This window comes from Macaca thibetana, chromosome 3 (assembly GCF_024542745.1).
Source record: "Macaca thibetana thibetana isolate TM-01 chromosome 3, ASM2454274v1, whole genome shotgun sequence".
NCBI classification, from domain to species: Eukaryota; Metazoa; Chordata; class Mammalia; order Primates; family Cercopithecidae; genus Macaca; species Macaca thibetana.
The window spans coordinates 72,856,851-73,141,516 of NC_065580.1; the positions used below are offsets into that span (position 1 = coordinate 72,856,851).

At 35.8% G+C, this 284,666-nt stretch overlaps 1 protein-coding gene across 1 annotated transcript; it reads right to left on the minus strand.

Moving 5' to 3' along the window:
• Positions 1–12,474: 12,474 nt before the first annotated feature.
• CALCR (calcitonin receptor) lies at positions 12,475–161,060 on the minus strand. The gene is made up of 14 exons (XM_050785366.1): positions 161,015–161,060; positions 160,613–160,829; positions 74,253–74,329; positions 66,807–66,960; positions 65,016–65,126; positions 59,945–60,057; positions 56,619–56,710; positions 48,699–48,825; positions 31,594–31,747; positions 26,179–26,239; positions 26,028–26,094; positions 23,972–24,190; positions 22,304–22,345; positions 12,475–14,572 (listed from the first exon to the last, which is right to left on the minus strand). Exons 2-14 carry the CDS (start codon positions 160,716–160,718, stop codon positions 14,342–14,344), a joined length of 1,554 nt encoding a protein of 517 aa, XP_050641323.1. The 5' UTR covers positions 160,719–160,829; positions 161,015–161,060; the 3' UTR covers positions 12,475–14,341.
• Positions 161,061–284,666: the final 123,606 nt, after the last annotated feature.

Here is a 284,666-nt window from a genome sequence, read left to right on the forward strand (position 1 = left end):
TTGAGAAATGTCTGTTCATATCCTTTCCTCAATTTTTGATGGGGTTGTTTGTTTTTTTCTTGTAAATTTGTTTGAGTTCTTTGTAGGTTCTGGATATTAGCCCTTTGTCTGATGAGTAGATCGCAAAAAATTTTTTCCCATTCTGTAGGTTGCCTGTTCACTCTGATGGTATTTTCTTTTGCTGTGCAGAAGCTCTTTAGTTTAATTAGATCCCATTTGTCAATTTTGGCTTTTGTTGCTGTTGCTTTTGGTGTTTTAGACATGAAGTCCTTGCCCATGCCTATGTCCTGAATGGTATTACCTAGGTTTTCTTCTAGGGTTTTTATGGTATTAGGTCTAACATTTTAGTCTCTAATCCATCTTGAATTAATTTTTGTCTAAGGAGTAAGGAAAGGATCCAGTTTCAGCTTTCTACTTATGGCTAGCCAATTTTCCCAGCACCATTTATTAAATAGGGAATCCTTTCCCCATTTCTTGTTTTTCTCAGGTTTATCAAAGATCAGATGGCTGTAGATGTGTGGTATTATTTCTGAGGACTCTGTTCTGTTCCATTGGTCTATATCTCTGTTTCGGTACCAATACCATGCTGTTTTGATTACTGTAGCCTTGTAGTATAGTTTGAAGTCAGGTAGCGTGATGCCTCCAGCTTTGTTCTTTTGACTTAGGACAGTCTTGGAGATGCGGGCTCTTTTTTGGTTCCATATGAACTTTAAAGCAGTTTTTTCCAATTCTGTGAAGAAACTCATTGGTGGTTTGATGGGGATGGCATTGAATCTATAAATAACCTTGGGCAGTATGGCCATTTTCACGATATTGATTATTCCTTTCCATGAGCATGGTATGTTCTTCCATTTGTTTATGTCCTCTTTTATTTCACTGAGCAGTGGTTTGTCGTTCTCCTTGAAGAGGTCCTTTACATCCCTTGTAAGTTGGATTCCTAGGTATTTTATTCTCTTTGAAGCAATTGTGAATGGAAGTTCATTCCTGATTTGGCTCTCTGTTTGTCTGTTACTGGTGTATAAGAATGCTTGTGATTTTTGCACATTGATTTTGTATCCTGAGACTTTGCTGAAGTTTCTTATCAGCTTAAGGTGATTTTGGGCTGAGACAATGGGGTTTTCTAAATATACAATCATGTCATCTGCAAACAGGGACAATTTGACTTCTTCTTTTCCTAACTGAATACCCTTGATTTCTTTCTCTTGCCTGATTGCCCTAGCCAGAACTTCCAACACTATGTTGAATAGGAGTGGTGAGAGAGGGCATCCCTGTCTTGTGCCAGTTTTCAAAGGGAATTTTTCCAGTTTTTGCCCATTCAGTATGATATTGGCTGTGGGTTTGTCATAAATAGCTCTTATTATTTTGAGATACATTCCATCAATACCGAATTTATTGAGAGTTTTTAGCATGAAGGGCTGTTGAATTTTGTCAAAAGCCTTTTCTGCATCTATTGAGATAATCATGTGGTTTTTGTCTTTGGTTCTGTTTATATGCTGGATTACATTTATTGATTTGCGTATGTTAACCAGCCTTGCATCCCAGGGATGAAGCCCACTTGATCATGGTGGATAAGCTTTTTGATGTGCTGCTGGATTCGGTTTGCCAGTATTTTATTGAGGATTTTTGCATCGATGTTCATCAGGGAAATTGGTCTAAAATTCTCTTTTTTTGTTGTGTCTCTGCCAGGCTTTGGTATCAGGATGATATTGGCTTCATAAAATGAGTTAGGGAGGATTCCCTCTTTTTCTATTGATTGGAATAGTTTCAGAAGGAATGGTACCAGCTCCTCCTTGTACCTCTGGTAGAATTCAGCTGTGAATCCATCTGGTCCTGGACTTTTCTTGGTTGGTAGGCTATTAATTATTGCCTCAATTTCAGAGCCTGCTATTGGTCTATTCAGGGATTCAGCTTCTTCCTGGTTTAGTCTTGGGAGAGTGTAAGTGTCCAGGAAATTATCCATTTCTTCTAGATTTTCTAGTTTATTTGCGTAGAGGTGTTTATAGTACTCTCTGATGGTAGTTTGTATTTCTGTGGGGTCAGTGGTGATATCCCCTTTATCATTTTTTTGTTGCATCTATTTGATTCTTCTCTCTTTTCTTCTTTATTAGTCTTGCTAGTGGTCTATCAATTTTGTTGATCTTTTCAAAAAACCAACTCCTGGATTCATTGATTTTTTGGGGTTTTTTTTGTCTCTATCTCCTTGAGTTCTGCTCTGATCATAGTTATTTCTTGCCGTCTGCTAGCTTTTGAATGTGTTTGCTCTTGTTCTCTAGTTCTTTTAATTGTGATGTTAGAGTGTCAATTTTAGATCTTTCCAGCTTTCTCTTGTGGGCATTTAGTGCTATAAATTTCCCTCTACACACTGCTTTAAATGTGTCCCAGAGATTCTGGTATGTTGTATCTTTGTTCTCATTGGTTTCAAAGAACATCTTTATTTCTGCCTTCATTTCGTTGTGTACCCAGTAGTCATTCAGGAGCAGGTTATTCAGTTTCCATGTAGCTGAGCAGTTTTGATTGAGTTTCTTAGTCCTGAGTTCTAGTTTGATTGCACTGTGGTCTGAGAGACAGTTTGTTATAATTTCTGTTCTTGTACATTTGCTGAGAAGTGCTTTACTTCCAATTATGTGGTCAATTTTGGAATAAGTGTTATGTGGTGCTGAGAAGAATGTATATTCTGTTGATTTGGGGTGGAGAGTTCTGTAGATGTCTATTAGGTCTGCTTGCTGCAGAGATGAGTTCAATTCCTGGATATCCTTGTTAACTTTGTGTCTCGTTGATCTGTCTAATGTTGACAGTGGGGTGTTGAAGTCTCCCATTATTATTGTATGGGAGTCTAAGTCTCTTTGTAAGTCTCTAAGGACTTGCTGTATGAATCTGGGTGCTCCTGTATTCGGTGCATATATATTTAGGATAGTTAGCTCTTCCTGTTGAATTGATCCCTTTACCATTATGTAATGGCCTTCTTTGTCTCTTTTGATCTTTGATGGTTTAAAGTCTGTTTTATCAGAGACTAGTATTGCAACCCCTGCTTTTTTTTGTTCTCCATCTGCTTGGTAGATCTTCCTCCATCCCTTTATATTGAGCCTATGTATGTCTCTGCATGGGAGATGTGTCTCCTGAATACAGCAGACTGATGGGTCTTGACTCTTTATTCAGTTTGCCAGTCTGTGTCTTTTAATTGGAGCATTTAGTCCATTTACATTTAAGGTTAATATTGTTATGTGTGAAGTTGACTCTGCTATTATGATATTAACTGGTTATTTTGCTCTTTAGTTGATGCAGTTTCTTCCTAGCCTCGATGGTCTTTACATTTTGGCATGTTTTTGCAATGGCTGGTGCCGGTTGTTCCTTTCCATGTTTAGTGCTTCCTTCAGGGTTTCCTGTAAGGCAGGCCTAGTGGTGACAAAATCTCTAAGCGTTTGCTTATCTGTAAAGGATTTTATTTCTCCTTCACTTATGAAACTTAGTTTGGCTGGATATGAAATTCTGGGTTGAAAATTCTTTTCTTTAAGAATGTTGAATATTGGCCCCCACTCTCTTCTGGCTTGTAGAGTTTCTGCCAAGAGATCTGCTGTTAGTCTGATGGGCTTCCCTTTGTGGGTAACCCGACCTTTCTCTCTGGCTGCCCTTAAGATTTTTTCCTTCATTTCAACTTTGGTGAATCTGGCAATTATGTGTCTTGGAGTTGCTCTTCTCGAGGAGTATCTTTGTGGCGTTCTCTGTATTTCCTGAATTTGAATGTTGGCCTGCCCTACTAGGTTGGGGAAGTTCTCCTGGATGATATCCTGAAGAGTGTTTTCCAACTTGGTTCCATTTTCCCCCTCACTTTCAGGCACTCCAATCAGACGTAGATTTGGTCTTTTTACATAATCCCATACTTCTTGCAGGCTTTGTTCATTTCTTTTTCTTTAGATTTCTCTTCTCGCTTCATTTCATTCATTTGATCCTCAATCGCTGATAGTCTTTCTTCCAGTTGATCGAATCGGTTACTGAAGCTTGTGCATTTGTCACGTATTTCTCGTGTCATGGTTTTCATCTGTCCATTTGTTTATGGCCTTCTCTGCATTAATTATTCTGGTTATCAATTCTTCCACTCTTTTTTCAAGATTTTTAGTTTCTTTGCGCTGGGTACGTAATTCCTCCTTTAGCTGTGAGAAGTTTGATGGACTGGAGCCTTCTTCTCTCATCTCATCAAAGTCATTCTCCGACCAGCTTTGATCCATTGCTGGAGATGAGCTGCATTCCTTTGGAGGGGGAGATGCACTCTTATTTTTTGAATTTCCAGCTTTTCTGCCCTGCTTTTCCCCCATCTTTGTGGTTTTATCTGCCTCTGGTCTTTGATGATGGTGATGTACTGATGGGGTTTTGGTGTGGGTGTCCTTCCTGTTTGTTAGTTTTCCTTCTAACAGTCAGGACCCTCAGCTGTAGGTCTGTCGGAGATTGCTTGAGGTCCACTCCAGACCCTGTTTGCCTGGGTGTCAGCAGCAGAGGCTGCAGAAGATAGAATACTGCTGAACAGCGAGTGTACCTGTCTGATTCTTGCTTTGGAAGCTTCCTCTCAGGGGTGTACTCCACCCTGTGAGGTGTGGGGTGTCGGTCTGCCCTTAGTGGAGGATGTCTCCCAGTTAGGCTACTCAGCGGTCAGGGACCCCCTTGAGCAGGCAGTCTGTCCGTTCTCAGATCTCAACCTCCGTGTTGGGAGATCCACCTCTCTCCTCAAAGCTGTCAGACAGAGTTGCTTGCATCTGCAGAGGTTTCTGCTGCTTTTTGTTGTTGTTGTTGTTGTTGTTGTTGTTTAGCTGTGCCCTGTCCCCAGAGGTGGAGTCTACAGAGACTGGCAGGCCTCCTTGAGCTGCTGTGAGCTCCACCCAGTTCGATCTTCCCAGGGCTTTGTTTACCTACTTAAGCCTCAGCAATGGTGGGTGCCCCTCCCCCAGCCTCGCTGCTGCCTTGTGGTTAGATCACAGACTGCTGTGCTAGCAATGAGGAAGGCTCCGTGGGCGTGGGACCCTCCCGGCCGGGTGTGGGATATAATCTCCTGGTGTGCCCGTTTGCTTAAAGCGCAGTATTGGGGTGGGAGTTACCCAATTTTCCAGGTGTTGTGTGTCTCAGTTCCCCTGGCTAGGAAAAGGGATTACCTTCCCCCTTGTGCTTCCCAGGTGAGGCGATGCCTCGCCCTGCTTCAGCTCTGCCTGGTCGGGCTGCAACAGCTGACCAGCACTGATTGTCTGGCACTCCCCAGTGAGATGAACCCAGTACCTCAGCTGATAATGCAGAAATCACCTGTCTTCTGTGTCGCTCACACTGGGAGCTGGGGACTGGAGCTGTTCGTATTCGGCCATCTTGCTCCGCCCCCTCCTCAATACATTTCATAGAACTTAACCATAAAATGATCTCAGCCTGTAGTTTTTGACTACGTGTTTTACTCAAGTTCTCTTTTTGTGCCTATTTTGTTCATATATATGTATCTTTAGAAATTTGTTTCATCTAAGTTTTCAGATTTATTCATGTATGCTTGCATACTGAACATATTTATGTGGACATCATAATTATATTACTGTTTTATAATCTCTGTGGTACCTTTATTATTCACCCTTTTATTACATATATTTGAAATAAGAAGCCTCTTTACTTTGATCAGTCTCACTAGGGACCTTTTTTTAAATATACTATATTTTCAGACACCAAATTGACATTACTGTTAAACAATCTTGTGTTGGAAACAAGAAATATTTCTAAATAACTCTTACTTTTTATAGAATATTAAGAATTGTAGAATGTTGCCTCAGTGTCAGGTTAGTTTTAACTAATATGGTTAATTTTGTTAGTTTTGGTTTTTTTGTTCTTCTCTCTTACTCTTTCTCTCTCTCATTCCTTATTTCACTGATTTCTGTTTGAAACACTTGTCCCTTTGAAATATGTGTTTGATGAGTTATTTTAGAACATTCGATTCTACTACAGAATGAGGAAAGTGAAAAAGAAGTATGAATAACAAGTAGTTAGTAAACTGTGAGATATAGTAGACAAAGAATGAGTTGAATAGAGCAGATGTGTGTTTAACATAGACTTAAATCTTCTACCCATGGTGACACCTATTCTACTTCTTGTGTCCTCTGCCCAAGAAGTGCAGATAAAACCCATAGCTGATAATAATTAGAAAGCTCAACAGTAGTCACAAGTACTTGTCCCTGCAACTCCTTGATAGAGTAAGTACTATATGTTGGCTGTAGTCACTTTTCATATCCTGTATCCCACTGCTAAGCCTCAACTCTGGTTTCTCACATCCACATCTTCAGCAGGGAATATGTGATTAGAGAGGACATGTGAACACTGTACCAAAGGATTCACGTAGTGTGGCTATACTACCATGCTAATGCTCTATCCTAGGTGTGCTAACCTACCTCATCTCCTTCCTAAAGCTTTCCACTAATTGCTTAAGTAAACTGCATGATTTGAGCATCTTAACTTAGTCTGTGAGCCTTCCTGGGATAGCTTGCATGCAAATATACTTGGAGGTTATTGTTACATGAAGGTAATGTCTCATATGACATTGCCCTCCTTGTGTTTTTGCTTTTACTCTGTTGCTGACTTTCTGATTTGTTCTTAAAGGCATCTAAATTTTAAGCTTCCTTCTAGGAACTGCTCTAGGCATGTTCCATAAATTTAGAGATGTAATGGTTTCTTTATCGAAGTAGTATTAATACAGTTGGCCCTACATAGTTGTGGATTCCACACCTGCAGATTGAGCCAACTATGGATAAAAACTATATTTAAAAAACAGTACAATTAACAATACAACGACTGAAAAAATGCAAATGGAAAATATATTATAGTAACTATGTATTATTTACATTGTGTTAGGTATTGTAAGTAATCCAGAGATAATTCAAAGTATATGAAAGGATGTATGTAGATTGTATGCAAATAAACACCATTTTATATAAGGAAATTTAGTATCCTTGGATTTTGGTATGGGGGAGGGATTCTAGAACCAATCTCCTGGTGGACATCCAGGAACAACTGTAGGTAAAACTAATATGTTTTGACTGATATAAGATTGGTACCATTCTCTAACTCTTACTATCCTTTTAAAGGCAAGGATTATTTAGATATGTTTATTGTCTCCAACATCAGATTACTTAGGCTACAATTTTGCTATTAATTTCTAATTTTTTTGCATTATGGTCAGAGATCTTTGGCATGGTATACATTCTTTAGAATTAATGGAGGTTGTCTTTAGGATCTTAAATATGGCTGTTTAGTAAACATTCTCTGTATATTTAAAAGAATGCACATTTCCTGTTTGTTGAGTATAGCGTTTGGTATATTTTTAATTGCTTGAGATTGACAGTTGTATTTTTTCAGGTATTTTACCATACTGCTAATATTTTATTTGTTTGATCTAGCATATTCTAAGACAGATGTGTTAAAATCCTCAATTACAACTGATAAATCATCTGTAGGGTCTGAATGTTTGTGTTCTCTGAAAATTCGTATGTCAAAACTTAATCCCCAATGTGACAGTATTAAGAGGTGGGGCCTTTCTGGGAGTGATAAAGTCATGAGTGTGCCTACCTCATGAATGGAATTAGTGCTCTTATAAAAGAGGCCTGAGATCCCAGTTACTCAGGAGCCTGCAGCAGGAGAATAACTTGAACCCAGGAGGCAGAGGTTGCAGGAGCAGAGATCATACCACTGCACTCCAGCCTGGGCGACTCAGCGAGACTTCATCTCAATAAATAAATAAATAAACAAACAAATAAATAAATACATAAATTAGGCCTGATGAAGCTCCTTTACCTTCTTCCACCATGGGAAGACAAATAGGAGATAACTTCTTTGAGGAACAGGCCCTCACCGGACACCAAATCTGTTGGTGCCTTTGTCTTAGACATGTCAGCCTCTGGAACTGTGGGCAATCAACTTCTGTCTAAATAACCCAGTCTAAGGTGTGCTGTTACAGCAACCTGAATGTATCAAGATGCTGCCCTTTATGATATTTTTTTTGTCCTAAATTCTATTTAGGGCCAGGCCCAGTGGCTCACTCCTGTAATCCCAGCACTTTGGGAGGTCGAGGAGGGTGGATCACCTGTGGTTGGGAGTTCGAGACCAGCCTGACTAACATGGAGAAACCCCATCTCTACTAAAAATACAAAAAAATTAGCCGGGTGTGGTGGTGCCTGCCTGTAATCCCAGTTACTTGGGAGGCTGAGGCAGGAGAATCACTTGAACCCGGGAGATGGAGGTTGCCGTGGACCGAAATCGTGCCGCTGCACTCCAGCCCGGGCAATAAGAGTGAAACTCCATCTCAACAACAACAAAATTCTATTTAGTCAGATATTAAGAGAGAACTTCCAATTTATTTTGGTTCATATTTCCCCAGCATAACTTTTCCCATTCATTTTTGATCTTTTGTTTTCTTATTTTCTTATGTATATCTCTTATTGCCTGTTGTGCTTTGTGTCTTATGTGCATCTCTTGTTGTCTGTGGGTTTTTTTTTCCAGTAAGAGAATCTCTGTTTCTAATTGGCAACTATGATCACCTTATTATAAATGTTATATGAAGACTTATTTCACACATCTTAAGACCCATACTCATTAAGTTACCCACACTGCTTTTTAAATTACCAAATCTCTCTCTTTCTCCTAAAAGAGAGAATCTTTATCCTGCTCTCAGGTCACGATTTCTTCTTGTCCTAATCTTGTCAATATTAACAAAACTTTTAGCTTGGGGCATTTATTTGGCAATTTTGGAATTATTGCTAGTTGAGGTCTTTTGTCTTTAACCATAGAGAGTTTTAGAACATATTTCTGTGAATATGTCCCCTTCTCCATTTTCATTTTTTGTGTCTTTCTGGTATTCCTACTGTTGATATTGGCAATTCAATTTCTATATCTCTTGGTTTTTCTTTTCTGCTTTCTATCTCTTTATTATTTCCTGCTTCCTCTGAGATTTCCAATCTAGTTTTTAACTCACTAATTAATTTTTAAGTAGTGTCTAAATTATCACGTGTTATTTATTTCAACTATTCTGTATAGTGTTACTTCAGGTATTGCATTTTTATAACCAGTAATCCCACTGGCATCCTTTTTTCCTGTTGTTTCTTTTAAAATTAATTACTAATTATTGACATGCGTGTGTCCTCTCTGCTTCTATAATTTGTCCAGGGTTGGTATCCAGAGAGGGAACTAGCACCCTAACCAGTTTGCTGTCTTGGCTGTCCCTCCCGTTCCTCAGTGTCTCTTCTTTCTTGACTCTCTACCTTTTTTCATCATCTGTTGCATAGTTGAATGGTGAATGATATTCATAATCTTCATCACCCTAACTATTCAGACCCCAATTCTCAAAACTAATAAGTGGAAATCCTGCTAAAACAGTATTAAGTGCAGCCCTGACTACTTATATGTAGCTTTTTTGCAGGCCTCAAATTAGGACTGGTGTGTCCATTGAGAAACCATGAAAAGTTTCCCAAAACATGTTTTGTCTCTCAAATATCTGCACAAAGACAACATTCAAAGTGAAGAAGCTGCAAACTAGTGTTGTGTGTGAAAAACTCGCTGGCTAAAAATAGAAATCACTACTATGGAAAGAAACCCTTAAAACTATAGAAAAATAAATTTTATCTGAAGACCCTTTTTGGTTGAAGGAATCTATGGACAATGAATTAAGTTAATTTTGGACCAAAAAGATACATGTTGTGAATGATCTCTCTTCTCTTAACCAATGGGAATTTAATATGTAATATTTTTTAGAGCTAAAAAAGGGGAACAGCCTTACCTCGAGAGGCTGGCTGGTATAGTAGGACCTACCAAGATGGCAATTTAAAAAACAGAGGCATTGGACAGCCTTGATTCAAATCCTAGCTCAGCTACTTACTAACTGTGTGATTGTGGTAGAAAATTTACCCAATTTCTCTTCCATGTAATTTTCTCATCACTAAAATGGGCATAAAGAGAGGATTCATAATGTTATAAAGAGTAGGTGAGCTAATGTCTGTTGGTCTATTATATTGAGTACTGTGTTTTAATGATTAGTGTTTATATCTCTCTCTTCTTAAATCATCTCTGTTAAAGGGGTGCTCTGAACATCTTTAAACCCACAATATTTCTCTCCTGATGAGAGCATACAGAAGCTGCAATGCATGAGTGCAGTGAAGAAGAGACTACATCCTGAGAAATGCTGGCTGCACGGAGACTAGCCACCAATTCTGCTGTGCAGAGATTTCAGGAGTTTACAGCTGGTTCTATGTTTAGTTGTATGGCCTCTGTATGAGAGACCAGTGTGCTAGCTTTAATCAGCCAGTCTGGCAGGTTTGGATGGAGACAGATTTCTCAATCTTTTCTGATTTTTTTTTTTCATTAAAGACATCTCAACTGGTTGTATTGAATTTCTACTAGGCACTTCACCTGCAAGACTCTGAGATTTTATTGGAGGCAAAATTCTCCAAATTAAAATAACAGTTCTCTTAAGGAAAAGAGACTGTAGTGGCATGAGGTGACATTGCTGGTCAATAGATGAAGAGGCATGGCACAGTTTGTGTCTCAGTGGAGGATTTCTGGGAAAGCTAGATAGAAGGCATTGAATTTCTGTAAATGGAAAATGGCATTGATCAGTGACTTAAGAGACTGGCTGGCCAATGCTTAAGATAATGGAAAATCTCTGAAAATTGTCAGAGATGCTTGCTAATCTGAATGGAGGAAGACATAATATTAGAAAACTTCCTGTCCTTTGTTGGTTACAGTTTCAGTGACTGTGTTTTCTTTCCTTCAATGCTTCATATTATTCAGAGATATTAAAAAATGTTAATTTCATGTCCAGAAGAAAAAAATCAGAAATACAGTTAGTTCTTAATTTGCAAACGTTGCTTCTCTGTCTTCCTTTGCCCTCACATGCACATATTATCATCCTTTTCTGCATGTTTCCAGTTATTGTTTCCTGTAACCTCCTGCTTGATACAAGTTATTAGTTCAGTAAATCAACTTTCATAAGCTTAAGTTAGGAATGTCACCTTGTTTACTCTGTCAAAATAGCAAATAGAATTTCCTTCTGCGTTTACCTGATTACTCTTCTAAATATGGATTCTGATCTACCCTCTTCATAAATAATTTCATTTTAAACCCAAAAGCGTTAACTCCTGTGAGAACTAGTTAAGCTGTAATCTAACCAATGAAAGAACCACCATTTTAGACCTTGTCAAGAAAGTGACTCCTGCTTGAGCCTTTGTCCTGAGATCTTGTTCTGAGAATATTTCTTACAACTAGAGCTCTTATGTCCAGTATTAATGAGGGAAGATCACACTCAGCTACCACCTCCAGCCACATGTTTCACTTTGCTCTTCCACCCCAACGATATCAATGGTTATGGTTTTAGGCTAATAGTTTACTTAGAAGGTTTATATTTTTACCCCTGCACCGAAAAGAAGCAGTCCCTACTGTAAAGAAGGTTTGCCTTGATAACTGCTATTAATAAGTATTTGTTATATAGCAGGATGGAAGGCATATGAAACATCTGTTGAATCGATGTCTAATGAGCGAAGTGATGAATGAGAATGATTGTAGCTCAATGATGATAGCATTTTTATCATGTTTTTTCCAACATTTTCCCCTGCAGTAACTGTAATATTCATTTGCACCTAAAGGCCTATTTTGGGTCAACAAATAGGAGCCAAAGCTAAAGGGAAGCTGACCATCTGAGTACAAATTTATCTCTTGAGAAATCATGTTTTATGGTATGATGCGAAATTGTTTTGTTCTTTAAGATCACAATGATAATAATATTTATTTGTATTCACCCCTGGAATATAGGGGAAAGATGTAATCCTTACATATCCTTTCAGAAGAAGTTTCCCAGATCTCATGAGGCCACAATTTTGGATGCTCTCCCATAATGAGAAGAATCTACAAATTGCTCCTGTTCCCCTTTATTAGTCCATCAGAGTTCTCATTTAATCGTCATTTTTTTCCATTTCATGCTTTCCAGATCTGAAAACCTTTCCAGTGGTGGCCTTTATGCATTCTAATGATAGTTAATTGGTTGTCTTTCATCTAGCCTTAGTTTCTCTCCCAAACTATATTAAACGCCAATGATTGTAACAATTCTAATGATCTGATGTGATATTGGACAGATCAAGTTTGGTCCCAGAATAATGAATAAAAAAACAAGAATAAAAGGATATAATACTTTCTTACACTTGATTTCTTTGCTGTGCTTCCTAAACTTATGCAATATTGATTGACACTGGTGTGTGGTGTTGGGTTATCAAGGGCATGAGAACAGTGTCACTGAATTTACAATCAAATTGAGACTAAAGATGGTTGTACTAATAAAGATAATAAATTTGATATGTTTGCATATGGTTTTTAACCTATGCTTTTAGATTATCTTTCCCACTCCTACAGTACAAACGAGATGGGATGTTAGCAGCCCATGGCTGAAATGAAAAACAGCATGGAATGAACAGGAGACGAGATGAATGAATGAAAAGATGAATAATATATTTCTTTAGAAAAATATGCAAATATACATCTTTTTGCTTTTAACATGCTTTGTATTAATTTATACATATACATATCATAAGCATTTCACATAATTTGGGCAGAACTGTGTGCAATTCTATAATAAGCTATTTTGTTTTCTTCAGCCACTACTATATTAGCATAATAACATCTAAAATGTTTTAGCAATATATTATCACATTTGTACCAGAGCTGCCAGAAATACTCTGTTTTCCATGCTTGTAAACAAAAATACAACAACACTACATAACACTGTGATTGGAAAAATACCTTCTTTTCAATTCCCCCCTTACATTCAGTAAAGGAGACTTAAACTACTTTAGTATCCAAAATTCACTTTCTCTGTAGAAATATAATTTTCTCTGGGTGCACTAAATATGTAACCATAACAAATCAATTTATTATCTTTCCACAACTAAATCACTTCTGAAAGGCAGTGGCAAAATATGACACAGATGAGACTGGAGATTTGGAGGGTTTCAATGTACCTCCTCATTTAGTGCACAAATTAAATAATGGTAACTCTGATTACTGTTGCAAATTCACAAATTAATTTCAGGTGCCATTAATGATACTAGTTTATTCAGGATTGTCAAAAATCTTATACTGGGAAGTAAAGAGAGATATGGGAATACAATACTGGATTTTAATGAGAACCGTTAAACATGAATTAATTTATGGTTAAATTTGCAGCAGCTAATTTTTTTCCCCCTCCTATTTTGGTAATAACAAGAAACAAGAGGTCAACCACAACATGATTTATAATTAGCCCTCCTGAATCTTCCTGGAAAAGACTGAGATCTTGTTAAGCTTTGAAGCTGGGTGGAAAGCAGTTAATGGACTTATGTGGAGTCTTTTAATTACCAATTTTCAACAAATTTATCTCTTACTGCTAGATAGCACCCAAGGGCAAGAGGTAATCTGCTTTATAAACCTTGGAGTAATTTGCTTTATAAATCCTGGAGTTTAGGAAAGTGGAAAACTCTCTTTAAAGGGAGTATTGTCTTCCACTAAGAATTATATTTTTGGCAGTTTTGTAAAAATTTTTAGTGATAGATTTTTTTGTGACCTCTCAGTTTATAAATGTCAGCAACTAAAGTACATTCAACATTAAGACCAATTCTTTACAACAGCTAGGGCCTGCCCAATGGACAGGATTATCCAAAACCAAGCTGAGCATGTAATGTTTCCAGCAAATTGACTCTAAATTTCTTTTGCATTCAAAGCATACATCTTCCTGCCAAATGCAGGTATTTTTCTTCACATATTTAGTAATCTCTCTATTAGAAAGCCACTTTGTCTTGCAGAGGTCATGTAGTTCATGTGGTTTACATTGTAAGGATAGTAAAACATCTCAGTAACATCAGAATTGACTGAAATTAAAAAAAATAAAAATCAGATCCATAGCCAAATACAGAAATATTCTAATTCAAAATCCAGAGTTAAAAAGAAAAATATTGACAATGATTTTAATTTTTCAAAGTTATAAATGGCTCAAAATTAACAAGGAGCACCCTGTATCTGAACTAGGTCAATTTCATTGTTTTTCTTTGATACTTTGCTTGCATTACTGTGACATTTGCATCTCAGTCCTGGATGAATGATGGAGTTCACAAGTTGCAGTGGGAGATTCCATTCCTAGACTGTCTCCCAAAGCAATAGTACCAAGATTAACTTTCTTCAAATTTACTATGGACAAATTCACTGAATAATTCTTCACAAATGATATGTTCGGTTCCTGGGAGGATGGAGAACACTTTAAACACATGGTGTTTCTCCCAGGAAATGATGGCTCAGTGATCACGATGCTGTGTTTGCTTCACATTCAAGCGGATGTTTCTTGCTCTATGATATTCAAAGGGATGATCTCAACACTCTCCCCGCCTTGGTTGTTGGCTGGTTCATTCCTCGGCTCCTGATGGCAGATGTAAACCCGGATGTCGCCGGCCTCCGCAGCAGCTGCAGCGCGAGCCGAGCGGCTGGAGGGGCGCCTCCCCCAGCGCTGGTTCCATTGAATTTTGAATTGGACCCATTGGCGCTTCACGGTGGTTTGGACCTGGAAGAGAAAAAGCAGCCTGGTTTTTATATGATAGTCAGAAACGATCCATGCAAAGTTTATGAACATCATTCTTAGAGCTTATCAGATGTTAAAGAAAGTTAAATTGTAATTCTCATCTAAAGGGCTGGGCTGTGTATGCTGTGGCCACAGAATATACTTGGAAGAAGAATTTGCAAATGGAAGAACTGAGTTACTTGCCTAAATTACCCCGGACAAGGTTGTTTGCTAGTTTTAAGAACAGGTTTCTTTAGCTTTCATATCCAGTGAATAAAAATTGAGTTGGTTTACCAGGTAATGTGGTATGCATGTCATAATAGGGAGAAAGGTTGATAAAACTTTTTATATGCTACCATCCCTGATAAGGCAGAAGTTTTTATTTAAGTGTGCACATGAAAAATATATATGTAAACCATAGCGCAGTTCTGGATTTTATGATAACAGCCTCATACCGTGAACTTTTCCTTGTCCGACATGACTTGAGAGGGGGTATGCCAGACACACCTCTGGTTAATGCCATGACAACTTCTTAAGAATAAGATTTCAATCTCTTTCTTTTGAAAGACTTCTAAAATGTAAATAAACTTTCCAGACTTGTTTTATAAATACGATAAATTATATATTGAACACAAGAGGTGAAGATGTTAACATCAGAAAGCTCTAAATATGAAAACTACAATAACCACAACTGAAAACAGTATCACAGACAGTGAATTTGCTTGTCTAGCTCTGCTTTTTATAGAACCAAATTCAACTTAGTAGTTAAGTTCCTCCTTCCTGTTGTCTCCAAAATTCTTGCTTTTCTCTATAGCTGAACAAAACTAAAAAAGAGATTATTGCAATAATCTCTATTCTGTGTTTCTGAGTTTCTATTGCTTTGTACATATGACAAGCTTACCTAAAAATATTTGCATCAATTTATTAATACATCCTTAGTTCATTCTGCTGCCAAACTCACATATGACAGCTAAACACATGAGAGAGAAACTGGGGAATATATAATGTGAAATAAATCATGAAAACTACTTGATCATGGAGAATCATTTTATCTACTTTACATTTGTACAAATCTGAAAGATGAGAAAAATGACAGCAAAACCGATTACTGTTATAAAACTGTATGTATAATATAAGGCTGAATGGTTCTGTGGCAAATATACTTTTTTTCTGTATCTAGTAGAGTAACAGTCTCCTCTGAGAATTATATTGTTCAGATATTTTTAAAGATATTACTCAGGGAAAGACAAAGTCAAATGATTCCTCAAACAGCAACTAAACGGAGTACAGAAATTGTAGCTGGAGAAGTTTATCTTCACATAGCACAGCAACCGTAAGGTTTGAGGTGACAAATGGCAATCAGAATTATTTAGCAATCTGATAGTTTGGAATAGTAGACTTTTCAGATTATGGAGGCAACACATCCTGCGTTTTGTTTTACTTTGTTTTGGAGGTAATGAGTGCTTGCATGCAGGGTACTTTATATCTAAAGTGATTTAAAACAGACAAAGACAAAAACTTTAAGTGCTAAGGAATAAGGTGGGCCATGCAGCTAAAAGTTGTATTGAAAAAAGCCACACAGGAACAAAAGATAGAATAACAAGTTTCAGCTGTTCATTGAGTGTTTACTATGTACATAAGTATGTGATCTGTATTAACTTATTTAATCCTCACAACAGCCCTATGGGAAGGGCACTATTATCTTCACTTTACGGATGGGGCACTGAGGTTACTCAATGTGTCCAAAATCATATAGCTAGAATGTGGCAAAGCCACAGTACCAAGCAGAGCCTGGCTTTATTTGGACGGTACCATTACCGTAGCTTCAAATGCCAGGGTTATAATCTAGGAACCATCAACTGCCCCACTGAGAAACTGGGAAATATACAGGTTCAGCACGTTTTTGGAGAAGCAATGTCTCCAGTCAAAGGAAGCTGAGAGGCCAGGCGTGGTGGCTCACCCCTGTAATCCCAGCACTTTGGGAAGCCGAGGTGGGCGGATCACGAGGTCAGGAGATCTAGACCATGCTGGCTAACACAGTGAAACCCCATCTCTACTAATAATACAAAAAATTAGCCAGGTGTGGGGGCGGGTGCCTGCAGTCCCAGCTACTCAAAAGGCTGGGGCAGGAGAATGGTGTGAACCTGGGAGGCGGAGCTTGCAGTGAGCCCAGATTGCGCCACTGCACTCCAGCCTGGGGGAAAGAGCGAGACTCTGTCTCAAAAAAAAAAAAAAAAAAAAGGGGAAGCTGATAATTTCCACTAATTCAGTATCTCTTAAATACCAAGATTTTCCTTGTAGCTGAAACTTACACATATATTTACAAGTATCCAAGCAGGCAGTTACGAGTTTAGAGTTAGTTTGCAAAAGATCCAGCATGAAAAACAGGTCTTTTATTTCTCACCTGTCCTTTTAAAATAACTCCCATTAGAGTATCCATTTATATTAATAAAGTACACAGCCCAGCATGGGGCCAAACGGTTTGATTTCTATTTTAATTTTTTAAAGTTATTATTACAGAAAGGATCATGGCCTTCTCTAATCTCATCTAAAATTATAACCTATCCTTTTGTGTGGAGATGGCAACCTGCTTTGATTTGTAAACTATTCATATAATAACAGGCCCTTAGCAGCATATAAAAGACACCTAAAGAATTATAGACTAATAAGGGCAATTATCTCCTACAATATCACAGGTTGAGCCTGATGCTGCTCTGATGACAAGAATAAGGGCATTTAATCTGAAAAACAAAATAAAACAAAACAGGGAGAGTTTTGTTGCTCCTGAAAATAAAAGAAATGTTATTAGTTGTAAATGGGATAAATGTAACAACAACAAAAAGATTTGAATTATATAAATTCATCACTCACTAAAAAAGCAACACATATTTTACATTTTTTCCTAATTATATCCATTTATGTATTGCCAACTTAAAGAAGTAGAGCCCTGGTCTTACAGTTTGAAGGCATAACTATTACATCTGGCTCTATTAATAAGCTTTGTAAAGTTGGTATGTTTAGGTTTCAGTTCCTACATTTGTACAAAACAAAATAAGGTTAGAGTCTTCACGGTTGGATTTGAACGTTTTTGTCTTTCACCTTTCTTTTCCTGAGTTCATTATAAGCACCTACTATAGTTACGTACTGCAGAATGGAAGGTGAGGTTTAACCTGGGAGTTTTGATCCAATGAATGCAAAGATTGTAATGCCTACTCCTTCACACTGTCACCACAATCTAACAGACCTGCTGCAATCTGAGCTTAAGATTTAGAAATCATGATTTAAAAAAAAAAAAAAAACTTTAAATTCCCTGGAAGTTAAAAAGTAATTGCACACCTTTTGTTTGTTTGTTTGTTTGTTTGGTGTTTTTTTTTTTTTTTTTTTTTTTTTTTGAGATGGAGTCTTGCTCTGTCTCCCAGGCTGGAGTGCAGTGGCGCAAGCTCAGCTCACTGCAAGCTCCACATCCCGGATTCAAGCGATTCTCCTGCCTCAGCCTCCCAAGTAGCTGGGACTACAGGCGCCTGCCACCACGCCCAGATAATATTTTTTGTATTTTTTTTTTTTTAAGTAGAGATGGCGTTTCACCATGTTAGCCAGGATGGTCTCAATCTCTTGACCTTGTGATCTACCCACCTCGGCCTCCCAAAGTGCTGGGCTTACAGGCGTGAGCCACCACGCCTGGCCTAGATGGTTTTATATGACTTCTGAAAGCCAGATTCCTATTAAGTCCTATTAATTAGATGCTAAGGGATACTTGTGAATATTATTTACAAAGTTGTTGCCAACATTCTTTTCAGCCTTTTGGAGGCCATAGTGGCAATATCTCTACTGGTCTCTGATTTTATCTTACAAAATCTATATGCTCTATAATTAAATTATTAATTTATCTATAATTAATCTATAATTAAGTACATGATCAGGGCTTTTTGATTCCCATTCATTATCTCTTTTCCTATGTTTGGGGAAGATTCCTTGTTCTAAAAGATAGCAATACATAAGTATCATTTATAATAAGGGTAAACTTTTTGAAAACATTTAACCTTTGTATTTCTTAATTTTCTTAAATAAAATTTCCCACATCTCCCCAATTCATTAAGTCAAGGTCATCCACTGCTTGAAACACAAGTATGATTGTGTCTAGAATCGTGGTTCTTAAAGTGTAGTCTCTGGGTCAGCAGCATCAGTATCACCTGGGAACTTGGTTAGAAATGCAGGTTCTCAAACCCCACCCCAGACCTACTGAATAGGAAACTCTGCTGCTAGGGTCAAGCAATCTCTGGTTTCACAAATCTTCTAGGTGATTCTGATGTACACCCAAGTTTGAGAATACTGGTCTAGACCAAAGAAAATTATTGCTTAGCTTTGAGACTGTGAGTCTCAAAGCTGACTTTCTTATATCTCTAGAAAGACATTGTATTGAAAATCAGGCTTTATTGAGTGGAGAATTTCTAAACAGAAAAAAACTTCTCTTTGCATATCTTGTGAAAATCTTACTGGTCTGCAGATAGTATTTTACTAAAAGCTACAGGGTAGAAAACATGTAGAATATGATATAGGTAGAGACCCTCACAGACAGGAAGGGGAAGTGGTGAGTGCACAGCCCTAAGAGGCCTGAGAGGAAGAGGAGAGAAAGACAGTTGCACAAATGGCCTTACATTTCTCCTTCATGGTGGGAGTACCTGGGAAAATGGGGAGAAGAAATCAAGCAAGAGATAATTTGCTTTCTTAGGAACACTCCATTGTATCAAGTTTTTCTTTTCGATTCGAAAGCAGAGTCTTGAAAATAGCTAGCCCTGAAAAGAAACTCCACATTTGCCCCTGGCACTATGTCCAACAGCGGAGCAGCAACGGCTATGGCATGTAAGCAAGATAGATTCACAGGCTCTATATGGTGTGAAGAAAGGAGCTGGAGTTCCAGGCTCCTCAGGTGGCTTGGCGGAAAGAACTCGTGAATCAGAATAGGGCTGTGGCTTCATCAAGGAGGCCACAGAGTGAAAAGACCTCTTGAGTGCTTAGTAGTAAGGGGAACCAGTGTGAACTTCAACAGTGGGTGCTGGCATTATAACTTGGCAGCCAGTTGCTCTTTTGGACAAAGGCTTTTTGAATTTACTGAATATTTTCTACAAAGAGACTGCTGTAAACCACTAGAAGCTGGTGGAATAGTCTCTTGAAAGCAGGAAAAGCTACAGGAAATAAACAAAATTTTAGCTTTTGCACACTCCAATTTGTGACAGTTAAATGGAGATGTTTCTGATCATGCTACTTTCATCTATAATCCATTTTATCCACGATGTACAGAGAATAGCAAGACACAAGAAAAGGGAGAAAATCCAGTGTGTTGTTAGAACTTTCATTTCTAAGCTACTTCTTGGAAACAAATTGTGCATTTTTTATAGCTGCAATCATCTTTTTTCAGGTCTTTTAGATACCTAATAATTTACTGATATGTTTGGATAATCAATGTCTACTCACTTGGAAGAGTCATTGTAGGAAATGCTTGATACATATGCATGCTCTATGGTCATCTCCTGATTCCTGTTACTTTAATTCTTCACATTCCTTTCCTGCTTCTAGTCTACCCACTGACTCTCTATATGATTCATTTTCATAATGATCATTTCACCGATAACATACCAATCATGAATCAAAATTCAAAAATGAAATAATCATTTCATTGATAACATACCAATCATAATCAACATTAAATTGCACATAACACAATGTGATGTGATCTCATTATCACATTGAGTTAGCCCCCTAGATTTCTGCTAAAACTCAGTATTCAGTCAGGCATCGTCCCATCACAGCCCTATCTTAGATGCAGCTGGAAATAACTTCCCGCATGTGTGAGTGCCCTGCCTGTGTTCAATGTTGTAAGGTGACGCATTCACAGAATGCCCAGCTGAGACTCAGATGCCTAAAATCCATGGGCCTGTGATATTACATTTGGCACAGTACACAATTTCTACATTATTAGAAATGTCACACTTGTACCTTCCCCCAGTAACGGGATCTTAATGAAAATGGAAATGGTTTCTTTACTTCAAAATCAGAGATAACATACACTCAAATGAATTCGAGACATTCAATTGCTAGGGTACCCCTGGGTTTTCTTTCTATGTCCGACACTTCCAATGACAGTATCATAGCTAAGACGCAATAAATATTGTGGTATTTTTACAAATGCATGCAATCCTCTTGTGTTTTTCCAGGTATGCCCCACAGAGCTTGATTTCTTATATCAGCTCTATTTTGATATTATTTTAGATGAAAAAGTTTATTTTGCATGCCACCTGAAACAACCCAAAAGGCATGGATATACATTTACAGAAATTGATATAAACATGGGGTGACTTATGCCCTACTCATTTATTAGCTTTTATCATTCTAAAAAATATTAAAATTCTAAAAATATTGCCACTCTAACAGCTGGCAATGGAAGGATGTCTTTTCGTTTATATTCTAGGCCCTTAGTCTAGCCCTTAGCAATAGTAAATGCACAATGTATTTTTGTTGAATGAAGGAATGAGTTGGTAGATGAATTGATGAAGAAAGGAAGGAATAAAATGTAATAATTAAAATGAATAGGAGCAATGAAAACTTTGTCATGTTGGGGTTGGAAACAGGTATGAACAGGTCACAGAATGGCAAAATATTGTCGGTGCTCACTAAATATTATTTAACTTAGAAAAAGGAATAGGGAAAAATTATCAACTGACAATGGTTAGAAACATTTCTAATTACTAATAGGAAAGTAATATATTGATGTCTTGGCAAAATGTGATTTGCCTTGTATGGAATTATTCTTAATAGGAATTGATTTAAAATGTTCGAATATGCTTGGGCATTAAAAGTTGTGTAGTTCTAGAAAAAGTATACTAACATAGCTCCAGGAAGGAATTATAGATATAGGTAAGTTAATTGGGACTTAGTCAATTTAATTGAAAATCAGGAAATCTGTGTTCCAGTCTGGGTTATAACCATAACTGCATTTGTGACATTGGGTAAATCACATGATCTTTCTGGAGTTTAGATTTCTTCCCTGAAAAATGAGGAAGATTTTGAATCATGTTCCCTAAAACGCTGGAAGTTCTTTGGAAGGACGTCTGGAGCTATAGAAGTTCCACTTTTATGTTTTATAGATTTGGGTCCCAGGAAAGATTTGGTTGGAAGAAAGGGTAACTCTGGCTAAAAACACCCTGAGAACAGAATGGATCAGCCATATGGCTCTCTAGATTTTACTGATCTAAGTATTCGCATTGTAGATTATTTGAGAAATCTTTTTGAATCTTAACTTCAGGGTGATTTACAAACTCTGAATAAGTAGTAGGGCGCTAGCACCAAGCAACTGGAAAAGAAGGTAGGAACTAGTACAAACCGAATGGAGATTGTCTGCCCTAATTAGGGCTTGGGTCTTCCAAAGGGAATAGGCATATGACTTCTCTTTCTAATGGCATCCAGAATAGCTTTCACTATTGCTGCTAAGGGTGCTGATCTGTTCAAGATGCAACCCGAGGAAATTAGCTGACTGTCTGAATCATATTTACCATTGTACTACACATCCATAGAAAAGATTGAGCTTGGAGTAGTGGAAAAAACATAATGTTGCTAATCACAAAACCCTATGAGGTCAACTGTAGAAGTGAGATGAAATGAAATGTGCATGGAGGCCCTTTGGAAAAAATGCTGCCTTTACATAAATAAGTGATAGTATTATAAGAAATGCCTGCTTACCTCATTGTTGCAGAAGCAGTAGATGGTCGCAACAAAGAAGCCCTAAAAAGGGAAGGAAAAATACAGTTCAAGTTATTTTTGTGCTCATTTTGTTGTTTAGTAAACAATATGATAGACTGCCCGGAGAAGGCTCGATGAAGGAAAAAAAGCAAGAAAAAGAATTATCTACCATTCATAGTCAGTGCTGCACTATAAGAATATTCCATTAGAAATATATTTTTTCTTGTTAGGATTCCATTGTTTGGCTAAAAGGACAGCTCTAGTAAATCTAATTGATATTTTGCTCCCTTTAACATGGAGATTTATAGCAGCATATGCTGATTATGGTGAATTTGAAAAAAACACCACGCTTAGAAAATTTAAAAATGGAGACCTTGTAGAATTCAGTGGAGGGATCTTTTACAAGGACAAGTGTCACAGTGGATGGCTGTGGGTCTGTGTCCTGTGTTGTCACGGTGAACTAGTGCAGTACCATACCCACTGCCAAGTTCACCTCTCAGATAAGGACATGGACTAAGAAACAGCCTGAGTCCTGGTCACTGCTTGAAGATTTCTTGTGCCCAAGGTTTGACTATGGCCAAAAGCACAGCTTGAACTATTCAAACAATCCCTACACTTTCTTTCTAGTCCTATTCATTTTGACCTGCTCCTCACATTAAACTAATATAGAAAATAAAACTATTGAAATTTGTAATAGAGACAGCAAAACTCTGCCTAAGAGCCTGTGATAGAATTACTCCTGCCGAGGACTCCCACATCCTATCTTGCTATCCAAATACAGCAGTATGCTTTCAGTGGGGCTTTAGATCTGGGGAAAAGTGAATGGAACTAGGGCAGCCATTCTTCTATCCAGTGTGGCAGACACGGGACAGCCCAGGACAGCCCATGAGAGTCCGATGCATTCTCTCCTACATGAGGAGAGGCCTGGATACAACTTCCCTTTATAGCACTGAACCGTCATGAATGGATTCCTGACATTTGCCTGACAAGTGGAGGGTGACAGAGCAGGAGGCATGGACAGCGTTGTGCAAATTCCTCATTACCCTAGAGCCAGCATTTATTTATAAAGGAAAATCTGACAATTTCTGTATCTATGACCAGGGAGAACATGCCTGGATGGGACCAGCTGAGGGCCCTGGGAATGACAGGAAAGCAGGTGCAGAAAGAAACAGGAAGAAAGAGCCTCAAAAAAACTGATGTCCTTAAGAATTTTGTCTGGGCTTATTGAATTGGAGGCTTAAATGTTATGACATTTAAGATCATGGGTTCGTCAGGCATGCGCAGTGGCTCACATCTGTAATCCTAGCACTTTGGGAGGCCGAGGTGGGCAGATTACCTGAGGTCAGGAGTTCGATACCAGCCTGGCCAACATTGTGAAACCCCATCTATTAAAAATACAAAAATTAGCCGGGCATGGTGGCACACACCTGTAATCCCAGCTACTCGGGAGGCTGAGGCAGGAGAATTGCTTGAGCCCAGGAGATGGAGGTTGCAGTGAACTGAGAGCGTGCCACTGCACTCCAGCCTGGCGGACAGAGTGCGACTCTGTCTAAAAATAATAAATAAATAAATAAATAAATAAATAATAAAAGATCATGGGCTTTAGAGTTAAAATCAGCTAGCTGAATAAACACAGTAGTTGCATAAATACACCTTTGGCTTCCTTACCTGGAAATGAATCAGAGAGTGCATCACGTAATCATATATCTTCCCAAGTATCTTGTTGGAAGGTCTCCAGGGAAAGACGACAAACTGGATTCCCAGCAGGGGCACAAGGATCATGGTGGCCTTCACAGCCTTCAGGTACATGTGGGATTCCGCCTCATGGGTTTCCCTCATTTTGGTCACAAGCACCCGGACAATGTTGAGCAAAAAGAAGAAATTGACCTGCAAATATATGGTGTTATGAGCAAATCATACAGAAAAGTATCACTTAAGAATGTGCACTGTCCTCAGTTTTTGTTTATCCAGTGTGAGCAACAAATGTTACCTATGTAGAACTAGAGACTCTACCCGGGAGGTAGCACAATTTGCTCAGTATTTCTAGGGCTCTGGAGAAGTGGTTTAATTTTATGTTCCCTCCAGCAGTATATAAAACAGTTGCTTATCATCCTTGCCAACACTTGGTATGAACACTCTTTTTAATATGAGCCTTTCCACGGCGGGGGTGGTGGAGGGTAGTATTATCTCATTCTTGTTTTAATCTGCATTTTCCTGATGATACATGAGCTGAACACTTTTTCATACATTTATGAGTCTTTATTTGGAACATTGCAGATACCTTCTTGGACTCTAAGGTTTGTCTTTTCAGTCTTTAAATGTTGTCTTCATTTTAATGTAGCTGATTTATCAATCTCTTCCTTAAGTGCTTTTTTTATCCTGCTTTAGAAATCTTTCTGTATCTGAAGCTCATGAAGATAGTCACCTAATGTGTCTTTTTTGGGGGGCCTCTATTGTTTGGTCTTTCACATTTAAACCTACAGTTAACTGAAAACACATTTTTTTTTGTGCCTAGTTGTGGAAGGAATCAGAATTACTTTTTCCCCCACACATATGCAATTGCTAAATACATGTTTGATATTTTTTCTGTATGTATATCTAATTGACCATCTCCTTCCTCTGCTCAAAACTGTTGCTGTCATAAATCAAGTGCCCATATTTGCATGGACAGCTCTTTCAAAATGATAATTAATTGATGAATCATTTTTTTTTTTTTAGTTTTGAAATGCACTAATGTGCATTTCCTTTAGTCATGAAATTAGGAATTCCAAATATATCAATTTCTGTTAATTTATAGTCATTCACAGTGAAGTATGCGTATAATTATCTCAGATACACATTTTTAATTTGGATCCTGGAATCTGCATTTCCTTAAAAATTCCTAGATAATTAAGGCAAGAAATGTGTGTTTTAGAATTTTAAATATAAGAATAATTGCTAAAGATTTTACTTCATTTATTATTTTATTAGGAGATATTTTATAACCATGAATTTATGAGTAGCTATTATTACTTTTGTTATTTTTAACAGATAAAGATATGGAGCAGTACTAAGTTTTAATGACCTAGAGTTAGAGATTATCTTCCAAAAGTACCTGAAAGACTATTTAATCTAACTTTTTCCTTAAAAAAATCAGGGGACATTTTTAGGTTAATTGATTTATCTAAATTTTCAGAGCTGGTAGATGATAGAGCTAAGACATGAGGCCAAATCTACTGAATCCTAGGTAAGTAAGAACCATAGCATCCTCAGGAAGAATCTGACATTTGGCTGGAGTCCACTATTTATTACTATCTCACTAATTGAGCTTGTGTTGAATATTTGAATTTCTGGACCTTAAGTTCACAGAATCAAAGACTTTTAGAGCTCTGGAAAGTCAAAGTTTTCAAAGATCCTAGATGTTCATAACATGAGCAAACTTCTTGCAGCCCCTTGGCCTCTCACCTTTACCTAGGGAGTCTAGTTATAAAAGTCTTAAAATATGAGCTACATTGCTGTTATAGTGTGAGTCTGTAATGAAAATGAGCTCATGATAACCCCTCCACGTGTAAGTAAAAGGCATTTTTTTGAAGATTCTAAAATCAAATTTTTTTTTTTTTACTATAGAATGCCATCAAATTAGCTTCATTTTGAGGTTATAAAACATGATACACAGAACCATATACACAGAAATCTCAACTAAGAGATAACACTACTAACATTGCAGTAAAAAACTAATTCTCACCACAAGTGCCGCCATGACAGGGCCATGGATTATGTAAAGCAAATGGGTTTCCACACTCAGCCAGCAGCTGAAAAAGGGCGAGGGGACACATTAATACACAAATACATTTTATTTATGAATATATTAACTTAAACATTACCATAATACTTACTTGTCATTGAAGTACACGGCCCTGGTAATAGCATGGATAGTGGTTGGCACCAGCGGAAACCCTACAAATGTGAAAAGTACAAATTACACTTGGTTTCTTGGTCATAACCTTTAAGTACAGCTGCATGGAAAATGGTAGTGTACTTGCAAAAATACTGGCAAATTGAGTGAATCTGTCAAGATGTTCCCCTGATATTTTCACAAAAATCGTCTTTGGTCAAGTCAGTCAAAATGCTCCCAGTTAGAACATCATGTACTCCCGGAGAGTTTGGTTAAGAGCATCCAAATAATTAAAAGCCTTTTACAAATTGCTGAGTGTAGTAGGTACACGATGACTATTATTACCATTGTTATGTTTGTAATGGTGACTATTAACTGAGACCAGAAAGCCTTTCATTGTAGGTGAACTGGGCTCTCTCATGGAGAGGAGCTGGGTCACCCCAGAGGGATGTGACCTGGGACTGTGTATGAAAGCAATAGTCTGATTGCTCCTAAAGCCTTAGCTGATGTTCACATTCTTTCTTCTAGGCTTTTTTGTTTTTCTGTCTGTTTATATCTCATGTGGTGATTCTGTTTCCTTTTAATATGAATACTTCAGAGAAGCCAGTATGTTCCCTACTTTCTGTGGGTTCTGGCTAGAGAAACTTTATGAAGGCAGCTTACTGTACCTCCCTGACTAAACTCAAAGTGCTAGTAAAACAAACAAACAAACAAACAAAAAACAACTTTTAAATTTATAAACAGGAAAATGGAGACAGTTATTGGAATATGTCCTTCTAGATTATAATTTTTAAATCAATTTGTATTCTATAAGTATAACCTAAAGTTGTAATTTTCATTAACAAAGAAAAAATAAGTATTTTTACTCAGATGTACAACAATAGAATATTGCTTGATTTGACTGAGACATCTGTAGAAAGAAATTTTGTTATTGTCATCAGATTAAGAAATGTGTCTTAGGAAAGAATGAAATCAATGCATTTTTATTTTCCATGAGTTATATACAAAAAGAGGTCTCAAACTATTGAATTTTCACCTGAGAACAACCTCAGCTTTTAAACCCAGGAAGCATATATTTAATAGGACCATAGATTTAATGTTTGGCCTGAAATAATTTTGAGTTTCTTTACACAAAACATGATTGTGTTATTCGCTGCAGTTCTAACATACCATTTTCCCACTTGGGCTCAGAAACAGAAACAAAAGTCTCTGAATTTATTTTGAGATGCATATTTTAGAATTAGACAGAAAGAGAGGCATATGGAAAACTGAATCCCACCTCACCATTTTGTAGAAAGGAAAGTGCTTTCTACTTCATCTGGAGAGGAGTATAGACCCCACACCTTTTAACATCTGGGGCTCTTTGCCTTCCTCTGGCTATGATGCCTCCTTTTAGGTAGTTTGCTTTTTCTGTTTTTTTTTTTTTCTTTTTTCTTTCTATTCTTCTCAAGGTCCCAAGAGCCATAACAACCCATTCTTCCCACCAAAGATGATGAGATTCAGAATAATCCTGTCTCTGTAGGGTTCATTTTTTAGAAGGATTTAATAAATTCTATTTGTTCAATGTAGAAATCCATGGGGGAAATTTCCTTCCTTTGATTTTTAACAAGGGGAAAACCAGCAAGGCAAGGTGAAGAAACAGTTTGAAGAGGGTTGCAAAATAAATGATTTTGCTGAGAGCTAAACTTCAGTTTTGAAGTTACTTCGATTGGAGAGAAATCAACGACTAAGTGGTGCCATGTAGACTTGGAAGGGAGTAACTACTGAAAGAACCGTTCTTTGATTTTCTGTTGGGCAGAATTTCACCATCAGATACTTGTTCACCCAGTGGCTGATGTTTACAATGTCTCTTATAATTCTTTGAGATTGGTTTCAAATCCTAGAGTTGGTAACATTATTCACAGCTGAATTAAATGAATGGGCTTTATATCACCTGCAAACAAATTAGGTGCTATAATACAACTGGGCGTTTTTGGGCCAAATTTTCTGCAGTCTAACTTTCAAGGCTCTTTTAAAAGTAGGTAGGTTTTGCTTTTTTTCTGGCATTGTAAAATTTAGAACCTATCATACTGTCTTCATGTGAAAAAAATTTTCAAAGGACTATAAAAATATTATCCAGAAGAGATTTATTCTCTTGCTCTATTAAACTTTATAAAGTTTCTGTGAAGCTATTTTTTCTTGAGAAATTAATTGGTATTAATTTTACCCATTGTCCTCCCATCCAAAGATAATGCTTGCTTAAAGTTCTAAGAAAGGAGCCATTGCTTTAAAATATGTTAATTTTGTTCTCAGAGTTCAGATTTGGCAATGTGATTTTTCAGTGGTAACAAGTTTGGTGGAATTTTGGGGTGTGTGTGTGTGTGTGTGTGCGCATGTAGAAAGATAGTCTTAGCTTTGGCATGCTAAAAACATTACATTTTAGAACTATTTGGTTGACTATCTTTCCAAAAATCTATCTACAGAAGTACAAATCCCTCCAATTCTTTTTTCAATTTAAATTTTTATATTATTGTGGCAAGAACAATTAACATGAGGTCTGCCCTCTAAACAGATTTTTAAGTGCATAGTACAATATTGTTACCTATAGGCACAATGTTGTACAGCAGAAACCTAAAATTTACTCATCTTGCGTTACTTAATCTGTATAACCATTGATTAGCAACTTCCATTCTGTGCTTACCTTACTAAGTGTAATGTTCTTTGGGATTCTACTTGAATCACTCTAATGAAGTTTTAAATAGTTGTTGATTACAGAAGCTTAAGGTATCACATAAACAATTTACTTATTATGATTGCCTTTGTTTTTGATACAGCTGAGCAGCTTGTTCCTTTTTTCCTTTGAATTGTTTATGTGTTTTAAGCAGATATCTTCATTGAGCTGTCCATGATGATGCCAAAAAGTTTTATAACTAATTCACAATGCATCAGGATACTCCAAGAACAGTATAAATTGTTCCTTCCAGGGTGCCCTTGTCTCTGCTGAATGTCACAGACAATAATAAATTTACAGCCTTTTTTTCCCATGAAAAATTTTCTGAGTGTGGCAGATAGTTGTTTTGAACAATCAAAACTGGTAAAAGAAATATACCATAGATTTTATTTCAAAGGAAATAAATCTGGTAGAAAGTGTGTGTTTGTATGTGTGTTTGGGGTAGAATGTTATTATCAGGTCTTTGGAAAGCATTTGATCAGCATAAATTATTATGATTGTGATTATCAGAACTGCCATTGGAGTGATTAAATTGTATTGAGTCTATTCTTGGCATGACCAGATTTGGAAGTCTAGAAATTGTTGAGAGGGTGTACATACGGATGAGAAGGCCAGGGAAAGGAAAAATTAGTCTTTTTGGAAGGCTGGGGCTAAAAGAGAAGAAAAATAGTAAAAGGCCATTTTGAGAAAATTTTGTCCTGTTTTAGGACAGGAAAGAGCAGGAGAACTGTTACCTGATGTGGAACCAGCAGGATAGTGATAGCCTGATTTCTAACCTCACTGGATGGTTAAGGAAACAGGGTGCAGCTGCTTCCTTAACAGCTGCTCCATGTAAGGGAGCAGCCATGCAGATGAGGTGATCTGTACAGCCTGTACAGTTCACAAAGACCCCTTTCTCAGTCCTTTGCTGGAGGGTTCACCATCCCTAGACATGTTCACACTATGTGACAACATCCCCCTCAATTTTCTTGGCCACAGTTTATTGAACCAGGGTAGGCTATCTGCCTACAGTTGGATCAATCAGATTCTCTTGTCCTGCTATTCAGAACTGGAACTTAAAGATAAGCATTTAGTTTCTGTGAGTGCCTAGAACAGAAACATGTGTACTCAGGAAACTATGGGGCAGGATATATTTACTATGAACTGGATGGAACAGAGACCCTGTGGTCTATGGTCTGTAAAGAAAGAGAAGGGTAAAAACAGATACGCAGAGGAAAAACAAAGACAAAAGGCAGAGGGAGAGAGCTCCTGGTTTATCCGGTCCCAGGCTACAGCCCTTTTAGTTGCCTGGCTGTATTTCTGCCCTTGGATTCCATGAGATACACTAGATTCTGACAACTTCTCTGCATTTGCTTAAGTTAGAACATTTTACTCTGTTGCTTGCAACCAGATAATTGTGGCATCATCAATTCAATTTTGAGGCATCCCACCTACCTGCCCCACTGACCCACCATTATCGGATTATCCCATTGGGCTTGGGGAATGCATTTGGTTAAAACCATGTACTCCTGTCATGTAAGGGTGTTATGGAAACCAGTATGGCATAACACCAGCCCCTTTCTGCAGTTTGCAGACTGCAGGAAAGACTCCAGGCTGCTTATATGACTTCCCAAGCACATTTCTATAAAGTTGGTGACAATGCCTGTTGGGCAGGGCTTTAAATACAAAGGGTGATGTTTTAAAAAATCCCTTGGATTATCCTCCCTCCTCACTTCATCTCTCCTCTCTTACCAGTATTTGGAGGGACTCCCCAGCCTGCTGCATTAAAGGGCAAGCTTAGTTGAAGGCCATCCACAGCCTCTGCTCTCAGAGTCAGTCACCCATCATGCGGTATGGATGTGGTGAGAGAAGCCTTTGGCTCTATAGTCAGTGAGGGATGGCCCGCGAGTTCCTCCTCTGGTATAGAAGTTTCAAAGTAAGGCTGAAACTTTTTTTTTGATAAGGCAGTAGGTGTTTTTATCGCAGCATTTAATTTTCTTTCATTGCCTCACCTTCTGTTCAGTTCCCTTCCACCAGGGGGAGCTGGACTTTCAGCAGCCCTGGGGGAAAGGGAGCAATTCTAGAGCATCCCTGAAGGACTTCAGCACCCTCCCTTAGTTTGTACAGAAGCAGCCACAGCTTAAACAATCCAGCCCTAAGCTTTCTCAAGCCATTGCCATGTGCTGTGATGTCACACCGGCTCTACTTGGAAGCCCATGTGGTTGTATCTGCCTCTCAGCTGGACTCCGCTTCCTGAGCTTTCACTGGAGGAATCCTGCTGATGGATTGACAGGAAGAAATGTTTTTGAGGAAGGAAAATGAAGCCAGGATAGGGGAGGTACATAATTCAAAAGGTGAAATTCTCCTTTGCTCTACAAATGTGATGAATAAAGCAGAAGGAGGCCTAATCAGATCTTCTCTCAATAAGGGAATGTTTTGTGTCCATTATTAGCTAGGTTTGTTCCCTGAAGCCACCCTTTGGAAGTCACCCTTATAGTCATACGTTCCTTCTCTGTGCAGACCCTCCAGTCAGCACAGTTGGATTGAGATTGTTAAAGGGCTTCTACAAGTCTTTTGGAGACTGAACTCCTGCCAGTACCTGTGTTCCATCATTCCTTGAAGGACCTGGGACTTTACTCTATTCTCTGAGACCAAGACTAGAAGAAGACTGAAAGCATACAGACAGAGGTGAAAGTGGCTCAAAACTTAGCTGCAGAAAATACATACCCCAGCCCAAGAGATAATACCACCGCAAGCGTTGCTTCTCAGTAAACACGGCCATGACGATGAGTGTATGAAGATAGATCCCTTCACAGAGCATCCAGAAATAGTTGCAGGCCATCATGTACTGGTGGAAAAAATGCAAAATCTTGCAGCTCACCTGTCAGAAAGAAAGGAAGATACTCAGAGGAAGACACAGGTAAAGATCTGGCAGTGAACACAGAGTAAATGTGAAAAGAAGCCAAAGTATCTACATTCAGCTTGCAAGGCAGTTTCCCAAGCATCTGTAAACATGTGCCACCCGCTATACCCACAAATCAGAGTGAATGCACAGATCACTGGTATTACATGTAAATAGCCAAATAAGCCAGTGGAAAACTAGTCCACAAAATGTTCTTCCTTGTTACATTCTGGGGACTTACACAGATGGGATCATTTTCCTTCAATTAGTCAGACTCATAATCTTAGGCACTGTCTAGGGATTTGATGCATGACTTTTATGGCCCCTTTTCTATGGTCAATGAAGCAAATAACCCAGATATTTTTAGTGCTCCTCCTGAAATTCACTGATTTGTTGATGATGTCCCTTTAGCAGTAAAGAGGAGAGAGTCAGGTGATAAATTTCACGTCTAAACCCAGGAGATATGCTGAGCTGCTGTTTATGCTTTTGTTTTCATATGGGAGCCTTGGTTTACATATTGGGATCAAGCCCTCTCTGGGCACAGAGATTAGGATGACATCCTTGCTGAGAACTCAGTGCAGATATAGGAGCTATACCCTTGGAAGAGTCAGATCAATATTGTCTGTATAGAAATAACCATTGCTTATACTGCATAATGGAATACTTTTATTCACTAGTCACTCCTGGAATAGGATTTTTCATCTTGGTACATTAGCATTTTGGAGTAGTTTTTTGTTGTTGTTATGGGGGCTGCCTTGTATATTGTTGGGAGTTTAGCAGTATAACTAATTTCTATCCATTAGATATTAGTAGCATCTCCCACACACCCTTGACAATCAAAAGTGTCTCCAGATGTTGCCCAATCTCCCCTGGGGAGCAAAATGCCCCTAGCTGAGGATGCCGGACTGAGGGTACTTAGCTGTGCTGATCTCTTAACAACTATAACAACAACAATAATGACAACAGAATTTAGCATTCAAAATCTTAGGTATTAGGGAGTAGTTATTTGCTTTACTATTATTTTACCAAATACTCTGTTTTACATTATGTTGCTTCTTATTTTGAATTTGACTGCATTTTAGGCCTTTTCCTTAAAAAGCAAGATAGCCATGAAGTGACTTTCAGTACTGTAGCAACCTTTTCCAAACCATGCATTTTATTTAATGCGTAAGAGTAGTAATTCATTTACTCAGAACCTGTTGTGCTGAGCCAACAGACATTATATTGTGTTTCCTTTTCTATCAGGGTTTATTGAACATAAGGAAAAGCCCCCTGGGCCCAGGAGAAGGCAGATATGGCATTGTCAGAGGTAGAATCAACCTCTGATTCTGACCAAAGTGGTACAGTGGTGCAGATAATTAAAAACACCAGGTAATCTAAAAGTAATTTCTATTTGGCTCAGAAAAGCACTGGCTTCCCTTCCCCCCACCTGATTACCTTCCTAACTGGGATTATTTGATTTAATATAATGTTAGTTTTGTATTTTCTAAGCAAGTACTTGCTATATTTACCTAACACCCAAATATATAAGTAAAATATGAAATTCAGTTGTTACTCTGGATTCATTTGGAAGACTATTCTTATTTAAAAGTCCTATTCCTTCTGGATCCAGAAATTAAGCATACGGTTTGGAGGCTGTCACGTGGGGAGAAGAAGATGGGAAGAGAACAAAGATGATGGTCTTATGCCTTTGTCACCCAGAGCAATTTTGGCTTCAAATTTTATATACAGTTAATTATTGTTATTTTCAGTAGTTATGGTCTATAAAGTTGCTTCAAAAACTGAAATAGCAAATACTGAGCCATTGCTCCTAGGGGAAACACATGGTTAGGTTCCTATAAGCCTCTGGTCACAAAATTTTCACCCAGCAAACGATAGCTAACTTTGTTTTATGTGTTTTGTTTAAAGACACCTTATTTAACGTATGTTGTTGCTTCATTCACACTGAACTCTGTCAATAGCACTATAACTTCTACCTGAAGAAAACTTCACTGACACACACATATTCTCTGTAAGTCACATCACCGCTTTCTTGTACTTAGGAACACCATACAGCACTTCAATATTACGCTTGGGGGGCTATTTAAAACAGTAAAATCACCAACAAAATTCATAAAAATGTAAAAATCTTGGCAATAAATAGATCACAAAAAGGACATTTGTTTGTAGTATGAGAAATGAAACAAGAAGGCACAGAGCATTGCCTTGTTTAACCTCAGCTGGGAGCTGCACATCAGGTGGCTCCAATTTCTGGACACTCTGTGGGTGTCTGTGAATGATAGTGAATTTGCTAGTATTGATTTGGGGGTTACAAATAATTTATAGGAAAAAACAAATTTTCAAAGGTGAAATTCATGAATAAAAATGAGAATTGACCATATTTGGGTTTGACGTAAGATATTGTTTGGAGGCTAAAGGCCTCAAAAGCTCACACAAATTTTTGAAAATCACCAGTCTATTCATTTTAGAAATAAACACCTCATGAAAACAATTAGAAATACCCAGGTGATCAAGCTATTAGAATTTTTCACAAAACATAGTTTAGCACTTAGATCAATGTTTCATAACTAAGGTGGTTTATCAGTGTCACTTGAGAATTTTTTAACAAATACACCTAACCATACCTCATCTCTGTTTTTGTTTTCAAACTATTTTCCAGAATTTCTAATTTAGGCCCCTGGTTAAGAATCCTGTGCCCAAGATATTCAAGGTAATTCAGTTGCATTGAACAAACATTTATGGAACACCTGCTATGAGCCAGGAACTAAGCCAGCTCTGGGAGTATCAGCATGAATAAGATATTGTCATATAGCCCCTGACTTAACTATAACCTTTCCATCAAGGGTGGAGTAAACCAGGCATTAAACAAAATGATGGGGTCTCTTGATTAGGGTTAGTCCCTACCGCCATTCTGAGATGGTTTCCTAATTAGCAGCATGGGGTATTAAGGAAGTCACTCTCAGATCAAATAAGCTAAGTAACTTTTCACTAGCTTTCTAAAGGTAAGTCACACCAGTGTAATTTTGTTTAAAGTAGTATGATCTCCCAAATTGCAAGACAAAAATCTATATTCAAATAATATAAATGCATCACTCCCAAGTTAAACAAGAAACACTTGAAGCCAAAAGTAGATAAAATTTGAGAGTTATGCTCTATTTTATTTTCTTCATTAACATAAAAAGAGATAATTGCCACTGTGAATGATATGTAAGTAAAAGCCATACTATCCACTTTGGCTTCAGTGAGTCGTAACACTATTCAGTGCCCTTACTACTAGTTCATGTTTTAATAAAAATATACAGTTTGTTGAGCAGTATGTAACTTTCAGGTGGAAGGGATCCTTCAGTTTTTTGACTGGGTACACTATTTAATCTATCTTTTCCACAAAATGCCCCAAAGGGCGCTTATAATAATTTGATTAAAATGGAATCAGAATTACAGAACAGTTTTTCCTTAATCTAATAAATCAAGTCAACCTTAAAACTTTATACAAGATAGATGCTCAGCAGTGAATTTATTTCCTATTATATTTTTCAAGGGCACTTAAGAAAATTCCTCTGATCTACATAACATAGGAAATCTTGTGTGGCAATATGTTCAAGAACCATTGATAAGGGAGCAAAGAGTGCTTCCAAATGTAAACTGCTTTGGAATTTTTGTTTTTTAAGAAAAGAGCAACTTTATAATAGATAATCAAAGTTTTGAGGTGTTTTTCTGTTGTGGTGGGGGTAGAGGAAGACCTTCAGTATGAGAAATAGAAAGGAGACCAGAGCTGATCTGTGAAAACAACGAAAAGCAATAATCATGGCCTATGTCCTACTTTTAAGCAATTGAAAATCCACCATGAACTATTCTTGGCACCATTTGCACCACAGACCTATTACCAGGTATAACAGGGAGCTAAGGAATACTATCTTGCCTTTCAGAATGTCTTCCATCATCTTCAGAATGCCTGAAATGCCATATGGTTTCATTTCTTTAGCTTAAAGCTGTTTTCCTTACTAAAATGCCAACACCTTAGGAAGGGATTACACACATATTTTATCCTATCACTCTCTGAAATCATACAGTAGGAAAACTGAGGGGTTGGGGGATCATAAAGAATGCAGATTTGGAATGTGATTTATCAAATATTTATTGAGCTTGTATTGTATTGCAGGCAGTAGGCTAGAAGATCCAAAGTTGTCAGAGTCCCTATTCCTAAGAAATTTACCATCTTGACAGGTTCACAAAGAGAAGATCCAGGGAAGTGTTGCCAAAAGTAAGCACTCTGAAAACTTTGGCAACGGCCAAGCTTGTGCATATTTCATTATCAGGGTATACTTAATTCTCATGATACATTTCGTGTGCACAAAAACTCTTAGCTTTCACACACACACACACACACACACACACACACACACACACACACAGAGCTGCAATTTCTCCCTCTCATTGGTAAAATTGGGGTATTAGATTCAACTTCTGTGTTGATTTCATATGGTTAGGTATAATAACACATTAAGGAAAATTTTGTGAGATGTTTTAGTTTTGTTTTGCTGTAAAACACATTTGGCAAAGGATAATTTAAAAGAATAGCCATATGTTTCCTGTATTCTGCCAGGATTTGATTAAAATGCACACTTTAGATAAGATCTTTTGGTTTTTCAAAATGGTGGCTAAGTTTGATGCAGTAACTGTGCTTGCATTTTTGTGTCCAATCCTGGGCTAGGGCTGCAAAAATAAAGTTCAATGCTTGCAATCAAGGAAGTTACCTTCAGGTGCGGAGACACATACATAAACAAATAAGTGCCACAATGTACAATGATTTCTAGAAAAGGTAATTTTTGTAGCCTACTTTAAGACAGTTAAAAATTCTCTTCTCAGTTAAGTCAGAGGAGAAAAAATGGATCAAACTAGTAGGGCTTGTGTTATTAATATTAAATAATCTACCCAGTTTGTGTGAAAATTTACAAGGAACAGATTAGCAGATTCTGCCAAAGTCACACACATTCTACTCTTCTTCCAACTTTTCTATTTTCTATTTTTGGGGCTGCAATATAGGTTACTTTATAGTAAAAGAAGTGACTGACTATTAATTTACTTTTCAAATTCACATGGACAAAACTGAGGCAAAATGAAGATCCTGAAGAGTATCTTCCCCGTTTCTTTAGTTATTAGGGGGCCAAATAAATATGTTTGGAAACTTACAGCAAACAACTAAAACCACATACCCCACTATACAAACATATTAATAAATAAAATATTTAAAAATTATTTTGAAATGGTCTAAAGAGTACCAACTCCAAAATACTTTGCACTGAATCAAAGCTGCCAATATTATTTCTGCCAAGTTTTGTTTCAAAACAGAAATAAACTTTGCTATATGTTCAGCATGATCTCTAATGATTAAAGATAATTATTTACATTTCCCTGAAGCTTCTAAAAACGTTTTCTCATCAGTTCACTTTAGCACAGAAGGAAGAGTGTGAAGTGATGTTTACCTGAGCAGTTGAAGACAAATCAATAAGTCAATTTCTAAATATTTTACCTGAAGAAATAGACATTTTAAGAGAGACTGAATAGTAAAGATTTATGGTCTATGTTGGTTAAATTGGTCAGGTTAATTTTTTTTATTAAGTTTTATTTAATGTATATCTAGATTACATATTGAGTGAACTTGTAATTGCTGTTAAATATGTTTCTACCTGATCCATTTTTATCTCTGCTGCCTCTTCCATCTCCACCCTCAGGACTTAAACCCAATAATATTTATATAGAGAGTGAGCAGCAGTTGCTTATTAAATCAAAATGAATATGGCTTTTGGTAGTGTTTATAATGTTGTTCTATTGAAAATATTTTAACTCCTAATTCAATATTATTTTATCAAGTATCCAAACAAGAGCTGCTTATCTATGATCTGACAAATAAATTCCAGGGAACTTTTAACCTAACAGCCCATTAATTCTTACAAATGTCTGCAAAGATCAGTACATACCTGCAGGGGTCAGGCTGCTGACATCAATAGAAAACTTAAAATGCTGGGTGAATTCCTGTGGGGGCATCTTAAATTTTTGTCAAGTTTTTCTAGGTTTCCAGTGTGGGTTCTTTAGAGGATAGCAGTCCCTAAGGTCTGCTATACACTGTCATTTATCCCCTGCAGTCGTGGTCGAACAGTTATATCCGTTTGAACTATGGTCTTCAGACTGGGCATGCATATGTGCCTTTGGGTATACACAAAGACTGTGCAAAGGGCATGTGAATATTCAATGGCCATTTGCACCGTTTAGTAGCATTCTTTAAGCTATCCTTTTCCATCTATCCTTTCGCTTTACAACATAAAAGAACACTTTTCATCTGAAACAAAGTTTACTGTGGTTCATTACTCAAGTGTTAAAAAACTTTCAAATGTCAAACAATGGGACAATGGAAAAAGCTCCTTTAAAGATTAGTAAAGGTGCCCTACCTTGAGATGTTCTGTTTTTCTCTGTCAGACCTCTTAAAGTAAATAAATTTGATATGGGGTATTCTAGCTTGTTGGAATGTTCTATGAAGGATATGGCTACTAGATCATCCTTTCATTCATACACTAAAAAATACATATTGAACAAGTGTGACATGCTCATGGGCTCCTTCACATTCACATGGTTATGGGGTCAGTAAAAGACCACACATAAGTGTATACACAGAATCTGAGGACCGTCTTCTCTGACTCTCTTCTTTTTGAGATTTATTTCCTTCACTTTTGGGGAGCTGTAGTTGGCCTAAATTCTGTCTTCTATTATTCAAGTCAGTAAAATTGAGAGTTTTCTATCAGAGTTTTACCTGTCCTGGAAAGGGATAAAACCATGGGAACTCTACTCACAACTATTTCCATTTTAAAGTCTCATCTACTTTCTAGCATCTCCCTGTCTTGGTCTCTATCCAGGATCTTCAGATAATTTCTTTTTATATTTTGTTCAGGGTTTGTAGTTGTTATCTGTGAGAGGTTTTTGCTAGACAGGAGCTATTCAGCCATCACCATTTTGTTTTTAATCAATTTTAGGTAATGAACCACTGTAATATATACTCTGTAACATCACATGAAAATTATGGTAGTAGGGTAATCATATGGGAAATTTTAAATAAAACAATTTTCTTCAAAAAGTAGGTCTTATATTATTCAGATATTACAGGATATGTAGCTCAATAACAGTCCATCTACATTTCAGGAGTAATCTTTTTCCCCCAGTTTATCTATTTAGTTGTAACACTTTTTTTTTCTGAGACACTTCCTGCCTTCATGATTTGTAGTTTATGTTAATGCCTTTCTGGTCTTGAGATAATGCTCAAATAAAATATTTAAAAATATAGTTTCCTGTAAACATTGTAGTTAAATTTTGATAGTATACTTGCTTTCACTTCGTAACAATAGTTCACATTTTTAAATTATTTACACTGCATGCAAATCATCCAGAACTTTTCAAAGCCCTTGAACTTATTACATGTAAAACCCATAAGCACTTTTTCTCATAAAGAAGACATGCAAGGCTTATTTATCAGCCGAATTCAATTACATGTGACACTAAGAAGGATGCTTGCCATTGAAGTACTATTTATGTATGCAATTGAATATTTTTTCTACAATGACCATTTTACATGGGGCTCATTTAAAAGCTTGTCCTTTTCTGCTCCCCTTATCATTTCAATTAAAAGAAAATAAGCTTTGTCTGAATCAAATATTTGTCTGAATATACTCAGAGTCCGTTCTCTCCATCCTTCCATCCCAAACTGTGTCTCCTCAGAAAAAGAGCAATTACAGAGCAAACAAACCTAAAAAAAAAAAAGGAAAGGGTCCCACTTCATGGGGTCATCACATAAGTTTCGTTTTCCACCAGTCTGCCCTTGTCCATGAGAAAGAATTTGAGATTCTGATTCATAAGGTGTGGTGTGTGGCTTGAGATTCTGCATTTCTTATTTATTTATTTAAATGTAATAATATTTTAATTTTATTTTTTAGTTTTTTAAAGTTCTCCTTTTATTATAGATACAGAAGATATATATACACCATGGAATACCATGTAGACATAAGAAAGAATGAGATAATGTCCTCTGCAGCAACATAAATGCTTCTGGAGGCCATTATCTTAATTAATGCAAGAACAGGAAACCAAGTATCACATGTTGTCTTTTATAAGTGAGAGTTAAACATTGATCACACAAGAACATAAACATGGAAACAACAGAGACTGGGGACTAGTAGAGGCAAGAGGGAGAGAGGACGATGTGGGTTGAGAAACCAACTATTGGGTACTATGCTCACTACCCGGGTGACAGGACCTGTACCCCAAACCTCAACTCCATGCAAGATGCCCATGTAAAAGCCTACATGAGATTGTGCATCTCTAACCGAAGCCCAGGTGATGCTGATGCAGACCATGTCTTGGAAGAATTTAGGGTTCAGAGAGGGCCTCCTCAGTACTTGTTGCAGTGAATTTACTGCAACTCCTGTTGTAAACTCCTGTTGCAGTAAACTCACAGTGCAATGAGAAACACCCTGACTTTGATTCACATATATTTTAAAACCTCATAAGGAGGAATTACAGACCTCTTTGTCAAAATGCCAGTTCAGTTGATAAACTAAGGGACAAAAAGACCCTCATCTCACCTGGTAAACTGTCAACTTGTACAGTCTTTAAAGCCAGCTGAATGAAGTAGAAACCTCATCAGAAAGTCTAGCAGTAAGCAGCTATGTAGGAAAGTGCTGCAATCTTTCCTCAGAGGAATTTAAGGATGTAACATTTTCAATTAAAAGTGAGTCTGTTGTGCAATCTTGAGATGATTCCTGATAAAGTCTCAGAGAAAATGAGTTTGACTTTGTGGAACTGCGTAGTTGTCATTTGGTGTGTTTAGGAAAAGAATTAAAAACAAACACTGGAGAACAAAGTCTCATCTGAGATAAATACAGTGGGAGATGGTCCTGAAATTGGCAAAGGAAGCACTTTGGAAGTGTTAGGAAGACAATGCCAGAGCAAACAGAAGGGTAGGCTATACACAATTCTGATTAAAAAACAAAACAACAACAACAACAAATAAATGTGGTAGGGGAATAAATGTTAACCACTTACTACTCTCAGGGTTTGTTCTCTATACGGTATAGTGAGAGTCTTATATCACCCTTCACTGGGGATTCTCAAGCCACCATTGATTTAGCTGTATATGTTCAGACCACAGCTCTTGAGGTTATTTGTGATTTACAAGCCTCTACATATGTGTATTCTACTTTTATACTTAGTCCCTTTTAGAATCAAGCAGTGTTTTACAAATGCTCTGAGTTTCACACCTCCTGTGCTGTATCACACAGAAATGAACAAGGTGCGACGGTTAGTAATTGACAGGTGATAAAGCCCTAATGATAAAGCTAACAATGATAATACAAATAATGATAGCTGATTTTGAGAGTTGTGTGCCAGACGATGTTTTGTGGACTTTAGGAATACTGGCTTATTTTTCATAGACAGCTTTAAGAGAAAGGTACTATTATGATCTCCATTAGGAAAGTAAGGTACGGTGAGGTTAAGTAACTTACTCAATATTAAAGATTAATCTGTTAAGTAGAAGAGCGAGGATTTAGATCCTGCAGTTCAGCAAGAACAATAATGTAATTTGGACTAATCCAGCTAAGCACAACAAATATCAAATTCGAGTGTCACTTCACAACTTTCCAGCAATGATCCAACATACCCTAACAGAGCGTGCAAAACCTCTAGCATCTCAATTGGAAGCTCTTTGACAATAAAAACAGATATATAACAAATTCTGCACTAAATTCATGACAGCCTTCTCAAAGCAGGGGAAGCTAACTGCAAATTTTGAGATGAAGACTTGCTATGTAAAACATGTCACAAGATACCATTTGTAAGTCACTGATTTCATGTGTAGTAGTACTACCAAGATCGGCCAAATGAAGGAAACTGGAGAATGGGTATATGTTTATATCCACTTTAGGAAGAGATTCTCCTTCAAATCTGTATGAGAAAGCATCCAATTATAAATAATAACTTTAAAAAGGAATAAAGAAATCCTCTATACTTTTCTGCACCATGTGACCTTGGTTAAAAGTAAAGTGAAGTAGCATAAATGGCTAGGGTAGGATACTTCATTCCATTACCACATCTTGGCATTACTCTTTCTGCATTGTCCTTCAAATGCATCATACACTTTCGTCCCCAATCTAGTTTTTTTCCATAAGCTACTGAAATGGATCATTTCAATCTGGTTTTATTTACCATTGACCACTCATCTCAAAAACTCTGCTATCACGATTACCTCTCTCATATTTATATATTCTCCCTTGCACCAGCCTCCCTTGGACTGGGCAGGAGTCCAGTTTCCACCCTGGGTTTTGTCTTCTCTAGTGTCTTGGCTCTGAGCATCCATTCTAAGCTAATCTTCCTGTGCCTACCTAAGAAGAAGCTCTGACATAGCCTGGTGGCTCAATTGTCCTGAAAAAATAAAGTTTAGAAGACATTCATGTTGCTTTCCAGAACTTGGAATTCATTTGACTTTACTTATATAAGAGGCTATAGAAAATACGACTAGATTGTTTCAGTTTCTGAGGTGCAAAGTGCTCAGGTTTCCAGTAAAAACTAATCTCTCTGCATTGTGCTTTTCAGACCCAGATAAAAAAAATCAGAGAGAAATTTATTTCTAAAAAAATGACAAATATCCTGCTAGCTTCCTTTAGATGCAGCAAGAACAATGCTTTTAATTCTGCCTCCTGACTTTCTACATGAAGATCATCGAATGAGCACATAGAACAAAAAAATAAAATAACATTTCAGATATTATGGAAATGAAATGCTCAAATGACACAAATAACAATGGGCAATTTTCACATCACTCAATAAACTGAGGATGTATTCAGCCCTTCTTTATGCCATGAGTTATTCTGAGTTTAACTTTTTTAAAAAAAAAGAACGTGGAAGGAATAAGATTCTCACCCTTGGCCGTTCAGGAGATAATATAACTTTCCAAAAACTACCCAGGGAAGAAACAATTAAATGGGAAAAGGACCACAGATCCACAGGGATTCTCCACTGACAGTGAGGACAGGGCATTGTGTGTGTGTGCGTGTGTGTGTGTGTGTGTGTTTTCCTTACCCTCAACAAAATAACAACAACAACAAAAAAAACTCATAGAAATAGTGTGACAATATTTGGGATGAGGCAGCCTTCCTCTATATTCCCATGGGCATTGGTGAGGAAAATGATTGCTGATTCAGTGACCTTGAATTGGTCCAAAATGAAAACAAGCAAACAACAACAACAACAACAATAAACACACACAAAAAACCCACCCCTCTGTCTGTCTTTAGTTTGCTTAAGAATGAAGTGTCTTTAAAAATTTCATTTTTTTTTTTGAAGAAAACATATGCCTGAATACTGACAGATGACATGCTGATAGATACACTTTTTTAAAATTTATGACTGTGGTTGTCATTCTCATGTTAGTTGCAATTTCAATAAATATTTGTAGATTGACAATGTCCAATAACTTCTCTTTCCCCAATTTTTTTTGGCTGCTTTTCTTTCTTCCTTCCTCCTTCCTCCCTTCTCCCTTCTCCCTTCTTCTTCTTCTTTTCCTTGTCTCTACTTTTCTTGGCTAGGGAGGACCTTAATCTAGTGTATTCTGGAGTGTCAGTTTTTCAAGAAAAAATCAGTATTTAAAATAATTTATTTCAAGTAATTTTAAATATATGATTCTGCACGTGACTTAGTAATGTTCATGACATGATTCTCAGCCTTTGGATACTCTTTTGCCTGTATCTTTAGAAGTGAAGAATTCTATTCCCAGAAAAGATAGGTCTTGACAATAGCAGCAAAATCTTTTCTAGTTCTTGTTTATCCCCTTTATAAAGAAATCTATTACAATGGGGAAAACTGCTTTCATGATACCTGAATTTACAGTTTCAACTGTAATCTACTTTAATAATCTTTTGGATGGGAAAAGATACTCAAGAAATTGGACTTCTATGAATGCATTTATGGCAGAATGTGCATTTTCAAGGTGAAATACAATACAAATTTCACCATGTGTGTCTCTCTTGGTGGTGGCACATAACCAGTTTTTAGGATGAATAATGTATAAAACATGTCTCCTTGAGAATTATTTCCTTCCCTTTCTTAAACTGACTTTCCCATGCCTAGAGACAGCAACCCTATGTTGCTTGTATAGGGAGGGTTAGATAAGAGATCTAACAGCACTCTCATTGGAAAACAATGACTGTGTTATTTTAACACTGAGAAAGTACTAAAAACAAATAGCCTAGTTTATTTCCTCTGGGTGAAGTGTATGCTTCACAATTTACAGACATGAATTAAGTTTTGTCATTGTAGTTATTTTGTTTCAGTCTATGCTATTTACATGTATTTGAGGAGGGATATATGTTTCCAGATTTTCTCTTACGGAAGAAACAGACATTTGAAAATATGCAAGAGGCACAGTGTGTTCTCACATATGATATTGTCCCATTGATAATTGTAAATGGCTTGTTATTGGTGGCTTGTTTTCATTTTGTCTAACTTCAGAGGGAAATGGACTCTTTTAAGCATATAGAGAAAAATGTCCAAATTTTTTGCCTCTTCGTTTTCTGTGGAAAAAATACAGTTTGAAATAGATAAAAATGTGACTAAACCCCATACGTGTGGTTGCAAAACTCACAAAGCTATTTCCATGTTAGACTTGGCTCATTGCGAGGGATTACATCTTTGGTGGTCAATGAGTATTTGACTGATTGGATAAAATTCGATTTTTAAAATGTTTTATCATTTTTTCTTAGGAAGTTCATTCTTGCATAGCTAAAAACATCAAGTCTGTTAGGTTAAAAATACACTGATTGGAAGAACCAGGTGCTACTCATGCCATAAAGATAAGCTGCTTTCCTTTCTTTCAAACTTACTTTAAGAATGCCTAATGTGTTTGGGTGAATCAATCTCACTCCTCCATACTCAGAGGAAAGTTTCCTGTTAATTTCTCTGGCTTTCTGAATCTCACACTCATATTCTCCTAGGAAATCAGGTGCATAGTGGCAGAGCCAGGTCCCTAGACACCTGCTTATGGGGTTTATTAAAGGTTACTAGACAACAGAGGAGCTGCAGGGCATATGTGGTTTGACTTAGTGGTGGCTGGGGGACAGCCTATGTGCTGTGGCTGGCAGAGCCCCTGGGCAGGTCCACCCCTAAAAGGCCTATGAAAGTGGAAACATCTAGCAATGACAATGAATGAGACTGCCAAGAGCAATTAATAGAGTAACAGATTTGTTGGAAAAGTCAAGGACAGAGACCTAGGGAGTTAGTCATAAGGCGAGAGTTGACAGCAACCTTGTGAGCAATCACTTGCAATATTAGGCCCTCGGGGGTTTTGAAAAGCTTTATGCTTCTTTAGGCTCCAGGACAACCACTGGGAAGTGAGTAGAGCAGTTTTTATTATTCTCACTTGATGCATAAAGCTACATGGTTTCTATAATTTAGTAGCAAACTCAGAAAAATCCTGAATTTTGACTATTACAGGAAGATAGGTTGAACAAGATCTCGCAGTGGATAAGAAGCCCCTTTTACATTTATAGGTGGGAGACAGGGAGACATGGGTTTGAGACTCCCAAAAGAAGAGGAGAAAGAGTCTATTCAAGAATTTATGATACTTTGCAATGTGACTGAGCATGCTCCCAGATCAATGTGGTTGATTATTCAAAAACTGAAGCCTCATTTCTTGGCCTACTCCCTACAGAGAGTAACTTTCCTATAGTTTCCACTCTTAATGGGAAATGGAGAGCCACGATGTGACTGTTCTCTGCAGAGAGATTCTTAGTTAATTGCTTCTACTTCTTTTTTCATCTCAGTGGGGGCCAGCTTCCCTAATTAACTGTAGCGGGCATGTCTGGTTACGGGCAGCCATCATTTTGGAATGACTGAGCCCATTTCATTAAGAACATATCTTTCTAGGGCAATAAATAAAGACAATGAAGAGTACCAAGTGGTAAAGAAGAGAGAGGTTGGCTCCTGTGTGAGATAGGTCTGGGTTTGAATCCCATCCTTAAGTACTCATGGTTCGAGGGACACTTGCTCTCACCAAGCCTCAGTTTCCTCAACTTTAAAAATGGGGATAATTCCACCCGTTGCTGGGATATTGCACAGATTAAATCAATTGACATTAAAAAGGAAAATTCATCAAGATAAACACATTTGGTCACATTATTCTGCAGGTAAGATGGGACTTTGTCTCTGATAACAGATGCCATGGTTTTAAAAGATAGATTATAATGTCTCTCTGCATATATTCATACTGCAAAAATTATTAACACTGTGGAGCCATTAGAAGCTAAATTAAGCTGCTTTCCCATGCCATGCCACTGTTACATAGGATGCATGCTCTGGGCAGATTTCACACATTTTAGTTATTGGGTTGGCAGAATTGTCAAATGCCAGTTTTGAAAGATGAGGCTATCTACAGATGCTTGCATAACACAGTTAAGCAGAGAAACAAAAATGAAAATATCCCTTGACCCTTCACTGCGAGCTAGGTAGCTTCTATCTGTGCTTCCAGATGCACTTTCTATCCTGCTCCCACTACCCTGGGCCCACAGAAATAAATCTGTACATCTCCAGCAGGGCTGCCTTGCCCTCTGGTTTCTGGATGAGCTCAGCTATGGGGACCCTCAGTAGAGACTGGAAGATGAGAGTGAGTGAACAAGGGATATTTATTTCTCCACTTCCTCTTGTGGAGTTGCCACAGGCTGGCTGTGTCCTAAGACAGAAGTCCTCAGTTTCCGTAGGGCCTCCTTTACCACACCACCTTTCTGTCTTCGGGTTCATACACCTTTCCCTCCATTTGTCCATTCGGGCCTGGGGTGGTAATAGTCCCCACTGTCACTAGATTCCAGCATATTGTCTCCACATTTGCATTAGGATAAAACATATGGATTCATCAATTTTGCAAAACAAAAATTATCAAATATTGGTAATTTCATACTCAATCTAATAAATAGTTACATCATTAAACTGTTTTGAATCATTCAATTAAAGTGCAGTTCATTAGCAAGTAAGGAAAATATTTGTTGTTAAAATTAAGGAAAGCAGGTTTGCAAAGGAGACAGCAGAGAAGCACTTGGAGATTTTTTGGGATGAAAATATTTACTGAGGGCAAAATAACTATTAAATAATAGAAGCTGTAATTGTAAATTATTTAAACACTGGATTGATAAATAAAAATTTCTGTAAAGTAAATGGTTACTTGGTATCACAGCACCAAAGTGATTTGATTTTTTAAAAATTAATCTGGTATATTTGGAAACCTAATCAAGCAGTTTGGTATAAATAAGCCCTCACTGATTTACAGAGATACACCTGATAATGCAAAGGAAAGAACAAAAACCGAGAGTAAGGAGACCTTAATTTGAGTGCCCGCTCCCCGCTCCAATCAGTTATATGATTTGAGGAAAATCACTTTGCCTTTTTGTCATCAAGTTTCTGATCTGTAAAATGAGGAGTCAGGGATAAACAACCTCCAAAATCCCTTTTAGTTCTGGTTTTTGTTAGTTTGTAATACCAGGGACTGGTATCAATGAAAAAGCAGAGCCTCAAGGTGCTCCTCCTCTGTCCTTCCCTGACAGTTTATTTGCTTCATTCAGTAGTTGGCTGATAATTTCCAAACTTGGCAGCACAGAAGAAATATCCAGGGTATGTTCCTCGGCTCCACCTCATACCTACTGACTCTCTAGTATCACGGGGACAGTAGCTATTTCATATTTACGAAATCTCCCCCATTGATTCTGAAGTGCAGCCAGGATTGGAAATCACTGTGAAAAACACTATCTTGGGTATAAAGAGAGAAGACTGATGACAAATACGGGTTATTCTGAACAACTCTCAGGACAATTCTGGTAGAAGAAATCCAGAATGGTTCTGAGTAATGGAGCTAAATGATTTCAGCTCTCCTGTTCTCTGTAGTACTCAAATAGAAAGAGGACAGTCACCATATTTGCTTGTTGCAATTGTGCATGTGGGCATAAGTTTCAGAGATGTTATGTCCTATTGCCCTAACTTTTGGATTTCCTGTGTCATTATAAACCTTTTTCAGAGCATAATGACACAAAACGTGATCATATTTGTATGGTTCATTAGCATAAGGGAATAGCTACTCATAGTGGAGATGACTGGGCCAAGCCCAGCTTATCATGAGAATGAAGAGGGGATCAATATCTAGGCAAACCTGTAACCACTTGTGGCACACTAGGATGACTGGGAAGCACTGCCTGAGTGTACCTAGTATCATCTATGTTCACAAGACGTGCTCAATACATTTGTCATAGATATTAATAAATTATTGGTCAGTCTTAGAAATACATGGTTTGGGCTGGGTGCAGTGGCTCATGCCTGTAATCCCAGCACTTTGGGAGGCCAAGGTGGGAAGATCACGAGGTCAGGAGTTCAAGACCAGCCTGGCCAATATGGTGAAACCCCGTCTCTACTAAAAATACAAAAAAATTAGCCGGCATGGTGTCGCATGCCTGTAATCCCAGCCACTCAGGAGGCTGAGGCAGAAGAATTGCTTGAACCCAGGAGGCAGAGTTTGCAGTGAGCCAAGATCCCACCACTGCACTCCAGCCTAGGTGACAGAGCGAGACTCTGTCTAAAAAAAAAAAAAAAAAAAAAAAAAAAAATTATGGTTTGTTGTATGATTCTTATCTGCTTACGATTCAATTATTTTCAGTTCTTTACTATAGCTTGTAATAATTTCTTCCAGAACCTACATAGAAATGACATGCCTCACAAAATGCAAAACTCAACTGTGGAAGTAAATATGATTACATATGTAAACAACTGCTTAAGTCCAACATGAACACCGTGTTCACTATTTACAGGTACTATATCCTTTAAAATAAAAGTAAAAACAAAACTATGCAGTACTTACCGGGTCCCTTCGCACGAGCTCTCCATTGGGTACTACTTCAACCAGGTGGATGATGATAATCATAGAATTCAGAATGTAAGTAAGAAACATGTTCTTGTGCAGGGTTACCCTTTGGCAGCCAAGGCTCCTGGAAGAAAAAGTAACATAAAGCATTGACCAGTGCCAAAATGTTAGAGTACCTGGGAAAAAAACATTTTGGTAATATTTTTCATATTTTCTTTAAAAAAAAGATGAAAGAACATATAGAAAAAAGTAAGGCTGGTCTCCTTTTTCAGATTTATTACTACTTTTCTGCCTGATTTTAAAAAAGATGTTTCCAATCATAGCAGCTCATAGTTTTCAGTCCTCGGAGTGACTTCATACAATAACTGAAAGAGTGGGTGATAAAATCTCTTTTAATTATAGCAAATGTTGTAAAATTAGTTAACAGAGGACTCTTAGATTAGAAACTATTAGGGCTTGCAGTGTGCTTCAAATGAAAAGCCTACTATTCATTGTTGCAACCAGGAAGAAAATATGTGGCCAGTGGGGTCACAGAGCATGAAGTCAGAACCAAGGCTGCCTGTGACAATGTACCGAATCTATGTCCTTGAGTCACTGCATACACACACTTCACATCTCCTGGCATCCTCCTCTTCCATTATTTCTGTTGCTATCTTCTTATATCTTATATTCCAACTAGAATCATCACTGTAGTTCCTCTTTTCCAACCCTCCTGATGGTGGAGCTCAGACACAGGCAGAGAATTCTTAATAGGTGCAAATGAAATGTCATTATGAGGCATATTGTGATTTGGATCCAATGAGAGCTGTCTAAGTGCTGCTGTTTCTTTGCAGAGTCATTCCCCACCTTTTGGGTATTAAGCAATTTGTTGGGCTTTTATTCTTTTCTCCTCCAGTTCATAAACTTGTACATATGTGTTGGTGTGAATGTTCACATAAACAAACATTAATTTGAATATCCTATTTTCATTTTTTGGTGTAATGGAGAGAGCCTACATCATGACTATAACAGAATTGCAGTGATTATCCTAGACAAATGAAAATCTTATATTTATCATATTTGATAGGGCAAAAAATATTAGCATAACATCATTTGCCATGTGAAAGCTTAAAACATGCAGTTAATGATGCCAATGACTCATAACACTAACTATTCCTAAAAATATCTTCATGGAATAAAGTTAGAAATGAAGAATTTTGAAAAGGAAATTCTGAGGAAAAATGAAATACAAAAATGGTCTGGGTTTACTTACAATGCCTTCCTATATTTCCAATTCAAAGGAAAAATAGTTGTCAATTTTCCCTAGCAAAAAGCAAATTTAAGTAATAAAGGCAGCTGTTAGAGCATATTTTAACTATTATAGCTACAGTTTTCAACTTTTTGGGAAGGATAAACAATAACTCATTAATAAATAATATTTTTAAAAATTCAACTTGTTGAACAGGGATAGGATGTAGAATTTACATCCATGAGGCAGGCTCTGATAAAGACAGGATTTAGGAAAGAGCTTTCTCTTACACACATGCTTCTATGGACTACTCTATTCAGCAGTACGGAAGTCTGTTAAATAAATCAAACCCAACTGGTTTTATAAAGCACTAAAGGTAGGTTGCAAAATTAAATTTAAACAAAAATATTACTTATGTGAAACCTCATGATCGTTTATACTGCATAAACTTCCATCTTGTGACTGCTGCAATCAGCACAGTCGAATCTGTGACCTGCCATCTTTCATAGTCACAAGACCAATTTATAATTCTCACTGGCGGTTAATTATGGAATTCATTGTTTAATTCAGCCTGGCTTAGGCCAATTGACATTATCTAGAACTAAGGAGTATGAATGAATGTATCATACAGTGATGATATTCTTACGCCTGGTTTTCTTTTGACTGGGGAGAGCTCAATAATCTGCTGTTGTACATTAGCTTAAATGACTTCATTAACTTCATTCTCCTGTATAAACCCAAGCCACCCTGAATAAAATATACTTCCTCCACCTCCAGCTTACTCTCTTGTGTGCCTGCTTTACTTTTCTTCTTAACACTTATCACCTCCTGACGCAGTATATGTTTATTTATTGCCTGTTATTCTCTCTTTTCCTCCCACTAAAATGAAAGTGCTAAAGGAATTTATTTTATACACCTAGAACACTGTCTGACACATCATTGGGCTTAATCCTCATTTTTTTTTAATTTAAAAATATATTTAAGAAATACGTTCTGTTTTGAGCTGTGACCACTAAGCAATTTTCCAATACACCAATGAATTACATTAAATGTTAGATGATTTCCTACTTTATACTTCATACCATACTGAACATTTGCCAGATTCTTCAGTTTCATATTAACTAGCTAATATGGAACATTATCCTGTTGTTCAACACTAGTTAAAAATAAATATATCATATAGCATATACACATACAAACAATATATTGTATATAGATAGATACAGTATATATAAAGAGTACTGTATCTATATAAAAGCATACATTTTTTTCCATTGGAAACACAGAGAAAATGATAGTTTAAAACTAGATAAACTGCTAGTCTCCAAAGGAGAAGTATGACTAATACTTGAGTTTCTGTTTTTTGAAAGTTTTAATATAATTTTTGCTCATTGAGTTTTAAAATTTTTATGATACTAACTTGACAACATTTACAGTCATCTTTTTGAAGTGAGTCGAAGGTACTGCAAATTTTTCAAAATTCATTCAATAATCCAAAATATATGATTGTGCACTCATTATGATCCAGACCTGGTAGATATCAGGAATATAATGGAGGACAAACAGGCACTCTTGCCTTTAGGGCCCTTATATACTATGCCATTTTTTATTTACTTTTATTGTGATAATTGTTCTGAAGAAGAGGGGTGGGATGCTAGAGAGAATTAATTGAACTTAACATTAAAAATCCTCAGTACAAATATGTCTCTTAAATGAACATGAGAGAAGCTGACAACATTTTTTTGTCAGATCTGAGATGTCTTAGGTAGAAATAGCACCAACTTGACACTTACTATATTCTATTCCCTTGATTAAAAAAATCCAGACATTTAGATGGACAGAACATTGCTTATTATTTGAGTGACGGGAAACCATAAGTACCACAAATTCTCCAGTAGTAGGAGGTTGAGACAACATAATCTACTTCTACAACATAATCTACCAATCAAGGTGTCATTCAAATGTGAGGAAGAGATAATGATTTACTTGAGTATGAATCTCAAGATGTCACATTTTAAGGCTAAAGCAAAAAGTCATTTTCATAGTTATAGTTTATCTGGTGTAAATCTTTCACATTTGTTTCAAGCTATTAGTACCCCGTGTGTGTGAGTGTGTACTTTTTGGGAGCTTGTAGTTGTATGAGATGGCATTTGATATTGGTCTTGAGTTTTGCCGATTGTGTAAATGAGTTTGCTATCACAGTGTGAGGAACAGCAGTATTTTCTCTTATATATCTCATATATAAGACCGTGTGATTATAGTCACATTCAAAGCAAATGAAGAAAGTAGCAAAAAGAAAACAAGTAAAAGTTGTTGTGAAGTTCCTGCTGCATGGGAAAATATGAATTAGGGATAATTTCTGTAATTGGTACAAGCCAAAGTCATATCTTCTAGTGTAACTTTTCATTTTCATTTACCTAAGGATCATATGTTATTCATGATAACATGAGAACTGAAAAGAAAAGAGAAAATGAAGTGAAGTGGATTGCATTAAAACTCCTGGGAAAATTCAAATACAATATATTATATATCTTCACTATTTGACAAGAGACTTTATGCCTTTTGATTTAGCACAAAATCCTTATCGTTAATAAATTCTCTTTCAATCAAAATTCTTGCCTTTCCTATTACCACTATTCTATGGGTGAAGAATATGCCGTGGTATGATCAACAGTTATCTTTGTTGTCTGTCTTGCCAGCGGTGAGTTGGAAGAAAGGAGGCCATCTTTGATACCATAGATTTCATGGTTTCCTTGGAGCAACAGGAAGGCAGCCAGAGATGTATAATGGTGAATACTACACAAGATAAAGATTCATATACTCACCCAATATGTAGAGCTGACATAGAACAAAGAGAATAGTAAGTTGTAGAGGAATCAGTCTTCCCTCAGTATGTCCCCTGGAAGCCACTTTTATTGACCTCCATGATTACCTATATATGCTTTTGGTTAATGTGGCCAATGTAAAGTCATGTAGACAATAAAATGAAGAGACTGCCTGTTTTCCAACCTATATTTCTATCAACTTTCAGGCAAGAATAATATTTAAAATACCAATCAGAAAGACATGGATAACAATAAGTCAAAATAAATGCTAATGAATGGCCTGTTATGCTTTTCATGAGGTAATACAATGAGAGGCTTACATATTTAGGATTATTCCACAGAAAAGCAAATTGATAAATTGTAATTGAAATTTATAGATAAGTGAATTTATTGGAAATTTGCTGAAAATGGTCAAGAACCAATCTCAAATAAATGTCCATTTATGTGTCTTTCCCAAACCAGTCTTCCCTAAGGGCATCTTCATTTTGGCTCTCTTGTTGACACTTACTATTGGAATCCAGCAGTAAGAGATCTTGCTGAACTAATTTGATGTTTATATTTAATCCCTTTCCATATTATCATTCAAATTTTTTCTGTGAAGATTTTAAACTAAATACCATCTTAATAATGCTGTCTTCTTTCTTTAACTGGTATACCAGAAATGACCTGCATATCATCTTGAATATTATTTAAACTTTTGAACAGTTAAGATTTTTAATGCTGACTTTTCTATGAATTAAACCCGAGAAACCGTTTTTTTCTACATTTTCTCTTTCTCTAGGAAGATGGTATAGAAGATCAATTTTCTTCTATTAAAATGAAGGCTTTATATAAATTTATACATTAATTTTCCAACAGCACAAGGAGCATGATTTCTATTTGCTTTAAGTTTACATAGTTCTGCCTTTTACCTTCCCCTGCATGCTCAGAATAAAATTACATTAAGATTAAAGGCATATTTTAATAAACTAATTCTGAGTAATATCCCAAGATTTTAGTGAGGTATTGGCAGTTCTAAAGCCTCCTGTATGGTCAGTGACTTTAAATTTCTCTGCAGGCCTCCTAGGCCTGCTCATTTGAGGAGGACAGCTGCAGGGTTCCTCCTTTTCATAAGGTACATTTGAGGAGTTCTGAGGGCTTTACAGTGAGATTTCAATGGAGTGATTATGAATGGGGCATCAGTTCTCAGAATTGGAGCTGGGTAACTTTTCACTCTGGTTTCCTGAAAGTTTTATAAAACTGTTTGGAGTCTGCAAAATTACTCAACCCTGGGAATATAGAATTAAGCAAGGGAGTGATGATATTTTTTGCTCAGGTTGCACACAGATGATGCCATTTAAGTGCATAAATTATGAAACTTTCTATTGTAATGTGCAGTGAAGATCTTAAAGACGATGTAGAGTATTTGAAAATAAATTCTGGAAAAAGTTTGCTAATTCACAAATAAATTCCAGTGATATATCAGTATTATTTTCTACTTCCACAATCACTTTTAATGTTTCTGAAATTCAAATATAAAAAATATTAAAGGGTCAGGATCGAACTTAAATTTTAAGAAAACAGAAGTCCTTTATATTTTTACTTTGGGTAAGGTTTAAGATATGGTTGAAAACAAGTATAAAAATTTTATACAGCTTTTTTTGGTTTGAATATTTGGCATCTCAACATATGTGCTTTTGGTATGTCATTTGTTTCTTGTTGTGTCTGCTCTGAAGAACTAGCTGTTTCAGTTCATTTCTTCTCATTATTAGGCTCAGATGATACATCAATAAGACTTGTTTTTCTTCCTCAGATTTAAGTTGCTGTTTAGTTGGTTCTTAGAACTGAGAGACAGCAGGGCAAAGTTGGGTGCTTTCTAGACAATCTGTCCTCACACTCTCGCAAGGGTTTGATCAGCATCATTTTGCTTTGAGACTAACTGGAGTTGAGAAATATTCTACTTTGCCCATGTGCTGCACTTTAACACACCCATCTTCAGTAGCTTAATATAGAAATGATCATTGAAAAAAAATTCTTAATTTCTTTGCTGATTTGGCTTTCACATCTCCTCACTTATTTAAGTTACTGGAGAAAAAAGGAATTAAGATCTATAATGCCTTTGACATTATTACCTTTAAAGTCCTAACTACAATTAGTTGCATGATTACAAATTTGGGAAATTTTTCTTTCAATTTTTTTATGATTATATTTAAAAAACTTAAAAAATATGCTTTAGTGGCATATTTTAAAATAAAATTTGTTTCAGAACCATGATGATATGTTTATTTGCCATAATGAAGTGCAATTGAAAAATGAAGACATTCCAAGATTAATCATGTTGTGTGAATACTGTATTCTAATCATCGAAAATATTCTTCTATTCTAATTTGAGTAATTAATAATTCATGTCGTTTTGCTTTGTTTATCAGTCTTTCTCCTGTTAAACCATTTATAGAAGGAGCTCATTGTCTGTTTGTTTATGTTATCATTTGCTATCCAGTTAAAAATTGCTATTCACTTCTATTGCTTAGTCAATATAAGAATCTTGACTAAGATACAGACAAAGATTGAAAAATGATGAAGGAAAAAATAGTAATTGTACTAAGGATGTATTTACAGGTGATTATTCTCCCCTTGGTTTGATTTTCCTTAGTACTATCCTGACAATGTTTTACCAAAAATCAAATCAAGATTCTATTGTTCTATGTTTTAAATTTATTTTTTGAGGTAAAGTATAGATGTATAATTTACCATCTTTGCAATTTTAAGTATATAGTTCAGGGGTGATAAATACATATATATTCTTCTCCCCCCTCATTCTATATGTGAATCACTGTACATTTAATCACATACCACATTTTTTTTTCATATTTTTTTTACACTACCACATTTTTTAAGTGTGGATGATTGTTTGTCATCTGAGTCTGCAAAAGGGCTTTTCTTTATGATTTCTATGATACCACCATGACTATTATTACTACCAATAATAATAATAATGATATCAAACACCTATTTCACTTATGTGTCAGACATGAATCCAGACACCTTACATATATTATTTCATTTTTATCTAATTTACTTCAGTTTCTAACATATTTACTGAACCGTGGTGTGTCTAGAGAAAAATACACATGTGGCTTACTCTGAATCTACATTTGAGAATATACTTCAGAAAGCCAGCCTAGGACAATGTTATGAGTGCTTTATTTTCACTAAAGTTTGTTGTGATGAAAGCATACATAACAGTTTCTAACTTAAATGTACCATTACCTGTAAAGATCCTAATTTATATTCATGTAAGTTGACAAGATAACTTAAAGTATTCAAGTTTTCCTTGTGTGTTTTCTCATATTTTGCTTTCTAGCATAATTGTGCACCATAAAACCTAAAGACAAGCATATTAAATTAGGTTTTGTAGAAACATGCTCTGATGTGCTTGTTTATTCCTTAGTCTTACATATGCTAGCAAGAAATAATTAGGCAGGGTATATGTGGATTTGTGGCTATGGTCGCCGAAAATTAGAGTGGGAGTAAAGAAGGTGGAGAATCCTCTCCTCTACCCTTAATGGTAACTTACCCATGGTAAATGGAACCTTTACCATGTTACAACAGTGTACTTATGGGCTCACAGGACTGTCTTACTTTAGGAAGCCTCAAGGCATAGTGCTTTTGAAAATGATATAAATTTATCCCCTTCTCCCCAAAGATAGGATTAAAAGCATATTTAAATTCATTTCATTTTTCTTGCTACTTCATGACTCCTAACATTGCATGTCGCTTGTAATTTGCTGAAGACCCTTCCACACCTCCACTCTTGCAGAATTCACCATTTATTTCAATAACTTAAAGGAGGAAATAAAGAGCAGATGCTGTAAGCGTACTTACTTGAAAAACACGAAAATCCCCAGGGAAATCACTAAGGTGAAAATTGACAAAGAATGACCCACGATAGCCAAATAGTACAGAACATAGGCATTCTGGAACAACAAAAAGTAAAAACAAACACAAAATGAATGAATGATTCATCAGAGAGAAAATCATTCCTTTTCCTAAATATATGTAAATCAACAAATGTTTTCCTCCTTTTAAAAAACTGCTACAATTATAACAAATATTTCAGACAATGAAATTATTTTTTATCTTTACTCATGGTATGAAAATAAATTGTCATTTTCAAAGAATAAAGTTCTTTGAGATGAAGTTCCTCATTCAAAAATATATTTCAGAAGTAGCTTTATGTTCATTAAAAATTATCATCCCTAAGCCCAGTAAGCAATCCCGGTAGTTTTAAACTTCTGGAATCTTTTAGACAGTGGATACATAATTCTATACCACAGACCTGGCAAAATAGCAATCAACTTTCCAAGCTGTCCTGACTCTCAGCATATACAGAGGGTGAGGATAGTATGGTGGCGGGTTGCTATGCCTTTGTTTAAAATGATATCATTAGTATTTAGTTGGTTGAAGCTGCAAACTTTCCCCTTGGCAGCCATTTGATAATTCTTTTTTTCATAATCATGGTTAATTTTATTTATTCTCCCATAATGTTATGTTGACTTGGAAGAATGTCCCTCTCATGAAATGCATGTCATAGCATATTTTATTTCCTAGTCATCACAATCTTTCCTTTCCTTATAATATAATTTTATCACAGAGAAAACAGCAATTGATCTAGTCACCCATCTCTCTGTCTTCTCTGTCTCTCTGTTTCTCTTTGTCTGTTTCTATGTTTCTAGTCTCTCTCTCTCATTCACTCTATTTTGACACTAGCTTTTGCATTTTGTACTATTTAGCCAGTTTCATCAACTGTAATTGAAGTAGACTTGAATCTATTGTAATTAGGGATTTTGTTTTCACTTGTTTTTCTTGGTGGAGCATAATTTGTATATTATTTTGTAGTTGTACCTTAATCTCTTGACTTTTGGTCTTAAGTTCCTTCCACAGTTTGTTGGGTCTTGGTATGAATGCAAATGTAGTGTAGATAGAACGAATAACCTCTATGAAGTTCTTTGATTTCCTGGAATAAATGTGGGATTTATATAGCCTTGAACATTTTGATTTTTGTCAATTTCCTCAGGAAGAGTCTGGGATTGAAGCACTAATTCAGTTAAAATGCACCCAAACTGTTCAGAGCCCTTTCTTGGTTATGTGCATTATTGCTGTCCTGAAATGAGCATTCCTTTTCTAGACCTTAGAATTTCAAAATGGACTAATTAGCTTCTCCTAAGTTGTGCCTGTTGCATCATTTGACCAGGCATTCCATATTTTTGGGGCATTTTCATTGTTGATACCACTCTCTTAATAGCATATTTTACTCTTACAGGAAATGTTAATAAAGTTAGAATAGTAGGTTTATAATTGGAGCTGATAAAATCTTCAGAGAGCTTTCTTGGGAGGGATTTAGGAATCTTAAACACACACACACACACACACACACACACACACACACACACACACAAACATTCACCTCCTATCTTTTCTCCCAGGAATTCATTTTCTAGCTATTTTTCTAACTTCACTTGTAGACAATATCAGGAGAGGCATTTTCTAAAAGTTTTTCCTTCTAAATAGTTTACTACGTAGAACACTCTTGCCCCTTAATTAATTTGGATATATCTGCACTCCCTCTTCTGTCAGTCTTTTAAGAAATCTTTGCATACTTTATTTCTAAGAAAAATTTATATAACTTAATTCATATTCTTTTCAGTTGCTTCCAGAATACTCCTTTTAAAAACATTTGTTCTTCTGAAATAGAGTTGTCTAAATACGTAAGATTAAATCAACAACTTATAATTTAGTTGCCATCCTTGTGTCATTCTCAAGGGTGAGTTTTTTTTTTAAATGAATTCTACGTTGGTTCCTTCAAATTTTAATGTGACGATATTTATATGGAAGACTTGTGGAAAGCATTTAATCATTATACTAGGTGCCTAGAGAGGAGCATTTCTTCTTTAAATTATTTCCTTCTCAGATGTAGCCAGTGTATGTGAGAAGTCCAAAGACAACACTAAGAATGATTTGGACTTGCACACTTACAACAATCCAGTTAACGTCAGCATAATTTTTTTTCTGTAACATCATAATCAGCACTCATTCAGAAAATTCACTACTCCATGACATAGCTTATTAATCAGACTTTATTAACAGCTCTCCATTAGGGTATAGACATGCATCTGGTTCTCAGGGTGACTAAACCATTTGTAAAGAGACAACTGACCATGGTGCCTTAGCCTGTGCTTGTGATGAGGTGTCCCTCCTATTCAATTGGTCTCTAAGCTATATGTTCATCTTGTTTGTTTTTGTTGTTATTTGTTTTGTTTTTAATAAAAGAAAACTTTTCTACACCCTGAAAGCATCTCAACAACAAACAAAGGCACTAGTGTGCTTTTAGCTTTCAACTGAATAATTATTTAGTATACAGGCCTATCTTTGACGGAAATGATAGGTTTATGTTAGAGTCAGCAGGGTTGCTTAGAGACGCCCTGCACAGCTAAACACTGACCAACTGTAACTCCCAGTTCTGTGTCGTGAGGAGGTTGGTTGTAGACTTAGTGAACTTTTCAGATTTTTGATGCATCCGAGGAAGAAAGAGCATCTGTTCCCCCACCATTTGCTTAGACGAATATTTCTAAGCAGAGATAATATTCAAAATATTTAACAGACAGTAAAATGCAAGTACTAACAAATAAGAATGAACTTCCACTGAAAATAATCTAAGCAGCCATACCTGTATTAGCGGACTGATGAGATGCCCCACTTTAGGAGTTCTTTCTGTGCCTTATTGTAAAACTAAGGTCATGGCCAACATAGGGGAAGCATGCTGTCTTGTGACTTGTGGAAAAATCTGTAGTTTTGAAACTCTTCCAGGAAAAGTGAGATGTTAGAGAGTCCCTTGAAATGTTGCCTAATTTTGGCATCATTGGGAATCCGTTCATCTGCTCTATGGACACTTATCCCCCTGCCATAAATGGACTGATTCTGTATGCTCATGGAACTTCAATTGACTCTTGACTCTGAGTGCCAACCAAGAAGTGAAACGTCATTTTCTCTAATGCTGCTCTAGAGATTCCTAGAACTTACCAGTTATCATATGATTTCTTTCCACAAAATCTGTTGGTTTCTCGGTAGCAGATATTTTACAGTTATATGTCCATTTCCTTGTACAAATAATGACATTCTCACTCAATACTGAAATGTGAAAAAGAACCTACCTTCAGTTTCTCAGGAGTGAAAGCATTGCACAAAGTATAGTTGGACCAGGTTCGATTGTTTTCAGGATGTTTAAACCAAACGCCGTTTTCATCACAGTATTTTGTAACCTTTTCTGTTAATGAAACATAATAATTATCACACAAATATCTCAAAATCCCAAGAAGGAAAAATAATAAATTAAAGCTTAAAAGCCATTCCAACATATTAATCACTTTATAGAACTTGAATGTGAATATGTCAATAGAGACTATCACAAATCATGTATTATACAAAGTGTATTAATATGCATTGTCTCATTTTAACTTTAGCAAAGCCATGTGAAGTAGGCACTGTCATCTTCATTTTACAAATTCAAAGCAGACAGTGAGAGGAGTCATGGGCTTGAAAAGCCACTGAGACTGAACCAGGATTTAGACCCAAAGACATGGATATGGGTCAGACTCCAAAGTGCTACCTATACTCTCCCTCGTAATTTTTTAACAGACATTAAACTTTTGATTGTAGATGGAAACTATTGGAGAAGAACAAGAACATACCTTTCTTTATTTACTTGCAATGTTTTTTCATTAGATTAACTGTATGAAACAATAATTTTTGGATCAAATGGTCAAATCTTCCCAGTCCCATATGGTTAAATCCAATAGAACAAAGAAGTCCAAAACTAAGGGATATATCAAGAGGTCATTTTTCTGCCTCTCAAGAGATTTCATTTGAATCATCTCTCTTCATCCCACAGAAAATATATAGGGATCCAGGCTTTAGCCTTTACTGTTTACTTTTTAAAGTATCTCATAGATGCTTGTTAATGAAATTCCTAACTCAGCTGGACTGACATATTAAAGATCTCCACCTTCGCTATGTGGGGGCCAGGCACCGCTCAGCGCTTTGTAGAATTATCTTCTTTAACTTTAATAATGAGTCTTTGAAGTGAATATTGTTCTTCCCATTTTATATATAAGTAAATTTCCCTTCCATAACTAGCATCTAGTAAGGTCAGGCATCAAATCCGAGTCTACTTCATTCCAAATCTATTGCAGAGCTATTAAGCACTAATTAAGCCACTTATTTCTGTGGCAATGTGCCAACTGAACAGAGGAAACAAAACAGGTAAGCCCTTATTGTTAAGATGCAGATGTAGGTGAGAAAATAAGACGATGTAAATGGCACCTGGAAACTGGATTTGGCATAGAAATAAAAGATAACACTGGTTTGGCCCCCCACTTTTTTTTTTTTTTAAATTGATGCTTAGCAAAGAGGAGGAAAGCCTGGCATCTTACTGTCCCTCCAACCAGCAGGTCAATGATTCTGGGGTTGCTCACTGAGGTTAAGAGTTCCGCTTACACTAAAATATTTTGGAGGAAAAGGACAAGAAGATTTTGTTTGGGCCCTGAGAAAGAACCTTCCAAGTGCTTGCTTTGTGGTGTCTGCTGGTTCTCATCAGGCTTATTGTTTTTTCAATTATTTTTGTGTGATATGTTCAGTGCTGGTTACAATATGATAAAGCCTTGGTGCTTTTTGAATTTTAATTTTTTAGCCAGTGTATATGTATCAGTACAAAGTAAAGTTCCAAATTTGATAGAAATAATAAGTTCTCATGGGGATGACTCATAATATCTTTGCTGAAATTCATACTAAAATATTAGGCCATGATAGCAATTTTCATAATTTTTTAAAATAATATTTGATAACTTATCATTACCAGACCCTACATCAAGTGCTCTATCTTAGAAATAAATAAGAAAACTTCTTTGTTCTGTATGTTGCTTAAATTATTAACTGAGTATATATCTGAGATTCTGGGTTAAGTGCATGAGGCTGGGAAATCACAATATATATTGGGAGTAAAGAGTGGTCAGAATGGTGAGATAATATTTATCAAGACATTATTATCAGCAGGATAAACACACTGTGAAACTAGTATATTGTTAGCAAACAACTAAAGTGGCACTTAACTAAAATTAGAATTTAGCTGGATTGTATTATAATACCAGTCAACAATATTTTAATTTCGTACTGGGACTCTAGAAGGTGAAATCTCATAAATGATCAAGGTTATCTATATTCCATTCCAGTGACCTAAAGAATTTTAGATAATGTTGTTGGCTACAAGATAATATTTAAATTCTAACCTCTGAATTGGCCAAGCAACTGAAAGAAAAAATCAGGTTGAATTAAATAACATAGAAATAATGAACAAGCAAATATTAAAATGAATGTACTTGCCAAATTTAATCTCAATCATTCAGATATTCTCTAGTTCTTCAAAGCACCTATGTGATGTGTTTATTGTCTGAGAAATCAAATAGCAAGCCTAGATTGGTATAATATGCAGGGAGATTTTGCAAGTGTATTTGGAATCTTCACAAAATTTTAATCTTTGATAATTTCTCAGGGAAAATATTTTTGAAGCATTTTCCTATGTTAACAAAGGCAAAGCATTGCTGTACCTATAGATAATGCTTTTATAGATGGTTATTTTCTTTTTTAGCACAGGATGTGGAAGTCAGAATCATATGGTAATATTTGAAGAACATTGCTATTGTTTTAAAGGCTAAGGAAAAAACATACTGAAAAAAAGGGAACCTTATTTGGCTGAAAAATCACTGAGATCTGATAATATTTAAAACAATTTTCTGCTAGTAGGTTTGGTTACTCAATCTGCTAAGAGCTAGTACAAAAATCCTTTTTCCTTGGCAGTTTTTAGGTGTAATTCATCATTTTTTATTGTATGACTGAAACAGATATTATTTTACTAAATGCAAGATTTAAACTGCAGGTTATAGAGTTATTTGTATGTTTAATTTTTATTTAAAATGTATGAAAAAATATTTTTTCAAGCAAAAGATGTTTTCAAGCAACCTATTAGAATCATTACTGCTTCATGTAAATCCGTTACAAAGTTAAATAAGAAAACTTATAACTGTAAATTTACTGAGATAGCCACCAGACAAACCCTATTTAAAGCATCTCTATTGGATATTAACAACGTGTGAAAAAGGATTAGCACTGATCAGCACAAAAAATTGATGTTGAAAATTTATCAATTATTTTGCTAACATTATTTGTCAATGACCAACCCTTCCAAGTTTACTTGCGATTTTTAAAAGTGGCCACATTTTATATTTATCAGATTGCCGAAAGTAGTTTTTTTTAAATAAAATGAATACAATTTGGTTTCAATGAAGTTATGTAGCTGTATATGGGAAAATATATTGTATGCAGAGAGATGCTACTCTTAAAGGTCATTCCATTCATGAACGAGGCTATAGGAAACGGTATTTTTTGTTTTGTTTTAACTTAAGTCTGGATCGAGTCATTTCTTGGTTTTAACTGTTACAACTATCAAGAATTTGTTCTCCTTCACCTGATGAGTCTTTCAATATTTGAAGAAAGGATTATGTTTACTCTGGGTCTTCCCTTTACAAACCAAACATCCTCCATTACTCACTCCCCACAGCTTGTCCGCTCACAGCCTGGAGACTCTCCACATGTGCTTTGATGATTGATATTTCTCTCTAAAATACTCTATGTGTGGACTGACCTGTGAAAAGTACGATGTGCTTCTCTTACTCTAGATTCACATGGGGGAACTACTTGAAGATTCTGAGGTCCTGTCCCTAGAGATTCAAATTCTATTGATCTGGGCAGGGTCAGGCATCTGCATTTTTTAAAAGCTCACCATTTTTTTTTCATTTTGTGAAAGGGCATCTGGGTTGAGAATCACTGTCCCAAACCATATTTGGACCATCTTGGCTCTGTGCCATTAAAGTTGTTTGTTTGGCTTAAAGTGTGGGGCTGTAAATGCTTTCTTGTTAAATTTTGCTTTTTACATTCCCGCATATTCCTTCAGAATGTCAGCCTCTTTTGAATTTCAATACAGTTCTTTCACTATCTGTCTTTTACCAAGGACTTTTTCCAAAGTGAAACCTCTGGCATTTCATTAATGTGTTTTTTTTTTTTTTGTGTGTGTGTGTGTGTGTGTGTGTGTATTTATAATTTAAGTTTGGAATATATGTATATATTTCAGACACATTTTAAAGTGAATTTGTCCTGCAGCTGAGAGGTTTCTGTATAAGAACCAGGCTGAAAAGATGGATCGATGCCTGGAAATCTCTGATTTGTTGATCAAAATCTTGCCTTGTAGTCAATATTTATATCCACTTTGGCAAGAGCCGCATTGTTACTTTGGAACTGGCCTAGTATCCTCAACTGCACAACAGCTCTTTGTGCCAATCAAGTTACTTCTAATGTAGTTGTCAAATAAAGATTAATGAAGCATCATTCATTGGGAAGAGTCAATAAGGTCCTGAAGGATTATCATCAAATAGCATTTAGTTAGAGATTCCAGGAATGTAGCCGATTTAGCGCACAGCACAGAGCCCTTTCTTTCTTCACATCCCAACTTTTCCATCACAATGGGAATTCCCAGAAGTGGCTAGCCTGCACTGGTTTTAAAAGAGGTCCTCTGCAATCCCACTTACATTATCTCTGCCTTACTGAGGTGAAATTTTGTTTTCAGGGACAAATTAGATCTTTTACTCTTGAAGGAAGCACAAAAAGCATTTTTCAAACATTGTTTCAGGGGTAGATTCATTTTTCTTCTTTAATTGGGATTCTAAAGCCACTTAACCCCTGTAGGCTCAGACTCACTTTACTCTCAGGAACAAATTTCACCCATTAACAACCTATATGTTGTGCCCATAGGTAATCTATTTAGTTTCAGCATCTGGGTCTCCTTCATAATTAAGATTTCTACCCCCTTTTCAGTGAGACAATTGAAAAATGTTTAAAACTCACATTTAAATAAAACTATTCACAGAGTTTTAGAAAAGCTATGTTTATAAACCAGAATTTAATACCAACACATATAACTGACCAGCAATATGCCTTAAAAAAAGGACAGCTTGTAATATTTGTACAACTAAGCAGTATTTCAATTAAGGAAACGCTTCAGAAGCTGCTGAAATGTGGAGTATGATTAGGTAGGTACATTTTGTATCGGATTTTCTTCTCAAAACCATGAAAACTCTAATTCATAGCAAGAGCATAAAATGAAAATAAGCACTCTACCTGATGGATCAAAATCTGGAAAATAATCTGGGCAGAACTGATAGGACAGTACTCCAGCCGGTGTGTCATCCCAGCACAGCCATCCATCCCAGGTGCGATTGCAATATGGACCTGGCCATTTAGAAGGAAATTAATATTGAAGCCTTGTGGATTTAACTAAATGAGAAGATTGATCTCAAGACAGTATTACATGGAACTGGGCTCACTACACCAGTCATAACCACCTACTTTTCAAACGAGCCAAAGTCATTGATTTTGGAAATACAGTTTCAAATAGCCTTAGCATATCTGTGACCAAATTATCTCATTGGATGACAAGCAGGGCTCTATTTCTACTTTGTAAAAGGTTCCAAAGTTGAGCTTATCAAAAAAGCAAATGCCCCAAAGACTGCAAGACCCTCTCTCTCTCAACAAAACAAAACAAAACAAAACAAACAAACAAACAAAAACCTACACAAAACCATAAAGATTTACCTCTATAAAGGTATGTATTCAAAAGAATCAGATTCAGGCTTTCAAGAAAGCTCTCAAAAATTATTTAAAAAATGAAAAGAGTTATCAGAAAACCCCCGAAAATATCAGTACTGTGTTTTTATTGTTTCATTGGCTTCAACGAAATTGTTTTTCCTTCGGTCAGAGTTATATCTAATGCCTGTTCAGTTCTTGATAAACACTGAAATTACTGCAGACAGAAGAATAACATGTATCTGCCTTTCAGTTGACTTGATGTTTTTGTTTAAAGGAAAATGCTAAAAATAAGAACTACAAACTAAAACTTGAACTATTTGAAAGCAAAGAATGTGCAGTAACAGAGTATATTTAACCATTTTTTTCCTACCAAGTTGGCTTGTCTTAAAATGTACCTGGTAGTAGACCAGACACAGTGTCTCACACCTGTAATCCTAGCACTTTGGGAGGCTTTCTTGAGCCCAGGAGTTGGAGACCAGCATGGACAACATGCTCTACAAAAAAAAATACATGCTCTACAAAAAAATACAAAAATTTGCCAGGCATGGTGGTATGCACCTGTAGTCCCAACTGCTCAGGAGGCTAAAGTGGGAGGATCGTTCTGGGTGAGAGAGGGAGATCCTGTCTCAAATATATATGAGATTGTAAAAGATCTTATTAAATCTTTTCAAATGCCTCAGGGGACAAATAGGAAAATTTAAAGGGATGTTGCAATGAGCTTGCCCATCACATCTCCCCTTTTGCTTTCTATGGGTCCTCTACAGCTAATAGAATATGTTTAGACTGGAAAATATCTGGGCAGTCACATACAGCCATTCTGGAGAAGCTGGTAGATAAGCAATGTCTGGCTAAGAGGTATCATTTTGTAATTCTCCTGGAAAGTGGGACCAGAAAGTGTGGAAGAATAGTATGGGTTGCCAACCAGTTGACAGTTAAAGGGAAGATACTACCTAATTAATCCAAGCAAGATAGGGTTTGATAGCATCCACCTCAGTCAAATTCTCTGCCCATTATTTTCCAATTCCCTTTCCTGTCATTTTCTACATCCCCTTCCCCACTCGGTCCGGTATTGTTCCTGCTCCCCAGGTGTGAATAGTGAATTATTGCAGTCATTTTATCATGAGGGCAGATGTTAGTCAAACTGCAGTCAGATGAACTTGGGCAAAGAAATTAGGCATATGCACTGCGTGAAATACACAAACATACCATAGTGTGAAAACTGCTGGCATATTAAATTAAAATTATTCAACACATATTTAACCACAAAAGAAAATGTCTTTAATGGTGTTTCAAACATACGTTCATATATATCCTTCTCTTTACCTTCTCCTTGGTATGGGGGTAACTGCTGCATCCGGTCATAGCATTTGTACTGTGCATCCATCATCTTCTTTCGTCCTACGATGTAAAGAAATGGCTCGGGCTCTATTGTTGGATAGGTTTGATTTGAAAAGGCAGGAAGAATTGGGATTGGGTGCTGTATTAAAAAGAAAAATCAGTTACTTATAGACAGGAGGAATGGGTGAGCACAAACAAATGAGACAACGAAAAAATTTGAAAACATTGGTTTTTGCTCTCTAAGCAATATTTATTCATGGTCTCTATGTACAATATTTTTTCGTATATATAACTAAAAATGTTTTTACATTTCATCTACAAATTCTACCTGCACATTTTATATTTGCATTTACTATTGAAAATGGATAACACCTACACACACTCATACACCTCTTTATCAGCTAGAATTGTTTTAACTGTATTATGATTCTAAAGTTTAGAAGTAAACAAAACAAATAATCTAATTCCCAAAAAATAAAATATTAAATCAACTTTGCCTTACTCTGAAGAATCATGAATCATGTTATTAAAAATAGACATAGTTCAATAAATATGCTTTTTTATTTGATTCTTTCAGCTAAATTTTATTGGTGCTGTGTACACTGCTAGAAATTTATCCCATCTATTCCATGGAACAAACAAAATATGTTTTATGCTCCTCATAATTGACCATAATCTCCTTAAATTGGTTTCAACAGCAGATGACCTGTACAGGGCAATTTATTTTCACTAATGAAAAATCGATGTATTTCTTAGATATTTATCTCAGCACATTTGCATTTTGGTACAGATTGACAATAGTTTTTTTTCAGTTTCAGTTAATCATCACCATCACAAGTCTCTCTTTTTCAAAGGTAATGTGGGTGTTTGAAAAGATCACTGTGTCACATTGCTCTTTCTAACTTGTGTTTATACAGATTTCAATTTCTTTTGTGGCTATGACCAATGTTTTTAGTGGTGTTGGAATCTGCGACTTTTTAATATCCATGTTCTACATAGAGATTTTTTCTTTTCTTTTTTTTTTTTTGAGAAACCTAAAAACATCAGCCTGCATTGACTTTCCTTTTTCTGAATTTAGGAATGCTGTTTAATTTCTATCATACCCGTTGAAACTTCAGTTGTAAGAATGAAGTTTCTCCAGTTGTATTGATGGCAGAAGTGGTGTTATGTACTCTTCTATATGTGCTAGTTTCTAAACAAAACTCATCCTTATTAAGTTGACATGTATATTCCTGGCTCTTCATGGTGAATCCTCACTGTTTTCCATGCATGTCGGTGTGTATGTCCTACATGACAGCACATCACTAACTGCTAAGCTGTCCAGCACACAATCCAATCAAAATTCAGAGTTTGGAGAGAGTAGGGAGCACAAACATTCAGGATGGCTACAGATACAAGGTAGAATTTGAATTGAACCTTGAGTGTATGTAGTTTCTGCATAGGCACAAGGTGGGCTGAGAAGCTTTTTGGGATGGAGGGACCTTTCCCACAAAAGTCAGGAGGTTGGAAATGACATGCATGAACCACTGTGAGAAAATCATCTTGCCTGAAGGGGAGCATATTTGAGGGTAAGAAGGTCAGGACTTTGCTTTCAAGACTCTGCATTATCTGAATCTTCAGATAACAAAAAAAGTTAGGACGTGTTTTGTCACTTTGAGCAGATTAGCAACCTCTCACTAGATCTGTTTCCTCAACCTAGGAAATGTAAAATAAGAAGAGCAGAAAGAATAATATTTATCATCTATGATGTTGTGAGGATGAACAAGAAAATAAACACAAAGTGTGAGGGACACGAAAGGTTCAAAATATTTTAGCTAATATTGTTAAAACATGGTATATAACATAATGTAATATGATAAAGATGTTTTATAGATTTTTGATCAGTGAAGGTTGTGAAAGGAGAATTTTTAGTAAAATTCATGCAGCAGGCATCAGATGTCCACAGGTTACAGGTGCGGGGTGGGGTGGGGGCAGCAGGAAGTTGAAGGCCTGGCTGGAACAAGAAAGTACCACTCTTAGCATTTTCTCAATAATAAAAACATGAAGTCGTATTTGAATACAAGGAATGGGAAACAGTAATAGTCAAATAGTCCAGATATTTAGCCTAGATATTTGGGGAAAAATATAGTTCCCAAGAAAGGGGAGATGCTGGGAAAGAAAAACATTTTTAGGGGGGCTTCTTCCCCTTGGTAAGTAAGTCCTATTTTGGGTTAGATTTGGAGATGGTAGCAAGCCATCCCAGTGGAAATAGCTTGCAAAGAGAAGATGGTGAATACTTAACATTATTGTAACATTACTGTGATAACTTCAAATGGACACCAATTGTGAATAAAGTTGACACTACTCTTTAAACATTTTGTTTATTTCTAATTTTAATGTCTCTTGAATTTATGTCACAAGAGAAAGTAATGAACCCACAAAAATGATTAAAACTGTGCAAATCCTTTACCAATGAGGCTGAACACAATTCCTTTTGATATATGGCACTTTCCCCACTGGCCTTCAGATCAGTCAGCAAATATTGATCAAACTTGATGAGCCCAACATTGTGCCAGATACTGAGGATACAGTGTTGAATAAAATAAGTGTGGATCATGCTCTCATAGAGCTTACTGTCTGGCAAGATGGAACAACACTATAAAATGCATTTCTGATACCTGAAGTTATGAACAATAAAGAATCATCAGTCATAAAATTCTTAGATATTCCTAATGGAATTGGAACATGATTTGCAAAATTTTTTTAAAAAAAGGTAATTTGAAGGGATTCTATGTTGAGGTTTCTTTTTTTAGTCTATTACTGAACATTTGTATGAATATATATGTTTTAAAAATTAAATTACATATCAGGTAACCATCAAAGCAAGGATGGATCATGATGCCTTCATAATAGAGATATTAATTATTGGTTCAGCTTATACATGTATTTTAGATTCTTCTTTTGTAGCTCTGAAATCTTCAGTTAATATGAGAATGATCATTTGATATATTATTAATTTCTGGACCATTTCAAAGATGGAATATTATGTCATATATAAATCTTATCTGTCACTTGTATTAGATATGCTAAACACTAAGAACTATTTTGTTTAAAGCTGGCTTTCTTCCCAAAAGTAACATTCTGAATTCTCTTTTTAAATGGCTGACAACCAAGTAAGAGATTTTCCTGCTTTAGTTGGAAATTCATGGAAACCATAGGCAAATAGTATGTCCGAGGATATCAAGTAGAAAACCCTACACTTGTATTTTCAATTACATTTTTATTTGCTTTAATGCAGTTTTAACATCAGTAACAGTGGAAATATGACAATCTGTATATAAGTAGTTATAATTCATGCTGATGAAGGTGGCTTCCATCTTATCATTCTTGCAATATTGAAACAAACTCCAGTGAATTTGTTTGAAGCTGGTTCAGTAGAGATTGTTTCAACACTGAAGGAATGAAAAATTAGAACCTCTGTTGTCAGATGAGCAGTAATAATCCGCATCAGTTCCTGGTCTGGTTCATATTTGAGCGCTGAGGATGGAATTTTCCCAGCAGTAGATGAATGTCTCAGTGGTCTTCTTCCTAAAATAACATACTCATTGGCACATTCTGTTTATGTATACAGTCATCCCTTGGTATACTCAGGGGATTGGTTGCAGGACCTCCTGTGGATACCAAAATCTGAGGATGCTTAGGTCCTTCATATAAAATGGTGTAGTATTTGCATATAACCTATGTACATCCTCCTGTATTATTTAAATCATCTCTAGATTATTTATAACTGGTACAATATAAATGTGATGTAAATAGTTGTTATACTGTATTATTTAGGAAACAATAAAAAGGAAAATAGTCTGTACGTTTTCAATACAATTTTTTCCTGAATATTTTCTATCTGAGATTGGTTCAATCTATGGATGTACAACCCATGGATACAGAGGGCTGACTGGATAGATAGATAGATAGATAGATAGATAGATAGATAGATAGATATAAACATATAAATATATGTATATGTATGATTATATATATATAATATATATACATATAAAATTCCAATCATGGAATTACTACTGCTTAAAAATAACACATATACAAATTTCATGAAGTTTATTAAATGTTAAACTTTTGCTGATAATTTTATACAAATAAGAATTGCTGGGAAGGTGGTATTATTTTCAGCAATACAGAGACAAAATAAAACCAGTAATGATTGGATGAAACTACCAAGCAATGTAACAGTCTTCAAATATCCTACTTATTATAAGTGTTAAGTCTGTACTACTTATTTCAGGGGGTTAAATAAATATATGATTATATGATCACATCCAGATAGAAATGAAATATTAAGGGCATATTGTTTTTCTGAAAAAAAAAATCAGTTTTCAAAGTTTTGCATATAAACCATCTTACATTATTTTTCAACAAACAAACAAACAAACAAACCTCTTGTTGTCCTATGTAACAGTTTAGCTGCCGTATATGTGATGTCACTCCTAAAGGTTCAAGTAAATGGCGCCACACATACGACCACCAAGCTGCCACCAACAGCAGTAGTCAGCAGCCCAAGCATCATTGTTTTTTTCAGTCAACAAATACTTTGAGTGCCTCTCACATGTCAGGCACTCTTCTAGGTTCTGCAAATTCAGCAGTGAACAAAACTGGCAAGCCACCTGCTCTCATGGAGCTTACATTCTAGATTTTATCCACACTAATCATGGAGTCCACAAGAAAGCTATCTGATTTGAAATGGTCATATGCTTATGCAATTCCTACTGTGATGTAGGACAGTCAGGTTGCTTTTGGGTTACAGTTTCTAGTAGTAGAAAGACAGTTACAGAGCTGTTCCTCATGGAACCTTGAGAAATGGTCCATCTCTGCAATAGTTCAAGCCCACTGAGTGTGCGGACCCAAGTTGCTGTGCTGAAGGGAGAGCTTCCTGTTGATTGCCACAGGCAAAACTGCTCTAAAAAGAATATAAACCTAGAATCTACAAACTGATGTAACCAATGGGATTTTCATGTCACCATCCTTAATGTTGATAATGTATATAATTATTTTTGCTTTTCAGTTACTTATACGTTTCAAAATAAGAAAGGACAAAGCACACTGTTGTAAAAAGTGTTAATCCTGGTTTTCCGGGGTAGGATCAGACACCTGGCTGGTGTACTGTGTAATTCTACTTACATTATATAAACAACAAAACTGCATATATCATAAATTCAAAGCAAATAGGTGAACATAGCTAAGTAAACACATAACAATAACACCTGCTCTGAAGAACCTAATTTTTTATGTCTTCATTATTGCCATTGGCATTGTGGTCATCCGCATCATCACTAGCATCTTTTTCTGAGAGTTCACTGTATACTAACCACTGTTCTAAGCTTACTGTATACCTCACAGGAGGGAGAGGAATTGAGTGGGTGGTTATGGCTAATGGAAAGAGGTTAGTTGAAGGTGGTGACCCAAACTGATACTTTAAAAACTATATGGAAATCAAATCGATAGAGTTTGATAGTTAGTGTATTTTCACAACAATCTATTGTCTAAAAAGTAATATTTTGGATTAGTTAGGAACATTGTCATTAAATTTTTTTTCTCTGGGAAGTGTCCATGTGCACATAATAAATGTTTTGAAGAAAATGGACATATCAAATTTTGTTTTATGGACAAATCCTCCAAATCAAATATATAATCCAAATACAGAGAGAGAAGCAAATTTCTCTCTGTCACAGCAAAGAGAGCACAAACCCATTTAAATGCCCTGTTCAGTTATGCTTGCTGGTCAAGAGGTGCCCACAAGCCATAAAATGTTTCTGTCCATGGCTCATGCAAAGATGTGCATTTTTTTCAATATTTAAATTATAGACTACATTAGCTAAAAGTTTTGAATAAAAGTGACCTGCTTTACTTTTTTAACACACTACAAATTTTCTCAAGTCTTTGTAATAAAAAAGGCAATTAGATAATCTTCAAACAATTTTGTTAGTATTTAGTTCTTTAGTTTTTCTTCTGTCATGTTCAATATAATTATTTGATTTATGAAACATGATTATTCAAAAGTATTCACATATACTAGATCACTTAGGATTTCATTTGAGCTATGAAAAATAACAGTATCAATAATATATAGCAATATTTTTATATCCATAGAAGACCACATAAGGCCTGGGTATTTACAGACAAATTAAAATATTCTATTAGTTTCCACAGTAGTGTTGTTTAGTGTTTTTATTATATTTCCAATGACATAAAGAAACCTGCATTTCCAAATGCTAATTACTTTTAGAAAACTTTACTGTAATTTATCTAAAGAAATATTTAATAGGATAAAACGATAAGACAACCTGACAATAAAGTAAGTTATACTCATTGTCCAAATAGGTGCAAAAGGGTTGCATTAATAGTCATTCCCCTAAACCATTTATTTGATGTACAGTATTACAAAATAAAAATTGCCTTACAAACTAAATTAACATTTATGAAATAGTAGTAATATTTTTTCTTGAATAATATAAAGACAAACAGTTTAGACAGACTTGTAGGCCTATACTACACATTAATAAACAATGGAAATCCTGGAACCCTATGCAAGCTTTTTGTGGGTCAGTACGACAGTATGAGATATTGAGTGATCTTTGCAGCCGGCTGTAATTCATTAGCAAATGTTACTCTGATGTGATAGAAAGGATAAGAAGCAAGGCAGCCCCACATTGATTTATGTAAAATTTACTCATCTCCCTTTCATGTGCTATTGAAGCTGATGTGATGGTGGGTTAACAATGTTGACACAAATAATAGGCATTGATAGTATTTTCTAAGATGATTGTATTTCTGATTACTTGCTAAATCTTTTAGGAATAAAACAAAATATAATTACATAAACATAATTTAAAAGGTTGGAGAAAGAATTATAGAATAATAGTGGTATATAAAGACTTGAAGATTCTGTAGTCAGTTTTTGATGAAAAATACATTTGAAATCAAATGCCAGACTGAAAGAGTTCGGATGTTTTAAAAGGATTGAACAGCCCAGATGTTTTAAAAGGATTGAACAGCCCAGAAACTATCATTCAAATCATAGTGTTGAACTATGATTCAAAACATAGTTTTTTCAACATGAAAACATTTTACCTGAGAATATTATTTACCATCTACGTTAATTTCTAAGATAATACGGAGATGTCTCAAATTAATGCTAAAGTTTTGTAAACAAAGCTCAAATTTCTGGGTAGACTATAAACACTAATTTAAATTAGAGACCGTTCAGAGGAGAGATTTGTTAACAAAATATTAAGCAAAATAATGGCTTTGAGGAACTTAGTTTTGGCTTCTGGAGACCAATGCCTACCCTTGCAAATACTAATTCAATCACACTCAGAACATTCCTCCTTATTCAACATTCTTCATTAGCATGGCTTTGAATAATTTTGTTTTACTTACATTTAGAAGCAGAAACAGTGCGAAGCACCGGCATGTAAATGCGAACCTCATTTTTGGTTTTTGAAGATCTCTTTGTCCTAGAAAAATATAAAAGCAACAAAGACTAAAATTAATATATCTCTAATATTGGCTATGGCGTTTCATTTTCATTTTTTTCTACATAACTTAAAGAGGATCGACATCCCAAGCCACCCTAAAAAACACACGTAGGAAAGAACAGTATGCTTGTGATGCAAATGCAGTGAAGATTCCATTGCTTTTCCTGTCAACCAGATTGTTATACTTGAAACCCTCCTATTAAGAAATTCTGGAACTGCCTTTGCATATTAGGACAGAAATAAAGACATTCCAAGAGAGCAAGAGCAAATCATGTCAGCTTCAATTAACAAGTGTCATCAATACAGCTGCTGAAAATTGCAATGAAGACGTCTACCAAGAAGTCACCTCACTGGACATAAACAAATAAAATCTATAATTTGCGAAAGATTAATCATCATGCCCTCTAGGTAGTCTAAGGCCAACTCTAAAAGTAGCCTTATTTAAAGCTTTGAGTAATTTTCTTTCCTATAAATGTTTCTTTAAGCTTCAAGTTGCTAGTAAGAACAAATTTCTTCCATAGCAATGACTGAATATTTCATTTAACAGCTCACCATTCATACTCAAGAGCATAATCACCCAAACAGTCTGCTTAGTCACAAATATCAAACAGTTTTTCATGGCTCTGCAGATAATTTTATGCAAGAAAAGATAACAAAGGGTTAAACATTTGAAATATACATATATTTCTTTTCATCAGTGGGATTTGTGTGAAATCTACATTCCAACTAGGGGTGAGTGGTTATGATTGCATCTTAACTGATAATTTCCTCTTGTACTACATCCATTATATTACCTATAGAATTTACCTATCCTTTATCCAGGAGAACTTCCTCAACCTAGCAAGACTGGCCAACATGCAAATTCAGGAAATACAGAGAACACCACTAAGATATTTCATGAGAAGATCAACTCCAAGACACATAATCATCAGATTCTCCAAGGTTGAAATGAATGAAAAAATATTAAGGGCAGCCAGAGAGAAAGGCAAAGTAACCTACAAAGCAAAGCCCATCAGACTAACAGCAGACCTCTCAACAGAAACTCTGCAAGCCAGAGGAGATTGGGGGCCAATTTCAACATTCTTAAATAAAAGAATTTTCAACTCAGAATTTAACATTCGGCCAAACTAAGCTTCATAAGCGAAGGAGATATAAAATCGTTTCCAGGCAAGCAAATGCTGAGAGATTTTATTACCACTAGGCTTGCCTTACAAAAGCTCCTGAAAGAAGCACTAAATATGGAAAGGAAAAACCAGTACCAGCCACTGCAAAAACACACCAAAATATAAAGACCAACGGCACTATGAAGAAACTGCATCAACTGTTGTGCAAAATAACCAGATAGCATCATGATGATGGATCAAATTCACACGTAAGAATGCTAACCTTAAATGTAAATGGGCTAAATGCCCCAATTAAAAGACACAGACTGGCAAATTGGGTAAAAAATCAAGACCCACTGATGTGCTATATTCAGGAGATCCATTTCATGTGCAAAGACACACATAGGTTCAAAATAAAGGGATGGAGGAAAATTTACCCAACAAATGGAAAACAAAACAAAACAAAACAAAACAAACAAACAAACAAAAAAAAAGCAGGGGTTACAATCCTAGTCTCTGACAAAACAGACTTTAAACCAACAAGATAAAAAAAAAAGAGAGAGACAAAGAAGGAAGGGCCTTACATAACGGTAAAGGGAATAATTCAACAAGAGCTAACTCCTCTAAATATATATATACACCCAATACAGGAACACCCAGATTCATAAAACAAGTTATCAGAGACCTACAAAGACACTTAGACTCCCACACAATAATAGTGGGAGACTTTAATACTCTACTATCAATATTAGAGAGATCAATGAGACAGAAAATTAGCAAGGATATTCAAGGCTTTAATTCACCTCTGTATCAAGTGGACCTAATAGACATCTACAGAATTCTCCAACCCAAATCAACAGAATATACATTCTTCTCGGTGCCGCATGGAACTAGTTCTAAAATCAACCACATAATTGGAAGTAAAATACTCCTCAGCAAATGCAAAAGAACTAAAATCATAACAAAGAGTCTCTCAGACCACAATGCAATCAAATTAGACCTCAGGATTAAGAAACACATTCAAAACCACAAAATTACATGGAAATTGAACAACCTGCTTCCAAGTGACTCCTGGGTAAATAAAGGAATTCAGGCAGAAATCAAGAAGTTCTTGGAAACCGATGAGAATAAAGAGACAATGTACTAGAATCTCTGTGACACAGCTAAAGCAGTGTTAAGAGGGAAATTTATAGTACTAAATGCACACATCACAAAGTTGCAAAGATCTCAAATCGACACCCTAACATCACAATTAAAAGAGCTAGAGAGGCAAAAGCAAACTAATCCAAAAGCTAGCAGAAAACAAGAAATAACGAAGAGCAGAGCAGAATTGATGGACATAGAAACTCAAACAACCCTCCAAAAAATCAATGAAACCAGGAGCTGGTTTTTTTGAAAAAATTAATAAAATAGATAGACCACTAGCTAGACTAATAAAGAAGGAAAGAGAGAAGATTCAAATAGACACAATAAAATATGAAAAAGGGGGTATCACCACTGACGCCACAAAAATACAAACTACCATCAGAGAATACTGTAAACACCTCTACACAAATAAACTAGAAAATCTAGAAGAAATGGAAAAATTCCTGGTACCCTCCCAAGACTAAACTAGGAAGAAGCTGAAGCCCTGAATAGACCAGTAGCAAGTTCTGAAATTGAGGCAGTAATTAATGGCCTATGAACCAAAAAAATGCCCAGGACCAAATGGATCCACAGCTGAATTCTACAAGAGATACAAAGAAGAGTTGGTACCATTTCTTCTGAAACTATTCCAAAGAATTGAAAACGAGGGACTCCTTTCTAGTTCATTTTATGAAGCCAGTATCATCCTGATACCAAATCTGGGCAGAGACACAACAAAAGAAGAAGACTTCAGACCAATATCCCTGAAGAGCATTGATGTGAAAATCCTCAATAAAATATTGGCAAACTGAACCCAGCAGGACATCAAAAAACATATCTACCATGATCAAGTTGGCTTCATCCTGAGATGCAAGTCTGGTTCAACATATGCAAATCAATAAATGTAATCCATCACATAAACAGAACCAAAGACAAAAACCACATGATTATCTCAATAGATGCAGAAAAGGCCTTTGATAAAAGTCAACATACCTTCATGTTAAAAACTCTCAATAGACTAGGTATTGATGGAACATATCTCAAAATAAGAGCTATTTATGACAAACCCACAGCCAATATCATATTGAATGGGGAAAACTGAAAGCATTCCCTTTGAAAACCAACATAGACAAGAATACCCTCTCTCACTGCTCCTGTTCAACATGGTATTGGAAGTTCCGGCCAGGGCAATAATCAGGCAAGATAAATAAATGAAGGGTATTCAAATAGGAATAGAGGAAGTCAAATTGTCTGTGTTTGCAGACATTTTATATTTAGAATACCCCATCATCTCAGCCCCAAAACTCCTTAAGCTGATAAGTAACTTCAGCAAAGTCTCAGGATACATAATCAATGTGTGAAAATTGCAAGCATTCCTTTAATCCAACAATAGACAAGCAGAGAGCCAATTCACAATCATTACAAAGAGAATAAAACACCCAGGGATACAGCTAATGAGGGATATGAAGGACCACTTCAAGGAGAACTACAAATCACTGCTCAAGGAAATAAGAGATTACACAAACAAATGGAAAAATATTCCATCCTCATGGATAGGAAGAATCAGTATCATGAAAATGGCCATACTGCTCAAAGTAATTTATAGATTCTATGCTATTCCCATCAAACTACCACTGACATTTTTCATAGAATTAGAAAAAACTACTTTAAATTTCATATGGAATCAAAAAAGAACCCATACAGCCAAGATAATCCTAAGCAAAAAGAACAAAGCTGGAGGCATCACACTACCTGACTTCAAACTATACTACAAGGCTACAGTAACCAAAACAGCAAGGCACTGGTACCAAAACAGACATATACACCAATGGAATGGAACAGAACAGAGACCTCAAAAATAACACCACACATCTACAACTATCTGATCTTCAGCAAACTTGACAAAAACAAGCAATGGGGAAAGGATTTCCTATTCAATAAATAGTGTTGGGAAAAGTAGTAGCCATATGCAGAAAACTAAAACTGGACCTCTTCCTTACACCTTATACAAAAATTAACTCGAGATAGATTAAATTCTTAAATAAAAACCCCAAACCATAAAAACTCTAGAAGAAAACCTAGGTAATACCATTCAGGACATAGGCACTGGCAAAGACTTCATGACAAAAATGCCAAAAGCAATTGCAACAAAAGCCAAAATAGACAAATGGGAGCTAATTAAACTAAAGAACTGCCACACAGCAAAATAAACTATCATCAGAGTGAACCAGCAATCTACAGAATGGGAGAAAATTTTTGCAATCTACCTGACAAAGGTCTAATATCCAAAATTTACAAGAAATTTAAACAAATTTACAAGAAGAAAACAAACCACCCCATCAAAAAGTGGGCAAAGGATCTGGACACTTCTCAAAAGAAGACATTTACACAGTCAACAAACATATGAAAAAAAGCTCAACATCACTGATCCTTATGGAAATGCAAATCAAAACTACAATGAGATACCATGCATGTCACACCAGTCAGAATGGTGATTATTAAAAAGTCAAGAAACCATAGATGCTAGAGGCTGTGGAGAAATAGGAATGCTTTTACACTGTTGGTGGGAATGTAAATTAGCTCAACCATTGTAGAAGATAGTATGGCGATTCCTCAAGGATCTAGAAATACCATTTGACCCAGCAATCCCATTACTGGGTATATATCCAAAGGAATACAAATCATTCAACTATAAAGACACATGCACATGTATGTTTACTGCAGCACTATTTACAATAACAATGTCATGGAACCAACCAAAATGCCCATCAAAGACAAACTGTATAAAGAAAATGTGGTACATATACACCGTGGAATACTATGCAGCCAAAAAAAGGAATGAGCTCATATCCCTGCAAAGGATGAAGCTGAAAGTCATCATCCTCAGCAAACTAACACAGGAACAGAAAACCAAACACCACATATTCTCGTTCATAAGTGGGAGTTGAACAATGAGAACACATGAACACAGAGAGGGGAACAACACACAGCAAGCCCTGTTGGTGGGTGGGGTGTGAAGGGAGGAAACTTAGAGGACAGGTCAATAGGTGTAAAAATCTTATTTTTTAAAAAGAAAAAAATTAAAATAAATAAAATATATACTCACATATTTAAAAAAATCAAAGAAAAGTTAAAAAAAGTATTTACAGATTTTACCAGATATAAATTACTGTCTACAATGTATGCCTATTATACTTATCACCAAAAGAGTAAATTCTATTCAATTTACATATGGTATAACAGGAAATTGAGAATATAAATTATAATTTTCAAATGTCATTTTATATGTTGATCATTATTCATTGTTTCTGATTTATTTCAAGTTTACTCAGTAAATTAGAAGCATATACACACATGCATTAAGTGCTGAGGCACTACATGAAATTTAAATATGAGCTGGATGAGATATGGTTCCAGTATAAGAAGCTGAGCATCTGAGTGGGGAAGGGCCTACACGATATAAGATGTTGCAAAATAACTCAAATGCAGACTGGGTAAAATGTTCAATGAAATTGCAAAAATGTAGAGCCTTATAAGAGGGTTACATAATTTTTGATTGGGAGATCAGGGAGGGTATTATATTTTGAGATAAAATTTGAAAACTTGAATAGGGTCTTGAAAAGCAAAGACCTCCTAGTCAGAGAAAGCAAATAAAAACAACATGTGGATCTAGGAAAACTTAGGATAACTAAAGAATAATGAATATAATAGTTTAAGTTAGCTGGAGCATAAAGCCTCTTAGGGAGTGGAAATACAGCTGAAAAGGTAGGTTTTGAGTGCTTAGGAAATGTATTACCCAAACTACCCATTTGACATTCTGTGTATTTCTATGTATTTTCATTTACATATATACACGTCTTAACAATCTTACCTAATGCTAAACCCTTTCAGATAAGAATTATTTTTTAGATAGCTATGCATCTCTGGCACATCACAAAATTGTTTATTTTTGTTTAGGTTTATTATTATTGATGTTTATTATTACTGATAATGATGGTGGCTTGTGATCTAATGAGTTAAAAAAAACATGGAATTCTGATTTTTTACAACTGTATCCTCACCACACCACCACATTGGCAAATCTAAATTTATTATTTTCTCTGTCCATTTTCTTGCATTTCTCATATTAGTGTCTTGCACAATTATCCATGAATTGTATGAATAAGAAAGTAGCGATCCTTCTCAATTCTACTCACTTCTTCATTCCAAGCTTCTAGTCTCTAGGACTCTCTGATTCCATCTGCATTTTGGGATCTTTTCAAACATGTCCATCCTATCTACTGCTTTAGTGCAGGTCACCATCTTTCTCTTCAGTTCCCTGGCAACAGCCTCTAGCCCAGTTTCCCTGCTTCAAGTCGTAATCGCTCCAACTGGTATTCCATATTAAAATGAGTGCAATTTTACTCTTCTTTAGCAATTCCCTACAAACTTTAAGTAAGTGCAAAGAACCATTGGCCAGGAGTACAATACAGGACCCCCTTATAGTAACAAGCACCAGTGTGATCATGAAGAGAAATAGAGAAAAATTAAAATTGTCTCTTAGATTTGTGGCTTGGTAAAAGGACAGATAAGAAATTCAGGAGAGGAAAATAAAAGGCCAGATAAGAAATTCAGGAGAGGAAAGTAGGTGGAGGAGGCAAACTTTTGATTTGTGTCTTTCTTGTTGATTGGGAATATTACTACTTCCATATATTGGGTGAGACTTATTTCCTGGTGTGAAAAGTAGAGCTTTTGAGATGTATACATACTTGTGAAACTGACACAGTTTTCCTTGTCTATATCCTGCATTTTACAAAGTACAAAGAAGTCATAGACACACATTAAATTCCTAAAGGCATGATTGTCCTGTAATTTAGCCTCCAAGAGAAGGATACTTAGAACACCATGGGTGGTGCCAGAATGAAAAACCAAATCTTCTCTTGACATGATCCTCCTCATTAATTCCAAATGTGAGAGCTAATATGGTGAGAAGCCAGCTTCTTTATGAAGGTGAATGTGGGTGATTAGATGGCTAATTGATAGTACATGGTACTATCCATGTCATGTATTTGATATTTTGTAATGTAGAAGTTGCTGTTTGACTCAACAGTGTTATTAAAATGAGGATCACTGGAGACAATGGGAGACTTATCACTTTAAGGTGAATGAGCTGCACCGTCATCTTGTTCTAGGAAAGGGGACCCCCATGGTCTTAAAGCCCCACATGCGACATTTACAAATGTATCACAAGCAGCTTATAAGAACAAAAATAGCATGAAAACAGATCTGAGAGTGAATATTCAGAAACAACAGAGGAGATTTAGATAAGAAACAATGTCTTTTGTTTTGCCTATTAATTGAAGAGGTCTTAATTTTAAAGACTTGCATTATTTGGAACTATAACAAATGCCTCATGCACAAATTATAGTAGATCTCTGCTCACCAAGCCTGCCTCTAGTTGGAAAAGTTGCACTGCAGTTGTCCTGGGTTAAACAATACCTTGTAGATATGGTTTTTTGAAAAAAAGCACATTATGGTGATTCCTGAGGAGGGGAGAAAAAAACATATACAGGTAGAGTTGTGAAGAAAGGAGGTGCTTTATCAGTTTCAGAGAGAAAAGCAGGCAAAGAAGAGTAGAATCAGGCTGAAGAATGAGATAATTTCCCTTTCCTGAGATTATTAGAAGGAAGAAAAAAATGGGAGAGAAAGTTAATGAGAGTGACAACTGTGGGGAATCCAGGATGAACTGACAGAGGCTGATGGCTTAGTTGAAGAGATGATTAAAAGACAGAATGAAAGGATGGATAGACTGGAGAGTGGAATCTAGAGATTGATTTAGTGTGGGATTTAAAACAGGCAAGATTCACGGTGATATTGGTTGTGTTCACAGTTCAGTGACCTTCAGGAGAATAGCCCTGACCTGAGCCTTAGAGAGTGAAACTGGACCCAGCTAGAAAGGACAATATTACCAAACAGCAGTTAGTTGGTATGAAATGCACCCTGAGAACTTTCAAATTGGAATGGAAACAGGTGATACAGAAGACCTGCGACCAGAAAATCATCTGGTACACCAGGAAGATCACTCAAAGAAAATCAGAACAAAGTTTAACTTTGACATAAGATTATTTATTTACTTGCTTCTTGATGAATTACCATCTCCATAGCAAGGATTTTGTTCACTCTTGCAACCCAAGAACCTAGAGAAGAGCCTGGAACATAATAAATGCTCAGTAAATGTTGGCTGCTTGGTTTAAGGGATAATTTAGGGACGGAACCTAAGGAATGTCAATCTGATAATTTAGTAAGACAGGAAGCATTGTCCTTTACTTAAAGTGCCCTAATCGTGGAGCCAAAAAAATTCTAATTTCTGCTTCTCCCTTTATTATTATTATTATTTTTGAACAAAGAACTTCACTTTTATGCCAGTTTCTTGTCTGTAGAATGACTACTTAGCCATGCCCTCCTTGAATAGGAGAAGTATACAAGACCTGTCTCAGTAATCTGGCTCCTTAGAGTAATGATTTCCAACATGTCTTTTAACCACTTTTTTCAAACAAAAACCCTGACAGGAGCCCCATCCTGGCAGAGTCAATGTGAAGCCTAAACCAGGTCAATGTGGAGCCTAAACATCTCATTGTCATGGCTGGTTTAGAACGTGCAAATGAAAAAGCTATTGTCAGAGGTTCAGTTACTGGTGGGACAACCGAATCCACACTGGTTTGTATCCATAAATGGACACTTGCCACTAATCTTCTCTCCAGAAAATTGCATCCTAGGGTGGCAAAAGTGGGTGGATCAGTGGGAATCATTTCTTCTGTGAATAAATAAAATCAAAATCAGTAAATCAATGATAATATGATTGAACAGAATGTCTTCATGTAAGGGGAACAAATTTACTTGAAAAGTAAAGTTAAATTATCTTTATTTTTTGTGGGAAGAGTACAAAATGTCAATGTCTGAAAATAATGTGTGTATTCTCATAGATTGACATTTCCAAAAGCATGTTCCATAGAAGAGCAGCAATCCCATGAGAAACAGCACAAAATAAAGTTTCCAAGGCCAAATAAGTTTAGGAAATTAAGTCTTTCCTATTCTTCTCTCAGAGATTTACTGCAGACATTAGCACTTTAAAGACTAATTTTTCTGTACAAAAAAGATCCCTTTGATGTTAACTCTTCATTTCCCAAACCTGATTGACCATGAAACACTTTTATGGTGTGATAACAATTAATAACCCATCTATAGAGTATACTTTGGAAAATGCTCTTTTAGCTCAATGGCAATTTCTAAACCACTCTAGTTGATTAAGCCTGCAAATCATGAGAACAAGCTGCCCTTTTACTTATAATTTTCTCTCTTTCCCATTCATGAAGCAAAAGAGGAATTCCTGAGGTCTTCAACATTCTCTAGCCTTGGTACAAAGCCCAGTACTATAACGGGCATCTCATAGGCGATTACTCCCTTGGAGCAGTATTTGTCAAGAACCTTTCCACCAATATCTTGACTACGAGAACAAGGAGTAGGATGAGGAATGTGGGCAAAGAGTAGTGAAAAGGAACATGGCTTGTCTCAAAACAGCTATGAGTTGTTGAAACCCAAGGCCTAGAATCTTTTTCAAATATAAAATTTGGCATTTCTTTCTAGATAATTCTATTTAATACGTTTCTGTAGCTGCAGTCTAAGTGAATAAGCAAATGAACTTTGTGAAACCACAGGATAGGCTGGTTTGTTGTCATAGCAAAGCCTTCTGTTGGACGACTCCTTGATTATATAACCTATTTGAAAATCATTCTTCATTATTACAGGAACTAACTTGCCAAGGCATAATATGGCCAGAAACCCAATTTATGTTGCCACATTAAGCAAAACAGAGTGCCTTCCTACTCCTCCTCATGAGTTTAAAATGTCTATCTAAATTCAAGCTCCAAGTCTAGCTGGTAGAAAGACTTGGCACTTTCTGCATTGGAGAACTGTTTTGGGTAAACAGCATGACACACAATGTCAGAGAAATAATTCAGATGATGGGGGAAATAGAATAAAAATGATGTCATATTGAAAGAAATAAGACTTTTTCTTTTACTCATGTCAATGACCTGACTCAGCTATGTATTTTTACATCAGTCATGCTAATTTAGCTCTTATTGAGCACACTGAGCTCTTATAAACTTAACCACTTTGTATCTTGCATTTTGTGTATACATCATCTAATTGGCATTTAATAGTTACTGTGTTTTCAGTACCAGGCTATATTATTACATACATGTTCTTTGATTTAGTTCTTAAGACAAAATGTTGTAGATTCTCCTTTTACACTTAGCTTATGGATGAGCAACTCAAAGCTCAAGGAGATTAGCAGATTAGGTTAGTTTCCAGTCATGAAGTTATTGAGTGGACAAATCAGGTGTTTTGACTCCTAGTCCTGTGCCCTCAGAGTGGTCTCTCCAACCACCAAGCTATTTCTGTCTTAACAATATCCCTGACTTCAACCAGCCCAGGGCTTTCCATATCATACTTGTTTAATACATGTTTTTTGAGGGTATAAATGAAAAGAAGATCTAATAGCCATGCCCTTCATATCTTTTCAAAGTTTCCATGGAGAACCCAGTCTCAAATTACTCTTGATTTCTGTTATATCTGTTTATCAACTCATATGTTATTTTCACTGTTATTTTTAAGAACATAGATGATGTTTTTATTATCACTGCCTAGAAGTTCAAAGACAAAAAGCCCACAGTCCAGAAATCCCTGGTAGGAATAATCCAGCATGGATATATATTTCTAGCTATTAAGGGGAAATGGCTAGAAAGCACATTTCTACTCCAAGATGCTAACCTAATCCTGGTGGAAATGGTATAAACTACTTGACAAATTTTGAAAAGTTACTGGTCACATTTTTGTCGGCATTTCTACTCTAAGACCCATCTCCTTAAGTAACTTTAATTATACTTGCTAGTGGGAAACATAACAATGATATAAGATGTAAAATGAAGCAATGATGTATACTGGTTTGGTGGAAGTTTTCAAAAATAATTAGTTTACTTTGAATTTGAGTACCACATCCTGTGTAACAGAGTAGTTAATATAAGACTCTACACGAAGCCTTGCACATACTAAGTGCTCAATAAGTATTTATTGAATGAACAGATACATGACATCTAAGTAGTTGGTCAGGCAACATTAATAAACAAGGAGATCTTAGAGAAATGGTTCAGAATTATGTGCAGTTCAGAATTGTGCCGTTACTCGAATGGCTATTATTAATGGATCATTAGATACGATTTGTCTAATTAAAACTAATTCAAGAAAAGGGCATTATAACCTCATGTATACTTGCTAGTATCGGAACTCAATAACAGCCATGATAAAGGCAAGATAGAAACTGTTTGGTCCAAATAAATGTAACTAAAAATACATCATGTACTTATTAGATGTGTTTCAATGCTTTCTTAAGGTAAAGCTGAACTTCAATATGTGAGAGATTGGGAGAAAAATAATCTAATCTAAAGGATCAGCATGAAGATACTGGAATCACTAAGCATACTGAAGAAACCCTGAGTGGCCTTATTCCAAAATTTGTGTTCTTAGTCACTACATATAGACTGTCATATATATATATATGAGAGAATAAAGTAAACTCAGTTTTGGACAAATGGAAATTGAATTATCAGAAGGGTCTTCTATTTGGAGAAACTGATTGTAATTAGTATGTTCACGGTTTCTTTGTAACTTTTCAACTTCTGTTAAGATCAACTATGGCAAATATTAGAAGAAAAGTCAATATGGCATAATGGAAAAAAAATAGTGGGTAAAGGAATAAGAGATACATATTGTAATCCCAGAACAACTTCAAACTCACCACATGACTCTTAAGCATGTTACTATATCATAAACTCTTTTAAGCCAAGTTTAAAAATATTTATGTAGAAGTCAATGCCACACACATATGAAACCATTCTATAAATATGAACAGGAATTTAAAATGGTGGGATTAAGATATAGTCCTTATACAAAATATCATTTTGTCCTTATATATACACAGTTGAAAAAATCCTCTTGCAGAATAAAGTACACCTGATTTTATTAAATGATGAAATTGGAAGGGATCTTAGAATTAAAATATCCCAAACTTCTCACACTATAGATGAGCAAAAGAAAACCTAGTGAATCATTTATTTTAAATCTGTTTGAAAGTTAGTGGAAGAGCTCTAATTAAAACTCTGTCACGGGGTCCAACCTAGTTCATGTTCTAAATTACTACTCTGTCTTGCATCAAAGATTTTTCCTAGTTGGCTTCAATATTCTGCAGTGAAGTTCTAAAGCTTGGTCTAGTTGGGGTGGAAATAGCCATAACAATAGTTCATCCACTTGCCCGGTTTTTTTCTCTTAATCACCTTTAGAAATTCTGTTTGGTTCTGATATCAAGACTGTTTTAAGAAAGAATGTGCTTAGACTTGAATAAAATGAGGTTAAATAAAAGGATATCTGGGGTGTTACTCAACGTATTTAACAATTGTTGCCTCTGCAACATCCACCAATTAGAACAATTGCTGGCTGTTAGCCACAGGCCCTATTGTACCAATACTCACTAGCTATAAACCAGTCTGGGGTTCTTAATTTTCTGCTTCTCCCCCATAACCTTGCTATGCATTGTACATACATTTATCTTTGTATGTTTGTGCTTGTAGAAGTGGAGGTGGGGTAGAATGAAGCAGAGCACTTAACAGGATCTGTGGCTTTCCCTAAAGGAACCCTGACTAGCATAGCTTCTCCAAGTGCCAGTTGACTCTAAATGAAGTTCGCTGCTTCTCTGCTGTTGCTAATGTGCAGGTTCTGGGTCCTGAACTAACTGCTGCCGGATGGGTGACAGGCAACAGGGCTCCTCCCTTGGTCTCTGTTCTCAGAGAACATTCTGATATTCTTTGGAGAGATATAGATGAAACCTAATGTTTATCAAGGAACTCTATCTGTTATCCTTGTTGGCTGATACACAAGAATATATGGTAGTCTTTGGTCAAATTAAAACATTAAAATGGACTCCTTTTTTGAGGAGGGGTTGGGAGTAGGGGATAACTAGTGGGAAAGGAAGGAAGGAACTAAAATGACCTGAATGCATATAGGAGCTAGACAATTTACACACATTACGTTATCCTTATATGAAATGCAAATTGGAATTTAAATCTCCACTTTATATATAAGGAAATAGAGGTTCACAGAAGTTAAGTAACTTGATTAAGATCTCGCAGTCAATAAACATCAGAAACAGAACTTGAAAATAGTTCTTACTTCAAAAATCTATTTTCTTTCCATATTTCACACTGATTCTAGAAACATAGGTATTTAAATAAACATGCACATTGAAAACAATGAAGTTTGAAAATAAGTCGTCCATGATTTTCCTCTTTAATTGATCTAACCTTAAAGATTATATAACTATCTTCTAGCTAAGGTTTGCTGCATTAACATTGTAAGTTTGTAAGCTGTAAACAACTCTACATGCCAAAATTCTTAAAACATCCAGACTCTTTGACTAAGGTTTTTTTCCTCTTGATATTATAAATTAGTCCAGATTTGATTGTAGAAATGTCCATCATAACTTTGTCTACTGTGGTGGAATATGAAAATAATCTAAATGTCCAAAATAATGAATTTGTTAATCTTTGGCACACCTATACTAATGGAATACTCTGCAGCCATTAAAAATTGTGTACTAGAATATTTAATTATCTAGATAGATGTTTTTGGTATGTTATTACTTTAAAAAGGGACTACAAACTGAATGTATGATGTAATCTTATTTTTATAATTATATTTTATATGTGAACAGAAAAAGGCTTGAAGAATATAATATTATGCAGCAGCCACTATGAGTATACATGCATTACCTCCTTTAATCTTTTCAATAGTCTTCGCATGTAGATACTCTTATTGTTACTGTAATTTTGCAGCCATGAAACTGAGTCTTAGAGAGACTAGGTAAAATACTAGATTTGCTATGTAACAAATAACCTCCAAATCTCAGTGTTTAAAAAGAACTGATTTTTTCTTTTCCTCAAATTACATGGTAACTGTGGGGCAGCTGAAGCACCCTCTGTGGAACTGCTCCACATGATTTTCTCTCTGTGAGCAGGGCTGATGGAGCAGCACTCACCTGGAATATGCTGTTCTCAGGGCAGAAGATGGTCCTGCCAGGGGAGCGGCACTTTGCTCAGATGAGGCAAGACACAACTACTCACACCCTATTGCCCTAAGCAAGTTACAACATTAAGGCCAAAGTTCACATATCATGAATATATATGCTTTTTCTGAGGAAGGAGAAAGCAAATAATTAGAAACATACACACACGCACACACACACGCAACACAGAGGAAAACTGCACAAGTTTCCATGGCAAGGTGACAAAGATGGTACTGGAACCTCTCCAGATGGTGGGATTGAAAGTGATTTATTTGATTTGATTTGATTTTGCTTGTCTGCATTTTCTAATTTTTGCAATATACAGGAATTGCTTTTGAAAAAAATGAACAGAGGAAATGAGCTATCTTGTTCTTGTTCTGTGTTTTATGCACTGTTGCTGATAGGAATGTTCCCAGTGGTGTAGCTTTGGAGTACAGAGTAAGAAAATAGTAGGGGGAGGTGGGAAGTTATACTTGTCTCACCTTAATTGCTTGGGTCTGCTTTCAATCTGTCTTTAGATAACTGGAAATATACTTTTTAAAAACGTTTGACAATAATCCCCAATAAGGAACAATCCTAAAATTAAAAGAAGGCTCTTAAACCAATGGGAACGCCATTTCAATGAGAACTATTCTCTATAATGAAGGTTTCATTCATGATACCAATAGCAAGTTGCAATAAAAAAAATGAATTAGCACTAATTAGCAATACACTGAAGACAGAATGTCTGATGGGCTTTCTAATTACATCTCTTAAGAGTGCCCTGGTGGTGATTAGGTGTTAAAAAAATGTATTTCACAAATGTAATTACAAAACTATAAAGGGAAATTAATCTCAGTGGCCAATGAAGAATAGTCATAATGCACCCATAAAAACAGCTTCCAACAATATACAAACAAAGGCAGAAAGCATTCAACGATATTATAGAAAACTGCCCACATTTCCCATTTTAATTCTTATTGTTGTTTGACTTATTTGGAAATTCCCCCCGAACAGGAACAACAACAACAACAACAACAAATTCTATCTTACATTTCACACTTGCCTTCCCTAAAAACACTATCATTGTAATATTGTTTAAGTGTAGCTAAAAATAGTTATTTCTGTGCTGGAAATAAACCCCTGACTGCAAAGTAATAGACCATGAGGTAGTTTCAATATCTAACTTCAGCAATATTTGGTGCTGAATGCATTCCAGTAGAAATTCTTTAACCGTGTATTATTTCCTCTGCGCAACAGCGTCTTTTTCTTTCTCCCACCGTATGTAAAACCTGTGATCTGCCATCTTGGGCAGACACTCAAATAGTACTCGTAAATATGTCCACCACAATCCATAAGTTTTTAAGACCTAAGAGAGATAAGTGTTCAAAACGTTCAATATCCTCAACTGCTATTCCTTTTCTTTCCTTTTCCCCCTAGGCAAAACTGTATTGTTTTTTAATTTAGTACAACAAAGAATTTAAGTTTCCTGAAATGAAATAACTTCATGCCATAAGAATGAGGTAAAATCTGTCCAGTTAATCTTTTCTGGTATTCTCTTAGGAAGACTGACTTAGTGTTATCTACTCACTCTGGTAATAATTGTGACTGACAATTCCAAGTTCCTTCTAAAGCAAAGGCATCCATACAAGACTTATGTAAGAATCTTACGGGTGCAGCAATATTTCCATGAGGTATCTCACCTCCTCTCTGAAGATGCTGCTGCAAAAAGAGCTTTTATAGTATAAGCAGTGGGGCCCCTATGGAAATTTATATCTGCCACTCCTGATATAGTCCCACCACCCACACTATTTAATAAAAAGAAGTGTCAAGGAAGGTACCAGTTCTTAGTAATTTCAAGAACACCTGAAAAAGGCCTGCAATTCAAGCATATTTTCAATGACGTCTAGATAAGACTAGATATAGCTAAGTGAAAAAACAAAAACCTACAAAAACTCAGTCACCACAATGTTCTTTGCAGACCTCCCCCCCAAAAATAGTTTGAGTTTCCTTTTCAAAGAATCAGTTGGCACATCTAGTTGCATCTTTTTTTTGTCAAAGCAGGAAGAGTTTGATACACTGGTTGTGAAAATAGTTGTACTTTAATTTGGGACATTTAGGAGGCTATGAATTAGGGTGATAGATTCAGGAAAGTTTAGACATGAAAGATGTTTGAGTCAGACAATCAGACATTAGAGATTATCTAATATGAAACCCTCATCTGAAAATGAAGAAACCAAGGCTCAGGGAGGAGAAAGAACTTGTCCAAATTTACAAAGTGTGTGCACAGCAATGGGAATCAGGTGTGTGTTGGATGGTCTTCTGGGAACATTTCACTATGTCCTTCTCCTCCATCTTCTCCCTTGTCTCCTTCCTTCAGGGAACTTTGCCAAACTTCTTATCTTCACTATAATCCATTATAAAGACTAAATCAAGAGAGAAGTAGATAAGCCATGTCTATAAAATAGGATAAAAAGAGAACCTCTCTTGTGCAAAATAGGAGGCAAAATAATGCGCACACACTTCTTTTTACCATCCCATTCTAGTTAGAAGTTTGTACAGGTTAAAAGGCCACCTGGGACTAATTTTGTTCAAAATGGCAGATCCATCTTCCCTTCTCTTTGCCAGCCCCACGTACAGGAAGGGTCAGGTAACAAGGAGCCAGCTAGGCAAAGACCCTATTTGCATAATAAGATTAGGGGCCCCACACATTATGTAAACATCACACCTGGCCCAACCCATCTTTTGGCCCTATGTAAATCAGACATTGCCTTCTCAAGTCTGTCTCAAAAATCCGGCGCACTCCGCCTCAAGCCAAATGTCCTACTCAGGTGTCCCTGTCTCTCAGAACACAGAAAGTTGTTCCTTCTCTTTCTTTTGCCTATTAAACTACCACTCCTAAACTCACTCTTTGTGTGTGTCTGCGTCCTTAGTTTTCTTAGTATGAGATGACAAACCCCAGTTATTTACTCCAGAAAATTGTGCCGCTTCACTAGGTTTCTGGCTTTTATAATATGACTGATGCAGATGGGATTGGTTGAGACAGGGTACATGGAAGGAGGATTAGGATTTTGGGGGAGGTTCATAAGTTTAGGACTTGAAATTGTTTTCATTAAAGACAAATTTCATGGTTTCTCATCCATATTCTCCTGCAGGTGTGTTTCTCAGTTACACACTTAAGGCCTCATAACCAACTCACAGTGACTTTAAGAGCAGTCACAGAGGTAGTGTTTAATGTTACTTAGTGTATTTCCTTAATGTCCTTCAAACAAACAAAAGCAACAATCTCCTCATTACAGAAGAAAATTGCTAAATGGCCCTGTAGAAAACAAACAGGATTCTGTTGCTGTTACAACACGCTACCAAATATCTAGATGGCTCAATCGTTTGTTGCATTATTTGGTCAAACAGTTGTTGATTGTGATTTTTTTTTTTTTTTGGCTTCACTTGGTGGTTGTGGGGCATAAGACCAGGAGATTCTCTGCTTCCTCGCTTATTCTCCTGTGCATGAGCTTCTCCTCCAGGAAGCTGACTAATTATCAGGTGATATGGTTTGTTTGTGTCCCCACCTAAATCTCATCTTGAATTGTAGTTCCCACAATCCTCACCTGTTATGAGAAGGAGCCAGTGAAAGGTAACTGAATCCTGCGGGTGGGTTTTTCTCATGCTGTTCTCATAATAGTGAATAAGTCACATGAGATCTGATGGTTTTATAAAGGGCAGTTACCCTGCACATGCTCTCTTGCCTGCCACCACGTAAGACGTGCCTTTGCTCCTGCTTCACCATGATTGTGAGGTCTTCCCAGACATGTGGAACTGCGAGTCCATTAAACATCTTTTTCTTTATAAATTACCCAGTCTCAGGTATGCCTTCATTAGCAGTGTGAGAATGGACTAATACATCAGGAAAGAATAAAGTCCCAAAGGGCCAAATTAGAATTAATTTAGGGTCAGTGAATAGTAAGCAGGCTTAATGTAATAAGGAGGCCCAGAATACTTCCTTGTTGAACACACACACACACACACACACACACACACACACACACACGAGTAAATAGACTAATAAGATGAGAAAGTGGTTAAAAAGAGGTGGGGTAAGGGGGACAAGTCAAGTGTTATATGTCAGTTAATACCCGATGGAGAAAACATTAAATGGTTAGGAAAAGTACTTCAAAGGGAGAGCCAGCTGTTAGGGCAATGAGCAGCGAGGAGGGTAAAGAGCCAGGACTGAAAAGAACAGGGGCGCTGCCACGAGGGGCCCTCAGTGTAGGGTTTTCAAGAAAGCCTAGATGTTGAATCAGGTCCCAGGGAATGAAAGTGACTAAGAAAAGCAGAAGAAACCAAAGAAATCTTTCCCTCCACCATTGTTTGTGCAGAACTAAAATCAAGCTGATGAAGTCTGCGTTAAATAAAAAAAAAGAAGGCCGGGCGCGGTGGCTCACGCTTGTAATCCTAGCACTTTGGGAGGCTGAGGTAGGCAGATCACGAGGTCAGGAGATTGAGACCATCCTGGATAACACGGTGAAATCCCGTCTCTACTAAAAATACAAAAAAAAAAAAAAAATTTAGCCGGGCATGGTGGCGGGTGCCTGTAGTCCCAACTACTTGGGAGGCTGAGGCAGGAGAATGGCATGAATCCGGGAGGCAGAGCTTGCAGTGAGCTGAGATGGTGCCATTGCACTCCAGCCTGGGCAACAGAGCAAGACTCCATCTCAAAAAAACCAAAAAACAAAAAACAAAACAAAACCAAAAAAACAAGAAAAAATTGTTCACATGGACCAAGATGAAGAAGACAACCTTTCTTGGATTTTCATTTTAAGAATTAATATACCCAATTTGCTGAAACCTAGAATCTCTGATTAACATACAAGTTCCAGAACCATTTTATGATATTTCATAAGATATACTCAGAGAATCTTATGAAAGCATATGCACTAAATACAATTCACAAGTATATTGCCATTTGCCAAAGAAAAATAAATGTACACTTACCTCACAAATGTTGACATAAGATAATTCTAATGTATATATTGGATATTTTACCAAAAAGAAAAAACAAACAAACAAACAAAATGCTCAATGTGCTTAGTCACGAGAAGGGGATAAAGAATCAAAGCAGAAAGTAGTATATTTTCCAGTTAGGCATACTACACTCTCAAAACTGTGGCTATCAGAGAGCATGTGGACTCACAAAGAAAGATGGACCTTTTTTTTTTTTTAAACATTTTTTTTTTAATTTTAGCAAAATTCAATCAAACCATTAAATAGAATTACTTTTATATGCAGTTTTAGTGATTTTAAGCCTTAATTCTAATTCTGCTTCTATTAACATTGTTGAACTCTCATGTAGCAAATAAACAAGCATAGTTACGAATTTAAAAAGTATTTGAATGGTCTAGTGGGTACGGTCATTGAATTATTTTTAACTAACCCTGTTTGAAATGAAGATTAGTTAAGGCATTACAGGTAGAGAGCTAAGATTTCCAGCAAATCCATGTAGTGATCTGTTTGTTATAATAGCTGTGTGCCTAGAGTGGTGCCTAAGGCCTTTACTTTCGTTACCTAAATTAACTCTCAACAACCCTCAAAGAAAAGCAGGTTTGCAGACGAGAAAGTGGAAGATTTGGAACTTAGTACCTGGTCTGTAAGATCTTACTGTCCATGTACCTCGTAACCCTAGGTACATACAGTAATGTACCCCTGCAATAATGTCTCCCTGATTTCAGAGGAGTAATTTCTACAGCACTGTGTTAAAAATTGAGAATCTGGGTTTCTCTTTCCTACTCCCTCACTAAAACTAAATTCCCAGCTATTCTATCTCATCTCATGTGATGTGCCTATAAGATGAAGTGGACACTCTTCCATTGAGAGGTGGGGTGTATATTCCCTCCTCTTGAATTTGAGTAGAGCAAGACACCGTGGTGCCATATTGGCTCAGATAAAAGCATAGCAGAGAGGAATCCCATAAGATTTCCAGGCAAAATTCTTTTATCTAAATTTCTTTAAATTGCCCCCAACAATATTGGGTTTTAGACAGGAAATGATGAAGTCTTACCTTTCACACTACTGAAAATCTAATTTAAGGAGCCATCTTCTCCTAGAGTTGCAGGCAACTCTAAAATTCAAGTATTAGAAATACATTATCTGGAAAGGAGAACATCCTAATAGGACATTTAAGAACTAACAGGCTTCCTAAGTCAAATGATATAAATGAAGAGAAGCCTGAAATCCTTTTGGACCCTTTAGTACATAGGACAAAAACAAAACAAAATGAAAAAACTTTTAAGACAACTCAGCAAAAAAAATCCAATTTAGAATCAATCTAACACTCTAGAGGTCAACTGCTTTCAAACCAGAAACTAGCTTTATTTTCTTTCAAAATCTTTGGGCAAAGCGAGGTTTAGAATACTCACATATGTGGAGATTAACTTTCTGCCAAATATAGAAGTTTCCAGTTTATTTACTCAATAAAATCATTCACTCAAGTTAATCTTATTTATTCCAGGAATAATGTTGCATTTGTAGACTGTGTCCCTGACTACAAACTTAGAATCAAATAAATTATATATATATGACAATACTATATCATGAAAGTCTAAATACTGAACTGAAAAATTCCTATGGTAAAATTAGTAATATTTAAGTTGAATCCCAAAAAGTGGATATGTATAGGATTAACACATAAAATACCGTTTACTTACATCATTTGTTTGATTTAAAGCTTCCCTCCAATCAAGTTAGTTGGGCATTATATTTATAACGCTTTTAATATTTTTTTAATTTTTCAGAGACGATTTGGAGTGATCTATATCTTTATAAAGAATAAACAACTCTTACTAAAGACTTTTGAGATTTTTTTTTCTTGTATAAATTTCTTTGTCATGAGCAAGGACATTTATTTATTATTTCATTGATCAAAGCGGAACTCAGAGTAGGGTGGTGGGTACTCAATAATTATTTACATTGATTATATAAAACTATGACTTCTCCTCCTAAAAGCTGTTATTAAAAATCAGAGTAGGCCGGCATTTCTCTACTCCATGTTTTTTTGGTTCAGAGTAACATCAGGAGCTCCTTAGGACCCGTCCAATGTCCATGGGGGAAAGGTCCCTCATTAATATTGAGGCTGGGTTCATCTTTCACTGGAGGTCAGAAAGTCTCCAAGTCTCTCTGTGGCAGCCCCGTGAAGACTTCTATCTGATCTGGTGGGCCAGGGAGGCACCCATCAGTGAGAAGCAAAGCTTTCCCAAAGGAGTTTTAGTTACTTGAGAACATTTAAAACTACAAATAGCACTGCAACTTGCACATGTATATCCCCCAAATTCTTTGCTTCTAAGCCTGGACAAAAAGAGATGAGGGGTCTCTAAAGAGGGTGGGGTGAGGTGGCTCAAGCTTATAATCCCAATGCTTTGGGAGGCTAAAGTGGGAGAATTGCTTGAGGCTAGGAGTTGGAGACCAGTCTGGGCAACATAAAGAGACACTGTCTCTATAAAATAAAAGCTTTTAAAAATTAGCTAGGTATAATGGCACGTGTCTGTAGTCCCAGCTACTGGAGAGGCCAAGGCAGGAGGATTTCTTGAGCCCAGGAGTTCAAAGCTGCAGTGAGCTATGATAGCACCACTGCCACTCCATCCAGCTTGGACAATAGAGCGAGACCCTGTCTCTACAGACACAAACAAACACAAACAAACAAACAAAAATTATTTAGGAGAGTGATGAGATTCTATTTGAAGAATGGGTTGGGGAACAGCAAGCCTGGAAGCAAAGCTAGTTAGGGAATGGGGCCTGGGTGATTTGGGAAGACTTCATAGAGAAGGTGACCTTGAATTGAGAGCACAAAGAGAAGTGTAAAAACTTGCACAGTGAAAAAAACTTCTCTCTCTCTCTCTTTCTCTCTCTCTCTCTCTCTATACACACACACACACATACACACACATATGCTATATCTATATAGCACAGGGACATAAACATATGTAATTAAGAAAATAAATCATAAACACAGTAACTAAAAATTCTAGAATAACAAGTAAGTTATCTCTGAGTGGGAAGGAGTGGATGGTGGATGAGGTTGGAGAAGGAATCACGGGTACTGCTAAAGATCTTCTTTTTTTTTTTTTTTTTTTTTTTTTTTTTTTTGAGACAGAGTCTCGCTTAGTCGCCCAGGCTGGAGTGCAGTGGCACGATCTCGGCTCACTGCAAGCTCCGCCTCCCGGGTTCACGCCATTCTCCTGCCTCAGCCTCCCAAGTAGCTGGGACTACAGGCGCCCGCCGCCTCGCCCGGCTAATTTTTTGCATTTTTAGTAGAGACGGGGTTTCACCGTGTTAGCCAGGATGGTCTCGATCTCCTGACCTCGTGATCCGCCCGCCTCGGCCTCCCAAAGTGCTGGGATTACAGGCGTGAGCCACCGCGCCCGGCCAAGATCTTCTTAAACTAGTATATGGGTGTTCATTATACAATTATTTTTATGTCCTATATATATTTTTATAACTACTCAAGATTTAATCTAAATTCCTTAAAAACAATTAAGTAATATATAATTTAGTAAATTAGTATGTGGGAGAGTTTAAGACAAACCTCCCATTGTTGAGAGTTCTAAATCTAGGCTTACATGGAGTTTTATAACAATCACTTTATCAACAATTTATTGAACATTTTGGTATATGCTCAGAGGTGAGACTCATCCACAGTAAAAAATTACTAGATATGTGAAAAGTAGGAAAGCGTAATTCCTTCTGAAGAGGAAAAAAAAAATAGTATATTCATAGACAATGCAGTTGTTGGACTTTTCAGACCGACACTTTAAAACAGTTATTAAACATACATTAAATAATTATAGAAAATGATGAATACAGTGGATTAAACCATGGTGAATGATGGCCATTGTGGATGAGGTGGTAGGGAATTTCAGGAGAGATTTTAAAAATTTAATAAAAAAAAAATGGAAATTCTAGGAATAAAAAAGTCCTATATCTGAAATAATAATGCATTGGATGGGCTTAACAGCAGATTGGACCCAGCAAAAGAAAGAATCTTGTTTTCTGGGTAGGCATGCACTACTGGCATACAAGTAAATGTAGAGAGGTGGAGGTCACTATCAGATCCTACAGTTAAATCCAGCCATAAATCTGCCCTGTTTTAATGTCCTCCAGCTGGAATACTTCTTTCACTTAGAACCAGCCAAGCTTAATGCTCTTCCTTAGGAGCCAACTAAGTCCCAGCTAAAATGCAGTTCCCACTAACTACGGCCTCTTCAGTGGTGGTTGAAAGGTAGGCAGAATAATGTTCAATCTTCTTACTACATGTCTGGCAGAGTATGCTTTGTGACTATTACAGAAAGGACCTCAAAACGTTTGAGACCTGGTGTGACCAGGCATCATCATGCTATTTACTTTACATAGCAGCCCTGTATGGTACATCGTATCTTCATTTTATTGAGGAAGCAACTCAAGTGCATCCCAGAGACATTAAGAGACTTACCCATGGTCTTTCATTGAGCAAGAGGTAGAATCTAAATTCAAACCCAAGTCTTTCTGACTGTAAAGCTCATGGTTTCATTTTCCCAGTGCCTCAGACTGGTTTCTTCTTTTAGAAAAGGCTTTCTTTTTTTTTTTTTTTATGGCATCACAATTTGTAATAAAAGTAATTCAGGGCCTTAAAAATACACATAAGAAGAGACTTTTATAAAGTTTACATGGAATCAGCAACCATTTGAAGAGTATAAATACGGGGACACCCTCTTGCTTAATTAAATCCAGCTGAGTATCCTAAAATATTTAAGATAATTATATTTTTTTGATGAAATGAATTATTATGGCTTGTACAGACAATCTGAAAAGGCTAATTAAAAAGCAATTTCTCTTGCAGAGTGGAAGATGCTCTTCAGCAGTTCTTGAAGAGCGCCATGCAATTTGGCTGCATCTGCCCCTTACACATGCAAGGGTATCATACAATTCCAAGGAAAATTTTATGGTTCTAAATAGCACTCAGAAAATTTTTTCCTTGATAAGCAGCAATACTGACATAACTTCTGACAACTGTTTTCCTTCCAACAAATGATTATTGTATTTAGGAGCTGGCATCTAATTAGTAAGACAGTAAAGCCTGTTATATAACAAAACAAAATATTTAAGGTAAACCAGAGACCCCATGAAGGCTAGGAATAACTGTTAACATTCTCCTAATACATGTCCATTGCCCAAATACAGACACAGAGCTGCTGTCTCCACACTGTTCTACACTCTAGAAAGCCTGGAAATGCCACTTCCATGTGAATCCTGACTGCTTTGTCTCTCAGTGCACTTCTAGCATGGTCTTAACGTAATACTGGCTTCAAAGGAAATTGGGGGTACCTATAAGTAATCCCAAATGACAATTGGCAGCCCCAAATGTTCCACATAGAATGTGAAAAAAATTATTTTAAAGGAAGATCATTTATGTAATAAATATTTTAAATGAAAAACATCTTTCTAATAACATCTGCTATTAAAAGAAGTATATATAGGTTTATTTACTAGGATACCTTATTAAATACTACAGTATAGAACCACTGCTTTCTCATAGAATAGCTGGTTTAAAAAGCTATTTCTTCTCTTTTTATATTTTCATTTATTTGAGTTGTGGTCCCATGTTTCATTCTTAATGTTTCTGTATGTATTATAAAAGGTAATGTTTTCTAGAAGGTTGGTTTTTCAATAAAACCACTTAAGCTTTGCAGATGGCATCGTGGAGCGAGTAAGCTACCGTTGAGTTCCTGCTATGGTCTTTACAAGTTGTGTGACGCTGGGAAAGTGAATTTTTTGAGACTCCATTTTCTCATTTGAAAAATGGAGATTGTAATGCCTCTCTTGCAGTGTTAATGTGATCTTCAAGGAGGTTAGGTCCATAAAACAGTTGACATGCAATAAGTATTTAATATGTAGTTATTTGTTTTAATTTACAAATAAATATATAGATCCTTGTTTTTACTTACAAATAAACATATTTATTTCATTTACAAATAAATATATAGATATTTACTTCACTTACAAATAAATATATAAATATTTATTTCATTTCCAAAAAAATATAGATATTTATTTTATTGTGACCTAGGCCTGCTCCTTTTCTCCTTCCGCATAAACTGTAGTTTAAGAAAGTAGCCTTGAGAAGGCCTAATAAGTCAGAGGGAGGGTCAAGAATCAGACGGGTAGAAAGTCTTTAAAAGCTTATAGAATGAAGATAATAACCTTTATCTTCTTGTACAACAAGATTCTTAGGAGAGAGTCAAACATTTACGGGGTTGTTCTTGCACATTCCTGGTAAACATTTTTTCTTTCATGACCAAATTTTAACCTCTAAAATTAAAAAAAAAATTGTTCTGTTCATACACGTACTATCCTCTACACCATCTTTTCTCATTATAATTATAAGGAATAATCTTCAATAGAATCTTAAAATTATTCAGCTCTGAAACTGGTCTTTTTGAGTAATCTTGACTATTATATTGAGGCTATTTGGCCAGATTTTTTTTCCTGTGCCCTGTTACCAGCCTTCATAGATTAAAAACTGCATCTCACCAACACTGATGATAGGGTTTAGTAAATAAAAATAACAATAGCAATAATAAGAGCTAATATTATTAGCACTATGTATCAATAATTTTCAAAATGCTTTACATATGTCATCTCATTTAATTATCACCATAATGGATAGGGTAGGTACTGTTGTCACCCCATGTTACAGATAAAAAATGAGGCACAAAGATATTAAGAAGAGAAGAAGGAGTAATTGATGTGCTATGTCCTGGGAGCATCACATTAAGGCATGTTGCCCTAGATATCCTGAATGCAAATGAACAAACAGCTTTCAGATTAAAGAAATGATGAAATCCCATCTCTCTTCTTTACCCTCTCTATTGAAAGCTTCCTTTGAGTATATCATCCATATATAGAACAAGCTCTGCATCCTGAAGAGATGGGGAAAGAGTTTTAGGGAATGCCCTAAGCACCTATGAAACAACATTTATAACTAAAATTAGAATTAAACTTAAAGGCTGTATACAATTACTGCAATTGCAAATAATATTCAAGTCACATTGACCCATAATCTTGTCCTGCTTTTACTGCTCACTGTATCCATATCATCTTAGGCCAATCAATATATCACTCTAGTTTCCCATCCATAAAATGAAAAAGTTTTATTAGCTGATATCTAAGGTCCTTTGAAACTTGACATCCTCTAGTTTTTATAACAGCTCAAGAAACTTCATCCTAATCTTTTATATGACATCCTGATCTTTAATGTGTTTTGAGACTAAGATCCTTATCAAATTGCACTTGACCTCTACCCACAAAACTAGCTTATTGTCTTAGTCATTGAAAATAAAGTACAAGATATTTCATTTGCCTTGAAAACAGAGAAAATGAGATTGACTTCCTATAGATCTAATCTTCTCCAGTTTGCTGACTGGATTATTTGTTTATGCTGTGATACTCACCTAATAAAAGAATTAGTAAGTTTAGTAAGTTCCAGTTGTGGCGAGACAAAGGGGACCTATTTTATAGGAGTTATGTCCACCTTCCACATAATGAGAATAAACTGTTAACACTTTATGTAAGAGGAAGGGTGAAAATCTTCTTGGTTATTATATGTTACAATGAAATTTTAACTTTAAAGGCCTAATATTTCTGCAGAGTTATTAGCCTGTTTGTTTGTATCAGTGTCAGTCTCCTTACATAGCAAGAGTAGATGGCCCAAACCAAGAGACCAGAAAGGTCTGACCAGAATTTGTATGAAGATTAGCATCCTTGTGAGTGCATCGTTCCGAATCTTTGAATCTTATACCATGTCATAATTTGCAGTTGACTTCCACATACATGATCTTATACTTCAAAACAACCCTTAATAGAGGCAGCAAATGGCTCATGCCTCTAATCCAGCACTTTGGGAGGCCGAGGCAGATGGATCACTTGAGGTCAGGAGTTCAACAGCAGCCTGGGCAACATGGTGAAACCCTATTTCTACTAAAAGTACAAAAAATTCACCTGGCGTGGTGGCACGCACTTGTAATCCCAGTTACTGGGAAGGTTGAGGCAGGAGAATATCTTGAACCCAGGAGGCGGAGGTTTTAGTGAGCCGAGATTGTGCCACTGCTCTCCAGCCTGGGCAACAGAGTGAGACTCCTTCTCAAGAAAATAGAAAGAACTTGCTCGTGGTTTACCATCTATACAGGCTAGATATAAGACAAGGAGACCAAGGAATCTGCATTTTTATCCAATTAATAAGTGCTAAAGTAAAAACTAAACCCAAATCTTGCCAGTTGAAAACCATTTTCTTTGCCTCATTGTGCAGCCTCTATGATGTGCTTGAGACCCCCTTGAGGTCTAATTTTGAAGTCATTAGGTCTGGTCAGATATCTTTAACATACTCCGTATTTACCAACAAAGGAAATAAACATAGCAAATTAGCCTTTCCTTATTTGTAAAAGTCTTAATTTAAAACCAAGTATAGGCCTAGAGGAATTTATAGATGTTTCTCCTTTTTTTGACATCCTGAGGGCCGTTTCTGGAAGTTTGTGGCTACAATTTTCTTTTGCAACTTTAGTAAGAAATAGACTTACACTTGGTGTTATGAGGGTAAACAGGAAGTAGAATGGCTTATTCCTCTCTTCCCTTTTCTTTGCTGACATAAGGGCTTAGAGCAGGAAAAGACACAGAAGATAACCATAAACACTCAAAACAAAAGGTAATTATGGAATGGTTTTCACCCACACAGAAGCAGAGGAAGGAAATTAAAATCCCCTCTCCTCCCTTCTCATGCTACAATATTCCAAAACTCTTTCATGTCATGGTCGCCGCATTGAACAACCATGAAGAATGCTTCAAATCTTTTGGTCAATGTGCTTTGGAGATCTGATAGACAAACACTTGTAGTGCAGCATTTTCCCTCAAATCACAGGCTGGACACAGAGGGTGACATTCTATGTTTGAATCAGTCATTAGAACTTTGCTTATCACAATTTCATTCACCCTCAGAGCACTTACTATACTCTACACAAAGCAAAGGACAAGGTGGGCTAAGATGGTGAATTTTTAGTCTAGGTACTGAAATAGCCTGAATATAACTCCTATTCTCAATTAAGAGGTAACCTTACCATCAAAGAAATATAAAATAATTTATTTTTGCATGTGCAATTTTGGTTACTATATGCTATAGCAGAAAAGAAAAAAATACTATATAACGTGTAATAATTGGCACCTTTGAATCTGAGGTTGGCCACATATTTACAGTCTTTTAAACATTTGTAGCTATAATACTTTTGTAAAGGGGTCATATTGAGCTCTAAGTATGAAGAGGATCCATGCTGAGGAATTCCAGTTAGTGCTTCAATACTTCAAGATAAATAATTTGTTGTTATGAATATAATATAAAATTATCAGGAACTATTAAAACTTTCAATATAATAATACAATATTATTAACATAAGAATCTAATCTGAATTATGGCAGCTCACTAAAGTTGACACCACTTTATTACTGATACCAAATCTAAAGTAATTTCATTTCTTATATTCAGCATCATGTCTGTGAATGTACTAATGCACTCAAAATAATTACTTATTGAAAACATTAAGAATGTTCTGATTTGGGGTACTTGATTTCATGTGCATATTTTAAAGGTACTACATCAGTTTCCCAATAAATTTTATTTTCTCTTTCTCTAAGAATGCAGCCAATTAACCAATAGATAATCCTAAAAGTTCTATTATTCAGAGACAATAGCTTGCCACTGCATTATGAGCCATTAAGAATGGTAGCAAAGCAAAAAAGTAGTGAATCTAGGTTATTCAGAAATACTTTTAGAAATCTAATGGAAAAGGTAATCTCATGTGCATGCAACTTAAAACTGTACCACTCAATTATATTCCAAGGCCATGTGGATTCCAGCAACACCTATGTCCTTTCTAAAAACATGAACATGTTTTTCTTCTGGATTCAAATACATCTTCAACTGTTTCTGACATCAGTAGAAAATCCTTTTTCTTCATACTTTCTTGATAAATACATTTTGGCAAATTGAATTACACTGATCAATTCATGATTCTTATAATTGTAAATCACTTTCTTTCAAGCCATTCTCAAGAATGGCTATAAGGAAGACTAAAAAAACTTCTAACATATGAATTCTTGTGTATGGAAAAAATACTTATTAGCAGAAAATTTGTAGGAGTTCCGAAGCAAACAGCATGAAGTTATTACCCTATGGGAGATGAACTGCTAGGCATCATCTGTTGCTATCTCCCTGACTTGGTGTGTTTATAGCAAAGGAGGTGTGTCAAAGCAGGGACCTTCCATTTTGACCAAAAATGCATGCATGCTTGGAAAATCTCATCTGATTAGTAATGATCACTGGCACAAATAAAATATATCATTGTGATTATTATGAATAGCATTACTTTAGCTGTTATTATTTTGGTGTTTATGTTTCTCAAATATATCTGCTTATATATATGTTTTCTTTGCTACACTCTTGTTTGATTGATTCTAATGAAATATGTACATATACACCATTTGCACATTTTTCACAACTGAGTATCTCAAAAGTAGATTTGGATCTTATAATTGCTGTCAGTCAGAAGGCAGTCACGACAAAGCTGTCTGTCCTTTCTTACCAATGCATATTCAAATTTGTAGAATGAACTTCAGAATTCAAAGCTGAGTAGAAAAATATGGACATGGACAATTTTGAGTCAAAAAGTTATTTAAGAAATGTCAAAATCTGAATGTGAAGTTTTAGGGTGCATTAAGCAATTTTGCTTTTATCTCTTTATTTTTATTTCAATGTTTCCACAAGACTGATATATTATAAAAATCTATCTATAAATGGATCTAAAATAATTCTTTCAATAATAATAAAATAAAATTAAAACAATAAGAAAGCATTGAGTCATAGTATAATTGAACTTTATTTTCTTTATAGTGATACATAAAATAATGTGTGTGCATAATTTCCATTATTATTCAAAATCAGTGTGACCATATCCCAGAGTCCTATCCTTTCTTTTACAAGTCTCACCTTAAAATTTTCTTCAAAAAATGTAAAAGGTTGAGCATCACCCTCTATTACACATATAAAATGGTTTTAATTTGGCTCTTCAAAACCATGATAATCCCAAACTTGTAAGCAAATAGTTGGCATAAATAGATGGCATAGTTGGAGGATTGTTGTGATGTGATCCAAGAAACTATGGTGCACCCACTAGAATGACCTAGAATGCCCCACTAGGAAGTTGTTTCTTTAGGCTAAGTTATTTCACAAAGCTTCAAAATTTTGTGTTCACATTGATTCATGAATTCACTGTTCAGAATTTATTCTAAGGAAATAATCATATATGGATAAAGATTTTGCTGCAAGGATACTAACCTTGTGGCTAGTATCATTACACCAAACAATGAAAACAGCCTAATGTCTCACAACAAGGAGATGGACACATTGTGGATTGCTATGCAGCAATTATGTTAGAAGAGAATTCAGTGTCATGGAAAGATATTGTAAACATATCCTAAAATAAAAAACAAAAAGGAGGCTATCAGCCATTATGGTCAGTAGAACCCTTCAAAGAATAAATACATGCACATCAAAGAGAGTCAGAAAGTATGTTACATGTACATACATAAAGATTATCTCTAATTATAAGATGATGGATGAAGTTTTCTCATAATGCTACTTATTTTCCAAAATGATCTATATATTTCTTTAATAATTAGAAAGTAATAATAGAGTATCAGAAGTCCTCCATAAAGTATAAATGGCCCAGAAGAGAGGATGATGTTGCATCACTCTTAAATTATCATGGGTTTTTAGGAGACCACTTTAAGATCCAGAGCTGTAAATTTATAGTGTTAAAAGTGAAAAGAAGTTATGGTTTAGCGCATAAGAGTAAGTCGAAGGAAGACAGACTTGGTTAGGACATTGGAGTGGCTTTTTGCACGTTAGAACCATGAGAGTATAAAATGGCTGGGCATTGAAAAGCAGGTATCATAAGGTTGCAAGGAGGATGTCATCATTAACCACTAATTTCACAGTTTTGCTTCTGCCTAGTCTATTATGGACTTCAGAAATAATTCCATCTTAACATAGGGAGTGAGAACAGAAGATGTTTTTACCAATCAATACCTATCACAGTGCCAGGCACAAAGCCCAAACTTTAAAAATGCTTCTAACCTCAGGAAATCTGAAGTAGTGGAAAGAACTTTGGATTACTATAAAAAAATCAGAGTTTGATTTGAGATCTTTTTTTCTTTTTAATTTGCTAGCCATATGGCCTGGTACTAATGACTTGCATTTCTGAGACAGAATTTCACCCTATAAATGTAGATGATATTAATAATGCTTCTTCACATAGTTGGAAAGATTAAATAATCATTATAAACTAGCAATGATTTGTTTCCATAAATTATTACTATGCCTATTTTTGCAAAAGGCCTTTTAAATATAGCATTACAATCCATAACAGTGCTGCTATCTGCTTAGAATTCTTAAAGATTACATAACTGAAAACTAAAAGCAGGTGAACTATATGGAAAGAAAAACAAAACTTTAATTATTCTTACATTCAAGCTATCAAAACTTTAAGGATCTGAAATATTAAAAATGAAACAAAACACACTGAACTTCTTTGTGTATAGTTACTGTGAAGACAGTGACCTCTTAGGATTTCTTTCTATCTCATGGTTGTAATGAGGATACCTTTTCAATCCAAGATAAGGAAATCTCATTGAGTGAAACATTGACAGAAGGAGAACTTTGAAAGAGATTAGTTCAATACAACTAAACAGAAAATCCAGAAATAAGTACAACTCCCCTTAGGAATTTATTATAGGGAAAGGTGACATTTTATATTGGTAGGGACAAGATGGGTTATTTAATAAATGGCCCTGGAACAACAGCAAAGCCTTTGGGAAAAAATGGGTTTCTTCTTCAGTCCCTACTTCTAAATAAATTTCAGATGGATAAAACAAGTAAATGTAAAAACATGAAACATTGAGAACAGTAGATAAAAATATATGTATTTTTGTAATCACAGAATAGAAAAAGAACTTCCAAGGGTGACATCAAATTTAGAAGGCATAAAAGCAAAATTGATAATTCTGGCAAGATAGGAATTTAAAATTTATTTACAAGACCCCCCGTCCCACCCGCCACACACACACACACACACACACACACACACACACACACACGCTCCAAAACATAAAAAAATTCAAGAACTGGGAAAAACCTTCACAACATATGTGACAGAAAGTAGGTCTAAAGTCCGTATAAAAACAAATAACAAATCAATAAGATGAAAACTCAATAAAAATGAACAAAAAATACAAATGACCTATTCAAATATGAGAAAACTCTACTCATAAATACTTGACTTTATCATAAATAATTCTATTCATATTTACATATGTGCAAATTGATGTCATGAGTTTTCCCACCTGTTAGCTTAGCAAAGACTAAACTGTCTTCTGTTGTCCAACATTGGTGTTTATATGAAGAAAAATGCACTTCTGCATTATTGGTGGGAGCATAGAGATACAATTTTTTTGAAGGGCAATATCTACAAAATAATGAAACCCAACCATTCCTATGAATTTACTAGAACTATACCAGGATGTGGAGAGTATACAGAGATGTTTATTGCAGCAGTTTCATAAACAGCCAAAAATTAGAAACAATCTAGAATACTGATTTTTTCATAAATGAAATAGAATATTATATAACTATTAAGAATGAGATCAATCTCTATGTGATAATACGGAAAGACCTTCAAGGGGCATTGTTAAGTTAAAAATAAAGTATATATTAACATTTATAGTTTTATGCAATTTTTGTTTCTAATAGACATACATTTATATTTACCAAAATATATCTGTAATGATAAAAAAGAAACAATTTAATGTGTGTTCCTCTGAGGAGTTGGGTTGTACGATTGAGAGAAAAAATTTTTTATCTAAATCTTTTGTATTATTCAACTCTTACATAATGATCATGTTAATTATGTAATAAAAAGCTTAAGCCATGCTAACTGAGTTGTGAATTATGCTTATTAACACCACTGTATATAATCTTCTATTTTTTAAGAGTTTTTACATGAAGGCTTTTTTAAACTTATAGACTTTAAAGATGTTCAGTCTTCACTCATACCTACTAATGTTTTCTCCTGGTTTTTTTTGTTGTGTGAATTTAAATTCTATAAATTTGTTTGTCATATATCTAGAATTCCTTATATTGCCGTAACTATCTGGTTAGCTTAACATAACTTAAATGAAAACTGATATGTAGCATCAATATGATAGTTTAATTAAAATAATTTTATAGAGTAGTGATTCTAGGATTCAACTATCTAAATTTACGTACGGGCTCTCTCATTTATTAGTAGGGTGACCCTAGGAAAGTTACTTAACCACTCTTAGCCTCAATTTACTCATTTGTACAATGAGGTAAATGATAGTCCGTTTTTATATTATAGGGAAGTTGGGGAATTAGGTAGATTAATACATATAAAATGTTTAACAGTCCTCAGCACACAGTATTTAATAAATATGTTGAGCATTATCATTATTTATATTATTATTAAAATACTTTTGAAAGACCTTTTCAAATTCCATTCTGTTACAATATAGTCTGTGATATGGTTAGGCTCTGTGTCCCACCCAAATCTCATTTTGAATTATTATCCCCAGGTTAAGGGAGAGACCTGGTGGGAGGTGATTAAATCATGGGGGCGATTTTCCCCATGCTATACTTGTGACAGTGAATAAGTCTCATAAGAGCTGACGTTTAAAGGGCAGTTCCCCTGGACTTGCTCACCCTTCTCTCTCCTGCTGCCATGTGAAGAAGTTCCTTGCTTCCCCTTTACCTTTGACTATGATTGTAGGTTTCCTGCGGCCTTCCTAGCCATGTGGAACGGTGAGTCAATTAAACCTCTTTCCTTTATAAATTACCTAGTCTTGGGAAGTTATTTATAGTAGTATGAAAATAAACTGATACAGTTTATCTTCAAATATAAACATTTTTCAAAATGTGTTCATAAATATAGAATAAATTACTGTTATTTTTGAAGAAGAAGCAACTATTTCTCATTTGTTGAAAAATATCAGAGTTGCAAATATTACTTTCAGTTTCTCAAGCAGAAATAATGGAATATGCAAAAAAGATGGAAAATAGCTGGTAGATATGAATAAAGGAAAGTGAGATGAAGATAGACTCTGAATCGGAATTGCCAAATGAGTTCACAAGGAGGAAGTAAATGCCATTCAACCTGATGGTGGGGAACGAGATTACCGGTGTATGAGGACTTCGTTCAATTAGTTAGTTTTTACTTTCTTGACAGGAAATATGTAAACAATATGTGTAGCATTTTACCTAACTGTTTTCCCTACATTTCACTTATACCATGATTTAATCATTAAGAGAGTAAATGGAATATTTTCCATTTGTTGCATCAGAAGAAGCATTGTTGACTAGTTTTTACAGTCCGCATTGTTCCTTATTGTGCTGTTTTTATTTGTATAAGTAAATGTTGCTGAATTTAGAAAATTTATTTTATTTCTTGCAAAGATATAGCATTCCTCCCACCCTACTTAATTCATAATAATTCCATGTATAGCTATAAAAAAGAGAAAAACATCAACTCTACGAAAATTAGCTTATTTACCTTGGAGAGAGCTAACTATAGCTACAAATATTCTGACAAAAAATGCAGGTTTCTTCTATAGAAATTGCCTGATTTTTATTTATTTTAAATGCTACATGATGCACTTCCTACCTGAAAGTGGGGCCAATTTTTTGATGAACTCTTTTACTTTGAGTTCTATTGAACATAAAGAAACAAGGACAAAATTTTGGTGAGTATTTTTAGATTTATACTTTTTATAGGGCCACTTTAAATGGTGTTGGAGACCATTAGCAACAAATACATGCAATTCGAGAAAGGTCACCATGACTTCCTGTAAATTAGGGATTTTATTAGGAAACCATGCCTATAAAATATTTGGTGTTTCTCAGTTGGCTTCCTGTGTAGGTGACATATTTCCTTCCCTATGTTTCACAGCCAGTGAAAGGTCCAAACCCTTCACCTGGTACATCTAATGTTATTTAAAAAAAAAGTTTCAACAATTTGTCACATTAAGATCTTATTTAGTAAATAGCTCTAGGGACTATAAGTCCTAGCACGTCCGAATTCCAATTGATCGATTTGTTGCCAGTAAGGCTAAAGTTGGGGCCAGCCTAGGTGAACCGTACCTCTGTTCAGTGGCCCAGGCCACAGAGGTCACTGGATACAAAGGCACTTGGTAGGAAGTTATGTCTGGTATAGTAGCAATTGGCCACCTCTTCTGTGCATGAGAAATAGTATACTGTCCAGATCCTACTGGCAAGTAGGAACAACCTCATTTTTATAGATACAAAGGAATTAGCCGTATATTAAAGTGAGTACATTTATATTTCCCAAATATATATTTTTCCCTAACCACAAAAAATAAATGTACCAAGAAAGTACATCCTCTAATTCAGGAAGCTAGGGGGAGAATCTGCTGCTGATAAGTAAACATTACAGGGCTATAAGATCCCTTTAATTTTCATCCTAGATTCTAGATTTTATTTTTCTAAACTATTCTTTTCATAGCCACATAATTCCAAACCACTCTTTTTGTATCCATATAATTCATTCCTGGGGATTCTTTCTCATTCAGAACTGTGCAGAATCAATGATATGAAGATGCACAGATATTGCCATACCTATTACATATCTATTAATACTATTCTATTCCATTACATATCTATTAAATACTTTATTAAATAATTCAAATCTGCATTAAGAATTAAATAATTCTTTCTCTTTATCAAAATCCCAAGAGATACAACATTTTGATTGCTAACTTTTGTTATGTGGTCAAACTCTTGCTTTATAGTATCATTTTGGAGAAATCAAAAAATTACCAACAAATTTCTGAATGCTCTTAACTTCAGTGAATTGTTTCCCTTTCCCCAATATTTTGTTTTATTTCTTGAACAATAATTCAAAAAAACTTCCATAATTATAAATATGTAAATGAAACAATTTGTGTATGTTTGCGTGTGTGTCTGAGCAGGGATTTATTTATTTATTTTTTTAAACACAGCATGAGGCACATCACTCATATCATGGAAAAAGCCATTTTTAAGTTTATCAACTTAAAAATAGAGTATCCAATTTTTAAGGTGATAAATCTAGCAAAGATATAAAGAAAATAGCTTTAAATATCTCAATGCTGATACCGACTTATCAATTTGTAAGATATTTGAAACTATTTCTCTTTTCTAGTCAATATTTATCATCATTAACTGAATTGAATATTATGTGATTGTTTGCTTTGGATACTCCGTGGACAGGAAGCATATCTCTCTCTCCTTCGTTTTTGGCCCTCTGGGTCCTTCAAGGGCTTTCAGAACTGGGGGCTGAGTGTACTTGCACATAGGTATGTTCACCTACCTACCTGTCTATCTATCCATCTACCTACCATATCCTTTTCATGTAAATTTTTAGGTGTCAAGAATTTGCCTTATAAAAATGAAGTATTTCAGACTTGCAGGGTAAAATTATTTCTACAATTTCCTTCAAATCTTCCCATTTTGAATCTAAGTGAATTGAGTCAAAGAGAGCTGAGTAGTCTTTACGAGATCACAAAGCCACTTCAAGGCACAGTCAGGAAAAGCCCAGCATGCCATCTGTGCTCCAGGCTTCCTTCAATTCCATCATGCTCTCTTGTTTTGTACAGTTCCTCTCATGTTAGTATGAAGATATATATGATTAAGAAAAAAGACAAGTATTTAAGTTAATGATTTTTAAAAGTCATGTTCTGATATGCCACTGGCAAACCTTTTGGAAAAAAAATCAAGGAATGAAGTACAATCAATTTATTTTTAGTTAGCTTATTACTTTCTGCTTTTTTCAGTTTGTTGAAAATAGGTGAAGAAAATTGAGATGATTCTACTATTACATTATTAAAGTTAATCTTTTAAATTAGCATTTGAAGCAATACTGATCACTTTGAAATAGAATAGAATATGGTAAATTAAAATTTATTTGTTAAATGAATACTCAAGAACACTTCATCTATGAATGTGTTCCTGGATTAATCAGGTTGCTAATTTGTTTCCCTCCTTACCACTTAGAACCTAGAAAAATTGCTTTGAATTTTCTCTCCAATAGTTTCAAGTATAAACAGTTGCCTACTTCATTCTGGATGGTATATTATACCTTTTCATAAGGACTTGATTTTGACATGCTTCTGTACCCCTCACGGTCTCCTCCCTGTTTTTTGGTAGAAACACAGAAGGTGCTTAATAAAAGCCTTGAAATAGACTAGGGATAAAAGAATGAATCCATATATACATTGTTCTTGTAATCACTACATTTCTTATTTAGTTCCTCTCCTGGACTGTGAGGTTATTGCAGGCAGAGACTGTGTCTTATTTGCTAGTATATTCCTGTCATCTACTAGCTATTCAGTACTGCTTGCAGAATGAATCAATGATTTCTTCTGACTTTTATTTAGGTATATGTCTAATGTCTTTACCTAGTCTGAGAGTTCTTTGAGAAAAGAACTCATATTCTATTGATCTCTGTAAGCTTCAAATAAGTTCTTATTATGCTATGAATAAAGTAGCACTTCAGAAGTACTAGTAAATAAGCCAAATATCACCTCAGATTGCTTTTTTAAGTCCAGGACTTTTTTTCTATTTTTATAAGCACAAACCATGCTATTGAAATAAAATTCAGGTCAATATAAAGAAGCTTCTAATATTTTTATATTATTCATTTGATATCTAATTCCAATATCTAATATTTTGATAATGAGGTAAGTTTCCTTTTGAATTCATTGATTTTCTAAGATCCAAAATCTAACAAATGTGCTTATTACTGCCTAATAGTTTCTCTAATGGATGCTCATACTTTATAGAAATTATTACAGATAATGTATTTATAACTCTAAGACTCTGACTATAACACTATATAATTACATTTCCTACTTTCATCCTTGAATATGTTTCATCACACTAGTAGTAATGTTACTCATTAAGTAAAATGAAAAATATATGAAGAAATAAAAAGTTGGCTAGAGTCTCACCACCCCCAAATGTCTCCAATGTTTTGGTCAATTTATTTACTATTTGGTTTTTTAAAACACACATTTCTGATTTTCTTTTCCAAGTTATATTCAAATTATAACAGTATTCTTATATCTCATATATTTTATTTATTAGCTTAATTTCTGCTTGAGGAGAAAAACGCTTTCTAATACTAACTAAGCAAATATAATTCCAAGTTGTTCCATACTTATTATGTTCTCTTCCCACAGAGGGCTCACATATGTAATTGTTTTCACAGATAAAAATGAAAATAATGTACATATGTGTATATGTGTGTAATTTTTATAAATATCTGTATCTGTAATCCTTTGTCTCAAGTAGATAATGAGACTCCACAACCTTTCCCAGAAAATTAATCCCAAAGATACTTATCACAAAGCACACTATAAAGTAAATGTTGTGTCCCTATTAGTTTCTAATACAAAGCTAAAGTTTTTAGGGCAAGTCACATAACCTCTAAGCATCAGTATCTTCATCTTTAAAAATAAAGGGCTTATATAAATACTTACCTTATTGTGTTGTTTGGAATATTAAAGAATCTATGCCTGCAATATGCTTAGAAAACATCTAATTCATACAAAATACTTCATAATTAGAATTATTCTTACAGGGAAAGTCTTATGGTCAAAACATTAATTCCAAATTTTGAGGTTTAAAATTTTTTCTTTTCCTAGACTCAGGGAAATAAAAAATGATTAGTTTCTTTTTCATAATAATATTTTAGAAGTCACTTAAACATTCCTATCTCCCCTCAGTTCTATACATTCCTATCTTTCCACTTGACAAATGCAAAAAAAAAGTTAGGAAACATTACCTTTTAATACTAGATCCCTGCTATACCTTTATCCAATTATTAAAAAGAATTTTTTTTAGCAGAGTCTGGCTTTTGTGTAACAGAAGTTGCTAGGCTACTACGGGCTTGAAGGCTATCTCAGAAGTGACCTGGTTGGATTTCTCAGTACAATGTTCAAACTAACAGCGTGAAATACTTATCCCATCATGGCAGAGAACTGTTGAGGTTAAGGAAGAGAGCAGAATATGAAGCAGAGCAGGTCATGGTGTGTATGTTGAACATAGCAAAGGGGCCTTGAACTCAATTCAAACCTACTTTGTCAGAGGACAATGTATTCTGTCTGGCTAACAGTACTACAGTTCATACATTTACTGAGATCCAGGATGGAGAGTTAGTCTAGAGATTTAAGTCAGTAAATTTGTCAATTTAAAAGTTTGACAGTCAGTTAGAAACCAGATTGACAATAGTCAGGCAGAATTAATTCTTAAATTGTGATTGCCTTGAATGTAACATATTTCAATAATGGCTTCAAATATTTTTCTTCAGTTAATGTTCTTTATGCAGTTAAGAGATTTGTTTTACATTAAGTTAATTTAAAAGTTACTGACCTTGGAAAAAAAATCTCTTTTGTGGGGAGGAGGCATGGGAATCAGTGTTTAATTCTAGTGGAACACATGAGCACTATTAGCCTTTGCTATTAACCTTTTTGCTTTCACTGTCACTTGTAGACATTTAATTTTTATAAAGTCATGAGATGCAAAATAGTAAATAGACAGGAACAGATGAGATGTGATTGGAATCAATGGATATTGCAAGGCTTCTCAATAAACTGTTCTAATGGGAAGTCAACATAAAGATTAGAAACCACTATTTCAAAATGATTCATGGGCAGTAAGATACAGAAAGGGGCTTTAGAGTCCATCTTTGTGAACTGGATCATTTTTGTTTGTTTGTATGTTTGTTTAAGTGAGGAAACTTGGACCCTAAGTGATAAAGTGATTTTCTCCAAGATGACACTACTGAACAGTAACAGAGCATGGATGAGATACCATTTCCTTTGGCATTTATTCTTCTGTCTCACCAATATATCACACTGTTACTTGTCCTTTGGAGATAAGTGGCCAATATTCTCTCTAGAACAGGATAGCAAATAAGGGGGTAAAAGGCAGAGAATTACCAATACTGACTCAGTATAGCAAAGAAAGGGGAAAAGGCAGAGAATTACCAATGCTGACTCAAACAGTACAGCAAAGAAGGGGGAAAAAGGCAGAGAATTACCAATACTGACTCAAGCAGTATAGCAAAGAGGGGGGAAAAAGGCAGAGAATTACCAATACTGACTCAGAGATAAGATAAAGGAAAAAATATAGATTGCAATTTATAATGTATATTATGATTCATATAGAATTGTATATGGATTACTTATTTAAGTGTGGTCTTAAAGAATGTTAATAAGACTTTTGAGATATTCTAGAGAATATGAAATAATGTAAAGTAATAATTTATGAAATTTTATTCCATTAAGGCAAGTCAAAACATTTAAACAGTAAATTGTTGCAATAAGAAATAAAAGACATTCTGTGTTTATTCAATAGATAGTCCAATATGTTAATTCATTCTTTTAACTACAAAAATTTTAGAAGTTTATTCAACAACATAGTTACTTATGACTTCAACAATTTCTTTTAAAGGAGAAAGACTCTATGTGTGACAACATAAGATTGTGACCAATTAAAAATAACAAAATTCTAGCTTTGAGTCACTCCATTCCATGAATACATGGCATTAAGTTAGTTATATCATAATATAAAGTGAACCAAATTGTTCCAAAGAACATAAAACTATAAAGTAAAACAGTTTTTGGGGAAAAGTCTATTTTTTTCTTCATACCTGATCTCTTTCTCTCAAATTTGGATTTGTATTATGAAATGTATTTTTCTTTATAAGGTATGTTTATATATGAAACGTAACTTTAAAGTTTTTAATAGAACTTCAGATTCACCCAATAACATATCTTCTTTTTTCTCTCATCTTTCTAATAGGTGTCTTGGCAAATGGAAGAATTTCAGGGAATTGCATATATATAGTATATTTATGTTTATGAAATATGTACATATCACTATACTAAAATAAACATGTAAATATATTTATACAAATGTACATATGACATATAACTTTTTATGTGTTAATACATATTATATGTTATTCACTGAAAAGCACAAATTTATATTTAAATGGTATATCTGAATATCGACTATATTTCTATATGCAAGTTGTCCCAAAAGGCTTAGTACAGTTTTAAACTTTAATCACTTCCATACTATAAATGCTACAAACTTATAAAAATAATGCTTGAAATTTAATTGCTTAAATTATTTTGTACTAGTTTTGTGGTTTTTGAGTAATAATTTTTAAATTTCAGTTTGCTTTAGGACCTCTGAGTAAAGATGACAAATTAAAGCCTGCAGAACCATGAGTTAATTAAACCTCTTTTCTTTATGAATTACTCAATCTCAGTTATTTCTTTACAGCAATGTAAGAATAGACTAATACATATACATTTCATGTAGTTGCAAAGCAACCATTTGAAGAACCACAAGAACTACATATTTATTATTATTTTTTTTTCATTTATTTTTAAATCACGTATCCTATAGACGTCAGGTAACTTTTCATGTGTCTTTATTTCTTCTAATTTCATATTTGGACATCTTGTATCTGAGATATACAACTTTGATTAAAATATTGAGTCAAGGCACAGTTTAAAAGAACACCAGATACTAGTATTTGCTCAATGAAGAAATAAATAAAGGAAAAGATGACGAACGTTTGGATGAAGTCAGTGGTTACCACTCTAAAATACTTAGAACAGTCATTGGAAAATCAAATGAATGTTAATATATGTGAAGGCAAAATTTAAGTCTGTGTTTAGAGTAACAATCCAATTTACATTCTCTCTGTAATAGCAAAAGCCTTACAAATACCACTATTTCTACATTTCTATACGTAAAGCACAGCTCTTGTTTTCATTGCTCTTTGTTGTACTCCAGTTTCATAGCATGATCTCTCAGGGAAATTGGTTAACCAAATTGAACAAATATATACTAAAAGGTATTTCCACTATTATTTTTAAAAATCAAGTTCTAAAAAGAGCTCTTTCAATTATTCCTATTCTCACTTAATTATGGGGCAGGTCAACATAATTATCCCTTATTGTGGAAACGAGAAAATAGTGTTTGAGAAGTTAAGTGATCATCACAGAAAGTCAGTGTCAGAAGTTGTGATTTGGTCGGGCGCGGTAGCTCAAGCCTGTAATCTCAGCACTTTGGGAGGCCGAGACGGGTGGATCACAAGGTCAGGAGATCGAGACCATCCTGGCTAACACGGTGAAACCCCGTCTCTACTAAAAAATACAAAAAGCTAGCCGGGCAAGGTGGCGGACGCCTGTAGTCCCAGCTACTCGGGAGGCTGAGGCAGGAGAATGGCGTGAACCTGGGAGGCGGAGCTTGCAGTGAGCTGAGATCCGGCCACTGCACTCCAGCCTGGGCGACAGAGCAAGACTCCGTCTCAAAAAAAAAAAAAAAAAAAGTTGTGATTTTTTTTAAATTTATAAATCACAATTTATTTGATTTATAAATCAAAATATTCAGACTGCCTAGTCCTTTCTCAACTGCCATTAATAGATTATTTGGGTACTGAGCAGGCGGACCAGTTTTTGTTTGTTTGTTTATCTTGTTTTGTTTTACCTGCTACAAGTCACATTGATTATGTGACTATTTCCACCTTTTAATCTAACTTTAATGCCACATCACTCAATCATAACACTCAATTTTTTTGATTAATATATTAGACAGGAGGCCTATAATTTCCTTTACACAAAAATAATCTCAAATCATCCACAAGTGGTACATTTTAAAATTCATTAGAGATCTTTGACATGCTCTTCTATTAGCAAGATTTCAGAAAGCACAGATGGCAATTAGTCACACAGATGCTGGTGGCTAACTCCTTTGACTGAGGAGAGCAGCACTATCCATGAAAAGAACTTTCAAGTCTCTGGAAACAAACAGTAATATTAAATGCCATTCAAAGCATTTCCTGTCAATACTCCAGTCTTATTACATCCTTATATAAATTCTCTGCTAATTTTTAAACTTTCAGAATGGCTGGTTGTTGGAAAATCCAATCCTAGCAGGATGGAGGGCCCTTTAAGCTACTGGTTCTTCAAGTGTAGTCCCTGGACTAGCAGCACAGACATCACTGGAGAGCTTGTCAGAAATGCAAATTCTTTGGCCTCACTCCAGACCCACTGAACCAGAAACTTTAGTAGTGAGGCCTAGCAATCAGCATTTTGATAAGCCTTCCAGATGTTTCCCATGTAAACAAAAATTTGAGAATCTTTGCTGTAAGTTATTTGGGAGGTGCCTGGGGAAAAGGCTCTCCACAGAGATTATAATGGAATGTACAAGTTAAATTATTATTATAGTTTACATTATATTTAAATTATAAAACATTATTTGACCATAAACAGGATGTTAAATTCTTTTTTATGTCTTTATTTTGAATTCATTAGAATTAATGTAATTTAATTAAGAATTTCTCAACATAACACCATATGGATGCTACATGTGCCTTCACTCTGTGGAGAAGAATTTGCTTTACGCAATGGAGGAATGGAAATTATTGAGTAGGAACCTGGGCTAAGTTGTTACCAAAGTCTGCATATTGGCAGGGATTTGAGATACTAAATTACTACCTTTGGTTTCTCATATGTCCATCCTCCATGCCCTGTGACTTCAGAAACGTACCCTTCCATCACACATTAACTTTACATATTACAAAACAGAGCAGAAAATTACATGCCATACTGGAAGATGGAGAAATCAGCAAATTGTCAATCTAGAGTGCTAACCTGGAATAAGTTTCTTTTGCTTGAATTTATTTTTATATACTCCTCAAAGCAATTTCACAATTCCATGGGAATATGGATATATGTGATCTTACAATTATATTTACATTCTCTAACCCTTGATTTCTTTAACTGTGTTCATCCTTATACTAGTTTTCATGTCAACAATGCCAACTGCGAACACAACTTGTAATGGAAGCTTAAAAAACAAGCAAAAGAAAAGTCCTCTAGCTTAGAATACTTGAAACAACCCAAAGATTGGGTTAACTAAATCTTAATCAAAATTCAATGTGCAGCAACTAAAATTTTAATATGATGAAGTCATCCTCAATGAATTACCATAAAGGTTTTTATAAATTCATTGATCTGAAGAATGCTTAGTACATATAACTGGATAAATAAATTAACAATGATCATTAATATGATTAACATATACTCAAAGTTAAAAATGTCATTCTTTCTAATATTTTAAAAAAACAACCATAATGCAAGATTAATATGTGTTTTGGTAGTATAAACACTATCAAATACCCTAAAGTACTATCTCTTGATAGTCATGAAGAAATAATTGTCATAACTATATGACATGAATAAAAGAAAGTAGTGGTAAAATAAATCAGTTTTCACTGCTTCAAAAGTTCCCTCCTTTTCAATTTTGGGAGAGAGACTGCAAAAGATGATGAAGTCTGTCTAAAGGCAAGTGCAACCTCTATGATAAAAATCTATCTTCACAAGCCTCAAGGAGAGTATATCTGGTGTTGAAAGGTTTAGCTCCAAGAGTGTAACAGTGCTGAAGACAGGGAGGGAACTCTTGCCAGTCATTCAGTCTTTTCTACTCTCTTCTACCACTACTTTATAAGGCCTCCTGATACTTGTGCTGATGTTTGCTGCTCCTCTTTTTGCCTTAGGCAGAGTAGAGTAAAGTTCAGGAGGTTAAAAAAGACCCCAACCAGCAGGGAATGTAATTTATTGACGGCGTTCTTTACAGATAGATAATGAGAGTGATGAGAAAGCTACATAATTGCTCTTCATAGTGTGCCAAAAGCTCAGTCAATGGCTGATATACATGAAACAAAATTATTAAAGCACTTTATATCAGACACTGGAATGGTTCCCTAAACTGGGACAGACTTACTATCAGCCCATCTGGTTAGGTTTTGGAAGAGTGGACAGATTGTGGCCTGTGGATGCAATTCTTTACAATACAAATGGCAGGTGTGATCCTTTGCCAAAAGACCCAAGAGCACTTCTACAGGAATTCGTTACAAATCTACATCATACAATAGCCTTGATTCCTCATGTCCAAAGCAAAAAAAAAAAAAAAAATTACTTACTCAACCCTAACTACTTTTCTTTCATGAGCTTTCACAAAATGAAGGTGGTAATAGTACTTGCCTTCCAGGATTGTGACAAGTATGAAGTGGGAAAATACCTAGAAACACATCTGAGGGTTAATTAAAGAGGGTAATTCCCTAAAAATAACCTGGGGACTAACATTTTAGAGGATAAAAGTGAAGCCAATTTTCTCATTTTTATCCTTGTTTATTCAATGAAATTGGTAACCCAAATTGAAAAGTACTCTAATAACATAGCTTTGTTCAACTTCATTTTATTATTACATTTGCAATACATAATAATAGCTTCGTTATACATCATTTTGCTTAAAGTCACAGTTACCAAGAACCTATTGACAATATTAGGGAAGGACTAACTGTACTCCCTTTTTCTTGGGACTCAATGTGGTTTTTATTTTGAATAAGCCAAAAGCATGTCTGATAGACAATTTCATTTTTTTCTGTATTGGCTAAAATGCCCCAAAAATGGCTTGGTACCAATCGTCCAGTATGATTTTATTTTCGTAAAATGTTCTAGAACTCTTTCCTCCAGAAGCCTGACACTTTTTTACAAATTACGCTTCATACTTTCAACGTAATTATCAGCCTTTGACCTCTGTTAAAGTGCAAAGACCAATAGGAGGGATGAAGCACTAAACTGCTATTGGTTTCTGTGTTAATGAAGCATTGAGATAAGGTTCCAATGGGAGAGGAGGTTGAAGGAAATATTTTTTTTTTTTAAAAAAAGGGGGGGGCATTGTTAGATGCTTAGACAGGTACTGGAAGGTTTAGGTGTGGAAGCACTCTGAAAGGCTGGATTTGCTCTGATTCGAAGGAAGTATACAGATGGGGTTCTTAGCTAATAAAACTTTGTAGGTAAGTAGATCTAAAACCTATAAAGTATCAATGTTTTAGAGACTTTTTTTTTTCCTTTCCCAGTAAATTAAAAAAGTACTCCATTTTCTTCTGCTATAAATGTTTTATCTTTGGGAAATAAATCTGGAGGTCACTGCTCATGGGTTTGGTAGTAGCCTGCTTTTACCTTCAAAATGTTTAGCAGTTGTACAGACACTCTCATTGCTCTAGAGACCACTTCTCCGTCCCACATTTTAAAGTAGAAAACAAATAAACCACCATTGGTTAATAAAGGATCAATGCGTTTATCTAACATAAGCATAATTTTGAAAATACCACTATAAAAAGAATGATCTAAAGTAGAAATATGACTATAAAGGTTTTGTCAATGTCATAAAGTTCTGTATACAAATAGCTAAATATAAAGCTAAGAAACATGATTTAGTATCCATGTATCAAGTGTTTGACGACTGCATAACGGTCTGATATTTACAATAGCCCTAACAAGTATGTATTTTTATCTCCAGTTTAAAGAGTAGAAAGTAAAGCTGAGTATGATTAAGGAGTAAGTCCAAAATCACACAGAAAGTAAATGGATGAGCTGAGATTTGTAAAGTAGGAGAGCCTGATCCAGAGCTCACTCATTTCCCTGTACACAACGCTGCCTCTTAAGATGTGGTCTCTCTGGTCACAAGTGCACAGAATTGCTCAAGATGTTAAGCCTGACTCCTTCAAAAATAATTGTCACTCTTTTGAATAAAGATATCAATGCAAGTAGACGTTATCTCAACTATGTTAGTACCCTTTCCAACAAAATTCCACTTTTACTAATTACAATTTCAAAAGAGGCCATGCTTAGGAAGGGTTTTCATTTCTAATAGTGATAATGAGGGAGTATTAAACTCATACATAACAGGATTATAGAACTGAAGACAACAAATATTCTTCTCAAACTGGAGTTTCATTACATATTTCTCTTCCTCCTTCATTTTCCAGTCAAATCATTGCAGCCCAAGGCTTTACTGAAGAAACACACAGCTGTTACAAGAAATATTTATTCTAATACAAGTCCAGGGAGCCTACAGTGTTTAGAAATACATAGATAATCCTGTATGGAATTATTCAAATACAAAAGAGAACATTTATTGAATTATAGTAGGTGTTTTATATAGAGCGTTCAATCTATATAGAATCCAGTAGAGAGACTGATTCTTGCCTTCATCTTACAGATGAGAAAACTAAGATTTAGAGAATTAAAAACTTGCCCAAGATCATTAAATCAGTCAGTAATTAAGCTGTGATGCTAATCTTCCCAGCTCAGTAAACTATAGTGCCTCTCAACATTATTTACAAATTGTTTCATGGCTGTTTGTAATCTTTCCATAATTTTTCACTTGAATACTCAGAAATGAAAGTAAAACTCACTATTATTGAATCTTGCTGACCTACGATTTTTCATTTTATACTTATGCTCTAGTTCTCCAAGTCCAATCAACATTTCCTGTAATAATAAGACAAAGCTTATATGAGACATAGGTAATTACACAACTGAAATCTATGGGATAATATATCCTAAACAAGCTGAAGGGCAAATATTATTCTTCCCACTAAAATAATTACACCTAGCTGGGTATTTCTCCATGGAAGTTTAAATCTCTTAAGTACATGGGCCCGTCTTAACTTTTTATTCTTTAGCACTTAAGCACACCTTTCATCAGTAAGTATGAGGATGACATAACATTATGTATGCTAAAGTCTTATGAACTGAAAATGGACACACATAGTGATTGTTATGACACTACTACTTCTATGAATAAACTCACAGTTTTTGAATGCATGAGTAAATAATGTTTTCATAGAGACCATAGGGTATCTCTCCTTGGTCCAGTAGTTTTCACTTGAGTTATACAGAAAATTACAACAGACTGTCAAAATTGAAATAATTTTAAACCAGAAAAAAATAACCTCAACTTATTCACCAAGGGCTGTGTATGCTCTTTATGGACGTGTCCTTGGCCTAAGAGACGGTGACGACTTCTGTGACGACATTATGAAGTTAGATGCAGACTAAGCCATATTGTGGGACCTTTGGAATTACCAAACAAAGCCGAACTCTCTTGCTAATTCTATAATATGTAAAGTTCTTTGGTTAAAAACAGAATTTTTAGTTTAAAAATATATTTGAAATAGTTTTTTGCATCCACTCAAATCTCAGCCTTCTTAACCTGTATCACATTGAATAATTTTGTGTATTTATTTAATGCTGCTATCTGTATGTATGTCCATGCTAGTGTAGATAATGCATTCAGGTTAATATTTTGCTACTGCCTTTGAGGAAAAGGAGTAACTTAACTGGTGAAGCTGTCCAGTTCTTTCTTGCTTCCAGTCATTGATTTTAAGTTGTGTGTGCAGCAAGTGTAAGAGCACTTTTTAAAGTGGGAAATAAATCCTGATAGCTGTTTTCTGTGCTAAATGCCTCTTGCCCCTAGACAGACACACACTATTTCATGGAAGTGAGTGGCATACTTTGCCAGTAGGCCTAGCCATTAATTGTGTTTATGCTCTAATGATCCACTTAGAGAAATCTGTCTCATAGTGCCATTCACTTCTGTTTAAGAAACGTTAATGTGTCCTATTGACTAATTTTGGAAAGAAAAACCAGAGACTTTGCAGAAAACTCTGAATTATTTTGATTTTATGTAAAGAATAAAATCTCTAAGAATTATAGAGAAAAGTGGACTGCATCATCTTTTTCTTTTCCCCCAAGAGTAAACCTTTTTGTTTCTCTTATATGTTTAGTAACTTCTGAATTTTTTTGTATATTCTCATGGAGTTTATTTTTACTATTCTTGACCTTTTTTTCTTTTGGATCATTCTTGACATAAGACATTAGTGGTGGAATTTAAGTATGAATTGTGAATTAAATAATGGTATTATATCACTGTTAAATTTCCTGATTTTGAGAACTCAGCTGCAGTTATCTAAGAGAATATACTTGTTCTTACGGTGGCTCACGCCTGTAATCCCAGCACTTTGGGAGGCCAAGGCGGGCGGATCACAAGGTCAGGAGATCGAGACCATGGTGAAACCCCGTCTCTACTAAAAATAGAAAAAATTAGCCAGGCGCGGTGGCGGGCGCCTGTAGTCCCAGCTACTCGGGAGGCTGAGGCAGGAGAATGGCGTGAACCCGGGAGGTGGAGCTTGCAGTGAGCCGAGATTGCGCCACTGCACTCCAGCCTGGGCGACAGAGCGAGACTCCGTCTCAAAAACAAAACAAAACAAAACAAAAAACAAAATACCCGCAAAATATTTTAAAGTAGCACAATGTTTCCAACTTACCATTAAGTGATTTAGAAAAAACATAAATGTCAAAGATTATAAAGAAAATGGATTGGAAAATCTGGATAAAGAACATATAGGATTTTTTGTTACCATTCTTGTGACTTTTTTCTAAGCTTGAAATTCGATGCAATCAAAAAGTAAAAAAGAAAAAAAAAACTAATGTTAAGAAAAAGTTGTGAGACAACTTTCCTCATTTTAAATAAGCATTCATAAACATTTATTAAATTGTTTAGTGAAGTAATAAAGTTGTTTTATCTTACACAGTGTTCCAAGTTTTAGGTTATAGTGAAATTCTCTCATTGCCACCATCTTCTAATGTGAATTTAGTACTTCAGATGAGAAGAATATAGTTTAATATTTTGGGTAATGAAGGTATCATTTGCTAGGTTACCTCATGGAACTGCAGTATATCAGAACAGATTAAGACAAATATTGGTGGCTGAAATGGGAACACAACTGATGTCTCCTGATGTTATTTTTCTTTCACTATGTTGCATTAGATAATGCTTTTATTAGTTTAGTTCTATAGTATACATTTTCAACTCTTCAATTTACAGTTGTTTTATGGTTATGATTATTTTAAATTTAGCCTTTAGCAATTAGCTTATTTAATCATTTCTTGCAATTTTATTTCAAAAAATAGCAAAAATAATTTTATGTCAATTACTTAACCAGCTTGTTACAGTGCTTTCCAGGAAACACATTTTACAAACTTCTTATCCTTGTTTTGATTATATATGTGCATACACACACATACATACATACATACATATATATAAACCATCTGGATGAAAAGTCAACATTTTAATCTCTTATGAAAAGTAAAACAACATATTTGAGAGGTTTGTATTTTCCTGACCAAATCAATGAAATTGACTAGTTTATATGAGATCATTTTATTTGGGTCCCAAGACAATGTATTTTATGGTATCCCATTCATAAATGTAAACTTAGTTTATTAAAATGGGTATTATTAAATAAAACATTTATCATATTTTTCTAGTAGAAAGTTAGCCAAATCATGTGCTCAACATGTGCATTTTAAAAGAAATCACTAAATTTCATTTTAGTGATCATTTTGCTATAATAATGGAAAATTAATGAAGAACATAGAAAATATAATAAGGGACTAACTTAAATTGTTAATAAAGTTATGCACTCAAAATACCTTAAATATCATAAGGTCTTTTTCTTTATTGGGACCTTTGTGGTTATTACAATTACAAAAATAGCCAAGAAATGCATAGTATGGTTCTACTGAAAAAGCAAACAGGCCTGGATAACATATATTTTCGTGTGTCTGACTTCCTGGATAGATGATTGTCTAGTTTATTCCTACCCTCTGGGGTATTCCCAGCATTTTTAGTGTGAAGAAGTATTTATTTCCTGTCTCAGTTTCTTCTGCTATAGTTTTATGAAAGTTATTCTTCTTCCACTTTCAGTGGAGATAGTGAATACTTATTTTTAGTTTTTGGAATTAACATCTTTTTAACATCATTGTATGCTGAGATCTTCCCTCAGTTTAGGGCTTCTATCCTGGGCTAGGTAATGTTTATTCTCTTAATATTGAAACTATTCTGTTTCTCAATCTTTAAAATACCTTGGCCTTCTTTCCTATATTCTGGTGATACTTAACCTGTTGTTTTTGTTGTTGTTGTTTTTGTTTTTTGTTTTTTTGGATTGCAGATCCCTTTTGTGCATCTGATGAGAGTCACTGACCTTTCTCTAGACAGATAGGTGTACATGCTCAAGACTTCACGAACCTTTTCATGTGTGCTGTGCCTCCTAGAGATTGTACATGCACCTTTTGGAATAGAGGTTGTCAAAATAAAATAATCTTCTTAGATGATTATTTAAACAGTGGATTCCTGAGACCAATCCCCTGAGATATTAGTTGAATACAACTGAGGAGGATCTAGAATTCATATTTTAACAAACTCTAGGTGACACTGATGTATGCGGATGGTGTTATATTCTGAAACAGACTCCTCTAGAGTTTAAGAGTCTCAGATGAAACATTTTCACTCTATTCTTCTTCCAGATTTTGTATTTCTCAACTCTTAGAAGAATCTAAACTCAGAGATCTTATATGCTTTATTCAGTATGTGACGTTATAACATGTTAATATGTTACAATAGCTCCTCAGGCAGTTTTCTTCTCATTGTCGTTCTTTCTATATATAAAGTCCATTAAAATCCCCGGGGTATGGATTTATGAAATCCCAATCACTAAATCAAAGGCCCATCTCTCCTCTGAAGTGTCTTGTGAATTTCGTAGTCTATGATGATCTACATTTATTGACTATATCACTTGTTTGGCAAATATATCATGTTTTATGTATTCAAAATCTTGGTTGCCATTTAGAGTAGGTGTATGATGATTATCTCATTTCTGCCATTTCAATCAGGGACTTTTAGGATCTAGTATTATATATCTGTTTAGTTACCAATTACTCAGCCCAGTGTTCTAGTAATACTGAGAAACCTAAATCATTCTTGGTTGATGAATGCGTGGCTCTATAAAGAAGTGTTCCTCTGAAATCAGTGACTCTCCTTATGAGTCTCTGACAATGTATTCTTTGGTCAATTACACCCAAAGAGTCATTTCTAGATGGTATACATCCCTGGAATCAGGCATATATAACCTAGGGTTATATCCTAGCTCGAATATTTATTGTGTGTTCTTGTGCAAGTTACTTAACACCTCTGAAAGGCTTGCTTTTTCCATATGTAAAAGGTGGTTGCTGAATGGGGAAAGGCAGAACATTCTATGGCAAAGGCTGTGATGGAAAGAGCATGGTGTGCTCCAAGAAGTAAAAAAAACTTCCCTCTGATGTAATTCTAGAGAGTAGGAAAAAGAAGCAGTTCACGCCTTTGTATGACCTGAACTGAAGAACCCACGTCAAAGTAAGGATTTGTGGGGCCGCTGTCCACTGCTGAAGACATTCCAGGTCTACAATGAAATGAAGCAGAGGAGCATACAGCAGCAGAGATGAGAATAAGAAAGTACTTCCTGGTTTCCTACTAGGCTTTCAATGCCTAGTTCCATTCCCTTTAGGGAATTGTGGAGAGAAGAAAGAGAGTATCTGCTTTCAGATTCGGGAAGTCCGCGACCCTAGGATTCTTCCAACAAAATACTTGTTGCCCTGATGACTGCGAATTAATTTTTATGTGCAATCAAAAACTCCGATTAATTCAGCAGGACTTGAAAAGCAGGTAATTCAATATTGGACCTGGTGAGTTTTCAGTGCCTGTGAAAGGGTTGCATGGGTATACTAAGTAGGAAGACACCAGTCAATGGGTAGGATACTACTCTTTTGTATGGATGGCAGGTAAATACATTGGCCCATTTGAATACAGTCGTTCTGTTTTTGTTAAAATTGCAGTTGAAACTATTTTGTGCTGATGTTCAACATTTTAAATACATGGTACCATGTAATAAAATTCTGTTTGAATTGAGATCCAATAAAATGTTTACATTTATTGATAAAATTTCCAACTATTTTGATCTATATATAACTCCCTGTGTTTCTTTATTTGCATTTACTTACAGCAAAAATCAAGACCAATTTAATGCCCCATGGTAATCAGGATATTTTAAATGGCTAACAAACTTTATCTTTTCTTATTCCTTTTAATAATTTGTATTTGTTTTATCTCTAACTGTCCTAATTTTAAAATATGCTCAAACTTTATGATAGCTCTAAGGAAAAAGATATACATCTTTATTATATTTAAGTGGTATAAACAGAGAATGGGAGTATATAAACATTTCTCTATAAATCAAGTTAATTCAGCATCTTTCTTTGCCCACTCATAATCAGGATTCAGTAGAAAACAGTTCAATATTAATAGCAAAAAATTCAATTTCATTAAGAAAAATGACAAACGAGTGATTTGGCATTAGAACTCACTACAGCCTTATAAAGACTGAAAAAATTCAGATATGTTTTGGTTTATAATTTGTAAAATATGAATGCCATGCAAATTCACTCCACTGGGCTGAACAAGACATACAAATTGGATTATAAATCTCAAAGTATCAAAGGCAAATTATGACTTTGTAAATGAAACACCAAACTTACTATTATTTGAGACGGAGTCTCTCTCTGTCGCCAGGCTGGAGTGCAGGGGCGCGATTACGGCTCACTGCAACCTCCGCCTCCTGGGTTCAAACGATTCTCCCGCTTCAACCTCCCGAGTAGCTGGGATTACAGGTGCCCACTATCACACCTGGCTAATTTTTCTTTTTGTATTTTTAGTAGAGACGGTGTTTCACTATGTTGGTCTCTGTCTCTTGACCTGGTGATCCACCTGCCTCGGCCTCCCAAAGTGCTGGGATTCCAGGAGTGAGCCACGGCGCCGGTCTTTATTTTTACGGTAAAAGAGCAACATATTTGAAGTTAAGTACTAGAAACTGGGGAAAGATACATTCACTTCTGTATTTACAATAAATATTGACTTCAGAAAAATATATTGAATACTTTTATTATTTAAAAAAATCAGCTGCTGAGGTGTTTTATGTTCTTTTGGTATATAATAGGGCTAGAGGACAGCACAAGATTGTGACTTATGTGCTAACATACAAAGAAAGCTGCTGAGTGCAATTCAAGTTCCATCCTATCGGTCTGTCCACATGCAGATTTCAAGAGCTATAAGGCTGGAAGTATTTACCCTTCTTAAAGAGTTTGGTCTATGGTTATCCACGGTAAACTGGATCTCCAAACTTCTAAATAATCCCTACAGTCTGCTATAGGGCATTAGACAAATTTGTGATGTTTTTGCTTTCTGAGAAACTCTTTGATGAGCATTATGTTAAAATTCATATTAGTAGCTGGTATTTTTTGGACATAAACACAGTATGGCTGATTACATAAAATTTGGAAAATCAGAAAAAAATACATAGAGAAAAAATCACCAAAAACTAATAAATGAGTGATAATCCTTGCTGCCATTTTGATGTTTACCTGTCAGTCTGTTTTTCTACGAATGCAAATCTATACAGTGATATGTTGCTTAACGACAAAGACAAGTTCTGAGAAATGCATCCTTGGGCGATTTTGTCATTGTGCAAATATCATACAGTGTACTTACACAAACCTAGGTGGTATAGCTTACTACACACCTTGGTTGGACAGGATAGCCTATTGCTCCTAGGATACAAACCTGTACAGCATGTTACTATAATGGGTACTCTAGACAACTGTAACATGATCGCAAGTGTTTGTGTATCTAAACATATCACAGCGTAGAAAAAATACAGTGGAAACACAGTCTAAAAGATTTTTAAAATGGCGTACCTGTGGAGGGCACTTATAAACGGAGCTTACAGGACAGGAAGTTGCTCTGGGTGAGTCAATGAGTGAGTGGTGAGTGAATGTGAAAGCCTAGGACATTACTGCAGACGATGTACACTTTATAAACACTGTACACTTAGCCTACACAAAACTTATGAAAAAATATTTTTCTTTCTCCAATAATTTATATTTAACTTACTGTAACTTTTAAAATTTATGAACTTTTAAATCTTTTGAACTTTTTGGCTCTTTTGTAACAACACGGCTTAAAACCCAAATTGTACATATGTACAAAAATGTTTTATTTATTTCTCTATTTTATAATATTTTTTAATTAATTTTTTTCTTTTTAAACATTTTTGTTAAAAACTAAGACACAAACACACACATTAGCCTAAGCCCACAGGGTCAGGATCATCAATACACTGTTTTCTACCTTCGTGTCTTATACCACTAGAAAGTCATCGGGGCAATAAGACACATGGAGTTGTCATCTCCAGTGATAACAATGTTGTCTCTGGAATACCTCCTAGAGGACCTGCCTGAGATGGTTTTGCAGTTCACTGATTTTTTTTTTTAAGTAAGTAGAAGGAGTACATTCTAAAATAATGGTAAAAGGTATGGTATATTAATACATAAACCATCAACATATTCATTTATTATTATATATTATGTAACACACATAATTGTATATGCTATACTTTTTGTTTGTTTTTTGTTTTTGTTTTTTGTTTTGAGATAGGGTCTTGCTCTGGGGCTACGGTTATAGTTGTATTATAGTTGTATATAGGGCTATAGTTAGACACACCAGGCTGGTGTGCAGTCGCACGGTCTCTGCTCAGTGCAACCTCCACCTCCCAGATTCAAGTGATTTGCATGCCTCAGCCTCCTGAGCAGCTGGGATTACAGGTGCCCACCATGGCAACTGGCTAATTTTTGTATTTTTAGTAGAGACCGGGTTTCACCGTGCCGGTCAGGCTGGTCTCGATCTCCTGATCTCAAGTGATCTGCCCACCTCGGCCTCCCAAAGTGCTGGGATTACAAGCATGAGTCACTGTGCCTGGCCTGTATGTTACACTTTTATACAACTGGTAGTGCAGTAGGTTCATTTACACCAGCATCACCACAAGCATGGAAAGTAAGGCTACAATGTGAGCATGGCAATGGCATCACTAGATGATAAGAATTCTTCAGCTCCATTATAATCTTATGGGACCACTGTTGTTTATGCAGTCTATATTTGACTTACATGTCATTGTGCGGCCAATGATTATACATATATACACACACACACCTGAGAACGTACAGTTATTGTGCATTTGGGATCATACTGTAACTAGTTTTTTTGGCTAAGATTTTTTTCCAATTATATTTTTTTCCAGGCCCAATTTTTTTAAAACCAAAATTTTAACGACACGTTAGTCTATCAAATTGTTAAAACTATCATATTTAATATTTTAAATTATTGCTTAATTATATTGTTTCTTCCATTACTGGTCTCAGTAATTATTATAATTAGTACTTAGGGTATATTTATATGTGATAATAATTGCTACGGTTCTTCTGTTTTTTATATTTTAGTAGAAATTAAAAGTAAACAAGACATAAACTGCTTAACATACAAACAAAATAAAAAAGCAGAATAGAAATTGAAAAATTTACAGCATAACTTAAGACCAATCATGACAATTATGACAATAAACGTAGTTGGAATACACTCTTCCATTAAAATACAGTAACTTCTAATTTTGTTAAATAAAACTATATCCTGCTTACATTGATAAGAAACTAAAACAAATAATGAAAAAATTAATGAATAAAATAAAAACGAAATTTCTTCTGATACCAAATATTAATAAAATGGAAGAAGGCTTAAAAAATTAAAAATCAGGTGGGCTAGAGTCTCCATATGCTAGCTAAGGCTGGGTGTTCACAATTTTTTAAGAAGTCTTCCAGTTTGTAGGCAAATATTGTACTAGTTACATTCGTTTACATCTCTCATTGTTAGTAAATTTGAACATTTTTCATGTATTTTGTTAAGACTTTTTCTCCCTTTGGTATTTGCTTCCTATTTTCTTTGCATATTTTCATATTAGTTTGTCATTTTTGAAAGAATTTTAAAACATCGTGGATGTATTTTTAATAACTTGTCTATTATATAGATTGTGATTTTGCCTTTATTTTTCTTTGTAAATTTTGTTTATGAAGGTTTTTTTCACACATAAAAGATTTTAGTTTTGCACTGTATGGTATTTTGCTTTTCTCCTTTGAATAGTCTGAGTATAGACTCATCTACATGTTTTTCTAATTCTTCGTAGGTCTTTTAATTGGAAGTTGGAATGGGACTCACCAAGCTTCTCAGCAACAGTGTGACCTAAATGACAATTCCTTTATAAAGGCAGATTTGGCCAGGAGGAGCTTGTGGCAAATCTTCCCACAGCTTTCCTCCAACTGCTCAACAGCAAAGATATTTATGTCACTGCGAATCTCTACACCTGTGGTCAGTGATTTCATGCTGCTCATGGCTCATTTCATGCTGAGCAGCAGGAAAGGCCGCTGTGCAGCTTTCCCAGGCTGAATATGAACTCATCTTTTCTGGAGCTGTCCCACACTTTCCCCAGACTGCGGAGAAGGGCAGAAAACATGCTCTGTGGTACTATTGCTTGGACTTTTTCTTTAGGCTGCTTCACGGATAAGGTTGGGCCTGCTGCAGGTTAAGTTGGTGGGATGGAAAGGATAAGATACTCATGTGATATGTCTCTCAGCCTACCTTGTAAACACAGAGGCCTTACACAAATGCTGTTCCAGTTGATATTATTATCAGGAATAAAGGAACTTAGTTGGCTCCTGGATAAAATATGACTTTCATGTATGCTGTTGCTTTTCAAGTTACATAGATTAAAAATCCTGTCCTCTGGCTGTAGAGTGCTGGTTTTGTTAAATTTAGACTTAGAAGGGAAATAAATATTAAAAGAATTTAAACTATCCAATGTAATTTCTGCCTCTAGATAGACAGAATCAAACAAAGTGAATTTTGGTTAAGAAGTTGCATTTAACAGAAATTTAACGTGGTATGTCCTCATACTAGGATTATGTTGAATTAAAAGATCCAGGTCAAACGACCTTGCCTGCTGGACTTTGATGATGTTTTGCCAAAAAATTATGGAAGTCCCATCTTTGGGGCAGCTGATGCTAGGCTAGCCAGGACCCTGAGAACATGTTTTAAAAAGACCCTATGCTGGCAAGAAGTATGGAGATTACTTCATGGGACTTCTGAATTACCGATTATTTTTGCTGGATTTTTGACACAGTATTAAAATTTTTTAAATCTAAACAAAAAATAGCTGTCAACTTCCTGAAGTTAAACTTTAGTCCTGCAACTACCATGGGATTGACCTCATATCACCCCTTTTTCATCATCTGACAAGGGTGGAGATTGGAGCAAAAGCAAGGAATCTCCTTACTACTACACTCCATGCTTGGGTTTCTCTTGGACAAAGTGAGCTTTCTCTAGCAACTAAGCCTAATTAGGGATTAGAGTAGGGGCTAAACAAATGAAACAGTGATAAGAAGCTCCCCTACATATATACATTTGACCACACTCTCTCCCCTTACTAAAACAAAAACAAAAACAAAAACAAAAAAAATACTGCTGCAAATTAACAAATTCAGAAAATGCTGATATGAAAGAGAATGCCATATTCTAAGAAATTTTTTTCCATAATCCCATAGGCAATATCAATATTTTATTAATAGGATGTGAATAGCCCATTAACTCTAACAAGGTCCAGGTATCATGCAAGGTCCAGGTACCATGCCAGGTGTTTTATTATAGAGCAAACCCCTACACCCTGTATTTCCCAATAAAGTACTGGCTCACACCTGTTGTCCTGAGGTAATTATTAATAACATCCCTGTTCACTCACAAAAGTGTACCAGTTTGAATGACAATTTATATGGTTATACTATTTTTATGTGACTGATTACCCTTTATCTTAAAGAGAACTGTGACAAAGATGCTATTATTATGATCCTCACTGAGGAACTGATTTACATAAAGGGTAAATAATTTATTTAAAGCCACACAGTATTTAAGTGGCAGTAGCTGGTAGTCAAACCCAGACTGTCTGGCCTCAGAGCCTGAAATGGTGGCTTCCCAACATTTGTCCTGAAGCTGGGCCCATAAGTGAGCGTCAATTTTTTTTTTTTTTCGAGATAAGGTGGAGTGCAGTGGTGCGATCACTGCTCACTGCAGCCTTGACCTTTTTGGCTCAAGTGATCCTTCCACCTCAGCCTTCTGAGTAGCTTGGGATAACAGGCATGCATGACCACACTTGGATAATTTTTGTATTTTTTTGTTTTTTTTTGGTAGAGATGGGGTTTTGCCATGTTGCCCAGGCTGGTCTTGAACTCCTGGGCTCAAGTGATCCACCTGCCTTGGCCTCCCAAAGTGTTGGGATTATAGGCGTGAGCCACCACACCCTGCATGACTTCTAATTCAAAGGATATTATTAGATTGGAGGAGAAACTGGATGCAGACTTGGGTTCTCTTCCTCAAGATAAACTGCTATGTATGCCTTCATTCTCATCTATATCCTCCCATAGTTGGGTAAAGGAGATATGTGAGTATATGAAGGGACAAGCTCTCAGAAGGCACCTGAGATGAAAGTGCAGAATGGAGATAGAAATTCTCTCACCTGACTCTAGCAAATTCCAAAAAACAAGGGAAAAGACCCTTGATCTCATGGTACAGACCTCTTAGAACCTGTTATCTGACTTGTGGGAACTCTACTCTTGGCAGATCTGGATGAAAGCTAGAGATTGCATATTTTAGCTGGTAGTTAGGGTCACAAAAAACATTATGTTAGTTTATAGATCGCAGTCCCCTTTATAGTTTATGTTATACATAATGCTATAGATAGCACTGCAGTTTATTGATTTCTAATTTCTGAATGCAGAAAACATTGGGGGATATATAAACAAATACATGAAAAGTACTAAGTAAATTGCATTCGAAATATCATTTATTATCCTGCTAACAAATTTACTTTTTTGTTACTTAAAATTTCCAATGCCTTAAAAATTAGAAGCATACTATTTAATTTGAATAATTTTTGTAGGTGGCTTTGTCCATGAAAACCACATTTGTCCTAATACTCATTCAACAAAGAATTTGAAGCAGGCCATACTTAATTTGCTCCTCTGTTTTATGGACAGGAAAGCAGAGATATGGGTGATCTACTAGAAGTCCACACAGGTCAACCATGTGGAGTTTGAATTAGAATGCAGGTGCTCCCAGCTCAATCACAGCAATAGATAATCCCATGCAATTATGTTTCCTCACACTTGGAAAGTCACACCTCAGTATTAAAAGCAAGTAATTGGTCCCAGTAACTTAATGGGCTGTTTCTGAATCCACTTGACCTCGCTATCATGGACTTTCAGGTGTGCCATCTCATCAAAGGCCTCAGAACATTGTACGGGGGGTAGTTTGCCCCTAAAAAAGGAGCTTATGGGACTGTCCTGATTGCTTAAGCATGAGAACAGATGTTTATTTCAAGGCCACACTCCTCATGCTTCAGAACATTGCTTCCCTGAGACTACCCTAAGACAGTGGTTTTCAAATAGGTATACACATAACCCTGTCTATGGAAATTCTTTCTAAGGGGGAGGGCATATGAGTAGTTTTGAGTTTCAGTTATTGGGTTCTCAATCTCTGTATATTATCTTTCCTAAGACTGATCTGTCTTACAACTTGTCTGAGGTATGGGGAGCTCTCTTTTCTCTAACTCCTGTTCATAAACACCCTTCTCCCACTTTACAAAAGAACAAACAAAACACAAAAGCCCACCTCTCACTCATCTTGGATAGAGCATCTTTTTGGGAGATAAAGAACCTCTTGGCTCCAACACTAGGGCTTGTTGGCAAAGGGAACGACTCTAATGACCGGTTAACAAAGCTTTTTGCAAGTCTGGTGGTTTCCAGTTCTTTGCTTTCAACAAAATTATAGGAGGATCTAAATAAGTTGTTAAGCTGAAAAATGATTACACATAATTCTTAATGATCAATCATCATGTGATTTTTGACATATAACTAGGGGGGAATTTATAGAACCGAGGGAAATAACTATAATAAAACTCCAATTTCACCTACTTTTAATATAAACATGTTTTTCAGCACTGAGGTCAGAAAAAACAAAATTATGAATAGAAGTGAGGGTAATATTTGTGTACTTCTAGCAAAATATAATCTTTGAGCATGAATACATGAACTAGTTAAAATAAAGAAAAACAGGAAAAGAAAAACCCAAAACAAAATACTTCACTGATCTCATTAAGAGAAGCATTTGTAAAAAAGTTTTACTTTAAATACTTAGGAATTATTAGAATTCATAATGTAGTTATGTTGTCTTGGCCAATTGTGAGTTGATAATATTTGTAATAATTCAATCCAGAAGAATTTTGTGTGTGTGTGTGTGTTTATGAATGTAAAGTTTTATTCCCTGGGACTTTTATTAAGGTTTAAATTTTTATACAGTTTTTTTTTCTTTTTTTCCCTGAGAATTGTAATGCTGTGATTATAAAAATTTTCAAGGAAAAATGTATTATGTTGGATTTAAGTTATTTCTTTATTTTTGGGAAGGGAAATGGAAATATAGTTACAGCATATGACAAAAAAAGATATAGAATTTCTAACTGTTAAGTTTCTGCCAATTATTCAAAGAAGGATGTCTAGTTGATCATTTAGCTTTTTGTGACTTCATGTTCTCATGTTTACAGTGGAGGGGTTGGATAATCACCATTTATTATTTTAGCTGCTGAACTCTTTATTCAGATGGAATCTTAAAATCTGAATGACGAGAAAGTATTCTTAGACCTGTTTTTTTTTTTTTAAATAACTAAGGGCAACAACATATTTTTCAAATGATTATCTTAGTTCTCAAGTCTATTCCCTTTTCTCAACTAGGGAAGGTAGAGAGAAAAAAAGGGATATCTGATAGAAAAGGGAGAATGAGATCCTCTCAACTACTGAATTTTCCAGTTTCCTGAGCATTCTAAATTTGTAAACCATTTAAAATACTCAGCTTAGGAAGTTGTTGTTAAATAACATAAAGACAATTGCCCTGGAGACTAAGAGAGGAAGTTAATCATGATTTTCCATAGAAAGTTTCCTAGGAGAATAATTTTAGGTTAGGATTTGTGGTTAAGGTATCAAAAATGAAAACATCAAATTAAAAACATTGAGACCTTGATTTTAAAATTCATTCAAGCAATCCAACTAGATAAGCCTCCTCTATTAGGGGTTAGGGCTTGACGAAGACCTTATTAAATAAAATTAATGGAAAATGCAAAGCCAATGGGGCAGCTGTGTGTCTTTGTAACCTAACTGAAACGTAAACACCATGAACAGTGTTAAAACATTACCATAATAAGTGCATTCAAGAGATGCTATCCGGGAGCTAACCTATCCAAAATGACCACATGCTGCCGATAGAGTAGTGCTTTAAACAGCACAAATAGGCAATTCAGTTTCAATCACTAAAAATCTCATCTTCTGAAGAGATCAGACTGGCAATATAATTAAATGCAATAATTTGCTTCAGAACATAAATGATAAGAGTTCATCATTTGTTGCACCTTAACTAAATACAACAATATGTCAAAATATGAGGTGGAATCTTTTTAAATTTAGAATAGAATATTTAATCAGCTTTATTTTTAAAAATAATGACTTGGTTAGATGGCATTTACTACATATTCTATGTATATCGTTTTGTTTTCCCTTTAAAGAAAAATTAGTGAAGAAAATTGTCAATTTAGGCCGGGCATGGTGGCTCACTCCTGTAATCCCAGCAAGTTGGGAGGCCGAGGCAGGTAGATCACCTGAGGTCAGGAGTTCGAGACCAGCCTGGTAAACATGGCGAAACCCCATCTCTACTAAAAATACAAAAAATTAGCCAGGCGTGGTGGCACATGCCTGTAATCCCAGCTACTCAGGAGGCTGAGGCAGGACAATCGCTTGAACCCAGGAAGCGGAGGTTGCAGTGAGCAGAGATCATGCCATTGCACTCCAGCCTGGGCAACAAAAGTAAAACTCCGTCTCGGAGGGGGGGAAAAAAAGGGAAAGAAAATTGTCTTGTCAATTTGGTCAATGTTGGCCGCTTTAGTATTTTTAGAATTCACGATAATTACAACCAAGCATTTCCATTTGGGTGACACACACACACACACACACACACACACACACACACGAGAGAGAGAGAGTTTTGTGACAATTGCTAAAGGGTATCAGACCAGAACAATATCTGAATGCAATGACAAAACACCTACTTGATATATTCAAATAACTAAAATGCATTGATGTTTTTGTCTGAATCATCTGCATAATTTGTACATGTGACCTTCTTGTTGTTTACTTAGCTACTACTATGGTTCAACTGCAAATAGTGCACCTGTGATACCAGCTTCTAGCAATCCAACACAGATATTCTTGTTTCTACAAATTTTCACTTCCAAGAAGTTTACTAAAAACATCTGTAATATTTAAAGGTATATTTTAAATTTATATGTGCTTCTACTTATCTCTGAGAATGAAAAAATAATTAGACATGTATAATTTAAATATTTGAAGGAAGAAGGCATTATGAATGAGTCTAAAATTAGCAAACCAACACAAAACAAGATGTAAAAACTTGCAAATTACTTAATTTCAAAATATATTTCTACAAATGGAGTAAATATGCTGAGTGTATGTGAAAACACCATGTATAAAAGCATGTCTGTCCTGAGATTTTCAAACAAGTTAAAGAAAATTCTTTTTAAAAAAGGCAAAAAGCCATTAACGGAGTGTTAACACTGCGCCACCTAATGGAGAACTTGTCAACTCCTAAGAAATGCGCTCAAGACCTTGAAATGTGTACTTCATCAGGGAGGGTTCTAAGAGCCTTTGTTAGGGATGAAGCTCTGGATGTATGCAGGTAAAACTTTCCCAACTCATTTAACAAGCGATGCCCCTATTTATTACTGAGGGCTTTTTGCTGCCATGATTCATATGCTCATTATCAATTCTTAAATGTTCAAACAACCATAACAACAACTTCTTCATGGGTTTTTTAGTGCCAGTTGTTTTGGGTTCCATTTCCACAAATACAGTAATAACTTTATTTGTAGGCACTAGGTCAAAAGTGACAGCAAAAGTAAAGAGGAGTTTGGTAACATCTTGTAGGAGCTTCTGGTCTACCACCCTCTGACCCTTTGGGAAACAAATTTGAGAACCACCCTTTGTGGGGAGCATCTCCTGCATGGAGAGCATGGAAGGTGCCAGTGACCTCTACTGTCAGCAAAGGTATCTGTAGTTTTGGACTGTAGGAGTCAAATTCTGCAGTATTTTGCTTTATTTTACAGATCTCACAAATGTGAAATTATATCCTGATGATATAGCATGTTAAGTCTATCTAAGTAGAGATTTCATATTTTGGTAAATATGATTGAGATAAATTTTCAATATAGATGACACAACTTAAGAAAAAGGTCTGTCAGCAGTGAAATGGATAACCATAATAAAAAGAACAGGACATTATATTGAAATATTTACCCTGAAATCAAAGAATGTCAAAGTGGCAAAGAATGTGCAGAGCATGTCGACCTTGTGGCTACAAAGATGTACACTAAAACTCAGGAAGTGAAGGGATAGAAATAGTTTAATGCAGAGAAAAGCTTGAGTCATCACATTCTAGCATTGCCATTTATCAGCTGAGTGATCTTGGGCATTGTTAATTAGCCCCTCAGACTAAATTTTCTCATCTGTTCAAGGTAAATGGGTTACCTAACTTACAAAGTGGCTATGAAAATTAAATAAGGTAAAATGCCCAGCTAAAGTTCTCAAAGCCAAACAGTTGCTCAGTAAATATTATGAGCTTAGCAAAGTCACAAAACCTGTTGGCAGAGCTGGAGATGGAACTCGGGTGTCCTGATAGTTTGTGTGATGCCCTTTCCCAGGCCACACTGTTTCAGGTCTTATGTTAAGTCATTTAAAGCTAAGATTCAGCTTCATTGGTATACAAATGAATGGGCCTACGAATATGATTTCAACTAAAACTAAGGTCAAGGACTGATCTTTATGAACCCATTGATTGGCTATATTTTATTCAGCACCATCTTTACAAAGCCACTTTCACGGCCAGGAGTATGGCTGAATCAGGTTTGATATAAAACCTTTATATTAAACCACATCTCTGTAATTATTCCTCTTTGGCCTTTTCCAATGTTCTCTAGAGGACAGAACTAGACACCTAATTTCTTTGATAATTAGCATTATCTCCAAACATGAGTATAGCACATTAAGAGATTGTTATATTAAAGATAATTTGTGAATCTCAAATAACAAGAAATTGACAGAGCTCATAGGAAGAAATGCTCAAGTAGAGTTCCCCTCTTCCCTATGTAGCACTCCTCCCCAGTAAAAAGGGGATTTATTTTGTCCAGATGGACATGGTGGACCATATTCAGTGTAGCACATGTCACAACTTTTGGGAAAGACCCAAGAAATTCTTCCTCACTGGATGAGATAAACATAGCACTTGTTTCTATGGCAATGGTAAAACAACAACATATCCATCTGTCTGGCTACATAATGGACACCTGAACTCACACCTTCTCCTTTCGAAATACATCATGTTATTTTAGAGGGAAAAAGTTTTCAAATGAAATGAGCTTTTATTCAATTATGGGCTATTTAAAAAATCTGCTATCTCCTTTCTTATCAAATTTCACCCATGGTGGAGATATTTCACTGACAAGATGTAGATTGTCATCCTGTGGAAGACGGTGTAGATTGGTTTGTGTTGCTCCATCAAAGGTGCGAACCAGAGGGAGGGAGATTTTGGTTCCTTTATGTCTATATGTCAAAGAGTTTCCAGAGCTGCTCAACAAGGGAAGAGCCGGGAGATCCTGAGGAGGTACTGGGTATTAAGGATAGGATCCTTTAACAGACGGAAGTTTGGTCCAGATAAAGAGCAAGATCCCTTGTTACATGAGCATTCTGTGGTGCTAGGTTTACAAAACACATGCCGTAGAAATATGTTAATGAAAACTTACCCCCCTTTTTTTTTTTGGCACAACAAACTTTGGAGGCAGATTAATACAAGTGGTAAAGACACAGAGTGGGGTCAGATTTCCTGACAGCTCTGTCAATAAGCTCTGCTCATTATCATTATTAACTATATCACTTGGGCAAGCCACTAATGTTTTCTGTGCCTCAATGTCCTCATTTGGAAAATGGGGCTAATAACAGCATATATTTATAGTGTTTATTATGATGATTATATGAATTAGTACATTTGAAGTGCTTTGAAAAGCACTTGGTTCAGACTAATCTTCTGTACTCTTCCACCAAATGTTAGTGTCTTCTCCCTCTCCACAAATTTATATTGTATTTGAGTATACAAGAGGATGTCTGTGTGATCCAAAAGCAAGCAGGGATGGTAACTACATAATACAAATCCTATCACATCCCACTCTATTGCCATGATAGATACTGTCTTCTAACATGCCACTAAATCCCACTGCACTTAAATGTGACCTCAGCATCCTTCTCAAAACAGAGATCTAGAGTAGACAATGAAAAGAAACCTACTTGTCATTTCTGCTTTTGTAAGTTTGTTTAAGAAATTTGGATTTAAACTTTAACTGTTAAACTTGTCAGGGTCAGAGATTAAACCTTCCATTGCTATATGTACTCCACTTTTTGCTTTGCTGTGACATTTCACATGGGTTTGTCAAATTACTACAAGACTGCTTTTGTCTGTTTATTTTTTTATATGAGAAGTTATCATGAAAATTAGTGTATAAAATATGCCTTGTTGGAAACATCATTTCTATTACAAGTCATGTGTTAGACAATATATTTATTTCTCATGAAATTCTATTTCCTAGAGTTTGGCAAGTAAGGTTTTCAACACTTGCTAGAATATATCTGTTTCTATTCCTTATAGAATAAGAATCATCTTACTTATGCAAACTTTCCTTGAAGAAAGGAAAGAGATCAAAGAAGATAAAAGCTAGACAGCATGAGTGACCTCAATGATTAACACTCAATGATTAACACCTCAATTATTAACACCTCAAAGTTAACACTGTCATAGTTCATTTCCAACAAGGGATTTATACTGATCACAACCCTTTCTGGTTGTGAGAACAAGGTAGCTAAACCTACAGAAGGGAGAGATGAGAAAGGACTATAGCAATATAGAGTCCAGCAATAGCACACTGGGAAGAGCAGAAAGTTTAAGAGCCATTAGCAGGCTTATTTCCAGTTTAATCTAAGCACTATGTTCCAAAGGGAAGTCCCATTTTCCAGGATGGGATAAATGCAGAATTCTGAAGGTAAAGATGATAGATGTTCAAATTGCCAGGCCATATATATATTATATGTACATGTCATTTTAGAAAGCACACAATATCATTATTTGAGCACTTATTCTGCTCTAATCATGTGCTGAGAACCTTACTCATTCAGTCTTTATTGACACAGTAACTCTGAGAGCTAGGATCGTCCCTATTGATTATGTGAGAAAATTGAAGGATGAGAAAATCAAATTGTTTTTTTGCAGGCCATGTTTGCAGTAACTAGCAAGACCAAGACTTGATCTTAGAATCTCTGACTCCAGAGTCTGTGTACTGAACTGCTACACTGAGGGGACTGGTGGTGCTGGTTACAGGGAATTGTCAGGTTCCATCTCCCTTGGGCTTGAGGGCTGCTGGGAACTTCTGTGTAGGCAGGTCGCAGCCAGATGACAGGGGATGTCAAACAGACATACTACTCATGTGTCAGTCCTCTGCACAGCACTGGAGAACTCCTTGGATGAATAAAAGGAGGTCAAGGTTTGGTAGCTGAAAGGGGACTTTTATCTGATCATGCTTCAGCAATGCCCTATCATTTCTGTGCTTGAAACAGTGTGGGTACAGTTAATGCAGAGTCCTGAGGGACTATGGGTATGCTAGAAAAAGACTGACTTATTACTCTCAAGCTAGCTATAGGGAAGAAATAACAAGCCTGCATACTCCTGGGGTCATCTGGAATAGACAGGAAAGGACTAGGGTTAGCAGCCAAAATGAATTTGATAGTGGTTTAAACTGCAAAAAGTCACTTATGGAGAAGGAAACAAAACAAAACAAAACAAAACAAAACAACAACAACAAAAAAAACCTAAGCATTTTGAATGATGTCTACCTTCCAGTTGTTTTGAAAGGATTTAACCTTTCAAACATTTATCAAATGGGAAACATTGAATTCCAAACTTGGTAAATAGTTTATTGGTACAGTCCAGCAATTATTCAAAGTGGCATAGATTAAGCACAGCACTGAGTTTATCATATGTTTATTAAAACACGTAGAAACATAAAGCTAACATATAATCTGAAATCATGTTTTTAAAAACAGGTCTTAATAAACAAGAACTTGATAGGAAGGAAACTATACTTGGGATAATCAGTGGACAGATATTTATTGCATTTATGAATGAACAAGTTTTTCTGCTCTATTTTTATTGTAATGAAAACACTCATGTTCACTGAGGTCTTTTAGAACAACAATGAAAAGAGTAAAGCTCTTCTGTAATACTGAGGTGACTCAAATAGCAATTGCTTGGGACAGATATTTCACACTGTGTGGCTTCCCTTAACCAAACACGGCATCCTGCAAAGAGTTCCTAAATGAATATGGCCATGGAATTATTTCTGAATCCATTAAGGTTACCCTTAAGTCATCAAGATACTTGGGGATACTTGAATTTTTTTCCCCGGCGCAAGTGTTTGCTTAAAAACAGTAGAGTAGGGATGCAGAAAGAAAACAAATGGAATTTGGATGGACCTTATTGTCAGTGGCCTGATATTGGCATGAAAGCAAAGCCTGACACTAAAGGGCACTGATACTCTTGAGTCAGATATAAGTGAGAAGTATTTTCCCAATATTCTGAGATCCTGTTCAAGAACAACTGGTCTACAGTGTTTGAGTTCAAATGTCTTTAAATGTCTTTCACTTTTTCATTAAAATTTGCTTTAAAATATTTTCCATTATATATTTTTTTCTGATTACCTTTAACAAAATATGTATTTTAAATTATGAAATCTAAACTGGAGATAACTTTTGTTTTGTAATTTATTTTATGTGTAAAAGTTTTCCCTCATACCCATTCTACATCTCCCACATAACTCCTCAGAAGTAGAAACAGTTAACAATTTGAGGTTTACCATTCTAGATATTTTTCTGTACACATAGGCATGTGTAGAATGTATAATTTTATACAACAGGATCTTTTTTGTCTCTCTCTATATATTGTCCTGAAACTTTCTTTTTACTTATATATGATGACCATATTTTCATGTCAGTACATATAGATCTGCCTCATTCTTTTAAAATAGGTGTATGACATAATACATTTGAGTATTTCCCTATTGATTGGCATTTAGGCAATATCCATCTTTGAAATACTACAAATGATACTGCAAAGAACATTCTAGATGCACCTAAAGATAAGTACAGAAAGACTCGCATTTCTGTAGGGTAGAAAATATGTAGAAATGTTGGGCCGAAGCATTTAAGATTTGTAATTTTCACAAGAAATACTAAATTTTCTGCTTCTCTTTGATTATTAGTGAGGCTAAATGTCTTATCATAACTACCTTGGCCATTTGGTTCATCTTCCATGACTTCCTACTTTTTGTCCTTTTTATTTTGAATTTGTAGAAACTCTTTTTACCTCTGTGTTTAATAACTTTGGAATCAGAGAGATCTGAATTTGAATCCCAGTTTTGCCTCTTTCTTGCTAGATGACTGGCACTTTACCAAATGTCTCCAATTCTCAGACTGCTTATGTATAAAACGAGGATAATAAGAGTACACATCTGATAATTTTTATCTCTTTAAAAAATTTTTAAATTGACAAATTAATATTATATATATAATTATAGTATGCAACTTTATGTTTGGATATATGTATACATTGTGGAATGGCTAAATCAAGCTAATTAACATATGCAAGAAAAAATGGTAGCTTTTTTCTTAAGTCTTAAAAATAACACGGTGATTGTAAATTTTTAGAATGGTGCTTGGTACAGAATATGTGTTCAATGAATATTATTTGTTCTATACATTGTGAATACTTTTTCTATGCTGTTAGTTGGCGTATTACTATTTTCAGAAATTATCACCATATAGAAATTTTATATTTAGATATAGTCAAGTCTTTCATTCTCTCTTTATCTTTTGGCTTTTGGGTTTTGTGTTATGTTTGTGATTATAACACCTAGATTATAACAAATATATCATCTTGTATTTCTCCTAGTATATCAATATTTGTTTCTGAGTATGATAGAAGGTAGATACCTGTTTTGAATTTTCTGTCATTTTGACACTGATTTAAAATGCCAATGTTATCATATACTAAATTCTGATATGTTCCTAGACTCTTAATTTTGTTTCCTTAATATATTTATCTGTTTCTGTGTCAGTACTGTAGTACTTTAGCTATTTCAGCTTCATGGTATGTTTTGACCCTTGAAAAAGCAAGACCCTAACTCCTTTTAATCTTTTAGTTACATTTGTTTATTTGCTTATTACCTCGTTTGTGCTTTAGAGGCTTTCAGGGAAATGTCACCTTGTCTTTATTATAATTGCCTAAAATAATACCTAGCTCAGACTAGGCACTCAATTGAGGTGAGTTGAATAAACAAACTTAAATCTCATAGTCTTTTTTAACACCTATTTTTTTGCTGTTTCTTAAAAATTCTTATTGATGAAATTAATCACGAATACAGAAAACAATATAAAACAAAAATATAACTACCCTTCTACCTACTGCCCTGTATCCAATTTTCAGAAAGAAATACAATTCTTGTGCTTTATAAAATTATTTTTCCAGTAGTAGTAGCTTTCAAAGCAGTCATATTGGTAGAATCTTTATTTCTTTGTATACCATGGTTTGATAATGTTTATTTATTTATACTATTTAAAATGACATTCTTTACTCTGCTATTTGTTTTAGAAAGAAAAAATATTTCCTGGAACTTGCACCTTTAGTGAGTTAGAAGAACGCCATTTGAAGAAAATAGAGCTTCATTATTTCTCTGTATCTCTCAAAGAATCAGTAGAGATATTGAGAGGAAAAAGGTAGGTTTCACATGTCTTGCTGTTCTTGATAGTCGTTTAAATAAAGACTCTTTTTATTGTATTTATCATCATTTAACTGGAATGAAAAAAAGCAACTTTTTTTTTCCTTATTTATACAGTTCTGTCTCATATAAATTTGGAATATTGGAAAGAAATTACTGGAAGAAAAGAAAATACTAGAAACATGGGTAGTGATGAAGCAAAGAATTTGAAATGCTTCACTCAAAACCCCTTGAACTGTGGAAAGGATGGGGAAGAGAGTATGTCAAATGAAATCCCTAGGAAGGAATGTGAGTTTGATAGCTTGACCAACAGCATCAAAATGACCTGAGAACTTACTAGAAATGCAAATCCTTGGGCCTCACCTTAGACTGAATTAGAAACTCTGGGAGTGGGGCCAGCAATCTGTTTTGACAAGCTCTTCGGGTGATTCCATTGCTGATTAAAGTGAGAAAACCACCACTTGAGTACAGCAAGGAGAGCAGTGTGTTGGGATGACATGGAAGGTTTAAAAATCTGTCAAATAACAAAAAATCCTTGTCCCTGTCATCAACTTCCATGTCATGAGGATAAAAGGGAAGTGGGAAAAATTATTTGAGAAAATATGGTAAGACTGGCAGCAAATTGTAACTTTAAAAATTAGTAGGCACATTAGGCAAGCTTCTACCACACCTCTTTCTTACCCAGATTCATGCACAGAAACCAGGCTGTCCAAAGGACAGCCCTGCTTAATTAGATACTGAGGAACCAAAACTTTTCCACTCCCTCCCATCAGTCCCTAAGATGCAACAAATCAGTTTACATGATTGCTGTTCGGCAGAACCAGGCCAATCTGGTTTTCTACAGCTTGCCTATTAAAAAGTGCCTTTCACACCCTCCTGGGTTATGTACAAAGACCTTTGACCTTTTGTAGCTTAGCAGAATGATTTATTTGTGTCATTAGTCAATCTCTTATTTCATCCAAAATATTTCCATTACCTGAAATAAACCTGCAGTCCCAATGATGAAAGCTGTGTCTCTCCTCACTTTTAACAGTGGTGTTAAGTTGCTGGCAAGATACTCAGGTACTTGAAACTTTTTTTTTTAAAATATTTTTACTCATTACTTTTAATGGAGCAAAGCTAATCTTTGAGGAAATATTTCCGTCTTTTACTGTAAATATTTTCAAGCCATTTTCATAAATTGGGGGCAGCAAAAGAGATTCTCAAACATTATCTCCCACCCACTCTCTCATACTTCTCACTGGTATTCCAGTCTCTTATAACTCAACTTCCCTTTGGAGATCGGGGCTTTGTTATCCTTTCTGTCTGGTGGCTGACAAAACATGTAACAATCTCTCTGCTGCAAATTTGCACCCTAAATAACAGTAATTTATGAAACTTAATAACTGTTAAATCCTTTAAGTTTGTGATGCTCATTCTCACAACACCATGTATATTCAGTATTTACTTGTCTCTGAATATATTAGAAACAACTATTTAAAATCCAAATCTCTGATGAGCTCAAAACAAGAGATGGGACCCTAATAAGTATGTTACAGTAAGATAAAAATAAAGCCCTCTGAAAGAAAGGAAAAGAGATTGTTTTTCCTTCCTCATTTTCTCCCTCTGAGAACTGAACTATGTCATACTTCTGCTTTCTCTTTAAAAAGACAGAAACTCTTTATTCTTTAGAATTATGATGAAAATAAAGTTTTTAACTAAGGAATCAGTGACATGTCCACTTTTTCTAATTTTCCATTGACAATTAAAACAATGTTCTACCCTAGAGAGATGATGTCACTCTCCAGGTAATTTAAACCAAAAACAAAATAAACATAAATAAGCACACTGACTATTGGTATCTAACAATTTTGAAAAATATATCTGCTGGTATGCACCTATTATACATTGAGGTATCTTTTATAGATATAAAAATTATTGGTCCACCTTCAAATTTTATCTTCCCTTAAACTGGTGACCTTCAGCCACAGCCTCCTTTATGCACTGTAGGATCCTACTTTTCAGATCATCTGAAAAGCTTTACAATTTTAATTTATACTTCTATTTGTTCTAATGCAACTTTTATTGGATTGATATGTACAATGAATCATTTTAAATTTTATTTGATTTTTCTACTGAAAAGTTTATTAGCTGTGACCATGTGGACAAAGACATCAAAGACACATATCTACAGAATGGTGGAGGCACATTTAGATCAGTGGCATTTCTCAGCTTCTAATCATTACTAAAATTGTTGTGTGGGATAGTGAAGAGAAGGTTTGGGATTCATATAGAACTGTGGGTGAGTGATAACCAAAAAAACCTTGGGGGATGCAGATAGAATTTGTCTCAAGCTCCAACTTCATCACTTAACCAGATGAACTACTTTAACTCATGCTTTAATCTGAGTTGTAGTTTTCTCATTTGTAAAATGAGGATCATAATAATTGCAACAATAGATAGCAGTTATTGACTGCTATAAGCCTTGTGCCATGACCAAAGTTTTCCTACATTATTTAAAATCCATGAAATAATCCTTTAAGATAGAAACAATTCATTCCTAAAAGGAAACTGAGGCTAAGAGAGGTTGAATAATACTAATAAGAAGTATGTCCTGTTGCATTTCCTTTCTGTTACAGTAGCACTGTGTCACGGAATGTTGGGTGCAGATCCAATGAGATGCTGAATGTGAAAGCACTTAGTAGGTTGCAGGCACATGACTCAGCCAAAACTTAAGTGTTTTGTATTTGAACAGTGCTATTCTGTAAAAATATGTTTATACACTAATAACATCATTTTCTTTCAAGTGTAACCTGCATCATTGAAAATTCCTTAAAAACCATAAAATGGTACTGACTAGCATAAGGCTTAATCTTGGACACTCTTACAGAGGTTGCTTTGGGTACCACCCTTCATTCCCTAAGAGCATTTTTGCTTTTTCAAAAGAGCCCAGATTTTTAAATTTTCCAAATAAATAAATACAATTCCTTCTCCGTTGTCCACAGTGTGAGGCAGGGGACATATGGTTAAGAAAGTTATAATTTTTAATTAAAAAAGTTTAAAACTATACTATCATCAACTATCACCATCATTAGATAAAAAGAAGGGATATTTTTGATCCAGAAAAGAAAGGATATAATCCCAGAACCAAGTGTGATTCTTTAAATTGAACATACTTAATGGTAAGAAAAACTCTTAAAATTATCTTCTATCTTTTTATTTTGCTGCCAGACAGTGAAATCTCGAAACCCTGTCATGGATCAGCATGGATCATTAGACCACATTTGAGAACCACTGTTTTAGATTAAAAGCTGTTTGAGACCCTGAAAAATCACAGGCTGTTCAGCAAACAGGCCCTGAATAAGAATGTGTGCTCTGTCTCTAGTAGGAGTATAGGACTGCGATTCAGACCGTGAGCTCTGTAGTTAGGTATTTTAGGTTTAAATCCTACCTCTGCTTCTGCTTGTATGATCTTTATGTCTCTAAGCCTCATCATTTCCTGGAGTTAAAATGGATATAACAATAAATCAGGTAAGTCTCATAATAATATGATTATTATGAAAATTAAATGGAATGATTCATCCAAGAATCTTTATATTAAGTCCTCAATAAATGTTAGTTTTAAATTTAACTTAACACTATTATTAGTAATTATTATTTTTATTCTTATTTCATACGATTATTAATTTATTTAGCTTCTTTGATTTTCAGTCTTCATATTCTGTAAAATTGAGATAAAGTACCTAGTTTTCAGAGTTGCTGTGGAGCCTAAATGAGGTAATGCATGTTTGTACATAACTTGGCATGTATCAAAAGCCTGATAATAGTGTTAAAAGCAAAACATATACATGATTTTCACTTAAAGACTGACCAATATCTATTCTGAAGCTCTACTTACAAGTATTATAAAAAGGAACAACAGCAACAACAACAACAAAAAACAATGAAGACATTATAATTTTAGAAACACCTTCAGCTTGGATATGAATGATGGTAAGACCAGATATACTTGCTTTCTCTCCTGCATAAGCTCATATTTTCAGGTGTCCTGGACAATTCTAGGAGTCAACCATGGTGCATTTATCTCCCACACCTATTGCCCACTAGTCATCACTGCGGTTATATCTGGAACCCAAACCTCCCTTTTATTTAATGTGGGGCAAAATCTGGCCTGTTGGAAGATTCTAGACAGTGATGGAATAAAACAAACAGATAAAATCAGCCTGTATTACTCTAATCTTGGTTCTTCAATAAAGAATATCCTAACAATTTTCTAATTCATGGGGAAATTGGATAATCTAATGTAAGCAGTTAAGGTTTGAGATCAATATTCTTTCTTTTATTATTCTTAAAATGAGCTGGAGCAATGAAAGGGAAAGAGCTTTAGACTAAAGCATGTGCAAATATAGAACGTATGAAAAATTTAAAAACAGTAAACAAAAGAGCTAAAATTAAATTAGAAAAGAAAATAACCTCAAATATGGTAAATAAATTTAAAAATATCAGAGATAGTAAATAAAAGTCACTTGCAAAAGGCTGAGTAGCCTGAACATGGAAGTACACACAAAGTTTCCTTTGAGTATCAGAACAGATCCCTCCCATTGCACAAGTACACAGACTGCCAAGGTAGTCATCATATAGGGAAATGAGACCATTTCGAACACATGGAAAAGAGTCGCCATGCTCCAAAATAGATCTTGGAAAGTTTATCATTTCCAAGTGAGTGAATAGGAAACTTGACTATTTTTAGCCTAATTAAAATTCAATGTATTTTTTTCTTGCCATTTTTAGACCACTCTTTTTCTCTCCACATCATTAAAACCACACATACCATGGGTTTCTGACTAATTTTCATGTAAGTAATCAAAGTATAGTTTTGAAATTCTATTTAAAGCCATGTTTTGCTAAGAGTTGTATTTTGCATTTTGTTAGTAGAAATTGCACCTTTAAAACAGTAAAGTAGATTAGGTTTTTGCATTTGACTCTAATTTTTATGAATGGGATGTCAACCTGGCAAAGCACAATTTCCCTTTTGTGTAAACCACAATGCAGAGTGGAATATTATAAGCCTGAGTATATCCCATGACAGCTGCAGAGGTTAATATTTAGAATAAATAAGAAAAATCACTATTTAATTCTCTTGACTTTCTATCCACGGATCTGCTGCTCAAAGGCACACAAAATGCAAAACTGAAAGACATTTTATATCCTAACAACAGAGCTTTGGCTGTCATGCATTTATAATGAGCACACTTCCCTTTTCTGATCTACTTACATACTGGAGTCAGACCTCCTTGGTTCATTTCCGAATCCATCTTATTAGTTGCGTGTTCTTCCGTAGGTTACTTACCTCTCTGTTCTTCAGTTTCCTTGTGAGTAAAAGCATGCAATAGTACTTACCTCAGAGGGTGGCTGTGAAATTAAAACATATTAAAATCGATAAAAGGCATAGAAAATTACTGGCTCATAGTAAGTACTCTGTGTTAGCTATTATTACCATTATTGCTATTATTGAAATATTTCAATGTCTATTTCATATCCGAGTTTTCTAGAAAGTTTTCACAACTTACTCTTTTTTAGAAAGTAGAAATTATACATTTCTGGGAATCAGGGATTGATCAAAGTTTCACACTGGTGTCTGTTTAGATTATATTCCAATCAGTGTCAACACTATCATTTAATTTCCGAGAATCTACCAGAAAGAGAGTACTTTAGGTACTAAGTGGTGAATGTGTGGGAGGGCACAATGCTGGCAAGCAGGTCAGATGGAAGGTTGTTGGAGTAGTCCAAGTGATAGATGACAGTGGTCTGCCTACCTTAGAGGCAGTGGATATTAAACTTTTAACATGCTAAAGTTTAGTATAAAGCTTCTTCAAGTTTAGGAATAAAGACTCAAACACATTTGATCAAAGAACATATTGTTAATATTGATAATACACTTTTTTTTTTTTTTTTTTTGAGATGGAGGTTTGCTCTTGTTGCCCAGGCTGGAGTGCAATGGCACTATCTTGGCTCACTGCAACTTCCACCTCCCAGGTTCAAGCAATTATCCTGCCTCAGCTTCCCAAGTAGCTGGGATTACAGGCACACACCACCACCCCTAGCTAATTTTTTGTATTTTTAGTAGAGACGGGGTTTCACTATGTTGGCCAGGCTGGTCTCGAACTCCTGACCTCAGGCAATCCACCTGCCTCAGCCTCCCAAAGTGCTGGGATTACAGGAGTGGGCCACTGCACAGCCATTTTTTTTTTTTCCTGAAGGTAGTCAGTGTTTACTTCACTATGTCCTACTTTGCAGAAAGGCGTTGTAGGAATAGGGCAAAATAAAAGTAATTAATTTTGAAGTAGGGGCAATGGGGGTTGAGAGAGATATTGTGGAACGATTCAGACAATGAGGCTTTTCCTTGGGAAGGCCAACTTCTAGAATAAATGAGAATGCTATATAAAATGGTAGGTGCGGGACAAACTAGGAGAAGGGGAGGGGACACGAGAGACAAGTTCTGCCTCTTATACAATGTAATGCAGAGCCACTCTTATTCATGTGTTTAACTGTCTTTGAGGTCATCTATAAGTACATTAATGCACATATTTTTCTGCATTCACTTATGGCTCCCTGCAGCTTTGTAGTTCCTTTAAGGAGAGCACTAGATGTGGAGTCAGAAGGCTGGAGTTCTCATGGCAGAAGTATTACCTCCTGGTTGGAAAATACGTCATCTCTGCCATGGTCTCCTCTTTAATGAATGCATTGGGCTCCTGAATAATAATAAGGGTAAAATATTAGTTATCAAGAAGATATATGGCATTACTTCAAATACTAGAAATGCCTCTTTAACAAATTAAAATGCAGACCATAGCTTCCAGTTTTGATATTTGTGGACTCCACATTGCTACTCTTCAAATATGCCCAGATATTAATATTTCAGTAGCTGAGAAGAAACGCTAAGTTTCTCATTGACCTTGTATTCACTAAAATAACACATCTAATTTGAAGAATATGTATTTTCCTCATGGGATGCAATACAATCGTTTTCATTTTGAATGGGAAAAGAAGCAACCCAGTAAATTCTTATTTTTTTCTAAATTGGCCCTCGAGCAAGGATCATTCACCACTTTGCTGGGATTTTGCTTTAGTGCCACCTTTGCAGTCTATGTGATGTTAGTAATGAAAAAGTGGTCTAATATCATTCTGTCCTTTCAGTCCTGTAGTAGGCCCAGGGAAGAAGGTGCTAAAGAAATTTGCATTGCTATGTACCCTGTGCCATGAACTTCTGTGAATCTTGGGCTAAAGAGATTCCATTCCAATGTCCATAAACACCACTGTTTTCTATGATACATCCTTATACTTGAAAGAATTCTGTCAGTCAGACTTAAGGTTAGAAACAAATAATTAGGCTGGAAGTTGGATTAATTAATGGATGAGTCAAGTCAATTTAAAATTTAAATTTGGCAGCAGTACAATTTTCCTTTCTTTTTCCCTTGTTGCCTGTGTTGACTTTATGAACACCTCACTAGAGAAGAAATCTGAAAAAGCAACGCTTTCTTTAAAAATTATTAATATTTGTGAATTTGATTCCTTCTTTTTCCCTTGTTACCTGTGTTGACTTTATGAACACCTCACTAGAGAAGAAATTAGCTACTCAAACAATTTAGGATTAATTGCTTTCAGGGCTTGGATACACATTGGGAAAATGAGAAGGAAAAATGTTTTTTGGGTTTTTTTTTTCTTGCCTATAAGAGGCATAAATACCACCTAAGTAGCTCCAGCCTAGTCCTAGAAGCAGAGGAGAAATAGAGGCATGACTTTGTGATTAAGAGAGCAGAGGGCTGTAACAGTTCTGCATGATTAAACTGAATGCTATGTTCCGAATATGCGTGCTATGTTTTAAATGCTCACTAAAGAAAACCAACTCAAACCCAAAATAGAAGAATGGATGTTAAGAATATGAATGAATTATTGGTTTGGAGGAAGTACTACAGATAAATAGCTTAAAGCTCTGGGGAAACAGCTAGTTGATACCTTAAAACAAGAAAACTTTAAGCCTTAGTGTGGCAAGAATCACTGCAGGAGAAAAAAAAAAACTGTATTTATGGACACATTTAGGGAAGTTTTAATTCATTTCTCTAAGAGAAGAGAGAGTCTCCTGGATGTGCTGGGACAAAGAAATAAATGATAACTCTGTCCTTTGTAATCTGGTAGAGAAATAAGAAAAATTAGCAGGTAGCTATCTACAATACAAAAGGGAGATTAAACCACCATAAAACAAGTATAAAATGGTATAATTTGTGATTCAAAAATTGCTATATTTGTCCTGAAAAATTTATGGATGCAACTTTTTTTTATAAAAAGGTTTTTCTTTTTTAATTATACTTTAAGTTCTAGGGTACATGTGCACAACATGCAGGTTTGTTACATAGGTATACATTTGCCGTGTTGGTTTCCTGCACCCATCAACTCATCATTTACATTAGGTATGTCTTCTGATGCTATCCCTCCCCCAGCCCCCAGCCCCCGGGCAGGCCCAGGTGTGTGATGTTTCCCGCCTTGTGTCCAAGTGTTCTCATTGTTCAATTCCCACCTATGAGTGAGAACTTGCTGTGTTTGGTTTTCTGCCCTTGTGATAGTTTGCTGAGAATGAAGGTTTCCAGCTTCATCCATGTCCCTGCAAAGGATATGAACTCATCCTTTTTTTATGACTGCTCTATGCAACTTTTAAGTACACAAACAGTCTGGGAAATATTTGGTATATGCATAAATACTAGAATTTCCAGATCATTATTCTTGAGGGCAGGGGCTTAGAAACTCATTTTTTTCCCCAATACACTGTCATAATAAAGAGATTGAGAAAATTATTTCAATGAATGCATAGCAACAGAGAAGAATACTTTACATAATACATGGGTATTTAATATATACCTATATATTCATACATACACAAACACACAGCTCACATGCGCAGGACCTCTGGAAACTCTAAGAGATATCAATCATGATATAATATGACATCTTGGTTGGGGGAATTAAACGCTGTCCAGGAAAGGCTAAAAAGAAGGAAGCAGCATGTAAGTTAAGCTTTATGAGACTGCACCTTTCAAAAAGGGAAAGTAAAGTAAGGCAGGCGTCTCAAACTGATTGAAATTATTGTGTACAATCAGTGTCTCCATTTCCTCACTTCACATTTATTTCTCGACCCCCACCCAACTCACGATTAAAATTGCTCTCAATTAAATCCAATTGTGAGCTCTCAGTCCTTGTCCCACTTGATGATCTACTGGTAACATCCCGCATGAGTGCTCGCTTTCTCCTCCCTGACTTCCATAAAATTACATTCTCTCTCTCTCTCTCTCTCTCCTGTAGTCTTTCACCTGTCTTTTTTTACAGGATTGTTTCCCATTTCCCTTTAAATATTTGTGTTTTCCAGGATGTTTTACTTTTCTTTTAATTTTCTACCTTTTTTTTCCTGTATGTTTTCTTTCTTTATTCCCTGTTTTTACTTCTCCAGAGATAATATGCTTTATTCCTATGCTGTCAGCTGAAGTAGATTCACTATGTCTTTTAAATTTATATTTCTAGAACGAAATTCTCTCTTAAGGCACTAATTTCTATATCTACTTCTACTTAACATCATCACATGGATAAGCCAAAGACATTATTTTTTTTTCCTCCAAATTCAACTATTTATCTTCCCTCTCCAAAATATTCCTCGTCCCGACTTGGTGAATGACATTACATCTCTCTTATTATCTATGAAAGAGGCCTGGAATTCATCATACAATTTTTCTCTTTCATCTCACCTCTAATTTCCATAGTTCACCAAATCCTACAAAATCTACCTTTAAAATAATTTCCTGATTTTTTTTCCCTTTTCTATCTCCAACAAGGAGGCCTAATTGATTCTTCCCTCTGTCACTGCAGCAAGACTGCAGGTGTCCAGTTAATCTGTATCCTTCCTTTTTTCAATCTAATATGCCTCTTATTTTTCCACCAGAGTGATCTACCAAAATGGCAAATCTGATTATTTCAGAAACCTATATTAACTCCTTCAAGGACCCCTATCTACTATCTTCCCGATAAAATGCAAACCCTTTAGTATGGTAGGCATGCAAGCTTCCTTGTGTATAATCTGTGTCCTTTAGACCCTGCTGGGGCAACCAAAATACCTGTGGTTTCCCCAAGTCACCATGTTGTTTGAAGCCACAATCTAGTGTCCTGCCTGTAACACTTCATTTTTTCCCCTCCTTATCTAGCTCATTCTGTTCTGTCATTTCAGTGCTGAATCATATCCCCTTTAGGGTAACCTCCCTAGAAAATTTCCCTGATGCCCGGGTTAGGTGTCCGGTTAGACACCCTCATGGCATTTCTCTACTGGAATACATACTACAGGGCTGTATAATGTTTGTTGGTTTGTCTGTCTCTTCCAGTCCCCATGAAAGCAGGATCTGTAATCTGTCACAATATCCCCTGACTAGAACATAATAGGCACTTAGTGCATATGTATTCAGTTTTAAAATATGAGCAAAGCTATTCAGATGGAAATTTGTTAGATGTGTTACGGGAGAATGATTAATACATTTTAAGGATGGAAGAAGGTAAGATTTGAAATGATGAATTCTGAACTATCGGACAAATAAAGGGCAGGGAGTGAGACTAGGGTTGCAGCGAGACATGAAAACCAAAGAAAAGCAGCTCTGCAATGGAACCATTGATGTAAAGGGACACACACACACACACACACACACACACACACATCGATTTTGAGGCAGAAGAATATAGACTGAGGTTGACACGCAAGGGCACAGGGTTGAAAGTGAAGAATGGACTCCAAATCAGGAGTCAGTTTTTCTAGTGTAACTACAGCTTCAGAACTAAAATTAAGGAGCTGTTGAGGTTTTCTACCTGACTTGGATAGGAAAGCTAAGCTAGGATTATACCATGAGACATCTTAAATACTGGGCTGAAGAGGAGTTCTAAGTCTTGCCGTCCTTGGACAATCACTGAACAATTATGGACAGAAGGGGACAAAATTAAGAGATTAGAAAGCAAGTCTAACCATGTTGTATAATACTGAATTCAGCACAAAGAAACTTAATGTGACTGAATATCAGGAGAATAAGTATTTTATTAATGATAACAAAAACTTAAACTAGAGGTGTGGCAGTGATACTTAGAGGAAGAAATATGTAGCATCCATGGGAAAATCTGAAAGTAGCCTGAGACTTGATAAGAGAGAGGAAAGACATAAATTTTACTGAAATAATTAAACATAAATTTTAGTGAAATGGAATAGTCAAATATTTCGCTGAATCAGGTACTTTATTTCTTTGAGAAATAATTCCTTGGGTTTAGATTATATGTGTTATTCTGGTACAAAGAATACCAATTTATATGCTATTTTTTCAAATAAAGCGAGACTTTAATTTTTAACAAAGACAGAATCTTATACCTCAGGTATCCCCTGGTACCCCGGAGGTACCAGGCAGCTGTGCAGAGCTGCAGGCATAGGCTAGGAAGTGCCGCCAGCTTCAGTGAGATATATGTTGCCTTGCCAACTTGTATTATAGATATTTTTCTGTATTCTGTGATCCACACTTTCTTCCCTGAAACATTTTTTTTCTTAAAAACCAAAACAAAACTACATTCTAATCAGACAACACTGTTTTTGAAAAGTCAATTCCAGAAAATTACTGTTAGAAGTATTGAACAACAGATACTGATAACATTTTTTCTACTGATTCTTCTCCATTGTTCTATCTTCATGATTCACTTTTAACATAAAAATTTAAAGACCTCAAACCTCTCCATATTGCTGGTTTTCTAAACGTATAAGGGAAGCCAGAAACATATGTTAATATGATTTTCTGTGTTTTGATACTAGAATTGCAAACAAGTTAGTATCATTATGAAAACACAAAATCTTATCACTTGGTTTTATAACACTCATTATATGAAGCTCTAGAAGATCACATTCACATTGAAAAGCACATAGTTGTCACATAAATGATGCTTTTAATTAAGTGAAAGATCCATACCTGATTGGGATGATTACTTATGTATTTCTCATTCTCTACCAGACACGACATCCTTGAGGATGGGGATATGACTTATTTGTCTGTCTCTTCAGGCTTAGTGCAATGCTCGGCATATAACAATCAAAATTTTTTTGAATGAATGACATTATAAAATATATAACACTTATATAGAACTTACCATGCACCAGACACCTACCCAAATACTTTACAAATATTAACTTATTTAATTCTTATTCTACAAAGAAAATTGAGGCACGGAGATGTTACATTATGTGCCCAAATCACACTGATAGAAAGTTATGGAGCCAGAAGTCAAACTTAAGCAGAGCTGTGACAAAATTTGTACTCTTAACTTATATTATCTTTAAATAAATGCTGCTGTTAAGTTGTAAAAAATACAAATATGTATATAAATATGTAATGTAATCCATCATTGAACTTAAAAAGACCTGGGTTCAAATATATTTTTAATTTACTTGGTTCGTGGCTTTGAGCAAGTTCATTAACCTAATGGTTCCTCAGTTTCCTCAAACATAAAATCATAATAATAGCATGTAACTCACAAGGCTACTCTTGGTTTAAAACATAATTTTTATAAAAGTACTAGATTATCATTAGCACCGGGTATATGGTAGTTAGTGTGCCAAGGGGAATGATGCTATTTTTCTCTTTCTTCCCTTTCGAAAGGGTATGTATTTGTACCTTACACATCATACAGGTCTTAAGCAAAAGGAGATGAAATTGCACGTTTCATCAAGTATTATTTTCAACATCTCTCATAGCTAGAGTTCATTTACTAAAGCATTTTCTGGTTGGGCAGATCAACTTCAAACTCAATAGCTTGTTTTCTGGATAAAAAATGTTTTTCTGAGAAGCTGTTATGGTCTAAATATCTAACATCAAATATTAAAATATTTTTCTTCTAATTGTAAGATCAAGTTATACATACATATATATGTTTATACATACATGTTTCTTTTTTAAAAAGAAAAAACGATTTGACCAGCAATATAACAAACAGCATTTATTTTTATCAAGAGCCTCAAACATCAGTGAGTTCTACCAAGTCTGGTGGAAACCCTCTTGGTCAGAGGCTCTCAGTCCTGGTTGCGTACTACAATCACCTAAAGAAATACATCAAATTGCAGACCCTTTCCACAGATACTCTGATTTAATTGAATTGGGATAAGGTTAGGCATCCGTATTTTTTGAAAGTTCTCCTATTAACCCTAATTTGCTGCCCGAGTTGAGAATACTGGTTTAGATTATCATTGAAAACATTACCCGTCTCCTATTTCCATCTCACTTGGACTCTAATAAAAACCAACAATAGATATTATTTTCATTCATGTTAACATTGACAGAGTCTGAGAGGTTCATCAAGAACAGAATTGCCATGGCACAACTAAACTAATAGCTCCCTTTCTTTAACTGATTAGAGCAAATGCTCTCCATCCACCATCAATCATTACCTCCGGTTTCAAAATGAGAAACAGAAGCTGTATTTATATCAGCTATTTCTTTTTAACTTTGAGAATCATGAAACAAAACAACTCCAAGATTATTTATATGTTCTTATAAACTAGTTATAATGAAGATTACTTGTTTACTTATTGTGTTGATGTAGTCAGTGAATAAACTTAGAACATTTTATAATATGACCAGATATTAGTCTTGGGCTATAGTTCATAAAATAAGCTACAGGTTAGAGGCATTCAACCAGAACAAATCCCGGCTAATGGATGTTTTGAGCTATGTTGAAATATTGAGTAGAAATGAGTTCCCACTGAGAATATCAACTTAAACTGTAAAAGTTTTACAAATCTAATCACCTTAGTTTCTCTTATAATACTAGTGTATAACCAGCAATCTCAACCTTTTAAAGCTGAGTTCTTTTACTACTGAACTCATAGGCTAGCAATATGCTATTAGAAATTACACTTTATAAATTCCATAACACTAAAAGCATTCCTACTTCGTCCTTAATGGTAAGCCAACTGGTCAAAATACACAAAATATTTGCTTTCTATGATCTTTAATACAGACTTAAACTCGGACACTCTATAATTTAAAGATTAGCTTTAAGAACTGCTTTGTAAAACTTTGACTTATTTTGAACATTTCACTTTCAATCACCGAATAATTTAAACAAATAGCCTTACACAGATAACTTGATTCTGGTTAACCACAGCCAGGAAATAGGGTCTCCTGAAGATCAGCAAGTGGAACACTGCCTTCTCTTCTTGCAAATATCACATAATATTAGGTTAAAGCTTTCATATAAAACTTTGCTTAGGTAGATTTGCTAAATAAAGTCGGTATGGTAGTTTACTAATCTCAATTGTATTGTTGATTTTTGGCTTGGACCTCAAGGACAATGAATGTTTTGAGAAAAGGAATTAATTTGTCACAGCTTTTCTTGATGTCTTTCACCCAGACTTGGGAAGAGCATCATGAAAAATAGTACTCTTTTGGAAACTATGCACACAACATATTTTTCCTAATAGGTGTGAAGAATGGCTGCTATGCATAAATGATTGTTGGAAAATAATTCTCTGTAAAACATGACCTAACAAGCAACTCCATTCACTACTGTGCTCATTTCCAGTATCCAGAACAACCACGACACATCTTATAGATGCCGGTATTATCTGTTTGTCAGTTAATAAACACCCTTTGGGAAAATTCACAACTTTATCCCCCGTAGTTTTCCTACCCAGTAAGTTGGAGAATAAAACTTTTGAGGGAAAATTGATATTAACAACATAGTAAAAGTCACAAGAAATCAAAAGATTCTTCAATACGAAACCATAAGTTGTTGGCTCTTCCCAGGACACCTATTGTTCTTTTTTCTTTATTAAGGGTAAAGTAAAGCGTCTGAGACCTAGCTGACCCTACATGAGAACCTCAAGCACCACAATCAAACCGCAGTTCTATAATTAAAAAGCAAGGTGCCTATCGCCCCTGCATTGTTAAACATCCCTTGGACACCCCAAATCCTTAAGTCCCGCTCATTTCCAGACCCTCCTTACCTGGAATTCTGTCACGAGGCGGCCGGGCACAGCTCAATAGAAGCGAAGGGCGTTCGCAGGTGTGGCTCCAGGGATTCAGGAGTCCAAGCTTCAGCGTCCGTCTCATGGGCAGAAGATGTCAGCCGCAGGGTGAGGTGCGGACGTGCCCACCTCTCCAACCCGGGAAGGCTGCCAGTCGCGCGGCGCAGCCCACCCAGAGACTGGGGGGCTGGCTTTCCTAGTTTGACGTGAGAGTAAACTGCGTTAGTCTCTGTCCTCCCTCTCTGCCCCTCTCCTGGTTTTTTGACACTTTAAATCTGTCTTAGATGGTTCAGACCCAAGTCTAGGTTGTATTATCAGCTAAAAGACAACTGTTCTTTCCCCAGGCTTGCTTTCTCCCTTCCCAAAGTCCGGGAGGCTCACCTTCCCGGCGCCTTCCTGCGCTCGCCCAGCTGTGAAGCTGTGCGCAAACTTCTCCTGACTTAAGAGTCTCAATCCTCGCCTGCGCTCCCGCCCCACCCCCGCCCGCCTCCCGACAGGCGGCAGACTAGGTGGCAGCAGAATTGACGAGAGCCAGCCCCGCCACTCCCGGACCCCGCCGCCCCAGTCAGCCCCCTCCTGTCCCAGGAGAGGGAGGGGAGAGCTGGTGAGCTCCGTGCGCCTCGCGCCAGCCCCCGTCGCCCCAGCCCGCGAGTGGGGTTGCGCTCGCGGCTGCTGCCTCGCTCCAGTCGGGGCTGGAGCTCACTCTGCGAGTCCGGGAGACTAAAGCGCCGCGTAAACACAGGAAGCAGGCGAGGGACCCGAGTTAGACCTTGAGTAGGGAGGGAGAGGGGGGCGACAGCCTGGGCTGGGAGACAGCTTTCTGGGAGCCCTGTCCCCTCCCCGGAGGATGTGAGTTTCCACAAAAACCTTACCCCAGAGACAGTGTGACCCTGGCTTCTTCAGCCGCCACTCAGGGGATAGCACTGGGGAGCCTGTGGAGGAAGGGTCGGTAGTGGGCTAGGTAGTGAAAGTGGGGTGAGGGCGTGGGAAGACGGCTGGCTAAGAGCCGGGGTGCTAAAAGGAAAAAAGAGCTGAGAGGAAGGAGATGAGAAGAGACACCTTGGGGATCACGCAAACCCTGGGAGAGCGTCCGGAGTTGGGCGACTGTAGGTTGGGGGCACAACTTGGATTTGGAGAAAGAGTGCCCTCCGTGCAGGGGACTACTGGTGGGCACAGTGTTTTAGGGTGAATGAAAACAGAGAGGACGGCGAGGGAAGACGGGGATATGGGGTGCCTGACTTGGTGTCGGACACTGCGACTCCTCTTCTTTCCCCCTAAAACCCTCGATGTCAGCAGGAGTCCGGGACAATCCAATTCCAGGCGGGGCGCAGCGGAGGCTGGCAGGCGCGCTCTGGGAGGCAGGCAAGTTGATTCCAAGGACGAGTCACCCTCAACCTCTTTTAGCCCACAACTGGGTGGAGCAAGGCAGGAGTCAACACTTTTTTCCTAACTCTGTTTAAGCGGTGTTGGACTAAGAAAGCAGCATCCGGTGCGTCCCGGGACCACAAGGTGGCTGTGCACCGTTGAGGTTACTAAACACTGTCTCCTTGGCAAAATAAATAATAGCAATAATTTAATAGGAGGGGAAGAAAGCCAGACGGGAACAGCACACTTTCCCTGGTGGTCTTAGGTTCTCATAAGCACACGGGACACCACCAGGTGACAGAGAAGGAGGTGTCCTGTGAATGGAACTGCAGCCCTCACCCGACCATCCTTGGAGCTCTTCCATGGAAACATCAGTGACTGTAGGCAAAAGATGTGCCCGTTTTATTTTGCATGCTCCTGTTTATTTTGAATCCTCATGCCCCACCCCAGAGAGACAACAGGGACCCCTAATTTGTGTGGTTGAGGCAGGAGATCCAGTGGAGGACAGACTCCAGGATGAGATCAGCTCTCATACCCAACATTCCAGGGATTTTGTTTTTCCAGGCTCCCTCCTCTATATGCTCCCCCCTTCCCTGCCATCTCCTGTCTGGTGACCCAGAGGGCTGTGTGTGACTCACTGTGCATTCAAACCCTAAGGCACGGACTCACTGCAGAGGAAGATTGTACAGTACCTTCATTCCCAGGATAAGTGGGAATGATGTTGTTAGCAGTAAGAAATGTGACTAGGAAAGGAGGCTGGGCAACTGGGAGACAAGGAGGCTTTCAAAGGAACACACACACACACACACACACACACACACACACACACAGTAACTTAAAAAAAAGCCTGTATAAGAAACCCTTCTGAATTCAGAATTTAGATACAAATCTTCACTTCATACTATCTATCTGTCTTGGGTTCAATAGCTCCCTGCTTTCCAACTGCTCCTGACCAGTCAACACTTGACCATGACCTCCTTTAAGAATTCTCTTTTGGAATATTAATTACCTTCTTTTGGTGCAAACAGCAGAGAAATATTAAAGTTGTTTGAGAGTCTCTTTTGGTCAATTGCTGGGGGCCAAACACTGAGAATTTCTCGGGTTGTAGCCCAAGTCGCTGAAATAACAATGATTCAGGGAGATGATTGCCAAGTAGAAAGTGTTGCCGCCCTCAGCATTGTGTGATAGAACAAGTACAAGAAGATTTTTCTGCTGGAGGTTAAATCCTAGGGCAGCCTACCTGATATTGACAGCCAGTATTCTGAAAGCAGGATGGGCTTGATTCTATAAATCTAATGAACATATGTAGGATACCAGCCCTTAACCATAATGTAAACAAAGCAAAGTCTAAAAGTTATTGAGAAAAATGGCATGGTGTATTATAAAACTTTAAACTGTGTGTGGTCTAAGCATAAGCAACCTCAGCTGATTAAAGTGTAAACTGTGTTTGATATAATATTGGGGGAAACAGTGTGAGTTACCTGTAGGCAGACTATTTCAGGGAAGGTGACACAGCAGAAGCAAGATGAAGCTCTCTGGTCCCCTAAGAAGATTAAATTGACTTTGTCAGTAACAGATATTTATTGAACACCAAAGGGGTTATGTACCTGTTGGAAACACTTGGATTTCACAGAAATTTAACTCTACTGCTTTCTTAATATTATTGCAATATTTTCTACATGGACACAGTGTGGTAAGTTTTTGGAGGATGGATGTTAACATGGGGTGATCTGATAAGAGAAATTGGCGTTGTTTTGAAAATGTTAGGGGACCCATTACTGGATCTTGAAATCAAGTTAGTGGGCATAAGGAACATTTAAAAAATGAAGTGGAATAGGATAGAAAATATCAGAGTTCATTGCCATTTGAAAGCACAAGAGTAGTTTCTTGAAACTTAAGTCTCTCTCTCTCTCTCTCTCTCTGTGTGTGTGTGTGTGTGTGTGTGTGTGTATTAAATTGCAAAGTAAAATATATTTCTTTCTGTGGATCACAAAAATACCTTAAGACACTTGGTTAGAATAAGCTATTCTTCAAGTAGAATACCTTATATTTTCAAATAAGCTTTCAAATGAAATTAGTCCATCAAAGGGGCATTCAGAAAATAAACATCTTAAAATGTGGCAGTCACACATTCCTGGTACTTTTCTTGATTGTTTATTTTAAAATTTCCTGTCTTTATGAGACTTTGCCCCTTTATCTCTGTCCCTCTTCCTCTTTAGAAAATTTCCCCTTTGGACAATTACTAATTTAGGGAGAAGTATTCTGTGTATCTTGTCTACAGACTTTTCAATGCAAACTCCACTTCAATTCTGAAACCCTCCATCCTCATTGCTGAGGGTGTGAAGTCCTGCCACTAACAAAGGGTTATCTGACCTCCCAACTGTCTTTCCAGACAAGGTTTGCCAGAGTTTGAACCATACATACCACTTTCTGGACACTTACGGTTCGAGAATTCGGCGACCTTTCCTTAAAAATCATGAAACTTTGAATTTCAGTAAAAGGAGGGAAGATTGCCCATTATTAAAGACTAACTCTATTAATACCTGTTCCTGTTAAATATGGTTAATGTGAGGGAGGTCACACTTTGTAGACACTGAAGAAAGTCATTTAGTTCTTCTTGGAAAAAAATTGTTATAAGGTTAAATAGAGTTTATTCTCTTTTTAACAGGAATTTAGAAGAAACATTTCTGGGCTCTCTCAGGAACCCAGTGGTTAACTTGAATAGCTCCCTATCAGCAAAGTTTTCCTTACGTTGAAATCCAGCTCAATCCATTATGCTTATGTGTTGGTAATTTAGTACGTATTTAACACCACATAATGTCAGAACACACTTGGCTAGCCACTTACGGGGGACCCAAAAAGCACAATATGCAGCTCCTACCCTCAAGAAACCCACAGTCTATTCAAGAACATTTGTTTCTTCCTCTTGTAGCCTCCTTCCAAATAGACAACAGCTGGTAATTATTCTTTATATAATTACTCTACCTAGATTTACAGGTCTCACCATGACAGGGCGAATAGTAATTTGCCTTAGTGAAAAACAAATGTTTTCCTTGGAAAACAATTTAAACTTCAATCTGATAAATCATGCTCTCTTGCAGGAAGTGTCCTGCTTCGATTTTCCACCTCTCTTGCAGAAATAGGAGCTGGGGTACTTGTAAGTCTCTCTTCTGTCTTCATCTTTCCAAAGGTGCGACACAGTTGTGTTTCTCTACAGAACGTGTCTTTTGGCAGGGAAAAAACAAATTCCACTTGAACTAGGAAGTGTCTTTCCAGATCGTACTTACATAAACTTCAGTTGGGTTAACTGTTAACTTAATGTGTAAATAACTCAGAGTGGGAGGAGATGGTGGGGACTTAACACCATAAAGCAGCAGTGGAAACTAATAGATGCATCTCTGATGAAGCTCAGAAATATCCATTTCCTATATTTTAAAGAAAATTCTAAAGGGAAACCCAGGAGCCAGAAAAAATACTGCAGAAGCAAATGTATGCAGATATTCATTCATTAATTCATTCAACAAATAAAGAAAAATTGAGGCCCCAAAGCTTATATTCTAGTGGAAAGAGGGAGATAGGTAATAAACAAAATAAGAAATAAATTGTTAATTTCAGATACTGACAATGTTAAAAGATCATTGACAGAAGACTGAGAGGCAGGCATGGGGTAATGCTATTCTAGGATGGCCAGGAAAAGCTCTCTTTGAGCTGAGATGTAAATGAGAAGCCAGTCGTCATGAGTTCCCTAGTAAAATTATCATAAAGTGTTGCTTCACCTCCCTTTAAATAAAAATAAATAACATTTGGGTCAGGAATCTACTCTTTTGGGATTGTGATATTGTGTGTGTGTGTGTGTGTGCATGCACACATGTGTGTCTTTGTAAAAGGCTCTTTGTAATTTATTCCTATTTAGTTGACACTCAGGGATCTAGGAGATGAGAGGCATGAGATAGGTAATGATAATTTTCTGTACTTACATGTTGGGCTATATAAAGTTAAATTAGGAAAGAACCCTCACATAGCACTTAACTTTTTAGCTTAGATTGTCTCAGGTTATGTTTGCAATATGCTAAAATGCAAAGAAATATGGAACTTCCTTCAGAACTAAAGCAAAACTTGTCTTTAAAGCCTACAATTCTTACTTTTCTGTTTTCTGATTACAAATCAACAGTTCTATTAATTTTGCCTTACTGAACTTCTACTATGTGCCGAGCATTTTATTAAGCATCTTAATGCATTTTCTTATTTTAGCTCTATGAGGTACGCACAATTATTTGCATTGTACAGATGCAAAGACAACACAATAAATGATTTGACAAAGTATTCAATATTCTAACACAGGCAGTCTAACATATATATTAATACATATCCAACTAATCCTTGTTCAGTTATTACTCAGCACAGATGTAAGTCTACTTATAGGTAAAAAATAGCCAGGCATAAGATTATTTTACTAGGCAATTCTATACGTAGTCACATATTTTTAAATGACAACCAAACAAAAATCTTTCAAACAAGTAATTTCCAATTCAGTCACAAACTAAACACCTAGCCATCTGAATAACAGAGAGTTTTATCTTTTCACTTGAGTATAGGCTAATGAAGGAGGCAAGCCTTTAAACAATTAATAAATAAAATTCAAACATCTGCAGCAGAAGTATTTCCCAGTGCCCTGGGAGCTTAAAACGGAGGGGATTAATTCTGCCGGGAAGATATTTGCTTTTACTAGTTATCGTCTCTCTGAAATCGAATACACCAGCACTAACAGATTCTGGTGTGAGTGAGTGTTAGGAACACAGAGCTATACATGCTCCAGAAATGTACTTTTCCTTTTTTACTCTAAGAGGTGACATTTAAAATTACATAGTAAATATATGTGAATGAAATTGTGTAACAGTGGAATATGTTGTCCACCCAACTTTTCTTTGGATATTACATTTAAACATTTATCACAGATTCTTTCCACTCCATAGTTCAAACAGAAATGTTATTTGGGTGACAATTTGCATGGCTGGGGCATTTAAAGCATAGAAAAGAAAATGAAATCAGTACAAAACACTGAGAAAAGATACCTTTAAGGCAAAACAAAAACGGGAAGTGTAACAACCCAATTGCTAAATTGGAGGCTGAAAACATATGAAAATGTTGTAGAATTTGGGATCTGCTGTCCCATCAACACCAGTCCTGAATGGCAGGAGAAGAAGGAAAGAGAGAACAGAGGGATTAAGTTTAAACCCTCAAGGGCTACAAAATCAGATGAGCTGCTCTACTTTTGTAGGCTTCTCTAATTTTCAAAAATCTTATTTAGAATCATAGAAGAATAGGCCCATGATAGGCATTTATAAATACTTCAGAAATTGAGTTTAATTACATATGTTACTCAGAAAGGAAGACAATGAGGATGCACAAATATTTCAAAGATAGAAACTGAAAAGAGAAAAGGAATCTTTCACCATAAAGAGAAAGAAATGACCAGGAACGTGGGAAGGACTGGAGAGGAGAAAGGAACTGGAAGAGATGCGGTATTTTATCTCCGGGGTGATTCTTAAACTCCCCTAGTCACTGAGGTTGTCATTCTTAAATGTTGATTACAAAGTACTAAATTGATTACAGATTACAATATATATTGTGGGGAAGGAAGTGAAAATCACATCTTCAGAAGCTCAGTAACTGCCTCTATCACTTTAGCTTCAGCTTTTACCAGCTTTCTCTTCTCTACTTCAAAGGGGGGCAGCATTTTCCCATGTCCTCTGTATTCCTGCTCTATTTAAAGAATGTTTTCTCTCTGTTATTGTTTCTTTCAAATGTCTCTTCATATTTTACCTTGTCATTTAACCCTTTCTGGTATTCTTTTCCCATATACTCAAAATCTCTCCTTGTACTTGATGCAGCCTGCCTTCACCCTTCTAAAAAATACCTGTTTCTTTTTTATTACTCAGTGATGAGCCACCTAGATTCCAGCTTTTTGAAAGCAGCTCTATATTAAAATATTATTTAACAGGAAATATTTTTATCTTTATTATGAGTCTGAGTTGAAATCTTCCTAAAAATGGCCAAACCGAAATTACCCACTGTGATGTGCAGAGTGATAGATTTGTTTAAGGGATTTAGGGTGATGTTTTAATGTGCTGCAAATGACCTGGGGATCTTGCTAAAATGCAGATTCTGACTTTCAGGTCAAGAGTGGGGCCTAAGATTCCGCATTTCTAATGAGCTGTCATGCTGATGAAATGTTCATGGGTCTTCTTTTAAGTAGCAAGGCTTTAGAATCATTTTCCACAAATATGCATATCATCTTATACACTTTATTCTTTTAAAATTTGGAAATATACTTTAGTATATAAAATACATTACTGCATGACCATGGAAAGTAGGACTAATTCTGGTTTTCTTTCTCTCCAAAATATCTTCTCAACTATCTGTACTGGGACTATGGAGGACAGCTGCCCTAGGAGAGATGTGCTGTTGAGGAGGACGTGCCCCTTGTGATTGGGGAGGTTGGGAAATAAATTAATTTGTGGGGGATTTTATGGGTGTGTTTTGTTTTTCCTGGAAGGGGATTTGATTTTAAAAGAACTAATATCCCTGAGAGACAGAAGGGAGTATTGGTGGTGGAGATGGCGGGCATTAGTGGTGAGATTGGCGGTACTGGTGCACAGGTGGTAATGCTGATGGTGGTGGTAGTAGTAATGGAAGAAGTGGTGTGGTAGTGATGGTGGTTGTGGTGTTAGTTATGGTGATGGTGGTGGTGCAATGGTGGCAGTGGAGATGGTTGTGGTGGTGGCAGCATTGGCAGTACCGGTAATGGAAGCAGTGATGATTTGATGGTGATTGTTCCTAGTAAGATAGTGATGGTGGTGGTTGTGCGGTTGTTCTAGTATTGCTGTTGGTGGGATGATGACAGTGGTGGTAATAGACATAATGGAAGCAATGGTGGTGACAGTGATAGTGATGAAGCTGCAGGTGGTAGTATTGACGTTTGTGGTAATTTGATTGTGCTGGTGGTGGTCACGTTGATGGTCATGGTAGGGGTAATAGTGTTGGAGATGGTGGTTGTACTAATCATAAAGTAATGGTGGTAGTGCTAATGGTTGTGATGGTGGCAGTGATTCTTGAGATGTAGGTAGAAGTGGTAGTTGTGGCATTAGTGGTAGTAATAGTGGTATTATCAATTTCCACTAAATAATAGAGCAGATGGGTTTTCAATCCTGCTTTAAGTCATCTCCCGTCTTTCTATACTTTGGCAAATTGTTTGTCTCTGAGCCTCAGTTTTCTCCTCTAAAAAGATATTGCTAAAAATTCTGAGTTAGGGCCGGGTGTGGTGGCTTATGCCTGTAATCCCAGCATTTTGTGTGCCCAAGGCGAGTGGATGATCTGGGGTCAGGAGTTCGAGACCAGCCTGGCCAAAATGGTGAAACCCCGTCTCTACTAAAAATACAAAAAGTAACTGGGTGTAGTGGAGCATGCCTGTAATCCCAGCTATTCAAGAGGCTGAGACAGGAGGATCACTTGAGCCTGGGAAGGCGGAGGTTGTAGTGAGCTGAGATTGTGTCATGGCACTCCAGCCTGGGCAGCAGAGTGGGACTCTGTCTCCAAGGGGGTGAAAAATTATCAGCTGTGAGTATCACCTGAGCCCAGGAAGTCAAGGCTGCAATGAGTCATGTTCATACCACTGCACTCAAGCCTGGGTGACAGAATGAGACTCAGTCTAAACACACACACACACATACACACACACACACACACACACACACACACACACACAAAATGAGTATGCTATGGGGATTAAATGAAATAAAGTATGTGAAGCTCTTAGCAAAGTTTAAACAAGTCCTATCAATAAATGATGATTATTTATTGGTGAAATTGCCTAACTCCATATTCACTTTTTTTTTTTGGAGACAGGGTCTCACTGTGTCACCCAGGCTGGAGTGCAGTGGTGCCATTTCAGCTCACTGCAGCCTCAGCCTCCTGGGCTTAAGAGATCCTTCCACCTCAGCCTCTGGAGTAGCTGGGATTACAGGAGCATGCCACTATGCCAGGGTAATTTTTTTTTGTGTGTGTGTGTGTTTTGTTTTTTTAGCAGAGACGAGGTTTCACCATTTTGCCTAGACTGATCTTGAACAAGTAATCCCAAGGGATCCACCTGCCTTGGCCTCCCCGATTGCTAGAATTACAGGCATGAGCCATTGCTCCCGGCTTATCATTCTTAACTTGTAAGTGTCCAACAAGCGTGAATTTGGACATTTTTCTTTTGATTTAGTTTATGCTTTCTTTCTTTCTTTTCTGGACACATTCTCATTTGCTCAGAATGAGAAGTCATAGATTTCATATTGACCTTTGATGGTAAAATGAATAAAGGCAGTTCAATCACTATCCTGTTTTAAGATTTCCTTATGTAATTTCAGCCTTTTAGAAATTGATACTTCTAGAATTTAATAATGTATTTTTTCTATACAGAAATTTCAGCAATCATAAACTGGAAGGTCAGAGACAGTGTCTTTGTAAATGAATGTGGGTGACTTTCCCTACATTTTTATATTGCCTGTGATCCTCCCACAGTTCCATCTTCCTCCTGCTCACCAAGTGAGTGCTCAGGAAATTCAAAAAAGCCATACAATATCCCCTCCTTGAAAACTTTCAGTGACTCCATAGAAAATCCAAACTTGCTGGCCAGGCATTCAAGACCTTCCCAAGATGTATTCTAACAATCTCTGTACCTAGTTTCTGCCCAGTTTTCTCTTTATCCTAACTTATGTTTTGTCCAAACTAGGCTTTTCCCCCATTAGTAGAAATTACTTTAATTTATGAGGTGCCTACCATGTGCTAGATGCTGTGTTTAGCATTTTCATGCAGTGTCTTATTTGGTTTTCAACCTAGCAAGGATCATGTTGTTATCCTTACTTTATAGACAATTAAAGCTTAGAGTACTTAAGTAATTTTATTACAGTCACAAAATAAATAAGGATTCAAACTCCTATATTTAGAGTTTACTCTTTCCAGGATAATGTGCTGTCTCTTTAAAGCTCTCTTGCTCACCTACTTCTGTGCCTTTGCTCATGGTGAGCTTCCGTTATGGAAAGCACTCTTTCCTCTATTTGTTCTGTGAAATACTAAAAATCTTTCAAGGGTCCAATCAAATAGTACTGACTGCTTGGGTCTGAATTCTAGTTGTGAGATTTTGGAGAACTTTTTCTCTATGTGCTTCAATTTCTTGGCTAAAAGTTAGAAATGATAATAATTGTTTTGTATCATATAGTTGATATGAGGAATAAATATACACAGATTCTTATAATAGATGCTATACACATATAAGCATATGTGTACACACACACACATATACATTCAATCTTTATTTATAGCTGTACCTATGAAGAAGTTAGAACAGTTTGTGTACCAAGTATTATGTCAGTGTTTGTTATAAAAACAGAAGTTATCTTAGATATCTGGGAAAATCCTCTTAATTGGAAAAATGATAAATCTGAAACTCAGAGAAGGTTTGCAAACCTGTCCTGGGTCACATAGTTGGTGGGACAGCCAACTCTGGAATTCAGAATTATCACTTCCTGTAACAGAATGTTTCTTTACATCTTTACACTAGACTGCTCTGCCTTGTAAAACCTTTCTATCTTGCCTCTGAACATTCTTGTTCTTTTTTCCCTCTCACGAGGAACATTGCATTATAACTGTTTGAGTATGTGTCTTATCACTCAAACTCAATTGCGAGGTCCTTACATGCAGGGTGGCTTTCTCATTCATCTTTGTTTTCCACACAATATTGATGCCCACAAATGTGCACTCACATAGCATTTCATGAATTGATTGAACATCTGCTATTACAATAATATGAACTGATTATTCATCTGCTAGAAATGGAAATTGAGGTGCTTTCACATCAATTTTCAGTCTTCTCAGCAGCTCTGAGGGATGGGTACAATTTTACAGAGGAGGCAAATGAGGTTTAAAGGTTCAGAGAGGAAATTACTGGAAGGTTAATTACACAGGTGTTTCAGAACCAACCAAAGCAAAATGGATCATTGGGTCATTTGCTCTTTGGAATAGCTATGCCTTTGTTGGCTTCTTTGAGCACAGATAAATAAGAACTTTTGGTCTATAATTTACTTTTAATTTCAACACCATGTCGATTTTCCTAATACTTTTTATTCTCATATGTGTTTTCTTTATTTAATCAAGTGTTTCAGGAACTTGAGTTGTACATTTTTTTTCTGCTCTCAAAAGTAATGTTTGTTGTAGAATATTTAGAAAATAAAAAGAAAGAAAGAAATCACTCATAACTTAGAGATAAGCAACATCAACATTCTGGCTCTTCCTGGTAATTTTTTCATGTTAGAAACATTATTTGTATCTGCTTCTCTTTCTCTTATTTTAAATAATATTTAAATTGAGATTGTAATTTATTTTACAACTTACCTTTTCTATTCATCATCTAGAATCTAATTAATAAAAGTGCTATACATAAAAATTGTATGAAATAAATTACTTCAAACCCAAGATGTTATATCTAAGGGCATATAAGATAAGAAATTCAAAGAAATATAGAATACTTGGTTTCCATGCACTGGGGTAACTCTTTTCAGATATTTCCCAGTCTGAAATCTATTTACTTCTAGCTGCAACTATAGCAGCACAAATAACAACTGAAACTGCTATTGTGGTGGCACCTGTGTAGAGACAACTTTTGGCAGTATAGCTAAAGAGAATACATTCTCCAGAGTAATAGCCATCAGCATTTAGAACAAAGCACATTGAACTTTTCAACTAGAATTAGGGGAATGCATGAGATAAAGTCTCTGTATAGTATTTTAGGTTTATACTTTGGACAGTTGTAGACAGAAGATTGATACTTCTTTACATTTTGTATAACCTTCCTAATGTAAGTAAATAATAGTTAATTCCCCAGAAGATCCCATGATGAACACAAGTGAGCAATGCAGAATGTGGATGAGGAGGGAGGAGATTCCACTAGACCAGAATATTGATGTTGGGTGGACCTGAGCATTTGCCTATTGCCTATTGAGTGAGGCCTAAGAGTTATGTCAGTATGAATTAGGTATGACTGACAGTAACAGAGGAACTAAAAAGCCCCTCATAGTTTAATAATATGGAAGTTTATTTCTCTTTTCAAAAAGTTGATGGAGGTAGATATTTGAAGGATAATATGACTAATAGGATCTGTCTCTACTGAGTCCCCGAAAACCTGGATTCCTTCCAGTTCACTGCTCCTCCAGTTTTTGGGTGAAGCCCATGTCCTCATGAACAAGGATAGAGTTCCAGTAACTGAAACCACATTTCCAGCAGCAGGAAAGCAATTTCACATTGCTTTCGTAGTGTGAAAGCAGTGTTGAGTAGTTGCAACAGAGACCTCAAATATTCGCTATCTCATCTTTTACAGAAAAAGTTTGCCAACTCATGCTCTGGAATTGAGACTATGGTTTCACAAATTTTCAATTAATCCATTCTTTTTTGTAATTGTCAGGTTGCTAGTTTGAACAAAATGGTTTTTATGAATTTGTATTACATTTGGATGTATCAAAAATAAGATTTAATACTATTTTGTATATTATTACTTGGATAAGAAAGAGGAAGAAAGGATGGGGAATGAGACTTAAAATGACATAGATTTATTTCTTTAAAAATTCTGAAGTAAATTGTGGCAAAATATTAGTGCCTATTAAATATTAGTGATGGACATGTGGAAGTCTGTTATTTCTGTATTTCTTTGGTATGTTGAAAACTTCCATAATTAAATACTTTAAACAGTTTAAAAGAGAGATGATTATGAGTTACCTTAAAAATAAAAAAAGAACTGTAGTCAAGTTTCAAAGCCATTCCAATTTGGATGTCCAGAGGAAGCTCCTTACAGAATGGTACGTGGAGAAGCTTGACTCCTATTGTGGTGTGATATTTTTTGTGATTGAACCTCCAGAATCATATCAGCAGTTCCTGAGACTCTGCATATCTGTAAAACGTGTCTGCCTCTGCCTGTGCACTACAAAAAGAGCACCTGCATCCAAAACCAGAAAAGAAGGCAAATGTGTCCTAGAAAAGTAACAGACTGTGTTAGAATTGGTACATTTCTGAGATGAGAAAGTTTGAAGTACTAAGAGCTTTCTACTTTTTGTTGGCATAAAATCTAGATCATTTACTCATAGTAAGATAAATTATTTAGGTAGACCAAAAGCCTTTAATATTTAAGCTTTTTTAAAATGGGTATTTGTAACCTATAAGCATATAGATATATAAGAAAAAAAACTCTCTAAATTATTTAAGATTTTCTCCTTAGAGACAATAGGTTATCTCACAATAGATTGAACCTTTCTATATTAAAGAAGTAATGTTGCCGTGTATTTAAGTAAGAAGAGAAATTTCAAAACCTTTAGCGCTGTAAAATTGTATCCAGTCAGCCTCTAGCAACATACATAATCATAAGAAAGCTGCTCATCTGCCAAAATTGGACAGCTTTACCAAATGCAAGTTTAATTAACTGGAAAAAAATTAAATTTTAATAAATAATTAGGGTGATTATTAAGCATTATGGTGCACTTAAAATGTGTTGTGTAAACACTAGTGCGAATATCTTCCAAGTTTGATTTCCTACTCATTTTAAGTCATTATCTTTTGAGAATAAAACTAAAGCAATGGATAACTTTTTAAGGAAAAGGAAAAATATATAAAACAAGAAACAACCTTTATTTGGATAATGTGACAGTACATTTTACGTCAATTCTCAAAAAGCAAGCATTTACTTTGTACAAGGCAGAGTGTTATATGCTGAAGATATAAAAATGGATAAAATATGGTCTAAGAACTCACAGACTAGTGATAGAATGAGGATTAGAAATGTAAGTACCATACAGTAGATACACGTTTTAATAGAGGTGTATTACAAATGCTTTAAGAGCACCAAGGAGAGAGAGAATTCATTCTGATAGGAAGGACACAGCAGGTAACACAGATGTACACATACAGGTAATGTAAACAGGCAGAGAGAGAAGTAGAGAAGGTATCTCATGCAGAGGAAAGAGCACCAGGAAGTCATCCAGGCACAAAGTGCATACCTTGTTTGAAGAAATGTGAATTGCTTCATCTTGCCAGAATACAAGTTTATGGGAAATAAATAACCAGAGGTGAAAATATAAAGGTGGTTAGGGACAGATTTTCATCGAAGGCTTTTAAGGAAGGAGTTAAGTATGGTCAGATCTGGGTTTTTTAAAACAAATCATCATCAGTAGAAGGGGAAGTAAATGGGAAGGATGAAACGGATGAAGACCTTTATAAGGATATCCAATGGTCAGGGTGAGAGACAGGAGTCAGGACGGCTGATGTAAATCATTAGCAAAGATAATGAAAAAGAGAGTATACATAAAAGGAAACTTGCAGAAGTAAATCCATTTGGTGATGACCAGGAGAAAGACAGACAGACAGAGAGAGAGAGAGAGAGAGAGAGAGAGAGAGAGAATGGGTATTAAAGGTAATGACATTACCAAGGTAGAGAGCATGTGAATTAGGAACAGGTAAGGAGAAGATACAGCTATTTATTTTTCATGTTTGATGTCTTTGGGTTATTCATGCTGATTTGACATTCATGTGAGGATAACAGCATTCAGGTCTAGAATTCAGGGCAGAAGTGAGGCCAAGAGATGGACATTTGCGATTCCTTTGTAAATAAGTGATGACTGAGGCTGTGGAGTTAGGTAAATTATTCAATAATAAAGCATAAAACAAGATAAAATGAGCATATATATAAAACTTTCTGATTAGTATGATACCTTAAATGTATTTTTCTTTTTGAAGCTAGAAAATTGCTTTTTGAAGTTTTTCTTTTCATTCCCTGACAGAAATTTGGCTTGATTATTGACATTTTATCTCTCATTAATTATTATTTTTCTAAAAATTTTTCAATTAACAGAAGATTTTTAAAGGATGCGTGGTGCCCTACTTAGTACTGTTTCATGGCCCTTCCTTTCTTTCTTACTTCTGGAAGCCTCCAGTTCTGTGATCAATTTCCCAATGACTTTTATTGGCCTATAGTTACCTGGGTAGGTAAGGAAGCCAAATTATAGCAAAATTTTGGGAAGACCTTCTAGCATGACCCTTCCACAATCTGTTATTTCTTTTATTACTAATTTTATGTGTATTAGATTATCATAAGATTTATACATAAGAATCATGTTACTTTTAAATAGCACATTTTCTTTAATAATGTAACAGTAGAAAAGTATATATATTTCAGTGAAATGGGAGATTAAAATCAATTCCTGCCTTTCTGTTGCATTTTAACATTTTCCTTTTTATTATAGAACATTAATTATGTATGGAAATGGTTCAACAACTTTGTTGTCGTAGTTGCCTGCTCTCTGTGAAATACTAGAAATGTGGGAAAAATTCAAGACAATTTTTACCTGTTACCATCTAACTCTGACTAATTCCTCCTAAATCAATGTTCAAATAATTATCATATTTGATACTTATGGACCTAACTTAGCTAAAACTTCATGTGTAAATTTTGAATAATTTGGATTTTTTTTTGATAAATAGATAAATTTACATCTATTTTAATTTAAGATTATCTAGCATTTAAAGCAATGATCATTCAATCCAAGTAGTCCTGTATTGGTTAGGATCAGATTTGACTAAATAAAATGGGAAAACCCAAAGTAAAAGGTCAACACACAAGGAAAGTCTTTACTCCTAGAGGTAGGGTCAGATTTGACCAAATAAAATGGGAAAACCCAAAGTGATGTGTTAACACACAAGGAAAGTCTTTACTCACTCCTAGGGAAGTCCAGAGATAGGCAGTCTTCGGTGTTGTTGGCTCCAGGGTTATCAGAGATGCCATCTCCCTTTATCTTGCTGTTCTGCCATCTTTAGAGTTTTCAGAGGCAACCTATGCTTTCTTAGAAATCTTACACAAGTCTTCCACTCACATCTCATTGACTGAAGCTGTACCTTTACATAAGAAAATCTGTGAAATGTAGTCTTTTAGCTAGTATCCTTCACCCAAATAAAATTGGGTTTTGTTATGGTGGTGAATGAAGAGAACAGATTTGGGGGAAGACGGTAAGCTATCCTATTACGATCAGTACAATGTCACAATGTTGTTTTAATAGAAAATATTTTAAAACTTACTAGGTTAATATCTAAGCCCAGTGATGGAAATTTATAACATTCTCTTTTCCAACTCATCCTTTTATATTTAAATTTATAAAATAATATATATTCTGGTTTCCCAATGGCAGAAACTCACTGTAATATAATCTATAAAGCCATTTAATTCAGAAAATAGGGCATTTATTAAATGTCATGTGGTAAGAAATCTCTAACTCTTTTGATGTCAGACGTCAAGAAAATTAATTCCTCTTTGAAATCTCACTATTAACTTATGAAACCATCTGCGAAGCCTGACTGCCTTTATTGATTTTTTTCTTTTTTAAATATTTAATTTTTAAAATAGATTTAGGGGGTACAAGTGCATTTTTATTACATGATATATTGTGTAGTGATGAAGTTTTCCTGATTACATACTCCACCTTCTCTCACACAGACTCATCCCTGTGCTTTTAATAACTGGTACTTGACCCACGTCTGCTGACTTTCATGACAACTGCTGCCTTTTTCCTCTGGATTTTCATTATCTATTTTCTAATCTCCTGCCATTATCAATTTCTGATCTCTTCAGTTGCAAAGTTCTCAGTCTTCACCCTACAGAGGTCTGTATTCATCGGAATGTGTTTTAGAATTTGTGATCTCATTTCCAACCTCTCAAACTCTGAAGAAGTGTGAAATTTCATATCAGGCAGATACAGGTCCAAATCTCAGCTTTATCATTTACTCCTGTGACTACGGATAAGTAGATTAATTTCTTTCAGCCTAGTTTTCCTCATCTGGAAAATTATAAAGAACATGTCTACTTCATTGGGTTGCTGAGAAAATTAACCAGGATACCACATGAAAATTTAGATGTCCAATATTATCCTATCCCAACTATCACTATAATTGTCTTCAGAGCAGGTAAAATGTCTATGTAATGACTCTCTGGGAGATTTTCTGGAAACTGAGTGGGGTCTTCATAAATGATGTATGAAGGAAACTCCTATTGTCTGTCACATCTCATTGCAATGTGCATGCTTGTACCTAGGGGCATGTCTAAGTTAGTAGATCAAGACCTGACACTGGCATCAAGAGATCATAGTTCCAATCTTAGAATCCACTCCTGCCAGTAGACCTTAGAGAGGGCAAATCAGTCTGTTCTACAATGTTTCCGTAATTTAGACCTTTGGAAAGCAGAGGTTAGACTCTCAAGTTTTTTCCCAAAAGTTGTTAGGTTTCTTAGGCTTTTTGTCCATTCTTCACATGATGAGCTTTACCTACAATGGATCTCAGAAAAGATAGCCTGGAGATTCACAAAAGGTTATTTTACACCATTGTCACAAGAACTTGCCCTGCAAAATTAAGCCTAATTGTTACCTTAATTTTCATAACAAAAGTTTATTCTAGTGGCTTTTTTATTTTTTCTGAACCAAGAACTTATCAGGACCTTATCAATTCTGCCTCTATTATTAGACATGCTTTTATACCTCAATTGACATGCAGATATACTGAAATATATTTTATAACATATTGATAGTGCATTGAAATTGGAAGTTTTCCAAAATCTAAGGATTGTAAGTTACATAGAATTGTTGAGTTTCTAGTTTAATCATAAATAAAGTACTTACCAATGTTTTCACAAACTATTTAAGTTCCAGCTAGAGCATGCATTTCAAAAATTCATACTTAGGCCGGGCTCAGTGGCTCATGCCTGTAATCCCAGAACTTTGGGAGGCTGAGGCGGGTGGATCACCTGAGGTCAGGAGTTCGAGACGAGCCTGGCCAACGTGGTGAAACCCCCGTCTCTACTAAAAATACAAAAGTTAGTTGGGTATGGTGGCAGGCACCTGTAATCCCAGCTACTTGGGAGGGTGAGGCAGGAGAGTCGCTTGAACCTGGAGGCAGAGGTTGCAGTGAGCCGAGATCGTGCCATTGCACTCCAGCCTGGGCAACAAGAGCAAGACTCCATCTAAAAAAAAAAAAAAAAAAAAAAAAAAAGATACTTGTTTGAGTAGGTTTTAATATGTTGGATATCCTAATGCTAAGTGATGATGGGTTTCTGCCAATGTATACAGAATGCTAAAATGATACCCAAACCCTGTATCTTGTAGATTCAGATTCATCTGGTCATGTTTTGAAAGTTGACTAGTGGAGCTGCCGGTGGCCATTTTTATGAGGAGCCATTGGAGCCTGACGGAGAGAAAACAAAGGCAGGTTTTGGGGCTGACAGCTAGTCCTGCTCAACTAACCCTCGTTAGCAAAAGGACCGGGGGTAGAAACGTCTTCATGACATTTTATTTGTGTCATAAGGAGAGCACACTTTCGTTTAGTCATGGTAAACTAATACTCAGATTGTCCAGCTCAGCTCCCTTAGGCTCAATGCCAGAGTTCTCAAGTGAGGGGGAGATAATAGAGTCAAACAGCAGGTGTCGCTAATATTCCTGTACAAAGCTGAGGACTCAGAGCAGTGTTCTCTGTGGATTCAGCATCAGGAGAGTTGAAGTGGATAGGAAAGCCATCTGTTCAATGATGCAGGTAACAGAAGAACATTTTACAATGGCTTCACTGGGCAACAGCAAGGGAGCAGCCTATAGATTTTTCTTTAGGATGCTAGGCGCGGTTTTGTACAGTGAGCCGGGACTGATTAGGCTGTGTTTAGAGTGTGGAAGAAAGTGGTAATTTTGAGCTACACAAAGAATATCTTCTAGATACCCAGATATGAGTCAGAGAGATAGAATTGGAAATTCCTGGGATATTCAAATGAGAGAGAGAGAGAGAGAGAGAGAGAGAGAGAGAGAGAGAGAGAGAGAGAAATAATGAAGAGAAAGAAAGCGGCGGGGGGCGGGCTATGAAGAAAGACAGAAACTGTAATATTACTAGGCTGACAGTGATAGCCAGGAAAAGACATAACAGGTAAACATTTTTCATTTTTCACCTTTGCAATAATCAGGGTTCACATATTTATATGAGTGAGAGCTCATAATCCTGTATCAGAATATGATGATATTTGATAATACTTCAGTATTTTCAGGGTCCTTTCCTGTTAGGGATACTACAGTGAGGTGGTTACAAACGGACATTGTGAGGCCAGCCTACCTGTATTTGCCTCCTGACTCTTTGTATGATCATGAACAACACATTTAAATTCCTTAAGTCTCAGTTTCTCTATCTGTAAAATAGAGATGATAATAGCACTGCCCTCACAGGCATTTTTAAGACAAATTAAGATAATCTATGATAAATTTGGTGTATACCAGAACTCAATGCATGTTTTTAATATATAATATTTACCTTGTTAGACTAACTAAAGTTTTGCTTTGTAAGGTTCTTTTCACACCAAATAGAAGACTTTGTTAATCTGTTATGACAATAACTCTTGGAAATTTTTAGTTCTTCCTTCTCATGGTGGTTAAATTATTTCACAGTATATCAGCTATGATCCAATTCCACAGTTCATATTCAGGCAAAACTGCCTTCTTAAATAATGGGAGTTTGGTACAGAGACTACAAAACCAGGGCAAAGGATGTTAAATTGATACTTCAAATGTGCCTTACTTTGAGCCTGATACTATGGAATTTTGCCTGCTATTGGAGCACCCAACTATTGCTTGGAATAATTTTGCATTCCCTCGCATTTTACAGAGCATTGGCTTGACTGACAACTTGACAGTCGGATAGCCTAGGCTGATGCCATTGTATCTATTTAATAATTTTGTTAACCAATTAATGCAAGCAGACAATTCCCATATTTCATGTAATAATTGAATATGAAAAAGAACAACAACAAATAAACAGTGGACACTCAGAACTAACATCTGAATACTGTTTTATCCCAGTTGCCCTCTTTTCCTGAACGCTCCAAAGGCATACACACACACATACACACATGCACACACACACACATGAAGAAGCACAAAGAAGGCAAAGGACATTTCATTTTGGGGTTGAATTTTTGCTCTGGAACCCAGTATAAAGCTCTAGTAGGTAGATTGGTCTTCAAGGAAAGGCTCTTTTTCTCTATATATGGTAGGCTACTTCCCTTCAAGACCCCTATATGAATCTAGAATCTAAACCATGCATGGCAGGATGGCGACACCTGTGCTGATGTTTGAGAAAAGTGGTAAAAGAAGGAGAGAGAGAGAGAGAGAGAGAGAGAGAGAGAGAGAGAGAGAGAGAGAGAGACAGAGAGAGAGAGAGAGAGAGAGAGACAAAGATACAGATCTATTTATCTGTATCTATCTCTATCTATCTGAGAGAGAGTCAGAGATACAGATATAGATACAGATCTATCTATCTGTCTAACTATCTACCTGAGAGACCGAGAGAGAGAGAGAGAGAGAGAGAGAGAGAGAGAGAGAGAGAGAGAATTTGCCTCTATTGCCCAAAATGGAACTGTATTAAGTTGTATGCTCCAAAAGTCTAGTCCTAGCTCCCAGGAAGGAGAAGAGAAGAGAGAAAGAAACAGCCAGTGTTTTTTTGAGAAAAAAAACAAATTCTGGGCTCTTCTAGCAGACTTGTGGATAGAAGAGGAAAAAAGTAGAAAGAGAGAAGATTGTATAGACTTACTTTATAGTGGGAACCTCAGAGTCTTCACCATCTAGGCTTCATGAGAGTTGCTAAATGTGACTAGACTTGTTAACCCATAGCTCCTCCCCAAGAAATTCAGTATAGTACATGCTCTTCCTTGGTGTTAGAATGTTTTTCACCAGATTCTTGTTCCTCCTTGAGGTATAGTAAGAGGGAGAGGAGTTGAAGGAAGGAGTTTTAGTTTCTTTCTCCATAGACCAAAATTGTACTAATTTTGTTATTTCTTCTCTTGATTAAATGGAGTGAAATGTCAGGTCTATTAGCTAAGGGTGAGGCTGTTCCTTTCGAGGGAAGATGCCTGCACCATTGGAGTGCTTTTCTTGGGAACTTTCAGCACTCTGTTTTGTACATCTGGTATTAATGCTACAAGCCGTTAAGCTCCTGTGTTCTTACTATCTATTACAGGGTAACACATTACCCTAAAACTTAGCAACTTAAAACAACAAATGTTTATTATCTAGAAATGGCTATTCTGGGTGGTTCTGGTTCTGAGTTTCTCATGAGGTGGTCCATAAGGTGTCAACTGGTGCTCCAATTGTTGGAAGGTTTGATTGGATTGGAGAATTTGCTTCCGTGATGGCTCACTCACAAGGTTGTTGTCTGGAAGCCCCAGTTCTTCCAATGGACTTCTCTCTGGAGCTCCTTGAGTGTCCTTATGACATGGCAGCTGCTTCCTTGGGAGAGTGCAATCCAAGAGGACAGACCAAGGAGAAAGGCGAAATATCTTTTATGTCCTAATCTTGTATGCCATAACTCTCACTTCTGCCACACACTATTCTTTAGAAGTGAGTCGTTAAATCCAGCCCACACTCAAAAGGCAGGAAATAAAACATTGCCACTTCAAAGAAAGGGTATCAAAGAATTTGTGGATGTATTTAAAAGCTGTGCCACCCTCAAATCTTTTATAAACCCACTAGGAGCTTCCACAAATGGTCCAGATAAAACATTAATTTATGCTATCTAAGGCCATACCAAGTCAATGATTTGCCATTTCTTTTATTCCCTACCTTAAATACTTCTTCTTTTTGTCCAGTTGCACTCATCAAACAGCATTATACACTGAAATGGATAGAACTATAGACCAATTAATGCAATTAAACCCCTTTAATTATCAAGAAAATGCTTATTTCCACTGAAAAAGGCAACTTACTTTTCTTAATTATTGGCTCACAAATGGATCACTCTTTTTTCCTTATAGTGGAATTAAAATTCAAAGGTTTACTCTTTAACATTTCTTCTTATTCTGTTTGGCCCTGCCTAAAAGGTTTCACTCAGCAACAGAGTGCCTTTGCATACGTGTGTGCGTATGTGTGTTTAGCCCACGCTATTTTGTACAGAACTAACATAGATTTTTTTGGTATCACTACAGAGGGATTATTCTCACCACAACTGTGACATATTATGTTAATGATTCCAATGAGACATGACCCTCTGATGGGTCCCAGTGTGTGTTGTTCCCCTTTATGTGTCCATGTGTTCTCATCGTTTAGCTCCTACTCATAAGTGAGAACATGTGGTATTTGGTTTTCTGTTCCTGTATTAGTTTGCTAATGTCCTCCAGCTCCATCCATGTTCCTGCAAAGGATATAACCTCTTCCTTTTTTATGACTGCATAGTAACCCATGGTATATATGTACCACATTTTCTTTATCCAGTCTGTCATTGATGGACATTTAGGTTGATTGCATGTGTTTGGTATTGTAAAAAGCACTGCAGTGAACATACATGTGCATGTGACTTTATGATAGAACAATTTATATTGCTTTGCGTATATACTCAGTAATAGGATTGCTGGGTCAAACGGTATTTCTGTCTTCCACAATGGTTGAACTAATTTACACTCCCACCAACTGTGTATAAGCGTTCCTTTTTCTCTGCAACCTCAACAGCATCTGTTGCTTTATGACTTTTTAATTAATAGCTATTCTGACTGGTGAGATCATATCTCATTGTGGTTTTGATTTGCATTTCTCTAATTATCAGTGATGTTGAGCTTTCTCTCAAACGATTGTTGGCCACATGTATGCCATCTTTTGAAAAGTGTCTATTCATGTCCTTTTTCCTACTTTTTAATGGGGTTGTTGTTCACTTGAATATTTGTTTAAGTTCCTTATAAATGTTGGATATTAGACCTTTGTCAGATGCATAGTTTGCAAAAACTTTCTCCCAGCAAATGACATGTTTTTATTAATGCTTCCTGTCCACTCAGTGGATGTCTTCTCATGACACTAAAACAGTATGGTTTATACAGTCTATGAAAGTGAGCAGAAATTCCATAGTTAAATTAAAAAAAAAAAACAAAACAAAACTGTTGTAACAACAAAGAGCAAACTCAGGTTTTCTAACAAACTTGTAATGCAAATATTTGCTAATGATTAAAGATAAAGATTTTTAGTTGGAAGGCTTTTAATCCTCATTTTTAGTCTAGCAGTCAAAGATTAATAATATAGACCTATAGTATTTGGAACCAAGTCACACATGACTTGAAGTGTCTTTGTGAGAAATTGTGTAGAGTCTCTTTTAAGAGTAAAGTAATTAAGTTTTTTTTCCAATATCTAGCTAATTTTAAGACTCTCAATATTACTATTGTGAAGATTTAACTTCAGCAATATTACAATTGCTAATGCTATATTTAACTAAATATTGCTTATTTATGCTAAAAAGAAAAATAATAGTGTCACCATAAGCATACACATACACACATTACAATAGAATACATATTTAGAGTTCCATTAACATCAAATACATATTTTTCCTATTCAGATTAATTCTACATAAGTATTTGCTGCTAGAAGCAATACTTATATACCTAAACAAACCCAATATTATTAGACTATCAAGTAGCTTTTATTTAAATATGTAATAAACATTTGAATATGAGAGGATATAAGATAAATATCATGTTACTTGTTGAATAAGTAATTATTGAAAATGTGCTGTGGGCAGATTTGAGCAAATTATACTCTATTGAACACATGAACACAAAATTTTAGTCATAAATAAATCATACTTCCAGCTGAAGTAGTCTTTTACAGTTCTTTAGAAAACAGCAAAATGAGCTTTTTTTTTTTTTTTTTTTTTTTTTTGCTTCTTGTTGAGAAGTGAGGGTACAATTATACCCTATCTATATGTATGTCTTTTTTTTTTTATACTTTCCTGTTTTGTGCCAAAGAGAACATAAGACTTCATGCAATAAGATGACTGGTGTTTGTGTAAATGTTTTCAGTTGATTAGAATTTTAGGGTGTATCAAATGTACTTGTTTGGAATAACTGGACATGTTTGTATTAAATTTAGTGTAGCCTGTTTTTTTTTTTTTTTTTTTTTTGTCTCTTGGTCTTTTTTATTCCCACGTTAGGTTGACTGGGAAAAAGAGACTCTCTTCTTTATTTAATATGGGTGCATTAAACCTTTGGGGATCCTAAGCTCTCTCTTCAATATGCATAGACACTTCAAAAGCCTGAATAAGATAATGTGGTCCTAAAAAGTGATTTCTTTACCACCTTTTTGCTAGAATATAATCCATAGTCAGAGATAATGAATAATGCCAGTTAATGGACTCTTATCAAGTAAGGCATGCCACTAGGTTCTTACACTAACCCTACAAATATTTTCCCAGAAAAAATATTTTATATGAGGAAAAATCTTCTAGTCATGCTGTTTTGTTGCCCTTGTTTAGTAAGAGAACAATAAAGTCGTCTGCTGTGTAGGTTTTTTTCTTTTGACAAGCTTCAGGGGCCATGCACTTTAATGTATAATTAAAAAGAATATATATCTGTATATCATATATATATGATTAAAATAGAAGAAGCATGCCTGGGAACTTGTGGTTTAAGAAAACTGCAGAATATTTTAAAAAAGCAAATGCAAATTTAAATGAAATAAATGCTAACTAATTGTAGGCACTAGGAAAATGCCTCAAAACTTTTTTTGTAATAAAGATACTAAATATATCCTGGTAGGCTTATAGAACTACGGGACCATTTTGTGTGGCATTTGCCTTCATTAGCCATCTATCATAATATCCACCCTATTTGACATTGATATACTATCACTATGCTGAAAATAATGTTGCAATATCAGGTTCACACTGACATCTCACAGTCCTTAAGATGCCCTCTTGGTCTCCCTCATGACCTTATTCCAAACAAAGAGACAACTGGCTCCTTTGGTGCTTCCACATTTAATGCATAACTCCATCTCTGGAAGAAATAAGGGGGGACTACAGGGTGAATTCAAACATATTACTGTAGATTTCCCACAATGTTGTGAGATTTTGGGCTTTTACCATCAAGCTTTAGCAATTGTTTAAAGGCATTTAGTAAGACAGATCCTTATGCCTGAAACAGTTTCCTACCTCACTTGTCTTAGTCTTCCAGAGGAAGGAGGATTTGTTTGTTTGTTTGTTTGTAGAGAACTTATTATCTCTAAGAGAAAGCCCGATTTCTTGAATTTCTTCCCATTTGGATCAGAGAATAATATTTTGAGATCTTTACAGTGGTGTTCCCCAAATTGAAAAATACAACTTATAAATGGGTTGTGATACTGATTTAATAGGTCTAGACAAGCAATTATGATTAAAACACAAAATATAGCAGGTTAAGAGTGACCCAACTATATCAGAATAGAGGATATCAGCCTTCATTGCATAGTAAAGGTCTTCATTTCAATTAAATATATATGTAAGCATATGAATATGCTTACTGGGCCATGGTGGAAAAATATATTTTTTAAAATGAATTTTGATGAAAAATACTTGAAAAAAGTAGTCATGTATAAAAATATAATTTCATAAATGTTATGCTTTACAAAAGGTTCAATGACTCAACTCAAGGAAATTGCGATCTTTATGGATAGGAGCACATCTATGTAGCAAGAGAGTTGTAAATATTAATTTCTTATCTAGAAAGAGTTTGATACACCAAAGAGTGTTATCAAAGTTAACAATAAGGGGAAAAGAAAATATGCCATTATTCAGAATACATACTCCTCAGTCTCCTAAAAGCCTATTGGTTACAAAAGTGTTGTTTAGGATCTCAGAAAGAGAAAGTTTGTTTTAGATGAAACACATTCTCTTGTAGGCATCTAAAGAGTGACCAGGAGTGACAGACAGTCAAAAAAGTTTTCTACTTTCTCAAACAAGAATTTAAACTGTCAGTGGTTCACTGAGTGATTATTTTCATGTCTTGTCCATTTTTCCTTTGCAATCTTGTTTTTATGTAATGAAAGCTTTAAACATTCTATAGAATTCTTTTTATTTTGAGGACACAAAAGAAAGCTTAGGGCATTTACCCTTCTGAAATAACTTCAAAATATATCTTCCTCCTCCATGGTCACCCTATTTTTTTTTTTTTTTTTTTGAAATTTGGACAGTTTCTTAGAATTGCTCGGCATCCCATGCACTGTCAGGGGGCATTAATCAGCCCCTTTCATCATGGGTGGCTCCTTTGGATAGTTGGAGACTTCACCAAATTATCTATTGCTAACAATATACCAAAAACAGTTTTCACATGAAACTCGTCTTTATGCAAATTCTGTTATCTGATAGAGAAATGATTACTGATGTGGGGCATGAATTCATTCGTGTATGCACTGCATATATGATAAAATATTTTAATATAAATTTAAAGAAAAATAAAAATGGCATCTATTTTCCATGTTAGCATTTATATAACATCTTTCTACATTCAAATAAAGTCATATATCTTGATAGCTTAAGATTGTTTCTCTGTTTTCATTTTCATTTTTTTGTGTGTGTCAGGGGGCAGGAGTCGATGAGGATGGTAAAATCAGTTACCATACTTTAAAATTTTACATTATGCCAACTTTTCTGTTATGTTTAAAGAAATACAAACATGCCTTCATTGTTATTCCTACATTCTAAAATCTATCCTGGTGATCTCCATCTTCAGGTTGTATAGTCTGCATTCGGCACAGATAAAGATGCACTAATTGTGGACAGTGTTCTTATTAGTCATAATATCCATTCTGATTGGTTGGAACAGAGGCTATGTTATTTACCATATATTTTCAGCATCTTCTGTTCTTATACTTTCACTCTCACTTTTTGAAAAGTATGTTGACCCATGCAGAGAATATTCACAATACTGTCAGCAGGGGCTCTAAAGCCAATTTTTTTTTTTTTTTTTTTTTTTTTTTTTTTTTTTTTTTTTTTTGAGACGGAGTCTCGCTCTGTCGCCCAGGCTGGAGTGCAGTGGCGCGATCTCGGCTCACTGCAAGCTCCGCCTCCCGGGTTCACGCCATTCTCCTGCCTCAGCCTCCCGAGTAGCTGGGACTACAGGCGCCCACAACCGCGCCCGGCTAATTTTTTGTATTTTTAGTAGAGACGGGGTTTCACTGTGGTCTCGATCTCCTGACCTTGTGATCCGCCTGCCTCGGCCTCCCAAAGTGCTGGGATTACAGGCGTGAGCCACCGCGCCCGGCCCGCTAAAGCCAATTTTAGACACATGTCACCGAATTACCTTTCTAAACAGTTATACTCTCTGGAAGGCTTGCAGGAAACAAAAAGAAAAGAGAAGTCTTATTAATGAAATGTAAATACAAGGTGAATTTAATGATATATGAGGGAAAATTTTCTGTGGTTAATATCTAATATCCATACTTTCAATATCTCTTCTTTCTGTGCCATATGTCGTGAACTAAGACACAGAATACCACCTCTAAATGTGATGAATAATATTGAAAAATCAAATAATAGTGTGAAGAATAACAGGGAGAGTTGGGATTGATATGAATTTTACCTTCTCAGAAAGAAACTTTCTCTTAGTAGAAAATTTTTGTTTAGATAAAATCTGAAAACTCTGAGGTAAGTTCAGAAATAGAGTCAGTTTTCTGCCTGGTCCCATTACTCTGTCTTTAAAAGTTTACTCTGCTTTTATTAGAGGAATATCTTCCCTGGGCATTTCAGGTCTTTAAATAACATTCCAAGAAGCCTGCAATATTTCACGGAAGTTTGATTATTTCCATGGGAATGTGCAGACTGGTAATATCCATCTATTCACACAGAAACTCAGTGCCAGGTATGTTGATGTAATTTGGCAACATTGTTAATGATGATTTCTTGAAAAAAATATTTTCCGTCTTTTTTGGATCTTGGTTGAAAATCAAAACTTCCGTGTAAAATTTGAAGTGATTCACTAACTTAGAAACTCTCTAAAAATGCATAAAATTATAGCCCTATATATAAAAAAAAATAGTTTTCCCTCTGAGATTATAAATTCAAAAAAGTGATTAATATGGGATATAATTACTTTTATTTGAATGAACAAGGCACTAGGATTAGCAATGTCAATCTCATGGAAATTGTAATGAAATCTCTAATGATCACAGAAGTTCTGGATCTTCCCTTCACATTTCATTTGAAAGATATTCTACTGGTACTGATAAAAATGAATGGAGTTATTAGAAGCTTAACACACTTATTTCTTCAATATAATACATTTTCAAATATCTAGTGTGACAGGGGAAATTGATAATTTCGTTAACCAGTTTTGGTTAACAGCAGGGTAACCAATAAACAGTAGGGTAGTGAACAAGAGGGACGATTTTTAATCACTGCCTGATCCTTTCCAAGAGCAATGGCTGGGAGCTCTTCCTTTCCTCACTATCACTTCCTTTACAGGTATCAAGGATTCACCCTTCGTGATAGAAAATGGATATATTCATGGAGATCTCAGAAGAGGTTTCAGGGTTTTAAGCATTGCTTCTTCTATAGGAAAAGTGCAGGCAGCTGTGGATGAAGGGCCCTACAAACTGGTGATGTGAATAGATAATGTGGCTAATCATACGGGAAATATGAAGTGAGTTCTAACATGGTGATCAATCTATAGGTGTTGGATCAGGCCTTCTCGACTCACTGGTAAAGGTGACAAAGGGATAGGGAAACCCCTAAGTCTAATGTTTTCCCCTCAGGCCCTGTGACCTCCAAGTTTACCCCGTATCACCCCTTTTCTCTCAAGACCAGCCCCACAGGACTCTTACTTTCTGTCATTAATCCACCAATCCATTGTTGTGGCAAAACCCCTAGGCCCTGCTTCCTTCAGGGCTAGCCTTTGATTCTTAAGAGCTGTAATCATCATTAACTGTGTTCACCATTATTACTTATCCTCTGTTTCAGGAAAAATTTCCTGCTTTAATTCACTGAGTCTTAGTAACTTGTTTCTAATCAACAGAATACGGTGGAAATGATAATTTATGTTTGGGATTAACAGACATCATGGGTTACTCCTTGCTGTCTCCTTTGGGTCACTTGTTCTATAGGAAGCTAGCTGCTATGTTGTGTGAATGCTCAAGTAACTCTGTAGAGAAGTCTATGTGGCAAGGAACTGTGGCCTCCTACCAACAGCCATGTTAGTCAGCCACCATGGAAGCAGATTACCTGCCCCAATCATAACTTCAAATGACTCTATCCCAACCAACACTTTGGCTGAAACCTCAAAGAGGCCCTATTTCAGAATCAAATAGTTAAGCTGCTTCTGGATTTCTGACTATCAGAAGTTATGTGAGATAACAAATGTTCATTATTTAAAATGGCTAATATTTTGGAATAATTTGTTGTACTGAAGTAGGTAACCAATTCACATTGTCTGGAGATTATCTCTGACACATCAATGATATGATAACCTTCTTGTTAGCATGAAGGTGTACTGAAGCCAGGTGCAAAATAAAGTCACATGGTCAAACCCAGCTGACAGTGGATTCAGTAGGTCTATGGATTAATGCACTTATTTCTTTAATACCTACGTGCTTAAAAGGTTGGATGTATTTAGCAAGTGATGGAACTCACGTATTGATTCCTTGACCTTTGGAATAATAGCTATTATAGTGGGAAAGGCCATCAGAAAGCCCCTTAAGCTTCATCACACCATGCAAGATAGCACATCAGAAGCATCATAGGTAGAATGGTAGAGATTTAATGGTTACATTAAAAAACTAAAGAATGTTGATATTGCCCCTGCAAAAACAAGATGTACTATAGTGGGTAATGGTGCACTTCTAAAAATTTTAAAAAGCGGTAGCTCCAGTTACAACTTCTGTGTCATATATGATATCTTTACTAGAACACATGATATAGTTTCTGGCACATGGCATGAGGCTATTGATATGACATGAGTGTTTCTTTCAATTCTCATCTGAAAAGGAGATTAGAAGCAGTTCACATTCATTTAGGATGACAAAAAGTAGACATTCATGGCCTTGTGCCAGGGATATGTTGTCAAATTATGTAATGTATAAAGTCTCTAGAGAACCTCAACAGAACCACTTCATTGTAGACTCTCAGCATTGTGGAGTAAGGTCATGCTATATTAGCAGGGAGCTGTTTTTCATTCAAAATCAGTTCCTGATATAGAGCATTGAAAAAGACCATCTCCAATCCTAACAACAAAAATAGGTCATATAAGCTACTATAAAATTATAGTCTTTCAGAAACTCTTCAAAGAACTGACAATGTAAAGGAATCCAAGCAAGCTAAATTCCAAAAAGGAATTAGCCCTTTTTAGGAGAGAAGATACCTATTCCTACTGTCATCATGGGGCATGATGGAAGAAGGGAAAAACCTTTCAATAGATGGGGACAAGGAGAAAGTTGCAACCTTTTAACAAACTTTGAATGGCTATACCTAGAGGACAATGAATGATTAGATTCCTGATAATCCTAGTCATAGAGCAAGTACACGCAGCCAAAAAATTCTATTTCGTGGGAATTCCACTGAATGTACAGCAGCACTTTGTAAAGGATAGGTAGAGGTAAATAAAATTATGGGGAATACCCCCAAGCTGTACAGAGCCCTCATTAAGTGCAAGGCAGTCAGCAGCTGTAGGCTGAGGGTGGAGCAGGAGAGCTCAGAGAGATCACCTTGATGTGGATACAACCTTCACCAAGTTTATCTTGGAAAACAAGTTTAGACTTGGAAAACTAGGGCCTAGGAAGAAGGGTAGAGAGTTATAAAGCAAAGAAAACCCTCCAAAGAAAACTGATCCATAAAGTTGCTAGTTGACTGGTAGAAAGAGATCTCAGACATCTTTCTGTATACAGGAAGGACCTATTCTCACCATCAAAATAGTAAATCCAGTGAGGAATTGGATGCAACTAAAGATTCAATAAAGCCAAGATAGATTATACAACTCTAGGTAATACTCACTCAGCAGCCCAACCTAGTGGTCTGAGGAAGAAGCAGGTTATTTCATAGGGTAATTTTATCTACATTAATTTAATCCCCACTGTTCTTTTAGACACAGTATTTGTCATTTTGTAGGTAATTGCAGAGCATATAAAGAGGCAGGATAAATCACCCATATTCAGAGAAGAAAGAGTTAGTGGAAGCAGACTTACAGAAAACACAGATGTTGGAATTAGCTGAAAAGGTCTTTACAGGAACTATGATAAATATATTACATAATTTGAAGTTAAATGTGGTATGGTTATTTGGAAACATAGTCCTCCAATTCCTTGACACTCTTTATTGAGAGGTGATATCTATTTTACTTCCCCTTAAATATAGACAGACTTTTATCTGCAATCTAATATGACTTTTATCTGTGATCCTATATGACTTCTGGGCCTTTATTTAAAGAGATCATGTAGGTTTTTTTTCTTGTCTTGTTGGGATGTTTCCTCTGAGTGAAGCCAGATGTCAGGTAAGAATTTTGACTCCTTTCAGATTGCCATCCTGGAGAGGACATATGTAGATACATGGACCAATAGCCCTAGCTGAGTTTCCAGGTGACAGCCAGCATCAATTGTCTACTACAGGTTGAGACAACTTGATATTCAGATCAGTTAAGCCTTCAGATGACTGCAGCCCCAGTTGACACCTTATTGCAACAACATGAAAGACAACAAAATTTGAGTCTTTCTTGAATTACCACAAAATCACGAGCAATAGAATGGCTATTTTCAACTGCTAAGCATGTGAGTAATTTATTGTGCCTCAATGGTAACCAGAACAAGTAGAGAACAGACGGTGGATTTCAGCAGAAAAATTTAAACTATAAGAAAGAATCAGGTGGAAATTCTAGAAGTGAAAAATGTAATATCAGAAATAAGAACTCAATGATGGTTTGACTGAACATGAGAAAAAATGAGCGTATTAATGAACTTGAAGATGGTTAATAGAAATTGTCCAAATGAAGCAAATGCACGCGCGCACGCTCACACACACACACACACTTTCTCTCTCTCTCTTTCACACACACACACACATACACACACCTCTGAGATATAATTTCTATGGCACTTCTTAGAGCTCCTCGGAAGTATGCTCCAGTAACCCAGGGTGGTAATTTGCCTGTTAATGCACCTTTTATTGCTTCTTTCCATTCTGTGCCTCTCTTCCCTACCTCCCATTGAGTTACTTGCACTTGAATGCTCTCAAGGTCTGTCTTTGAGGAAACTCAAACAATACAAGTGCTATCTCATATAAAGTGAACAAAAATTCTAGAAAATCAGTTCTATTATTAAACTTTTAAAAAACCTTTTACAGGGAGGAAATTAAATGTTAGAGAAGTTAAAAAATTTGGCCAAGGTCATATAGCTAGGAAGTAGCTATATGAAAAAGACATGAGAGCCTGCACTTAACCATATTCCATAATAACTTACGTTGTAATGGCATTGTATGTAACAATTTATAGCGTGCTCCCAAAACATCTAATTTATCTATAGAACAAATGAATGAGGTGAGCAAAACTTATATTTTTGTTCAGAAAATAATATTCTATTAGAGGAAGAAACTATTTTAAAGAGAAAGTGGCTCATTTAAACAAATACAGCTCTCTATGGGCAGTGCCAAGACCAGAGCTGGGTCTTCTGACTTCTAACTTCTAGTCTACTGTGCCATGTAATAGGGCTGTAGGTAACTGAGAAAATACTATTTTTTACTTTAACAATCCCCTTGATCTTCTACAGTACTTCTGAAGTTGAATGACCGGTGTGAGGTCAGTGGTAATAACCCCCTTTTTTCTTTATTAGTCTAGTTAGTGGTCTATCTATTTTATTTTATTTTATTTTTTTCAAACAAAACAAATAAAAGCTCCTGGATTCGTTGAACTTTTGAATAGCCTTTTTGTGTCTGTCTCCTTTGGTTCAGCTCTGATTTTGGTTGTTTCTTGTCTTCTGCTGGCTTTGCTGTTTGCTTTTGGTTCCCCAGTTATTTTTTTCAGAGAACTAGATGTGATGTTAGGCTGTTAACTTGAGACTTTTCTATCTTTTTAATGTCTGCATTTACTGCTATAAATTTCCCTCTTAACACAGCCTTAGCTGTGTTCCAGAGATTCTGGTACAGTCTATCTTTTTTCTTATTAGTTTCAAAGAACTTATTGATTTCTGCCTTTGAAAAGTAAAAAAAAAGATCAACTTTATTTTTTAGGATTAACAAAGTCAAATTGACAATATTTGGATGTATGATGGCTATAAAAATGGAAGTTATTCACAAACATATACTTATTCCTTTGTATGAACAGCTTATTTCATGTTTCTGAAAGCTCAATAACCTGAATCAATGTGTTTATTGACATTTCCTTCTATTTGCAAAGTGTATTTTTTCATAATAAAAAATCTCTGGAAAAAATCTAATTCTAAAGCATGTATTCATAAGTCTTATAATGGTACAAAGAAAATAAAGCATCAGCAATTGCAACTCTTCAAAGTATTTTTTCCCTAAATCAAAACAGAGAAATGGCTATTTCAAAGATTCACATGATTAGGCCTTTAAGTGGCTTCTGAGGGTCGGAACTCTTTACTGTAATTTTTAGGAGTCTCCTCACGCCATTCCTACAGAAGTTAATGTCTGTTAAGAACATCCTACTTATTATAAGCTCCATAGCACAATAAGGCAACTATAGTTAACAATAATTTATTGTATATTTCAAAGTACTTAGAAGAGTAGATTTGCAATGTTCCCAACACAAAGTATGATAAATGTTTGAGGTAATGATAGTCCAATTTCCCAGATTTTATCATTACACATTATACACCTGTGTCAAGATATCACATGTACTCTATAAATATGTACAACTATTATGTATTTGTAAATTTTTAAAAAATAAAATATTTTGTTTTACTTATAACTTAAAGAAGGAAAAGAAAATATCTCTGGTGTATACAAAAGAACATTCAGTTAGTAAGACTTCTCTATCAAAACTACTTTCATCCCCATGTCGGAAGGACAAGAAGATGTATAAATGTTTATGGGTGTGTTAAACTTGTCATGTACAGCTTCACAGGTTGTGCACTGCACTATTGCAGGGGTGCCATTCACTTAGATTACAATATGAATAACTCCCTTGACATAATGTACAGCACAACTGGTACAATAATACACAATGACTCTGCTCATGAAGGTCCACTGAGATTTTAGGTAGGCTCACTAAAGAAAGGACAATTACAGCTATTTAAATTGTAGTTATTGGATTAACCCCAATTTACAGTTGTACTATTTAATTAAAACAAAAAAATAAAATGCAAATGAAAACAAAAGACAAAGATGTTTCTGTGTGGGATAAAGGGATGAAGAGACTTTTGCCTGTTAAATGTGTTTTATGCTTTCATAAGAATCTTAGCAGTCGCGATTCTCGATTTTGTCATTCTGCCAAACATATTAACTTATTTTAATAAAAAGTAAAAAGGACTGTCAATGTAAGTTAAAGAGAGTAAACAAACTTGGTGGGGAAAATAAAATATTTCCCCCAGATTCAAGTGACTTAAAAGTAAGAATAAATTACAATGAAATGCGAGATATTTATGTAAAACTAATATTTTCTTATGAAATGGCTGTTGCTATTACCAATGCTCCACAAGCATTATTTAATTTTATAATCACAATTTTCTATTAGTAAAAAAAGTTATTATACTTACTCTACAGGTCAAGAAATAGAAGGGAAGTTATTTAGTAATTTACTGGAACACATACAGGTAGTAAGTGACAGAGCTAGACTTAAACCTACATGACATAAATCCAGAGTTCCTTAACAGGTCATACAATACCTCTTAAAATGTTGTTTAATTAAATATACAAAATGCCAAAGGTAGTTATGAAATAACACTTTAATGATAGCAGGCTTGAGTATCTGGTACCAGGCCACAGGAGCACCATATGCTTCTGCCACTGGAATGAAAGAGTAGGTGGCGGAACACTTATAGCTAAAGTAAAACTTCAGAGTTAAAGCTGGCCTTAGCCTCTACTGCTACAACTTCTCCTGCATCTCCATTTTGTGTTGAGCTTAACAGAATTCTTCAAGAAAATAAGAATTGAAAAACAATTGGCAATGCAAATATCTTAATTGAAACCATTCTTTATCTGGAACTGGAGCATATTGTACATTGATGAAAATTAAAATTTTCATACTTGCTTTTAGTGGCTCTGTAACAGAAGGGTCTATATTTCTAAAGGAAATATGAGAAGAGAAATGCCTCGACTATCCTTGAGAAGTTCGTCATATTATGAATCTCATGCCCTAGTGTTTCTCATGACCAGGGCTTGTAATAAAATGATTGCATTATTAAAGGAGTCCATTATACCAACTCCATTAATCTTTGCTCAGAGAAAGAAATTTCATAAGTGAAATCAGTAAGCTGCTAAGAGTATGGCTACATGCATAACATATTTTCATAATTGTTCAAAACTTCCATTTATGGGAATTATTTAGGATCCATTGTTATATCTTAGTCTCCAATTTGGAAGAGTCAAGAAAGTGAAGGTCAGATTTTGCAAAAGGTAGGACAACCTTGAGAGAATGTTCCATTCAACATTATTTACAACAAAGTCCGGCATCTGTCAAAACGGTTCTCATCTGTTGACTTTAAGGAATCTTGATTATAAACATGACAGTAAAAGCCAAGCATTATGGTGTATTCAGAGTTTGAAGGCAGGGTGCCTTAATTAGTCAGTATGTGTCACAGTCCTTCTTACATAGTCTGGTGTACAAGATGGAAGTCAATTCTGTGAATTAATAATTGGCAAGAACAAATTTGACATTTTTCACTCAAAAGCTTCCTCAAATTTATCTGAAGAGAACTGCATGTCTTCCAAAAAATATAAGAAAGTTGTTTTTAAAAAAACTGGAAATTATACTTTAAAATTGCAAAACGACTCTAAGAGAAAAAGTTTTCTAATTTTTCAGGATAGATTCAAAAACCTGTTGAGAAGGAACCAGTTTAAAGCAGTGGAATCAATGTCTACTCCATTGGACATGTTTACATGACGTGAATTTCCAAAAAATAGTCAGAATGCTCATAGGATGTGGAGGAGGAGGGGTGAGAGGGAGAATAATGGAGTACTTTTATCCAGCTTTAGCCATTGCACCAATTCCTTGGAGATCAAATCATGATTTTCTCTTGCTCTAAAATGGAGCTTTTCAAATTGAGCCAGTTTCCTTGGCACCCAAAGCTGCTTAATAAACCGTACATTTCATATTATCTGTTAGTAAAATGTTTTGGGGTAAACGTTTTAATAATGATACAAGGAAAATATAAACAAATAAATAGCTGGGATACAAATTTCTCATGGCTAAGAAGAGCTGCTTTGGGCTTGGCCACCAGAACCAACAAAGGGCATCTATATATCCTCTGCCATTTGTATTAATTCCATTGAAACACTTTAGAAGTGATGTTCTAAGGAAAAAAGGAATTTGTTTAAAAATTTTATTCATTTCAGCCCTATGCTCACTAGTGCCAATATTTAAAAATTACTGATACCCTAGATAGAGAGGATCAGAGAAGAAGAACCCAAATGAGTATATACATATTTACTCTTCAGTCATAAAAATCTGCTTAGTAATTCTACAATTGTATTCCTCCTGCATCGGGTACCATCATGTCCTATGAACCCATTCCCCACCTCTTGGTTCTGAGACCTGCCCAATCTTATCCGGAAAGAGATTTCAGGAAGTACAGATCTTTGCCTGGAATACTAAAGATCAAGTTAATTTGATTTGACTCTGGTTCCATAGTTCTAATATCCAGGCCTCTGTTTTGTTTTTAGATATCGAACATCTGTTTATAACAAATTCTTATTTCCAATGGCTTAAGTTCTTACTTTAATGTCTTCCCAGTTTCCCAGCTCCTAAAAGACAAGGCCCATATATTTTCCTTTCCAATTGCCTTTCTCTTCTTGTCCAGGATCTGTAACTAAGACATTTCTCTCTGCTGTCTCATCCTCTCTTTCTTTATTCCCATACAATTTTGTTCATTTTACTGTAACAGAACCTATCACTATCTTCTGTCAGGGAACATGTTAGAGATGATGACACAGATTCTAGCATATAGAAAGTTTTCAATAAACTTTTTCAAATGAATGTGTCACCCTAGCTCTATGTTCCCTAATTATAGAAGGCAGCATGGTCAAGTCTACCACAAAACCATTTTACTTACTCTTGGCTAAGCATACACAAGGAATCCTAGAATGTCCAAGTAGTCTTTGAATTCAGGTTCAAATGTTATATTACAACACACACATAGTCCACAGGGTGATGGATAAATGACTGGTTTCTCTCATTCATTCCACTTGTTCTCATGTTTTTTGTCCTGGGGCTTCAATTCTTAGTTCTATACTCTCTTCATCCCACCCTTTCTTTCTGCCAGTCCCTAGGAAAGTCAATCTTCTCTCCTGGGTTGTTAGCCATTGTTAGTCACTTCTGTTATTGAATACAGGAGTAGGATCTTGAAAGTAAAATAGGGAGGAGCAGAAGCTCCAAGGATGGCATTATCTTGGAGTAGAGAATCTGAAAAACCAGTGTTCTTTTATTATTGCAAAAGATGATTTTTATTAATTTTTAAATTTATTCTATAATATTTATAAGTTCGCTATGTTGAGTAGTAGAGCTGGTAATATAGCATTTACAAATTTATGTTCCTATAAGAAGCTGTTCTCTTGTGTCCTCTTATATTAAAAGAATGGCTCCTAGTCCATCCTGGGCTACGTTACAGAAGACCCTCTTTATAATCTTGGTCTCTGTATTGTAAGTTTTCCTTTATTAATCTAGCCATTTTAGGTGCCATGATATATATATATACACACATATATATATATATATGTGTGTATATATATACACATATATATATGTGTATGTGTGTGTATATATATATATAAAGAAGAGCTGAGTAAGGGTGACATAGGTGTTTGGATTTTCTGGGGTAACCACTGATCATCTTGTCTATTCTGAAGTAGTCAAAAAGAAAGCCACAGGGGACAGAGGTTTCTAAGAGGTGACCAGAAAGACAATGTCCTCTATCTAACCATGCTTGAAACCCCAGAGCCTGACTGTATTTCCAAACTTCCCATTGGTGTGAATTAATACATAATCCACTTTTCTTTCCAAGCTAACATGAGTTGGTCTTCTACTATTGGCAATCTAATGAGCTAAATTTGATGTTGTAAAACACAAATCAAATCATTTACAATGTTATTCTAACTGAGACCAAGAAATTGTCTTGCTTTAGATAAAAGCTTAATGTAGGAGACAGGAAGACAGGAATTTACATCTGAACTGATAAGATAAAGGCATCAACATAGCAACAAGATGAATAGGAAAATATTTTTTCAAGAGGCCCAAACCACAACCACAAAAAGATGCATTTCTATATATACTATTCTAGTGATTTTACTGATTTCATAGACAAATGGAAGAAGGCATTTCATTTACTGGGGCAGACTGGAAGGGGAAGGATCTTTCTAGAGCTAGCTATTCAGACTTCAGTGGGCAGTGAGGTAGAGAAATACAAGGAAAAGGGAATGTGGACCCAGTTGGATATTGGTAAGAAATTCCAGTCTATAAAATATAATAATAATGGTGGCCATTTTTATTGGCTATTATGGCTTTTAATGCCTTCTATGTGCTAGGCATGCCTCGTGCCTTATTTTCATTCCTTGTAACAAGTCTATAAGTTCTAATAACTATTTTACAAGAAGCAAACTGAAGCTCAAAAAATTGGTGAAAACCACAGAGTTTAAGGGGAAGGATAGGGTTTGTACTCAAATCATTTGAGTTCCAAAACTGAGGTTTATTTTTCCCCAGTACACTAATCTAGCCACTAGAAACAGGGAGGCCAAGGCAAGCAGTGACTGGCAATACGTTGACTTCCTGGATTTCTGGCAGAAGACCCCAATATGGTCAAGAAAATTACTGAAATTTCAATCCTACTTTTGGATATTTCCTTGGATTAAAAGAATATATCTACTAAAAGGCAAATTGTATAGTTTCATAGTTTACGGAATAAACCATGGAGCTAGTTTCCCTGGGTTCAAATTATAGCTTCTACACTTGCTACTTGTGACATCTTGGCTAAGCTATTTAGCGTCTTTGTTCTCCATTTTTAAAATGGGCCTATTAATAATATAGACCTCTTAGGGCTGTTATGAGAATCAAATGTGTTAATGTTTTTAAAGCTCTTAGAAGAGCAATGAACATATAGTAAGCATTACATAACCCTTTATCAAATAAATAAGTGCCAGAAGGTATAAGTGTTGTGGCTTAACTTTAGTATTGTGTATTTTTAGCTTTGAATTGTTTCCTTTAGGTCAGGATTTCTCAGGTTTGACACCATTTTCATTTTGGGCTGTACTATACTTCATTATGAAGGCTGTGCTGTACACTGTAGGGTATTTAGCAGCACCCCTGGTCTCTACCCACTAGATGTCAGTAGCACCTCCCCAGTTGTGACAACTAAAAATGTCTCCAGACTGCCAAATTTCCGCTTGGGTGGGGGCAAAATTGTACCTCTTCTGCTTATAAAGGTTGGATTTATGTGCAATTATTTTTGCTTCAGACTTACAAAGTGGAGCTAATTGTTTCATGTCACTACTACCATAGACATTTCAAAATCAAAACAAGAAACGCGTTAGCAAAGTTCTTGAAAGAATGAGGTGTTGACATCAGCTTGCTCTCGAGTCTACTCGTTTTCACTCACTCATTTCTAAATAATGTATTTCTCTATTCCATGTACTCTGGCTTTTCTGTTTCTTTGTGTATTTCCCCTCTGTGCCCTTCTCTGTGTAGCAATGCCGCATGCCTACCAGCAGGTGGTACCCATGAATAATGTGATCTATATCTTTTCCCTTGCAAGCGTCATCAGATCGCCTCTCCCACACTGCTGTGTCGTGGCTTAGATGCTGAGAGTTCTATAGAGATAATCGGCATCTTTCCCTTACTTGGGAAAAATAAAAAGTTTTCAAATAGAATTTTGCCTTCCTAATTCTGAGGGCTTCCTCCAACACTTTGTATCTAGCAGCAGATATTATGTATAACTCTACTTGAGTCTAATGGCATTACTTGTAAGCAGATGATTAGAGTCATTTGCTTTGCTGAATGTTCAGAATTCGGGTACCTTGAGTACCCAGATTATGTTATTTCACTCTTCTTAGCTGACTACCAATGACTACATCCCACAATTCCATGTGTCAATGTGGAAACTGGCTTAAAGATAATAAAAGACACCTGAATAATACATTTGCCTACTGCATTTTAAATGCCCACAAATGCAGAGTCTTCCCGTTAGTATAACACAATTATACTTTTGATGGGTTCCAACTCTAGTAACGAATCATAATCATATGAAAATAAATCAACACTGCATATGCCACAGGGCATTTAAAGGCATCCATTCATTATTTCACATTTCAGGAAGATGTATATTAGATAATAATACTATAATTTATAAAATTTCAACAAATTTCAATATATTACAATCTTGTCTCTTCTCATGCAGCAATCTGAGTTCACCAGTTTTCCGTCTCTGGATTTTACATTCTGACTTTTAATTTAACATAGGGGGAGCCCTAGCCCCACTATTGTATTGTCAAAATATTGAAAACAGCTCTTTGGAAAATGGATAGAGGAAATCTTCAGAAATAATGTAGTCATTTCTGAGCCCCTTTCCAGGAAGTAAAGTTGAGAACTAATAACCAAAGCAAAGTTGAAAGGTAGGATTCTAAATTAATTTAATTCATCTGATACATTGGAAGGCTTTTGCTGTTTCACTTTCCCTGGGCCACTTCTACATACTGGCTATAGAATTAGGTACAGCCAATGATTTCCTACAGTGTCACAATCCGTATCTGACCTTGTAAACCAATCAATATTGTAGTGATCTGTATTGATCTTTAAGAGAGTTAGCATGACTTGTTCCACCGTTTGATCAATTTTTGGGTATAGATCCAGTCTAAAATTTCTGTTCCTCATGAAAATTTGATCAAACAAATTACCCCAAATAGAACTTTGACAGCTTAGTAATAGATTATCCTCAATCAGTAAAATAAGGTGAGACTTTATTACTCAATATGTACCAGATAATTTTAGATACTTTTCTATTAAAAAATTATTATTAGTAGAAGTCAGGAAAATATATTTGCATAAAAATTCATCTTTATTTTTACATTATGAAAAATTTGTGCTACATTCATCTATCTATCTATCTATCTATCTATCTATCTATCTATCTATCTATCTATCTATCGCCACATACATTCTTCCCTCAGGTTTGTCGATCATAACATTTTGTCATATTGCTTTGATCCTTGTTAGTTTTCGGACAAAATCATTGCTGGAAATCCCTACATGTATCATCCTGATCCACATTTCTATTTATCCTTTTTCAATCATTCTCCAGAATTTGGTATTTAACTTGCCATGAAAGTTTTTATCCTGCCTGTTTTATAATAAATGGTCTTATACTCATTGTTTCCTTCAAGTTGATTTTCATTTAATTTAAATTTTGTGAGATCTATCTATGTGAGATCTATCTATGTTGATACAACTATGAAATAGATGAGTGTAGTGGAAATTATTTATTCGTCGTTCAGTTGAAGAGCATTTAGGTTGTTTACAATTTGTTTCTATTACAAATAGTGCTGCAATGAACATTTGTGTACATGCCTTCTTGTGCAATGTGTGAAAGAGTCCCTAACAGTAGATTTTAAAAGTGTCTTCAAATTTATCAGATATCCCCAAGTCATTCTTCAATTTACACTTCCTCTATTCATTTATAAGACAGTTTGTATTATTCCGCAATATCATCGACACTTAGTATTATTCGACTTTATTTTATTTGGCAGTCTAGGAGAATGAGATGGTATTTTATTGTGGTTTAATTTACATTTATATTATTACCAGTGTGTTTCCCTATGCTTATTTGCTACTGGGTTTTTTTTTTTTAATTTTTTGTTGCTATTATTTGCTAATTTTTTATCTTTGGTTGCAAAACCTTCTTTCTTTGATTTGAAGAGTATGTCTCCCCCAACCTTAATCACCTTGATTCTCCAATATTACCTTGTTATTTCTGATATCAAAGTTATTTTATTTGTGTGTGCTTTATTGTATGTTATTTTTTAAACAAGTGTAATTAAAATTTATTTTTCTTACAGGAAAACAGCTTTATTTTATTCAGTATTAAATAAATAATACATCTCTCCATTAAAATAGCTAAATGATACATGAACATATATTAAAATTAAGATCTCCTGTAATTTCACCATTCTTAAGTAACTGCCACTATTATTTCAGTTCATCTTTCAATGAAATTCTTGGGCATTCACCCACCCATATACACATATTCATAATTTTGCATATAATTGTATCATATCATAGACAATTTTCCCTCTTCTCCTACTTCCTCATCACCTCCATTTCTATCTTCTATCACTCCAGGTAAGGCATGTTAATAACCTCAAATGTGCTTAAATATTTGACTCTGAACTAAATATAATTCCATATACCCTTTTGTCTTTAAATTTTATTAATTCTTTTACTGTATTAAATTATTATATGTTATATGCTAATTATTTTGTTTGTTATATTTTATTTTTATTTATATTATTGAATTATATCTATAGTAAATGCATCCGTTTTAAAAGTAGAGTTAGATGAGTTTTGATCAATATAGAAATACTGCGTAACAATCACCAGAATTATAATACAGAACATTTCCTTTACCCCAAAATATTCCTGTGTCTCCTTTCAGCCATTCTGCTAATGAGTAGAAGTATCTCATTTTAGTATTAATTTGCAAACTCCTGATGAATAATGATATTGAACATATTTTATGTACTTCCTAGTTATATGTTTTCCTTTGTAAAGTGTCAGTTTAAATCTTTTGCCCAATTTTATTTTGTTTTATTTTATTTTATTTTTTTTCATTTTTAACTTTTGTCGGTACTTAGCAGGTATATATATTTATAGGGTGCATGGGATATTTAGATAACAGGTATGCAATGTGTAAGAATCACATCAAGGTAAACTGGGCATCCAGTTTGCTTTCTTAGTATTGAGTTTAAGTAATTCTTTATATCTTCTGGATTCAAGTTCTTGTTCAATATATGTATTGAGAATGTTTTCTTCTAGTCTGTGGCTGCCTTTTCATTTTCTTAATGATGTCTTTCAGGAGCAGAAGTTAATTTTGGTTAAATCCAGTTTGTCATTTTTCTTTGTGGTTTGTGCTTTTCATAATCTACCTAAGAATTCTTTATCCATCCCAAGGCCATGGATATTTTTTTCTTTGTTTTCTTCTAAAAGTATTTTAGTATTAGCTTTTACATTTAGGTTAATTAACAATTTTAAATTAACCTCTTGAGCATAGTGTGAGTTAAAAGTTGAGGTTTATGTTTAATATAGAGAAACTTATTACAATTTCTTGAAAATACTTCCTTCATTGAATTTTCTTTGTCTTTTTGTAAGAAATTAACTATCTAAGTTCTTGTTGAAAGGTTCTGAAGAAAAATCTACTTCAGATTTCTTTCAGGTTGTTAGAAGAATTTTGTTCCTTACATTTATAAGATTGAGATCCTTTTTTCCTTGCTGACTGTCAGTGTGGGGATGGTTTCAGCAATTAGAAACTACACTCATTTCTTTACACATAGTCCCCTCAATCTTCAAGCTAGCAATAACATGTCAAATTCTTTTTATACCCTAGAAATCTGATTGCATCTATGACCAGCTGGGAAAAATTCTCTACTTTTAAAGGCTCATGCAATTGGATAAGACCCACTTGGATAATCTTCTTATGGTCAACTCTGCCTACAACAGATCCTAACCACTGAAATAAAATATAACATACTAAAGGTCCCAGGAATTATGCAGGGTGTGCATGAAGGGGATGGTAATTCTTGGGGGCTATCTTAGAAGTCTTCCTACCACAGTCTGCTATTTGGCCCTCAAAGATTCAAGTGTCTGCCAAATGGACATCCCATTCTCTCCCTCCCAAGCATTTCCAGAGTCTTATGTACCACATTACAGCATTGGCTGAAATCCAGGTTCTCATTTAAATCTCACTAGCCAGAGTTTGGATCCCAAACATTTAAATCATCAAAATCACATACTGATAATGTTCCTGGGTATAATTCATTAAGTGCAACTTCTAGGGCACAATTACTCTTTACCTATGGATCTGTGAAACTGAAGAGACAATTTATATGACCTCAGTACTTCCTACACACAAGGGTAGAACAAGCATTGGCTAATAGTTATAGGCATTCCAATTCAAAAAAGGTAACAATGAATGGTAAAAAGGAATAACTGGTCCAAAGCAATTCTGAAATTTAGCCAGGCTGAATTTAACCTGAATTTCTTGATTAGGTTTCAAAGCTTGAGGATAATCTTTTATGGCTCTTTTCTCTGTCCTTGAGCTCTCATTTGAGCCCTGGAAGGTCTTGACTATGATCTTTCTGCTCTTGGTTTCATTCTCTTTTAGTCATCTTTCCTTTTTTTTTTTTTTCATGGAAGATAATATGTGCATATGCTTGAGTGATTTTATCAATATGCTTGCTTTCAAAAGTATAGTGTACATGCAGCAACCTTCTTTGTCACCTTCTCTCTGATCCTTTTAATCCAAGCTAACTGTGCTGGTTAATATTGAGTGTCAACTTGGTTGGATTGAAGGAGGCAACGTATCATTCCTGGGTGTTGCCAAAGGAGATTAACATTTGAGTCAGTGGACTGGGAGAGGCAGACCCACCCAATCTGGGTGGGCACCATCTAATATGCTGCCAGCACAGCTAGAATAAAGCAGCAGAAGTTGGAAAGAGTGGACTTGCTGAATCTTCTGGCTTTCATCTTTCTCCCATGCTGGCTGCTTCCTGCCCTCAAACATCAGACTCCAAGTTCTTCAGCTTTTGGACTCTTAGACTTCCACCAGTGGTTTGCCAGAGGCTCTTGGGTCTTTGGCCACAGACTGAATGCTGCACTGTTGGTTTCCCTACTTTTGAGGTTTCGGGTCTTGGACTGGTTTTCTTGCTCCTCATCTTGCAGACTGTCTACTATGAGACTTCACCTTGTAACTGTGTGACTCAATACTCCTTAATAAACTCCAATTCATATAATCATCTATCCTATTAGTTCTGTCCCTCTGGAGACCCCTGACTAATACACTGGCTGTGTGTCTGATGGTATATTTTCTCAAGAACCTTTATATCTCATGTTTATTTTTTCACTTGTGTATTTTTGAGTAATACTGTTCTTTAGTTCTCTTTTACTGTGATGTGTTTGTCTGATTTTTGATGTCACAGCAAGGCCGGCCTCATAAAATAAGTTGATACTTGTTTCTGGTAGATTGTATGCAAAACTGTTTTTTCTTTCTTAAGTATATTCTGTAATTAACCAATGAAGCTATTTGGGCCTGAAGGATTTTTGTAAGAAGATTTTCAAATGTGGATCCATTCTCTTATAGGTAGAGATTTGTTCAGGTTATGCATTATTTTTTAGTTAGCCTTGGTAATTTGGGCCTTTCAATGGATTTGTTAATGTAATCTAAGTTTTATAAATTATGGCATTAAGCTGTTTACAATTTCTGTAAGATCTGTAATGATTTTCATTTTTCATGCCTCATACTGATAATTTGTGGAGTTTTTTTGTTTGTTTTTTGACCAGTCTTACTAAAGATTTTTTATTTTATTGGTCTTTTAAAAAAACAGACTTTAGTTTCATAGATTTATATTTGTTAGTGTTTGGATTCCATTTTCATTGATTTCTGCCTTTATATGTAGTATTTCCTTCTTTTTGTTTGCTTTTAGTGTAATTAGCTGTTCTTTTTCTAGTTTCTAATGGAGACAATTAGATCATTGATTTTAGAAATTCTTTTTCTATATTAGCACTTAAAAACTAAAATTTCCTTCTAAATTTTGCTTTAATTGCATACAGAAAATGTTGATGTCTTTTGCTTATTATCATTAGTTCAAAATATTTTCTATATTTCTTTGGTGATTTTTCTTTGGCCCATGAGTTATTTAAATGTAAGTTGTTTAATTCCCAGATATATGGGTCATTGCTAGATGTATTATTTTTGCTCTTTGTAATTAAATTCCCTTTTGATTACATAACATATGTAAAATTTCAATCTTTCCAAATTTTTAAGATTTATTTCATTCTCCATCCTATGTTCTATCTTCATGTGCCTTTTATGATCACTTGAAAAGCATATGCTTTTTCAGTTGTTGAATGTAGTGCTGGTATAATTGGCAATTAGGTTTATGTAATTAATGTCAGTCCAATCTTCTGTATCTTTACTTACATATATTTATACCTCTGCCATTTTTTATTGTTGTGTATTTCTTCCTGTAGATTGAAATTTCCCTCTAGAGTATTTTTTTCAACATTTCTTGTAGTGCAGATCTTTGGACAATATAATTTCTCAGTTTTTGTTTATATAAAAATTTATTCATTTCACTTTCATCTTTGGAGTTTTCTTCACTGGATGTAGAATTCTTAGTTGACAATTTTTTTCTTTTAGCCTTATAAATATGTCATTTCATGCTTTCTGGCTTGCAGAATTTCTGATAAGAAGTCATCTGTTATTTAATCATTGTTATTCTGTATATCACGTGCCATTTTTCTCTAGCTGCTTTTCACATTTTCTGTTTATCTTTGACTTTCAGCAATTTTAGGATGATGTGTCTAGAAGAGTTATTTTTTATATTTGTTTTGCTTGGAGTTGGTTGAGTTTCTTGGATCTGGCACTCAGCCAAGAAAAGCATTCAACTGACAGATCTGGTTCCATATTACTCTATCTTTCAAGAGTAGATTTCCTCGTGGTCTCTGTTAGCCTTTTCTTTCTGTTCACTGGGATCTCCCTCATACATTTACTATGTAGTTGTCAGCAGTGAGTTGAGCAGTTCATACTCTGAATTTTGGTAGCTCTTTTTTTTTTTTCTTTTGTTTCTTGCACTGCCACAACTTCTCCCTTATATTCCCAGCTTTTTTCTCAGATCCAAACTCTAATTTTTGAAACTTTTACAAGGTAGGACTGTGAATTTTTTTCCCACTGCCATTTTCCATAGCCCTAGCCACTGGCACTGGCAACGTCTTGAGATCAGCTATTTCCAAACTCAACATTTCTATGTCTTCCAGTTGCAGGTTTTTTAGATTAAATGCTCCCCCAACTTCTGTCTACTTTTGGATATTTTCCAGTGTCTTTAAATATTTTTTCAATTGTACAATTTTTATCATTGTTAATTGTGGGAAATTAGTGTGCAACCAAAATTACCCTTTATAGGTACTAGAAGTTAGGTCTCGACTTTTTAAAACTTGTGTTTTGTACCCCCAAATTATTAAATATTTTTCTTATTATTTTATATAATCATTTTTATCCTTACCTCCTTAGAATTTACATGTCTTTTTTTTCTGAGTTGTATCTTCTAGTAGTTCTTTCAGTGAGGGTTTATTATTATTACAATCTCTTACTTTGTTATTATTTTGTTGTCACATTGAATGGTAAGTTAGGTCAATATAGGATTTTAGGTTGACTGTTATTTTCTTTAGGCAGTATGGCTCTGGTTGCTTTTAAGATCTCTTCTTCAGCATTCTTTTTTTTTTTTTTTTACTGTATTGTAATATTAACTATATTGTAGATTTACTATATTTAGATTAACTACAATTTATTCTTTTCAGAACCTGTTCATGATTTCTGAAGCTGATTCTGAGTACTCATGGCTTTTATAAATTCTGGAAATTCTCAGTTACTCTTTTCCAGTATTGTTTCTTCACATCTTCTTCTCTCTGGAATGCCTATTAACTTATAATGGTTTTTAAAATGTATTCCGTATTTCTTAATTCTTCCTTTCTATTTTTGTGACTAATTTACTGTTTAGCTTCCAATTTAGTAAGTCTTATTTCAGTTGTATCTATTGGTGGTTTAACTTTACATTATATTTTTAACTTTTGTTACTTTTCTTCTGTTTCCCTGTTTCAATTATATGTTCTACCTTTAATATACCTTAAATATTTATTTTTGTAATCTCAACTAAACAGTTACAATTTCTGATGGACTAGGTAGGGAGGATCTTATCTCAATGTTGTTGTGACCCATGACTTGTGTATGCAGGGTCCTCATTTCCAATGTCAATTTTTGCATGGTGCAAAAGCCTTATCCCTCATGAGTTTTTGAACCACAAGCCTCTTAGTAACAAAATGCAGCATCGGTTCTTTTTGTAAAAGAATGTGAGTAATCTTAAAGAGATGCAGACTAAGACTTTCCCTGTTTTAACCACACATACATTCGAGGATAAATATAATATACATATAGTACATGTTTTACATTATTTTACTGGTAGTGACAGGTGCTTTGATCAAATCTAGGCTAAATAATCATACTTAAGTGATTATTACTTTTAATCAGAGTTTAACAGAAACAAATGACAATCTCATTGATAGCCAGAGCAAAAGAAAGGAAACTAACTCCTCATCTAAGACTTTAGGAAATGAAGCCAAGTAATTATTGTTGGAATAAGGATGAAGTGCCTGTCCTGTATTGCCCAATAGTTCTTCTTCTGTATAATTATTCTGACCTAGAATGATCAATGAGTTACAAACATAAATACTTATTGAATAAAACAAGTTTTAATTTGCTTTTTTTTTTTTATTTGGGCTCCAAGTCTTGGAAAGGAAAATATTTCAATTTGTATTTTTAAGTTTCAAATTGAACTTATCTGTATATAAATTACAATCAATATAGGCTTTATATTTTTTATAATTTGTCTTCTTTTCTGTACAATCAACCTCAAAACTTACCTTTAGCTTATTCAATAAATCACCAATTAAAATTTTCATATATGTATTAGAAAAAAATGCACTGTAAAAAATCTTTTTTAGTGAGAGTTCCTTTAATTTAATGGATTGGATAAAGCAATGTATTAAACTTTAAGATACCTGGGTCATACTTTTGGTTATATTGCTTGGTAACTCTTATTTTTTAATTTAATTTAATTTTATTTTATTTTTTTGAGACGGAGTCTCGCTCTGTGGTCCAGGCTGGAGTGCAGCGGCTGGATCTCAGCTCACTGCAAGCTCCGCCTCCCGGGATCACGCCATTCTCCTGCCTCAGCCTCCCGAGTAGCTGGGACTACAGGCGCCCGCCACCTCACCCGGCTAGTTTTTTGTATTTTTTAGTGGAGACGGGGGTTTCACCGTGTTAGCCAGGATGGTCTCGATCTCCTGACCTCGTGATCCACCCGTTTCGGCCTCCCAAAGTGCTGGGATTACAGGCTTGAGCCACTGCGCCCGGCCCGATAACTCTTATTTTAACTTCTCTGAGTTTTGATTTATCATGCAAAGAGAAGAATCACTAATATAAATAGAAAATCACTAGCATCTCTACTAATTTTAACATTGTATTGAGCACCTACCCAGACCTACTGATCCTAAAACACTTACCATTTTTCTCAGTTCCAGTCTAGCTCCCCACACACTTTCTAATTCTTTCTCAATGCCCCAGAGATCCAAATTGTGCTTATTTCTTTTCTGAGCTGTGGGCCACTTTGCCCAGTGACTCTCAAATTATGTACTTCAAACCTTTGAGAACCCATAGAGTTGTTGTGGTTATAAAGACACTGTAAATTCTTATATATATCAAATATTTTCTAGAGACTAAAAGTGGTTCATATGTATGCACTTCTATTTTTCAAATAAAGGTTAATGCTCCTATGATCAGCAAAATTAAAATAATTAATTTTTAATGCTTTTAAGTTCAGAAAAGATTTTGTCATTCTGAGTTTTCCAATCAATGTATAATTAAAGTCTAACTACTCTTAAATAGAAATACTTGGAAATTTTGGCTTTTGATAATGTTAGGAATAACTAATCTTAAGCTGTTTACTTCTATTTCTTTCATTTCAATATAAGTTGCCTTTGAAAACAAATCCAGATATCAATTTTTAGCAAGGCTTCTTGGAAAATTACTATAGAGTAACAATTTGATACCAGTTCTGTGCCCTATGGGGCACATATGCTATGCCATATTATATGTACTTTTGATAACATATATTTCAGTTTCAATAACATGTTTTAGTTGATTATATGTTTATCCCACCTACTGGATTATGGATTACTTGAAGATTGTAACAATTGCTTACTCAGTATTGACTTCTCTTATGATGTCAATGTCAACTTTCATGCTGCATAGATAATAGAATCTTAGTAAAAACTATTTGAATTGAATCAAATGTTTCTGTAATTCTACCAGGTGCACGAGAGACTGCCAATAGATCTGAAAGAGTGGTAAGATCCTTGTTACTGAGAAAATGGAAGTGAACAAAGGGTAAGACTTCTGATTAGAGTATCACTCAAATAAAAATACTGAGCTACCTCCAAAACCATCTTGGTACTCAAGAAAGTCGAAAGACCCTGAGTAGACTAATCTTATTCCCTAGGATTTGCAAGGTCCAGTGACCAGATGGGAGTGGAGTTGAATCACCCCTAGGGAATATTAAGCATCAGAAATTTGTTACAATTTTTTAATACTTTATAGTTTTCAGAATGCTTTACCTTGTATATATTTTGGTTAGGTGTTGACTTTGTATGAAACGAAACCTCTACTGTATTTATATTTCATGACGAGGCTGATATCTAATAAATTAAGAGTGGAAGAATTCCAGATTACTGGGGTCTTTGGTGATGACAATATCCTAGGAAAAATCTTCAAATATAATTCCAAAAAGAGTGTATAATGAGATACCTATTGAATGACTGAGTGATAGCTTAATGAAAATCAAGGTGATTGAGTTGAAGTTTTGTCAGATTTCCAGAATTTTGCTAAAATCTATTCCTCTTCTTCCAGAACACTTGCCTACTTTGCATAGCATGGTCTATTTTATAGCTTTATTAATGGTCTTTCCACCTTTTTCTGAGTATTCTTTTACCAACCGTATCCCCCATATTGTTGCTGGCCATCCTTTTAAACACTGATCATATCTGTCTCCTGTTTGGAAACCTCCCATGGTTCCCCCTCCATGGAGAACAAAGTGCAATCCTGTTAGCATGGCCTAGAGAAATTCAGTTAGAATTTCTCTAATAAATAATGTCTGATAATTTTTCTAAGTTGCCCAACTAAGGTCTCCTACATTAAATGGGAGAGACAGACAATATCTTCAGGTGAATGGCACCTGGCTTTCTTAGTACCCTTTTGAGCAGCTGCCACTTAAGCTCAGACTTTTTGACAGCAAAGCAGTTTATTTAAGCCCATAACCCTATGAAGACTAGCTCAAGGTTGCTTCATGAAAAATAAAGGTCATTTTGAAAATGAGCAGGGAATGGGTGGTGTGGTTTCTCTGCTGAAGCACAGCCACATGGCATGTCCGACTGTACCCTCTCCCCAGGGATGCCATAGGATGCTGGAAGACAGGCAATTCTTAAAGTCATTGCCTTCCTGCCCATGAGTTTCAGCCTGTGCCAAACCCTTGGCAGTATTTCAGGAAAATAAGATTCTTCACCACACACTTTATATCTGGCTTTCTAGCCTCCCAATTTTCATGCTTTCTTCTATTGTATCCCAAGCTTTTTGCTATTCCTCCCATCCTCTGCACATCTATACCTTCGTGACTTCTCTTGACAATATCTTCTCTAGCCCATATGCTAAATAGTTATATCCTCATTGGTCATCATAATAATTAAATAGAATGGTTCTGTAGAGTTTTTAGCTGTCTACAACACTACCATCCCATTTCAATTCATTTTTCTCCCAAGGAAGCAAACTTCCTCCTCTAGAAAGCTATCTTTGTAGCGTACCAATGGGTTAGTGGTTTAACCAATAAAAATATGAAAACATAATTTACTTACACTGACATGGACAACTGTGTCAGTGGGAGAAGAAAGAGATCTTTAGTGTAACAGAGTTCTAAGTATGCATATTTGAACTTGCATATTTATACAAAACCCCAACCCTCTCTTTGTTTGACTTACTGTTATCATTATTCCACCAGGGTTTGATTCAATTTTCACTGGGTTGTCTACACAAACTGTGCTCCAAGGTGACCTCCAGAATTGTCAGTTTAGATGCTCAAATTAGATGCTCAAATAATTCAGATAATTGAACTATTATGTCATTATAAAAGTAGCCTAATATTTGAGTATTTGAGACTATTTTATTTGGGTGATATGTCATTCTTCCTTACTGACAACATTTATGCTAAATGTTTGTCTTCCAAATATGTGTAAATTGTATTATGCTCCTTTGATCAAAATTATACAAATACTCAGATGTTTACTTTCCATTGTGTCTAATACAGACACTTACAAAAAAGTCAGAGAGTATGTTCAGTATCAGGATGGGGTGTGGGATGATTGCTTGGGCTGAAGCATGAATTAACTGTAGAAGGGGATAAGAATAAGCATAGAGACTGTGGTAGGCAGAATTTTAAGATGGACCCCAATACTCCTTTTCTCAAGTGTACACACACCTTTTCACAGTTGTTCAATCAAATATTAATCTCGGTCTCCTGTGAAAATAATTTGCAGATGAGATTAAGGTGGTAACTCTGTTAATGTAAACATGGCAGATAATTTATGTGGACCCGATTTAATCTAATCACATGAGCCACTTAACAGTAGAGAATTTTTTCTTTTTTTTAAAAACTATACTTTAAGTTCTGGGACACATGTGCAGAACTTGCAGGTTTGTTACATAGGTATATATGTGCCATAGTGGTTTGCTGCACCCATCAACCCATCATCTACATTCATTAGGTATTTATCCTAATGCTATTCCTTCTCTTGCCCTCCACCCATCGACAGACCTCAGTATGTGATGTTCCTCTCCCTGTGCCCATATATTCTCATTGTTGAACCCCCACTTTAGCAGATTACAGAAGAGGAGGTCAGAAATTTGAGGCACAAGAAGGATTTGTTGCACCAATGATGGCTCGAAAATGAGGGGAGATACATGGAAAGGAATGCAGGCAGCCTCTGGGAGCTGAGAGCAATTCCTCGCTGGCAGACAGCAAGGAAATGGGGATCTCAGTCCTACAGCTGCAAGAAAATTAATTCTTCCAACAGCAGAGTTGACCTTACAAATGAATTTTTCTTCAGAGCCTACTGATAAGAACTCAGTTTATGTGAAAACTTGGTTTTAGCTTTGTGATGCCCTGAGTAGAGAATCTAGCTATGCGATGCTCCATGCAAGACTTTTAACTTTCAAAACTGTGATATAATACATTGGTGTTGTTTTAAGCCACTAAGTTTGTGGCAATTTGTTACTTGGTAGTAGAAAACTAATACAGAGGACACTGCAGTTATTGGAATGAGGGACAATGGCAGCTTGGACTATGGCTGTGGAAATGGAAATAGAAAAAAAACAGACAGAACTGGGATATTCAGGGCTAAAATTGATATGACTATGTGACAGATGGGCGGATAAAGGAGATAGATTAGTTAAAACAGGTGTTTGGTTTTTCACCATACATAGTTTTTCACATCAGAAGACCACTGATCTAAGTGAATTATTAGGTAGTTGTAAGAGTTGCAGAATATTAATTGGGTTTAGATATGTAGAGATTGAGGTGCTTTGAGATACTTACTAGGAGCCATCAATTGGCAATTGGATATAAGTCATTGGTATTATAAACCAAAAAATATCTGAGAGAAGTCTCAATCAGTTTAGAAGTTCATTTCACCAAGGTTAGGGACCTGCCTGTGACACAGCCTCAGGAGGTCCTGAGAATGCGTCTCCAAGGTGGCTGAGCTATAGCTTGATTTTATATGTTTTAGGGAGACGAAGACATCAGTCAATACATGTAAGATGGATACTGATTCAATCCATAAAGGCAGGACAACTTGAAGTGGAAGGCTTCCAGGTAATAGGTGGATTCAAAGATTTCCTTATTGGCAATTGGTTGGAAGAGTTTATAGAAAGACCTGAAATCAATAAGAGGAAATGCTTGAATTAAGATAAGGGTTTGTGGGGACCAAGGTTTTTATTATGCAGATGAGTCCTCCAGGTAGCAGGCTTCAGAGAGACTACATTGTAAATGTCCTTATCAGACTTTAAAAGGTGCCAGACTCTTAGTTAATTCTCTCCTGGAGCAGGAGATACAGCTTTGAAGGACCATTTCTATTTAGGGCCTGCTATCTGTCATGTTGGTATGTTATGCTGTAAAGAGTCTGCTTTGTCAGCCTTAAAGTCTGTTTTCATGATAAATGATGGCCAAGTGTGCCTGAATTCCAAAGGCAGTAGAATATAATGAGACATGTCTGACCTTCCCTTCCCATCATGGCCTGAACTAGTTTTTCAGGTTAACTTAGGAATGCCTTTGGCTGAGAGGAGGGGCCTGTTCAATTTGGTTGGGGAGCTTAGAATTTTATTTTTATTTTATATCATGCTGGTGATAATTAAAGTCCTTAGCATAGATGACATCACTGATGAAGAATGTGGCATGAGACGAGAACAGAACTTTAAGATTCTTAATTTTTAACAGCCAGGTGGCGGCGAAGAAACCCATAAGAGAAACAAGCAATTAGTGCATAGGTAAAAACTGTGTTGTGTCATGGGAGTCAAGAGAACAGTATTTCAAGAAAAAGAACGTGGGCAATGTAGCAGGTGCTCCTGAGATGTCAAGTAAGAAATATTTTGGCAGGGGGCTTAGTAAAATGGGGTTTACTGATTACCTTAGTAAAAGTTGTTTGCTTGAAGCGATGTGGACAGAAACCAGACTGGAATGAAATAAAGAGTGAAGGTGAGGAAATGAAAACAAAGCACTTAACTACTACAACTCTAAAGAAGTTTGCCTATCAAGAGGAGAAGACAAGGAAGTAGCTGGAGGTGTGTATTAGTCTGTTTTCATACTGCTGTAAATAACTGCCTGAAACTGGGTAATTCATAAAGGAAAGAGGTTTAATTGACACAGTTCAGCACAGCTGGGGAGGCCTCAGGAAACTTATAATCATGGTGAAAGGCACCTCTTTGCAGGGCAGCAAGAGAGAGAATGAGTGCTGAGCAACAGGGGAAAGCCCTTATAAAACCATCACGTCTTGTGAGAACTCACTCAGTATCACGAGAACAGTCTGGTCTAAACTGCCATCATGATTCAATTATCTCCTACCAGGTTGCTCTCATGACACATGGGGATTATGGGAACTACAATTCAAGATGAGATTTGGGTGGGGACACAGAGTCAAACCATATCAAAGTGTTTGTTTTATTTTATTTTCTGTGGGAGACAACATATTTAAAAGCCAACTAGAAGGAATCAGTTCAGAAGTTGTTAAATATACAAGAGAGAAGGAGAAAGAAATAACAAAGTTTTCTGAGAAAGTGAAGGAGATAAGATCCAAAGTACACATAGAGATTTAAGTTCCTGTAGTATGACAGGAACAAAGGGACATTAATGGGTATACCTATCTCGTACAAATAGGTTTGCATATTAGGAAAAAATGAAATTAATAGAGTTCCAGTCTGATGGCTTCTTTTTCTTCCAAAACTTGTTTGAAAAACACTGTCATCTGTTAAGAATATGGGGAGGAGAGGGAGCATTATAAATGTGAAGAGGAGTGGATAAAGTCTGAAATAGTCCTTGTGGAAAATGGGGAATTCAACTGAATAGACCTAGACAGGTAGTCTATGAGGAAGCCTAAATGTCATAACATAAATGAGGATTTTCTTGTCATCTTTCCAGCAGCTGTCAGCCTCTACCTTCTCCCACTCTGGGGTAGAACTAATCTTTAATGTCTTCTTCCCTTGAAATACCACGGCACATTTTTCATATCATGATAGAGATCATCTCACTGTATTAAACCATCTGTTAGCATGTCTTGTTCCTAATGATAGACTATGAAATGAACAAGACCATTTCTGATGCCTTCATTTATCTTTGTACTTCAATAGTTTAGCAAATAATGAAAAAATTGTTATTATTAGGACCGGGCAAAAATAATGATAAAAATAACAATAGCAATTTTTAAAAATATAAGTTATTGAACATTTATTTGTGTCATTCACTTGGCTAAGTATATTTTTATTCTCTTATTTGTAATTTAATTTTGTCCTTCCTAATTTGTTTATTTAATAGATTAGGAAACTAAAGCTTAAAGGGATTAAATATCTCCATGGTGGCACTACTACTAACTGAAAAACTTTTTTGAACTCAAGAGTGTTTGATTCAGAACCCATTCTTTTGACCATTGTCTTCTATTGTCTCTCTGTAATACTAATTAAATATTTATTTAGCAAGATTCGCATGTTTCAGAAGAAGTTTTTACTGAATATTTCAAAATTTTCTTCCTTATCCTATTGAAGAAAGAATGAGGCCACAGAGAAAAATCAATTCATTTATTTATTTTGCATAGATGGAATTTATGTAGACAGCACTATCATAAAGGTACTGCAAAAGCAAATTAATATGCGAATACCCTCATCAACTGAATTAGAACTCAACATCATGATTACTGCATCATGCAAGAAGACTATACAGCAACTTAGTTTAGACAGGCATGAGTATCTGCTTAGTTTATTCATTAATAAAAAAGAAAGAATAATCAACTTTGGTTTCAAGACATAAAATGATCCCAAAATTGGTCAGATAAAAATAGGGTGACTTCAGAAAGCCGTTCTAAGATTAGTTTGAAAAGTGATTTAACCTATTGCTGAAATGTAAATGGGTATCCAATCCAAAAGAAATAACAAAACAGAAGCGTTTTTACTATCCCCCAGACTACTTTTTTTTTTTTTTTTTTTTTTTTTTTTTTTTTTAGGAAAACATGCAGAGAAAGACAGGAGGATAAAGTGCACAGTTTAGAAATAAATGGAAACCCTTTATATGTTAATCATTTCTGGAATAGTCATGCAGTCTGTGTTTTATGGTCCATTTTATATATTTCTTTAAGCTGTCCATTGATAGAAAAGAATACGTAAAAGCATGAAAAGTGAGAGAGCTTTAGTAATTATATTTTGTCACTTACTAACAGCCAAGGAAAGGAAAAATAACTATAATGATATTTAGTTACCCATCAATATGACTTTTCTAATTTCTAATATGATAAATCAGCACTTCTCAAATATAGGATAAACTTATTATAAATATCTGCCTGTCCATCTATTTGTCATTTATTTACCCCAAATATCTTATATATTTGAAATTTTAAAAATATATATTTTAAAATACTTATATTTTAATCTAACCTATGTTAAATAATTTCAGATCTAAATGTCATAAAATTCATGATATATTTGTGTATGTATGTATATTTGGATGAAAAATTTAATAATTACTTAAAAGCAAATTCCATATATATCACGTATCAACTATGGATTTTAGTTTAGTCTAAATTTCATTGTTGGGGAAAAACATAATAGTGACATGTGTGATTTTTGGTAGGGAACTAAATGTATGTTCAAATGTAGATTAAAAGGTAACTATAGTAGAAACTATGAAAATATATGAAAACTAGTTTTATAACCTAATTATTTGCAATACATGAATTTTATACATAAAATAATCAACTGGTTTATGATTTATGAGATATATCAGTATGGATACTTTTGTAAGCAAGTAACAAAAAATCAATCAAAATTGGTTTAAGGGAAAGGAGTTTTATTTACTCACATAACTGGAAGACAAGTGATAAAATGCAGTTGAATATTAATGCAGTGCCCCCAGCTTCACTTTTTACAAATCTTCCTCTGTGAGGGATTATTTTCACATAACAAATACACCTGTTTTAATAGTTCTGTTTGATGAGTTCTGACAAACATATGCAGCCACTATCCTAATCAAGATCAAACATTTTCTTCACTCTCCCAAATTCTTCTGTGATTTTTATAGTCAACCCTCCTCCTACCCCCATCTGTAGACCTTGGCAGTCACTTCTCTGATTTTCAACTTTACAAACTAGTTTTCTTTTTGCAGAATTCCATAAATCATCAGTCATGTCTGGCTTCTTTTGCTAGCATCACATTTTTGAGCTATATTTATGTGATCGTATGTATCAGTAGTGTGTGTATTTGAAGTTCATGCTTTTACATTTCCAAGTAGTATTACATTGTAAAAATACACCACAATTTGTAAATCCATTCACCTGTTGAGGGAATTTGGATTGTTTCCAAGTTTGGGCTATTATAAGTAAAGCTGTTATGAACATTTGAATATAAGTCTGTGTTTTCATTTTCTTGGGTATTGCTGAATTTTATGGCAAGTGTATGTTTATTTTCCAAAGTGACTATGCCATTTCAGTCTCGCCAACAATATATGAGACTTCAAGTTGCTCTACATTGAAGCCAACATGTAGTATTGTCAATCTTAATTCTATCCTATTATACTTATGTCTAGTGGTATCTCATTGTTTAGTTTTCATTTCCCTGATGAGGAAAGATATTGAGAATATTTTCTAAGTGCTTTTTGGCCATTTATATATCTTCTTTAGTGAAATTTTTAAAAAAAATATTTCTACCATTTCTATTGGTTTGTTTGCCTTATTATTGAGTTTTAAGAGCTATGTATATATTCTCGATACAGGTTGTAGGGGAAAGGGTTAACCCAGCAGCCTTGAGTTGCTCAGATCTTGTGTATTCCCAAGAAGGGCCTCTTTTCATCACAGGCTTTGGCCAGCTACTGGGAATTGAGCTCATGGACTGCTCTGACTGTTAAGAGTGTTTTGCATGCTTAGGGCCTTTGCACCTACTTTAACAGTTTGTCTAGATTTCATACAAATAATTTATATTGATTATATGATTTATATGATTTATATTGAGCACCAACAGGTAATTTTGAAATTAGATAGGGTAAATAGTGGTGTTACATTGTGAATGTACTAAATGCTTTAAAATGATTTTACTGTGTTGTACACAGTAAAATGATTAATTTCATGTTATATGAGTTTTACCTTAATAAAAATCAGTAACAATTTTAAAAATCAGAAAAGGGGACTGGGTACGTTGACTCAAGCCTATAATCCCAGCACTTTGGGAGGCCATGGTGGGTGGATTGTCTGAGGTCAGGATTTCGAGACCAGCCTCTAGTGAAACCCCGTCTCAACTAAAAATAAAAGAATTAGCTGGGCATGGTGGCGGGCGCCTGTAATCCCAGCTACTCAGGAGGCTGAAGCAGGAGAATCACTTGAACCTGGGAGGCGGAGGTTGCAGTGAGCCGAGATCGCGTCATTGCACTCTAGTCTGAGCAACAAAAACGAAACTCTGTCTCAAAAAAAAAAAAAAAAAAAAAAAAAATTTGAATAGACGTTTCTCCAAAGAAGTTATATAAGTGACTACTAAGCATATGAAAATAAATTCTCAGCATCAGTAGTCATTAGGGGAATGCAAATCAAAAACAGAATGTGATACTACCTTACACCCACTAGGGTATCTACAATAAAAAAGACAGATAATAACTGTTGGACAGGATGTGAATAATTTGCAACCCTTAACCATTGCTGGTGGAATATAAAATGGGGCAGTTGCTGAGGAGATCAATTTGACACTTCCTCAAAAAGTTAAAAATAAAATTAACCATAAACCCCAGCAATTCTGCTCCTAGGTAGTTACTTCAGAGAAATAAAAGTTTTGTGTCCACTTGCACACAATGCACAATGTTCATATTAGCATTATTCATAATAGCCAAAGAGTGAAAACAACCCAAATATTCATCAACTGATGAATGGATAAATACAGTATTGTATATGCATTAAATAGAATATTATTCTGCAATGAAAAGAAATGAAATACTGATACAACTTACAAGATGGTTGGATCTTTAAAACAATATTCTCAGTGAAAAAAAAGCCTGTCACAAAAAGGGATAGACTAAATAGTCAGATTTATATAAAATGCCTAGTATAGGGAAACTCAGAGACCAGAAGCAGATTTGTGGTTTCTCAGGGCTGACGGTGGTTGGGGAGAGGGGTGGAGTGGAATGGATATTTACTCTGGGGCATGACATTTCTTTTAGAAGAGACAAAACATTTGGAAATAAATTGAGATGCTCATTTCACAGCCCAGTGAATATACTAAAAACATTGAATTATACACTTCAAATGGGTATACTGTGTGACATGTGAATCGTAGCTCAATGAAGCTGTTTAAAAAACAATCACTATGGGGGTTGGTAACTTGCAGTTGAATTTTAAAACAAGTGTTGACTAAGTTATTAATATATTCAGCTTGTCTCTACTTATATGTGCTCAACACAACTTGCAACCTCTTAAAGTTTAAATACTACTTATACAAAAAATGAAAATACTGCATTGGTTCAACATCACAAACACTCACAAAATCCTCTGTGAACCATTCTAACATCAATCAAGAATTTGCTGCATAGGCTTAGAAACTTCTCCTCTAAGAGACAACATTAAATTAAGCATATGAAATAATTTTCAGGAAGATATAATTGATAACATATTGAGCAATACTAGTGGATAAGACCTGAAAGGAGTAAACTAGCAACTATACCTCGATATTTCTTAATGAATTTTTTCCTTTCTAGTTCAAGACAGGTCACTCTGTGATAAATTGATTAAGTTTATTTTTTAAAATAATTTTTTTATATTTAAAAAATGGCTTGCGATAGTTTCTGCTTTACCACTTTTGATCTCCAGGAATAGGTATTGAGGGAGTCCAGTTGTGAGAAATGGGAAGAAGAAAAGCAGAATCCGCTGGCTCCTGAAAGCGGTCCATCATAGAGCAGACACACCTCAAATCTTTCATTAATTAGCTGTTTGATATAACTTCTCCAAGTCTTGCCTTCTTCATTTATAAAATGCATAACATAATAATACATACTTTGGCAGGGTTGTGAAAATCAAATTAGGCAATGTATATAAATCCTTACATAAGTATTCACTATTACAACAACCATTATTATTATTAATGCTTTTGTTGCTATTTTTATTATTTTGATGATCGTGTCTAGGATTAAGAATTCCTGATTCCAAAAGACTATCTAGTGGTCTAAACTTTCTGAAGCAGATTATGAAAGGATGAGTTTTTTTCCCTTCTTTATTCAGAGTTGGCAGATTGGTCAAGAGATAGGGGAGTCTGTGGTGAGAAGAAAATAAATGATTCTATATAATGCTCCTATGGTCTTTGTGATCATATGCTGTGAGGGCACACAGTTTACTAATGAAACCTTGAAGCTCTATTTTATTATCAAAGCACTGAGTTCTTTTATGTACACAAAAAAACTTATCCTATGATGAGTTATAAAACCTTCAAACTCTGTGGCAACCGGTTCTGAAAACACACAAAAGATTTTGCAAATTAAACTGTGAGGTGATATTGGAAAATTGGGCAGCTATTTGATTTTTTTCATTACACTCCTTGTGATCATATGCATTGACAACCATATTGAGCAACTCAATTTTCCTTCACTACTGCAAAGCAAATTCTTCCCCAAACGCAGAAATATGTTTCTATTGTGTGACAATAGAGACATTCTATTGTCTTCTTTCACCCAGGTTACATCTCAAATACTCAAGAATAAATTGTTCATAGAGTAAAAATGCACAAAGATACCTACTTGACTTGATAAACTATTTTCTGTTTTTAAATGAAACTACATCACAGAAGGGATTTTCCTTTTGGTTAACTTCCAGTTACCTAAGAGTGAGGCAAATTGAAAAACAAAAGAAAAAGAAGTTAGACTTTTTTTTTTTTTTTTTTTTTTTTTTAGAGATTCTCTCTGTCAGATGCTCGAGTAATTCCTTTCTTCTAGGCTAAAAAGAAAATGTTCCCTAGCTCAGGGTATATACTTACCAAATTGGAAAGGGAGCATTCCCACATTGTCTGTGCTACTCTAAGTTTTGGTTTAAAAGATCATTGTTTTATGTGCATGTATTTATAATTATCTCAGAAAAGTGAATATGAAGTGAGTGGCTTTACTGTCCTTTGAACTTTAGGGGTTACTGTCCCTTGAACTTTAGGGGATGCACAAGAAAATTATGATTTCTTCTACTGGGTTATTCTCTCTTTGGTACTTTCTTTTTATTTCTGCTCTAGTTGACCTATCCAACTTTGACTTTCACATCACTCAGTCTTACATGTTGATGGTCAGTAGCCTTTTTTACATAGTTTAACATTTTTTCTATAGGTTTTTAAAAAAAATATGAAATAATATGAGTGCTATCTTTTCTATAATTTTATTTATCCATATCACAGTTCTTTGGGAGTCTTGTTTCCTGTGTTCCCTTGCACATCTAGCCAAGATAAGAAGGAGACAATATTGCCAAACGAAGGGAGATTGAGATTCCAAGTCAAGGAATATTAGAGGTAAAAGAGACTTGGAGATCAGCTGTATAGACTCTTTGCTTTATAGATGAGTAAGTTAAAATTGAAAGGATGAAGCATGCCTCCCACGATTGCACATCATTAAGTGACATTAAATCCTGTTTCCAAATCATCACTTACATATACAGTAGACTATCTACTCTTTGTTGTTGGTGGTGTTAGTAGAGGACATTGATGGCAGTAAGTGATAGCAGCAGTGGATTCAGGCCTTTTTTCCACTGACCCACTCTGTAGACATTTAATTTGATATTGGATTAACAACACTGCAAAACATGGGCAGATTATCAAAGAATGTGCCTGCTTAGGTAGAGCATGAAGTTATACCTGTCTTTATGCATATCAGGACAGTAGAAACAAAGGACACATTGTAGTTTGTTATTCCTGAGATAGGAAGCTTTAATTTTGAGTTTCCCAGATGTATATCTGGGGCACAGTCCACATCACTTAATACAGTTTCAGATGACTGTGTCAGGGGCTTGGGGGCTCATCTTGGTGTGAGGCTCTAGAGTAAACCTATTGAGTCCTGAGTTTCAATGGGTTTAACAGAGTATGTTTTGATTTATCTCAAGACAGAATAATTACACAGTATTTTAGAGAGGCATTAAATTTTAATATTATATATTCATTATGTAAAAAATGAGATAAATTAGCAGAATTTGCTAATTCACTAATAAATCCATAGGAATAAAATATGTTGCCTTAGTCTTCGTATCTTTCAAAAGCATGACTACTCCTCTTTTGAAATGCTACTTGAGATGCTTGTCATCTTTAGGCGAGAACATGTGTCTATTTCATTTTATTTAGTGAAAGTTTTCCACTGACTGCTAATTAATTGATAATTTATGCTAGGCATTCCAATTCGATTTCCTGACAAATCCAATCAGAAATCGAAACATGACTTCGAAATTTAGATAAGGAGGAAGCACTGACCAAAGCAGAAATTAGTGTTCATGATCATCAGTGTGACTTGCAGTTTTATATTATCAACAAGAATGGGAGCAATGAAACTTCCAAAGTGCTACTAATTGCTGTCATCATTTCTTGATGACACAACTTCAATGAGCAAGACAGAAAATAAAAGGATTTTCATAAGTTTCTTACTTGTTTTCTGAGAAGTTTTTACCCCTGGATTTGAAGTTTTTGAAAGTATATTACTGTAACATATGAACATTGGGTTGTAGTAGTTGATTAATTTAAAAGAGGATAGTTATTGGGTATATCAGTCAAGGTCCAAATAAGAAAACAGATACCTTTTCAGGTCTTTCAAAGAGGGGAGATTTAATACAGAGGGCAATTACTGGAAACTGCTGTCTATTTTATTTTAAAAGAGAGAACAGATGAGGCATAAAAAAACAGAAGGTGAAACAACTTACAGCTTAGCAACAGCAGGACAGCACCATATATGAGAGCTGGAGAGATGAGATAAAGAGGTAGTGTTATCAGAGACCAGAAGGTAGGTCCTCCTATGGGAGTTACAATCGTGGGGGCAGTTGGGAAGCTGCATGATGTAAGTTTGGACCAGCAGGATACCTGATCCCTGCCAGAGAAGTCACCAGAAGTAGAAAGAGGAGGATAGAGATACATTGATTTTTTTACTCTGTTCTTACCCTCCAGATTTTGCCATGGCTGCTAATGGTCATTTCTAGTTAAAAGTCAGAAGACAAGGGAGACAAATAAATGTCATTACCAGTGATATTCAGAAGAGCAAGAGAAGTGGTAAGGGTGGAGAACACTTTCACATGAGTATTCACTGATATAAAATAAGAATATCTTGATATATTCAAAAGGATAATATTTATATTTTCATCAAAGAAACAAAAGATGACAGGAAATTTCCAAAATTTAACAATGACAACTCAAATTACAACATGCAACATTTGTCACTGGGTCTTTTAGAAATACAAGGGAGTAAAATAAAACATTTCTAGCTTTAATTTTGTATTAAAAGCTTTTATCCAAATGACTTAACATTGCTTTCATTATATATCTGTTGAATACTAAATATTTGTACACGTAATAGCTATGTCTCTATATTCATGCCAATGTTTTATTTTTATTTTTATTATTTATTTATTTATTACACTTTAAGTTCTGGGATACATGTGTAGAACATGTGGGTTTCTTACATAGGTATACATGTGCCATGGTGCTGTACTGCACCCATCAACCCGTCATGTACATTAGGTATTTCTCCTAATGCTGTCCCTCCCCTAGCCCCTCACCCGCCTACAGGTTCTGGTGTGTAATGTTTCCCTCCCTGTGTCCGTTGTTCAACTCCCACTTATGAGTGAGAACATGCAGTGTTTGGTTTTCTGTGTTAGTTTGCTGAGAATGATGGTTTCCAGCTTCATCCATGTCCCTGCAAAGGACATGAACTCATCCTTTTTTATGGCTGCATAATATTCCATGGTGTATATGTGCCACATTATCTTTATCCAGTCTGTCATTGATGGGCATTTGGGTTGGTTCCAAGTCTTTGCTATTGTAAATAGTGCTGCAATAAACATACATGTGTATTCATGCCAATGTTTAAGAGATTTGCTGTAAACATTATTACAGTATAATCTATGCAGGCAAGTCAGACAAGTGATAGTATTGGCAACAATTTAGTCATAAATTAACAAAACTCCCATTATTTTAGCCACACTTATGTGGCTGTTTCTTTTATTTACTTAGGCAAAGATCTAGACGCAGAGACACGGAGACAATAACTTTATTTTCAGTCAGTCAACAACGATTTTCCTATCTATGTGAGTACAATTATGTTAAGAATTTTAGGAGGAGTAGGAGAAATGACAGACCTGGTTTTCATCTTTAAGAGGCAGTAACAACAAAAAAGAATATATTAAAGTGTTTAGTTGTACTGGCCAAAAGAAAGAATAAGATTAAATGTAGTAATATGGGCTTAAAAGCACAGTTTTCATAGTCAATGTTAACTGTTTATTTTTAGTTTTGTAATGTTTTGCAAATTGCTTTAGAGTATTCGTTTATTGTAATAGAGAAGAGATAGTACCTATCTCATTGAGTGTTTATGAGAAGTGATTAAACATATGAAACAATACAGGGTACAGAATGTACTATCATCAATGAATGGTAGTTATTATTCATAATAATAATAATGTTACTACTACTAATAATGACAAGAGTAGATGGGCAAGACAGGGGAGACTAGAACTGGGCTTTGATGGATCAGTAGAATTTGGATAGGTTAAGGAGGGTATTATTCTAGAAAGTACAAATAGTCTTGAGAAAGCTTTACAAGAAGGGAAAAACACTCACAAGAGATGTATGGGGCCAGTGGACTGAGGGAAAGCTGAGTAAAAAGAGGACTATCAAGTCATTGAAGATGTCAAAATAAGACAATGATAGGGTTCAACCTCTCTTCCAAGCATAGAATGAAAGTTTTCAAGTTTTTTAAAAATAATTGAGAAGTAAGTAACATAAAATAAAACACACATCTTAATTGTTCAGTTAACAATTGTATAGTCCCTGTCTAAACACCAAAGAAAGCAAAATATAGACCATTTCGAACACACCAGAAATATCCCTCATGCACATTTTCAGTAATTTCTTTTCCTCCCCATCACAGCTTCCATGACTTTTTAATATCTGTAACTATTTATTTTATCTGTTCTTGGACTTCCTATAAATGGAATTATTGAATAAGTATTCTTCCATGTCTGTCTTGTTTTATTTAACACATTATTTTTGAAATTGATCATTTGCTGGGTCTTGTATAATGATCTAAATTTTAGGAGATCTATATTGTTCAAAAATAACATTTATAATAAAATTTATTTGTTATAACATACCTTATCAATTAAATGCTTTATTTATGATGTTAATTTGTGTTTCCTCTATATTTTTTATCATTTTAGCTAGATCAATTTTTTCAAAAAATCAATTATTCATCTCTGCATTTTCTCAAATTTTTGTTCAATGTCTATTTCACTGGTTTCTACTTTTATTTTTAATTTTTTCTTATTTGCATGTAATTTGCTATTCTTTTTCTAATATGTTCAAGTGGACTCTTAGGTTATTATTTTAGACTTTTATTCTTTTTAAAAAACTTTCATTTCAAGCTAAACATTTTTCTTTTGGCATAAGTGCATCCTTTATTTTTATGCACTGTGGTTTTATTATTTACCCCAATGTATTCTCTAATTTTCCTGTGTATTTTCTTTGAACTGTGAGCTATTTGGGAATACTTTAATTTCTAGATTTTCCAAATATTTATAATTTCTCTATACTTATACATATATAGTTATTATGTTTTATGTATTTATTTTATATTTATTCAAATATATTTATTATATATACTAAAGCTTCTATAATTTCTATATATGCTAAGTATATTGCTAGATATAATTTCTTACATGATATCATTGTAGCCTAAGAATAATTCTGTATGATTATAATGATTATAATTATTTGATATGTATTGCAATTTGTTTAAGACCCATGATGTGGTCTTAGCGAATGTTTCAGGTCACTTCAAAAACATGTATATTCTGCAGTTAGAAGTAATATCCTATGTGTATCAATTGGGTCAGATTGATAGTGTAATTAAAATCTATATTTTCACAGACTTTTTGTCTACTTATTCTAATAGTTACTTAGAAAGGTTTGATAAAATCTCCAACTACAATTATGGATTTATCTATTTTTTTCCATTAGTTTTGTTAAATTTGATTGATGTCTTTTGAAACTGTGTAATAATTAAGTGCATACATGCTTGAGATTTTATGTTTTCTTGATGACTTGTTTGTTTTGCCATAACACATGTTCTTTTCTTTCTAGTAGTACTCTTGTCTTGAAATCTTCTTTGTCTGACATTAGTAAAACTATGCAAGTTTTCTTATGCTTACTGTTTTCGTGAGAATATTTTCTACACTTTTAATTTGATTTAATCTGTGTCTTCTTATCAAGGATGCTTTTTGTAAATAGCATATATTTAGGTATTGTTTTGTTATTCAGTATAGTAAGCTCTTTTAATTAGAATGGTTATCCCATTTACATAGAATGTAATTATTTATATGTTTGTTTCAGTGTTCCATTTTGGCATTAATTGTTGGTCTTGTTTGTACTTTTTTTTTCCTGTTCTTCCTTTCATGTCTTCCGTTTGGTAAATCACATTTTTTGTGGGGGGAGGGTATTTTATTTTATCTCTTGTATTGACATTTTAGTTATATCTCTTTTTAGATTGGTTGCTTTAGAAATTACAGTAGAAATTATTAAGTCACTACAGTCTACCTTTAAATAATAATAACATATGACCTCACAGTCTGCATAGGAATCTTATAAAAGTTTTAACAGTATAATTCCATTTATTTTCCCTATTCTTTGTTTCTTGGGTTATCATAATTTACTTCCAGATATGCTCTATTTTTAAAATAAAAAACGAGTCCTTTAAAATTTATAAATGTAACAAAATATAAAAAATATAATCAAGGTAATTTAAAGTCTTTTATGTTTACTCAGTTATTTACTTTTCTGATAGCTTCATACATTTGTAAAGAATTTGGTTTCCTCTGGTCGCCCTTTATTTCAACTTAAATAACTTATTTTTCTATTTATTTATGTACTATGTATTAATTTATTGAAGTGTAGATTTGCTGGAGACAAACTCTTAACTTTTGGCTATCTGATAATATCTCTACCACTTTCATAGTTTAAAGATATTTTCACTACAGATAGACAGTATTTATTTATTTATGTTTAGCACTTTAAAGTTATTCCATATGCCTCTAGCTTTTATTGTTCTGATAAAATGGTAGCCAACATTTATATTATTTTTTTCCTGTATGTATTGAGTCTTTTGATCTCTATTTTTACAAATTGTTATTTATTTTGATTTTCAGGAACTTGATTATTCTACAAATAGGCATAGTTTTCTTGGTATTTATCCATTTTTCGTTGCTGACCATTTTGGACCAGTGGGTTGATGTCTGTTCCTAGTTTTTTAACATGTCATTCATTATCTCATCATTCTGCCTCATTCTCTCTCTTTTTGAGGGGACTACAATACATATAACTGTTTTGTTATGTTCACTTTTTTAATTTTAAGTTTTAGTTGGGATTCTTCCTATTTAACTGCTCTTCAAATTTTCTGATAGTTTTCTCTATTGTTAAGTCATTAAATCAATTTTTTATTTTGGACATGGCATTTTTCATTGTAAGTATTTCCTTTTTCTTTGAGACAGGGTCTCGCTCTGTCACCCAGGCTGGAATGCAATGATTCCATCATGGCTCATTGCAACCTTTGCCTACTGGGCTCAAACAACCCTCCCACCTCAGCCTTCTGAGTAGCTGGGACCACAGGCATGCACTACCACACTTGGCTAATTTTTGCATTTTGTTTGTAGAGATGAGGTTTTGCCATGTGTCCCAGGCTAGTCTGAAACTCCTGGGCTTAAGCAATACACCCACTTGCTGTCCCAAAGTGCTGGGATTACAGGCATAAGCCACTGAGTCCATCCTATTTTTTTGTTATGCTTTTATCTCTCTGATAAATTTCCCACCTCTTTACACATTTCATTAACCTTTTCTTCTGGAACCTCTAGTATTTTAAAGCCCACGTCAATAATTTCATTGTCTTGAAAATCTCTGGATCTGCATTTATTAACTGTTTCTTCTGAGCAAGAGTCTCATTTTATTACTTTTACATGTGTCCTACAATGTTTTATTGTATACAGGTAAGTTTGCATAAATATCAGTAGAGATAGAAGTAAATAATATTTACCTTCAAGAAGGGCACACCACCTTTTTCAGACTGCTGGAGAGGTGTCGAAGTCATTCTGATCTGTAGATGTATTGGATCTGAACTTTGTTGTGGCTTTAATTTATTTTACCACTGATTTTAAGCACTTTTAGCCTGGGAACAGGACATTCCTTTTAGTGAGATCGAGGATATGTGCAATAACAACATTCTGGAAATTTACCTGGTTTACAGTCACGCGACCAATTTTTGTAAGTGTGAGAAATATTTTTCTACTTTCTATCCTAGCTGCTAGAATTTGGAGCAGCTGTGGAGTTTTTTGTTTTGATTGTGCTTTCCAGTCCTACCCCTTGCTTACTGGACCATAGTATATCTTTTAAGAGCACTGAGGTCTCCTCAAGGCATTCAGAGAGCAAATGCTCTTCACTCTATGAAGGTCTAGAATGCCCCAGATGTGTTTCTTTCAATTCTACTGGTGTGTTCCCAGTCTTCCATGTTTGAAAGCCTAAAGTTACTGTTAACATTTTTTTTTAACTTTCTTTTCTTGATCTCCCACCTGCTAAGGCTGCTGCCTTGAATATACAGGAAACCTTACACACCTGAGGGAGAATTTCCCTGAACTTCTGTTCCTTCCCTGACTCTGGAGATTACTATAACATTGCTAAGGTGGTAACATCTATAGTCCAGCTTTTCTTAAGGACAATCTCTATTGTTTTCCTTACCTTTTTTATGGCACGTTCTTCATCCTCTCATTAGTATTCTAAGAATATAAATGTCTTGTCACTTTTCATAGTTTAATTCATTTGTGTTTCTTTTCTTTCTTTTTTTTTATTATACTTTAAGTTCTAGGATACATGCGCACAACGTGCAGGTTTGTTACATATGTATACATGTGCCATGTTAGTTTGCTGCATCCATTAACTCGTCATTTACACTAGGTATTTCTCCTAATGCTATCCCTCCCCCATCCCTGTACCCTACGGCCCCAGTGAGTGATGTTCCCTGCCCTGTGCCCAAGTGATCTCATTGTTCAATTCCCACCTATGAGTGAGAACACGCGGTGTTTGGTTTTCTCTCCTTGTGATAGTTTGTTCAGAATGATGGTTTCCAGCTACATCCGTGTCGCTATGAAAGACATGAACTGATCCTTTTTTATGGCTGATCCTTTAGTATTCCATGGTGTATATGTGCCACATTTTCTTAATCCAGTCTATCATTAATGGACATTTGGGTTGGTTCCAAGTCGTTGCTATTGTGAATATTGCCACAATAAATATATGTGTGCATGTGTCTTTATAGTAGCATGATTTATAATCCTTTGGGTATATACCCAGTAATGGGATTGCTGGGTCAAATGATATTTCTAGTTCTAGATCCTTGAGGAATAGCCACACTGTCTTCCACAATGGTTGAACTAGTTTACACTCCCACTAACAGTGTAAAAGCGTTCCTATTTTGTCACATCCTCCCCAGTTCCTGTTGTTACTTGATTTTTAAATGATTGCCATTTAACTGGTATGAGATGGTATCTCACTGTGGTTTTGATTTGCATTTCTCTGATGATCAATGATGATGAGCATTTTTTCATGTGCCTTTTTGTTGCATAAATGTCTTCTTTTGAAAAGTGTCTGTTCATATCCTTTGCCCACTTTTTGATGGGGTTGTTTGATTTTTTCTTGTAAATTTGTTTAAGTTCTTTGTAGATTCTAGATATTATCCCTTTGTCAGATGGGTAGATTGTAAAAATTTTCTCCCATTCTGTAGGTTGGTTGTTCACTCTGATGATAGTTTCTGTTGCCATACAGAAGTTCTTTAGTTTAATTAGATCCCATTTGTCAATTTTGGCTTTTGTTGCCATTGCTTTTGGTGTTTTAGTCATGAAGTCCTTGCCCATGCCTATGTCCTGAATGGTATTACCTAGGTTTTCTTCTGGAGTTTTTATGGGTTTAGGTCTAACACTTAAGTCTTTAATCTATCTTGAATTAATTTTTGTATAAGGTGTAAGGAAGGGATCCAGTTTCAGCTTTCTAAATATGGCTAGCCAGTTTTCCCAGCACCATTTATTAAATAAGGGAATCCTTTCCCCATTTCTTGTGTTTGTCAGTTTTGTCAAAGATCAGATGGTTGTAGATGTGTGGTGTTATTTCTGAGGGCTCTGTTCAGTTCCATTGGTTTGCATCTCTCTTTTGGTACCAGGACCATTCTGTTTTGGTTATTGTAGCGTAGTAGCATAGTTTGAATTCAGGTAGCGTGATGCCTCAAGCTTTGTTCTTTTGGCTTAGGATTGTCTTGGCAATGCAGGCTCTTTTTTGGTTCCATACAAACTTTAAAGTAGTTTTTTCCAATTCTGTGAAGAAAGTCATTGGTAGCTTGATGGGGATGGCATTGAATCATCGAATCTATAAATTACCTTGGGCAGTATGGCCATTTTCACAATATTGGTTCTTCCTATCCATGAGCATGGAATGTTCTTCCCTTTGTTTGTTTGTGTCCTCTTTTGCTTCATTGAGCAGTGGTGTTTGTAGTTCTCCTTGAAGAGGTCCTTCACATCTCTTGTAAGTTGGATTCTTAGGTATTTTATTCTCTTTGTAGCAATTGTGAATGGGAGTTCACTCACAATTTCCCTCTCTGTTTGTTATTGATGTATAAGAATGCTTGTGATTTTTGCATGTTGATTTTGTATCCTGAGACTTTGCTGAAGTTTCTTATCAGCTTAAGAAGATTTTGGCTGAGATGTTGGGGTTTTCTAAATATACAATCATATCATCTGCAAACAGGGACAATTTGACTTCCTGTTTTCCTAATTGAATACTCTTTATTTCTTTCCCCTGCCTGATTTCCCTGGCCAGAACTTCCAACACTACGTTGAATAGGAGTGGTGAGAGGGGGCATCCCTGTCTTGTGCCAGTTTTTGAAGGGAATGCTTCCAGTTTTTGCCCATTCAGTATGATACTGACTGTGGGTTTGTCATAAATAGCTCTTATTATTTTGAGATACGTTCCATCAATACCTAGGTTATTGAGAGTTTTTAGCGTGAAGGGCTGTTGAATTTTGTCAAAGGCCTTTTCTGCATCTATTGAGATAATCATGTGGTTTTTGTCTTTGGTTCTGTTTGTGTGGTGGATTATGTTGATTGATTTGCATATGTTGAACCAGCCTTGCATCCCAGGGATGAAGTCAACTTGATCTTGGTGGATAAGCTTTTAGATGTGCTGCTGGATTCCGTTTGCCAGTATTTTACTGAGGATTTTTGCATCGATGATCATCAGGAATATTGGTCTAAAATTCTGTTTTTTGTTGTTGTTGTGTCCCTGCCAGGCTTTGGTATCAGGATGATGCTGGCCTCATAAAATGAGTTAGGGAAGATTCCCTCTTTTTCTCTTGATTGAAATAGTTTCAGAAGGAATAGTACCAGCTCCCCTTTGTACCTCTGGTGGAATTTGACTGTGAATTCGTCTGGTCCTGGACTTTTTTTGGTTGGCAGGATACTAATTATTGCCTCGATTTCAGAGTCTGTTTTTGGTCCATTCAGAGATTCAATTTGTTCCTGGGTTAGTGTTGGGAGGGTGTATGTGTCCAGGAATTTATCTATTTCTTCTAGATTTTCTAGTTTATTTGCATAGAGATGTTTATAGTATTCTCTGATGGTATTTTGTATTTCTGTGGGATGAGTGGTGATAGCCCCTTTAATCATTTTTTTAATTGCATCTATTTGATTCTTCTCTCTTTTCTTCATTAGTTTTGCTAGCGCTCTATCAATTTTGTTAATCTTTTCAAAAAACCAGCTCCTGGATTCATTCATTTTGTGAAGGGTTTTTTATGTCTCTATCTCCTTCAGTTCTGCTCTGACCTTAGTTATTTCTTGCCTTCTGCTAGCTTTTGAATGTGTTTGCTCTTGCTTCTCTAGTTCTTTTAATTGTGATGTTAGGGTGTCGATTTTATATCTTACAGCTTTCTCTTGTGGGCATTTAGTGCTATAAATTTCCCTCTACACGCTGCTTTAAATGTGTCCCAGAAATATTCTGGTATGTTGTGTCTTTGTTCTCATTGGTTTCAAAGAACATCTTTATTTCTGCCTTCATTTCGTTATTTCTCCAGTAGTTATTCAGGAGCAGGTTGTTCAGTTTCCATGTAGTTGTGAAGTTTTGAGTGAGTTTCTTAATCCTGAGTTCTAATTTGATTGCACTGTGGTCTGAAAGACAGTTTGTTGTGATTTATGTTCTTTTACATTTGCTGAGGAATGCTTTACTTCCAACTATGTGGTCAATTTTGGAATAAGTGTGATGTGGTGCTGAGAAAAATGTATATTCTGTTGATTTGGGGTGGAGAGAGCTGTAGATGTCTATTAGGTCTGCTTGGTGCAGAGCTGAGTTCAAGTCCTGGATATCCTTGTTAACCTTCTTTCCTATTGATCTGTCTAATATTGACATTGGGGAGTTAAAGTCTCCCATTATTATTGTGTGGGAGTCTAAGTCTCTTTTTAGGTCTCTCAGGTCTTGCTTTATGAATCTGGGTGCTCCCGTATTGGCTGCATATATATTTAGGATAGTTAGCTCTTCCTGTTGAATTGATCCCTTTACCATTATGTTATGGCCTTCTTTGTCTCTTTTGATCTTTGTTGGTTTAAAGTCTGTTTTAGCAGAGACTAGGATTGCAATCCCTGCTTTTTTTTTTTTTTTCTCTTTTTGCTTTCCATTTGCTTGGTAGATCTTCCTCCATCCCTTTATTTTGAGCCTATTTGTGTCTCTGCACGTCAGATAGGTGTCCTGAATACAGCACACTGATGGGTATTGACTCTTTATCCAATTTGCCAGTCTCTGTCTTTTAATTGGGGCATTTAGCCCACTTACATTTAAGGTTAATATTGTTATGTGTGAGGTTGATCCTGTCATTATGATGTTAGCTGGCTGTTTTGCCTGTTAGTTGATGCAGTTTCTTCCTAGCATCAATAATCTTTACAATTTGGCATGTTTTTGCAGTACTGGTTGCTCCTTTCTATGTTTAATGCTTCCTTTAGGATGTCTTGTAAGGCAGGCCTGGTGGTGACAAAATCTCTCAGTGTTTGCTTGTCTGCAAAGGATTTTATTTCTCCTTCACTTATGAAACTTAGTTTGGCTGGATATGAAATTCTGGGTTGAAAATCCTTTTCTTTAAGAATGTTGAATATTGGCCCCCACTCTTTTCTGGCTTGTAGAGTTTCTGCCGAGAGATCTGCTGTTAGTCTGATGGGCTTCCCTTTGTGGGTAACCCGACCTTTCTTTCTGGCTGCCCTTAGCATTTTTTCCCTCATTTCAACCTTGGTAAATCTGACAGTTATGTGTGTTGGGGTTGCTCTTCTTGAGGAGTATCTTTGTGGTGTTGTCTGCATTTCCTGAATTTGAATGTTGGCCTGCCTTGCTAGGTTGGGGAAGTTCTCCTGGATAATATACTGAAGAGTGTTTTCCAGCTTGGTTCCATTCTCCCCATCACTTTCAGGTACACCAATCAAATATAGATTTGGTCTTTCACATAGTCCCATATTTCTTGGAGGCTTTATTCATTTCTTTTTACTCTTTTTTCTCTAAACTTCTTCTAGCTTCATTTCATTCATTTGATCTTCAATCACTGATACCCTTTCTTCCACTTGATTGAATCAGCTATAGAAGCTTGTGCATGCATCACGTAGTTCTCGTGCCATAGTTTTCAGCTCTATCAGGTCATTTAAGTTCTTCTCTACACTGTTTATTCTAGTTAGCCATTTGTCTAATCTTTTTTCAAGATTTTTAGCTTCCTTGTGATGGGTTCAAACATCCTCCTTTAGCTCGGAGAAGTTTGTTATTACCGACTTTCTGAAGCCTACTTCTGTCAACTTGTCAAATTAATTCTCTGTCCTGTTTTGTTCTGTTGCTGACGAGGAGCTGCAATCCTTTGGAGGAGAAGAGGCATTCTGGTTTTTAGAATTTTTGACTTTTCTGCTCTGGTTTCTTTCCATGTTTGTGATTTTTACCTACCTTTGGACTTTGATGATGGTGACCTACAGATGGGGTTTTGGTATGGATATCATTTTTGTTGATGTTGATGCTTTTCCTTTCTGTTTATTAGTTTTTCTTCTAACAGGTCCCTCAACTGCAGGTCTGTTGGAGTTTGCTGGAGGTCCACTCCAGACCCTGTTTGCCTGGGTATCACCAGCAGAGGCTGCAGAACAGCAAATATTGCAGAACATCAAATATTGTGCCTGATCCTTCCTCTGGAAGCTTTGTCTCAGAGGGATACCTGACTGTATGTGGTGTCAGTCGGCCCCTACTGGGAGGTGTCTCCAAGTTAGGCTAAACAGGGGTCAGAGACCCACTTAAGGAGGCAGTCTGTCTGTTCTCAGAGCTCAAACACTGTGCTGGGAGAACCACTGCTCTCTTTGAAGCTGTCAGACAGGGACGTTTAAGTATGCAGAAGTTTCTGCTGCCTTTTGTTCAGCTAGGCCCTGCCCCTAGAGGTGGAGTTTACAGAGTTAGGTGGGCCTACATTGAGTTGCAGTAGGCTCCACCCAGTTCAAGCTTCCGGCCACTTTGTTTACCTACTCAAGACTCAGCAATGGTGGACGCCCCTTCCCCAGCCAGGCTTGCCACCTTGCAGTTCAGTCTTGGACTAAGAGTGAGTAAGGCTCCGTGGGCATGGGACTCGCTGAGCCAGGCACAGGATATAATCTCCTGGTGTGCCATTTGCTAAGACCATTGGAAAAGCACAGTGTTTAGGTGGCAGTTTCCCAATATTTCCGGTACAGTTTGTCATGGCTTCCCTCGGCTAGGAAAGGGAAATCCCTGGACCCCTTGTGCTTCCCGGTTAAGGCGATGCCCTGCCCTGCTTCAGCTTGCCCTCTGTGGGCTGCACCCAGTTTCCCACCAGCCCCAGTGAGATGAACCAGGTACCTCAGTTGGAAATACAGAAATCACCCATCTTCTGCGTCGATCACGCTGGGAGCTGCAGACCTGAGCTGTTCCTATTCAGCCATCTTGGAACTGGAACCCCTTTTGTGTTTCTTTGACTGTATGATTTTAAAACTTGTCCCGTTCATTTTGAGTTGATGTTGAGTGTTATGGTAAGCATTATAGTCTCTTGTGACTTGATAAATCTGAATAATAAGAAGAAACTAGGAAGCTCTATATATCAAATTAAATAAGTCTCATAGTAAAGATGACGTGAATTAATAAAATGAGATGTAAGATTAGAAAGTATTTGTATATATTTAAGTAATTTGAGTGTACTAGGAAATCTGAAACTATCTTCTGACCTTTATGTAATAATCTTAAAGAGTCATGCTGCTGAATAAAACTTATCAGAAGAAAAGTCTACTGTACTGGATTGGAGAAGAAGAATAGGTTTACATAGTAGAGAGAGAAAATAGTGTTGCTGAAACCAAGGAGGCATTGGGAAAAATAAAGACAAGTTGGAGAAAGATATAGAACTCTATTATGTTAACAATTATAAGGGTAGGACAAGGCAAGAGCACACTGGTATTTCTAGCAATAGAAAAGAAATATTGACTTCTACTTCTGGCAAAAGGTTGGACCAAGTTATTTATATTACATCTCTGCTTGAAAAATACTTAAAACATTGAATAAAATATAAACACATTTTAAATGCATTGAGGAACAATATTTAAATTAAAAAATACCACTAGGTATTAAGGAATACACGGTTCACAAGTGAGTATTATCAAACTCTCAGGGTAGAATGTATTCTAGTCTTACACAACATCTTACAGTTAATGTGAAATAACTTCTCAAGTCATGTTATGAATCTGGTATGATATTAATGTCACCAATATCTGGAAAGTATAGTATGAAGAAGGAAAATTACAGGCCAATTTCAGTCATGAATTGTGGTAAAAAATCCTAAACAAAGTATTAACAAATATGCTCCAACAAAACATAAAAGGATAAGAAATTATGGCCATGTTGAACTTATCTAAGAAAACCAAGTTCAGTTTAATATTAGAAAATCAATTAATGTAATTTATGACATTAAATGTTTAGAGGAGAATAATTATATTATTCAATATGTGCAGAAAAAATGTAACATTCATATTAGACAGAAATCTTAGAAAACTGACAGAGAAGCACAATTTCTTAATCTGGTAGAGGTTATATAAAATATCTACAGCAGCACTATACTTAACATTGAAAACATAGAAACCTTTGCTTTGAGATAACCAATAAGAGAAGAAAGTTTATGTTTACTACTTCTACTAAGCATTGCATTGGAGGTCCTAATAAGGCAAAAAATAAGGCCAGGCGCAGTGGCTCACGCCTGTAATCCCAGCACTTTGGGAGGCTAAGGCGGGTGGATCATGAGGTCAGGAGTTCGAGACCATTCTGGCTAACACGGTGAAACCCTATCTCTACTAAAAATACCAAAAAATTTAGCCGGGCGTGGTGGCGGGCACCTGTAGTCCCAGCTACTCAGGAGGCTGAGGCAGGAGAATGGCGTGAACCCGGGAGGTGGAGCTTGCAGTGAGCCGAGATCGCGCCACTGCACTCCAGCCTGGGCGACAGAGTAAGACTTCCTCTCAAAAAAAAAAACAAAAACAAAAATAAAAACAACCAAACCAAACCAAACCGAACCAAAACAAAAAATTCAACATTAAAAAATTATTTATCACAGCGATGTCAGCATAAATGGCAGAATAACTACCTCTGCAAATCATTTCATTTATGAAAACAATAGAATGCTGGCAAATAGTCTTATGATCAAGTTTTCCAGAAGTCTGAAAATTAACTAAAGGCTTGCAATGATCTGGGGTGCATTTATTTAGGAAGCACAGAAAAACAAATGAATCTTACTGAGGCAAGAAGAGTACGTTTTGTGGCATTTTAACTCACTTTATTCTTGAGGTGGGTGGACTTTTCCTACTAGGTATCAAGATTACTATTATTTTTTAGTAAATAAAACAACATGCTTCAGCAAGAGAAACATAGAACAATGGGCAAGACGAATAGCACCCCCCCAAAAATCATGTGTAGGTAGATGTTTGACATATGAGACAGCTGGCATAACAGATAAATGGAGAAATGCAGGGTTTTCAACAAAAGGTGATGAGACAATTGTAATTCATATTAAAAAAAAAAAAAAAAAAAAAAAAAGAAATCAGACCACCACTGCCTCATACTCTACCCCTCCCCTAAATCCAAGGTGTATTAAAGACCTAATAGTTTAAGGGAAAACTACTAGTTTAAAGAAATTAACATAGCAAAATTATTTTGTGATTTTTGAAGTAGGGAAAACTTCTTTAAAAATACTAAAGGCATTCACCATTAAAGTGATAGAAATTTAATTACATTAAAGTGAAATATTCAGGTCGTCAGAGTATTAGAAGAAAGTGAAGACAAGTGACTTTGAAAGACGTGAGAGAAGATATGTGCAAAAGATAATAGACAATTGACTTGAATTTGGAATATATACATAACACTCCCACATGCTTTTTAAATAAAATTCATCTGGCAAGGAAAAAAAAAAAAAGCGTGAAAATGTGTTTCACCTCTCTAATATCAAGATATGCAAAATAATAATAGAATAACATAACACTACAAACCCTAAAGAATTTCAAAAGTTTTAGAAGTAAGAAAATACCAATTGTGTTAGATTAAATTATTAGTTCCAATACCTTATTTCTCTATAACAAAATTGTGTATGCATATCCTTGTTGTGGTCTGGTGTATAAAACGAACATCGTTCCTCTTGACTTTGGGCTTGTTAATTAGGATTTGCTTTGGCTGATGGAATATCAATATACATGACAGAAACAATGGCTTAAGTTATGTTTTTACCATGGGGCTTTCTCCTAAGCTCTCATATATCATCATGTATAAAATTCCTATACATGTACTTATAGCATATAATATTTGCAATATTAATGATCTTTGCATTGATTTAATTTTCTTTATTGGTGGTTATCTGAAAATTACAAGATGTTTCATAAATATACATACACACACACACGCACACACTTTTGGCCCTTGCACCTTGTTTCCAAGTTTGTTTTCAATGTTGGATCATGACACTCAATGGCTATTTTCTTGGAAAAGTAAGGAATTCCATTACATTCAACCTGAATTAGTTGCCTTTTTATCAACAGCGTTTTCTTCCTCTTGCCTTTTGAAAGACAACCAAATTGGCTCATTGAGCATTTGTATAGTAGTCTAGCGAAATGACTTTACTCTGAAACGTTGGAAAGCCTATAGTGATTGCTTCTGCAGTTGTCTCTGTTTTGGAGTATAATATCAGTCCAGTGTCTTTTGTGTGCAAAATGCTGCAGTGGGAGCTGTTATCTTCTCTGCTTTTGTTTCCAGTTGCCCTCCCTACAGGTCTCTGGCGAGTCTTTCTAAGATATAATTCATTCAACCAATATTTATTGAGCACCTGCTAAGTCCTATGAATTGAGGACATAGCAGTAAATGACTAAGTACCTGATCCCCTGTAGCTTACACTGTATTGTGAAATATAAAATCTAATGCTGTAACATCAAATTTCTCAATTCACGGGTCTTACTAAAACCTAAAATCATATAACTCCAAGTCCTCTGTTTGCCAGTGCTTCCTGTATTAGTCTGCTAGGGCTGCCATAACAAAATACTACTGACTGGATGGCTTAAACAACATCACTCATTTTCTCATAGTTCTGGAGACTGGAAGTCAAGATCAAGGTGCCAGCAGGTTTGGTGTCTGGTGAGGGCCCTTCCCTTGGGTTGCAGATGACCACTTTCTCACTGTGTTATCAATGGGCTTTTCTTGGTGTGGTGTGTGCACTTGGAGAGAGAGAGTGAGCTCTTCGGTGTCTCTTCTTATAAGGACACTAATCCTATTAGATCAGGGACCAACCTTTATGATCTTAATTACCTCCTTACTCCAAATACAGCCACACTAGGGGTTAGGACTTCAACTTATACATTTTGGGGGAGACACATAAATCTTGTCCATAACACTTGCTGATCTTGCTCTTGACCCTCTTCTTGACTTACAGATTCCATTTCTGGGAACCTCAGAATTAACCTCATTACTCTCTATAGTATATAATGCTTTAATTTAAGCCATATAGCTCAGCCTCGTGGCTGGTTCTGTCTTCAAAGCTTATTGTCATCATCAACTCACTTGGTTAAGTATCTATTTATTTTAAATTCCCTTACTTGGGTACTATGCAACTTGCCCTTATCAGATTGACTGTTAGTGAATGCCCAAAGTCAAACGTTGAGCTCAATTCCTTCTTCCCTCTTCATCTACCCTTTCTGGGACTTCTGCATTTCGGCCACCAGTTTTATGTCTATAGACTGAGACTGTTTACTCCTCACTAAGTGAAAAATGGCCTGTCATTTCTAGAAATGCTATCCTATGACTTTGTAGCACAGATATTTCCCAAAAAGGCTTTGTGAGGCCACCCATGACCTCACTGGGGCTTGCTGCAATCTCATGCTCTATACTGTAGTATATTTGTTAGCTCTAAGGCCAGAGGCTGTCTCAAGAATTTTACCCAATTCAGGAAATCAAATAGATGAATTAATTTCTGTTTATATATCAATTGTCTCTGAGAAACATATAATTGAGTAGGCTTCTCATTTCAAGAAGTAAAAGATGGTAAAAATCCATTTGGGACAAGGAAAATCAATCATAGTAAGAAAGCTCTTTGAGAACTGTGGATCCTTGCACCAGTTGTGCCCTCTCAGGTGGGTCCCTTATTTAAAAAGGTGAATATTTTTAGAACTGAGTGCTTCAGAATTGGGCATTTGTGTCATAACTATGGCTTATGTTCCCATGATAGGAACAAACAAGACCCCATGGGATCTTCTCCACTTTAATGGAGTAAATTGTTCAATTGACAGTGGAGATTTAGAATGCTTCATCAGAAAAACTAACAGGGGCCCATTTTTCCAACCAGAATAAGCTTTTCTAAATAAGTTTTCACAGATGAAGCTTCTTGTAAATACTACCAGAAATATTTTCACTTTTTAGAACTATAGCTCAATATTTCAGTCATGGCATCAGTCATTTTCATGTAATCCTATGTGATTGGGGACATATTGCATTTCATTGAAAATGCCCCAGTAGGCACCAAGAAAATTATAAAAGTAGGTTCTTTCTGGGATTCATTAAATTATTAGCTTATTGCCAGGTCAGTCCAGAGATTCTATAGAGACTCGGCATTCTGTTCTCAGCTAGGATAATGGAACATGTTGTCTTTTAGAAACACAGCATTCAGTCCTTATATTCTTCTACTGCTCTGGGATCCAAGAGTTGTTCTCTCCTAATCCCCGCTCTCAAGATATTGTGATAACCAGGGAAATGCTAAAGTGATCATTCATGCAATGATAATTAATACCAATCACTTATACTTTCTTTTTAAAAGAATATTATGAATAGCAAAGATAAATCATTTTTATTTACAAGCTGAGCTGAGCTAATCTAGCTCCATAAGGTTATAAAGTGAGATGGTATTTTATAAAATCTCGAAGAGAAGTTCTAAAAGTTTAAACTTTAAAACAAATTCGCTTTATTTTATCCTTTGTGCTCCCGTTGCAGGCTATATTTCCCATCATTTCAGAGCAGTAGTTTATTACATGCATTATGTGTCCATTTCCCTGACTTGAATACACTCACATAAAGACAAGGCCCAAATCTTTTACTTCTTTACAGTACGAAGCATAGAGGTCAGCACTTATTGTTCACTCAGCATAAGTAAATGAGTGAAGAGCTTGTGCACAATGGTTAGAATAGTTAGAGTTAGAGTAGTTTTCCTGTATTGCTGTGAATTTAGCAAAAGCCAAAAACCAACCAACCAACCAAACAAAAACCAACAACCTGTAGGCCTACCTTTAATAGATGTATTTAAAGAAAACAAAACAGATTTTCCTCTACATGGTAATACATAAAGCTTTAGCTTATAGACTAAACAGGCCAAAGATTTCAACATAAGATGGTTAATGATAACTTTGCCAGATATTTGAATTTTATATTCTGAAAATCAGGCCAATATATTAAGAAACATATCTTAACTTTCTTTGCTAGTCTCTGCTTCTACCATCAAATAAATTTTCATATTTTAGTAGTAAATGTTTTAGGAAACCTATGCTTTTGTTTTAGTTCTTCGACTAAACAGCTTATAAGAAAATGACATTTTGGCTCTCCATAATTTTCTTTAAAACAGAAATGATGATGACAGTTTTGTCTTTTTAAAAATGGTGATTATAACAATAAATAAAATGATAATATGTGGAAGTACCTTGAAAAACACAAAGTGCCATGCAGCTAAAGGGAAATGTTGGAATACAAACAGGTAATAGGAATATGTTGATGAAAGTGCTGGCTGATGAATTCCTTTTCTCTTTCACCTTCATTCAGTATTCAAAGCTCTTAAAAGAGTCAGTTACATAGATGTTGGATTGGAATGGCCACTGCTTAATTTCAGGTCCTAAAGTACAGCACTGTAACTTCTACCCTCCATGGATGACAATACTATACCTATCTGACACCTTCCACCCTGGCCTCAGCCTGCCTATCCAAGATAGGTCATTTCCTAATAGTGGGTCAGGTGCCTTTCCTCTTCCTTATGGTTCCTTTCTATGAGTGGAATTTAATCTGTATAACCTGAATCTTTCTTCTCTGCTTTACTGGTTCTGTGCTGAGGAAGCAGAATAATTTATCTGAGTGGTTAACTTGGATAGGATAACTGGACAGGCTTGGCTTAGCAACACTTGGCTCTGAGATCAAGCTGGCTTACAAGACAAGCTCTCCTCTACTTCTTTGCACTGTAAGTCCTACCTGCGTAGACTTCCATGATGCACAGAGATCGTCCTTGGTGTGGCACAACCTACAATTGGCTGCCTGAGTCTGTCTGATCCAGGGATCCAATATTGGCAATCCTAATTTGCTATGGCACCTAAAGCTAGGTCCTCCAACCTAGCCACTGGTTAATGAAGTGATTGTTTACCCTCGATAAGTACTGTTTATTTTATTTCTCAACTACTTCAGAACCTGAAAAGCGAAGAGGTGTGATCGTTATTGCTTTTTGCTTTCCTCCACCCCGAGTTCTGCACACACATGCTGGCAGTGTCTAAAAGTTCCAGCAAAAACAATGGCCTTCTAGCACCAGAATCTGTTCACATTTCCTGCTCTTTCCCCCATTTTAGCCCAGTATTTTTCATTCCTGTTTTCCTGATTCCCTGGCCCCCATTTTTGCCTGTATCTTGGCACCCAATGTTCAATTCAAGCCCCCTTTGCCATTATAATCCATTTGGTAGCTCAGTTCCATGCATTTTAACTTTTGGGAAGAAAACACCTTCCCAGATGGTCAACGCACTTGCTCTAACCAAACCATCCATAAAGGGGCGTTGGCACATCTTTGTTGCAAATGAAGGTCAGCACTCCTGCTTGGCCATAGTTCTCTTAGCCTTTCCTGTGTTTTTGCAGTCTTTTCTCTGTTAGCACAGATAAGTTTTCCAATGATGTTGGGAGCTACTTGGATGCTGGAGGGAATGTTTCACTTTTCTCTGATCCTGCCAAAACATTGTTTATACTTCCCCTGTGCATGAGACTGAAATTGCCTGTGAGAAGGTTGGAATTACCAAAAATTTCTATTTAGATTCTGAATGGAATGCAATTCAGGATACTATTCATTGGTATGCTTGCTCTTCTTCTTCTTTTTGTATTTGTTGGTATTTAGTTTAAATGTCTTGTTTACGGTTTTGACAGTGCCGTGATATGATATTACTTTGTAACCAGCATGGTGCCACTATTTCAAAGGTCACTGAGATACTCAACCGGTGTTTATATTCCATTTCCTACTTGGAACACTGTGTTTAAAGTTCTGATTGACTTCACCAAGTTGCTGACATCTGGAAGACCTCGTCACTGAGAAGGCAGAAATTTCAAAAAAAAATTAAAAATTGTCTTAGAGATTTGAAATGTGAAATGTAGAAGGAAACTCTAGGTCCCTTAAACTCTAAGTTTAAAAAGATAAACTGATATGAGACAGATTAAGGGATGTGCCCAATAGAAATGTTATTAAATGTTAAAGTGAGGATTGTAACAAAGTTGACATTATGCTTGATTTAGGAATTTTCCCCCACTTCACATCACTGTTTTCTCATTACCAGAAAAGTGTAAAGATATTTCACCAGACAGCATGATGCCTCCAGTGTTGTTCTTTTTGCTTAGGATTGTCTTGGCAATATGGACGCTTTTTTTTGGTTCCATATGAACTTTAAAGTAGCTTTTTCTAATTCTGTGAGGAAAGTCATTGGTAGCTTGATGGGCATGGCATTGAATCTATAAATTACCTTGGACAGTGTGGCCATTTTCACAATACTGATTCTTCCTATCCATGAGCATGGAATGTTCTTCCGTTTGTTTGTTTGTGTCCTTTTTTATTTCATTGAGCAGTAGTTTGTCGTTCTCCTTGAAGAGGTCCTTCACATCCCTTGTAAGTTGGATTCCTAGGTATTTTATTCTCTTTGAAGCAATTGTGAATGGGAGTTCACTCATGATTTGGCTCTCTGTTTGTCTGTTATTGGTGTATAGGAATGCTTGTGAGTTTTGCACACTGATTTTGTATCCTGAGACTTTGCTGAAGCTGCTTATCAGCTTAAGGAGATATTGGGCTGAGACGATGGGGCTTTCTAAATATACAATCATGTCATCTGCAAACAGGAACAACTTGACTTCCTCTTTTCTTAATTGAATACCCTTGATTTCTTTCTCTTGCCTGATTGCCCTGGCCAGAACTTCCAACACTATGTTTTATAGGAGTGTTGAGAGGGGGCATCCCTGTCTTGTGCCAGTTTTCAAAGGGAATGCTTCCAGTTTTTGCCCATTCAGTATGATACTGGCTGTGGGTTTGTCATAAATAGTTCTTATTATTTTGAGATAATTAAATAACTAGTTTATTAAGAGTTTTTAGCGTGAAGCGCTGTTGAATTTTGTCGAAGGCCTTTTCTGCATCTATTGAGATAATCATGTAGTTTTTGTCTTTAGTTCTGTTTATATGATGGATTACATTTATTGATTTGCATATGTTGAACCAGGCTTGCATCCCAAGGATGAAGCCAACTCGATCTTGGTGGATAAGCTTTTTGATGTGCTGTTGGATTTGGTTTGCCAGTATTTTATTGAGGATTTTTGCATCGATGTTCATCAGGGATATTGGTCTAAAATTCTGTTTTTTTGTTGTGTCTCTGCCAGGCTTTGGTATCTGGATGATGCTGGCCTCATAAAATGAGTTAGGGAGGATTCCCTCTTTTTCTACTGATTGGAATAGTTTCAGAAGGAATGGTACCAGCTCCTCGTTGTACCTCTGGTAGAATTCAGCTGTGAAGCTTTCTGGTCCTGGATTTTTTTGGTTGGTAGGCTATTAACTATTGCCTTAATTTCAGAGTCTGTTTTTGGTCTATTCAGAGATTCCACTTGTTCCTTGGTTAGTGTTTGGACGGTGTATGTGTCCAGAATTTATCCATTTCTTCTAGATTTTCTAGTTTATTTGTGTAGAGGAGTTTATAGTATTCTCTGATGGTACTTTATATTTCTGTGGGATCGGTGGTGATATCCCCTTTATTATTTTTTATTGCATCTATTTGATTCTTCTCTTTTCTGTAACAAAAACAGCATGGTACTGGTACCAAAACAGAGATATAGACCAATGGAACAGAACAGAGCCCTCAGAAATAATACCACACATCTACAGCCATCTGATCTTTGACAAACCTGACAAACACAAGAAATGGGGAAAGGATTCCCTATTTAATAAATGGTGCTGGGAAAACTGGCTAGCCATATGTAGAAAGCTGAAACTGGATCTCTTCCTTAAACCTTATACAAAAATTAATTCAAGATGGATCAAAGACTTAAATGTTAGACCTAAAATCATAAAAACCCTAGAACAAAACCTAGGTAATACCAGTCAGGACATAGGCATAGGCAAGGACTTCATGACTAAAACACCAAACGCAATGGCAACGAAAGCCAAAATTGACAAATGGGATCTAATCAAACTAAAGAGCTTCTGTACAGCAAAAGAAAGTACCATCAGCGTGAACAGGCAACCTATAGAATGGGAGAAAATTTTTGCAATCTACACATCTAACAAAGGGCTAATATCCAGAATCTACAAAGAACTTAAGCAAATTTACAAGAAAAAAATCAAACAATCCCATCAAAAAGTGGGCAAAGGATATGAACAGCCACTTATCAAAAAAAGACATTTATGCAGCCAACAGACACATGAAAAAATGCTTATCATCAGTGGTCATCACAGAAATGCAAATCAAAACAGCAATGAGATACCATCTCACACCAGTTAGAATGGCGATCATTAAAAAGTCAGGAAACAAGAGGTGCTGGAGAGGATGTGGAGAAATAGGAAGACTTCTACACTGTTGGTGGGATTGTAAACTAGTTCAACCATTGTGGAAGACAGTGTGGCGATTCCTCAAGGATCTAGAACTAGAAACATCATTTGACCCAGCCATTTCATTACTGGGTATATACCCAAAGGATTATAAATCATTCTGCTATAAAGACACATGCACATATATGTTTATTGTGGCAATATTCACAATAGCAACGACTTGAAACCAACTCAAATGTCCATCAATGATAGACTGGATTAAGAAAATGTGGCACATATACACCATGGAATACTATGCAGCCATAAAAAAGGATGAGTTCATGTCCTTTTCAGGGACATTGATGAAGCTAGAAACCTTCATTCTGAGCAAACTATCGCAAGGAGAGAAAACCAAACATCGTATGTTCTCACTCATAGGTGGGAAATGAACAATGAGAACACTTGGACACAAGGTGGGGAATATCATACACTGTGGCCTGTCTTGGGATGCGGGACTGCAGGAGGGATAGCATTAGGAGATATATCTAAAATAAATGTCTAGTTAACGGGTGCAGCACGCCAACATAGCACGTGTATGCATATGTAACAAACCTGCACATTGTGCAGATGTACACTAGAACTTAAAGTATAATAAAAAAAAGTTAATGCGACACTTGCTAACTCAGTTTACTCAATTTTCCTGTAAAATTGATTATTGAAAAATTTCTTCTTGCTTTGAGTACTTAGTACTCTCCTCAAAGAGAAAAGGCAGTCATTTAATTATTTATTTCTTGTTTGTGAAATTGATAGGTAAGAGTAATTATTCTGTTAGGATCTCATAGAGATTAAAGCCTTACTGAAGGTTGAGAGGGGGTAGGCAGGATCTGTGACACTACTAACTTTGATCTAAAATTATAAACATGTAATCACAAAACCACTGTGGTTCCAGCAGTGTTTGGCCTGTGCTTTGAAGCATAATCTACTTTCATAAAGGGGTGAAGGATTTCACTCTGCCTGCCTTGAGTCCATGGCAGCAGGGGTATGGCTGCATAATCCTTTTACAGGGAGATGAAGAATTGAAACCAATCATTCAATTTAACACACTTGGTATTTTCTAACTTTTATATATTTGACAATATTTTGAGTGAGTAATGATATCCTATTATATTATTATTTTGCACATTTTCAATTCTAAAGAGATAAGCACATTTTTATATGTGTATGATTCAAGTATGTTTCTTTTTATAATGTGCCTGTTGAAGTAATCAGCCTGTTTTTCTATTGAGTCACCTATATTTTTAATTTTTTTATTTTTTAAGACTGAGACAGAGTCTCACTCTATAGCCTAGGCTGGGGTGCAGTGTCATGATCTCAGCTCACTGCAACCTCCGCCTCCCAGGTCCCAATTCAAGCAATTCTCCTGCCTCAGCCTCCCAAGTAGCTGGGATTACAGGCATGTTCCACCATGCCCAGCTAATTTTTTGTATTGTTAGTAGAGATGGGGTTTCACCATATTGGCCAGGCTGGTCTTGAACTCTTGACCTCTTGATCTGTCCACCTTGTCCTCCCAAAGTGCTAGGATTACAGGCATGAGCCACCGCACTCGGCCAACATTTTTTTAATATGTAAGAGTTTTCACGTATTTCCAAATAAAGACCATTGTTTATTATATGTTCTTATATTTTTTCTAAAATGACTTGTTTTCCCTTTATAATATTTGAGAGTTAGACTTTTTTAATTTTAATGGAGTTAAATTTATTGATCTCTCTTTATAGTGGATGCTTTTTGCAGCCAGGTGACAAGTGGAGTAAATTTATTCACATGTTTGGCAACTGATTGGCTGTTAGCTAAGATGAGATAAAGAGGTTTTCTTTTCAAAATTTAGGCTGACCCAGGCCAAATTACTTGAAGACTGGCCAGGTTCTGAGAACAACAATGGATGTATGCAGAGTCTCTAAAGACTGGGCTTAGAAGTGGCATAACATTATACCTACGGCATTCTATTGGGCATAGAAAGCCACAAGACAAGCCCAGAGTTAAACAAAAGAGTAATAGATCACCTCTGTGTTTGAAGTACTACAAAGTCACATTGAAATGGTATGAATACTAAAACGGGAAGAATTCTTGCAATATACTAGAGATCTTTGTATAAGATCTCAGAGGCCAGCAGAAGCAAACCACCCTGTGCCAAAATCTTTGTAAGCACCATCTTACATTTTGTAGGGTTTAAATGCAATAACCACTTGATCTCTCACTGCTATGCACTTCATCAGGATTTCATCCCATGCCTCCTTGGTGTTCACTGGAGTAATTAGGATGCCACTGGAAGCCATAGGACAACAGTGCTACATTTCCCCACCTCTGTGAAAAGGTTAGCGTACCCATCAATTATGAGCAACCCAATTACAGAATTACATTTCGAAGGGACTAGACCTAATATAAATTACTGTATCAGACAGGAAATCAGCAAGAAAAAGATAGCAAAGTCATAAAGGGTTTTTGAAAACAGTTTACTAAATCAGTTATGACAAAGTTGTGGCCAGGTTTCAGGTTTACTAAATCAGTTATTACAAAGTTGTGGCCAGGTTTCAGGATACTCAATAAATGGCAAAACACCCAAGAGCTGGCAAAACCAGAAAGCTGCCATCATCTGTAGGCTTGAAAGGACAAGGAGAGTATTTACTGGAAAACTTTTGGCTACAAGAGAGACCCATCTGAAAGAAGCTGCAGTTTTGATAGAGGAACATAGCTTTAGCCAAGACACACAAAGACCGACAGAGAGAATAAGCACCCTGAACTCTTTCATCCTGCCCTTAAGCTTTCAGACAGTGCCTAAACTTGCCTGAAGAAATCGGAAGCTGGAAGACAGGACGAGGGAGCCTGGTTCATGAGTCAGTCTTGAAGTACATCACAGGGTGAAGAAGGCAGGTCTGTCGGGACAGGCATCCAGATAATGTCCAGTCATGTGCGTAATAAAAATTTGTTGAATAAATGCACTGTTTCCATGTGCATAATAAAAATTTGTTGAATAAATGCACTGTTTCCTTAGTGGAAAATATCCTACAAATTTGAGCACCATACTTGCTTTAGCAGGAACTTTTACTAGCTTATAACTTTTTTTCAATATTGATGCAGGTTCTCATACACATTTTTAATCCTCATAAGAATTTTCTCTCTTCCATAACAACCTCAACTGCAAAACTCAGTTGTTAAATTTTCTACTTAAGAAAGCCAATAAATTATCTAAAACAATAATGACAAAAAAAAAAGCCAACAAAAAACCCCCACGATAAACAAAAAACAAACAAAAACAAAAAAAAAAACAAGCTTGTTTGATTTGAGTTTCTGTCACTCATAACCAAAAGAGTTCTAATATACCCTTATTTGTTTTCTTCAGTCACGCTTGTATTTCAATTCCTGGAACATGTTTCCATAAATGTGTCAGTAATTATTGCAGAATTATAAGTGATTGAAATTGAAAGTACCCTTCTCCAGGCACTCCGTAAAAAACAAAGGAGACAAAAGAGGCACAAAAGACAAAGTGACACACCGGCTTGCAGGTCCCTCAGTAGAGGACTAAGAGGTATCATAACATAGTGTTTACTTTAATTATTTAGACACTAGTGTATTTAGGGCTCTGAGTCCATTGAACCCAGCATCTGGAGGAAAATGTCTGAATTTGACAGGAGCAAGGAGTAATGGCACATGTAGTTATGTGGATTCCTGACCTCAAGACATTTTATTGCAAATCAGAATTATTCTCTAAAGACTTGAAGAAAACACATTTCCATCTCCTTTAGGATTCATTTTACTCATTTACCTAAGAAGCACTGTGAAATAACAATGATTTTGATAATACAGCTACTACTATTAACAATCAGAGCTATCATTTTTGAGGGATTGGCTCTGTGCCAGGCACTGTAATAAGACATTAAATATATTTTGTCTCATCTTCAAAGCGATTTTACAAGTTAGATATCATTCCCAAGCTATATATGAAAAACCAAATCTCAGAAATTAAGTAACTTTCTGCATTATATATATTTGATTCTATGAACATAAGTTTCTCTCATGATTAAATTAGTCTTATATCTTAGCATATTTTAATCTTCACATTAATAATATAAAGATATTTGCTTAAGGAGGGAATTGAATGGGATGAGATTTTTCTCTCCAAACAAGAAAGAAGACTTAGCTGTATGTTTGAATAAACATCTTAAAGTTAATCAATTATAAAATCTATGTTAAAACTAGAATTAACCAAGAAACTAGAAAAATGAAAGATCTATATGATAATTGTTTTCATCTGACCAGTGAAATTAATGATGGAGAAATCACCTTATCAACAGGATTTGTAGGATGTAGGGGTGACAATAGAACTGATATGGTTTGTATGAAAACAGAGGGCTCATAATCTCTTTTAGAGCATTTTAATGTTGTGTTGACAGTTTTGTAGGATACAGATAGCTATAGTGAAATTGTATTGAGGATGGAAATCGTAATTATGGCTTCATATCTGAAATCAAGGTGATTTTATTAGTTTTTCATCCAAAATTGATTACATAAAATAAAGTAAAGCCTGGTATCAATTCAATTGAGGATTGGGTGGGTCAAATACGAAGCCAAATGTGACCTATACAACCTTTCTTGGCTGTATTTCTTTTTAAAATATTATACAAGGCCTATACAAATCACTCATATATGTTTATATGAATGTAAAATAGAATAAACGTTAAATGCTGGGCGCAGTGGCTCACGCCTGTAATCCCAGCGCTTTGAGAGGTTGAGATGGACAGATCACTTGAGGTCAGGTATTCGAGACCAGCCTGACCAACATGGAGAAACCTCATCTCTACTAAAAATACAAAAAATTATCCAGGCATGGCGGTGGGTGCCTGTAGTCCCAGCTACTCAGGAGGCTGAGGCAGGAGGATGGCGTGAACCCAGGAGGCAGAGCTTGCAGTGAACCAAGCCGAGATCACACCACTCCACTCCAGCCTGGGCAACAGAGGGAGACTCTGTCTCAAAAAAAAAAATAAATAAATAAATAAAATAGCAGGAAACAGAATAGTACCCACCTCTGCAGAAACCATGAGGTAGAGAAAACATAGTAAACTCAAATAAAGAAATAATCTGAATTTATCTGGTGTTAACCATAAGCTGTCACCATTTTAATACTTCTCTATTGTATGGAATATATGAGATATTTTTCTAATTATATCAACCATAGTGCTTATCTCCAATGTAAGGGTTGTTTCTTACCGTCTCTTCCCTCAGACTCTGTGAACCCTCTTAGAACAGATGCTGTCTTCCATCTTTGCCTGTTAGAATCTGGTACTTGGCATTTGGTAAATATGTTTTGAGTGAACAAATTAAAATCCACAAATCAATAGATGCTTCTCTCTTACCAATTCTACCCTCACTTCCACCCTCAGGTGCGAGGCCAGTGAGAGGAGATTGCAGTTCTAATCATGGTCTGAATGCAGATATGCTACCTGAACAACCTCATGTAGCCATTGTAAAGAAAGTAAAGACAAAGTTTCTGAGGAGTCTTAGGGGAGAAAGATCCCTCCCTGGTAGTCAGCCCCTAATCTGAGGTCTCAACAGTGATGTGCTTCCAAGTTCTCTGAGGAAAGCAGTTTGTTGTCTGGGATCAATGAAATGAATGGAATAAGAGTTGGTATAAAATGCTTAAGTCTTCCTGGAATGAGGGTTGGCAGTTATCAGATTTCTCATGGAAGTTGGTGCTTTGTGAAACTAGCAGCAGTAGTTTGGGTCTTATTTTATTATACATATCAAAGACTGCAGATAAGAGAGCTATCATGGACCCAGATTTATTTTCTTGATCAGATCTGAGCTCACCTGGAAATGATTCATTTCACACTGGAATTTAAGTGAAGGTAAAAAAAAAAAAATCCTCACCTAACATCAGCTTTTACTTGGCCACACTAGAAAGAAAGAGTTCTCAATAAAATCCATAGGAAAGGAAAATGCATGGAAGGGCCTTCTGCCTTCATGTTACACAAAGAGTAGGAACAAAGAACAATTGATCTTTCATGATGCTTTTATGAATTATATAGTCTCTCCAGGCTCTTACTCTGTTCTTCTTTATCTGTTGTGTCTTATGCTAATGTTAATTCTGGACCACTTGCTCTCTGGAAAACAAAAGAGCCTTTTCCAGTTGAAAGTAATCAGGACCTAGGAAGCAGGAGAAATTGATCAGATTCTATGCATTCTGTGAGTTCAGATTTTGTGTTCGGTTTTTGTGGCAGGAATAAATTACCCAATAATGGTCAAGTATGGTCAACTTTTCAGTCACCATATGAAGTCTTATATAATGATCCAAGTGTTCTAGTTTAGTCCCACATGAGTTATTTTTTAGTGAACAACGATAATTAAGCTAAGTTTGATGGACTTGCCCAAGGTCACTTATTGTGCTCTAGCATAGGGATTAGAATATACTGTTTTCAGTCTTTGCTTATACATTAGACTCTTGCTACCTTTCTATGCAACCATTAATAAGACCATTTGTTCTGCCACTGAAGACATCCAGAAATTTAGTCCATGGGAAGATTAACTAAGGGGTCCTGTGTGGGTCAGCTTCAAGGCCAGAAATCAATAATGGACTAGGCAGAATCAATTTTTGCAGTAGGCACAGTGCCCAGGGCCCAAGAGAATGTTTTATTATTAATTTTTTAAATGAGAAAACTCATATAATAATAATATATGATCATGAATCTAGCTTTGGAGTCTATTCATCTTTATAGCAACAGAGCCATAAAATAGAAATTTTATTTGTTTTTTTAAGGAAGGAAAGGGCCCATGAAGGCAAAACTGTTCAGAGTTCATAGAAGTCATTTTGGGGTCCTGGAAACTAGGATCGTTAGAACCATTGGGAATGCAGAAAACAAAACCAATATTCATTAAAAACAGGGGTAGAATTGGTAAGAGAGAAACATAAAATTCCAGATTTTTATCTCACTTGCATGTGAGAGCATAGGTTTAAGATAATTTTGTTTACAGACTTTCGTTTAACAATAAGCCAAGAGGAGTTGGCTACCACCTGTGGAACTGAAGGAGACAGTGTTTTATCAGTAATAAGTTTTTTTACTATATAAATTTAATCACAATTGTACATGGAAAGTATTTGAAGCCAGAAAGCTGGATGACCCTGAGACAGACACACTGCCAGAACTTTCGTCTCTCACAGTATGCTTTTATGTCAAGGTATACCTGTCCCTCATGGAATGTCTGGTGATAGCTAGGTTGGGATAATGATCCACTTAGCCTTTGAGTTGGTCAGGGAAAGACCAGGAGAGGACATTCTTTGGTCTGCTAAAGCTTCCAGGGAAGTAGCATGTCCCTTGGAACAGTCTCATCCAATTGCTTTACTGTACTCTACAAATGTTAGTATTTTCTGAGTGTGCCATGAAGTGAAAAAGATGAGGAGACATTGATCAATCTAGGCTTGAGTTTCTTTACATATAAAATGTAGACATAGGACAAGACAACCTCTAATTCAATTCAAATCAACAGACATGTTGAGAGATAACTGCATTAGCCTCTGGGATACAAAGATTAATTGAATATAGTTTGTCCAAAGTCACATATTTCAAAGAATTCACACCCTTTGTAGAGAGACAGGCATGAAGTCATCTTCCAGTAATACAAGTTACACTGTGATAACTGTTGAGGGTGATTAATAATCAAAGTAATATTAAAACTCAGAAAAAAATAATTCCACTAACAGGGGAAGAAACAGGGCTTCAAAAGAAAGGTGACAATTAGCCTGAATATGCATGTCAGATCTCCAGAAAAATTGATTGGGATTCCATCTCTAAGGCAAGGAAAGTAAAGTGGAAGAACTGTGGTCCTAATATTAGAGGTAACTGAGATAAAGAGCAGTTAAATTGTTGCTCGTCCAAGATGCTCATGGTGTTGGCATAACTGAGAAAGAAACCAACCACCTTTTCATGGAAACTCCCAGTGTAGCAGCTGGGAAAATGGCATTAACTTCAAGTGTTCAAACTTTCCTTCTGGGAAAACTTATAAAATAATTTAAGGCATACGGCTATTTCATAGGGAGCTATTAATCAATGGCTAAAATAAGAGTAAGAAGACACCAAAGCATTATTAGAAGCAGTTTCCTGCCTTCCAGTCCCTCACTGGCACAGAGCACTCTCAGTAATCTCGTATTGAATGAGATTGCTGAAATGTGGAGATACATGAAAATCAGGCATTTGGTTCATTCATAATTGAAGAGAGAATTTGAATTGAAAGTGGATCTCTAGACTTATTAAGAATGATAAATGACTGATATAAAAAATGTTAGGAAGTTTAAGTCAACATAGTTATTAGTTAGAAATGAATGTGGGTGCTTGGGGGCATGAATAGCATTTGCTAATAATGCACCAGGCAGCCTGTGTGAAATAAGTTACACATTAGATCAAAATATGGATCTTTTGTTGTCTTTTTGTTTTTACTTTTTATTCTGAGAACTTTAAAACACACAGAAAAGTAAAAGGAGTAGTACAATAGACACATGTTACCAATTGCCCAGCAACAACAATTATAAATACAGTGCCAAGTTTGTTTCATCCAAACTCTCAGTCCTGACCCCTTGTTGTTTTCTTTTAAAAAAAAATTTTGATGAGATATAATTTACATATCGCAAAATATACCCATTGCAACTATAAAATACAAAAAAAGAGCAGAGCGTGGTGGCACACTCCTGTAGTCCCAGCTACTCGAGAGGCTAAGGAGAGAGGACTGTTTGAGCCCAGAAGGCAGAGGTTGCAGTGAGCCAAGATCATGCCACGGCACTCCAGCCTGGGAGACAGAGTAAGACTCTGTCCAAATCAATCAATCAAGAAATAACAATTAGAAATAATGTTATGTATTTACTTATGAGTATGACATCTCTGGTGCGGTGCTCTTTTTCCCTTTTTCTTATCTGGTATCTTTTATTTTCTCCCTAAAGGATTACCTTTAATGTTTCTTGCAGTGTAGTTCTACTAAGGGTACATTCTTTTAATCTTCATTGTCTGAAAAGGTATTTAACTTTGCCTTTTATATTTGAAAAATGTGCTAAGCAGGTATAAAATTCTAGATTGGCAGTGTTTTATTTTCCTTTCAATTGTTATGGACATTCTTCCACTGGCTTCTTGTTTGCATTTCTACCACTGAAAAATCTACTACTCTCCTTACTTTTGTTCCTCCCTACTAAACATGTTTTTTTTTTTCCATTTACACATTTTATTTTTAATTTCTATGGGTACATAGTAGGTATATCTATTTATGGGGCATATGTGATATTTTGATATAGGCATACAGTGTAATAATCACATCAGGGTAAATGTGGTATGCATTTACCCTCATTGTTATAGCTTTTTTTCTTTACCACTAGTTTTGAGAAATTTGTTTATGATGTATTTGGGTTTAATTTTCTCTATGTTTCTTGGGCTTTCGGTTTGTTGAACTACTTGAATCTATGGGCTTATCATTTTCATTTGGTTGAACGCAGATAATTTGAATTACCATCATGAATGCTAGATAATTTTTATATTCCTATAAATATTCTTAAAATTGTCTTCTGGAGTGAAGTTAACTGTTTGATCATTTGGGTCTTGCCTTTTTAAGATCATGTAGAAAAGTAGATCTTAAGATATCAGTTTACATTTAATTTTTTTTTTTCTATCCTGGATCTATATTCCTTCAGTCCTAGCAGATTACTCATAGTTTCACATGGATAGTTTTTGTATATTATCTTTCTCTTCTAGCTGTTTCTGATAATTACTACTCTGCCAACCACAAGCTACTTCATTTAAGTGACTTATATGGTGCCAAAAATCAAATAAATAAAATAAAATTTATAATTTCTTAATTTAATGATGCTATCAATAAAATATTTTAAAATGAAAAATATGCTTCCTCTGCCTTGTCCTCTAAAACCTCCTGAAGAAAAAAATTGTGACATAGCAGTTCTCTGGGTCAACCTCTAACTCCTGTATCTTTAATGTGCTTCTAAATTCCAGGAGAAGCCATGGTTTAATCAGAAGAGGCCTGAGATAGAAGAGGATTACAGTTTACAACATGAGATAATCAGGGACATGGAAGACAATCACTTGATAAGTGATGATAATGGTTGAAAAATATACTCCGTAGGGTACTATGCTACGTGCTGGACATAAAGAGTTGTGCGTTATAAGATTTCTTTAGTACTTTATAGTAAAACAATTTTGAGACAAAAATTAGTGACCCATCAAATTGAATTACAATAACACTTTTAGCCTGAAGGAAGTGGTGTCCTTCAGTACCAGATATATTGGGATGATAGAAGTGAATCTTTTCCCTTGCATTATCCTTCCCAATATTTTTATTTCAAATTAATTATTTTCCTTATGACACTATTTTCAGTAACATGGATTATCTTTCTGTTTTATACTTTGCCACATACATGATATTCTCATGGCAGACAGTGTGTCCATGACATGTGGGAGGCAGGTGGGTTTCATCTCACATTAGCTCTGATCAGTTGACATTTGAGTCCAATAGAAAAAAAATGCTGTGGTCAATTGGAAATGTGTGCCTTGGATACAGAAGAGAAAATACAGTTATTTCACGTATTTTTAAAATTTCACTTATTTAATATTAGATGTATAAAGTTTAAACTCTAACACCTCTCAGAAACACTATAGCAAGAGTTTATGTATCAAGTGCTGGACATATCCACTATTCTGACCAATTACACAAGGATGAAGATGAAGTGACAATCCATTTCTAATTTGATACAACAACAGAATATTTGATTTTATTTATTTACTTCTATTTCTTTAGACAGAGTCTCACTCTGTCACCCAGGCTGGAGTACAGCGGTGCAATCTCAGCTCACTGCAACCTTCACCTCCCAGGTTCAAGCGATTCTTGTGCCTCAGCCTCCCCAGTAGCTGGGACTACATGTGTATGCCACCACGCCCAGCAAATTTTTTGTATTTTAGTAGAAATGGGATTTCACCATGTTGGCCAGACTGGTCTCAAACTCCTGGCCTCAAAAGATCCACCTACCTTAGCCTCCCAAAGTGCTGAGATTACAGTTGCATGCCACCGTGCCTGGCCATATTTGAATTTTCAAATAGATTAGAATGCAAAGTGTTCAAAGGGAAAAAGAGAAAGACAGCACTAGTGTGTCACAAAGACACCAGTCATTCCCAGGGTAATAGGTGATAAGAAGCCTAAGTTTTGAATGTAATGGAAGAAAGTAATACCTCCTTAATAGTTAAGTTGTGAAGTTTCTGTACTGAAAGAGGGCTTTGGGGAAGTACCTAAGCAATGATTAGAAACTTAATTCAGATGGTATTGGTATCAGATATAAAAAGACAATATTCAAAGATAAACTCAGCAGAGAAAATGGCGGGGGGGGGTAATATCGGTAGTGTCTACATGAACAAGAATTCTTAATTGTTCAGAAAAGTTACTATACTTTTAAAACACAAGGGGTTTTACCATTCCCTGGTAAGAAAGAATAGAAAGTTTATATCAAAGCATCATTTTAATACAAAACATAGTTGTGCAAAATGTAGAGAAATTAAATATAATTATTTTTTCAGCATGTGCGTTCAGTGATGAAGACTGTAAGAATTTCAGGGAAAGAGGCCGGGCGCGGTGGCTCAAGCCTGTAATCCCAGCACTTTGGGAGGCCGAGACGGGCGAATCACGAGTTCAAGAGATCGAGACCATCCTGGCTAACACGGTGAAACCCCGTCTCTACTAAAATACAAAAAAAAAAATTAGCCGGGCGAGGTGGCGGGCGCCTGTACTCCCAGCTACTCAGGAGGCTGAGGCAGGAGAATGGCGTGAGCCCAGGAGGCGGGGCTTGCAGTGAGCTGAGATCCGGCCACTGCACTCCAGCCTGGGCAACAGAGCCAGACTCCGTCTCAAAAAAAAAAAAAAAAAAAAAAAAAAGAATTTCAGGGAAAGAGTCTCTCCTTATGTTATTATATAGGGAGATTTCTAAATTTGGCAGATAAATTCTGCCACTGTAGGTCAAAAGTAGGCATAGGTACTCATATTAGGCATAAAAACTGTAAGTGTCATCCCTTAATAAATGTTAATTTGTCTGGGTGAATGACATGACAATAGTATAGTTAACGATCCCACTAAGGTGAACTCAGTGTATATTATCCTCTTCTGTTACTACATAGATAACACATGCAGTGAAATGATATATTTAAAAACTACTTATATTTTTAAATGGGATTGTAGATAATTAATTTTCAAATTCTCTAAAATAACTATACTTTTTATAGTAGGGAGGAAAAGCAATACTTAGAAAAGCACTCTTAGACGCTTCATGAATAACAGTAGTGAAATAGTGCAAGGAAAGCACTACTTTCCTAAGGAGAACTTACTACCAAGCCTACATTTTCTTTTTTCTTAAAGGTGGCATTGGCCATATTTCTCAACACTGTTTCTAGGTGTGAATTCATTGGCTTTGTTTCCAATAAATTTCAAGCCTGAACATTCAGAAAGAATAGAAAAGGCTGCACATTTTTCTCTGGGAATGTATATCTGCAGCTATGTCTGTATGTGTGTTAGCACACACATGTGCTTATGTGTGTGGGTCTTTTATAACAATGAAAATAGACAAGATAACACAAGAAATTAGTTCTTCACCTACAGATACAAATCAAATAGGAATTAGTCAATTCCCTGAAGAAATAGTGAGAAGATACAGAAACCTTCAAAAAGAAGCACAAGGGTAAAACAGAATATTTTTTAAAATGATTCATATGTTGTTATTTTATTCTTTAAGAACTCTGAGAGGTTAGGCAAGAGAGTATTATGAGATGGAAAGGGAACACTCTCAGAATTTCTAAGGTCAGGCAGTCCTGGCCTGCACTATTTTATCTGAAGAGAGAAATTGAGGGAACTTTTTTGTTCTTCTTGTTTGCCCCAGAGATACAGGAGATAAAGAATAAAGGAAAGATAAAACATTTTTAAAATAACCAGCATCCTCAAAATTAGATAATTGAGTACTTATAAAAGAATAAAGTTGTGAAACTTATTAGTAACCATAATCAATGGAATGATGAGTGAAAGAAACAAGTAAGTTAGAACATATGTGACTACACATAGTCATTAAGTCACACACTGGCTGTCAACCTGATTTCTTTCTTTCTTTTTTCCTTTTCTTTTTTTTTTTTGATTATCCATATGAGGAAAATAAGTATTTTTCTTATTGTCAAGTACCATAGATTCCTTTGAATATTCCTCTTATTGCCAAGTACCATCCAACATGTCATCATTGTGTGCCGATTAATGATGTTCAGATAATATCAGTGTCCAATATCAATTAAAAGAGTCATTTGGCAAAAGCAAAAGGAAAAACCTCAGTTTTCGGGAGGCTTTTCTATGGAGAAAGCACAGGCAGGTCATATGTGGTTTCATCTGGCTTGACAGTTTTGATTTGACTGTCAGTGCTCTGAGGCACTTCAAGCATTATAATTTTGGTGTTGCTTTCTTGCTTTTCTCTGACCCTCATGAGTAAGGTGCCTTCCATCCCTTCCTCTTACTTAGTAAGTGAGTGTGCTAAATATCTTTTCTTGTCTCTCCAATATGCCATTGTCTTCTAGACTCAGATTAAGCACTGGACTGAGTTACTCAGAAACACCAGCAGGAGGTCAGAAGGAGGCAGGAGAGGGCATAAAGGGAGGTCAGGATATTTGTCCCCTTTGCTCTTTCCCGTGAGGTTTGTGAGGGCTGGGTGAGGCCTTCCATCTAAAGCCTCAGCTTCTGACAGGGGGCTGTTATTTCTTAGTTCCATACAAATCTGAGTCGTGTTCTCTCTCCATCTCTTTTCAGATTTAGGGTGGTAAATGTTCCTCCCCCTTTCTAGCCCCGGGGCCTTAGACTATACCTTCTCATTTCTCTATATACTGGCTATATTTACAAAAACGTCCTTTCATTAAACTCATTAGGTTATCCTGAATTAGTATAATTCCACTATGCCATTTGTTTCCTCCTGCATCCCTGACTGGTAACATGAGTCTAAGAAAAATCAGTCAGCATAGAATTCTGATCATTTACTTAGCTTACCACTGCCATTATGATGCACTAGAATATGAAGAGAATCAACATTGGGTTCTTCCAATTTTATGTGAAAAGTTATTGGTACTGGCAGATGGCTAAAGGAATATCACACCCTCTTGAGGTCTCAAGCCAGGGGCAGGAAGCTTCAGAGAGACAGATGCTTGTGGGGCTGAAGAATATACCTTCTGATGAATTGGTTCAGAGCTCAATAGTTCCACAAAGCAGGCTCAGGACAGGAGCGTGCTTAAGTCACATAAGAACCTTGTATAGAGGCTACTCCAGTATCGTCACAGGACAGAGACATCAATTCAGAAATCATCTTTGGATTTTTTAAGTTTAACCCATGATAATTTCTATGTTAAAAAAAGAAAGCTAGTTCCATACACTATTGCTAAAGGAATATCCCCACTTCACTTTTAAGGTCTTGAGTGTGTTCTTGGAGAGGCACGCTGGGTGCTCCCTCCGCATGGCAAGTCCAGTAGTTACCCAGGCACTATCCAGGATCTCTCTGCACTTGAACTATCCCATGACATATTATCACTTCCAAGGCAGACTCATGGAGGTAAAATACCTAAAACTTAGATCAAACAAATGAACTACACATCTTTTAGCTGGTGTAGTAAAAAGAACTTTGTCAATGATGAGTGGAGTTTTGAGATTGCATGTGTGTTTTAATTACCTTGGCACTTCTCACTTCTGATTATGAAATTTGGATGCAAACAGTGCCCAATGTCTGCATATTTCTGTAAGATATATGTATTTGCTTTTCAGGGGGCCGATTATAGTGAAGGAAGGTGGCAATTCTCTGGTGTGATGCAAGGAGCATGATGTCCAAAAATGACCCCAGGCTCTCAGTCTGAGTTTCCTGAAAATGAGCTAGCTGGGACATTGGGTTTCTTTGCCCTGCAGTGGAGATTTGTGCAGTCCTATAAAAATGCTGGGCAGATACTATTCCCGGATGCTGCTGTAAATACTTGGCACTTTAATCTCGACTGGCTGGGAAGGTTGTTCTCATGCTTGCCCTGCAAGAAATGAGAGAGATGGCCAGGAGACATTTCTTCTCTGCTCTAACTTGGATTCATCTGAACTTCCAGCAGATTGCTCAGGCTCCCGTTTGCCTCTCTATAAGATGGCGATGGGTGACTGAAGTATGTATGTGACCTTAGTTTTATAAATTGTCCTTTACTTATTAAAGTCTGTCTCTTACCTGAGTTGCAAAATATTAAGGAATTCATTCTAAACATTAACACATGATAAAAATGGAGCTTCACATGGGTTCTAACATGATAGTGGTGTTCTGTAAGGTCCTGACTTGCACAACATATGGCTAACAAAAGACCCTGAATTTATGGGTCTGACAGTAATCTGGTGACAGTAATTTGGTTTTTACTATTGATTTATTTTCACTACTTTGAGTACAAACACAGTCATATTTAGTTTCTAAAAAAATGTAAAAATCCCATCTTAGTGTAGTAGCCTAGTATTACTCTCTTGAAGATAACAATCTTCCTCAATTTCCCAGAAACATGACGGGATAATTCAACTCACTAAAAGCAGGAAGGGAAGGAGTAATCAGATCTCTTTCCCAGGACCAAGCAAATCAAAGACAGAAAGACTGACCAGTTTACTCTCATGCTTCATATTGTAACCATGCAGAGCCCCTGTTGAAGCTTGAACCTATAAAGCCCAATGGATACTTTGCCACGGTGTGGTGAGGCCCTTGCTGGTCCTACCATGTGCAGGACGAATTGCAACCCTTCTGGTTATCTCTGTGCTCAGTTGCAGTTCTCAGAAATATAATTGCGCCAGTATGGCTTTGTCCTACGTGCCTCCAAGCCTCAGCCACCCAGTGTCAGAAGTGACTCTTCTTCAAAAACATGATGACCAGAGGCAATAAAACAGAAACTTGTGACCCAAATTCATGATCCAATCTGTTTGACCCAGACAGTATATTGACTTATTTGTCCACATTTAGTACCTATTGTTCTTTTACACAATTTTTGGCAATTTTTATTACAGAAAATGAGTTGGTAGTGAGGTCACCGAAGATAGTTGTAGTCGAAACTCACCGTGGTCGTTATTTTGAGATGAGATAGGAAACAGGACAGGAAGGAGCTGGTGAAATTCCAGTCAGTGCAGAAGCTTCTCATCAAGGCCAGTACTGCATTGGCACAACAGCTAAGGAGTGGTGTTATGACTCAGTTTCCCTACATTACTTTTTTGAGATGGAGTCTCTCTCTGTTGCCTAGGCCAAAGTGCAGTGGCATGATCTCAGCTCATTGCAATCGTTGTCAAGCGATTCTTGCGTCGCAGTAGTTGGGATTACAGGCGTGCACCAACACTCCTAGCTAAATTTTTGTATTTTTAGCAGACATGTTTTAGTGTTTCTAGCCATCTTGGCCAGGCTGATCTCAAACTCCTGGTCTCAAGTGATCCACCAGTCTGATTCTGCCATTTTGTCTCTTAGTACACATGTACTCACTCACCTCCTGAGATCTAATTGGGAAGATGTTGATCACCAGTTTCAGGTGCTTCTATCTGTTGGGGGACCGCCTTCTCTAGCTCCAGCTGTGACTAATTATTATTATTTTATTGTGACCATTATTATTTTAGAGAGACAGTTTAAAAACTGCCTGACCATCACCTGATGGTGGTCCAACATTCCTGGTGGTAGAAAGGTCCAGGAACCTCTCCTGTCCTTCTCGTGTCTGACTAACTACCTACTATAACAAGAAAACCTTTGAGGCCAAGCCATATTGCTTGAAGGAGCAAAACTTTTTATGCCCATTGACAAGGGAAGGCAGAGTTACACCAACACTTTTCCTGTTTCTGCAAATATGAAGAGGATTCAGTTTCTTTATGATTTTAAAAGAACACCTTGTAGAAGTTTTAAAGTGACAAGAACATTTTAGAAGTCTCCGTCTCCTGCTTTCTTCTAATCTCCTAAGAGCACATTGAAAAGAGTCTCTTGATTATTTAAAAATATATAGAGGTCAGGGGAGGAGTGTTGGATATTAATCATCTTTAGAGCAGAAATTTAGACTTATTTCACATAAGCCTCAAGCTGCTCATATGAGGAAAATCCCACATGTGTACACTCTCTGACTTTTGAGTAACTCTCTCAGAACGTGACTCCCACACTTACCTCCACCTGCCCTATCCTCTGCTCCTCCCCTCCCTTCACATGAGAGGAGATGCCTATGACTAACGCCATCACTTGTGCTCTGACATCACCTTTCCTTCTCAAGAACCTTTAGCTATCCAATTCCTCTTCTTTCTGCTTCTTTTCCAATGTTCCTTTTACACAGGGTCTATTCATATAATGAGTATGAATATGCTCAAATCTATTCCATCTAAAACAACAAACCAAGCTTCCCTCCCAGTGATTCTCCTCTCCTTTGTGCTTCCAGTTGCCATCTCTTCTCATATCAGTCTTCAGTTAGTTCTAATCTAGTTTCAAACCCCACCATTAGCTCCCATGTAGGATCTCCCAGTGACCTCTATGTTGAAATGTAAACTTCACCTTGACTAACATCAGCAACACTTGATGCTCTGAACTTTGCCCTCTTTCCTTAAATACTTTCTCTTCTTGGTTTCCATGACACTATATTGTTTTTTTTCTGGTTTCTTTCCGATTTGTCTTTCCATTCCTTAAGCGCTTCTCCTCTTCTGTATGGTTCTTTTGATCTACCTGACTTCTAAATGTCAGAGATCTCAAACTGGAGTTGTAGGACCATTTCTCATCACCATTTTAACTATTTATCTCTTTGTATACTACTATCCATACACATAACTTAAATGATCACTATACATCAACAAATACCAAATGTATGTGTCTATATCAGAGCTCCCCTTTGAGTTTCAGAGCTATGTATTCAACTGCATATTTGTCACTGTGTGACTATTTCAAATATGTAGCCACCTAAGATTGCCTAACACTGAGCACATGTTCTTCCACTCAAGCATGATCCTTATACATTTCTTAACTCAGTGAGTGGCATCACACATCCCCAATTTTATAAGCCAAACCCAGAAATCATCCATGACCTCCCTTTTCCTCACTTATCATATGCAACACATTGTAATGTTTTGTTGATTTTATCTCTTAAATAACTTTCCTTTCTCTACTTTTCTCCATTATCTGTTACTTAATTTCTTACTTGACTACTCTACTAACTTCCCATTTAGATTTCTTGTATCCAATCTTATTCCTTTTTAATCAGTCTATCATATGGTGCCCAGAATAATCTTTAAAAACACAAATCTGATTATTTCACTCTCTTGCTTAATCCTTTTAATGGTTTCAACTTGTTCTTATGATAAAGTCACAAATATTTAATGTGCTTACAATGCCCTTAGCTGACTTGGCCACATGTCTTACTACCCTCAATCTAAGTTCCTGCCACTGGCCTGCTCATACTGAACTCCCCTTATCTCTCAGCCTTCAGTCAGACTTACCTCTCTGCCTGGAGTACTCTTACCTCTCACCAACTCCTGCTTCTATTTGAGTCCTATTCATCTTTTACAGTTCAGCGAAAACACCACTACTTTTAGGAAGGTTTTTCTGGTTCGCTAGATTTAATCAGGATCCCCATTATATACTTTCCTTTCACAGCATTTAATTTAACTATAATTTAAAAAGTTTAAGTGTGACCCTATGTTATTGTGCATATAATCTACTAGACTGTAAACTCCATAAGAACAGCTCCTTGTAGTATAGAAATTTAATAAGGAACATCTTAGAGTCTGTGTTAGCAGTGGATCTTAGATATGATGGGTGGGTGGCAATCGCTGGTAGATAAAAATCGTTGATAAACTCAGGCAGATAAAAAGGTATGTGTTCAATAGAAGGACTAAAAGAATGGAAGGTACTGAAAGAGAAAAGATTAGAGAATGAGAAATTAATGGGCACTAACTCCTAAATAGGGGATGCCAACCAGATTTCAGCTCATATATTATCTTTGATCTGCTGCTCTTGCCTTCCAAGAGTGATATATTGAGAAGGATCCTGAGCCTGCATTAGAACTCAGTTGGAAAAGAAGTGCTGTCATTGATTAATGATGTTTTTCCTGGAGTGGGAGAGTGAAGTGGTGGCATGTGTGCTATAGGTTTGCCATGTCTATTAAAAGATATTGCCAAGTAATTGTGGTTCAAATTTCAATTTGCCAAGGAAACTGGGTAAAGCTAGACTACTTTAAGATAATACATTGAAGAAAAGCCAATTTACTAAAAACAAGAAAACAAAAGAGACAAAACCCTCAAATACAAACACAAAAACCAAAACTCAATCAATTAGAGGAAAGCTTACTAGTATAACAACTGATTTCACCAAAAAGCTGTTACGTGTGGTAAAACCCATAGTTAGCTTCTCCAATGTCGGTAGCATTAAAATAATAACTAATATTTTTGAGCCTTACCATATGCCAGAAAATGTGACATAGCTTTATATTTATTAACTCATTTAATCCTCACAATAAACCTGTGAGATAAGTACTACCATTATCTTCATCTTTTAGATCAAAAACTAAAATTTAGAGAGATTAAGTAATTTGTAGAAGAAAATACAAGTAAAGGGCTAGGGTTTATCTGGATTTGTACTATTAAAAAAGACACATGTTCTTGACATATGTTACTAGGACTTATGTTAACACACACCTTTTTAAGAAGACCTTAAGGCATATAAAAGATAGATGTGTAATGAAGTAAACACTGCTCGATAAAGAACAAATGTACCAAGATCTGCTTGAAATACTGAAAGACATAATTTTGCCGCCCTATAAGAACAGATAAAAAAATAGCTTGTCACAAAACTATGTTAACATTTGTCTCAGGGAGTTATTTTTATGTAATTGCAAAATGATTAATTGATGGTTTGTTTAATTATTCTTTGAAGCATCCAAGTAAAACTAATCAGTATGATATTTTCAGAGTCATCACTTTTCATTCTTTGATAAATGGGTACTAAGCATGATTTTTCCAATATTAAAATGGTCTTAGTCTTTTGTATGAATTCTTGAAAATGATAACATAGCTGTAATAAATTACATAAATTATCAGTGTGCCCTTTTATTTAGATTAAATCAAGATCCCTAAAAATAATCTATATAATGAAGCTTTCCTGGACCAGCCTGGGCAACATAGTGAGACCACACCACTCTATAAAAATTAAAAAATAAAAATAAGCCAGGCATGGTGGTGCACACCTGTAGTCCTAGATAATCAGGAAGTTGAGTCTGGAGGCAGATTACTTGCTCCCTGGAGTTTGAGGCTGTAGTAAACTTTGATTGTGCCACTGCATTTCAGCCTGGGTGACAGAGTGAGACCTGGTCTCTGAACAGAACAAAAAAACAACAAAAAAGCCCTCTTGAAGAAATAACTGTAGTTGATACAAATGTGTCATTACCTCAAAAGGTAAAAATTGTTTGATTTCGTGTCTTGCCTATTGTGAATAATACTGCAATAAACCTGTGAGTGCAAATATCTCCTCAACATACTGATTTCATGTCCTTTGGATATATTTCCAGAAGTGGGATTGCTAGATCATATGGTAGTTCTCATTTTAATTTTTTGAGGAACCTCCATGTTGTTTTCTACAATGACTACGTTAACATTCCCAACCAACTGTGTCCAAGGGTTCCCTTTTCTCCACAACCTCACCCACACTTGTTATCTTTTATCTTTCTGATAATAGCCATTTTAACAGATATGAGGTAATATTTCATAGTTGTTTTAACTTGCATCTTTGTAAAATGAAACACATTGATAATAAGAGCTTCATAGCCTCAGATAAGCTGTTTTCCTAAAATAAAAGCAGAGCAGCCTCTGAGACTATCAGTCTTCTATCTTTCATAAACATGAGATTTATTTTAAAATAACAAGGGAAAAGCCTAGGCTTGGTATGATGATTATGTCTGACACTATTCCGCCATTGGCTCTCTCTCTCCCTCTCCCTTCTCCTTCTCTCTTTTGGTCTGTCGCTTTTATTTTAATTTTGTGTGTGTGTGTGTGTGTGTGTGTGTGTGTGTGTGTACAATGATTCTATTGCCCCAAAGTGCCTTGTTATCTTGCCTAACACAATCTACTACACCAAGGAATAAACAGAGTTTCCATTGTGTTATTCTGTCTTCAGGAGACAGCCTTAATTGTACTCCCAGCTGATCATGTGAACTCTGGCTCTTTTTTTTTTTTTTTTTTTTTTTTGAGACAGAGTCTCGCTCTGTCGCCCAGGCTGGAGTGCAGTGGCTGCATCTCAGCTCACTGCAAGCTCCGCCTCCCGGGTTTACGCCATTCTCCTGCCTCAGCCTCCCGAGTAGCTGGGACTACAAGCACCCGCCACCTCGCCCGGCTATTGTTTTTTTGTAATTTTTAGTAGAGACGGGGTTTCACTGTGTTAGCCAGGGTGGTCTCGATCTGCTGACCTTGTGATCCGCTCGTCTCGGCCTCCCAAAGTGCGAGCTCTGGCTCTTTATACCAGGAGTTGTCAAAGTTTTTTGATAAAAGGCCAGGTAGTCAGTATTTTGGACATTATGGGCCATATCGTCTACATCACAACTATTTAGCTCTCATGGTGTAGAATGAAAGCATAGATAGTGTGTAATGAATAAACACTTTTGTGTTCCAATATATCTTTACAAAACAGAATAAATGCCAGATATGGTCTACAGGCCAGTTTTTTGTTTGTTTGTTTGTTTTGTTTTGTTTTGTTTTGTTTTGTTTTTGAGACGGAGTTTCGCTCATGTTGCCCAGGCTGGAGTGCAAAGCATAATCTCTGCTCACGGCAAACCCTGCCTCCTGGGTCCAAGTGATTCTCCTGCTTCAGCCTCCCGAGTAGCTGGGATTACAGGCATGCATCACCATGTCCCGCTAATTTTGTATTTTTAGTAGAGATGGGGTTTCTCCATCTTGGTCAGGCTGGTCTTGAATTCCCAACCTCAGGTGATCCACCTGCCTCGGCCTCCCAAAGTACGGGGATTGCAAGCATGCGCCACCGCACCCGGCCTACAAGCTACAGTTTACCAGCTCCTGCTTTGTACCCTTGTTCGGGGCAACAATCACCACTTCCTCCACTCTAAGGTTATGCAAGTAGAAATCTTAATGAGCTGCATTTTCCAAACAGACTTAAGCTTCACAGTGTCACTGAACAAGTAATCATTGGTCTTATGTTTGGGAGCTGAAAAAGACTTTGAAATCCATAGTATGGAATTTAAAAATATTATACAAATTATACTAATTATTTCATATGAATTTTCATTTAATTCATGTTTACTTTACTTTTTCATTATTCTTTTTGAATTGCATCTCAAATTCTTCTGCTGATAACGTCTTCTTCAGGCAATAGTTTTTAGACTCTTTAAGTGAGAGTATAATGGCAGTATTTTTTTTTTGTTTTTTAGGTTTTTGCTGTCTAAAGCAGTGGTTCTCAAAGTATAGATAGACTATAGAACCTTGGGTGTCCTGAGGTACTTTCAGAGGATTCATAAAAACTATATCCATATATATACTATCCAGACCAAAATCAGGGAAGAGAGCCTGGAGATGTCCCAGCAGGCAGTTATACAACAGGTCTGGAGGTATGAGAAACCATGTAGATTTCACTGAATTACAAGAATACCCAGGACATAAGAGTACAAGATGGGATTGATAAAGGATGGGGCTGGAGAGGAAGACAGGGATCAGACCACAAATAACATTTTGGGCATCCACTGTAGTTCAGGTCACCTTCAATCACACCAGGAAAACTCAAGTAACCTCCTAGTTCATTACCTTATCTCAAATGTTGCCCCTCTTTATTCACCATACCATTGGCAGAATGATCACGGTTTAATGCAGTTCATATTTATACACTATTTAAACCCCATCAATAGCTACTCATTGCTCTCAGAAGTATTTTTAACCACTTATTAGGATCTCAAAGACCCATCATGATCTGACCCTAACTACATTTCCAGCCTCATCTTTTGTCAGCTCCTTCTTTATGCTGGCTGTTATTTTACATAGATCTTTTCGAATGTCTTCCAGAAGTGTTTTATAATATCATTGTTAGGTTTAATACTAGATACTTGAGACATCTTGGAGCCTTTGTTGCTATTGAACATGATATCTTTTGTTCTAATTACATTTTCTAAATCCTTGATATTGGTGTATAGGAATGCAATTGATTTTCACATACTGACCTTATATCCAGTGACCCTGCTGACTTGGTTTATTTATCCTGATATGTGTTCATGCATTCTTTTGGATTTTATATGTAGACAACTCATATAAACTGTAAATAATTTAGTCTTGCTTCTGTTCTATTTCTTTTCCATGCCTGCTCTCTCTTTACAATTTTGAACTTTCTAGCACATCCAATATACTGCAAAGAATGAGAGTTCCTGTTGCTTCTTATCTTCTCCAGCACTTAGTGTCTGTTCTCAGCTTTGAACATTTTAATAGTGTGTAATGGTTGCTTAGATCATTTACATTTGTTTCTTCTACATTCTTTAGGCTTATTCTGCTAGACTTTTCCTAACTTAAATTGAAAGTTTAGCTCATTCACTTTTAGTCTCTTTTTTTTCTAAACATGACATTTAAGTGTATAAAGTTTCCTTCTTATTTTTTTTTTGATACATCCTGCATGTTTTGAGATGCTCTAGTTTCCTTGTTATTTAGTTCTGGATATTTTCTAATTTTTGATATAATATTTATGAATTATTTATGAGATTATTTAAGTAGCCAAATATATATGGTTTATAAAGATACATTTTGTGATTGATTTCTATTTAAACTACATTTTGGTCACAGAAAATAATCTGTTAGGTTAAAATGTATTGACTTGATTAATGGCCTAATGACTGGCCAATTTTAGTAAATGTTCTTGGTTAACTTTAAAATGTATATAATTTAATTATTAGTGTGGTGTTCACATTTCATTAATTCAAATGTATCCATCCTATTGTTCAATATATGCCTTTACTGGGGATTGTGTTTTGGATTTATAGATTACTGAAAAAGATGTGTTAAATGGTGGAATTGTTTATTTTATTTGTTGTTCTGCTTATTTCTGCTTGATATATTTTAAAACTATGCTATTAAGTATAAATAAGTTTAGAATTATTATATATTTCTTTTGATTAAAAATTTTGTCGCCTGGGTGAAGTGGTTCACACCTGTAATCCCAGCACTTTGGGAGGCCAAGGCGGGAGGATCACGAGTTCAAGAGATGGAGACCATCCTGGCCAATCTCGTGAAACCTCATCTCTACTAAAAATATAAAAATTAGCTGGGCATGATGTCACACACCTGTAGTCACAGCTACCTGGGAGGCTGAGGCAAGAGAATTGCTTGAACCCAGGAGGCAGAGGTTGCAGGGAGCCGAGATTGCACTTCAGCCTGGCGACAGAGTCAGACTCTGTCTCAAAAAAAAGAAAAAGAAAAAAATAAAAAGAGCAAATGTTCCTATCACACAAGTAAGGTACTGTCCTATTCTACCTGACTGGCAGAAGAAAATCAAATCCCCTCTGAGCAAAGATGGCAACAAACAGATAATCTACTACATCACATGCATTGTTTTCAGTATTCAAATAAAAATACAAAAATGATCAAAAACAAATAAAGCAGATGGCAGATAATAGAAACAGGTCCGCAGATGAACTAGATTTTGGAAGCATCATATATGGACATTAAAATAATTGTGCTTCATATGGTCAAGAAAATCTATGTCAAAGTGTATAATTTCACAAGAAAACTGTTTCTCAGCTTTTAAGTCTCTCATCTCACGCAACATAGGACTTAGAAAATGTGTCAAGAGAAAAAGCAATTCGGACGATTGGGTTTATTCTCTGTGGATTTTGGTTCCTCCAGCTCTTGCTCTCTCTCTCTCTCTCTTTTTTTTTTTTTTTTGAGATGGAGTCTCGCTCTGTCACAGCTCTTGCTCTCTTGATAGCTTTTAACTTTGATATTTGTTTCCCCAGTGTTGTGAGAATGTGAAGTATCAAGACTGCTGCTTTCTGCTACATCTCTAGGTTGATAACAATGTTATTAGCAAATGCTTCAAGGAGAAAAGGGGCAGAGAATGTCACGGCCACCTCACTGAATTTTCATTGTCTCAGGCATGCATCTGTTGCTCTTTGATGTGTTCAGGTGGTTGTTGATTCATTTTTGCACAACCAGCAATTATTCTCAGCAGAGCGCTGGTCTTTTCCGAACTACTGTATCATACACAAAGGTGGAAATCCTCAATCTTTCCCTTCGAATGAAGTGGGTTAATTGATCTTTTGTTAGTTTTAATTACATATATATTTAGGGATATTGTTTTGACTTTTTTCAATACTTTTTCCCTCTTTACACTTTTCTTTTAATTTTTCTTCTGTCTACACATAAGATAATGTAGGATATATACATTTTAAAAAATATTTTAGTGGTTCCATGGAAAATTTTAGCATTCATATTAGACTTACCATAGTTAAAAGTGAATATACTGTCTCTCTTCTGAAACAAATCAAGAATTTCAAATATCTTGTTTTTAATTGTCTTATCTCCTAAATTAAAATATTTTATTGCTTACTATTTTAGTTCCCTCTTGCTTATTTTATCCCTCAATATATCCTTTATTGTTATTTCATACTAATTATTTCATATGAGTTTTCATTTATTTCATGCTTACTTTACTTTTTCATTATTCTTTCTTGAATTGCCTCTCAAATTCTCCTGCTGATAGCATTATTGTTTTAGATTCTTTAAGTGAGAGTATTGTGGTAGCATTTTTTTTTAGGTTTTTGTTGTCTAAAACAGTGATTTTCAAAGTATAGACTATAGAAACATGGAGATCCTGAGATACTTTCAGAGGATTCAAAATATATTTGCATATATTCAATTTTCCATTTGCATTTTCCACCATATGGACAATTTATGCTAGTTTTGAAAAGAAATGGTGGGTAAAACTTAGAGCTCTTTAGGAATCTTTTGATGAAACAGTAAAAAATTATGAATTTTATTACATTTTGACATTTGAAATGTCTTTAATCTTATTCTATTTCAAGGAAAGGAAAATATGCATAAAGAATACTGTACACTAAAAAGTATATTGATTTTCCTGAGGAGAAGCACTTGTCTAATAGTTTGAATTATAATATTAATTAACTGCTTTTTCATAAAATATTTTCATTTTTTAAAGACAGCATTCAGACAAATATATTTATTCAAATATAGGGTATTTGGTACAAAATATCATTTCAATAACATGTAAGCTGACAAACAAACAGTCCTATGCTGAAACACGTTTAACAATTAGCTTTATAGGGGGAAAAAAGAAAGCTTAATTTGTAGATTTGTAGCCAATTTTTGTGGTGTAAATACTCCTGGCATGACTATTTCAAGCTATCATCCATTTGATGTCATTAAACATAGAGCAGGGAAAAAATAATCAGGTTGCATAAGTCACTGCAAATCAACCATAAAACACTTCTGAAAATACTGCAATTAGAAATTTTTTTTTTTTCTTTGAAATAGGGTCTTATTCTGTCATCCAGGCTGGAGTGCAGTGGTATGATTATGGCTAATGCAACCTTGACTTCCTGGGCTCAACTGATCCTCCTGCTTCAGCCTCCCAAAGTGCTAGAATTATAGGCATGAGCCACTGCACGCAGCTAGAAAGCACAAGTAAAAAATAGAATATAAGAAAATCTGTATCCATGAACATGAGCCTCTCAGCTTTCTAATACATAAAGACTTTTCTGAAAAGATTGCTAGATATATTAACAAGTGTAATTTTTTATATTGTATAATAAAATGTATCAACATTTAGAAGCTCTGCGTAACTCAGTGATCCAGTATTTTCTAAATGACCGATGCGTGATGTTTCCAAACCTTCATAAATAAAAGTTTTATTCAAAATTCAAAACAGACAAATCAACTTAATGTGAGAGTATATAAAGTTTATTGATTTCAGATTTCATATTGCAAATAACCTATGAGAAACTATGATGTATCAGGTTCTAGCATAGTATCACATTATCTTAAAAAGGTTATTAAAACACTCCTCCATTTTCCAGTTTCTATGAGGACAGATTTTCTTAATGTTCTTTAACCAAATCAACATACCACAACAAAGGAATTCATTATTTTCAAAATTGAAGATAAAGCTTCAGGTCTGGAATGACTAAAGGGACTCAAGAGAGTATAAGTTTGTAAAGTCTCCTTACAGGCCACTGCACTCCAGCCTGGCGACGGAGCAAGACTCCGTCTCCAAAAAATATCTCCTTACAGGTGCAGTGTTAAGTGTGAGAGTGGATCTCTGGTGATTGTGATGCTCTGGGTGCAGGGAAAGGCCTCCACAGTTTGAGAGATGGGAAAGCAAGGTGCTTCAGGGAGACCAACACCAATGCAGCCCATCACTCTGTTGCAAAGGGATGCATTGTAGTCATTCTGAGTGCTTTGAGGATTATCCTTTTAAGAAGATTAGCTCTCATTTAAGTCAATTTATTTCTTGACTGATAAATACTTCTTATTTCATTTATGTGTTTCTTGGATCTCTATGGCTTCATTAAAATGGTCTATATTTGATTTTCAGATCCCAGAGGGAAGAAAGTAGATCTGTTTAGTTTCTTTTGAAATGGCCAAGCATAGAGCACAGCCAAATTTCTACATAAAAGACACATTGATGGTGATTAATTTCCTGGCTTATGGAACAAAGTAGATTGTCTATCTTCCTTATTAATCTCGTAAATGGTTTAGCCTTCTTCCTAGTGTCCAGAAAGTTTTAGTAATGAAGAAGGCAAAGCAGATGCAAATACATCTATCTGAAATTGCTGTCCATTGGTATTTGTTCCAAAAGTTTGATTCTAAATCAGTTGTTCAGAAGTTGGAAGACATTTTCCTTTGGGAGAAAATATGATATAGGATACTTGTGTCTCTTGGTGATTCCATCAAGTTCAAATATACCTGAGGTATAGTATTGTATTAATATTACTATACTATAGTGTTTGGGAGACACATATTTGTAGTTGTATTTCAAAGAAACATTTTATTCTATTAGAGAAATATTAGACTCCTTCCCATTAATATACTACCTTCTGAGTAGTTAAAGCAGAGGCTTGAGATCTAAGACTCTGATAGTGATCTGATACAGGGAGATTGAACTTGATAGGGGATGGGGACAAGATTACAGGGCATGAAGGGAGGAGATGGCTACTATGGAATAAGCAGGAGACTGGGGAAATTCCAGAAGTAGAGACAAAGGAGTTGTTTACTTGAGTTTCCTACGAGGGCGACACTGTAGAAAACACTGGCCACTCAATCTCCCCATTTATTTTTTTCTGAAGGTCTCAAGGATTGACCTGTTTTCCCATTTTGTGGTCATTGCCTCTTATATTTCCTCCTGTGTCGTCCACACACATTTCATTCCTGATCTCTGGATCCTAAACGCTGACACTCATTGTAAACGTGGATTTTTAATATATTCGGGGCACACCTCAGTAAATCAGGCAGAGGAAGAAAGTGGTATGTTGTTTAACTTTTAATAAATCCTCGTATTTATTCATCAACAGTTAATATAGACATCAACACTTAGACACTCAGAAAATTATTTCAATTAGAACATTTGTCTTCTGTCTTTAGAGAACTTCTGTTTAAATGGAGAGATTTTAAATTAACAGAGAATGATCTGATACAGAGTAAAATAATTATGCATCTTTACCTATATTTATATATAAGGTCTATGTTTTAATTGTTGTTCTCTTAACTCTCTTGCTCTCTACTATTTCCATGACCACCAACAATGTAACCTGGGCATGGGGGAATAAGAGCAGCAAAGATTGAGAACAGAAAATTAGTTATAAGAAAACAGTTGCATATAATTTCTATATATCTACTTGGATTTTCTTTTTCCATTTGACTAGCTAGTTTTAGGAACAGTTGTCAAGGTGGTTAAGATCCTGGTGGAGCTGCCAGTTTCACTAAGACCAAAACACTGGGGAGGAATTGGCAAAATCCGTAACACATCCAAAGTAAAAGGCATTTTATTTTCTTCTAATGGACAGAATAGAGAGGCAGATGTGGAGTAAGGTAGGTAATGATAGTTCAGGAAAATAAATACTGAGAAGTTGAAGACTGACATTAACTACTTCAGATATTGTTTATAGGGTTTTTTGTTTATTTTTTATTATACTTTAAGTTCTAGGGTACATGTGCACAACGTGCATGTTTGTTACGTAAGTATACATGTGCTACGTTGCTTTGTTGCACCCATGAACTTGTCATTTACATGAGGTATTTCTCCTAATGCTATCCCTCTCCCAATCCCCCACCCCATGACAGGCCCCATGTGTGATAGTCTCCTTCCTGTGTCCAAGTGTTCTTATTGTTCAATTCCCACCTATGAGTGAGAACATGCGGTGTTTGGTTTGCTCAGAATGATGGTTTCCAGCTGCATCCATGTCCCTACACAGGACATGAACTCATTCTTTTTTATGGCTGCACCATAGTATTCCATGGTGCCCCTTCCTTCCTTCCTTCCTTCTTTTCTTTTCTTTCTTTTCTCTTTCTTTCTTTTCTCTTTCTTTCTTTCTTTCTTTCTTTCTTTCTTTCTTTCTTTCTTTCTTTCTTTCTTTCTTTCTTTCTTTCTTTCTTTCTTTCTTTCTTTCTTTCTTTCTCTCTTTCCTTCTTTCTCTTTTATCTTTCTTTCCTTCCTTTTTTGACAGAATCTCACTCTGTCGCCCAGGCTAGAGTGCAATGGCACAATCTTGGCTCACTGCCAGTTCTGCCTTCCCAGTTCATGCCATTCTCCTGCCTCAGCCTCCTGAGTAGCTGGGACTACAGGTGCCCACCACCACACCAGGCTAATTTTTTGTATTTTTAGTAGAGACGGAGTTTCATCATGATAGCCAGGATGGTCTCAATCTCCTGACCTTGTGATCCACCTGCCTTGGCCTCCCAAAGTGCTGGGATTACAGGCGTGAGCCACCATGCCCGGCCACATTTTCTTAATCCAGTCTATCGTTGATGGACATTTGGGTTGGTTCCAAGTCTTTGCTATTGTGAATAGTGCCACAATAAACATACATGTGCATGTGTCTTTATAGCAACATGATTTATGATCCTTTGAGTATATATCCAGTAATGGGATCACTGGGTCAAATGGTATTTCTAGTTCTAGATCCTTGAGTAATCGTCAGTGTTTTCCAAATGGTTGAACTAGTTTACAGTCCCATCAACAGTGTAAAAACGTTCTTATTTCTCCACATCCTCTCCAGCATCTGTTGTTTCCTGACTTTTTAATGATAGCCATTCTAACTGGCATGAGATAATACCTCATTGTAGTTTTGATTTGCATTTCTCTGATGACCAGTGATGATGAGCATTTTTTCATGTCTGTTGGCTGCATAAATGTCTTCTTTTAGAAATTCCTGTTCACATTCTTTGCCCACTTTTTGATGCGTTTTTTTTTTTTTTTTTTTTTGTAAATTTGTTTAAGTTCTTTGTAGATTCTGGATATTAGCCCTTTGTCAGATGGGTAGATTGCAAAAATTTTCTCCCGTTCTGTAGGTTTCCTGTTCACTCTGATGGTAGTTTCTTTTGCTGTACAGAAGCTCTTTAGTTTGATTAGATCCCATTTGTCAATTTTGGCTTTTGTTGTCATTGCTTTTGGTGTTTTAGTCATGAATCCTTGCCCATGCCTACGTCCTGAATGGTATTGCCTAGGTTTTCTTCTAGGGTTTTTATGGTTTTAGGTTTTACATTTAAGTCTTTAATGCATCTTGAGTTAAGGATTTATAAATTGTTTTTATAAGATTGAATCAAGCTCATCCCACAACACAACATCCATGTTTCCCACCAAAACAAATAAAAACAAACACAAAACCCTATATATTATTGACAAAAGTTGATTTTCATTACTCTGCAGTTCTTGCGAAAGATAAAGTGGAGATAGAGAAAATGAGTCCCGCAATATGTGTCTTTTGCTCAGTTTATTCATACAGCCTATATTTTTCACTATTAATACAGACTGTGTTTTCATGCTCATTAATCAGCCACTGGCTTCATGGATTCTTGCTATTCGACAATTCTATTCAGAAAACTACCAGGATAGCAACCACACATGCAGGAGCAATGATTTATCAAAGAGCGTATTTTCTCTTCCTTTTTACCTCCCATCCCTTTGACACAGCATTTTAGCAACACTACTGAGTATATTGATGTTCTTATAACAGGAAGGCAACAATTCTATTCCTTTTCTTTGGTAAGATGAAATATTAGGATGATGAAGAGAGCTAAAGATAGTGAATTTTTCATTCTCTTTTAAGTAAAAAGCACTACATATTAATCTGCCTTTAGTTTTCCAACTCAAATAGAAAGTTTGCGGGATATTTTAAATTTTAAAACATACATTTTTAAGTTATATACAGTAAAATTCAATCTTTTTGTTGCGTAGTTATGTGAGATTTGACAAATATGCAGAGTCATGTAATGACTACCATAAGCAAGGTACAGAACAGTTTCATCAAATCTCCCCCACTTCCAAAAGTTGTCTATGGCTGCCACTTAATTGTCAGACCAACTTCCTTAATGCTTAGTATCACTGAACTGTTTTCCAACTATATGGTGTTGCCTTTTATAGAATATCAAATAAAGAGATTACACACATGTAGACTTTTGAGTCTGACTTCCTTTAGCCAGCATAATGTATTTCAAATACATTGAAATACTGTATTTCAAATACATTGAAATACTGTATTTCAAATACATTGAAATACTGTATTTCAAATACAAATACCTGCATATTGTGGTGAGCATAAGTAGTTCATACCTTTTTGGAATGCTTTTACACTGTTGTGGGAATGTAAATTAGTTCGACCATTGTAGAAGACAGTGGCGATTCCTCAAAGACCTAGAAGCAGAAATATCATTTGAACCAGCAATCCCATTACTGTGTATATACCCAAAGGAATATAAATCATTCTATTATAAAGATACATGCATATGTATGTTCATTGCAGCGCTATTCACAATAGCAAAGACATGGAATCAACCCAAATGCCTATCAGTGTTAGAGTGGATAAAGAAAGTACACACGTATGCCATGGAATACTATGCAGCCATGAAAAGGAATGAGATCATGTCCTTTGTAGGGACATGAATGGAGCTGAAGCCATTATCCTCAGCAAACTAACACAGGAACAGAAAACCAAACACCACAGGTTCTCACTTATAAGTGGGAGAACACATGGACACAGGGAGAAGAACAACACACTCTGGGGCCTCTGTGGGTGTGTGGGGGGAAGGGAGAGCATCAGGATAAATAGCTAATGCATGTGGGACTTAACATCTAGGTGGTGGGTTGATAGGTGCAGCAAACCATCATGACATATGTTTACCTATGCAACCAACCTGCACATCCTGCGCGTGTATCCTGGAACCTAAAATAAAATTAAAAATAAAATCGACACAATTTGATTATTTATTCCACTGATGAGGAATATTTGGATTGCTTCTAATTTTTGGCAAGTGAAGCTGTATAAACATTTGTCAAAAGGTTGTTTTGTGAAGATACGTTTTTATTTCACTTAAATAAATACCTATGAGTGAAATTTCTGAGTAGAAAGTAATTGTATGTTTAACTTTATAAGAAACTGTCAAGACATTTTCCTTAGTGGCAATACCACTTTGCATTTACACTGGTCCGGCATCATTGTCAACACCTGGTATTAACACATATATTTTTGTTGTTGTGTGTGTTTTCATCATTCTAATAGATGAGTAGTGGAATACTATTCTGCTTTTAATTTGTATTTCCTTAATGACTAATAATGTTGAGCATATTTTAATGTGTGATTTTCCCATCTGTATATTTTCTTTGGTGGAGTGTTTATTCAAATCTGTTGCTTGTTTTTATTGGGTTTTTTTATTGTTAAGTTCTGAAGCTTCTTCATTTGCAAACCTTTTCTCTGAGCTTGCAGCTTGTCTTTTTATTTTCTTAACGTTTTCCATAAACCAAATATTTTTAACTTTCACAAAGCCATGTAATCCTATTTTTCTTTTATGCATTATGTGTTTAGTATTGTGTCTAAGCAGTCATTTCCTAATCCAAGATCTCAAAGACTTTATCCTATCGTTTTGCATTAGTTTTACACTTTAAATATAGGTCTATAGTCCCTTTTGAGTCAACTTTTGTGTGAAGTATACAGGGCATGTTAAGGTTTAATCTTTTAAATAGGGATGACTAAATGACCCAGTACCATTTGTGGAAAAGATTCTCCTTTCTCCATTGAATTGGTTTTGCATTTTTCTCAAAAATCAGTTGCACTTTTGTGTAGAGGTCTATAACTTGACTCTCTAGTCTGTTCCACTGATTTATGTGCCCATTCTTTTGGTAATACCACACTGGTTCATTACTCTAGCTTCATAATGAAATTTAAATCAGATACTTTCAATCCTCTGAATTTGTCTTTCTTTTCTAATTACTGACTATTCTAGTTCCTTTAATTGTCCATATAAATTTTATATCTTTTTACTTTTAATCAATCTGTGTAATTTTATTTAAGATATCTTTTTTGTAGGTAGCTTGTATTTGAATATTTAAAATTCATTTTGACATTCTGTATTATAATTGGTGTGTTTAGACTACTTACATTAATGTTATTTTATCATCAGGTTAAGTCAATCATTTTATTACTTTGCCATTTTTGTTTCTAGGATTTTTATTTATCTGTTCTCACTTTCCCACTCTTCTTTTGGGTATTTGAATTTTTAGAAGCGTTACATTTTACTTATTAATTGATTTTTGGTTAATATCACTTTGTATTGCTTTTTAATGGTTTCTCTAGGAATTAAAATATACATGCCTAAGTTTTTATAGTCTTCTTAGAGTTAATATTTTACCACTTCATCTAAAACATAGAGGTCTTACAACCTCATAGGCCTCTTCTCTTTTGCCCTATAATTTCCAAGTGTGTTATATCTATATACATGAAACCCTCTCCCTAGGTAATGTGATAATTTTTTATTATACCCATGAAATATATATTTTAAAATGTAATATATAAAAAGATATAAACATATATTACATTTTCCAATATGTTTACCATTTGTGTTGCTCCTCTCTCATACCTGAAGTTCCATGTTTTCCTCTGGTATTATTTTCTTTACTTGAACATTTTTATTTAGTATTTACTTTAGGGAAGAACCACGGAGACAAATTCTCCTAATTTTCTTCATCTGAGAATGTCTCTTTCTTTCTTCCAGCATCTCCCCCATGGCCACTTTCCATGTTTTTTTTTTTTTTTTTTGTCTTATTTTGATTCTGAACTGTCTACACTTGGTTTTCTTTGAATTATCTTGTCTGGGGTTTGCCTAGCTTCTTGAGTCTGTAAGTTTATATATTTTATAAAATAATTTCTATGGAAGAGTGTTTTTTGTTTTTTTTGTTTTTTTGTTTGTTTGTTTGTTTTAAACTGTGCATTAATGTATTCCTCTTATCAGGTAAATTAAGGGCTCACTTACTCACCCCTGAACTGGATATCATTAAGTGATCTCAGACCTCTTTTCATTAAACCTCAGTGAGGCTTCAGAATTGTTTCCACTACAGCCAATAACCAATCAAATATTATGCAAAAGTGGACTAAAGATGTCTTTGCAGACGCTGTTCATTACAGTTCAGGGACCTCTTCAGTCCTGCTATGGGAGAAAATGCTCTTTTACTTTAGATACTTTAAAAAATCTTGGGGAAACTGTTAGCTCCCTCTCCGTGATATGTTCACCAGTGCTTACACACAAATTTGTGGGTCCTCCACTAAGTGTGCAGAATTAGATGGAGTGCATTTTGTGTATTGACCTCACTTATAATTATAACTTATGTTTTATTTTTCCTCTTACCCTATTTTCTTCATCTACATATTGAAGATTTTATAATGTATGAGTTGACAAAACCTACTAAAGTCTTATTGGAACAAATTAGAGATGTAAATAAATAAATTATGGCATCTTCTTTAGTAAAAACACTGAATAGCCTAAAGGTATTAATTATTCCCAAATAATTTACAGTTTTAATGAAATTCTAATCAAAGACCTATTTTGGAAGTAGACAACGTAATTCCAAATTTATTTTGTAGAATAAAGTGATGAAAAGACATAAGAAAATGTTAAAAATTAAAAGTGATTAGGTAACTTCCTCTACAATAGATTTAAATATTTGTAGAATTACAAGTTTTAAAATAATATGAGCTTTACACAATTCTAGACAGGGAAATTAATAAACAGACACATGTTGACTTAAGGCAACAACTTAATGTGGAATGAATAAATTAGTTACCAAATGTTTTGAAGGAAATATTTCATCTCATGCCTTACAACAAAATCAACTCCAGATATATTAAGGGATTAATTTTTAAATAATAGCATACAAATCTACAAGCTATGTGTTGAATTTATCTTTATGAGAGGGAATTTCTGACGTAGAAACCATGGGAAACATAAACAAAGTGGAGCTTCTGTAATAATTAGTTGCACAAACTCTGAAGATGGTCTTCTAGACTCAAATCCCAACTTTAGAATTTGCTAGAGGGGTTATCCTGAACAAGTTAGTTAACAGCTCTCTCTTTCCATTTCTAAGGTTTTAACTATGGAAAAACACAGTATCCATGTCACCTGGATTTTGAGGATTTAATGGGATAGCTGATGTGAAGTGCTTAGAATAGTGCCAGGCACATAGTAATTGCTAGATAAGTATTATTATTTTTATTAGACTTGAGATATTAGATAAAGACTTAAATCAATGCTAACATTAGAAAATACTTAGAATTTAAAGTGTAAAGTGTTAGGTGAAAATTTTCTGGTTAAAAAGAACAAAAAAGTAGCGTAATTCTAATTATATATCAAGAGTTATTTATACATATTTTAAAAGAAATCTAAAAGAAAATATCCTAAAATATTTCCAGTGGATAGATCTAGAGGAAAATGCAAACATACCTCTTTCATTGTCCTTTGCTATATTGCACTTTGCAGATATTGCATTTTTCACAAATTGAAGGTCTGTGGTAACACTGTGTCAAGCATGGCTATAGGTGCTGTTTTTTCAACACCATGTACTTACTTTGTGTCTCCATGTTGCATTTGTTAATTCACACACATATCAAACTTTATTATTATTATTTTTATTATATCTGCTATGATGATCCATGATTAATGATCTTTGATGTTACTCTTGTAATTGTTTTCGGACAGCACAAATTGGGTCCATAATGATGGCAAACAATCTATAAATGTTATGTGTGTTCTGACTGTTCTACTAACCAGTCATTCCTCCATCTCTCTCCTTCTTCCTGGGCCTCCATATTCCCTGAGAAACAATATTGAAATTAAGCCACTTAGTAACCCTACAATGGCCTCTAAGTGTTCAAGTGAAAGGAAAAATGCCACATCTCTCACTTTAAATTAAAAAACTAGAAATGATGGAGCTTAGTGAAAAAGGCATATCAAAAGCTTAGGCTGGGCCCGGCGCGGTGGCTCAAGCCTGTAATCCCAGTACTTTGGGAGGCCGAGGAGGGTGGATCACGAAGTCAGGAGATCGAGACCATCCTGGCTAACATGGTGAAACCCCGTCTCTACTAAAAATACAAAAAACTAGCCGGGCGTGGTGGCGGGCGCCTGTAGTCCCAGCTACTCGGAGGCTGAGGCAGGAGAATGGCGTAAACCCGGGAGGCGGAGCTTGCAGTGAGCCGAGATCGCGCCACTGCACTCCAGCCTGGGTGACACAGCGAGACTCCGTCTCAAAAAAAAAAAAAAAGCTTAGGCTGAAGATAGGCTGAAGGACCTCTTGTATCAAAGTTAACGAAGTTGTGAATCCAAAGGAAAAGTTCTTGAAGGAAAATAAAAGTGCTACTCCAGTGAACACATGAATAATAAAATGAAACAGACTTATTGCAGATATGGAGAAAGCTTAAGTGGTCTGGATAAATTAAACCAGCAACAACATTTTCTTAAGCCAAAGGTTAATCCAGAGCAAGGTCCTAAGTCTCCTCGATTCCCTGAAGGCTGAGAGAGTGGAGAAGCTGTAGAAGAGAATTTTGAAGCTAGCAGATGTTGGTTTATCATGTTAAAGGGTAAGTAAAAAGTATCTATACCATAGAAGTGCCAGCTAAAGCAGCAAGTGCTGATGTAGAAGCTGTAGCAAGTTATCCGGAAAATCTTGCGAAGATCATGGAGAAATGTGGCTACACTAAACAATAGATATTCAATGTGTACAAAACAGTTTTATGTAGTATTGGAAGAAGATGCCAACTAGGAGTTTCATAGTTAAAGAGGGGAAGTCAATGCCTGCCTTCAAAGCTCTAAAGAACAAGCTGATTATCTTGTTAGAGGCTAATGCAACTGGCAACTTTAC

Excerpts from the sequence above, each read along its gene's own strand:
- CALCR (XM_050785366.1), bottom strand. The coding sequence starts at position 160,718 with ATGAGACGGACGCTGAAGCTTGGACTCCTGAATCCCTGGAGCCACACC. Across the intron at positions 74,330-160,612 it reads GCCTCGTGACAGAATTCCAG|GACAAAGAGATCTTCAAAAA; the intron begins GTAAGGAGGGTC and ends ATATTTTTCTAG. Across the intron at positions 60,058-65,015 it reads TCCAGATTTTGATCCATCAG|AAAAGGTTACAAAATACTGT; the intron begins GTAGAGTGCTTA and ends TTTCATTAACAG.